At 40.6% G+C, this 288,358-nt stretch overlaps 1 protein-coding gene across 8 annotated transcripts; it reads left to right on the top strand.

Annotated features, from left to right (window-relative positions):
- The first annotated feature begins 156,785 nt into the window (after positions 1 to 156,785).
- SMARCA2 (SWI/SNF related, matrix associated, actin dependent regulator of chromatin, subfamily a, member 2) lies at positions 156,786 to 277,628 on the top strand. Of its 8 annotated transcripts, none has more exons than XM_065657597.1 (35): positions 156,786 to 156,930; positions 167,625 to 167,693; positions 168,319 to 168,579; positions 175,220 to 175,343; positions 188,097 to 188,426; positions 189,282 to 189,383; positions 191,682 to 191,931; positions 199,176 to 199,302; positions 200,555 to 200,728; positions 200,955 to 201,128; positions 205,043 to 205,213; positions 207,848 to 207,901; positions 209,362 to 209,492; positions 209,682 to 209,742; positions 211,638 to 211,738; positions 212,025 to 212,172; positions 217,960 to 218,123; positions 219,907 to 219,973; positions 220,525 to 220,635; positions 222,156 to 222,398; positions 222,689 to 222,802; positions 224,855 to 224,962; positions 227,378 to 227,464; positions 228,420 to 228,466; positions 229,873 to 230,039; positions 231,641 to 231,804; positions 234,671 to 234,898; positions 237,053 to 237,130; positions 241,871 to 242,089; positions 258,430 to 258,647; positions 270,408 to 270,513; positions 271,316 to 271,417; positions 274,728 to 274,860; positions 275,999 to 276,141; positions 276,716 to 277,628. In XM_065657597.1, exons 3-35 carry the CDS (start codon positions 168,355 to 168,357, stop codon positions 276,749 to 276,751), a joined length of 4,707 nt encoding a protein of 1,568 aa, XP_065513669.1. In that variant the 5' UTR covers positions 156,786 to 156,930; positions 167,625 to 167,693; positions 168,319 to 168,354; the 3' UTR covers positions 276,752 to 277,628. The 8 variants fall into 8 exon arrangements, with proteins under 8 accessions (XP_065513669.1, XP_065513667.1, XP_065513674.1 ...); XM_065657598.1 differs by lacking the exon at positions 156,786 to 156,930 and adding an exon at positions 158,345 to 158,568; XM_065657595.1 differs by lacking the exon at positions 167,625 to 167,693.
- The last annotated feature ends 10,730 nt before the right edge of the window (positions 277,629 to 288,358 follow it).

Raw genomic sequence — 288,358 nt, 5'->3', positions numbered from 1 at the left:
CAATTTCCAGTTAAAGAGGATGGCCTGACACCAGCGGGGATGAAGATCAGGCCTCCATCATGCAAAGAGTATGAGTTACTAGAAAACTTCCCCTTATTTTCATTTAATAATGCTGTAAGCGTGGATATTTGCTGTCATTGCTCGTCCTTGAGCTCTTTGCCCAAGGAAGACATATTTCTATTGGAATAGCTGCTGCCACAGTCAGGTGAAGAACAACTCAGGGACTCAGCTGCACCCCAGAAGTAGTTCTGCGTGGTGGCTTTTTGTTCTATTTTGTTTTGTATTTATTTTTGTTTGTTTCTTTGTTTTTCCCATTTCTAGCTTTTGCAGGAAAGTGTAGTGTGAATTATTGGATTAAGTACTTTGTTGAGGACTGGGCCATGAAAAGTGTCTAAAATGTTTTGCTGTAGAAAGACAAGTACAGAAATAGCTTGCATGGATTGAATCCCAGTCTGTTACTGGAAAGGAAGCTTAACAGTCAGCTTATACTGTCAATTTCCCTTTGGCACAGGTATTACCGATGTTATCCTGAGAGTTCCTGTGGTTCCATGCAAAACCTACTGCCCATCCATCAGCAGAATACAGGCCTTTTAATTTAGCCATGGTGATATATGTGTAACTGAGCCCAACAAAAAAACACAAGGAAAAATGCAGTTCCCCACTCCCAACCTCCTCCCCAGCCCCCCGACCTCCCTCCTTCACTCTGCAGTTGGAAAGTGAAAACAGAACTTTAGCTCTGTTTTCTCTCTCCTGGTAATCCTCTGTCAAGACGCCGTCTGTCACTCTTTCCACCTCAATGAAAACATCATCAGCTTTTTCATTCTAAGTGTTGACTTGAGAGACAAACCAGCCCTCATTTGTACCTTAATGTTCGTCTAGAAAGTGTTTTAAGATGTCAGGTTACACTCAGCAAGCCAATGCCCAGTGGGTCTAAGGGCTTAGATGGAGCTGGCCTCTCAGCTAGGAATTTATTGATTTGATACAGTTTCTTTTGTTACTTCTGAAACACAAGGCATAGGATGGGGAAGGGGGGAAGACCTCGATTAATAAAAGCATGAAATAAAACACATATGTAAAGGGAGGTAAACAACAGACAGGGAGCAGAAAACCTGTCGGAATCAAGTTTGCAAAGAAAACATAGTCTCATATTGTTGGAAAATAAAGATTAAAAAGAAAAATTAAAACATTTCATTCCATGCTTGTTATGGTCCCAAGCAGGGCTGTGTGGGCCAGTCCTTCTCAGGCGGTCTGTCCCATATTGGAACTGTGACTTGGTCAGAATGGTCTGGAGGTCTCCCTGTTTTGATTTACTACCCTGCACTGGAGTTTACTACACAAGGAGAAGTAACAGTTTACGAATTGAAGTTGAAGAGAAAATTGATGGAGCTAGTTAAATTGGTTTGCCGCAGGCTATATACAAGTCATTATTTATCAGCTGTTGTCAGTGGTGTACAACACACTTAACATAGCAGAATGGGTGGTGTTTTTGATAATACAAGGCGGGCAGCTGTTGGTTAGTGTAGACTGTTTTACACAGGCTGCGCTCATGGTAACCTTTCATTTCTGTCTCAGACATCCATGGTTTTACTCCTGAAACACAAGCAACAGGAAACATTTTCTTTCTATACTTAGGGACTTAGAGGCTAACAAACAGAGGAGCCCAGAGATGCTCTATATGCTGGCATGCCAGAAAAAGTAGCAGAGTGCACCATCATGAGCTTGTAAGACCAGGCAAGATGGCAGACAATTTGATTTAAACCACAGACTGAGCGTATTCCCATGGGGTGATTATGGTGATAATGATTATTGATAGAATATCTCACACCTCCATGAACAGAACAGCAGAAGAGGGATCTTAAATGATTATTTAAAAGAAAGTCAAGCCATATAGATATTTTCTGTGCCTTTATTGACTTATTCAGGATTTGCACCAGAGTAGACAAGGGTAGGATCACTTTCATGGTCTAACACAGTGGCTACTAAATGGCACTAAGCACCCAACAATGCTTTTGAAAAGTTCGTGTGATGAATAACTTACAAAGCTGGAGTAATCATTCTCATGGGTCTACTTAAAAGCTGTAAAAAGTTGGACATGTTTAAGTAATGATTGTTGAATTGAAGTAGCACTGCAGACAAAGACTGACATTAAACGTAATAATTGGATACAAAGGCTACTTTTCCTACCACATTATTTATTAGTTTCACTAATGTTAGACTCCTGAGGGTGTTGAATAATTTGAGGTTTAGGTTTTTGTATTTTTATACCTACTTTATTTCTGTTCCGTATCAATTTCTAAGGAGAAAGATATAACAAACTCACTTTAGTACTTATGTGGGAAAGGACTGCAAAGAGCTTAATCCACTGGCATAGGCAAGTTTAGTCTTTCTCAGAGTAAGAGAAGAGGGGTTCAAAAATGTGTGTTTTCTATTACATGATTTCTTTTGTACCAAAAAATGAAGCTTCTTAAAAGAAAGAGTAATGCTTCCCCCATCTTGTTTGTAACAGTGAAATGATAGGCTTGATTCACCATTGCTCTTTTCCCATGAATGAAACCTCATGGAAATTATATTCACTTTTTTTACTAAGGGTACATTTATAAATGAGTTTAACACATGACTGATATGTTAATCCACGGTTAATCTACTTCTCTAGATCCTTTAAGAGTCCAGCAACTCAATAGATAGTTTATAACCATCTAGAATACATTAATCTCTGTAATACGGCTATAACATCTGTTAATCATTTATTACCCACTTCTACACCATTTATAAATGCAACCTTTACATAAAGTTTGAGTGAAATATTTTGTGTTTGTACAACACGTTCCTTTCAAGGAATGCAAAGCACTTTGTAAGCATCATTTAGTTGAGGCTTATTACTCCCACATGTTACAGGTAAGCTGTATGCTCATTCTACCAATAGACAGACTAAGAAATAGGGTTACATCCATGCTAGAAGAAGAAAGTGGCGCTTGTGAGCTACATCAAATCAACAGACTCCTGTATCCCACAGACTTCCTGTATGAATTCCTGCCTGTAACTAGTACCACACAGTGTCTGTATTGTGCTTCTGAAGTCTTGTGTCTGTGCATGAGGCTTAGGCTATTGCAATCCTTTCCTAAAATGAATATGAATAGATACAAGACTTCCAAGGAGTGGTCAGCCATCCCTCAGGAAGATCTACTTGAAACCCAGGTCTTTGGGAAGAATATAAGGCTGTTGTTAAAGGATGTAGGGAGGCAACTAGGAAAGCTAAGGCCTCCTTAGAGTTAAACCTTGCAAGAGGGGTCAAGGGCAACAGAAAGAGCTTCTTCAAATACATGGCAAATAAAACTAACACTAAAGGCAATGTAGGCCCACTGACGAATGGGGTGGGTGCCCTGGTGACAGAAGATACAGAGAAGGCAGAATTACTGAATGCCTTCTTTGTCTCTGTCTACTCTGCCAGAGGCTGTCCTGAGGAGCCCCGTACCCCTGAGGCCCCAGAGGAAGGCAGGGCAATGGAGGAGTTTGCCTTGGTTGATGATGGCGGGGTTAGGGAGCAATTAAGCAATCTGGACATCCATAAATCCATGGGTCCAGATGGGATGCACCCGCGGATGCCGAGGGAGCTGGCTGAGGTCATTGCTGGACCACTCTCCATCATCTTTGCCAAGTCTTGGGAAACGGGAGAGGTGCCTGAGGACTGGAGGAAAGCAAATGTCACTCTGGTCTTCAAAAAGGGCAAGAAGGAGGACGTGGGTAAGTATAGACGGGTCAGCCTCACCTCCATCCCTGGGAAAGTGATGGAACACCTTATCCTTGGTGCCATCTTAAGACATATCAAGGATAAGAGGGTCATTAGAGGCAGTCAGCATGGCTTCACCAAGGGGAAGTCGTGTTTGACCAACCTCATAGCCTTTTATGAAGAAATAACAAGGTGGATTGATGATGGCAGAGCGGTGGATGTGGTCTACCTTGACTTCAGTAAAGCATTTGACACCATCTCCTACAGCATCCTCACAGCTAAACTGAGGAAGTGTGGACTGGACGACTGGGTAGTGAGGTGGACCACAAACTGGCCATTTGGTGAGGCTGTTCCAACCGCCACCCTTTATCTTCCCTCTCTCCTGGACACCATGCATTTGTACATTTCTTCTTGAACCTACAGTCTTTGATAACCACAAAAAAATCCACTTATAGACATTTTCTGTTTGCTCCTGAGTGAGGCTAGTCAGAAAGCCAGCAGCAGAAAATGTGTTAAAGTTAAAAACACAGCACAAGAGCTGAGCTATTCAGGAGGTAAGGAATTCAAATATGAGTGATTGTTCTGATTGCCAAGTGCTACTCAGCTCATTTCCAGTTCCTTGGATGTAATCATATATCTGCTTTCTCACTTGTGACAGGATATTTTACTGACTGTCTTACACATAAGCCTCCTATTCTTCTGAAACCAGGACATTTTTTCATACAATTTTCTGCCTAAAAAAATAATAACTGATGCTTTCTTTGGATGTCCTTTTTGTATTTAGAATGAGTCAAAAGGCTATACCAGAATAAATTTAGAAAGAGTGAAATTGATAAACACACCTGGCCCAGAAGGCTCCCTAGCAGTGGAAACAGTTGCAGCAATGTGAAGCCAGCTTCAAAGTATCACAAGTATCTTGTGGTCATTACTTTACCTCAGTGACCCCTTAATGAGGCAGGATTTGCAATTTGCGGAGTGGGGAGGAGAAGGTGTTCAGGCAGGAGATCCAGGGAGCACACAGCCTCTCTCTGTGAGATCTTCCACCACAGCCTTGGAGGAAATAGCCCTGTAGGTACCTATTAATATTAGTGCTTGGCAGCCCTGCAGCAGCCCTGCTCTTTGCTCCCACCACAAAGCTGCCTGTACTGGCTGCTGCTGGGGAAGGTTCAGCTCCAGGGAGCAAAACAAATACAGATCTCACCCATCGCAGCCCTGCGCTCTTATCCGCAGCACAGTGTCACTCCCTGACCCAAGTCCGGCGGGATTGTGTCAGGTGGCTCAAAGTTTTCTCTCTGAAATGAGCCATTGATGTATCTGCCTTGCAGACTGCTCTGTGTTATGAGCAGATCTCGATAAGCTGTAACCAAAGCGGGACCGAGTCCTGAAAACAATCTAGCCATGGTAGCACAGTACTTCACAACACTTTGAATTAAAGGGTAGCTTATGCTGGTTTTCCGCAGCTTTAAACCTTTCCCCCATGTTTTCTTATCTGTCAGGGCAAGCATTTTCTGATGGCTTCCCTCATTCACTTGTACCTGATACTCCGACTCCATCATACAGTGAAAGCCCCTAAGAATATGATGCACCTTACCCACAACCACTCTTTGTCTGACTCTGTGATGCTAAGTTTCCACCTCAGTTCAGCATCAAGATATCTTTCTGCAGAAAACAGACTCAGGCCTCCACTTGATATTATTTACCATTTATTTTCCTGTCAGACCAAAGCAACACTTCTGTAGACCTTTCATATCAAGTCGGAGACTACCCACCTTATAATCTAAACCCTTGGGATACTGAGTGCTACCCGAATGGCAGTCTGCGTAAATATTGTTTCCCAGGTAAGTGGTTGAACAAGCACTGATGGACATGTGCCTGACTGAAAAAAAAAGACAGAAAACAAAACTACCCCCCCCCCCTAAACATAGATATATATATATATATGTACACACACACACACACACATATGTGTTTTGTGCCTACCTTCTCCCCTAGCATTTCTCCCTTAATGGGAAATATAATATTTGTTCACTTGCTCTGGTTCTTCTACTGTAATTACCTGGGCTACAGCAGGATGATGCGTATCTCTCCCTTCTTGTTGTTTCACTGCTGTTTCTCCATCAGGTGTAGTCTTTTTTGTTTGTGGATACACACAGGGCAATCAGCTACATAAACCTTTTCCACTTTCCCTCCACACTTCTGTCTACACTCAGATGTAGTGAAGACATTCGTTGCTCCATGCTGCTACAGTGGATATTTTTTAGTCCCTTCAACTCTTGGTACTCCAGGTTGCCAGAGATGCCCTTCCCACAGTACTGGAGGCTCTGTTTGCTGGCAGCATGTAACACGGGTCCTGGAATACCATAAAATGTTCCAAATGAGTCTCACAAGGTACAGTTAAAAGTTACAGCTTCCAACCTATCCTCTTTGAGAGGTGAAAATCACTTGTTCCTTTGTGGGTGGCTGAGAGTCAATTAAGTCTCCACGCTTTGGGTATATGACCCTGCCTGAAATCTGGCCAGGCTGTAGAGAATACTGTGATAATAACAGGACAACCAGTCCCTCCCTTTCTTTGATACTCAGACTGTCACGGAATGGACATTCAGCTTAGCATTGCAGCTGACACAGCTGAGAGGAAAAAGGGGAAAGAAACTCCGTGCTTGCTGGTGCACAGAAAGTTCTCTGATTGTCTTGAAGAATCCAAAGAGTTGCGTGGAGGCAGTAGCCTGCTAGAGTCCTCACCTGAAATGAATGTTAATTTATTTCCCTGTTGTAACTATCCAGATGCCTTTTCATGCCTCCTGTCAGGTATGGCTCCCTCAATACAGCCCATCTGGTCAGCTTGGCAAGCCCACCTGGCAGAGCCCAGGAGCCCAAACCCACCCAGTGTGGAGCACTGCCTGGCCCACATTCCCTCGGGGGAAGTAAGGTAGCTCAGCAGTTTGAAGGGTTTTTTCCTCTAAAGGATATCTGCACAAGTGAAAAGGGGAAACTCATTCCAGGAAACAGATGAGAGCATCTTGTTCTGAAAACTCTTTCTGAACAATGTGCAAAATACTGAACAGATGCAGCATGCCTTTGGCCTTCTTGCAATGCCCATTATTGCCAATTACTGCTGAACAAAACCAGGGAAAGACCTCTGGAGTCAGGCATACATTTTCAGCTTGTTCTTGAAGGTCTTACAGTGTTTGCCTCCTCTTTGATCTTGATGAAACCTGGAAGAGCCAAATGTATAGAAGTTAACTCTTTGATTTGTGCATGTACTGTAGGCTCTATAAAGAACCTTACAAATTCTTACTTTTGGAAAGTGGTATTTGCCTTCAATCTCCTCAACTTTTTTTTTTCTAAATCACATTATTTTTGTATTTTGTTCTGTTTTGCCTTTCTTGTTGTCCGTCTCACACTGAAGTCAGTATGTAATAAATGCTGGTTAGTCCTACTGTGGACATACTGAAGACCCAGCTGCATGTACTTCCTGTAGGTTCTTAACCTCTCTTAATTTACTGTATATGGATTTGACATCTCCTTTCATTTAAAGTCACTTGGAAATTTATTTAATAAAAATATTAATAGCATAAATCCTAAGAGCTTGTGAAATTATACTGGCCACAGGGCATCTTTTTATAATGTGTTTCAGGCACATTTTTTCTTACAGTCAACTTCATGTTTCTCATACCAGTATGTACCACTGGTAGCAGAGCCCTGAGATTTTGGAGCTAGCTTGCCAGCAGAAGATAAATCACTGACACAACTGAAATAAGGGAGAGTTCAATGCTAAGAAACCATTGTGTACACCTCTGGTAGAAGAACATGGAGTAAATAGTTTTTCCACAAGACAAAATCGTCTCCAATGCTAGCACAAAGTGTCAGTCTTTATCTTAAAGACATTGTGTTAGGTACGGCATTAACATGCTTGAGGAACATACAGGATAGCAAGAAGACTTCTAGTTGCTGTTCAAGGTAGTGTTCAGCATCAAGCAATACAGGTGAGTCAGATGACTTTAAAGAGAAAAGAGGTAGCTGGAGATATGTCACAGCCAGTAAAAATATAATCAAACCCTTTCTCTAAAATGATTAGTTTTCCAGTTACTGCAGGCCACAACTTCCCACACTCGCCTCACTTCAGAGGTCAAACTGCCTCTGTTATTTGGCGCTCAAATGCACAGCAGCCTGTCCTACAGCCTTGCACAGACAGGCGACCACTAGGACTTCAGGAAAGAACTATTTGGAAAATCAAAGAGTAGCTTCAATTTAGGCAGCTGATTTTGTTAAACGCAAAAGTAAACTGAAGCCCCAAATTTGTATGTATAACGTATTTTGCAAAATAGGAACAGCAACAGCATCTGAGCACCAACTGCAAAATTAAAATATTATATAAAATATTTTTTAAAAATATAAATATTAACAACGTTATTGGCTCTTATTCATGGCACTATGAGTGTCACCTCACTAGCATCTCATGCACTATATGTCCAGCTAGAGCATATAGAAAACTGTCTGGAGTGTCATTGTTAATGTGATTTTCCCACCTTTTACTTTCCCAATAATTACACTGTGAACTCTCTTTAAAATGTACTTCATGGGACACACCAATAATGAAGTCACCTGACTGGCAACTTTCCATGGTATTTTACAACTTGAAGTAAACATTGTCTTAAGACGATGGTGAAGTTTCATGCTTGCAGTTTGATTTCCAGCAGGGCACATTCCACCTTGAGTTAGTTTTCAACCCCTTGCCAGAAAAGAAAAATAAGCTGCTGCATTTGGATATGGAGTGTGAAATCACCCGGATGGGAGTAATGTGAGTGCACATAATTGTACACCTGTTAGTTATTTCTGAGAAGCTAACCTGTTCATGCTACAATTAGGTACAGTGTAAATCACGAAGACAGAAAACACATTCAATCAGTTGGACATGGTGACTGAAAAAAAAATCGGATTTCATGGCTTGATAGAAAAATCATATTAGAGTCTAAATGAGTTATTTCTACGACTCAAATAAATTATCTTCCAGGCTTACATCGGTATTAACAAGATGAACATTTTGGGGAGAAAGACTTACATACTAGAGGGTAAGATGGGTGTGAATCACTGCAGTCAAGGATACAGGTGTTTAGCTAGGGTATGCACTGAGAGTGCGTCTAGAGACGGGGCCAGTGAGAGATTTCCTTGATGTGAATGGTACCATATCTGGTGCATTTTCCAGACATAAGCCCACAAAACTTTCATTCGCAGTGTTAAAAGATGATTTGCTGGCATCACGTCAGTAACCCTGTGCTTTGAAGATATGTTAGCCAAGCCTGTGGCAGCGGCCTTCAGCACCATGTCAGTAAGACAGAAGGAGTTTGCACTGCGGCGTTTTGGTGCAACAGAGAAATGAGTGAGCTGCAAACACTACCGTGGAGTTTAAAACTTGACCATTTGTTACTGGCAACCCCAAACATCAGCAGCATGGTGCCACTCTGATGCTGACAGCTTGACACAGTGCCATTTCCTTTGTTGGTGTCTGCTCTTTCATAGAATTCACTGGTGTGCTGTTGTGTGATGTTTTGTGTGGTGTATTATGTATCAGGGCAAGGCATCTGCATGCATCTGCTTCCAAAATACATACTACCTCTAGCAGAAATAGTCTCACTCAACAATTTTGCTCAAATAAGAATACATACAGTATGGCAAGCAACTGGTTTTGCAGGTTTCTGCAGCCTGAAAAAAATAATAGTCAAATTATTCTCACATCCTTTTACAACTCTAACAAAAAGATATCTCGTATGTAGCCTCAACATTTTTGCATGATAGTAGTAAAAAAGATTATACATGTGAATACATAAACATTATGTGAAATACTCGTTCTGTATTGCTGTGTGTCCTGAAATAATGACTGTATCAACAACTGCATCAGCATCATATTGCTGTATGTCCTGAAATAATGACCTGCATTAACAAGTGTTATGTCAAAACAAGCATTACTAAATAATATTTTTATATTCAACTTGTAGCTCAGCAAGCCCTGTGCTTTATTTTCATCACATAAGCCTTTATTCAAAGCTCTCTAAAGACAGCAGGAGTGCTGCATTGTCTGCAACAGGCCTTGGGTGGAGCATGTAGCTTTCTGAGCATGCTTACAATCTTCTTTCTGTAGTAGTCAGGTGCAAGGCCAATGAAGTCCGTGGTAGCACAGCTATGCAAAATGGGTATGAGATAAGCACAAGAGCAAGAACACATGGCAGTTCTTATGAAATCATCAATCATTAAATTTGTTCTAACTTATTTAAATTTACTTTGATTTGGAACTGTTCCAAGTCAAAAGATAATAGCACACAGCCAGCAACTTAAATATCTCTTAAGGACACAAATATAATCCTTAGTCTTTACATATACTCACTATTAGTGTCAATTTCACTTAGATATGCCTTCCAAAGAAGATAGTCTCCTTTATTACATCTGCAAACTTACAACATTTGGACTCCTGTGGAAACAGGTCTTTCTTTGGTGCAATAGATACATGTTTATGTATGAGCAAGGGCCAGCTTTAGTGCTTAGAAATCTTGCATAATCGCTTCCTGATTCAGGCAGTATTTGGCGGCATCTTTGTAATGATAAATGAGAATAAACCAGTAAATGAAAAAGAGATTATCACAGCAGAACTTGTGGCTGGGTGACTTTGAAGCTTTATTATGTCATGCTTACCAAGCAGTTCTAAATATTCAAGGTATGAAGCAAGTTAGATTTAATGATGCTTTATCAGAATATTAAAAATTAATTAACTTATTTATTAAATTAAGGCTCTTAAAATGACATCTTAATGGCTCTAAGTAAAACAGAGGATAGTCAGCATTAATTCTTCTACAACTAAGAAGGAAAGGTAAGGGAGGGTCAGATCAGACCATCTCTGAAGCATGTGTTGCTAGTCCTCTAACAAGAGGAACTGCCTCTCTTCAGAAAGAAAGAAGTGGCGTGGTGGATTAGTATGGCTGATCTAGGGTCTATAGAGTTTGTCTAGAATAAAAACTAGCAGGTCAAGTGAGTCAACTTAAAAAGAGAACGTGTACACCCTGTGTACTCTGGGGCTGGCTTTGTGATGCTGGTCTGTCTCTGTCAGTGGAATATGTCTCAGCGTTGGCCACTCTTGATCTGAGGGGCAGCAGGATGCTGGCCACCTCAGTGCGGCTGGGGCTGTGCCTTTTTCTGTGTCTCTAAAGCAACTACTGTGCTTTGAGGAGTCTGCTACAATAATAAACACTGAGGTGGATGGTGGGAGTGCTGAAGCAATCAGCTGCACTTTCTGCTAAGTTCATTTTGAGATGCACTGCAGACTGAATATTTTTTATTTCATCTTAACGCTGAAACCACAACTCCAACAAAGCTGACCTGGGAATTGTGAGCCAGATGAAACAAGTGTTAATTTGGTAAATTCTTCCACAAGATCCTCTTTCATGATTAGTAACTGAGGTGTGGACACTGGGCCTGCTTGAAAGGGTGCGTTTGTCACTGTTAACAAGATTAGAGCACAGGGGCTTTGAAACAGAGGAAAGGTGATCTCCTAGTGTAGCTTGATGCCTTCAACACAATTTCCAGGGAATCAGCACCTCTGTAAGCAAAATAGAGCAGGGACATGGCAGCCGGAACAGTGTGTGAAAGAGCAAAAGGAGAACAGATGAAGCTCAGCGTTTTTCTACCCTGCAAAATGATCCCCTGGCTGGCAGGGAGGAAGGGAGCAGAGGGAAGGATAAGCAGAGGAGACTTTCCCACAGGGAAAAAATCCTTCATGGCCTACAGGGAGATGAGCAGCACAGAGCCTGGAAAAGAAAGGAGGGATTTCATTATGATTTTTGCCTTTGGAAACCGCAATGGTCATTGCACAATAAGTTGGGAAAAACTGCACAGCCCAGGTAATTCCATAAGGTGCAGTGCTCACGCCTTCCCCTTTGTTCCCAGGAAAGAGATTGAACAGGAGTTTGCATGCTGGAAAGAAAGGCTCCTAGTAACAGAAACTAGCAAAAAAACAAGCTCCAAAATTTTAAAACGAAGTTAGTTATTCCCCAGAAAATCTGATGGAAATAAGGTTGCATTTCACCTTCTATGGGAGTGGTTGCTGTGCAGCTTGGCAAACCCAGACAGAGACATAGGTGCAGACCTTGTTGCCAGAGGCAGCTGAGACAGCGAAAGAGATGTGTTGGTACTGATAATCTGTGAAAATCCTTTTGGATATGCGTGGTTTGAATCTGGGCAGCCACTTGCATTTGAATTGGGAGTCTGTATGTTGCTCTTACACTGTCAGTGCGTATGTTAAATATGTCAAAGAAAAAAAAATGATATAATCTTTTAAAGCTGTTCATTTAAAATATATTTTAACGTGTCAAACTGTACCTGGTGGAGGTGGAAAAAACTGAATGCAGGAGGATGAAAAGTGAACACCTATGAGATGTCCTGAATGATTCAGTCCTGAAAAAGCATTGATTTATAATGCTTACTCTCTTCTTATTTTTTAATGCTTTTCTCTCTAAATCTGTTTATTGTCAAAGTCCAGCAGGTTCTCAGTGTCACACTGACATAATGATAGCTTTGCTCTGTCAAGAGAGAGAAAACAGTTTGCTACATGCTTGCCTGACACTCCTCATTATCATCTGTGCAAAACGAGCACTGAAAGAGAAGAAGAAATAAGAAAAACTAACTCCCTCTTCCTGGAGTCATTCATCAAGAGCTTTAGTAGCAAATGTTCCCAAACTTGCAACACAACCTCTTGAAACAAGAGCTGACTTCTTGCTAAATTCCAATATTAGTCACAGTTCTGTGGTCACAGCTCTTTGTTTTTAAATAGAAACCTTTCTCATGGCTGTGACAGGTTACTTTGTGGAGGTAAGAAAGGAAGGCAGGCGAGCTGAGGCTGCTGCTTGCCGTGCTCCGTCGCAGGTGACCACAGAGGGCAGGGCTGCAGGGGGAGGAACAAAACAAGCTCTCCAGAGGCTGACAGATGCAGGGCTTTGTGAAGGGTGAACAATGCAGGCAGTGTTACCCGCAAATGGGACGTTTCAACACTCTTGGAAAGGAGAAAACTTAAAAAATTAAACACTCTAAAATGAGTTCCTAGAGGCTTACACTCACCACCAGCTATAGCCAAACAAGTCTGCTTGTATAAGCTTGTTAATGGGGAGAAACACATCTGATCGGCATGGCATTCGAAGATGATTAATGACAGGACTTCTGACAGGATAAACTTACTTTCTTTTTATGTATCCTTGGCTTTATGCAGCACCTGCTTACTTGCAGTGACGCGCTATCTGGAGATCTGTCACTGGAGCTGGCTGCGTGCACCAGCGGGACTTAAAGGTTCCCACATCAGGTGATGCAGAAGGATGCTTTAGTGTCCGTAATGGTAGCAGAAAGAGTTGGGAGTGCCAGGGTTTAGGGAAAAGATCCCACCAAATATGCACCCTATCTCCTTGTGACCACGCGGAATAGTCACAGACTCACAGAATCATAGAATCACAGAATGGTTTGGGTTGTAAGGGACCTTCAAACGTCATCTGGTCCAACCCCCCTGCAATGAGCAGGGACATCTTCAACTAGTGGGACAATCAGTAGTGCTATGTATATGTAATCTCAAGGTGCTAAAACTAACTAGTCTGCAGTCAAGTCATGAAGAACAAAAAAGAGTTGTTTGTAACTAAAAAACTGGGAAAAAAAAGTAATTGAAAGAGAATATCACATCATGGCACAAAGATTTTCCAAAACAATTGCTGGCTTTGCAAAAAGAAAGCTTGCAGAAGTGTCACATATCTGTAAAATAACTGCATAGGTACAGCAGTTTGAAGACATCTTAAACTGAGAACCATCAGCTCTGAAACTATAGCACTCTATACTCCAACCACTGGTGTATCTGGCTTTGGGATACAGTTTGTGAGTTAGTTACTGTGGAAAAGCCTCTGAACATTGTGGATCATGCAGTTTCATGGTATGATGAGGTAAACTCGAGAAAATTGAGAAAGATAGATGTCTTTGTGCTCCAGACAATCTGCAAAGGGCAGCCTTTCTCTTAGAGAGACTAGGAAGACCTGGGAAAAGCCAGAGATGAGGATGGTGGGCATAATGTGGTGTGAACCAGTCTTCCAAATTCACAAGTTGGCCGAAAGATTACTGCTCTGAGACTACTTGCAAAGGAATTCCACCATAACTTGTCAAGTTGAGGAGGATTATCTTTGGAGCTCTGCTATTTGACTGCTCCTGTGACCTTTCTTGTTGTACAGAGTCTGTGATTCATGGTGTGCTTGCCTGATGCTGCTATGAGTAGCAGAAGCAGCAGTAATTTCTTACGTTTTCAAGTTTTAAGCAATAGCATATTTAGATTTGTATAAATATAATTTACACTGGCTTTTGTTTGAAGTCATGTTAAATTCTTTAAAAATATTTTAATTTTAAGAATGTGTTTGCTGTGTACATGTGACACTTGGAACATATAGTAGTACAGCTATTAAATAAGCAGCATTTGTTAACTACACTAAAGGTGAAAGCAATGTTTCAAGTGAAATAATTGGAGCATCTGCTGTACTAATTTCTGTTTTGTTTTAGACAGAAATCTACCATTCAGCAATAATGGAATTATCACTGCATTTGTCTTCAAGTTATAATTTTAGAATACAATTTGTTTTATTCTTGTTTTGTTTTATTTGTAGGAGGGGGAGAAAGAAAACCAAACAGAAAAACTGGGGAAATTGATGTCAGGAATACTTTCTCTCATGTGCTACTGCCCGCTTCCAAGGGGATGTAGAAAAAGATAGATGTTTTGGGAATTCAAATTGAGCCTTTTCACAAGATGAAAATTACTATGTTGACTGTAAATTTCACTGCAATTAGGTCTTGGAGACAAAGAAAGTTTCTGTAACATTTTCACAGGTACTTATCAGCATATTTAATTTCTAATTAGTTATTCATAATGTTCTAATAAGGATAATTAAAACCCTTATCCTTCCAGAAAGAACAGGGTAGGCTTTTCCCTACTTTGTGGGTGATTTGCTCATGATGAGATGTTATTAAAAACCACTCAACTATGCCTGCATGTAATGTAGATTTCCAGTATAAAGAAAGAAGCAACCACTAGAACCCAGAGTGTACAGTTGTTTTTTTCTATGAGACATGACAAGACACATCAAGCAGGAAGAAGACAAACACTGAAACAAGAACATATTCTAACTGCTGCTTCAAGCACACCACTTGGTGAAGCAACATCTGGAGGGCTGGTAGTGCACCTAGAGACCACTTCCAAAAGAAAGAAGCAGTGAGGCTATCACTTGCAGAAAGGCTTCTGAAGAGAGTTTCCATGGTTTGCTGAAATGGTGCAACTCCCCCAAGCTCAGTCAGACTGAACACACTCAGGACTGCTTTCGAAAGAACTGAGGACAATTGAAAAAGAACAGAGTCCAAGAGAGTGTGTATGGTGGTAACTTTTAAGCTACCGTTTTAGCTTTACGTTCTTTCTCATTTGAAGATATGAAGTCATAAGGAGCTGATTATTATCACGCAGAAGTTAATGATCACACCCCCAGGTTACAGCAGCATGAATCTTTCTTTGGAGTTTTTGGAAAGAGGCACCATAAGAGGTGCAGCACAGGTTGACTTCTCTTCAGCTGTGCCATGTTAGTGGCAGTGGCCTCTCTGGCATGCAGGCTGGGTTCATGGTCAGTCAGTGACGCACTGTCCAGCACATGCTGGATTTGCCTGGCAGTATCCGTGTTTGAGAAAGACAGCTCTTCACTCCGCTCTTCCCTGCACGACTAGATTGGTACTCCAATTTGAATGTCCTGGATTTGGATATTCAAAAATAAAACCGTAAATAGCTACACATGGAGCACAAGTGACGAGGTTTTCCCAGACCTGAGCTTGCTCTGCACATGGTCACTCTGGGCTTTTGTGTTGTGCTCCAGTGTCTGAAAAGCCAGCTGAAGTGAGGAGGCTGGGTCAAGAGACAGTGGAAGCCCTAAGACCGGGCGTAGGAAGTGAGAACTGAGATATTGAAATTCATTTTTAAAAAGCCAGCAAGTCTCTGTACTCTGTAATGCATCTTTTCTGCCTCAACGTCTCACTCAGTAGTTGCTGGAGTATTATAAAATAGGACTGTGATTGTTGAGCTCAAGCAATGGATTTTCCTTGTCCAAGAGGTGTTCCAGTAACCGTAGGTGCAAAGGATTAAGTATAACAGATCAGGCTTAACATATGGCCATGCAACAACCTGATTCAAAGAAGAAAATCTATTGCAGACAACAGAAAGTTACAATAACTTCCAGACACAGTATTTGTACAATAGTCCCAGTTCCCCAATTCGAGTTCTGTAGCTTTCACATGGCAACACAGACACACAGTTAATGCAAAGCTCTGGAAAAAAAAACCTGGCTCTCCTGAACAGTTCTTCAGAAGTTCAGTAGATATGTACATTATCCCAATTATTACTGAAAAATGGTGTAACAAAAAGATCTGTAAGTTGTCCATGTCTGATAACAGTATTTTCTTCTAAATGAGAGGGAGGGAGCACTGAAGTTTCATAGGATGTGAATGCATAACCTATGGCACTGTTAAAGTGGCAAAGTGCAAACATCAGGGAAATGCCTGTTTGAAAGAGGAACTGAGTAATTGTTGGGTGTGAAAATCTTACATTTTTTCTGGCATAAAATGAAGTAAATAACACCTTTGTAAAGCAGATCTAGGAGTTCTCTACACCTCTTCTCCATGTTAATTTCCGCCCCCTACCAAGCCAGACTGCAGAATAAAGACGTCTATAAAACTCAGTACCTTAATTCTTATCACTGTGTAACTTTCAGTCCTAGACTTTTAAAAATTTCCAATGACAACTACAAGCAAGCAAAAAGCCATTTTTTTTTCAAATAAACAATAAACCTAGGAAAAAATCCCTAAATTTGCTTTATGTACTAAGTAACATACACAAAATACTTCCACACTACCAAAAATAAAAGCTGTAGCAAGACAGAGAGGGCAAAATATTTAGGAAAAGTCTATTAGACCCATTTTTAACAAACATTAGGACCTTGACTTAGAACAAAAAGACCTGAATAAATCCTATGTACATTCAAAACTACTTGTTAATAGAGTATGCTAGCAAAAGCTGAAAAACAAGCTGCACTTTTTACCTTCATCATCCTTTTGGTTCCTAGCCCCACTCTCAACATCCGTGAAGGAGATCCAGACCAAATTTCTGTTAGCACAGAATAGTCTCTGGTCTACTGATATACGTCAAAAAATGTGAGATGATTACAAGGACATCAGGTCAGAGTGTCAAAAATCTGTTGTCCCAAGACTGCAAAGACTTTCTTTATTCTCAGGTAACAGGAAACTTTTGGGGGTTTTCTATATATTTGCTTAAAATTTAGACACCAACTGTACTTCAGTTATTCACGTAACAAGAGTAAACCCATCCTGTTAGTGAAGAGAATTATGGTCTTCCATACTCAAAGAATAAAACCAAACATACGTCTTGTCAAATCTGTTGAGAACTTTGCTGAAGTGTAATTCCTCTGCAGCAGCAATGACGTCCTGCTCTGAAAGGCTGAGATTTGTGTCAGACAGAGCCCCACTGGTCTTACAAAGAAAATGAAAGGTAGGATCTGATTTCTGTACCTAAGCCCTTTCTCCTGCAACTAGAGCTGGGACATTGCTGTGAGCTTCCTGGAAATGATTGAAAATGTGTGAAATGGAACTAGACCAGCCTAGTTTCCATGAGTGGTCAGAAATGTCCATCTGTGTCAGCTGCATGCACGCATCACGTTGCAAATGAACTAAGGAGCAATGGCTTTGTGGCAACAGCCTAATTTTAGTGTGGAAAGATCTAGTCATCCTATAGATTATCACGAGGGATTGCAGCAGTCCCTTGTGTTCCTTTTGGGGATCAAGTTTTAAATTTGGTGATTTACGGACTCATGGCATCAGTTCAATAAGAGACATTTTACAGAGGCATCTAAATCTGTGAACCTGAAGTATATTTAATTCTTACCCTAGCAACAAATTGCAGACTATCAAATTGGGACAAAAGCTCCAACCAGATGGCAGTGGCAAATGGTGTCAGTTTTCTGTTCATACTCATTGCATGAAGAATTGTAGCTGTCCTAACTCCTGTGCATTTGCAGCTGGACAGACACATGGTAGTAGCAAACTCTGATCAAATCAAAATATCCACCAATCACAGCATGTGATTGTGACCCAACACAGATTCTGGGAAAGCAAGAAGTTACAAGAACAAGCTTGTAGTGGTATTTCCCCACAATAATTATTCAGCCTCCAGGCACCTTCTGAGTCAGAGGTGATATATTTGTGATATATTTGTATTTTACATATCTTGACAGACTTCTCATCCACATGTTTGTCCAGTTGTTTTTTGAACTTCTTTACATTTTTAGCACCCGTATTTTCCCATAGAGACCTGTTTCACAGTGTTCCCAGTTTTCATGGAAACCAACTTCTCTTTTTTGTGTGGAACTTGCCATTTGTTACTTTGATTTGATACCCCTGTCTCTTGTGTATGGACAATATTATTTCATACCTGTTAGAAAGTTATGAAAGAAAGCTGTTTTCCACTTAATAACAAATACCTCTAACTATTTGAAATTGGATTTAGAATAGATTTAGATTTTTTTTTTGAGCTTTCAGTTTAATGGTTTTCTGAACTATTATCACTGAATGACAATCTCTACGTAACACCAATGTAGAAGAAAGGGTAACAAAAGGAATGAGTATCATGTTTTAAATACTGAAGCTGCAACACAGCAAGCCTTAAAAAATAATGCATTAACAGAACTCCGGTTCTGCAGAACCATAGGTATTAATTTCTTCTTGCCCTATTCCAGAAGATGGCATTCTGTGAAATTAATGAGGACGAAGATGAAGTAACACAGAAGGCTTAAACATTATTGTACATAGCAGACTGTCAGCCTGTGAAGTTCACCATTACATGAAATCGAGAAGGTATGTTATTTTTGTGGTGTGGATAACTTTATGAGGAAAATAGCACATACTGCCATAATAGCTCTGGCAGCAAAATTCTGAGAAGATTAAGACTGCTCCCAGGGACCAGAAGGGAAAACTCTCTTGCACATCACAGTTACCATTACCTTGTTCTCATTTTCCCTGTGTGTCTTTCTATAGTCATGAGAAAATGATGACTTCTGTGAAATTGTTTTTGCGATCAGCACGTCCATGCTGAAACCATAAAAACATTTGTAGTTCAGGAAAACAAGATTCCTATAGACATCACTCGAAACATGTCAGAAGGAAAAGCAGAAGATGCTAGTTAAAGTGGAGCACAAGTGATTCTTAAATGCTCAGATATTCTCCATACTTTGTAAGCATCAGTGTGGTAAAAGCACTAAAACCCACCTGGACAGGTATTCAAAGAAAACCTGGAAGATAATGCAAATTAGGGAACGCATATTTTCTATACTGGTCAGCTAGGGTAGACTGCTTTAAACATCACCATTGCTGTCACAGTCTGAATACTGAGATAATGCTTTAAAAAGTGCCAAAATTGAACACCAATCTCTTGGACCAAAAGGTTTCTTCCTTACAGGTTGCCTGTGATTTACTGGCACACATACTCCCCAGACTTCTTAAAACCAAGTTTTGCCTAAGCCCCCATGCAGCAGAAATCTCTGTTCCGTACCCTCAACATGCAGCAAAGCTGTGAAATAGTTAAAGAGGTCAAGTGACACATGGGTATTTGCCTGTGTTTTGAAGTTTAAAGGAAGGAAAAAAAACCCTCCATCACTTGCAAATCTTATGCAAGTTCCTGCAGGCATGGTATAAGGGTGAAAAAGCCCGTCCACATCTGTGTTTATTATGACAAATACCATTTAATCTCCCAGCCTGCATTGCAACTGCTGGTTATTTTTAACAATACAACAACAAAGGGGGAAAAATGGAAGGTGTGTCCCACCCTTCACCCCTATGCCATTATCTGAAGAGCTGCTTTGAGCAAATTACTGTTCTGCCTTATCTGTCAGCTTTCCAATGTCAATGTCAGACTAAAAATAAAGATGGGAGACTAGCCCTGTGTTCTTTACATCTGAATACGTAAATGCTTTCCCAGCGATGTCAGCACAGGGATGAGAGAAGCCAACTGTTAATAGACAAACCCACTCATAGAGAAAGAACGAAGTAACAAGCAGGTTAACTTAAGCCTTAATGAAGTGATTCCATCTGTTGAATTTCCTATTGTAAAATACCAGAATAACTGCTGCTTGAGTATCACTACAAGTCTGCACTCCTGCGTATTCCGTAGGTGTCTGCCCTAGTCGACCTCAAAAGGCTCACTCTAAGGCAAATATTAGTGTTGCTAAAATTTGAAGACCAGCAGGACATACCTGTACTTCCTGGTGCTTGAACTAAAGAGGCTTCAGCACAGACCTGGCATGCTAGATATTGATCACCGGCTGACAAAGAAGATTTGCAAAGCTGTATTTTTTAATATTTACAGTGTCTTTACTTAATAGTTCTATTCCAGGTGTTAACAAAATGCTGTACCAGATGCTTTGGGAATTTTAGGACTCTGTTCTTCACTGAATAAAGAACCTTCTCAGCTTCCATATAATTTGGCCTATAAAGCCTGGTATTTGCATGGCTATTCTTGGATCTAGAAGCTCTTATGTAAATGTTACTTCCCAGCACTTCAGTATTTATTCTCAATCTATTCTTGTGACAAATAATAGAAAAATAACACACAAAATTGCTCAATGAAGTTATTATCTTCCTCTTTTAAACTCTGAATTTCATATTTTGGTTCACCTGTGAAAATTAAGTAATCATCCAGGAATTTTACCTCATGATACCCTCATCACCAACACACATGATGGAGATGTTGAGCTTGAAGGCATCTCCCCTGTCTCTTCCAGTCACAACTCTGTGGGCAGTGCCAGCCACCCGTGGGTGCATCATTGCAAAATGCATGGGAATGCCTTATCCTTACCAGCCAGCACAGCCTTTCCTCTCCCCTTACACCAGCCATTAGAAATGTCACAAGGACTTCCTAATGGAAAATGAACCATGCAGAAAATGCAATGGAGCATTTTCTCATCATATGCACAGAATTATTTTCATAAACCTGAACTGTGCAACCTAGGCTCTTTGACAGAGTTGCGATGTGTAAAGGTAGTCCTGAGAGAGACCAGACCCTGTATTAGCCATGAAGCACAAACTCTCTAACATAAAACAGTTATCTCTCCATCACCCAGGGAACCTTTGAGTTACAAATAACGAGATTATGTCATGCCTCCTTTCGGAAAAGAAAGTAGTCCTATTGCTCTTGGAGGTCTATCAAAATACTCTCAAAAATATGGTACCTTGATTGGCTGATGTTTCTCTCCATACATGTAACTGTTGTTTCAATAAAGTCATTAGACAAATCAGATGATTGCTTTCTTCATTAGAGTTTGGAAAATTACTACATTTGTTGACATTTTTAGCTTCAGTGGCTATATAGACCTACTTGCTTCATTTTAGAGCTATGGTATTTACAAATTGAAGCTTCCCCTGACAGTAATGGTGTCCAGTTTGATTGGAAAAAAGAAAGTAAAAGTTTTATTTTCAAACTCCTAATTGAATTACTTTATATTTTAAAGTTTTCTGGTGGTGTAGTGGGAGCGTTTTTTTGGCATTCAAACCAGGTTGATCCATCACCAATTTTGTGGAAGAACACTGAACTGGAAATAAATTAAAACAGAATACATTTTCCACACTAAACCACTGATAACTTAAGCCTTTCAGTTATTGTTTTTCATAGGTTCTAGGTACACTGATAACTCCAGAGAGTAAACTATTTAAATTGTATGAAATAAAAGTATTTTCCTTTTTTCCTTTTTGTCCTTTTTTCCTTTTTGTCCTTTTTTCCTTTTTTCTTCTTTTCCTTTCCCTTTCCCTTTCTCTTTTTATTTTCTGTTCTTATTCCTGCCCAGCCCCCTTATGATTCAACTGTATTTGCTGCATTAAGCAAAAATCAAGGCTGTTCTAGAATCACACATATGAAATACATCATCAAAAGGGAGAGCAACACCCTTTAAACATGAAGTAAGCTGAACTTCTAAATACTCAGACTGCCACAGGTATAGAGAAAAGCAAGACCAACAAGCAAAGTCAAGAAGTACTAGGTCACAGGACAGAGTAGATGGTAGAACTGGTAAGTGTTTTGGGCTCTTAGAGGGAGCTGGGCTTTCTCCTTTTCATAACACCTTCACAGAAACCTTCTCTGAAAGTGGAGTATCTTTAGGTAGGGTGAGTTGTTGTGTTGATGTGGTTTACAAAGGTAAAACTATTTGATCCATAAAATGATTAAGATGACCAGCCTATATGAGCCTAAGCATGGCTAAAAAGTGGCTGTTTAGACCACTAAATCAGGTGCCTGACCATAATTAAATTACTAGAACAAGTCTCACTGATTTCATCAAGCTCAGGCTTTATCAACAGGTTTTTGGTTTAAAGGTTTTGCCAGATCAAAAGGAAGGAAAGAGATAATAACTTTTGGGGAATCCTGATGGACCCTATACCTTCTAGTGATGCAGAGGTGTCACTAATAAGCAAATCTTTACAAAAAATAAAATCTAAGTCATTTTTTTCCTGGACATGTTTATATGTCTCTAGCTTAGAAACTTATAAGAATAGCAATGCTTTAAAGTACCGAGATACTCTTACAGGCATGTAGGGTGTAGGGAAACACTCTGAAGGCTGCTTTCTGAATCAGCATAGTGAGAAGACACTGGGACAATTCTCTTTCTGATGGGGTTCCTGCAAAATGTATTTACATACACATAAAAGAAAACTACTGGAGAGAAGTCTTACTGAGTAGCCACTTTCACTGCTGCATTTTTCTATTGGCATGTTTCAGTGCTAAAACCAGTTAAAGGAGTGTTGCAGGCATGGTAAGCTGATGGGAATCTCCCTAAATTCACACAGACATACATGAAGGCCTGCTTAGTTAATAAATAACAAACTTCAGCCAGAGATGTGTTCGTTAGAGAAGCACTGTTTAATTAATATTAGCTGGTGGTCTGAAACTAATTAAATCTCTTGTGGTGATGTTTTCTATTGCTGTAGATGAGTAACATTCTTCAAAAACGTAGAAAGCTACTTCCATATGTAATAATACTGCAACATGGGCTCTTAGGCAAGACTGATAACAAGGTCCTTGCTCCATTTGGAAGAGTACTTCAACTCTTCTCTGCCGCTTCTCCCTGACTTTCTCATCTGCAGCACTATTAAACCCTCCAGAACAAGACAACTATGAGGTTTATTGAAAGCTATGTGGGCTCTGGGAGATAAGAATTGTGCATACCAAGTGTTTTGCTAAGCCCCTGAGAGAAGAACAATGAAACAAGGCTCTTGTAAAGGATTTATGATGCCTGGTATTAAGGAAATGTGTGAATGCTCCTGCTTAACTAGTCTGAGGTAAGAGAAACATGTGGAACACTTCAGTGCAGTGTTACTAATGTTTCAGTGCAGGTGCTAAATAAAACAAATACTTTTATCAAAGCTCTTATTCCAGACATCAAATAAACAAACAGAGTGAAACATGTAGTTAAGAAGGGAATTTAGAAAACTACTCCACTGACTATAAACCCAGCAACACTTCCTGGGCTATTACAGGGATGTAAGCTGCATTCCCGCTCACAACCATACCTGGCTTCACTTGCAGTCAGAGGAATCCCATCCCAGCAGTCTTTGGACTCCAGTTTTCATCAAAGGGTGAAGGACTGGAGCTAACTATCACTGAACAGCTAACCAGAAGGTGGATCCCATCGTTAATCTTTTAGCTCTGAACCTGTTCTTTTTAAAGTCTTGCTATATCTTAAGCTTTCTGGAAGACCTTGCAGAGGTTATTTTGCGTTTGTGCCATATCTCCCATGCTGTAAAGTAACTTTAATAAAACTCCATAGAGTAGTATTTTATTGAGTAGGAAGACACCATCAGACCATTTGGCTTGATATCAGGAATGACAAGAAACACAGAACACTTCCCTGTGCCTCTTGCACCATCTCACCATTGAAGCAATATTTTTGGACTATACATAACATTGTCCTCTTATTTGCAGAGATCTACAGATTCAGCAGTGTGACATAAACATAGAGATGTCTATGGAACCTGTAAAGCTATTTGCTCTATCAATCAGACACAAGACCAGCCGTTCCTTGCTCACCCTCGGACCTGCAGCCATCAGCCAGAATTTGCAGTTTCTGTTATCGGATTCTTATTATTTTGTCTTCTGTAAGTGCTGAACTAGCGTAACAGCTTTGCCACTACAGTGTCAGTCTCTGATCATTACTAACAATTACTTATTTCTGATGTCATTATTTTACACCCTTGATTTTGAAGCAAAAGATACAACTCTCTGCTGAAGGTATGGCAGAGCTAACTCAGTGCCTATGGTCAGGTCATGACTACTGGAAACCCCACTGTTCTCGAGTGTGCTTAAAAGACAGCTAAGGCATCTGTAACTGGAATTTATAAATGTAAAACCCACTGCCGATGAAGATGAGGGCATTTTGACAGCCTGAAGTTATGCAGCTTCCTGCACATCCACTCTTGCTCCTTCCTAGCCACTGTCTCACTCTAAGCCTTCTCCTTCCCATACAGAAAAGCTGTGCTGCACTACTCCTAAGTAATGAAGGTATGAACCTTTCTAAGCCTGAAATAAATTATGCAGCTGAGCTGGTAAAAAGCTGGCCTGATGCAGTGGTAGTTTCAGAAGTTATTGTTTCTAAACTACTAGAGAAAACTTGTTGAAGATTATAGTATCCTTGCTACTGCTAGTGTCTCAAATATACTGTGTATGATACAATACATATATATGTACATGCCTTTTCAGGATAAATCAATTTACACACTGTTAATTATGAAATTTTCCTTCTAAGTAATGTTAAAAATGTTAAAAAAGGAGGGAATGTATAGGATAATGTAAGAGGTACCATCTGCTCAAGTTCTGTCCTAAAAACCAGACATAATAGTCCTGATCAAAATGCTACTCATAAACCTTTCCACCATCTGGCTGTAGTAACTGTTGTTGAACGCAAGTGGTCTACAGAGCCATGAACATCTTGCTTGATAAAAGCAACAAGATGTCACAAAAGCAATAAAACTGACATTTCTGCAAACACAGCTGCACTGAGATGGGGCACATACCTGAGAAAGAAACAGCTAAAGTTCCTGCGCATTCCTAGTCCTTGAAGTTAGAAAATGTGTTATTATCTTGTGACAGGAAGAAGTGTTGTAGCGGACCCCTCTTTTCAGTCCTTACAGGTATTTTATGGCACTGAAGGAACTAGATAGTATTTAATTTTTTTATACTGTGGGAGCCCTTCCCTTTGTAAACTAATCACCTGGTTTGGTTTAATTTAGTGAGCACAGAACAATGGCTTTCTGGGCAAAACTGACAAGTCTTGTTTCTGGCTGTTCATTCGATACTCACCCCTTTTGAACTGGAAAGTGATACGTGATTTCAACTTGCTAACAATGGCTCCCACAATAATGATGTGATGTGTCTGACATGGTGTCTGATGCATAGTATTTTGGGGATTTGTTTTGTAAGGCAGTATCTCAAACCAAAAAAATACCTTGTAGTCTTTGGATTTTTACAAGTAATTTGTACTCAAGACACAGTATTTTTCTTGCCTTGCCCCCATCTTCCTCTCATGCGTATTACATGTTACTGTCACAAAAGAGGCATGAAAAAATCAGAAAAGCCATGTTCCAAGTGAGCTCTGAGAACTTATCAAACCAAACTATAAAATAAAGTCTCAATTTGAGATGGATACGCTGCATTGTGACTCTGGCTGGGAGGCCTGGAAAAAGAAGTATTTGCTGTGCCAGGCTCGGGGAGATTCAGAGATGTTTCTCCCAAGGAATAAAATACCTATCATCACAAAGCCTCCTGAGCTGTTATCATAAGGAGTTCCTGGCTGCACTACGGTACCACACAGAAACTCCAGACAAAGATCTGGGCTCTGGATAGACATTGTCTCTGATCTCCCTCTTGCATTGCATACAGTGTCATTTTCAGAAAGCTGCTTAACCTTTTTTTTCTTTCTTTTGTAATGACAAATGTTTAAAACATCAGCTTTTGCTGTTTTACGTCCTTTCTGGGTACTGGAGCTTCTGATGTTGCAGTTGCAAAGGGCTGGGGGAGGGGAAGCATGTCTTTCTGTTCCCCCTAAAGCAGATCCTGTTAATTAAGTGTGAAGGCTGCTTTCAGCCTAGTCTCCTCTTTCTGGTCTCCTGTTTCCTCTGCCTTATATCCCTGTGTTTTCTCCCTTGCATTCTTTTGAATCCCTGCTTCTCTCACCTGTCCTTCCTGGGCAAGTAGCCCATTTCCCAAAGCACTTTGGATCCCCAATATTAATCTACATCTCTTTTGTTCCTGCTGCTGAACTGGTGTTGCTTTTGTCTCTCTCTCTCTCTCTAGGTATAGGTATAAAATGTTTATATTTTTATATAAACATAAATATATAATAAGGCCTAGTCCCAAAGTGATGAAGAACAAAGAGACAGAGGTGGGAAGAGAAAGTTCAACATCTTCAATGTTTAGCATAATTTGCAGGCTCTCACACTGCTCATTTCCGCTCAGCTTACACTGAGTTTTTGCATAGACACTGTCTTTGAAATGAAGAATCTTCTACTGTTCCCTTACCATCAGAAGAAATGGATTAAGCTATCTTCAGTCACAAACTTCAAAGGCAAACGCAACACATTAAGTCTTGGGTAGGATATTGATGCCACTGGGTCTACTAGGTCTACTGACTGTTACTGTTTGGAGGAAAGACATGCAGACAGGAGTCTCTGAGGGACAATGAAGAAGAAAAATGCCATACAGAAATAAAGTACAGAGAGACCTCCTTGACACCATTTGGAGATATTCTTTATGTTGGGAATGAAAACTATAGGACTGGATCTAAAACAGGACATGGTACCAGTCCCACAAAACAGTAAGTTCTCTGCCACTCAGGCACTGCTAACCAACATTTCCTCGCTCCCTGAACTTGAACATGCCAAATTCCCTACATAGGTAATAGTTTGCTTCTAGCAGCACCTTCAACAGCGTCAACCAACTAAGAAGCTACCCCAAACCCTGTTCCACACCAGAATTACTGACTGACACAAACAGACACTTGAAGTCAAGCTTCCTGTAACCAGAGAGATTGCACTAGCTAGTACATAAAAACGGGTGCCATCAAGTTCTGCCATCACCTCTAGAACAAAATATGCAACTCAGGTGTCCGTGGCTTTGTCCACCAGAGCTCACACATCCTTGGCTTTGGCCTCTGGATCTGGCACCTCCTGCTTCCAGAAGGTGAACATTTATGTGGTCCTGACCTGAGTGGAAGGTTTGGCATGTTTGGACCAATAATCTTGTCTTGAATTGTTTCTCCAACACTGAAAGACTATATTCTTCCTCCAGCAAAGGGAACTTAGTGGAAAGTTCAGCTCTAGGCCACAGCAGACTAAAATGAGATAGCTTTACCTTCACTTCTCATTCTAACAGCATCTTTGGGAAACAAATTTTCCTTGTTTGACTTTCCTAGATCGCTCTTCTGACAGGCAGTACTATAATTGTACAATAACCCTCTAAATTAGAACCTGAGTGAGCTGATGAAGCAACTTTGCATTTGACAGTTTTATTTGGGCTCCTAAACAATTGTCTTTTTTTCCCATAAAACGTATATGATGATTGTACTGAAGAGCTATTATTTTTGTCTTGATCTTTTCATTAACCTGTCTAGTGTATTTCCTGAGGAAGTATTTATGTCAAAAGAGATTTGAATTGTTTCTCACCTCAAAAGCTTTAAGGAGATTTCTTTTCTTAATCTCTCTGCTTTAATGAAAGATAAATTGTAATCCAAATTAACTACAAGAGTGAAAGTGACTCTGACAAAGCATGTTTTTAAGTACTTGGCTGAATAGAGGCCAAATAATCAATAGTATCTGTCAGGAGTCTCTCAGAAATGAATCATTCTGTTCCAAGACCATTTAAGTTAATTAATTTTTATTGATAGCTTCATAGGTAATGTCTAGATTACGGCAATACAACATACCACAGAAACGGCTGTTTGTACTTCTCCATACGAATAAAAAAAAAGAAGCAAGACATACAAGCAAACTCAATGCTCAGATTTCAATAATCACTAAAAGCAGAGAAAGGGAAAAAACCCAGCACTAAAAGAAAGCAACAAAATCTACTCCCAGTAAACAAACTTTACTTTTGCCTGCAGCTGTCATATACCCAAGAATTAGGTGAAGGATACAGTACCTGCTCGTAGGAACAGGGTCAGAGTACAATACTGCTTAAAACTTTTTTAGGATAAAAATGCATTGATCAGAATTCTATGTGATGCTTCTGCTCTCTATTACCTGTGGTCAATATGCATGGGGTTTTTTTTCAAAAGTAATTATTTTTTGTGTGTGTGTGATAAAAATAAGTATTTTCTCTTGTGTAGCTTTTGTATGGTATATCAAGAGGTTGCCAAAGACCAAAAACTCTTCAGTGTGGAAGCATTGTTTAGTTTTGCTTTTTGCCAGAGGAAAGTTCTCGTCCTTTGCCTGTTATATGTAACCCTCAAAACATAAATGAATCATCTGAACACTGTCAAACAACAGAGGTGGTTTTTTTCCACCCAAAGACCAGCAAGAATGAATATGAACCTTTTGGGCCAGCTAGGAGTGTTATTTGAGTAGCTGTGGCTCAAGGAGGACTCCAAGTTCCTTTCTGAAAACAAGGACAATATCATGTTAATAATTTCTGTTTGATGTGCTCTCCAAATATCTTAATAAAGAAAATATATTACTTTTGGTGCAGACTGTATTGCCTCTAAGCGCTATTAATTTGGATTGTTCTTTAATTTCACTAGTAGTTTGTACTGAATTTATCCTTTTGCATGACCAAGTTGAAAAGGTATTAAACAAAACTAGCAACAGTAACAAATGAAATTTTATCAAGATCTATGCAGAATGTCTTTATGTTGGCTTATGAAGGTGAAGGAAGAACATCCTTTTCTATTACTAATAGCTTTACAAATTGTTGTTGCTACCAAGTGGAGAAAAATCAGAGCTCCCACACTGGACAGATAGCTCCCAGAAGTATACGGTGCCCGTGGAAAAAATGACTAGTCTTAGGAATGGTTCACCCACCACACTCGGCTTCCTTTCATTACATACTCCCAGAACACCAGTTGGTCTAAAAAGCCATTCTCTTTTTTCTCCTGCTGAGGTTGCTTTCTAATGGAATTCATTGCCATGTGTGAAATTCAGAATGTGCAAAAAAGTTACTTCCTTTTTAGTGTAAGAAAAGGAGAAAAAAATAAGCCAGTGCATCGAACCATTGATCAGATGGACAAAGCTCTTTTTCACTTCAAGAAATGAGAGGCTTGCCAGCCTGAATGGTACCTACTCACGCACAGCAGAGCAGGAATGGGAATGGTCCTCAGCAAGATCACTGGGTCAGAGTGTCTGCATGCGTTGCTCCAGGCTGGCTGGGTAGGGCTGACTGATGGACAAAGCTTCAAGACAGCTCAATGCTTCTGTGTGACTGCAATTACAGTGGTGATTTCAGTAGAGGACATAATCCAGAAACTACTGCTGCATCTAGATTCTCACGTATCAAAGTAGCAAAGTAGGTCCTTCTGTGTGGGAACAGGCGATAAGAGTGTGTCTGTGCAGGTCAAGAAATTGACACAAACTACCTTACCTCATCAGGCTGCTCTGCTCCCTTTTTTTTTATAGCTGCAGGGAAAAATAAGGGCAAAAGTGTGGGATTTAAGGCACAGATTTTACTCTGTGGCACTTTAAGTTTGAATCACATCATCTGTAAGAAAAACGGAGCAAGAATTTTCAACAACAGTGACCAAAAAAAAAATCCCAGCTCTGCCAGAGACATGGTCTGAAACTGTGCCAAAGATTTCAGGCTGGCAAATCAGCAAAGGAGCCAGATAAATCAGAATGAGTGTAACAGATCTCATCTATTTCAGCATAGCTCAGCCTCTTTACTATGTCATTGTCATCAATACCCAAAAATACTTAGTTGCAGGAATAAAAGTGTCTGTCTAATAAAGCAGAGCCATTAAGGAAAAAAAAAAAAAGTAAAAAAAATTAAGGAAAGGAAAGTAAGAAGTGTGGCCATAACTGTGTAGTAATAATACAACTGAACTATTTAGAGGGAAGGAAAAATGTTTTGTATACTGAAAGCAGAAAAATATTTGCTCCTATTGTATAAAATAATTCAGTTTCCTGGTTTTAATTTACATTTACTGGTAACAGCTGCTTACAGGTCAGGTAACATTAGCATTCAAAAAGCAGCCCTAATGAAAGCAACCGTGCAGCTAATATTGGTGTTAATTCTATTTCATGCTCTTGGTTTCGGCTGCACAGGGAATTGCTTAAAACGGAAATGCCTTGAAAACACATGCTACAAAATGCGCGAAACACTACAATCTGCCATCAAAGCAAAACCCTGAAATACATTTCTTCTCACAAGAAATGTACAGTATGTGCAGTATATAAACCTCCATCAAAGGCAAGCCTAGTCCTTACTGCTGCAGAATGTCTGGGCACAGCTGAGACTTTATATCTCAGCGTTATGGGAAATGTGCCATACAGAGCACCCTTGTGCAGGATCTGCGAACATCTGCTGATGCCTCTGTGCAGAGTGAGAGCTGTGTGACTCAGGGGAAATGATGCAGACTGAGACTGTGGTCAAGAAGTCTGAGTATCAGTTGGCCCACACACGGTGTAGAGAGGGCAACAGCCTTTTATTCCTCCTCTGTAGTCTGGTGCTCAATATGTGATTGTGCATCCTACTATGGGTCCGGCTCTTACCCTTCGCCCAAATGGGTGCATGTGTCTTCTCATCACCTGACCTGTGTACCCTTGAGCATCAAAAGAAAAAGTTTAAAACAAAACACCCTCTGGGTATAGACCTGCTTGGTGTAAGATGTGTGGAAACTAAGAGCATATGTGATTTCAGAAAGTGACTGAAGAAATTAATGGGAGACAACACTAAGGGAAGGATGGAATAAAAAGACACATCCTGGTAATAGGGTGGCACAGGGGTCTAAAGAGTAGACTGGAAAAGTTTGACCATATTTTGTTCTTGCCTTGCTCTGACACTGTTCCTTGGGCACCTGCTGTTGGACAAGGCCAGAGGAAGACTGCAGCTTCATGCTGACCTTTTGGCTGGCCCATGGCAGACAGTTTATCCCTTATGTTCATTCATTGGGCTTTAAAGACATGTATCAAGGGCAGAATCACCTTTTGCAGGATATGACACAACATTTTAAGCAGCTTTCAGATAACACCCCTGTTTTGTTAATAAAGCCCTATGATCACACAGTAAGGCCTCACCAGTCTATCCTATATAGCAATTTCTGTATCTGTTAATCCTATATGCAGGCCATGGACTGCAAATGACACTATTTGCTGGCAGGATGTTGGCTACACTTTCTGTCAGAGGAATACCAACACAATCTTCTGTGCATGTGTGGAAGGTACTGGGGCCAGGGGGAAGGCAAGACTTCTTGAGGGGTTTGTAGGACTTGTTCTGACAGGTCGAGTGCTCAAGGCTGCCCCTTAATCCCAGCGCCACACTGTCCTGCAAGGTGTAGCTTGATGCCCATGCTGCATGAGCTTCCAGTGCTCTGATTCCTCTATCACAACTGGGCAAACTGGGCAGATGATGGCAGGAGACAAAAATGGACAAGGAAAAATCAACATCAAGGGAATGAAACTCAGTTCAGTTAAGTATTGATCAGGATCATAAAATCATTTTGGTTGGAAGAGACCCTCAGGATCATCGAGTCCAAGCATAACCTAACCTAACTCTAACATTAAACCATGCTGCTCAGAACCTCGTCTAAATGCTTTTTAAGCACCTCCAGGAATGGTGACTCCACCACTTCCCTGGGCAGCTTGTTCTAATGCCTGACAACCCTTTTCATGAAGAATTTTTTCCTAATATCCAATCTAAACCTCCACTGGCACAACCTGAGGCCCTTTTCTCTCATCCTATCACTTGCTACTTGGGAGAAGAGACCAACACCCTCCATGCTCCAACCTCCTTTCAGGCAGTTGCAGACAGCGATCAGGTCTCCCCTCAGCCTCCTTTTCTCCAGGCTGAACAGCCCCAGTTCCCTCAGCTGCTCCTCATCAGACTTGTGCTCCAGACCCCTCACCAGCTTCATCACCCTCCTCTGCACTCTCTCCAGCACCTCAATGTCTTTCTTATGATGAGGGGCCCAAAACTGAACACAGGATTCAAGGTGCGGCCTCACCAGTGCTGAGTACAGGGGGATGATCACTTCTCTATTCCTGCTGGCCACACTATTTCTGATAAAAGCCAGGATGCTGTTGGCCTTTTTGGCCACCTGGGCACACTGCTGGCTCATGTTCAGCCGCTGTCAATCGACACCCCCAGGTCCTTTTCCACCAGGCACTTTCCAGCCACTGTTCCCCGAGCCTGTAGCGCTGCCTGGGGTTGTTGTGACCCAAGTGCAGGATCCGGCACTTGGCCTTATTGAACCTCGTGCAATTGGCCTCAGCCCATTGATCCAGTCAGTCCAGATCCTTCTGTATGGCCTTCCTACCCTCCAGCAGATCAACACTCACATCCAACTTGGTGTCATCTGCAAATGTACTGAGAGTGCACTCAAACTTCTTGTCTAGATCATTGATAAAGAGATTAAATAGAACTGGCCTCAATACTGAGCCCTGGGGAACACCACTCGTGACCAGCCACCAACTAGATTTGGCTCTGCTCACCACAATTCCTTGGGCACAGCCATCCAGCCAGTTCATTGCAGAGCACACCCATCCAGGCCATGAGCTGCCAGCTTCTCCAGGACAATGCTGTGGGAAATGGTGTCAAAGGCTTTCCTGAAGTCTAAGTACACAACATCCACAGACTTTCCCCCATCTGCTAGATGGGTCACCCTGTTGCAGAAGGACATCAGGTTGGTCAAACAGGACCTGCCTTTCATAAATCCATGTCGACTGGGCCTGATCACATGGTTTTCTTTTATATGCCATATGATGTCACTCAGGATGATCTGCTCCTTGACCTTCTCCAGCACCAAGGTCTGTAGTTCCCTGGATCCTCCTTCCAGTCCTTCTTGCAGATAGGCATCATGTTTGCCATCTTCCAGTCAACTGGGACCTCCCCAATCAGCCATTATTGCTGATAGATAATGGAGCGTGGCTTAGTGATCAACTCTGACAGCTCCCTCAGCAGCCTTGGGTGTATTCCATCTGGCCCCAAAGACTTGTGGGTGTCTAAGTGGATGTTCTTGTGTTCAAGGCAAGAGCATGTGCTAGTTGCCATAGTAATGTGAGTAAGCTAACAAGGGGTATGAAATCAAATTAAGATGTGGTCAACATCATCAAAAGCTGAAAACCCCATCAGTTACTGTAAATTCCTCCCAAGTAAGGATTGTTTTTCTATAGGTAAACACTGTCAATAAGCCAGTGCTGTGCTTTTTTGTTTAACAAGATACACTTCCCAAAACAACAGCTGTTTTGACAGATGACTGTACCACTGGCAGTGTTTAGAAAATAAATATTATTTCCCTTGCTTTTATCTAAGTCAGTAGTGGCCCCTTGTACACTGCAGCTACAGTGGAGCCAGCAAATATTAAAATGGCTTAAGCTGTGTTTACACAGATATTGTATACTTTAGCAGTAGTTTTCCAGTTAGTGTAGTTACATCTCCTCGCTGGACTACATGAGTTAGGCTAACAGTGTCCCCCTGCTCACACTAGCTGCGTCTGCCTGAGGCTGTGTGCCAGGCTGGGATGTGAATTTTCACATACATCTCTTCTCCTTCATCTCCACAAAAATTAGAACAAGTAACCAATATACAAGCTGAAGCAAGTTACCCTCCTAGAAACCTAGCTGAAAACTTTCAAGGCACTTGGAAAAAAAAGGTAACCAAACCCCTCAAGTAACTGAGGACATGTCTTCATTGCACATTAGAGCATGGTGCCAGCAGTAATGATGCAGTATAGATCAGATCTAGGAGCTGGAAGCCAGGAGACCTGGACTGAGAAGAAATGTAGCCACTGCAGTGCGGTGCTCCAGGCACCTCTTGAACTGGCAGATTGGGCTTTGATCTTTCTGTTAAAAATTCTCCATTAGGCTTTGAAGAAGCAAGTCTAATCCTAACAGAAATCTCTGTGGCCAGTAAAAAGCTATTTCAGTAAGAAAGGGTATTAATGGAGTTCAAGATTACTTTATTAGCAGTTTCCCAGGACAGATGGACAGGAATAATTCTAGTGCACAGTAAGATATGTGTAATGAAAAATGCTGCCTTCCAAACCCAGGACTGTTGGGCTAAGAAAACTAATGGTCGTCAGGAAGCTAAATAGGTTTGATGGGGCACTTAATGAAGAGGAAACCTGCAAATCCTGGTGGAAATTAGTGCATATATGTAGTATTTGGGAGCTTTATTTTCCTGCTGTGAAGTTAAAGTCATTTATATTGACGTTAACTGCATTGTTACAGGTGGAAGTGAGGACTGAGGCCCCATGTAGCTCTGACAGAGACGATGGCTCGAGTGGCCCACTAGGAAGTGTGGCCTTTTGAGTGTTTTTCTGTATGTGGCAGTGCTAGAATTTAGCTGATGTCTTTAGATAACAGGAAAGTCATTGCAATGCAGGAAATTCAGGCCCTTTTTTGTTGTTCTTGGCATCCAGCAGTGACTGCACTTCCAAAGTGAGGCCGCTTATTTTTTATCTGAGCTCATTAATATTTTAAAAATCCTTTCATGGCTGTCTTGCAAGACAGACTACCTGGAGTTCAGTTTTGACCTGACACCACGTTTGCATTAGCACTATCACAGCAACATTGGCAGAATTAGCCTGCTTTACATCTGTAGAGATGAAAGGTGAATTAAGGCCTCAGTCTCCTTTGCTAATGGAATGGGAAGATGACGAGATAATTTATATGTAGAAGAGTGTGTTTGTTCACATGAAGTCCCTTTGCCTTTATTTGCCTCAGTGATTTTCCGCCTATGATCTGTAACCCATGGTAGGAATCTATGCATGCCTCCTTGGAGGACTGCAGCAGTAGAAAAGGTAAGCCTATTGCCAGTGGACTTGTATATGTGACATAAGTTAATTGGAAAATGTTAAAACTGGTAACAGGAAAATGCTTTATGTGTTCTCCTTGTAGGAAAGTCCGTATCTTACTGGACGCAGGGAGAAAAAACGAACTGAATCCAAATTTCCTATCCTAGATTATAGCAGCAGATGTGGCTTTATGGACAGCACATACATATGCAATTAATCAAGTAGCAAAAGTTCGTAGCGAAAAGATGAAAGAAACTTTCCCTGGTAGCCTCAGCTGCGGCTGTCAGGAGGTACAGGAGGTAGCATAGTGTGCATTGCCATCTTGTGGCTCCGGGGGAGATCTTCCCGGGCAGCCCAGGAAAGGTCACCCGTCCCTATACCTGCCTTTGGGGAATGTCCTCTGCTACCTTTTGCTCCGTGCTCACACATTATGTCACTCTGGCTAATATAAGTGATTCTTGCTGTATGTCTCAGAAAGCACGTCGAGCACAAACAGGCAGTGAGGAGCCTTTTGGAAAAAAATGTTCAGCAAAGTCAGAATACCTGCAGGCTAAATTAAACAATGCCTTTTTCTGCAGACACTTATGAAGTATTTTCATGGTAAAACCTTCTTATTTTATTTTGTGGGTTTGTGAGTTAAACTGTTTCTGCAAAAGCTTGTCATTTTACTAGTAACTACGAAAGCAAGAAAGCTGGTTGTTTTTACTAGCAATTACAAATGAAAGGACGAGAATAGGAGGTTTTGAGCATAAAGCTTTTCAAACTGTCTTCCAGGTGAAACCAGATTTAGTATTTGAAAACGTTTGTTTCATTAAGGAAAGCTTTCACAAGAAAATACATGCTTTTACATTCACAAACACCCTGCTTTCTGAATCCTCATTTTATAGAATCACAGGATAGTTTGGGTTGGAAGGCACCATCAAAGCTCATCTAGTCCAACCCCCGACACTTTCAACTAGATCAGGTTGCTCAGAGCCCCATCCTGCCTGGCCTTGAATGTTTCCAGGGATGGGGCATCTACCAACTCTCTGGGAAACTTTTTCCACTGTTGCACTACCTTCATTGTAAAAAATTATCTCTTATATCTAGCCTGAATCTACTGTCTTTTAGTTCAAAGCTTTCTTAGCAGGGCCTGTTGCATAGAACAAGGCTAAACCTAACAGGCCCTGCTGAAAAATCTGTTGTCATCGTTCTCATAGGCTCCTTTTAAGTACTGTAAGCCTGCTATGAGGTCTCCTCGGAGCCTTCTCTTCTCCAGGCTGAACAACCCCAACTCTTTCAGCCTGTCTTCACAGCAGAGCTGTTCCATTCCTCTGATCACATTTGTGGACCCTCTCTAACACGTCCATGTCTTTCCTGTAGTGGGCACTTCTTTGATGTACCACAGGGTATAGTTAACTTACTGGGCTGTGAGCGTGCATCATCCACCAGTACCCCTGAGTCCTTCTCTGCAGGGCTGATCTCAAACCCTTCATCCACCAGCCTGTGTTGATCTTGCGGATTGCCTTGACTCAGGTGCACGACCTTGCTCTTGGCCTCGTAGAATCTCATGAGCCATGAGGTTTGCATGGACCCACTTCTTAAGCTTGTCCAGGTCCCTCTGGATGGCATCCCATCCCTCAGGTATGTCAACAGTACCACTCAGCTTGGTGTCATCTGCAAACTTGCTGAGGATGCACTTGATCCCACCATCTGTGTCACTGGTGAAGATATTAAACAAACCTGTTCGTGGCATCTCAGTCAGAAAAGAGCACACTAGTTTGAAAAGAACAATAACAGGTCCAAACCTGTACCACACATTTGAATTTGGTATTTTCTGAAGCTTCATAATGTTTGAATATTTTAGTGCTGGCATTTATATTCATTTCCCTTTTATTTAGTGTCATGCAAACTGGAAGAATTGACATGGCTAATAAAAAAAAAACCTTTGACACTTCCACATGGTCCACATGAAGTAGACTAGAATCTCACATTAAAACTCAGTGTTTTAATGTTTCTGATTTGCAGCTTCAGACAATGGCAAGCTTATTAGCTTTGCTTGGTGTACTTTGTGCTTTGTTGTACAAGTATGGACTACCATCTGCTGGAGCAGAACTCACATCAACTCTTGAATATGGGTGCAAGCCTGATTGGTACCTTCAGCATGGTTACAATGCAACTACTGAACAAGTAAACAAGGCAGTAAGTAAATTTTTAGAAAATGCTGGAAGTCAGGCTTGTGATTTTTATTCGTCTCCTCCCACACCCTCCTCTACCCGCCTCCCCCCAACTCCCAGTCCCTCAGTAGACTGGGAAAGAAACCTTCAAGACCTGTAAGTTTTTCGTCCAAGGACACAAAGTGGAATTCCCTGGTGGAGGTCAGAGGTTAACCTTATTCTCCCAAACTAAGTTGCATCAGGACAGTGTTATAGATAATTAAATGTGAATGCACAAGTTGCACATTTCGAGAACACACCTTCTTCAAATTACCAGAGAGGATAGCAAGTTTCTTTACCCTGGAGCTTATCTGAAGTCATCCTCACACTCTCTGTCTGTTTTCTGGGGACACAGAAGTAATGAAGTACTTTTGAATACATTTGGAGTAGACCTGTGGGTTTTTGTTTGTCTGTTTGTTTTAATCTTTTCAGACTGCACTCAGCTTGTTGTTTATCAGTCCAACAGCTTGTTACACATTTAAAAATAATTCAGAATGGCAAGCCTTGCATCAGGGATTCAAGCCAAGAACAGCTTAGAATGTATCCCTCCCAAGTACACTCTGCTTCTCTTGTTTCAATTATCTAGAAATCAGAGACATGCAACAAAGAACAGGAAAATAAACCTTTTATCTGTGAGAGAGACTCAGGTGACACACAACTCTAAATGAACAGAGAACACAGGTTTACAGACAATTTGCTAGAACCATGCAGTGAGCTGATTTGAAACATATTTTTGCCTTCTTTACGCTCGTAGTATTTGTTCTAGGGAACAGACATAAATATTGAGCTTGGTCTTTGCAGCAGTGACTTCATTGTGCTGGTTTAATTCTTCGAAGAGCTTAAGAGTCATTGCACTAGAAAGCCAGTGTTTAACTTAAATTGTGGGTAACTCGCCTCTCTAGTTTTTCTGTAAATGTTGATATTTGCCATAGATACCAACTGATCATGTTATTAGCTTTCTATAATTGAATTTATCTGTTTATGCTGTTACAAGGACGTAAAATGCCATATGAAGCCTGTACATTTCAAAACCAGCAGGAGATTGAGTTGACTTTCTACTGTCTCTGTATAATCTCAGTACTTAGTGTTCATTACTGTATCCAAGAGACCATTTGGTCTGGGAAATACAGTGTGTGTTGCCTGGACTGTGCTGCCTGGATGGAAACAGGCTGTGAAGTTGTTCACATAGTACCTTTCGGTGCCACGTAGGAAGTAGGTATTGAACTACAGCAGAGCATTTGGGTCTGACTCATGAAAGCTGCAGTCTCAGTCACCATTGCAGGGTTGAATAATGATACATGGATCCAGGCACAGAAGTGACTTCGTTGTATGATTTTCAGTGTATTTTGACATGACATTAAAAATTAGTTGGAAACTCACAAAACATCATTCAGAATCCTAAATTTTTCATCCATAATCTACCTATGTAGATGGAAAAGAGTTTAAAAACCCTCTTGGAGTGTTCAAAAGCTATTTTAGATCCATCAACATCAGAAATATTTTTAAAGTAGATAGACTTCTGTATAAGCACATGTTATGCTTCAGACATTTTCCTGAACATTCTGACAGCTTATCATAACCGTTTATAATACAATCACAAAACATACCTGTTTTGTGAAGTAATCAGACTCACCTCTCTCACCGTGTTACATGTGGGAGAGGTGGATCAAATTGCTTTTGCTGCTCTGTAACACACTTCTAAGCAGAACACTTTGATTTTTTTTTCCTGTAACATGTCATATAGTTGATATTATTACTACCACATGTAATATACCTATATGGGTTTTTTTATATGTGCACTTAAAATTAACATCATTAATTTATTACTACCTTAAATATTCCAAAATTTTGTGTGCTCGTATGTCTGTTTGTATACACATGACATTTTAAGGTATTTAAATGCCTTATAAACTTTGGAGATTTTATGACTTCTAGAAGGACACATAACAAATTATTTATTTAGAATTCTTTAGTTAAAACTAATTATTGCTTCAAGGTCAAAACCTCTGTGTCAGTGAATACTGGACACGAAGTTAGATTTGCTGCACAGTAAGCCTATTTCCACACCTGAAACAAAGATATTAGGAAAGATAGCCAGGGGTGGATGCTTTTCAGGGGAAAAATCAAGCCAAACCAAACCAAACCAAATCCGAACCAACCCAACCAAACCAACAATCAACCAAAACCCAAACCAAACCAAACCAAACAGATATCTGAATTCCAGTGTATCTGCTCAGTAATACAGAAACCATCATCCAACAGGAATGAAAGTTGAAAGACTCTTTGGACATTCGACCTTTTTATACCTGCTGCCAGTTGCTGACCTTGTAGGAAAGTCTCAGGAGCCTTTTATCTTCCCTGACACAAGGAGTTCATTATTCAAGAGACAGCTGGGTAACCCAAGCTCAGTAAATTCCCAGATGTTCAGAAAGGGATTCATTTCTGCACCAGTGTCAGGACCAGAACAAACACAAAATGGGGGAGGCTTGGCAGTTGCCCGTCATAGGCTGCTCAGGATTTTAGGCTCTAGGTCTCTTTGCTCAGCCTACCAAAAGAGCTGGTACAAATTCTGACACATCTACCAAATTTCCTTCCAGCTCTGATACACCTTCGACCCCTCCCCACCACTCTCAGTCTCCATCAGTAAATACTTTCATTATGAATGTGTTTCATACTCCCTCTCACTAGCAAATATCTTGTTTTAACTTGGTGACTCTCACGGGTCACACATAGGATCCCCTTTATGATGCTCAGGACAGCCCCACTGACTTCAGTATTTGAGGAAGTGATTCTGGGAGCCCTTCCATCAAAAGTCTCCGTCGACTGAGTGGTTTAGTTGAGAAGTGAAGAGGTGATGGCAGCCCTTCTGTTTCCATCACCTGCTGAGCTGAAGAGCAGGTGACCCGCTGCCTGAGACTGGTGACTGTCTGAAAAACAGTGCTGTGCAGTGCTAACTTCTAGCAGCACGTGTATGGACAGCCTGAACCATCGCTGTAGAATCAGCCCATCTCCACACCTAATTCAGCCACAGTCTTCTATTCAGGGCATATTCCTAGAAGGCAGCAGAAGAACCATCCATCATCTGCCTCATCTGTCTGGTTTGCCAGCACCAAACAACATTCCACCCAGAAATCCAAATTTGGCCCTAAACTTGGGAGGTCTGTTTTCTAGGGCAACCAATCACAGAATCACAGAATCACAGAAAGTTAGGGATTGGAAGGGACCTCAAAAGATCATCTAGTCCAATCCCCCTGCCGGAGCAGAAACACCTAGGTGAGGTTACACAAGAAGGCGTCCAGGCGGGTTTTGAATGTCTGCAGAGAAGGAGACTCCACAACCTCCCTGGGCAGCCTGTTCCAGTGTCCGTCACCCTCACTGAGAAGAAGTTTCTTCTCACATTTAAGTGGAACCTCTTGTGTTCCAGCTTGAACCCATTACCCCTTGTCTTACTGTTGGTTGTCACCGAGAAGAGCCTGGCTCCATCTTCCTGCCACTCACCCTTTATATATTTATAAACATTGATGAGGTCACCCCTCAGTCTCCTCCAAGCTCAAGAGCCCCAGCTCCCTCAGCCTTTCCTCATAAGGGAGATGCTCCACTCCCTTCATCATCTTTGTTGCCCTGCGCTGGACTCTCTCCAGCAGTTCCCTGTCCTTCTTGAACTGAGGGGCCCAGAACTGGACACAATATTCCAGATGAGGTCTCACCAGGGCAGAGTAGAGGGGAAGGAGAACCTCTCTCGACCTACTAACCACCTCCCTTCTAATACATCCCAGGATGCCATTGGCCTTCTTGGCCACAAGGACACAGTGCTGGCTCATGGTCATCCTGCTGTCCACCAGGACCCCCAGGTCCCTTTCCCCTACACTGCTCTCTAATAGGTCATTCCCCAACCTATACTGGAACCTGGGGTTGTTCCTGCCCAGATGTAAGACTCTACATTTTCCCTTATTATATTTCATTAAATTTTTCCCTGCCCAACTCTCCAGCCTGTCCAGATCTCGCTGGATGGCAGCACAGCCTTCTGGCATGTCAGCCACTCCTCCCAGCTTGGTGTCATCAGCAAACTTGCTGATAGTACACTCAATTCCCTCATCCAAGTCATTGATGAATATATTGAACAGTATTGGTCCCAGAACTAACCCTTGAGGCACTCCAATAGATACAGGCCTCCAACCAGACTCCGCCCCACTGACCATGACTCTCCGGCTTCTTTCCTTCAGCCAGTTCGCAGTCCACCTCACTACCCGATTGTCCAGTCCACACTTCCTCAGTTTTGCAGTGAGGATGCTGTGGGAGATGGTGTCAAATGCTTTACTGAAGTCAAGGTAGACCACATCCATCACTCTGCCATTGTCAGTCCACTTTATTATGTCTTCATAAAAGGCTATGAGGTTGGTGAAGCATGACTTCCCCTTGGCGAAGCCATGTTGACTGCCCCTGATGACCCTCTTATCCTTGATATGTCTTAAGATGGCACAAAGGATAAGGTGTTCCATCACCTTCCCAGGGATGGAGGTGAGGCTGACTGGTCTATAGTTACCCACGTCCTCCTTCTTGCCCTTTTTGAAGACCGGAGTGACATTTGCTTTCCTGCAGTCCTCAGGCACCTCTCCCGTTTCCCAAGACTTGGCAAAGATGATGGAGAGCGGTCCAGCAATGACTTCAGCCAGCTCCCTCAGCACCCGCGGGTGCATCCCATCTGGACCCATGGATTTATGGATGTCCAAATTGCTTAACTGGTCCCTAACCCAGTCCCCATCAACCAAGGCAAACTCCTCCATTGTCCTGCCTTCCTCTGGGGCCTCAGGGGTACGGGGCTCCTCAGAACAGCCTCCAGCAGAGTAGACAGAGACAAAGAAGGCATTCAGTAACTCTGCCTTCTCTGTATCTTCTGTCACCAATGGCCATTCTGAGTTTCTTTGTCACATTCATGCCCATGGCAGCTGCTTGAGCACCTTTGTGGCAAAATGAACCTGATAGAGCTGAATGAAGAAGTACATATTCCTTCCAGGTGTAGAAGTGAGAATGGACTGATGGACAACTTGTTAGTCTCATTTCTGCTAGACAGTGAAAGTTCATTTCAACTGATGGCAACTGTATGAAAAATTGGTAGGAATGTTAATGACATGGCAGTGAAGGAAAGGTCATAGTAGCTGGGGATAAGGAATCATAGCAGTGAAGTCATTGTCTTCTTTTTTGCAGTTGCCTAGTATCTCCTTATTTGCAAAACCCCATGGCCTTCTTCACAGGGAGCTTTATAAAGGAGTTGGAAATAAATAGTTCCTGGAAAGTATCCAGGAGGGTCTTATGGACTATGGGAAGTAGGTGGGAAAAGTTAGAATCAGAGATATGAATATCGTATAAAAAATGTTAGAGGGATCCAGGTGACTCTTCAAGTTACTATACTGTCAGGAGCATTTGGCATAGGTAGCAGTGGGTGTTTCTTGGATGCTCTTCCACTCTCTGAAATCTGTGTAAGTGCTCTGGAAATCTTGTGAGAATTAGCTAACATGAGACTCACAGTCTGTTACAGTCTGGACAGGAAAAGTTCTTGCATTGTTTTGGCTTCATTCATTGTGCCTAGATGACATGCACGAATGTGCGAAAATGAAAAATGATGGACCAGAGGTGGGGATAAACATGTTAATGAATGACAGTATTTTTTATCTTAGAAGGCTTTTGTATTTTTGCTCACGTTCAGATGGAGGAATGTGAAAAAACTTGAAGTCTTCCCACATTGTTGGCTTGTGTTCAGCTGCCCCTGCTAGGCTGGATCTGTGAGCAAAAGCCTCTGAGAAGAGACCCCTTTAAAATTGGGAAAGCCCTCTTAAAGCAGACAAATATGCCAAGAAAGGAAATATGCTGAAAAACAAGCAATGTACTCTTGTGGTCAGCCTGCACTTTCAGCTACCTTTCAACATAAATTCCTCTTTGCAAACTTCATCAGTTTCATCAAATAAGCTTTTGGAAGTGGAAAAACTTGCTATTTAATGTAGTATACTGTGCCTTTGCAGCATGGAAAAGATATGAGAAATATTGAGGGAATAAGGTTTCTCTTCCCTCTTGGACCCCTATGCAAAGATTCCAAGCTTAAGGTAATCTTCCCAGCACTAGTCACTGGGAATTAGCATGTCTTCCCCAGCTGTTGCTTCTAAATGCTGGGCCAGACTGTAAAAACTAAATAGACTTCAGTGGAATGCCTAAAATTCATTTTCTCACTCAGATGCTTTCATCTCACTCATTTCATTGTGTTTATAGGCTGGCAGGTTTCCTGAGGGCAGCCGTGATTTAGATTTACAATTCCCTGGCCAGTCCGATTCTGAAGAAAAGTTATAACACCTGTAACATAATACTGTTTCCAAAAAGAGTGAAAAATGTCATGGTTTGAAAAGGAAGCCTCTAAACTCCAATAATGACAGTGTATCACATATCTCTGCACCTCATTGTGGCAGCCGAGGCTGCTATTTCTTCAAAACCATTTCAGTTCCCTTTCCCCTGTCTCCACCCACTTGTTTGAGGAAACCGTATCTATCTCATCATGACGGAAACTTGGCTTTAAAAGTATTTTTGGTATTTCTCCTTTCTCGTATCCAGGTCAGGCTGGGGAAACTCTGGGATATTTGTGAGGGGAGGAAAATGACTGTGTGCCTCTTCCTGGCTACTTAAAACAGCTGGACATCCTTGTCATGTCCTGCCAAGCACTGGACAGCCGGGTGTCTACTCCTCAGCATTCATGGGCTCCCATGTATGTGCTGAGGGACATCAAAGTGTGGTACAAACTTCACTGAGAATGACGCAAAATTTAAAATTCAAGTTGCCAAGAACAGGTTGTCAGAAACAATACCAAAGGGTCGCTTCTACAGATAACATCAAGGGGACTGGAAAACTGTCAAAGAAGGAAAGGATGAGTCAGGAACAAGCCAAACACCCCTGCTTTCATCTAAGCCCATTGTTATTCTTATAGTACCTTCTGTTTATCATCATATTTAGGAACAGATCACTGAAATAATGACTACTGTTATCCTATTCCCCAAAGATTAGCCCACTCATGATTAGTTTTAGTAAGACCTTTTAAAGAATATGAGCTATTACATTTACTGCAGCTTTTTATAATAGCTCCCTTCTTTTCAGTTTTTCACATGCCTCTGTAATTCTTCTTACCTTATCATTTGAAAGTAGGAAGTTGTCAGTATCTGTTGAAAAATGCATTTGTTGCAAAGTTGGCCACTGTAGTGTAAGGACTGCATTGCATATCTCTCTTGGGTGAATCAGAGGTGTAAATAAACTTATACTGGTAATTAAGAAAAAAGAAACAGGCCAAATAATTCTGACTAACAACCTGGAACTTCAGATATTGATGTAAATATTTTTATTTGGGATATCCTATCTTCATCGATGGCAAAGCACTTTTCAGTGTTCTAAGAAAATGTTCAGTAATAAGAATTCAAGCCTCTGAGGATGGAAATAGAAATTAATGTATTGCAAGGATACTTTGAAACTCATACATTATGTTATTCCAGATCTGACTCTTTTCACTACTTCCTGTACCCTCACTGGGTGTTTAAGAATCACAGACAACTGTGTGAGGTTTCTTAACAAAATGGCATTTAACTTTTATTAGATAAAAGAGATGCTTCCAAAAAACCCCCCAGTTGACAGATTTCTTTGATCCTCCACTCATGCCATTTTTCTAAGTAACCCTGAAACTAGCTTTCCATATCAAGCTTGAAGCTCATTCAGATTAGCCTCAGATCTGAAACTATGCTGAGGTATCATAGCCCTTCAGACTGGGAAGAAAGGAGAGGGTCAACCAGGTCACAAGTAAATTCAACCGCTGCAATGCATGGGGACCTTGGGCCAAGCCAAGATCTGATCTACTTCTTCATGGCTGGCTCTTCTTGTCAGATGCAGCTGATGCCAAAAGGATATGTGGGCAGCTCTCACCTATAAGCTAGCAAACTCTGTTATGTTCATCTGTTTCTAACATAAGGTTAATAGGTTTAATCACTGCCTCCATCCTCTGTGGAACATGTCATTTGAACACTAGCTTTGGTGTCCTGCATGCTTGAAAGAAATGCAGTCCTGCTTTTAGCAGGAGGCTGAACCAGATGATATCTTGAGGTCCCTTCTATCCTGAATTATCCTGTCGCTTATAAGTCTTGGTCATTTTGCGATGCAAGAATCCAAGGCTAGTCAGGAAAACATCTGGATGAGTTACTTGGCTTTGTGCTGTGTGAGTGTGAATCTATGCATGAGACATTGAAAAAAATCAGATCATTTGCCCTTTACGTCTGCTGTAAAATACTGGCCAAAACTCTTGGGGAATGGGAGCCGTAATATACAAAATTCCAAGACAAAAATGGCCATGGCACTGCCTCCTCTGTCCTGTGGCACATGTAGCAGTGGTGTGACTTCTCTCCATCTGTGCCCTCAACAGCAACAGGGTGAGCATTGCGTGTAAGGTAGAGATCAGGAGCTCATGAAGGCTTAGTCCTGCCAGCATTGACCAAACAATTAACACATATATGGTTTCTAAAGTATCCCAGCCCTGTTTCAGGAGCAAAAAGCTCAGGGAGATCTGAGACAGCGTAGAAGTGACAGTGTAAATGAAGGTAGCACATAATTCACAAATTTAATCTTCAAAACAGGTCGTAAATATGCAAATCTGATTTGCTTCTGTATTTGTGGGTTTGGGGACCCACTCCAAGAGAGAATCAGCAACATGACACCCCAGTTCACAGAATTTCCTCTCTCAGATATCAGACTGGTCTGCCTTTGTCTTATTTCATTTAGAGCATGCTTGCACATGCGGAACATTTGGGCTTGAGAATATGGTACTCTTCTTCTGCCTTAGGAATCCACAAAACCTGAAATAACATTTCCTGGGTATAAAACAAGATGGAAAACGTGTTGCAGTCTTCAGTGAAATATCATCCTTATTATTCCTACAGTAAAGAGAAATCCCGTAACTCAAATACAGAGGGCTTGGAAGAGACAATAATTTTTTAGCTGACCTTTTGTTTAAATAAATTATTTTATTTTGTATATCAACAGAAGTGCAATGTTCAAAAAGTTCGTGCTATTGAAAGTGATTAACAAGCGCTTGTGACACCGACACTTAGCATTGTGTAAACATAATGGAAGTTGAAGTAAGAGCAATACCCACTTTAAACTGTGGTGTTTAACAAGTGTCTCTGAGGAGTTCATCTGAAACAGCACTCTTTTCACAACAGGGCTGTTTGAGAGTGGGCAGAGCAGAGTCTGGGAGCCTGCACTGAGATGCAGCATTCCTCCCACGTGTTACTCTGTTTTCAGGTATCTTGTGTGTATATGGTGTCAAATGCAACAGTTAGCAAAGTGCTGGTAGGCAGTCATTCTACAACTTATATGGATGTTTTCCTGCAGACAGAAGACCTATAGTAGAGTTAAAGGGGGAAAGAGATCCCTGAATAGAGGAAAAGGCAGGGCAGAATAATAACCTGCTATGGTTATTTAGTTGCCAATAAAGCCAAAGTTCAGCAAAGCTGTCCATGTGTAATTTCACTTCCCAGGTCATAGCTCCAGCTGTCATCACCCTAAGGGCACCACAGGTAGTGTGTGGAGAATGAGCAGCTATAGACATAAATGGAACATTCATAAATCCCTCTGGGCACTGGCTGCCGTTAAAGATCACAAAATCACAGAATGGCTGAAGTTGGAAGGGACCTCTGGAGGCCATCTGGTCCAAGCCCACTGCTCAGGCAGGGTCACCTAGGGTTGGTTGTGCAGGACCATGTCCAGATGGCTTTTGAATATCTCCAAGAAGGGAGACTCCACAAGCTCCCTGAGCCACCTGTGCCACAGCTTGGTCACCCTCACAGTAAAAACGGTGTTTCCTGATGTTCAGGGTGAACCTCCTCTGTTTCAGTTTGTGTCCATCTCTGTCACTGGATACCTCTGAAAAGAGTTTGCCCTCCTCTTGTTTGCTATAATTGAGTGCCAAAGGTGGACCTGTCTGGGGCGAAAGGAGTATGCCCCCATAAGCCTCCATCTGAGTGAGGGCTGTCCTTCAGGAAGTTAACTTGCTTGGACTTTATTATCCGAAAATAAAATTATTAAAAAATGGTGTATCTGTGCCATCTCAGGACATAGCTTGCAGAGAAGTTATCCAGACTCTCTCCACAGCTCTCTCCACATTTCTGGTAGAATCAGGATTAGCCACAGCTATTATTCTATTTTTCCAAGTGGGCTGTAGTTACCTACTTGATGTTAACAAGCTCTGTGTATGTTACTGGTTAAGGAGATGGATACCTTGTTCAGAGGTGGGACATGACAGGAACTCCCCAGTTCACTTGTCTGCTCCGGGGAGGAGCTGACTTGGAGCTGAAGGCCAGATTTGCGACAAGTCGCGATGATGATCTTAGCACATCCTCGTGACTTGACTCTCCTCCTTCCAGGGAGACAAACAGCCAACATACCTATGCCAAAACAGTCCCCTGCTCTCATCTGCTATCAACTCATGTAGGAGCCTGGGGTAGATGGACCTCAGCAGCCAAGGCTCATTGAGTTGCTTGCTCAGTTCCCTCCAGTGGGCAAGGGAGAGAATTAGAAGGACAAAAGCAAGAAAAACTCATGATAGCTTGAAATAAGGACAGTTTAATAAATGAAGAAAAAAACCCAAGCAATGCCAACTGATGCAAAGGCAATCACTCACCACCTCCCACCAGCACACTGATGCCCAGCCAGTTTCTGAGCAATGGCCATTTTCGAAAAACTCCCTGCCTCAGTTTCATTGCTGAGCATGATGTTATATGGCATGAAATATTTCTTTGATCAATTCAGGTCAGCTGGCCTGGCTGTGACCCCTTCCAGCCGCTTGCCCACCCCTAGCCTACTCACTGAGAGGACAGAGAAAGAAACAAAGAAAGCATTCAAGCTGTGCGAGGGCTGCTCAGCAATACCTAAACCAACACTGTGTTATCAACATCGTTTTGGTCACAAATGCAAAACCTTACCAGCTGCTGTGAAGAAAATGAACTCCATCCTGACCAGACCCAGTACAGCTACATACAAGCTGCCTAAGGCTCACAGTTTGGCTCCATGTGTCTGCAAGAGCTCAGTGTCATGGCACCAACAACACTGTAGGATAGGAATCCCATATGTGCATGTCTGCAGAGATTCAGTCTGATATTTTATTAAATTCCTAGGATGTGCAGAGATAATGCCGCTGTAGATAACTTCCTGTTTATTTGTAATGACTATGCTCAGCGCAACTGTAAATAATATTAATGAAAACTGTGTGCCCTGAAATACAATCACAAAAAGGCACCCACTCCTACTTTCAGTTCATTGCATAATGTTGCCTTCAGGCGCAAACACGCTGCATTACCCTCAGTTTGCCAGTCTTCTGACATCCTCACCAGCACTGGCTATTGCTGTCTGGAGTCATCAGACAGTGCCAAAACAGTGAAAAAAAAAAGAAAAATTAGAAGATTATTAGAGAACTTACCATTATCTTTGAAAGTAAGCTAGCAGAAATTGTAAAGTCAAATATGGCTGATTGACATTCAGTATACTGTTTGTATTATAAAGGCCCATCTGTAAGATCCCAAGTTCTGACTTTGACAAGCTTATAGCCAGTTGTTAAACCACTATGCTGCTGCAGGAATGAGCTGGGTCCCAGTGATGGAAGTAGCCAGCTTGACACTGGGGAAAATGTTACAGAAAGCAAAACAGATATAAACTATCTAACTAAATAATAATCATGCTGGCTAAGCATGATTAGCAAACAAATAAACAAACAAAACCACAAAACAAAACAAAAGAAATCACAACAAAAACCCAACCAGAAAATGTTTATTAATCCACACTTTACAGACAAAGACTTGGGGAATTAAGGCATTTCTTCATTTCTTTAACTTCCCAAAGTCTAAGAACAGAGTTTATTTCATTTGACCACCTGCATGCCATGCACTGAGGCCAGTATAAAACAGTGTCATTTAACTGCAGTGTGTCTTCTAGGAAGGCATCTTGTGGGAGGAGAAAACACCACTTGCTTTGATAGATTTCTGAGTCTTCTTTCTCCATTTAACATTTCTGGCTTTATTCTTTAACCAGCCACTGGTTCTTGCTGTGCCTTTCTCTGCTGAACTAAAGGGCTTTCGACTACCCTGCATGTTTTGTCCATGGAGGTACTGCTATGTCTCATTTTTTCTTTTTCTCTATAAGTTAAAATGATTAAAGACTTTAAGAAGGAGTCTCTAAATCCTTGCTATAAGACACTTCCTCCACCCCACCAGAGCATTTAGTAGCTCTTTTCTGTGTCCTCTCCTGTCTGATGTTTCTGTTTGTGTGTGCATGTCTGAGTGTTGAGTGTGTGAGCTTCGGAACAGTATAGATGCCTAGTATCCAGCTCATCAATGTCACACTCAGAAGGAAAGTCATACTTTTGTCTTCTACCCACTTTTCTTCTTTATTCATTCAAGGGCAGTGATAATCTAATACTTTGCCTCTGTATTGGCAGATGAACTCCTGTTGAGCAATCTCCTGCTCACACTGCCATCCACACTGCAGCCCATGCATTTGTTGCTATGACTTGCAGGCCTGGCTTTTGTGACTGAGACCATGTACTAAATGGTCACACTAAAGCATATTTTCTGTAAGTAGTTCCAATTTTCCAAGCAATTCACATTACATAAACAAACATGCACACATATTTGTGTGTATACATAAACATCATATATTATATATACATATTATGAATTTATATATTTTCTAGATACTATGTGTTATATATTTTATATATATGCTTTACTATAACCACTGAGTCCTCATGGCTATTTGCCAACATGTCAATCTGTGTCATCCACAACTGTTATGAGTTCCTGTGCTTACAGATCTCTGCCAGAGCTACAACCTGATGATCTGTCAGAGACAGCTTTCCACAGGAGTTAAAGACCTACAGCTGGGCTGTCATAACAGAGAGCAAATAGATGAAGTGGCAAGAGATAAAAGACTCCTTACTTTTAGTAAAAATGGAATCTCATTGTACTGTAACTCTCGGAATTTGTCAAACATGCAGACTTAGCTATTTTAAAGAAAAGCTTAGCAGAAGTGGCACTCACGTATTGAGGCTCTCGTACATTGTCGACGTCGTTTGTCTGGGCTGCAGTTCTAAAAGGACATAGCTGAATGTATTGTAAATGGTTAATTCCCCATGGCCTGTTCAAAGCAACACTGTGAAAGCCATCTCCTAACCACTGTGCTGCTCTGCGTGACTTATTCTGCTCGCTCACTTTCCAGTCTTCACATCCAGCATTTGTTTTTCATCTTCACTTTCTAGAGGCTGAAAAAATCCACTACAGCCTTCATTTTAACTACTCCCCCCTGCCTTTTGCCAGCTGAGACTGGAACTCACACCTGCAGCCCTGCGTGTATTTTTGCTTGAACATCTCCATTAGCTCAGATGCGTGTACACATCTCTACACATGGTCCAGACACTAGAGGAGACAGAGGCTTACAATGGTGTAAACTCACCTCAGATGAGATTTTGAAAAATGTTTGTTTCTGAAATGAGGCTTGTTCTTTGGGAGAAGAGTGGGTCAGACAGGTGACTGGAAAACAAACTCTTTTGTTTTGGGACTTTTAGGTTGATGACATAACAGCTTGTATGCAAGGGTGTTATTCCCCTTTGCTGGAGGCAAAGCATGATCTCCCTCCCAAGGTACTCTGCTAGGAAGGGAAATAATCACAGAATGGTTGGGGTTGGAAGGGACCTCTGGAGATCATCTAGACCAACCCACCTGCTAAAGCAGGTTCACCCAGAGCAGATCGCACAGGAATGTGTCCAGGCAGGTCTTGAGTGTCTCCAGAGGAGACTCCACAACCTCTCTGAGCAGCCTGTTCCAGTGCTCTGACACCCTCAAGGTAAAAAAATTTCTCCTCATAGTAAGATGGAACCTCCTGTGCTTCAGCCTGTGCCTGTTGCCCCTCATCCTATTTTTGGACACCACTGAAAAGAGTCTGGTCCCATCCTGTTGACATCTATCCTTGAGATATTTATAAAAATTGATGAGATCTCCTCTCAGCCTTCTCTTCTCCAGGCTGAACAGATCCAGGTCTCTCAATGTTTCCTCATACGAAAGATGCTCCAAACCCCTAATCACCTTTGTAGTTCGCCGCTGGTCTCCCTCCTGTAATTCCATGTACTTCTTAAACTGGGGAGCCCAGAACTGGATGCAGTGCTCCAGATGTGGCCTCACCAAGGCAGAGTAGGGGGGAGGACAACCTCCCTCAACCTGCTGGTCACACTCTTCCTAATGCACCCCAGGTATGCACCCCTTCTTGGCCACAAGGGCACATTGTTGACTCATGGTCAACCTGCTGTCAAGCAGAACTCCCAGGTCCTTCTCTGCAGTGCTGCTTTCCAGCAGGTCCACCCCTAACCTGTACTGGTGCCTGGGGTTATTCGTCCCCAGGTGCAGGACCCTACACTTGCCCTTGTTGAATTTCATCAGGTTCTTCTCTGCCCACTCCTCCAGCCTGTCCAGGTCTCGCTGGATGGCAGCACAGCCTTCTGGTGTGTCAGCCCTTTCACCCAGTTTGGTATCATCAGCAAACTTGCTGAGGGTTCACTCAGTCTCTTCATTCAGGTCATTGACGAACAGATTGAATAAGACTGGACCCAGTACTGAACCCTGGGGAACCCCACTTACTACAGGCCTCCAAACAGACTCTGCACCATCAGTTAAAACCCTCTGACCTCTGCCATCCAGCCTGTTCTCAATGCATCTCAGAGAGCACTCATTCAACTCACACTTCATGAGCTTACCTATGAGGATGTTGTGGGACACAGTGTCAAAAGCCTTGCTGAAGTCATGCTTACTTTGGTGAAGCATTTTGAGATCCTGGGAGGCAAAGGAGTGTCACACAGCAAGAGTTGGTATTAATGCTCAGTGGTCCCACACCACATTCCCTGTCTTTTGAAGGGTTGCAGTTGCTTGCCAAGCTGCAATAGCCAAATCCCTTCCTGATTCTTTAGCTCAGTTTGGTTCACATTCTCTCTCACAAAAACTCCTAAGCTTTGAACACAACAAATGTAATGTATGCAAAAAATTTTAATGAACTTAGTGAGAACTTCTCATGGGTGTAAAATTATTAATGTCTCCTGCAATGTGTCTCTTATTCTTGGTCAGTTGCTCACACTCCGCATGTTTCAGTTGTGCTTCTCTATAACCTTTCTGGCTTAATTTGACTGGAAGGAAACAAGTACATTCTGTCATTTATGAACTGGCTGCAGGGCATCTGGAAGTTTTGTGATTGAGTAAAACAAATCTTAAACTAGAAAACTCGAACAGCTTAGCCTGTCGTTTGAAGATTTTAAACAGGAACTCCAGGGGATGCACCAGCTTCTGTAATGGCTATTGAAATGCTGCTTTAGGGGAACAAGTCAGGTCATGCAGACAGCTGCACTTTAGTTGGAAATGGTGAAAACTAATAGCACAGCATTTAAATTAAGGAATATTTGGCAGTAACTATGCTCCTGTGGGGATCTGAAGCTACAGGGGAGTAAAGAAGCTTTAACCAAACAAGGTAATTGACTTTTCAGTTTTGTCATCCATTTAGATCAAGAGATCATGGTGAGACTCTATATGATGCTGAGAGATTGTGATTAGATTTTCTATGGTGCTGAGAGCAAACTGATTTCCAGGTTAGTACAACATACGATTATTATCTGGTTAATAACTTCTTGACTATATGACTCATAAAGCTGTACCACAGTGCCTTAAAGGACTTGGCAAGTTGAAAATATTGTTTAAGCTTGAAGCTAGCAATGCTCTAAATCAGGTATGCAATAGAAATATTAATTAAGAGACCTTAATGGGAAGAGGATAAAAAATGACCCAGACTCCTTTTTTTAGCACCTAACACCCCTACAGCTGGTCTTTGGAGGTTAGTTAAACAAGAAGATGGGAAGGGACAAGGAGGAGGCATTTCTGCATAGACTGGGGGGAAAAAAACCCAAAACATAGATTGCCCAAAGCAATTGTCAGAGGTGGCTCCTATAGTCATCTTTAGCCATAAAAGCAGAAAATACACAGATAAAAAACTCTCCAGGACATGTCAGCCTTAAAGAACACTACAGGGACTGATTAGTCAGAATTACAGGCAACAGGCAGCACTACAGGAGTCAAGGAAAATCTTCATCATTAAATATAATATTAACAATGTATTTTCTATTTGATCTTTTGGTAAATTTCTTCCATTATTGTGAATCTACAGCTTTTAAATGTTCTCTTATTTGCAAAACTGAAATAATGTTAGGGCTGAAAGAATTATCAGACAAAAGAAACACCATTCCCAGGGGGATGGATGTATTATAAACCCCAGCTAGAGACCAGTGTCGTATCCAAGCCATCCAAAGGCCAAAGGATGCACCTAGTTGGAGGTGGAAATGGCAGGGCTTCTACATAAAGAGCTTTTTATGCTGATCACCAGAAGATGATGTGATTCAAGATCATGGATTAAATGTCAAAGTCCAGGAACCAGACTATGATGGGTGAAACACCAAAGGTCACAACTGCATGAACCTTAATCTGCTCACATGAACAGTCACAATGCATTCAGCAGTACTATGCAGAGAATCACACAGAATCACAGAATCACAGAAAGTTAGGGATTGGAAGGGACCTCGAAAGATCATCTAGTCCAATCCCCCTGCCAGAGCAGGAACACCTAGGTGAGGTTACACAGGAAGGCGTCCAGGCGGGTTTTGAATGTCTCCAGAGAAGGAGAATCCACAACCCCCCTGGGCAGCCTGTTCCAGTGTTCCGTCACCCTCACTGAGAAGAAGTTTCTTCTCACATTTAAGTGGAACCTCTTGTGTTCCAGTTTGAACCCATTACCCGTTGTCTTACTGTTGGTTGTCACCGAGAAGAGCCTGGCTCCATCCTCGTGACACCCACCCTTTATATATTTATAAACATTGATGAGGTCACCCCTCAGTCTCCTCTCCTCCAAGCTCAAGAGCCCCAGCTCCCTCAGCCTTTCCTCATAAGGGAGATGCTCCACTCCCTTCATCATCTTTGTTGCCCTGCGCTGGACTCTCTCCAGCAGTTCCCTGTCCTTCTTGAACTGAGGGGCCCAGAACTGGACACAATATTCCAGATGAGGTCTCACCAGGGCAGAGTAGAGGGGAAGGAGAACCTCTCTCGACCTACTAACCACCTCCCTTCTAATACACCCCAGGATGCCATTGGCCTTCTTGGCCACAAGGGCACAGTGCTGGCTCATGGTCATCCTGCTGTCCACCAGGACCCCCAGGTCCCTTTCCCCTACACTGCTCTCTAATAGGTCATTCCCCAACCTGTACTGGAACCTGGGGTTGTTCCTGCCCAGATGCAAGACTCTACATTTCCCCTTGTTATATTTCATTAAATTTTTTCCCGCCCAACTCTCTAGCCTGTCCAGATCTCGCTGGATGGCAGCACAGCCTTCTGGTGTGTCAGCCACTCCTCCCAGCTTGGTGTCATCAGCAAACTTGCTGATAGTACACTCAATTCCCTCATCCAAGTCATTGATGAATATATTGAACAGTATTGGTCCCAGAACTGACCCTTGAGGCACTCCACTAGATACAGGCCTCCAACCAGACTCCGCCCCATTGATCACAACTCTCTGGCTTCTCTCCTTCAGCCAGTTTGCAGTCCACCTCACTACCCGATCATCCAGTCCACACTTCCTCAGTTTTGCCGTGAGGATGCTGTGGGAGACGGTGTCAAATGCTTTGCTGAAGTCAAGGTAGACCACATCCACTGCTCTGCCATCGTCAATCCACCTTGTTACGTCTTCATAAAAGGCTATCAGGTTGGTCAAACATGACTTCCCCTTGGTGAAGCCATGTTGACTGTCCCTGATGACCCTCTTATCCTTGATATGTCTTAAGATGGCACCAAGGATAAGGTGTTCCATCACTTTCCCAGGGATGGAGGTGAGGCTGACTGGTCTATAGTTGCCCGGGTCCTCCTTCTTGCCCTTTTTGAAGACCGGAGTGACATTTGCTTTCCTCCAGTCCTCAGGCACCTCTCCCGTTTCCCAAGACTTGGCAAAGATGATGGAGAGCGGTCCAGCAATGACTTCAGCCAGCTCCCTCAGAAGGCATTGATAAGCATGGATACGTGCACTGAAGAATTCCCTGTGTTCTTACGAGACAAATTCCCTTTTTATCTTCTCCTTCTCTTGACTTTGCAGAGGACTACAGCCTGTACAGGAATACTTTTTTCAGCTGCTGATGTTCTATAAGTTTCTATTACATTTTCTGCTCTCTACTGCACTCATAACCTCAGATTTCAGTTGGGTTGCTGGAGGGTAAATCAGTACATGGTCTAACAAAAAGCATTTAAGAGTGGCTAGTGTCTGAGGCTAAATGTTTTCAAACAAGGTATGGAGTAGATTGGTAGGTGTAATAGTGCCACAGTGGGCACTGCATCCTCCTCTGTGTTACCTTTCCACCCTCCAGGGCTTGGCTGCTCATCATCCAGGGATTCAAGGTTCAACTCTGCTCCCACCAGGCTGTATACTCTTGGCTCAGACTGCTGGTCAGGCTGCTGATCTGTGAAAAATAATTGTGCAAATGTCTGTAGAAAAGAAGAAATAAGAAAGATAAAGGTAAAATCACAGGCAGGAGATCAAGGTAGCTCAAGAATTTGAGAGGAAAGATACTGACATGAGGAGGAATAAATTTCTAACAGAAATGGTGAGCTGGTTGATGGGTTATTGGATGTTCTTGGTATTGATGGAGCTGGTGGAAGATGTTCGGTTTGTAATGGCAAGGGTTTGCTCTAGGGAGACACAGCGGTAGCTGATGTCCCCCAGATGTTGCCCACTGGGCCAATAAAGGATCCTTGGATGCTTTGCTGGAGGCAGTGAACATCGCTCTGTCTTGTAGCTCATAAAATCATAGCTATCTTTTGTGTGTGCCAGTCAGTAAATACCTGCTGTGTACCTGTAAAGTTGTGCATGTCCTGTTTGCTGAGCCTCTTTGCACCTGGTACCAACACTTGAATAAAACCAAAAGAGGGGTGACAGCAGGACCTTCTCCACAGAATGTGACCCCTGAGCCATTTCAGCACTGTCAGACTGTATGTGAAGCAACCTCTATACATGGAGGAAATTCTCACACAGGCATTGGTGTTTACTTGTCATAGAGTTTACTTAGCACAGAGTCCCTACCTAGGAGACTTAGATAAGAGCTTTAACTTTTACACCAGATATTCTGTGCCCTGCTTGCACTGATTTATTAACAATACACAAGATGATCCAATATTTGGCCACAGCCTTTAAATCATAGGATTTTCCATTCTAAATGACAACCTTTGCATTTTATTAGTGTGGCTTAGTCTTTCATAAGCCTTTACTGTGTCCATATATCTTACCAACACTCTAAGAACAAGCTTTTGTACCTATTATAAATTACCTTGGCAGTGGCATGACCACATCCACTGGCATACCTGAGAATATGACGCAGCTGCCCTGGATCTTGGCAAGCACACTCAGAGGAGAAAGCATTCATATGGCAGTCACACTGAGAGTGGAAGGTGTGGACTAGTGGCATGCATGCAGCTGGGGTGATGAAGCCTCCTGAATTCAACTGCCCCTTCTCAGACCAAAGCTCTGTAAGCCATGTGAAGGTGTTTAGCTCCTCTTTCTCAATTTCCTCATTTATGGAAGGGATGTTTTAGTTCCTCTTTCACTGGAGAAACACAAGAATTGATTGATTAATGTCTGTAAAACAACAAAGAGAGAAGCACTGTGTAAATGCCACGGTTGATTATTGCTACTCAGGCTTTCAAAGGAGCATCAAACTATGTCTAGCCTTTGAGCTCAGCTGGATCTTTGGGGTGAAACAGAGAACTGTATCTTGAGAACTCAGGAGCTACTGCTTGACAGCCTCTGTAAGCACAGCAGACCAGCATTTACTGTGTGCCCTGAGCTGCATTCGCCTTACTCCAAATTCTTTTTGCTTTAGCTGGGAACACATTATTATGTGTTAGCATTATTATAAAGAATTAAAGTGGCTGATTGGTATTACCAATTTGCTGCTAATTTCTATGGATTCTTCCTTGTTCTCCCTTAACTCAAATATCAGACGTATGCATACTGTCTTTGAAGCCACTGGGAGAAATGCATTGCAAGTGTGGACACCCAGAAGCCACAAGTTTGCAGAAGTCCCTGCTAGGACCATGACCAAACAAGACTGGCTGTTTGGCCCATCTGAGCAAGAACTGCAGAAGGACATGTTGCTATCCAAGGAAAGGACGAGAAACCATGAATGTGTACTGAGTGAATTCCAGCAGTGATGCTGTGTCATCCCCTGGCAGTGACAAAGGGCGACAGATATCTTAATCTAACCACAAGACATTAAGACCATTTCTGAGGGGATTTCTGGTAGCTTATTACAGTAATTATTTCTTCTGCCTATGTTGTACAATATTATATAATGAAGAAAATTTTGCATCTTAAGGCGCAGAGAGAGTTGTTCTGCATTTTGTTTTACTAGAGAGACTTGTTCTGCATTTTGTGGGTCTTGACTGCCTGTGATGTGGAGAATCTCATCCAAGACTTGCTCCACTGGAATCATCCCAGTGAAAGCTGTCAAGGCCCAGAACTGGGTAGCTTAAGGTGAAAACAGTGTGAGTTTTGTCCCTGCCTAATTATTGTTTTCTTTTGCAATTAAATTTGCCTAAAAAGTTACTAATGGAGAATGAATTGCTCATCCTGCTAGCTGAATGGCACCACCAGGATTCTGAAATCATGAATGTTGTGATCCAAAGGGGAAAAATTTAATTAAATATAACAAGGGCAAGTGTAGAGTCTTACATCTGGGTAGGAAAAACCCCAGGTTCCAGTACAGGTTGGGGAATGACCTATTAGAGAGCAGTGTAGGGGAAAGGGACCTGGGGGTCCTGGTGGACAGCAGGATGACCATGAGCCAGCACTGTGCCCTTGTGGCCAAGAAGGCCAATGGCATCCTGGGGTGTATTAGAAGCGGGGTGGTTAGTAGGTCGAGAGAGGTTCTCCTTCCCCTCTACTCTGCCCTGGTGAGACCTCATCTGGAATATTGTGTCCAGTTCTGGGCCCCTCAGTTCAAGAAGGACAGGGAACTGCTGGAGAGAGTCCAGCGCAGGGCAACAAAGATGATGAAGGGAGTGGAGCATCTCCCTTATGAGGAAAGGCTGAGAGAGCTGGGTCTCTTTAGCTTGGAGGAGAGGAGACTGAGGGGTGACCTCATCAATGTTTATAAATATATAAAGGGTGGGTGTCACGAGGATGGAGCCAGGCTCTTCTCAGTGACAACCAACAGTAAGACAACGGGTAATGGGTTCAAACTGGAACATAGGAGGTTCCACTTACATTTGAGAAGAAACTTCCTCTCACTGAGGGTAACAGAACACTGGAACAGGCTGCCCAGGGAGATTGTGGAGTCTCCTTCTCTGGAGACATTCAAAACCCACCTGGACGCCTTCCTGTGTAACCTCACCAAGGTGTTCCTGCTCTGGCAGGGGGATTGGACTATATGATCTTTTGAGGTCTTTCCAACCCCCGACATTCTGTGATTCTGTGAAAGCATCCTGAAGAACCTCTATGGGAAGAACAAGTCATTACTTAACTGTGGTTGATGCTGATACTACTAACGGGCTGCTTCATAGAAGACAGAGATGGAAAACTTGAATGGGACTGCATGGTCTCAAGGTCACCTCATTTCATGCAACACTCCAGTAAGTTTCCAAGTAGCAGGAGACATAGAGCACATGTCCTTGGAAACCTGCAGTGCTCCAAAGCCTCCAGGAAAACCCAGAGGATGTCCACAGACAGAAAGGCAAAGGCTGATGCCATCTGTGATTCTACAGCTTTCAATCTTGCAATAGCTGCAATACTGCCCAGAGGCCCCATTGACTCCTGAGACTGTGCTTCTGCAGGGGACAGGTTATCTGCTCCTTGCTGAAAGCTCAATCTGATGTCTCCAGTCATGGGAGGGGCACATGGCTCACTAGTACACAATGTGACAAACTTGGCTCCTTGCATCCCTACAAACGGTGCTGCCAAGGTGGAGAGATCTCTGTCAGGCACACATCATAAGAGGTTCTCAACAACTTGGAGCACACCTCTCTGCTCCAGCAGCAGGCCATAGCCTCAGGCTCCCCAGGTCCAGCCAGCTGTGCCTCTGTCTCCTGTTCTGCTCTCTTTGACCCCAAAAGTCTGCAGGGAAGGGTGCCACTCCTGCATGCCCCAGTTCAGGACTGCATTTCAGAAGTGATTACACAGAATCACAGAATCACAGAATGTTAGGGATTGGAAGGGACCTCAAAAGATCATCTAGTCCAATCCCCCTGCCGGAGCAGGAACACCCAGATGAGGTTATATAGGAAGGTGTCCAGGCGGGTTTCGAATGTCTCCAGAGAAGGAGACTCCACAACCTCCCTGGGCAGCCTGTTCAGTGTCTGTCACCCTCACTGAGAAGAAGTTTCTTCTCACATTTAAGTGGAACCTCTTGTGTTCTAGCTTGAACCCATTACCCCTTGTCTTATCATTGGTTGTCACTGAGAAGAGCCTGGCTCCATCCTTGTGACACCCACACTTTATATATTTATAAACATTGATGAGGTCACCCCTCAGTCTCCTCTTCTCCAAGCTAAAGAGACTCAGCTCCCTCAGCCTTTCCTCATAAGGGAGATGCACCTGATTACAGTGGAGATAGGTTGAGTAGCAAACACAAATAGATACCACATGCCTTGGCTGCTTTCTCTTCCTCTGCCAACCCTTACATAAATGTTAAGGTTCATTTATTTTCTTCCCCGAGCTGATAGTCTTCAGCACTCCCTGCCTCAAACCTGGCAGCACGGACAAAGTTAAACACCTCTGTGTGTTAAGTCTTTTCAGTTCTTTGAGAAAGGAAAGGATTTATGTCACTGAACAAACTGTCTCCTGGTCAGGAGCCACCCTTGTGGCACTTGACTTCATCTCAGTTGCTTTAGGTACCTGCGTTACCAAAAGCAGGGATGTAGACCCTCAGTACTCACTGTACAAAGAACAACAGCCCCCGGAAAGGATCTAGGTCTCAGCTGAGCTACTCAACTGTGGAGGTACTTGTCTTATTCTTGTTGCCAGGGGGCTCCAAAACATATGGCAGGGGCCATAGGTGCCTGGAGTTAGGTGGCAAGTCCAGGCCTTCTGCGGCACAATGCTCTGCATTGCATCAGAAGATACGGCCATAGCATACTTACGAAAGCGATTACATTCCTTGAGGCTGGTTTTAGAGAAGTGGCTTGTCTGTAAAATTAGCAAATAGACATGTTTCTTATGGAAAATCTTATTCTAGAAGCAGGTGATTTCACAGCAAATCAAGATGTGGTGTTGAAGTGCTCTCCATCTGAAACAATGTGTGGAAGAATTTTCCCAGTACTCAATGTTAAATACCAGTGGGTTCAGATAAAAACTGTAGGTAAAAACTGTGTGGTATTAACCACAGAATGACCAGTGGAGGTCTTTCTTTATGTGAGGTTCAACAAAAATATTTATGCTGGTATCTAATACCTAAAACTTTCAAATTGGCTGTAAAAATTTCATAATTCTGTGCTTATACATGTACTTGATGAAGAAGTCGGAAAGCCAGAAATGATCAGAATTACATGTCTGATGTTGTTTCATAAGATGGTATACTACACTACAGGTTCACCAACGAAGAAAAAATATTTATTTGGACTTCAATTTTTGGTCTTTTTCAGCATCAGTCTGGACACTTTGCTGTAAGAGTCAAGAACCCTCACCACTTCTTATTGTTATCGGTGTAACTAAGTAAAATGCACCATTCATGATTCATCTTTAATTTATTAGCAAATTTTGAATTTGGCTGATTTCCAAGTCAAATAGAAATGCTTCATACTCACTTCCATTCAGCTTCCACTGATTTGATACCAATCTAGTGCTACTTCAATCTATTTCTAGTTTTGTGCTGGGTTTTTTTTTTTACGTTAGACAACCTTCTACTTTTTGTCTACTTTGGAAATTTAACGGGGCTCTCCTGTTTTGATGTTAATGCATTATCTGACACTACACTGCACCATCTGGTCTCTGAGACAAAAAAAATCCTTGTTTGCTTTTCTAGAAGTGTTTTGAACTTCATCTGTGTTATCAGATGACCTCCCTGACCTTTTCTAGCACTGTAAATAATTTGTCAGTAAAAAGAAATAATACATTTTCTCTATGATTTATTACTTGTTGTACTGCCTTAACTGATGAAACAGAGTGGATCTCTGCATCTAGATTGAATTTTTGCAGCCTTCACTGATTTAAAACATAATGTGGATATTGTGGGACAATGCTGTGTTTTATGTGATTTGCCAGATGGCTACATGGACTGGGATATAATTTAGATGAGTCCTCTGCTGTAACAATTCCTCCATGTCTGTGTTCTATGAAAGATCTTTGTCAGTGGATAACAATTAGGAAACTTTCAGTCAGATCCATATTTAGTGTTGTGACAGTGATTATTTTTTTATTTTGCTCCATTAATTAATGATTTTATAATCCTGTCAGTTAAATATGAAATTACCTCTCAGTGACAGGCCAGCTTGGCTTGCTTATGCAAATGTGTTAAAACCTTCTTAGATCTGTAAACAAGCTCTGAGATCTCAGATGAGCGAGGTCTTTGGCTCATTTTTCCAGACATAATCCAGAAGATGTACAGACATGCAAGACTGGAAAAAAAGGAACATTTGAAGACCAAGACAATTTCCACTTTGGGCAAAGGCTTAGGTCAGAGCCCATATCACCTAAAGTAGTTCACCGCATCTTCAACTCTAGCCTGAAGACAAAGAGGCAGAGTTTTGCTTTGGAGAAAGATGATCGCCCTTCTCATCGAGGATGCTTGCCAGTGGGGGAAAGAAACCCAGATATGTGTGACTGATGAAACTTGTGGCTTGTTTCGAATGATATCACCTCTTGCTCTGTGTGTAACAGGGTTTTGTTATATGGTAGTATTTTCTTCTCCTGTTCTGAGAGAAACCAAACAGTCCCTTTGCCCTCTGGCTGCAGCAGGTTCAGCTGCATTCAGCTGTCTCAGCAGGCAAGATCTTGGCCAGGAGGCAGCAACCTGCCCCCTGCACTGCCCAGTCTGAACTGGGAAGGAGGTGCCGCTGCACTCGCAGCCCCCATCTCCAGAGTCCACCGCCTCGGCCCCTGACCCCAGCGCACCCCACTCCCAGGTACCACTGACCTCAGGGGCAGCGGGGGGATCCAGGCTGCCCCCTCCCCAGCCTCAGCAGGGGTGAAACACACCCCCAGCCTTTCAGTTGTGCATGGTGTTGTCCCTCTACAGTCGACGGCTAATTTTGCACCCACAATAGGGCTTAATACTGACCAAAACTTGATGCTGGTTCAACAACAAGTTTGCGTACATTTTTGCCTCTATCTACCATATTCTAGCATCTCCTTGAGCACAAAATTGGTCCTTAAAGGATCTATTTTACTACTGGTAGAACTGCATATCTTCTTCTTTTCTGTAGAACTAGGGACACATGAAAGTCCCGCTTTGTGCCTCAGTTTCCCCAAATTTATTTATCAGTTCACATCTGTCTAGAGTACAAGTTCCTCATAGTAGAGTAAGTCTCTTATAATGTTATTGAATGTAGCCATAGACAATAGTACATCAGTCTTATTTAAAGGGCTGCTATGGTAGCTCTAATACCAACAATGATACCTTCTGTCTTTGGCCATGGAAATACTAATTATGAGGTCCTTAGGACAGCCTTTCCATTATGGCCCCAAAAGCAATGGTGACAGTAATCGATGGGAAAGGTGGAGTAGCCCACACTGTGCAAAAGAAAGCAGATGAAAATCATCTGAGAGCTTCCCTACCCCCAGGAAGGATGCAACCTGAGATAGGACCATGTGTGTGCTAATTTAGAATAACATTTCCTTCCTATGTTAGTCTCTATGAAAATGCAAACAGGTGTTAGAAAGCTAGTGTTACATTCTGACAAAATCTATTTAAACAACAGGCCTAGGCTTGCCCCAGCTCAAGGATAGTGGAAGCAGCCAGGAGAGATGGAAAATAATAAGCAAGCTCCTCCTAGAGGCACCCTGTAGCTCACCCCAGTTTTAGGGATTGCTTTGTTTCTTTGATTTGCTCCTCTCCTCTCCGCATCCTGGATAATATTGCATGTCAGACAGAAAGGAATGAGACTTTGGTCTGTGTCAAGAACTGGAACCGTGCCCGCTGCCACAGCAGAGGGGCTGGCAGCCTTCCCAGGCTGCCATGAAAAGGTGCCAGGGAATAAACCCCTGGCTGAGTTTACCTGCCCCAGGGCCAAATCCTGTTGCGAGTGATACGTCTGAGCAGGAGAGCTGGGCAGTGCATTTCACAATGCTCCTGCATCAGTCATTGGGAGGAGGGAGAGGAGAGGGAGAGGGAGAGGGAAAGGAGGAGAGGCAGCTCTTTGGGCTTGCCCCTCTGTGCTTGCAGCAAGTGAGGAGCAAGCGAGGAGTGGCAGCAGCTCAGCAGATGTTTGGGTTGGCAGTCTGTGCTTGTCTTGCGTCAGGGTGGTAACTCTGTGCTTGTTGAGGAACAGACGTGTGTCGCTCCAGACATGTCAGGTGTACGTGTTTGTTAGCAGCACATATAACCCACCTATCTGCTTTCCTAAGCCTTATTTAGGTAATACAACAATATACAGCCCCACAGATAAGACAAATGCCCCAAATTTATCTTGCAATTATATTTTTGAGGTTTTTTTGTCTTCACTTGCAAGGTAGTCAGCTCTCAGAGCCACTACAAGGGGATATTAATCAGCTTGCAGACTTATGGTCTTTATCCACACAAAACCTACGTGGACACAGCACCACAAACCGTTTCACACATCACGTGAAATTATTCAACCCAATAACTACCCACTTCTATGAATTCCATTGGTGTGGATTAACTGTCGGTAAAATGTAGGGAAAATATATTGCCTTAGCAATTCTATACCTAGACAACTTGTAGCATTCGGTGTTAAAAACATCAGCTTCTGAAAAGTGTCCATTTCCCCTTCAAATTTGTATTGAGTTATTTTGCAAAAGGAAGGAATAGCATTACTTCTGCATATCTATGAGTGTAAAAGGACAAAAGAGAGGATCCCTGTGTTGCAACTGCTGAATAACAGATCTGCTAACGGACTTAGAACAGCTCTGTGTTTACATAATTTAACTGAGAACATAATTTAGCCTTGTTACTTTATAATCTAAAGGCTCACTGGAGTCCTTGGTGAAACTCTGACACTCAAGACAGTTTTCCTCTAATGATATAGGGGAAAAAAGAAGAAAAAAAAAAAGAAAAGAAAAAAAATGTAGTGCTTAAATATATTTTTTTTTGCTCTAATTGAAACTTTTTCCTCGCGAGTGGAGAGAGAACAGGTGCCTAATTAGAGTGCATGATAATTCTCACACAGATATAATTAAGCAGAAAGATCAATGAAAATGCCTCCTTTCTGGACTGCTGCCATTTGGGGATAGATGTTTAACTATATAGAAATAAATCATTTCCCCAAGGAGTACATGATGGTGCTGTTTTGGGGAAAAGATTTTACTTGATTTATCTTTGCAGTTGTCGTGTTACTCATGAAGGGTACCGGCTAATGTTTTAAAAGAAAGAGTTTTGCTGTTACAGAAAAAATGTGTAATGTGTATGGGACTTTTTATCTAAACAAAAACCCTGTAGGATTTTTTTGGCTTTTCCAGGATATTCTGTAACTTTTTTTAAAGTGGTCTACAGAAATTTTATGTATTCATGGAGCAACTAGAGATGCCTTAAATGGATCACTCTTTGGTCCTGTCCTGAGCAGATTCTGTCTGGCCAGTGAATCTGGCTGCTCTGGATGTGCACGAGTAAAGGGAAAGAGAGGTACTAAATATCACCCTTCAGCGAGAACTAAAACAAGAGAGAAGAGCCCATCGCACTGTGACTTACTGTGCTGCACACCTCACCTGGAGGGCACAGCTAACAGGAAAAGATCACACAGATAACCTCTCAAAGCAGCAAACCCATTACATGTCCTTTTTTTCAGTATACTCTGCATGGATCCTTCATTTTTGTACCCTCAGACAATGCTGTAGTGAAAAGAAAGACCAGTGAAGAAGACATAGTGAAAGCAAGTGTAATGAAAGAAAATTCTTGATCACAAGGTTAACTTTATCTTGGGTCACGTCCTCAGAGGTAAAGGTACTTGTTTTCACAGTCGAGTGAATCCCATGTGTGTCTTGGATGACATAAGTGTAAATATATATTTCACCAACTGCCACATCCCTCCAGTCCAGTCCTAATTCAACTTCGGAAACTATCTTCTTTGGAAAGTGCTATAGTACTTCCGGTAATGGCATCAGTGTCTGAAAATGCACTTTGACACAATGATCCAGGTAATGAAGGCTGAATTACAGTGAAAATTCTGGAGAAGTGCTATGACATTCTCTGCTCATGACAAATGCGTTCTTCCTGATTAATGCTCTTATAATAAAACACCATGATGATTAGGCCATTAATTTTAAAAGTCCTAAAGTAGAAACCCAGCTGACTGACTGTTGCCCTGTAGTATCATTTGTTTGAGTCTTTTCTTCACTGAAAAGGCAACGACAGAAATGGCAGCAGATCTCTTAAACTAAAAAGTTGCTATTTCATTAACTAAAGAGGACATAAGAATGCACAACAGATCCAACATTACATTATTACCGAAATGAATTTCTGCTATAGGTAAGCTTTGTGTTGAACATAGTGCTGGTATACTTAACATTCTTAAATACCTCATCAAATAATTCTTCTTAGCTGCTGTCCATATCTTTTTGCTTACTATTAATAATCTATTGGCAAAGAATGTAGGAAGAATTAATTCATAAACTCTGAGATGTATATAAAATGGATATACACAAACATTACCAATAGCATCTCCCAATTTTGTTTCAGCTTGATTCCCTCTTGCTATACACATATTCAAGGAGAGTGGTAAATAAGCAGCCTTGAAGGCCTGGCCAATTTGTTTGCTAGCATTGTGGTAGTGGGGTATCTTTAAATATAAAGACATTTTTTTATTACCCTTATAGATTGCTCCTCATTTTATGTTTCTTGTAACTTTGCCAGCCTTTGTTATGGGGTGAGATAATCAACTTGGTTATCCTTTAGAAGTTGTCTAGAAAACTCAAGGAGCTAGCAAGATCTTTAAAATGTTTCTGAGGTAGCTGAAGACCTGATAGAAGTTTTAACTGTTAATACTTTTTTTCCTGTATCTTTTCTATCCTCTCTGGGAGAAAGGCTCCTCTCTGGCTATTGTTCCCTCTGTTGTTCATGTCTCCTCCTGTTAGCACATCCACAGAGCAGAGAAGAACATATGAAAACGTGAATAAAGTTCACCTGCCTGATAGTCCAGGCTAGGCACTGAACAGTGAATAAACTCTGTAGTGTCCTAATTAAAAGGATGCAAACAACTTTTACCCATGCTTGTCCTCAGCTGCACTACTGCTCAGGTGAAAGCTGTGGAAATCTTATAGAGGAGGTAATTACCTTCTGCGTCTTTCTCAGGCCAGATAGATTAAGTTACCTCTGATACCACAAGCAATCCCATAAGGAACAGAGAAACGAAAACAAAGGCTCTGGTAGTCTGCACTTCAAGACAAATGAAAGTCATGTTCTACTGCTCTGCTTTTTAATGCCTCACCAGAATCCCTAAGGGGTGTTCTTCTGGCCCTTTTGATGTTTGCTTGCACATCACAGCAACCAAAAAATGTGTGCATAATGAGAATGATCAAGGCTTTTCTGAACATTAAGGCCATTGTTGCTGGCGAGTAACTGTGTAATACCACCTTTTGGCTATGACTTCAAGTGTCTCATGAATACTTGAAGAACTGGGTTGTATTGTCAGCATAGGAAAAAACAGTATATGGTTTGGTTTCTTTTTAATTATTATTGGTAACTATTTGACTGAGAAAAGGGGGAGCTGTGGAGAAGGAAATGTGGAGGAATTAGCATACAGGTAATGATTGCTGTGAGGCAGTCCTTAGCACTGAGGATACTGCAGTTTTCTCAGCCAGGCTGTGGAATGATTTTTTTTTTTTTTTTCCCCCAAGCTGGACCAGAAGCTATGGAAATTATTCGCTTTGACAAGAGTATGAAAACTCTTGCTTTCTGCACTGATGCCAGTTGTCTTGGACTCCTGTAGAGTGAAGTAAAGGAAATATGCTTTGTTTTTTCCTAATGAACCCTATATGATCATTCTAGTCCCTACTTAAAGTGCTCATGTGTTTTGGGAAAGAAGGTAATTTGCCTCCTCTTTTAATTTTTTTCTATTACCACTTGTTAGAACATAATGAAAATGTGCTCCCCCTGAGGGATAATCTAAAAACTGAAAACACCTTAAAGATTCAGGCAGAGCATTTCAGTTGTAGCCCTGAGAAAGCAGCATTTAGAAACTCTAAAGATGAATCCTGATCAAGAACGAGGGCTTCTGTCCATCTATTTGCAAAGTTTAAGTTCTGAGCTGTTTTGAGAATTAACATATCGAAGTTAAGGAGAATTTGGGCATTAAGGGACAGGACTAAAAAGACATTTTTTGTGCCTAGTACTGCCTATTTTTATCTTAATAAATATTTTTCAGATTCACTGGTTTTATAATCTTACATATGCATAAAAAATTTGATGTAACTTCATGAACAAGGGCCCTGAGAGGCCGGAGTCCTGCTCTGACCTGTGTCTTGCTTGCTCTAGATAATGTGACTTGAAGTTGACTGCTAGCCTAAGGATGCACTACCTGGTCACCTGAGGACAGTCAGTTTGGTCCTTGATTTCTCGCACAGTGGTGACTGGATTTCCACTTATGATTCTCACTTTTCTTGACGAAGACCCCTATAAGCTGTGGTTACCCTGATGGTGAATGTGGTCACTCCTGGGACTGTGGCAGCTGGTATGGATTGGAAAATCCATTTGAACCTTGCTGAAGGGACAGGGAACAGGCACAGAAAAACGACCTTCCACTGCTGCCTCCTTCTAAGGATGAAGGACAAAAAACAAGGACACATGGTTCAGAGCCGAGGACATGAAGCTACTGCAATCTACCTTTCTCCTCTGCTATGATTAGCGTGTCCCCTTCCATAGCCCGCAGCAACGACCTCATGTCTGCAGTCTTTCCACAGCTGACCTCCTTGACCACCATCAGCCTTCATCCCTCTTATCTGACTTGTTTTTCTTCACTTCTGGGAATGCCATCTCCAGCTTACCTGGCTGTTTCTGGAAAGAGGTACAGTGTAATGCATTTTTTAATTTGTTTCCATGAGTGCAGGAGAAACGTGTAGTTAATGAACCCTGAGTGTAGGTAAGAGCAGCTGATTTAGAGCAAAGTTGATGGTTGGTGAATTGATGAGGTTGCAGGGAGAATTGCAATCAAACTTTGTGGGAGCATTTTTACGAATTGCATGAAGGAAGATTGGAATTTGACCTTTCATTCATATTTTCTTAGACCTCTTCCTGCAGGTATATGCATGTTAGAGCACTATTTACTCTAATAACAGTTTGCTGTGTTGTCACCTGTGTCCACACAGAGCTCTGTCACAGTCCAGGCAGCTGAGAGTGGCTTCTAGAAATATTTGAAGAGTTAAGTTCGAGTGCATGCTTCTTGAGACAAAAATGAGCTAAAAGCATACTGACAACAATGGCAACAAGGCCAGTACCTCATCTGATTATCTCCTGCCCTGCCTGCATGAAATATAAATGGAAGAATCAGCAAGCAGAAGGCAAGGCCAACACTGTAAGGTATGTTCCGCATGGTAGTCATATTTCATTTGCAGAATGACTACTAAAACCATTTGGAAGCATTTCTTTTTGGAAAACAGCAGACCAGGAAGGCATGCTGTCAGCTAAAAGAAACTGTGAACTCCTGGGACAGACACCCAAATATGCAACTTGCACTCATACCCAGGCTCAACCATTTAGGTTTCCTCTCCTCTGCCAGAGAAGTTAACAAGCTTCTAGCATAATCAGCCAGCCTCAGCTGATTATCTATTTAAAAGGCTGGCAATAAATAGCATAAAAGTTAACATCATGACATGAGGGACTCCTTTGACCTGGGTACCAAAATAGCATAGATTATCAGAATCATTTCACCGCAGTTCCAGCATCACTAATGGCACACTTTGGTAGCATAATAACTGGTGTTTTATTGATTAAAAACATTATTTAAATCAATAAATGTACTTTTAGACACTGGCTAGCATGCATAGCTATTAAATACGCTGATTTTTTTCATAAAATGGTGCTTTGAAAATGACCAGTAAGCTGACTGTGCTATTTTACTCAACAAAAAGTAGATGAATGAAAATGATTAGCCCTGGCTTCTGAAGGAGTAGGGGTTTAAATAATCACTTTTTCAGTCACCTGCTCTCTGATACCTTGAGAATGGAGTCAAGAAAATTTGGTTAGGGACAGATTTCCCCAAAATAGCTGAGACTATAGATGTCTTTTTGGAATTCAAAAGTTAGTTGTCAGAGACATTTTCAACTGGGTTCTCCACTAACAGCAGAGAGATAGTGAAGTTCAACCATTACCTTTTTGGCTGGCTGGCCATCAGTTGTCATTATGTAAGCAACCTGGAACCGTGTTATCTCATTTTGATAGCATGGGGAATGAAAGAGGTGTTCCAGAAATGCAGAGGGAGTCTGAATGCAGTGCTGGGCAAAGAGTAGAGGGAAGAAAAGCTAATTATTGTGGAGACATGACTGCAGAGGTATAAGACAGAAGCCCATAAAAATCAGGTTTATTTCCTTGTCCTACGGAACTTGTTTCAAAAGCAAAATAATAGGTATCAGAAGCAAAATAACAGTTCATCAGATGGTGCCCCAGTTGTAAGGCACTATATATATATTTAACTTGGAAGATCTGTAGCTTTTAGACTTCACTAGCACACGTTTTTCTCACATTGTTATGTGTAACCGGAAGTTACATTACTATTTCATAATCTTATGCTGCCATGTCCTAACCTTTCTGAGACTAGGAAATGCAATGTCAGGGAAGACAAATGCTACTGAAAGAAGGTCATGTATCTTTAAGAAAAAAATTGTACGTATGTCATTACACTTATCCAACTGAAGGCATAGTTAACCATGAATATAGGTGATCAATGGCACGATATCTCTTGTGGCGAGAGTGTTCTGCTTTCCACAGAGAACCACCGGGAGCTGGAGATCCAGCCTCCCAGACCTTTGGAGGAAGGACCCACCTGCAGCCTGTGGTCACTACTGACTGCTCTTGCTCTCAGGGAAGACTCACAGCCTGCATAGCCTTCTGAAACAACGTGAACACCTGTTACATGAATAATTGAGGAGGGAATCTTGGAGGCTTAATCTCCTGTTTCTCCCCAAAATTTCACATGCTCTGCCTCTTTCTTGTGAAACGACTGACTCTCTTATTGCCAAGAATTCTGCGTAAGGTTTGAACGTCCTGGTATTCTTTTCAGTTAATGTTACAGGGTTTTAAAAGAGCTGGTACTAATGGCTTGACCACTTCCAACACAGAGACAAGCTTCCCTATGTGTAAGTGGGCTACTTTGCTTGGGCACCAGAGCTGTGGCTAACACTAGTACTCCTGGCTGGGGAACCTGGCAGCAAAGGGCTGCTCAGATCTAAATGTTCTTTATTTTGTCAGTTTTATGGTGCTTCTGTCAAGAAATATCCAATTGCTTTAACTCATGGTTGTAAGATTTTTTTCTTTCAGCTACTTCTTGCCTGGCTTGACCTACGTGGTCTAGCACATGGATTTGGATTTGATGGAGGCTTGGATCTGAGTTTTGAGGCTAACCCTAACCTGTGTCTTACAAGTGACTAGGAACAAGTGGGAAGTGGTTTTCAGATCCAGTGAAAATTATGGAAGCTACTCAAATACACTTCCTCCTTCATCTCAGAATTAAATACCAGTAGTTTTCATAATTTTTAAGGAGATGGCTTCCAGAATAGAAATGGTGATGTTGATGCTCAGCAGAGATGTGAGGAAACTCAGGACTAAGTCTTGTGTTCAAACCGGGCCTTTGAAAATGTTGTTGTGAGCTGTAATCTGAAAGTTTGTTCACACAGTGTATTCACCTGTCTCCAGTGATTATGACAGCATTTTATATTCACTGTCACAGTGTGATTCACAAAACTGAGCTCTCAGTCTTCAGTATTTCTACAACAGAAAACTTAGTCTGTTCTACAGATTTTAGAAAATTGTGTCCCATCCACTTCTTCAGCCAGAACACCTGAAGCACTCAAATTCCTCTAGTCTCTTTGCTGTAAATCCCACCTACTCACCAGCCCTGCCCTGTAAACCTCAGACACGTAAAACTCTTTCAAAATGAAATGTATGAAATAACCTTGCCTAACTTCACCCTTTCTTTCTAGGCAGTCAACACCTGGGACACCTGGATATTGTGTCACTAAAAAAATGTAAGAAATGTTCTGTTCCAGAAGGCCAACTCTGACTGGCAGCACTTACCAATGGACAACAGAAAATGAGTCGTGTCTCACTCTTTTACTTAACTTTGTGCCTACTTTGTATCCTTAGAAAACACAATATCTCCTGATCCTTTAAATAACAAATTACCTAATTCCTATTAATGAGGTCATGAAGAAGTTTGACATTCCAGGTATAAATTCCTGCTACTACTGTGCACCTTAATTCACTATTCATATGTGAATCCCTTTGGGTTCCCAATTACTATCCAGCAACAGCAATTGGCTCTTGAAATTATTCCCGAAGGATTGACTTTATAAAGGACACTGCAGTTTACATTTTAGTTCCCTAATTAAAGACACAATGCTCGATAAACCTTGAACAACTACTAATTGGAAGCTAACAGTTATTCTTACTGAATCCCTGTTGACATGCGTTTTGTTGCCCAATAACTGACCACAAATGGGTCATGTGAGGAGTGCAGAATGAATATTGAGGTCACGCGCTAGTGAAACTGAACTGGTGGGAATTGACTGAAAAATGTCCCTGGTGTAGATGGTGCCTTAACATACACAATTTGTCGTGACTCAGTGCACAACATCTGAAACACCACAGGTGCTGCAATTCCAGCTACCAGCTGGGGCATGAAATATCAAGTGAGATTGGCGGGGGAAGGAGACACGCGTTTCAAAGAACTTGACATTCTGCTCAGTGTGCTGTTCTTGTCTCTGCAACTGCAACTTAGCCAATAAAGCAGCTCACATCAATTTAATCCAAGTCTTGGCCTTGATGGTATTTCAAGAGCAGAAATTTCTTGTTGCCTTTTTTTCTTTTCTTCAGATTCAAGCCCTTTAAAGCAACCAGGAGCCTAACCAAGACTATAATTTATTTGACTGTAGCAACCTTCCTTTTCAACAAGTGCAAAGCAAAATATTTTTATCACAATAACCTTCACTCTGCCCTGTATTTAATATTGTTCCCTCATCAAAGTACAAGCATGGCTTTCTGAAAAAAAGACACATAACTTCACAGGTGTTCTAACTAATGGCATATATACTGTAAGATTACTAGGAAGAATGACTGCAGGTGCAAAGCAGTACTGAGCAAGGGTCTGAGTTAAGGTTATTGCACTTTCATAGAATCCTTTGATGAAACGTGCTTTTGATTATGCCAAGTAGGAAAAATATTTACGTGGAATTACATCAGAATTACTATCCTGCTTTTACTATTTTCTTTGAGCAGCAGATTTCATAAATTAACTAACACGTAAGTGTCGAGTGAAAACAATAGGAATTTTAAATAATGCATAATTTAAGTACTCCACCTATTTTGCATCAGTGCCTTTACCTCCTGCTGTTATGTTTATCGTGATGAAGGGACAACATAAGAAGGGCTACGCTGTCTCAGGATGCATCAAGCCTAGCAGCTCATCTCCAGCATTTGCTATTAGCGGATGTCCAGGAATGCATAAGAACAATATAAGCATATCCCCCTGCCATGTCCCCAGGATTCTACCATCCTCCACCTATTTTCTGCACATGTGATTTGCTGAGTAACCTACTGTCTTATAAACACGCATCTCATATTCCTCTGATGGGATAAAAATGTTTTGTATCCACAGCTTCATTTGGGAAGGAGCTTCACAGATCTACTGTCTATTGAGTGAAAAAAACAACTCCTTTCATTTGTTTTAAACTTGATTCCTTTGATAGTCTGTAGTTTCTGTAGTGAAATAATGTTGTCCTTAGTTCCAAGAGAGTGTAGTAATGTGTTTTGCAAGGGTCTGACTTGGCATTTTCTGGGTCTTCTACAAGATCATGTATAGTTTTTATGCAGACATTCACACCCATAGTGTACATTCTAGCTAGTAGCCTGTTACACATGCTTGGCAGCACTACACTTTTTACAAAAGCTAACACCAGAGTGGCAGAAAATAAGGCAAACCCAAAAACTCTATCTGTGATGCTTATGCCATCTAGCACTCCTCCAGTTCCAGACACTGATGGGTTTCAGATATAGGGCACGGCTTATCACTTCATTCCCTTGGGTCTGGAGCTGACCTTGGGTGGGACTGCAGTGCATTGGCATCATCCTCCTCTGACACCAAAAGCAGTGCACGCCCACCAGATAGGGGCCTGCCCTTGGGTGGATTAGCTTTCTTGGTTCAATCTGAAACACTCTTATGCGACGCCAGAGCCAACTTTCATGTCTGCACCTAATCGCCATGGAGAGGAGTACATTACAGTAAGTAAAAACACTAAAACGCTTTTATTGCTTAAACCCCAGAATGAGGCACTTTAATGAGATTCAAAGGTAGAGTGACAAACAGATGAAAATGCTACATCTCCAGATGGCAGTAAAGTTCATTCAATTTGAGCACCTAAGGTACAAAATGAAAAAGTAGAGATGGATATATCAAAAGGTCACTGTAAGTCTCTCTTTGCCTCAGATAGGTTGTTCATTAAAAAGTGAAACAATACATCCTTAATAGCAAAAATAAAAAAATATTTGCAAGCATGACATGAGGCAAGTGAGGAGTAAATGGAAGAGAGGTGTACTAAAAGGTCTGCCTCACTTTGTGTCTTGCAGCAGGATTAATTGAAAGAACAGTCACTAGAATGTTGCAGCAAAGACTTGGCTGTGGTGGGTGACAGTGGCCACTGATGTCAGTGCCTTTTTGCCCCTTATATTTTTCCTTATTTATGCTTGGTAGCTTGAAAGCATGTTTTATCTGTGTTGCAGGAGTGCAGAGCTGGCATCTTCCACAGTGCCAGGCGCTGTGTACACAGACACTGTAGTCCCACCTCTGTGGAACTTCAGCTACAAACACCAAAGAAGACAGTAGGAACAGGGGCAGAAAGACAAGGTCAGTAGGCAGTGTGTGAAATACGCAAGGACTTTTTCCCTGTGTTGCCCAAGCAGTGAGAGGTTTGACAGGAGCACCAAGTGTTGCTAACTATTCATACAAACGGAAGTTATTGTGTGGTACTGGAAAAACATGAGGAGAAAACTTTTTGTAGGTTGTAATCAACCTAGGCCTTTGGTCCAGAGGCCTAGGGAGATCTGAAAAGTCCTGTTTGGTGTGGTGGAGTGCCATTACTGGACAACCTCAAGCCTGCTCTGACCAGCTGAGAGAGAGAGACAGCTTCCCAGAGAGAAAACAGCAGGAGAAAACACTATTCTTCCTCTGAGCCCAGTGTGGATGCAGCTTCTCACATGTCTGCATGGTCCAGCTGCACAAGCACATCAGGATGCTGGTCGGGACTGAGGTTGTCCTGACCTCAGAGGAACTGCTGCCCTTGCAGACCCAAGTGACCTGTGCCGAGCAGGGCTCCAGGACTGCCGGAGGCAGGCAGGCAGGGCTTGTTATCTGGTGCTGTCTGTCAGTGAAACGCCGCGATCGTGCTCACAGGGTGCCAGGTGGCTGCAGCCCGTCTGCCAGCAGTGCCTCTGCCAGCTTGGAGATCCTCGCTCTCTGAGGAGCCCAGAGTCCAGGCTACGCTGTGTCTCAGTGCTGTGGGTCTTCTGCCTGACTGGTCCAGACCCTTGGCCAGGGAGGAAAGGCTACTGTGCACAGGCAGAGGTGGCCACTCATGGTGCCCCGTTATGGCATGGGGCCAGCAGCACAGAGCTACTGGTGCTGCAGAGCTCCTCTTCTTCTCCCGAGCAGGAGAAGGGGGACTCAAGTCACTGCACAAAGAAATAGGCTTATCCTTGTTAAAAAAGCCAAACAAAACCACAATGTTTTGCTCCTAGGGACTGACAAGAAGTCACTTGTTTGCTGGCCACCCAATAGAGGAAATGATGCCATTTCTTCTCTTAAAATCTGAACAAATCTATTCTCTGGGGTGTCCTGCCAAATGAGCACTTTGGAATTGAGTGACTGGCGTAAAGTTGGCTGTGCACACTACTTTGCTGAGAGGCTGTGCAGTTTGAGTAGTTTGCTGTGTTAGGCAGAGTCAAGGACATAACTGCACATGGTTTGACAATTAATCAGCAGCTCATCCTACCAGTGCTGTTCTGCAGCAGCTGAACACAGATCCCAGACCAGAGTTTGATAACTGCCCACCAGCAATTGTTGAGTGATAACACGTGCAGTTCCCCACATGCTTATGCAGATACTCAGATTTATCTGACAGTTTTATACCCAGAAGCATGATACACAGTAATTAAAATTAAAAATGTTTTGACAGCCAAAACAAATGGCTATATAAATTAGAAAGCTGTAAAAAGCAACAGTATCCAAAAATAAAGATCTATAGATAAATCAGAATGTTGCAACAGAGGACATTTTAATACAAGTGTGTTAATGTAAAGCAGCTTTTAAATATAGGCTCACGTTCTGACTGGGAGAAGACTAATTTTCAGAACTATAACCAAGGGAAGCTGTGACAGATTAAATGGGAAAAAAACACCTTCTTGCTAAACAAGGAGTCGAGGGGAAAGAAAGGACAGACACTTTCAGGTGGAGGTAAAACTCCCAGAGAGGTGATGGGGTGGGGAGATGTCCTGCTGTTCAGAGTTTTCTGCCCAGTGTCTTCTCAAAAGGGGTGGAGTGAGTATTGTAGCATCAGGAGAGGGCTGGAGGATACTTTAACCCTGCATCTTCTGTAGAGAGGAATGTGGACCATTAATGTCCTGCTCTCTCCTGTTATGCTCCTGTAGCCATGTGCTGCCCTGTTTTGTGCCCCCCAAAGCCATGAACCATCCTCACTCTGGTTCTCACTTGCATAGTTTTGCACCAGATGGCAGGTGAGGGCAGTCTGCATCTAAAAGAAAACCCTACAATGACTAAGCTGCAAATCCCTGAGATAAATCCCTTCCCCCTTACCTCCCTCAAGGGTTTGCAGCTACTCGCCCCACTGAGTGAGCAAGGGCCTGACCTTGAGCCCTTTAAGCAGATCCTGTGGCTCAGCAATAGCTCTGGAGCAGGTCTTTGCTGCTGGTTTACAGTCGACATCAGTCCTGCTGCTTGGAGTCCTCTCTGTGCAAGAACCCCTCTGCCCTCTGATGTCAGTCTAGGAGTAATGATCTCTTCAGGGCAGAAAAGAGCCTTGGTAAAGAAGTTTGCAAAGCTGAGAGTAACATTAACAGCTGTTTTTGAAAGAGTATTTTCTTCCACAGTAATAGCTGCAGCTTTTTCTGTTTCTGCCTCAACCACGGGAATCTGAGGGCTTGGGATGATGACTGGATTCAGAAATGGCAGCCTAGGAGGTGACTTAATGTCACCTCTACTTTAGTGGCATTGCACACTGGGAAAGTGACTTCCCACATAGATGCAGATTTCTTTTCCCAAGATGCTTTTTATGTTCTCAAAAATGTCGTCACTCAATGGGCTCATCTTAACTCTACAAGTCCTGTTAGAGTTATCTGGGGCTTTGGGTGCGCATTCCTGTCCAATAATGATGGTAAGGAGAAGGAAGATAGAATAAAAAACGTGAGCATACTCAAATTAAGGAAGAAAGTAACCTTTCTGTGGCAATTAAAATGTCATTACCTGAGATATACTCACTACCCTTGTACCCAGCTCTATGAAACCCATCCCCATCCCCTCCTCAAACTGGTTGAGTTTGCTAGGATAGATGTGGTCTGTCTCCTGTTTCCCCACACTGGCATAACTCCAAATAGCTTCAGCAGGAGCCCGGACTGTCAGCAATCTGATCAAGTAAACAACAGAATGGAAAGTCTGACTTTCCAGGTTTAGTGTCTCCAATCAAGCGGTTTTTGGAAAAGCACAGCTTTTGAGAAGCAAGGCAGCAGTGCTGTGTGGCTGTTACTGGAAAGGTACACTTGTGCAACACTTGTGAGGAATTCTGTTGAGGGAATAACGTGTATAATATCTGCATCGGATTTACCTGGTGGGATGGCAGGGCTTATTTGTCCCTTTTGGGAATGGCCAGCACAGAACGAACTCCTTCCTTTCTATGTAACACAAACAAAGGAGTCATGCTTTTTTAAAATATCAAAACCATGTTGTATCATGCTGTTTCTCCCTCTCTAGGAAAACGAATCTTTGACACCATAGAATTTCTTAAAACTGTACTGATAACTTTGAAATGTAAATCATGTTTGTTTCTGCACACTATTAAACACGTGGGGACAGACCGACCACTACATTAACTCTATTGGAGTTAAGCTGCAAATCCGTAGCATTGAATGGAGCTTTGTAGGTGTAACTCTACAGGACTGCAATGAGTATTTGGGTCCTCTGAGACATGTTAAGATGACTTTTTTTCTTGTGCTAGTAGAAACTGTGGTTATTTTTTGCTTCGTATCCACAAAAGCTTGAGGTTGCAAAAAAAATTTTCCTGATTGCTGAATATGCATACATCCCAGAAAGTGAGAGACTGGCATTTCAGGCTGTGTAAAGTTAATGGGCTGCTGATTAATAAATGTTTATTTATAAGCAACACAAATGACTGAAAATAAAAAAGTGTTGAGTAGTTAAGTACATGAAGTAGACATATTGGTAAATGAAATGAAATTAAACCTGCTACAGTGAAAAAATAAATCAGGGTTTTTTGTTAGTCAGTGAGTGATTTCTTCTGTGCTGCCATGGAAGATTTTCCTTTAACCTGGCAAGATAAAAGGAAAAAGAATTCCACGAATCCACCATCCGATCTTTTTTAAAGTGCCATTTTATAAAGTGTTTTAAGTATATTTAACAGTTTGACTTAAATCATGAAGAAATTTCCAGAATAGATTCTACAAAATCTTGTTAGAAGGAGTAACCATCTGTATGACAGTAACCAGCACAGAGGCTAAAATAACCATAACCTTGAAGACAGACCTCTCAACAGGTCATTTGCCAAAGAACTCACTTGCAGGTATCTGATGCCACAGATGTCTGAGTAAGAGCAATGTGATTTTCAAAATCTAGAGCATCTGCAAATCTCATGGGAGAAATTTGGGTGTTTAAAATTTCAGAAAATTAGGTCATTTCTACTTAACCATAGCCACTGTGGCAGCTTTACTCTTTAGCTCCTAAAGGCCACATTAAGCTGTGAAACTCATGCCTATTGCTGTCTGACCAGCATGTTCACAGTATGCAAATTTTATTATGTTTCTCTGAAACAGAATTGAAACCTATATTCTTATTTAAAGTACACACTCACTTCCTTTGAACCCATACAATCAGAGTAGCTGCTTGGACCAGTCTTGGCCTCCTGAGAAATGTAAGTTCTGCCTTTGACCTCAAACTATCCCAGAGACTGGAAGCGCTCACATCACAAGTGTTGAATTAGACCCAAGACTTCCTTGCGGGGAAAATTTTCCTCCTGCATGAGAAATAGAAAAGAGGTTTCTGCCATAGCTAGTAGCTTTCCCCTTCTGCCTTTCCTCCCCTACATAGGTGGGATGGCCCATTGTGACATCCCCAAGCACTGGATTGTGACGGTGCATCCCTTGCTGCTTATATCTGGATGCTGAGTCTCACCCAGCCGATTGGTGCCCTCACTCCAGCTGAGCGAGTTTGAGAGGTCTGGAGCATTGAGCGAGGCCTTTGGTGCTGGTGTCGTGCTCAGAGAGCTGTTTGTTGTACCTCTCAGTGCCAAAGCCCAGAGCCGTCAGAGGATTTTCCCCAGCCCTGCCAGGTTCAGGCAGCTGGGGCACGCAGGAGGCGCACTCGCGGCAGCAGAGATGAGCTGTGCGGGGACCCATGGCCTTGGGGAGCTGGGAGTGTTTCCTTCTTGAGGGACCTGGGCATTGTTTCCAGCCCTCCCCGGGTCAGCCAGTGACTGCGTTGTCTCTCCCTTTCCTAGCGTGACAGCTGCTCCTGCAGCGCCAGTGAGAGGGAGCAACTCGACATCCCTAGCTCCCTGCAGCCTATTGCAGCACGTGGAGAGCATGGCCATGGAGCTGGCCAACTTCGGTCCAATATGTCTGGACAGCTGGGAGTAGGCCAGCTGCGTGACACCGTGCCTCCACCGCTTCTGCTACCCCTGCATCTTGCAGTGGGCTGAAAGCGAGCCCAAGTGCCCCCTCTGCAAGAGGAGGATCCTCTCCATCACGCACTTGGTGTGGAGAGACAATGACTATGAGGAGCATGTCCTCACACCATCTGCGGCGCCGTCAGTCGTCGGCCGCCAGGCAGGTGGAGAGCTGGACCGTCCAGCTGCCCACAGCCGCCGTCGCCCTGCAGCTGCACAACCAGCACAGCCCATGGGGCTGGTGCCCAGGGCTCCTCTGGGCGGCCTCCGACCCAGCACCTGGGCATCCCTTTTCCAGGACCACCCAGCTCTCCTCCAGCCCCTGCTGACCTGGGTGCACCAGGACCTGGGGCTGATCTTTGGGAACCAGTGTTTGTGGGCAGACCTAGTGGAGAGCCTCCTCACACCCCTCCTGGTCCTTTTTGGGCTGGACAAAGATCTACCAGTCCAGCTCTTGGCGGCCACTCTCGAAAACCGTGCAGCAACGTTTGTGCACCAGCTTATTGACATCACCATGAAACGGTGCTGCAGGGAGGCCCGCCGCCTGCTGGGCCTGCAGGACAGCCATGCTGCCGGCGGGTGGGAGGGCAGCCCGTGGCTGCCCCCAGCCCCTCTGCCTCCAGAGGAGGGTGTCCTACACCTGACCTCGTCCCCTCCAGAAGCCCAGAAGGAACCAAGGGGGATGACCTCCCCAGCACCTCAACAGCTGCCCTTCATTGGGGTCTCAGCAGCCCACCCTTTGCCCCTGTTCCTGTCTCCAGGGAGCAAGAACAGTCCCGGCAGGAGTCCAAGGAGGCTGCAGCACATCCATCTGCTTTCAGATGGGGCAGAGAAGGCTCCCCTGGGCAGCCACGACAAGCCCTGAAGAGGAGGGCTGGCAGACCCAAGGCCTCTTCTCCAGCCAAGAAGAGGCCACCCCACCGGCAGCACTAGAAGAATGCCCCAGGTGCTGCCAAAACCAGGGCTGGGCCAGCAGCTGCAGCATGCGCCAGCCCTCAAGGGTTCCTGGCCCTCTAATTCTACTTCTCGGGCAGTAAAAGCAAATAAAGGCCTGAAAACTGCAGAAAATGTCTCAGTGTTATTAACACAGCATAACTGGCCAGTCAAAACAGTAGGTTATCCCACTGTGTTCAGTATTGGTGCGGCCTCATCTCGAGTGCTGTGTGCAGGTCTGGGCCCCATCAGTGAAGAAGGATGTGAAGGGCCTTGAATGTGTCCAGAGGAGGACAACAAAGCTGGTGGAATGGCTGGAAGGCAGGTCCTCTTAGGAGCACAACCAGTGTTGTGAAGGCGCCAAGGAGCTGGAGTTGTGGAAGGCTGGACAACTCTGTCATTAAGCCATCTGCATTGTTCAGGGGGAAAAGTCAGGTGGCAGAAGTCTCAGTGGCTAGTGGTTTTGCCACAGAATTGGGTGTTTTCCAGAGGAAATGCACTGTTGTTGAAACCCAAATGACTGGGGAGGTCCATGGCTTGTGTAACACAGGGAATCAGAGAGGTCTCTCCTGGCGAGAGGTGGCCTTCTCCACCTGAGCTATAAACTGGGCAACAGGGAGTGGTAAATGAAGTAGTGAAAATATCTGAAGGGAATTCCTGACTCCAGATTTGTCTCAGCTGTGTTGTAGGGCAGTTGGATGCGGAGATATCGTCCACACCGCTACGAGTTCCCCTGGCAAAGCTGCTACAAAAGTGGTTGAGGGACCTGGCGGGGTTCAGCCTGGAGAAAAGGAGGCTGAGGGGAGACCTTCTCACTCTCTGCAACTACCTGAAAGGAGGATGGAGCCAGGGGGAACCGGGCTCTGCTCCCAAATAACAAGAGACAGGATGAGAGGAAACGGTCTCAGTTTGTGCCAGGGGAGGCGGAGGTTGGATCTTGGGAACAATTTCTTCCCAGAAAGGCTTGTTGGGCATTGGAACAGGCTGCCCAGGGCAGTGGTGGAGTCGCCATCCCTGGAGGGTTTGAACGGACATGGAGATGAGGTTCTCAGGGATATGGTTTAGACTGGACATGAGGTTCTCAGGGACAGGGTGTAGACTTGACATGAGGAACCATTTCTTTACCAAAAGGGTAAAGGTCAAACACCAGAACAGGCTTCAGAGGGCAACAAAACTGGTGGAAGGGCTGGAAGGCAGATCCTCTTAGGAGCAGCTGAGGGCTTTGAGTTTGTCTAGTTTAGAGAAAAGGAGGCTGAGGGCTGATGCCATTGCTCTCTGCAGCTTCCTGAAGAGGGGAAGCTGCAGATCCCTGGGATCCAGTGACACTATGTGTGAGAATGGCTTAAAGCTGCACCAGGGAAGGTTTAGACTGCACATGAGGAACAATTTCTATGCTGAAATGGTGGTCAAACACTGGAACAGGTGTCCTAGAGATGTGGTTGATGCTTCAAGCCTTCCAGTGTTCAAGAGGCATTTGGACAATGCCCACAGCAATAGCCTTTAACTTTTAGTGAGCCCTGGAGTGGTCAGGCAGTCGAACCAGATAATCATTGTAGGTCCCCTCCAAATGGAGCTCCACGTATGCTTCCCTTCCCTTCTCTTCTCTTCCCTTCCCTTCCCTTCCCTTCCCTTCCCTTCCCTTCCCTTCCCTTCCCTTCCCTTCCCTTCCCTTTCCTTCCCTTCCCTTCCCTTTTCACCAGCCAACAGGAACCAAAGCCTCCTGGCAGAAAGGACTCTGAAGTCTTTGGAAGAGGGATACCATATAGTCCCAGGTTTGACCAAGGTTCATTTCAGTGTCGCATTGCTCAGCCTCACCTGTAGAGCCAGGTGCCTTTTCTTACCATGTGCCACAGAATTTACTCCAGCTCCTGAGCCACCTCTAGCTCTTAAGCATGCAAACATTTTAGGGGGAGAATGTTTTCAAAATGCACTCTGCAGTTGCCATATGCTATTGAAACAACTGAAATTGAGACAGCATGGGGGGGAGGGGAAGTTAATTAAATTGTTGGTAAATAGCTACTAATGTATGCATTATAGTAATTTAAACTCAGTATGTTATCTCTCTTTTGTATTTCCTGCATCTGTTCTGATTTTCTGTTTCATTGTAAATGTATACAACACTCTAAGACAAGGCAGCTTGTTCATCTTTGACTTGGAGAAATTAAAAAGAGAGTTGGTATTTTGGGGTTCACTTTGTTGCTATTAGCGTTAAATAAAAACTGGTTTGCTGTATAGAGTTTTCAGGTCTTGCAGGTGTTACAATAAGGATTCTGCATATGGGACGTTACACGTTTTCAAGTGTGGTCCATTTCACAATCAGTAGTCAGGGACCATACTTTTGTCAGATTTGGGATGGTGGGGAGGGCTGTATTTTGGCACTCAGAAGCTTCAGCTTGTAACAATGCTGTTAAGCCAGATACTACTGAAAATGAGAGAGAAAAAAAAGACAGTTTGTTGCAGAGAACTTAAAATGTACCAGACGAGGATGGCAGGAAGACAGAGAGAGAGTAGCAATAAGATACCACGAGATAGCCTGAAGCAGCAATGTCAGGGAGCCTGGCAACTCATTCCAGACTTTTAAAATGTGTTTTCTAGAACACAATTGTTCTAGTCACCAAAAAAAAAAAAAAAAAAAAAAAAAGACTCCACATGATGCTGCAAAGAACTTACTCAGAACTCTGCATGCAAATTAATCAGGAGAAATTAGCCTTCGACTTTTAATGAAGCATTAGAGAAAAGCAAGGGAGTCTGAAGGCATTTTTCAGTGCGCTGAAAAATTAAGAGAAGGAGAAAAGGAGAGTAAGATACTACTAAGGCTGAGTAGATGCCCTTCGAATTAGGAAGCCCTTGAAATAAGCTCTTCTTGCTTTCTGCTTCGGAAACTCTCAAATAGAGTTTGTCCAAAGCGAATGTGCTAGGGCTAGCAAGGAGGACTTGAGGAAGGTACTTCATGATACCTGAATCAAAGGTGTAAAAGAGTAATTAGGGACTAGCCAGCAGGGAACGAGGCCTTCACCTCTCTGCAGTGCTGACTAGAGAGAGAAAATAGTCACAGTAGTCCATTGTCCATGCTCTGGGTTATGCTGGTAGTGACCCACAGAAGGTCATGGAGGGTGGCGTGGAATCAGTCCCACACATGCATCTCCCAGGGGGCTTCCAGTGGGCTCCCTGCAACTGATACTTTGAGGTACAGTCAGACCCATTATCCTGGTCTGGGGCACATGGATTTGGACCAAATGACCAGTGATTACACTAATTTTGGGCTATTCAGCTCAAGATACTTTATAATGACCTGAGTGCTCATCTTCAGAAATCAGGTCTCTGGGGACATTTCAGACTAAGCAAGCCAGAAATACAAGCCATTTCAGAATCACTGCAGAAATCCTGGTCAGAGATTTCAAAATGATAACTGTTCCTTCTCATTTGTAAATTTTCCTTTAAATCAGACATCTTGAGGATTTTCACTTTTTGCTAGTTAAAAGCAGTGTGACAAGATTTTTTCTGATGCATGTGTAGAAGTCATATGAGCTTTTACACCTGCATGCAAAACGAAATAAATGTATTTTGTTACTACTTTGAACCATATAGCCACTTCTATTAAAAGCTGCATGCAAATAGGTATCTTTAGTGTGCCATAGATTAGTCATATTTGTTTTCCAAGGAAGATTATAAATAGTGTTTAGGGGGGAAACAGGATTTTGCAAATGAGTCCAGATGGAAAACTAACAGATGGCCTAGAACTGTATTTTGTAGGCTCAACCCTACATTTAAATTAAAAATTTTCATAATTAAGATGAAGGTCTGTAACAACACTAGCTACTTTTCCTGTGGCAGCATTGTATGTCATGTATCACAGGTATGAACTGGTGACTTTTCATAAAATAGTGGTAAAACGTATATACAAATTTTGCTACTTACTTAGCGAAAACAAAAAGAAGGACTAAAATGCAATTCTTGGAAATTAAAGGAAGGCAGAAATAAAAACCTTTTATACAAGCATACTTCAAATAATAGAGATGTCTACCACCAACTAGCCTTTTTGCCCTGCAAACCGAATAACCCACCACCTCTCTTGGAAGGAGAAGAAGGATCACATTGGTTATGTACCTTCAGCCCAGAACCAGAAGGCCAGTTGGATTTCCCTGTTGCATTACCTGAATGAAATGAGGTTTTTGAATTTTAATAATTGGAAGGTCAAAAGAAGACAGTCGATAAACTATGGCCCTTTTTACATATTGTGTGCTGACAACTGAATCAAAAGTGGTGATTTACATGTTAATATTTTCCTCCCATAAAGCAGCCTGTATATGCATGTAGGTGTTACTGCCAGACACTCAGTTGCTAAAGCAAGGGCAGGACCCTGCATGTGGCCTGACAGCTCAGGAGATACAGCAGGCAGAGCAGAGGCTCTTTTCTCAGCATGCAACCCCAACCTGTGCTCCCCACTGCCCACAGCACTGACATGGCACAGGAGAGATACAACACCTGCACTCACATCCAGCAGCCTCTCTCACCTCCAATGGACCTTTCATGCCACACGTGAAAGGAGGGAAGAGGTCCTCCTACAGCAGCCTAATAGCAGGCTGCATTGAAGTCAATTGCCAGCTACACTTGTTCTTGGGCCACCTAGGAAGAGTAGAAACAGCTTCAGAGTGTTTCTGTCTCCTGCTGTGCTCCCCAAGGTGTTTCCTCAGTTGTCCCCAGTCAGAAGCCAATTGTCCAGGCATAACCTCATGGCAAGAGGGACTGCCTCTGTGCAAAGGCACAACCACCACCCAAATCTACCTGTCAGGCATTCTTGAATATCAGCAGGGTTCAGTAAAAATTGCACTACCAGGAGACCCTAGGCTACAAGTCAGCAACTCACTGAGCTTACAAATCAGTTCACAGTGGTAGAAAATATGTGCTTTGTTACCAGATATATTCTCCTATTACTCTCACAATCATAATATTTAAGTGCCTTACCACAGCACATTAAATAGTATGACTCAAAACTCTCATCCGGCTCATTTTCCAGCACAGCCTGTCCCCATAGAGAGAATTTGATGTACAGCAGAGTATCTTGTACTAGAGTAAATACTTTTTTTTCACATGTTACTGTCTATACATTAGCAAAGAAAATTGTGAAGCTGCATGCCTTGTGTTGAAGCAGAGCAGGGGATGCTTGTTACAGTCATCCCTACCTGTGGGAGATCATTCCACAGTCATAGGTCAGCTCCTAAGATGGCAGAGGAAAACTTCCCCTTTTTGATAACAAAAATAACTTGAAAAAATACGGACAAATACACCAAGTCTATAAGCTTGCTATTAACCGATCTGACAGCAGAGAGTTCTGAGGCATTCATGTCACTATTTCTAAAGCTGTTTCCTTCTTAGGGAGTGCTGCTGAAATGCTTTCAGTTTCTGACTGCTCTTTCTGAGTTTTCTTTGTAGGTTTGACATTTCAGAAGTAAATCTTTAAGAGAAATGTTCACTCTTTAAACTCTTCCTCCCCTTTTTTCCTCATGTGTCTATCACCACTCAGGTGGCTGCAGAGACATCTGCTGGTTAATACAAATTGTGAGTATTAATTAATTATAAGAAGACAGAAAATTCCTCAAATAATGTTTAAATTCTTCCCTATCTTTTTCTGTTTCCTGAAATTTGTTCGAATCAGGTTTGGCTGATTGATGCAATGAAGGAGTGAAGAACTGAACTAGTCTGTTTCTCTGATTAGACTTCATAAGCTTTTTGAGTTGCAGGAAATCTAGTTTGACTTATACCTCTGATTTTAGTGATTGAGCTCTCAACGTTAGCAATAGCAGAGCTGGGTTCATTTAGAAGTTTATGACAGCTCCCAAATAGTCCCAAGTAGTCTTTTGTCTTTAATTCCCTGTTGCAAGTGCAAATTCCTCCAAGTAAATAATATTCTTTATCTATTTGTGCACTATTTGGAAAAGTCACACTGCCATGAAGGTGGACACTACCTTCTACCTCAATAGTTTGTATGCCTTGCAGTTCTGTATGTTTGTGTTTGGGAAGATGCGCTTCCAGTTCCTGCAATAAACCACTACTCACCCCACTCTGTCCTGCCCTGCCATTGACACTGTTAGAGTTTAAACCAATTCCACCTTAAAAGTTTGACTCCACAGTTATCAGCTAATTTACATCATTTTGCAGGCCTGGTAATCCAAAAGCACTGAAACACCAGTTCAACAATCTAGCAACACACACTCTAATCTGGGCTTTCAAGGCAAGAGATTTGACTGTAAATCAGTTCTGCACACAGGTTTGTCTCTTCTGTTCTTGATTACACCTGTGCAAATCTTCATTTGTTTATCACTGCCAAATACATTGTGTGTGCTATTTGCGTTCCCAGAAGACACATTTCCATATTGAACACTTCTCTGAGAATGAAAATGTCTCAGTCATTAATTCAAATATGACACAAAATAGTTAATATTTCTCTTACTTGGTCTTACCCAAATTTTCAGCCCATAGCTCTAAAAACCTATGTGGCTATAAAAGTAGCAGACTTAAAAATCCAACTGTTTATGAAGGATGAAGGAAAATACATTTGTTTTCCCTTGAGTTTGCTTTGTAAATTTTTACTGTGTATGTCACATTTACTGGAAAGTTTGTAAATAAAAGGCTGGAGTTCAGTGCGATAACTCTTCCACATGTGTAAGAGCTCCAGAACCAGACCCAGGACTCCACTAGTGGTGGGGCACACCCACGGATGTAGGGAGGCACAAGGGAGGCACAGTAGAGTCTGACTGCCCTGCTGTACACCTCCACAATGTGTTTCACAGTGAGGAACCTGGTCGGCATGTGGATTTGGTGCTGCCATAATATTTCACAGAGGTACAATCTTTGGGAAATATTCAAGGAACCGAGTGCGAGGGCAAATTGCTGAAGGCCACTGACATGCCACAAAAGAAGAAAGGAAATGTCAAGATTTCCTGTTAAGATACATGAAAGAATTCATGATGGGATTTTCACTTAGCTCACATTAAACCGAAGAAGACAATAAAAGCACAAGACCTCCCAACAATTTTAGAGAGTTAGTGTACCAGACCAATGTCCAGGTGACCTGCCCAGGAGACGGGCTATTTCTTTCTGGTAAAAACAACAGATTTATCTTTTTCCCTGTCCCATTTTTTGTGTAAGCGTTTTCTTCACATGGCTGCAGGAGTGTGGCTTTTCTGTGTCTGGTGTTGTGACCAAAATGACTCAGAACTTTCAATAGGGCCCCAGTTCAAAGGAGATTGGGTGGTCATCACTGCTAAGATCTGGACCTCAGGGATATCAGTCCCCTTGACTGACATTTCTGTAACTTGTACAGTGGTGGACTGGCCCTTGCAGAGGAGGATGAAGCAGACATTAATAGCCACGGTGGTATCTGTACTGCGGGTTCTCATGCACCTCAGTCTTGAGAGTAGACTCCTGTGGCAGAGCTTTTTGTCAAGGGCTGCTCAGGCTAGGAGTTTTAGACACTCACTATTTTAGATGCAAAATGGTGTGTTGGGAAATGTGCGCTGGGGAAAGCGTGTATGCGAAGTCCTCATCACTGGTTAATAGAGGGGAGGAATTACCAGATAGTGCACTTTCCCCAGCTAGATTCAAAAATGGCTATTCTTAGGGCAACTGTTCAAATATTTGCTCTCACAAAGACTCTTTCCCACTGCCAATGGACCCATTGGGTGGAAAACTGTTGGTGTGACAAATAAATAAGCAAGGGAAAGGTTGTGGGCAGCTTCAGATTTTAGAGTAGTGACCCCAACACAATTGCGCAGATGGAAGCAGTCACGGAGAGGTGGGAGACTAGCTATTGCTGTGCACAGAAGTTTAACCATGGGAAAGACGTAAGGCTCGACAGCAGGTGAAGAGACTCAGGGAAGGACCATTTCCTTTATTTTAACCTTGGAATGTTCTTTCTCGAAGTATTCTCCAGCTGTTTCAATTCACAAGTAATGAAATGGTTGTTTTCAAGCATGACCCTTTTCCTGGAATTCTTCACAAGAGAAAAATTTCAGTGGCAACTAGAACAGTAATTGTGACTTTGATCTGGGAAAAGCAGGAAAATGAGGATGAGAGGAGAGTTGTTTCATGGCTTGAAGCAAACAGCATAACTCAGAAGCACCTGCCTCACTCTTTTTCCCTTAAACTCATGTCCTAACCAAGCCTCGTTGTCCATTTAAGAATGTAAATCTGTCATGATGATCAGTGTGTTTTCCTGAGAGGAGAATTTTGTTTACACATGATGCCTGCATGTTGGTAAAACTTTCCCTTCCGTAAAGAGATTGTTGGGGTTTTTGTTTGTTTGTAGTGGTTTATGGTGGGTTTGTTCGTGTTTTTGTTTTTGTTTTTAAATCCTGAGCATGCTTGGTGGATCTTTAATCATCAAATCTTGAATGTTGTTGTTCAAGACATATTACAAGCATTTTAACTACCGACAGATGAGGAATAAAATGCATAAGTGGATTGTTTCACTGTATACATAAAACACAAATGGCTAGGGGAACCATTGGGCTACTGCTTTGTGTTCGTATATCTAAGAAAAATAGGGCTTTTTCACAACACTTGTTCTCTGCTTATTCTGATGTCCTTCAGCTACCACAGAATTTTCTGATGCTTGTGGAAAACAGAACAAGATTGAAAAAAAAAAAAAATTCCTTTCAAGTACCCCTCTGATTAATTTTGATCAAGGAACTGAAGTCAATGGCCTGTCTCCAGCAGGAATTTATATGAGAATCCATGACTGGGAAGCATTTGTCAAGCTTAGCTAAGGTGAGGTGAAGGTTTCCTATCCTGGCCTGAGGGGAGGACTGTACTTTTGCAGTGGGGAGGATTGCCCGCAATCTTGCAGCTGATCTAAAATTTACCAGTGCTCAACCCCGTTTCTGCCTGCTGCGGCCAGCTCCAGTTCAATACACTGGTAGGACTGGTGCACCAGCTGGTGTTGGAGGCACAACCCACTGTTGCAGGCAGGCAGGTCTGATAAGGATTCTCTCTCCTGATGCATCATTTTGGAAGCCTTCAAATTCCAGATGAGGTCAAGGTAGAGGGAAAGGCCTATATGGAGCCAGCATGCTGTGTGACTGATGGGTAAGTGGGTGACTGTTCTACTCCTAAGCTTGGCTTGTGGTTGCAGGACCCTGGAAAAGAAGCCTGAAGTCTGTTCACAGGGATTACGATCAGTGCAGGGATTCAGGCAGGACCTTATACATAGGTGTGTCCTCTTCTGAAAGGAGAATGTTGCTCCATGGGGAAGCTTATACCTTAAGCTGTGCTGCTCTGTTATCGCACAGACACTGTGGGTATTGCTCGCAACGAAAATCCGGTGTCATATCTTGAAAAGGCAAGTCACTGAGACTGAAACTGCCACCGCAGTGACAATAAATGCTGGCTAAGTGCAGCATTTCTAAATGGTCTAGAAATACCATGGCATACAAAATTAAGCACAAGAAGATTTATGCACCAAGCATTCCTCCCTGCTTAATAAGGATGCAGTGAAATTCCAAGACACTGCAGGTTGGATTACATGACTGGTTATGACACAAACCGAACAAACTTCAGCAGAGGGACTGAGAGCTGTTTTGTTTCCTGAAGCTGAACAACCCATCAGTGGAAATGTAACAGACCCACTATGGCCAGGAAATGAGGGTTGCAGAGGAAACTTCTTTCAAGGACACACTTTACAAATCTTTCTCAAATTCTCAGAGTGGAAAGAAACTTATTCTCTCCTGTTGTTATGGGAGAAAATAAAATCCTTGAGTTAGATCCTGAAGTTCTTTTTTTTTACTCTTTGGAAAACTGCCTGAAGAAAGGCTAAGTAAAAAAGAGGCATTAGGACCACAGGATTTTACCCTGCTTTCAATAAAGCAATGTTGAGGATCATCATAACTATTTGAAAAAATTCTTCCCTTCCTTGATCTGGGACAAGCAGCTAAACAAATGGCACTCACACTAGAACTTATGTCCTCTTTTCAAGGTCCTTGGGGAAACACTTACATACAGTCTTACATATTTCCTGAAAAAGTGCATTCCTGGGCTGCTAATGGCTCCAGAAAGAGCAGCAGGGTCTCCACAAAACTCACCTGACGTGACTTGGGCTGCCCACCTGGCTCAGGTTGCTGTTGCCTCCTCTGCTTACGGCACCGTGCTCCTGCAGCTTGCCCTGCCGGTGTAGCCACGGACACCATATCTACACTTGTTTGGTGCTGGCCCTACCCATCTTCTCCTCTTCTGTGGTGGGCTGGCTATTTGGCAAGGGCAGTTAGGCAAGGAGGTATTTCTGCAAAATGACATTGCTCTGAAGATATCATATTTTACGCTTGCTTTAAGCCACATTCGCAATATTGTCCTTGAGGCACAAAGTTCCACCACCATGCCTGAAGGAACCTTTATCCTGGCCACAAGGCTGTGGGAAATAGACACTTAACATGCCGAATACAATTCCTTCAGGCTAACACATTGGTAGGGCTACTGGACTCCGGTTTGGCTTCACTTCTGCAATAGACGTGTAATTGAATTGTATTCCTGGTGTGTTAGATAACTCCAGCTCTCTGCCATAGAGATGTCTTCAGGTTTTCTAAGTACCTGAGACAGACATCTTAGATAATCTTTCCACAGATGGCTCTTAAATCAAGCCTGCCTGCAGAAATAGTTTTTTAAGGCCTGTGTCATAGCAGGGCACTGGAGTTTATAATAGAGAGTAAAGAGACAGGAGAAAGCTGTTACCTTGTCTTTGTTAGGATATTTTCAAACAGCCGGGATGCCAGCTTTTTTAAAGATGCCAAATATTGTTCTTCTTAGAACTGACCTTTCAGCAGTCCCCCCTGGCTTCCCATTGTTCCTCAGGCCTTGTGCTTTGCCCAATGGCTTGCTTCATGATTTTCCACTGTTTCTTGACAAAATGTACTAAGGAGCAGCCAGGCCATCTCTTTTTGAAGGGCCTTTATTCCTACTGTTGTAGCGGTAGCACAGTTATCAAAGTGAAGTTCTTGCTGCTGTCTCTGACACTTGGTGCCGTGTAGCATCATTACAACATGGTCTGTATTTTAGGGTAGGAGACGTTGACAGAGCATCAACGGCAGGAGGAAGTAGTGGAAGGACAATATCCTGTTCAGAACTAGGTTTCTTTGTACAATGCAAGGAAAAACCCCATAAAAAAATAATAATAAGCACAGCTGGTGCTAAACCACTCTGGTGTGCACCTTTCTTGTGGAAACTGCTCTTTTTAGTGTGTCACAGTGAAGTCACACCCTGCACTGCTACGCCCTACTCCTTGTGCAGATGCACACTTGTGTCAGGCACTCATCGCTCCCTTGCAGAAGGACAGAGGCAGCACTGACCTCTTATCTTTCTTCTGTCTTACTGCAGGACTTTGGCTTTCCTTGTTTTTGAGACTTCTGCCCTCTTCCTTTTCCCTCTTTTCATGCTTCCAACACTGCACCCTGTTTCAGGATCTCCTGGTTTTAGCTTCCTTGGCTGAGCATTCCTTTTAATGTTATCTTCTCTGCAGAAAGTGTTGAATTCTGTTCATTTTGTTTTCAGGATTGCTGCCATTCTATCTTGTCCCAAGGATCACATCTGCTTTCTCTGTTCATCCTTCCCCCTTTATTGTATTTCAGCTTACTTCCATCAAAGAGGAGTGCCTCAGGTCTCCATTTCTCAGCCCCACCACTTTTGTTTTCTTCCTGGCATCAGGTTTAAAACATACCTACTGAAGCAAGTGCCTTTTTTATTTTTTTTTAATCTAGCCATCTATGCAGAGAAATCCACCAAATAAATACAATCATTCTGGTTGTTTCCTTCTCTTCCTCTTTTCCCTGGGGCAAGTAAAAAACTGTTTATATAACTTTGCGCTACAATGGAACTTGGCTATTTTTCTGAAGGAGGAAAATGTGTGGCTGCCTATGCCACAGGCTGAGCCCGGAGATACGGAAGACAATCAAGTCCTCAAGGACATAAACCTTTGATCCAATCTGATCATAACTTTTGATTTCTGGGCTTTTTCTTCTCCCTGCTCACCCCCTCCCTTTTTTTTTTTAAATTGTCTGCAGGTGGTTTATCCTTATTCCTAAGTGATAAAGATATATTGAAAATCTATCTATAGGGAAACAACAAAATGCTGGTAGATCACATCTACCCTAGCTCTCACATGTAAAGTAGCAACAGTGGAACAAGAGTATTTTTTAACCCCATCTTTCTGCTGCATTTATAAATCAGAGCAATATTACTTCTTCTGCAGCTAGAGAAAAGCATTACAAGGTAGTATTCCTCTCTGCTTTATGATGCACTTTGGTGCTGAACAAATTGCAATGAGCAAACTACTCAGTGAAAGCACTCTTTTCTTCAGTTTGCAAATGATATATGCACTGGGTTACATTCTGACAGGTTTTCTTTTTCACAAGAGTTTGAAATACTCTTTGTAGACATATATAAGTTCATGATTTGCCTGCAAACAGTTTGCTTCAACTACCTGTAGGTTGATCATCCCTTACTAGTGGATCAGCAGTAAAAAAAGTGCAGGCAAATAATTTGTTTTCTTACCCTGAAAGCAGGAAAAATAGCAAACCATACCCAGCACTGCTTGAATATCCAGGTATTCATGAATAAAGCTATGACAGACAACTTCCAAAAAACATAAACTGTGTAGGAAAGTGGATGTGGCAGAATCATTGGGTAACTCGAGATTTAAGAAAATGCTCATGAATAATTATGCCTTCAGTTCTTTTTCACTCTGCTTTAGTGTACATGACACTATCTTTCCTTTGATCTGCTGCCCATCTCTGCTGGACCTCCCTGGTTTATTATAAAGTACCCCCTGCAGGATGGTGTTCTTGGATGGAGCACAGAAAAAGCCTTCTTTGTATAATGAAAACAATGTGAGGGAGTAATTTATTGGATTAGCATGTTGTTGTTTTTGCTGCTTGAATGGCAGATTTATGGGCCTTCGCTGTGTAGGTATTTATTGCTGAGATGGGGGAGGAAACTGAATCATAAACATCTCGGTGACTTTGAATAAAAGCTAAAGAAGTGCTGAGGTCATTCTAGCAGCTTGTGTTTGCAGAGTGCAACAGAAGGTGTTCAGCAGAAGACAAATACTTGCCTTGGCCAGCTACACTAGAAATCTGCTCAATTCATGTTATTAACTATTACTCGTTTATATGGATGAGGTATAGAAAAACAGTGCTCTTCTCGGTAAGATACTTTGCCTGCAATTTACTCTTCCCAGAAAAATCGTTGTGATTACAATACTGAAAAAATTTTGTGGCCAAAGTGTAATTGAGACCTCATCCTGCTAACCAGCCAAAAATGTTATGTTGTATAATTAATTCTCATTTTGAGCAGCATAAAAATCCCTGCATTAAGTTGCTTACACACTCCAAATACTAATCTAGGAGGTGTGATTAGGACAGGAATGAAAGGAAGCCAATCAAAGCCAGAAACTGTTCTACACCTCAGGCTCATATGTGCCTTTTTGGGGCACTCTCCCACCAAGGCATGTCTCCTGAGAGACCCTGGGCTGCCCAAAAAGCAGAGCACAGACGAGCAGGCTGAACGAGCAGTTTAGGGAGAAGGCTAAGGATTTTGATGTGGCGTTAGCCATACATAAAATAGAAACAGTTGCTTAGAAAATATTTTAAAATCTACAAGGATAAAACGTCTCTCTGTAGGAAATGAGGTATTTTGCCAGCAAACATAAACACCTCCAAATATTCCTGTATGTTTTTACCAGGAGATGACAAAGTTCAGGGCTACACTTTATACTTGGATTCTCAAAGCCTTCATAGCAGAACTCATTGTCAGTAAATGCTGTCACCAGAGGAAAAAAAAATACAAGAATGTTCATTTTTGCTTAAATTATTTTCATTGTGTTTCTCGCAAATGCATGGATCTCAGATAGTTTTACTAAGTGCATAAGCAAAAATACACAAATACTGACGTACTGTGTCCCAGGTCCATCATCAAAATATGTTTTACACACCAGAGAGAGAACGGCCCTCTCTGCAAACACAGTTCAGAAAGATGCTTTGGGTAACTTAGGAAATTACTTGAGCTTGTATTTATTTATTCAAAAGTCAGTGTACAGTATGCTTATTTTCTGTTTACTTTCTGACCAAGGCTCACCGTTAGCCCTTATTGCTCTTGATGTCATCCTGATATAATCCTATGTAAGGATTATAATTTATGTATGCTCAGTATCTTCATCTTCCTGTAGCTCCACTATAGTAGTAATAACTGATTTAATTTCTGCAGAACACCAAATTTAGTTGTATAAGGTCAATTCCTGCAGAACTTAATCTTCCACTGTTTTTGTTTGAAGGTTCTGTACCCAGCACTTCACATGCTTGTACCAATATAGGAGACCAAATACACCTTTCAAATACAAATTTTTTTTGTGGCTATGCTTCAAGTCTATTTCTACCTTTGTCCCACTCTTCTCTAATGTTTCCATGCTGACTTCACCAGGGTATGGCAGCCATGTGTACCCATCACATCACAAGGGTCAGAGTCATGCCAGAAGCCAAGAAGATTCTGCAAAGCTGGCATCTTAGAGTTACCGCACATGATTTCAACTCACCTTACAATCCACTACCTGTGCAGCCTTGACTGCTAGTAAAGTAACTGATGAAGCCTGATTTGTGAAACTCTCATCCTCTCCTGGTGACTGAGACCTGGTGTGTATGAACTGCCACCTCAGCCAACTCGTTCTATAGTATTGGAGTATCTTTGCAATTTTTGAGCAGGGTCTTGACGAGATGACTTCCAAAGGTGCCTTCCAGTCTAGAATTCAGACAGCAGTCCAACAGAATTACCCAGGTCTTGTGATATGCAGGATTATGGTACCACATCACTCTTCCCTCACCTGCATTTCACCATAATAGCCTAAACTGACATACCTACCCTGAAACCAGCAGGAGCAGCAGGGAGTTTTAACTGTGTAACTCAAGTTCCCTCTGTTCACTCTAGGAAATAAAGAATTTATTTAATTCAGTCCTCGTTGCAAGCAGTGCTCCATGCTGTGGGGGAAAAAAAGAAAGAAAAAGCTATAGCTTTATGGCCTCTCTGAAACCAGTGTATCATTAAAGGAATGGACCTGTCAAGATTTGAAGCAACTGCCTGTTGTGTGATATGCAATCTGCATTTGCCATAATGACTTTGAGGAAGCCTGTTCAGCAGCTGTTGTGTGACAGTCATGGAAGAGAAGAGAATGAGAAAGCAAGAAGAGAATTTTCCCCATTGCTCCTGCCTCAAATCAGCCTTCTCAAATCCTCAACTGTCTAAAACAAGAAAGCATCAGTGTGAGTTGCTTTTGGAGCCCTGGGGATCTGAGTATGCCTGCTGGAGAGAGAATTTGTTTTCCTCCTGGAAGAATGTATCACTCACACTTCCCAGTACGAGTGGTTTTTTATTTATTTTTTTTTTTTAATAGGGAAAAACTTAAAAATTAGCTCAGTGTGTGGTTTGCCAGGTCTTAATCCATGAGTGGAGACAGATCAACACCTGTAAAAGTTGACTTGTTATACAAAAAGCTAGATGCAGTACTCCGAAGCACGTACCAAAGTTCTCGTGCTCTATCTGCAGGTCTGCTACCATGTCCCAGGAAACATTCCTTGTCCCTACATCAGACATAAAAATAAAACTAGTACTTACTCCTGAGGTGGGTCAAAACTTGAGGAGTGGATTTCTATAAAAGTGCCTCTCTTGGCTGTAAAGCTTGACGTGCTCAAACCTGAAAGCTGAAGGGTGGCACAACAACCACAGTGAGAAGCACAATTCACTACTACTACATCACATGTCCAGCAGGATTGACCCTAAGAGCAGGCAGGTGCTCACAGCACCACAGGTGTGTGTGCGTCCTCAGCTAAAGCCAGCCCACCACTCCCACACCACAGCAGCTGCATCCTGACATACAGTGATGAGTCCTGGTGTTGTGCTGCAGCCCCAGGCATAGGGATTGAGTCTCACTCTGGATTTATGCCCATGGAGCTCCCAATCCCCACCACAAGTGCAACTGACCCAACTTGGGGATGTCTGTAGGACAGATATGCTGTTTCCTCTTTTGCTTCTGTAGAGCCTGGCCTACCTTCCTCCATGCTGGCTTAGTGTCCTGTCTCTCCTGTCTATGGAATGCATTAGGTTTCCTGGCACCAACCCTGCAAGGCTCCTGCTCCTCTTCAGAAGGACACTCTTGAGTACCTGAAGTTTTGCCAGGCAATTTGATCTGGAGGTAACTGAGGTGATACTTGGTCATTCTCAGACTCCAAACAAGCCTGACAACAAATAAGTACCATCCCAGACATTCTCGTTCTGATATTTCTTGGCCTGCAGCATGTGGAAACTCACCCTTGTCTTGCCTTTCCCTCTTCTCCAACACATACATAGCAGCTGCAAGCTATACAAACCTGAAATTCCTTAATGCAAACTTCTCCCATGGGGACTCAAATGCACAGAAACTCACTGCACAAGTGCATATACTCCCATTGCTACTTCTATAATGTTGGTCTTTCTAAAAAAAAGAAAAAAAAAAAAAAAAGGAGGGCCACCATGGGAGCTGTTTAAGCTTGACTAAAATGGTTCATATGGTTTGTTTTGGACATTCTTTTTGGATGACAGACAGTTATATGGTGGTAAATTCCCTGAAAATATTTTGTGTTTTGAGGGCCATGGCCTTCATCTAGAATACAGAAGGCCATGTTCAATTCCTCCATCTACTGAAATGGATTTGAAAGAGGTTGGTATGGACAGCATAGGGGTATGATTTAGCTAAAGATTGCCCTTTAAGAACAGATCTCTCAATTGAGAGAGAGTAGATGGAAAAAGAGGTGAAAATCATGAACTTCTGACTTAATGTCAAGGAAAACTAAATGAGAGGGTCACTGGCAGCTGATTAAAACTGACGAACAAAGCTATGTCTGGTATTTACATCCAGAGCTATTTGAAGGGTACAATCTTGATTTCAGTAAAAGTTTATCTTGATTTCAGTAAAGCATTTGACACAGTCTCCCACAGCATCCTCGCTGCTAAACTGAGGAAGTGTGGACTGGATGATCGGGTACTGAGGTGAAGAAGCCAGAGAGTCGTGGTCAATGGGACAGAGTCCAGTTGGAGGCCTATATCTAGTGGAGTGCCTCAAGGGTCAGTTCTGGGACCAGTATTATTCAATATATTCATCAATGACTTGGATGAGGGAATTGAGTGCACTGTCAGCAAGTTTGCTGATGACACCAAGCTGGGAGGAGTGGCTGACACGCCGGAGGGCTGTGCTGCCATCCAGAGACCTGGACAGGCTGCAGAGTTGGGCAGGGAGAAATTTAATGAAATATAACAAGGGCAAGTGTAGAGTCTTGCATCTGGGCAGGAACAACCCCAGGTTCCAGTATAGGTTGGGGAACGACCTATTAGAGAGCAGTGTAGGGGAAAGGGACCTGGGGGTCCTGGTGGACAGCAGGATGACCATGAGCCAGCACTGTGCCCTTGTGGCCAAGAAGGCCAATGGCATCCTGGGGTGTATTAGAAGGGGGGTGGTTTGTAGGTCCAGAGAGGTTCTCCTTCCCCTCTACTCTGCCCTGGTGAGACGTCATCTGGAATATTGTGTCCAGTTCTGGGCCCCTCAGTTCACGAAGGACAGGGAACTGCTGGAGAGAGTCCAGCGCAGAGCCACAAAGATGATGAAGGGAGTGGAGCATCTCCCTTATGAGGAAAGGCTGGGGGAGCTGGGGCTCTTTAGCTTGGAGGAGACTGAGGGGTGACCTCATTAATGTTTATAAATATGTAAAGGGTGGGTGTCACGAGGATGGAGCCAGGCTCTTCTCGGTGACAACCAATGACAGGACAAGGGGCAATGGGTTCAAACTGGAACACAAGAGGTTCCACTTAAATTTGAGAAGAAACTTCTTCTCAGTCAGGGTGACAGACACTGAACAGGCTGCCCAGGGAGGTTGTGGAGTCTCCTTCTCTGCAGACATTCAAACCTGCCTGGACGCCTTCCTGTGTAACCTCACCTAGGTGTTCCTGATTGGACTAGATGATCTTTCGAGGTCCCTTCCAATCCCTAACATTCTATGATTCTGTGATCAAAAGAGGTGTTGCTATTTACTGCTCTGTACAGCACCATTGCTGCACCTCAGCTACTGCCCATTTGCAACCACAGATCCAGATACGCCAAGGGAGCAACCTGTGCCATCCCTGCTGCAAACCACTGACCCAGAGGACCCAAGGGCAACTGCGGAAAGACAGAATGAGGAAGGGGCACTGGGATAAAACCACTTGCCACATGCTGTAGCTTGTCATAGTGGGTCACACAGGCAGGGCTGGCTTGTCTGGTGGCCAGCCACCTGCTACACATTGATCTGGTGTCCTTCAAATGCCCTCTAGTGGCTATGGCTCTGCCTGGGGGGGTGCATCCCATGGCACAGCTAGAGCAAATGAAGCACTTTGCATGAATTTGCAAAGCATCACTTGAAAGCATATGTGTGGAAAACGCCCAGTGCTCAATGAAAGCCCCCAGCTCCCTCACTTCCCGTGGTGCTGTATACAAGGTAGTGTCCAAGAGCACAGTTTTCTGCTTTGCAGAACAGAAGAGTCAGGCTGGGAGGGAACTTGCATGCCGGTGGTGGTGGACACTCAGCAGGCCCTCCTAGTGTTTGCACAAGATGCAGTGTTGTTTTAAAGAACACTGTGTTGAGAGGAAACTTGCTTTTCTGAATCTCTGATTAAACAGAGAAGTAGCACTGCAGGCACCAGAGGAGGTGATGGGATGATGTCCTCCCCTGAGACAACATGGTCAGAAGCTGATGAGTAAAGGATCCTATCTGTGGGGTTTGTCACAGACCCAGAAGAGTCTTTGGACAGTGAAGCTGTGGTTGCCTAAGTTCCTAAAAGGTAACTGGGGGAAAATGTGCAGGAGGTGCAATCTGGTAAAGGAATTCGAGGTGCACTGGGAGCTGCAGATTTACTTAAGGGAGTAGGGATTGATGCCCCCCCTTGCCTGTCATGAGAGTGCACAGCACTGGCTTCTGAGGTCTCCAGTAATGCTGTGAACTCTCCACTTACAGGCAGGGCCTCTGTCTGACCTGCATTTGAAGGTTTTAAAGGAGAAGAGCATCTTAGCTTGGCTTCCACCACAGAAGATCATGAGAAGTCAAATTGCTGTGACAGTAAGAGTCAAAACATTTGACAGTGAAACCAATTGGAAATCCCTCTCATATTCTCTCCTGATTTTTTTTTAAGACTTTTGTCCTCTTATTATTACAGATCTGCTATTTTACCTTGCAGACTCCCTGCTCCCTGGTTGCCTCCTGCTTAGATAATGCGGGAGCAGTGCAGCTCCTGTTTCAGCGGGTCTGTGGCTGCAGAGTGGTTTTGTAACACTGGGTTTGGCATTGCTAACTTCTCACACCTGCTGCAGACCTCCATATATTATTTTAGTCCAGTCATTTCAAACAGTTACACTGCCAGTGTGTGAGGTGGTAGACTTAAGTAACTACTGTCTCCCATCCTGGTTCTGTGCAGCTTTGCTGAGATTGTAAGCTATTTGGGGCAAGAATCACCTTTTAGGGCATTTGTGCAGCACCTAGCACAATGGGATCCAGGAGGACTAATATTTTTTTGCCCAGAAATGCAGAGAAGAGGAAAATAAGGCACTATATCGTTACGTGAAGATTGCCCTGATCTATGCTGTGTGTGGATGTGTAAATTACAACAGATGATGCACTTCGCAATTATGTTCTTTGCATACATAAGCAGGAACAACAGCTCCCAAACTGCCAATATCTCTCTTGATTCTCACTGAATGACTACGTGTCACACGGTCACGCAGCAAGGGGTCTCAAGGAAATTAGAGAAAGGAATGACAGAGGAGGAAGCTGCAAATGGGGCAATACATCCCTCTCCAACAGGGAAACAAATAACAGCATCTTTTTTTAAAGAGACTGAAATTCACCTGAATTTCAAGCCCTGTGTTGTTTCAGGTAGCTTGGTTTGAGCAACAAAGGTTTTAAACTAGCTTTGAAAGCAGAAATTCTTCAGCTAACCATGCCTCAGTGTGTACAGCCTGAGGCCGTCTGTGTGGTGGGCTGCCTTTTTGATCAAGTCCATTTTCTGCCCTTCCTTGTATGTATCCTGGATCTTCACTTAAAAGAAAAATAAAGACAAAAGAAACAGAAAAAAAAAAAAAGACCCCAAACCAAACAAAACCAACCCAAACAAAAGGGAACAACTCTGCTTTTTCTTTTTTTCTAGTAGACCACTCCACTTCCTAGAATTTCTTTGCTTCATTCCCTACACTGAATTGCACCTCTCTGCTTATGCAAGAACCATGCAAGACAGCACTAGTGCAGAAGACATTGCCCTTCCCATCCATATTGGCTATCGAGCTCTTCCTACAAGCTCCCAAAAAGCTGGAGCAAGATTACAGGAGCTGTGTGTGGCTTGGGACTCCTAGGTTGGCTTCTCTTAGCAAAGGTTTACTCCAGCCCTTGAAAAGCTTCACACTGACGTGCTGATGAAGGAAGACTGCAGTTTCTATGAATGTGTTGATATCCAGACAGAGTTTTACATTGCCCGACACACAATCTTCCCTGAATCATGGCATCTGCTGTCTTTTCAGCTTTCCTGCAGGCTTCAGGAGAAAGAAACTCTTGGCTTCATCCGCATGTGAAAATAGCTTGAGACCTCCAAACTCAGACATTTGGAAGATGACATAATTTGACATGAGTTGGCATGATTGGCAGATCATAATATATTGCTGGCTCTTGCAGCTCAAAAGTGCATGGTAAATTGGCAGAGTTGTGAAGGTCACTGTGCCACAGTCTGTGTGGTGCATCTCTTGATATTCCCTCTCTACATATATCCAGAACAGTTATTTGATATTTCAGATTATCCAGACCACATCAGGGCTCAAAAAGGGAGCAAGAAGTCAGAAATAGAGGTGACCTGAGCCTCTGACAGGTAGCCAGTGAAGCAATGACCCCAGGGGTGAAGTCATTTGGAACAAGCTTTTGAAATGACACAGGCTGTTGGGTGGTGCTGAGCTCTGTTTAAAAACTGGGCCAGAATTATTGCAATGGAAACAACTGGATTCTTAGTGATTTTAAAAATCTGGCTCTTGTTTAGCTGCCTCCATGGGAACTGAATTAAATTGAAAACCTGGCCCTGACTGGGCCTGCTAAGCACTTTAAAATTGGTCCTTTAGCTCTTTGGAAAATTCAGCTAATGTTGTGTTCTGCCAGTAGTTAGGATTTCCTTGTTTTCAACGGGAAACTTTCTGAAGTATTACTGCTCTTTGTTCTATGTTTTTTGCTGCTGCTTTCTTTTTCAGCTGACATAAACATCAGCGCCTGTCAATTTCAGAGTTGGTTCCAGGCTTTTTACACCAGTGTGGTTACAGCCAGCTCATTTCTTTGCTTACATACCAAAAGGCAGAAGTAGCTATCTGTCACCTTGATATTCGTTGCCTAAGAATCCTTGCCTGAAGGACTGTTTGCATCTTTCAACCTGAGTCCAGAATAATGATAAAATTGAAGCCTTATCTGCAGGAGGAACTCTCTCCACCAAAAGCCCCAGCCTAGTTTGGGGCCCTGTTGTACTCACTGTTGTGCAAATAAAGCCTGTATGTTCTCTGCAGAGTAAACAGACCATATTGACATGGAGCAGCAGGAGAAACAGAAGGTATGAAGTGTTGAAGCAACTTAGATAAGAGTGCACAATGCATGGACAGACAAGATGAGAACAACACTTAGATCAAATTGATATCCTCGTATTTCACAAACGCAGGTAGACCAGTGTGTTTGCTGCATACCACCAGCTTTCAGCAACCCATGAAGGGCTATTAACAGATACTGATAAAAACAAGATGGGGGATTTCAAACATATGATAGATGTCTTTTATAGGGTTGCACCCAGTTATTTAGCATGGATGGCTGCCAGTTGACATGTGAACTCTTTTGACAGCATGCTGTGATGCTCTCATGGGAATGGGAGGCTGTGTCAGGACAAAATACCTCCGTCACCAGAGTCAGCTGCACACTGCTGGGAAACGGTGATTGATGCTGTGCAGTACATTAGTGCATTTGGATGCTCTTGCCTCCGGCACAGGGATATGAAGGTACCAGCAGTGCTGGCTAGATGGTTACGATGTGACTTTGGGGCATAGTATAAAATCCATGGAAACAAGCTGTTGAGTGTTTTCAGCAGTCTGAATCCAAAGGGCCAAGGTAATGCAGCAGTCAGCAGGCTAAATCTGTCTTCCCATGAATCCTTAGTCTTTGTAGGGGCAAGTAGTCATTTACTGCTTCTCTGAAGCTGAGGTGTGATGGGAAATAGAGACCTGATGCCAGCTGGAGAGTACACAGATGTTTTGGCTTTCATATAAAAAGTATGACGCTGGTCCGAACCACTTGGCTGTTTGGGTAGAGGACAAATCTCGTTGTTGCTAACTCCCTGTTGACTTCCTGAATCTGAAGATGTCTCCTGCTGGTCAGTAAAGTCAAAGCTAAAAGTATGCCAAAACCAGGAACAGTGTTCCTCCTGCTCTCCCTGAATCTATCTTGCTGGTTCATCTTGCTGTACCGCTCGGATCTGTTCAGAACAGAGCAGCCAGCTTCTCCTTCACCTCAACAGACTTCATTCCTGTGGTAACACTGTCTTCTCATTTGCATGCAAAGTATGATTTGCACTGCACTGATCACTATTTAGATTGGCTATTATGTGATAAAATCATCCCAGTGGCTGGATTGGGGGGCAGTAGGGGATATAAATCCCATCTTGTTTTGCTTCTGCTGTCTGAGTCCTGAATGGGTTCCTGAAAAAATCCTGACAAAAAGAGGAGAGGGAGGACCAGCACTGATTGTTGCTAAGGAAAAGAGCCTTTTGCTGGATTAACTTCATCTTGAGTTACATTCTCTTCTTCCCATATTAAAGCCCATACTGACTTTTGATCTCGTGCCTGTGACCACAAACTCAAGTGCAGGAGAGGATGTCTCTCTTTCCTTTGTAAGACGTACCTCTCTTGGCACAGAGTCTGTTCTTTCTTCTCTGTCTGGTGGACAGGCTGCACCCTTCACAGGGTAGGAGGTGTCTGAGTGTATTTTTGGGATCTGCACTGTGCTCACTGTGGAGAGTCAAGCCTAATACTTCAAAAATGGAGCACTTTCTGTACGAGACATTATATTCACTGTCTCCTTGGTATCACAGTATTACTACATGTCTTGGTTTTGAATGAATCCAATACTGGCCATTGCTAATAGTCCCTTTCTGATGAAAATTTTACTGTGAGTGGCTTGGTTCCATTTTTAAGGAGATTTTGTCTTCTGTTTGTTCAGTATCTCCAGGGCAAGAGGAGGAGTGTGCTCCCTGATATGCATTCTTTCCCACTGCTGTTTCTGGGTGTGCACAGTCCGCTGCATCATAGTGACTGGACCAGGGTGTTTAGTTGATGAATAGTCTGTTACAGGAGATTAAATAGATTTCCCTACAGTGAGAGAACAATAATCCTATGATCATTCAGTGTTTTGTTGTTGTCTGTTTGGGGTTTTGTTTGTTTTGTTTTGTTTAGTTTTGTTTGTGTGTGTGGTTTTGGGTTTGGTTTGGTTTTGATTTTGCCCTGAGCAGTTACATGCCACTAGAGTTACATGTGTCTTAAGCAAACAGAGATCCAGAAAGTTCAAAACATGTTTCTGGTTTTGTGCAACTTGCTGTTACAGCAAGAGGTCCAGATGTGAAGACGGGAATACAGAGATTTGCTGCATATACTGTGGAGAAACATGACATGAAGCCCAGCATCCAAGCTAGGTGAGAAAACCTTCTTTCTGGCACAGACATCAGCCTCATGCTTCATTTTCATGCCTTCCTGTGCTTAGGTGGTAGCCATTAGATGTTTACACACGGGACCTGAGAGCCCACTCTATAGATTTCATTGGGATGGATGCAAGAATGAGGCTTTGAGGGACTGAGAGTTAGCAAACCTCCTTCAGGAATCATGGGAAGCTATGAAACAAAGGATGGAAAAATGAATCCCTTCATCTTGAGAAGATTTACCACTCCCACCCTTATGGTGGCTGACAATGAAATTTTGTTTGTCCCTCTCATTTTGCTTTTCCACCTACAGTTTTGTGCATGTTAATAAAATGGCCATCTGAAAACCCGCAGAGTCACAGTTATTCCCAATCATCACATCAGCACTGCTCTTGCAGTGCACCGTCCCACCAATGCACTAAATAAGGTGCCTTCTGCTCTCAAAGGACCGCTTCTGGGACAAGAAAGGTGGCAGAGCCTGCATGCGTCTTCAGCTTGCACACTGCTGGCAGAGCATGTTGTTGAAGACCACACGAGCAGCAATCAGCATGAGGTGAAGGCCTGCCCCATAGGAGCCCCAGAGGTTCCTTTCATGCCTCCCTTCCCAAGCTGTCCTCATGCACAAACACACTGCTGCTGTTTTATCCAAATTAATCAGGCTACAGTGCTATGAAGCCGGGTTCAAAACAGACCTGGCGGAATCCAACAGTCAGTGAGGAGGATGACTCATGGATGATGGCAGGTCTGCAACTTAAAGGCTTCATTTAAAAAATAGTTGTTAAGAGGTTCTTAATCAGCTTCAAAAGCATCCTCATGAGGACTGCTGCAATTAGGAATTAATCTTTGAAACAGGAAAATATTTTTCACCAACTCATCAAAACCTGAATGAAAACTAGGCAGCAGGTGGAGAGATTTATTTTAATGACCTCTCTGTTCCTGTTTGCTCTTCTCAGGACACAGAAAACACTAAAGAAAATCATGAATCCATCAATCAGCCAAGTCACTCCTATTACAGAAATTAAAATCTCTTGTCCCTGTGGTGCAAAAAAATTAGGGACTGAAGTGCACAACCTAGGGTCTTCGCCCCCCGTTGTATGAGGGTATTAGAAATTTTATTGTCAAATCATTGAGTTCTGGAGACATATAAGAGCAGTCACCATAGTAGACCTCATAGATTAATAATCTTTCTGTACCTCATTGTCATGCAATATAACAGCAAGAACATAGCTTCATTGATAAATAAAATGATAACAAATACGTCCATGCAATGAATTAACAGGGAAAATGAGGTTTTCACAAATGCAGTAAAGTAGGCATACATTGCAAATTTATCTCTCTACACTCTCTTACTGCCCAGAGAAATGTACTTATTTAATCCACGTCTGGTGCACATGACAGGAAATCTGCAGCTGTCAGTGATGTTATGTACTGCAAACTCCACACACCCATTGTAAAACTGTGCTCATTATAAGAAGTAAAATACAGTACCTGCATCTTAACTGAAGTATTAATAATGAAAATGGATTACATGCATCCTGTTTGCTGACCAATTATTCCAGGGAAGTGACTGATTTCAGCTTTTGCCTCACTGACTGAATGGCAGAACAGGTATTTGCATGCAGTGCCTCTCACCTGGAGAAAATGTTAGAAACTTTATAAACTTTAAGGAGAAATGCAAGGTGTTTGTTTGTTTTTTCTTCAGCTGTGTGTAAGTGAAACTTTATTATCTGTGTTATTTCTTAGAAAAAAGAAACTCCGAAAAATTTAATATAATACAACTTATTTAATCAGAAGCCTGTATAGTGATAAAATTCTCTATACTAGAATGTGATCCATTTTCAAATGTGTACCATTGAAGCTTTGTTGACAAGGCTGCTAATGAGAACCATGATTCTGTGCAATGGACGCATGTTTAAGTGATGCAATAGTATTCAGTTTTACCCTGCCCCTGCAAGCTTCAGTTGTAGGCTGCTTCAACCACCTGAAAAACTTCTTCCTGCTTAGCTGTTGTACATGCAGAAAATGCATGAAACACTTCACTCATACCTGTGTATGATTCTCGGCCTCTGTGTCCCAGCCATCAGCACTGTGCACATCTCAGTGCAGGCAGCCTGATTTCTTCAGCCTCTCCTTTGAAGAGCCCTCTTACCTAGATAGGAATATTGAAATAGTGCCTTCTCTTACCTGGGAATCATGACGAATTAGGACAAAGAGCACCTTTACTATACAATTTCAAAGAGAATACCCAGAAGCCTTGGAAGTTGTCCCTCTGGAGGAAACTAGCCTGCTTTAAAGACGGGGAAATATAAAAACCAAAAACTGTCATGACAGCAGCTGACTGCAAGGATCACCTGTTACTCCCCATTGGAGCCAGAATCTACCCAAATTTGTTGCTGATGTTTCTTGTTGTGCAAGGTGGTTTGGATTTTTTCTCATCTTAACCCCAAATGTGGTTTGAATCAGAATCATTTCACCCAGGGTCAGGAAAAGTGTGAGGACTTGCCTTCTCTTTGCACTTTCACGGTCTGAAGCTGCAGCTGCAGAGCAGTGCCATGCTTCTTGAAAAGCACCATTCCCATCTGAAGGAGCAAAACCTTTGAAAGCCAGAAGGAGAAGGGCCCTTCCAGCAATTTCTGCCTCCTGAGCAAGCAGATGGGGCTGCCAGCAGAGGGTGGGACCATCCCTGCTGTGGTCGATGCTCCGGGATGTGCCCGTATCCACACCAATGGGCTGTTCAGCCTTTAACTTTTCAATGCCTAAAAAAGGGAATTACGTTATTTCATACATGATGTAATCACTGTCTGGCTGGACACTCACAACCAATAAATAATAAGCCTGGGGTCATGGATTTCTTGGCAGCTAATGGACACCTGTGCTAAAAGCTGTCAGCTTCTGCAGTTATTCATTAAGCAGTGTGAAATGGCCTTTACGTCAGTCATTATGGCATCAGCAGAAAAGTTTTGTTTCAAATGTAGTCGGCTTTATGACACTGATTCCACTTCTAAGTGAAAACAGGAGTAGCCTAATACATGGAGAAATGCAGTGGACACACAGCCAAACCTGTGTTCTCGCAGGGAGGAGTCCCAGGTTGTGTCAAGCGTGTTAATGTGTTAGTGTCAAAAGCAGAAGTTTGAAAGGGAGAACTAGTATTATCTTTCTAGACAGAAAGTGCTACATATCTTTTACAACTTATACTTTTTTTCTGAGAAGCCAGGGGAAGAAGGAAACACAGGACCCTGCTTCAACAATTAGCATGTTCGTTCCACTTTTATGAAAACTATGAATAAAGTATATTTCTTGTCAGTGTGTGTGAAACCATAAGAAAGCAAAAGCCTTTCCTGCAGCTAGCTCACAATGTTGATAAGAATACATATATCTAGTTAAAAAAAAAAAAAGTCATATAAGTTTTCACATTTACCTGAACCATATTTTTCTGTGTGCACCATTTGTAGTGATAACATCCCTTAAGAGCCTCAAACCCTGTACACATCAAAAGGAATCTATTTGCAAATTTTAGTATGTGCCTAATCTTTGCTCTCACTTGTAAGCTATAAACAGCAATTGATTTGTATAAAGATTGTAATTTGTAATGAAGAAGGGCAGGAAGACAGTTCATCTCCCCTCTTTCTTCTTCAAAATGCTTTCTTCTGCCTTGGTGAGGAAAACACTGCACTTAAAAGGAACTACAGACTAAACGTAGGCACTGTGTTGTGCAGCTCTTAGGCCCAGGTTAGCCAGAAGGTCAGACAAGAGGATCATAACAGCCTCTCCAGCAACTTTAAAACATGCGTGTTGACTGTTGGTGTTGAATTCAGAAGCTACTCATCCCTCAGAACCCGTGCAACACGGACCAGATACCAGGAGGCAGATCAATTCATGCCACCTCTACAGCTGTTTGACGAAAACCAGGCAATTGCACAGCTGCCAGAAAGGCTAATGGGAGCCATCAGGTCTGGCATGTCTGGGTGTTCCTTAAACTGGGTGCTGGAGGAGTCCCCCCTGATTAGGGCAGCCAATGTTTTCCAGCTGCAGCTTTCAAAGGAACATCACCCATCAGAAATGTCTAGGCTCCTCATGTGGACCTGCATCCCCAGAAGCAGCCAGTAGCAAAGCAGGGCACAACTGGGCAGATGTGCTGTACAAAGGAAATAGACATTCCACTCCTTTCTCATTTGTCTCTTTCTGCCTACAGAGTTACTTTCCAGCAAATAGAAATATTGCTGATTATTTATGTTAACAAGTAGCCAGTGTCCTCAGGAAATAACCAAAAAGCATAGAACTGAATGGGAATTTTATCCCTAATGCCAGCAGCCTAGGATGCTACCAGTGGGCCCCACCTGCATAGCATAATATTTATCATTGACACACACATGTAAAAGGAAGAAGGAGGTCTAACAAGGATAAGACTTATGAAGCACTGAGAAGACAATCACATCTGCACTATTACCTGACCTCAGGCTTCTTCCTCTAGTTCTGTTACCTCTTTTAACATTTGAATCAATGGAAAAAATTGTTGCCAAAGGTGAAATAGCAGGCAAAACTCTCACTCCCTGAAATTTTTGCAGCAGCAAATGAGGGATCTTTACTTTTACATACAGAACAGCAAGATGGAAAAAAGGAGGGATGATCACAGGAGAAAGAAAAGCAGCAGAATAATGAGGTAGCTACACTGGCAAATGGAAAATGAGCAGGTAGTTTCAAAAGAATTACATTACACAGGGCAAATTAAAAGATAGATCTTGCAAATGGAAGTCAATGGAATGACAGTGTAGAAAGAAATAGAGACAAATGCAAAAACGGAGGTGGAAGGTGGTAAAATACTGCTTTCATCTCTTAGTGCAAAATGTGTATTAATGTTTCAATAAAGGGACAAATGATGGAAGCATTACATCATATCATAACTTTAAATGAATCAGGGAGCTCTTGCAGCAAATGAATATATATTTTGCGTGTGTGTGTGTGTGTGTATGTAACAAACGTGTGTAAATTCACCTCCATTGCAGAAATTCCTATCAGATTTACCCGCTTCTGCAGAATTGTTTCAAGGCCTTGTCTTTACTAACAATGATGTCTCTAGTGCTTATGGATTCTAAGATGAAAATGAAAAGGTGAACAGTATGTGAATCACAATGTCTTTCAAAGTTTGCTGACAGCCTGAAGAAACACTGAAAAGGTATGAACTTCCTGAATTCTGAAAACTGAAGTTAATAGTCTGCAGCTTATTAAAAATAAGAACAACGTAAAATAAAATATAATACCCCATTACTATGAGATTTACCAAATGCATAATCACTCTACAGAAGCATTTCTGTACCTCCCACAGTGTTTTGCAAATTCCAGAAAACTCTCTATGAAGACAGAGCTGGTTGCATGTGGAGCACATTGAGATCTGGCTGTTTCGCAGACAAAGGTCAGCAATTTTTGGCACTGTGCTATGTAGTGCCTTGGTGCAGTTACACCCACTTACACATGTCCACAAACTCATGCTCCTTGTCTCTTTCAAAATGATGCACCAGATACTTTTGCAGGGAGACTTTAAAATACAGAGAAAACCTACTCAAACTTTACAGTTGCTTTTGTTTCCTTCACCAAGAAAAGGGACTTAGAAGGTCACCTAATGGAGGCACACGCCATCCCACCAACAAAGAAAATTACTGAAGCAAATTATAATAGTTATTACAAAAGTATGAGGTTAAGAAGTGCCAATGTTGTGGAAATTACTTATGTGTGAAGCATTCAAAGAGAAAATCTTGACTGAAAAATGAACTATGGAAGAAACATAAAATGTCAGGTTTTTGAAACTCTTAAGACCTATTTATTTGTAAGAACAGATTAAGATTGATGTTTTACAAGTGCAAGAAGGAATACAAAATTTTCCCCTGCAATTTTTGTTCAAGAGAAACCACTGAAAAATAAGGTAGCCACTGATTTTAAAGCAAAATGGTGCTACACACAAATTCAGCATATGGAATCATATCTAAGTGCTTAGCGGTAACTGGATTTTATTCACCTCTGAAACAGAAAAGGCTCAGCCCATGCAAAAGCCATGAACATCCTACAAATGAACATATGCAAGGAGAAGAAAATGAGTGCATCTGCAAAAAAATAATTATTGCAGATGAGGCATTTGGGTTAATTCCATATGAAGACAAGGGTGGTGGGGCCATCTGTGCCGTAAAAATAAAAATTAATCCTAAAGCAGATGAATCCTCCAGCACCTTTTAAAAGATAAGTGTTTTTCTATGTTTTGGAGACCAAAATTAGGCTCAACCTGTATTACGTAATGGGCATTATGCATTACCTATTAGGCAAAAAAGCAAATAGGTCTGAAATCCACTAAGTCACTGTTCATTGTTTTTAGTGGTAAGAACACTCTCCTTCCCTCATATCACTGACAGCACCAGCTTCACAAAGGAAAGTAAGTAACATGTAATTTTGAACTGCAGCTAATGACAGTATTGGTCTTTATTCTCGCTTGTGCCGAAACCCTTTTTACACCAACTCAGGAGACTAGAAAGTCCTAAAAGCAGCACTTTACCAGGTGTTGAGCAACGTTAATGAACATGAAAATCAAACCCATTACTTGAGAGAGGGTATGATAAAGTCCCTGGCTGCCAATAACCCCCACACAGGTGCCTCACTCACTGGGAGATAAAGAAAGAAACACATCAAAGTAACCAGGAAGAGAAATTATTCCATTAGCTGCGGAAGTCAGGGAAAAACACTTCCAAGTAAAGTGACACTGTATCCTTGGAAGGAGAGAGAGCGGCTTTCCCACTTCTCAGTTGGTTTTGCAGACAGTAAAAGGTGGTAAAAAAAAAAAAAAAAAAAAGAGTTCTGTCTGAAGCTTGAACATTGGTCATCTGAAGGATCTACTAACTCTTCAAGACAGAGCACTGAGCAGACAGAGACAGCTAAAGATGGCTGGAGAAGACAGGAGAAAAAAAGAGGAAAGAGGAAAAGAGAAGACAAAAGCTGAGAAAATATTTCTAGAGGAAACTTAGCTGTAAAAAAGAATCAAAACTAAAAGGGAGAAAAATTAAAAGAAAAAAAAAAACACCAAACAAATAACTGTCAAAACTCAAACCAGATGTCTCTAATAGGAGCCTGGGCTGCCAATACCGTACGAGTCTGAGCCTAAGAGAAAACACAAAACAAGACATAAGGAGATATTTTTTCTTCCAATTTGTCCTTGTTTGTTACATGTCCTGAATTTACTTCTAAAAAGGGAAACTCTCTGGCTGAGGAGAAGCCTCATCCTTCCTCTGCTGTTGCCACTTGCTTTTGCATCTCCCACCCCCATCATTGGAGTTTATTCACTTTGACTATTATGTTTTCACTATCAAGAAGCAGCTGCATCCAGAGTACATCACCTGGATACAGTGGGATTTGGGGGATGGCTCTGGGGAGAAAAGGGTGGCACTGACACTCAAAACCCACAGTGGTCTCAGAGGGATATTTCGCATGGGAAAGGCAGGCAGACATCATGCACCAGCATGGAGACCACCAAAGAATGGGGGTATGCGAGGTGCTGATTTCAGCTGCACTGAAACAATTCGTGGGTGTGCCTTACACCCAGGGCACAGAGGCAGTAACCTCAGGTGCCTGTAGTGATGCTTTAGTAACCTCATGCAGCATGGCACCCCAAAGCTCTACCGTTCTCTGCAGCCTCCGTGGCACCAAGCCTAGTCTCAGTGGTGTTTCAAAACCCAGCTCCACTGCTCTGTTCTGCTCTGCTCCACCTGCAGAGGGCAAGGGCTGTCTGTCTGGTCTTGCAAGGTCCTCCAGGTTGTACGTCCCCAGCCTCTGTCACTGGAAACACTCTGAGTCTGACCTTGGAAAACCTGCATCACTCTTCTCCTCTGCAGGTTTCCTAGCTGTGGGGGTGGCCTGAGGCCATGGTTTTCACTGTGTGAGTGATATCCCCCACGCCTGTAAAGGACAAGCATTTAGTGGGCCATCTGTCTGTGGACTTCTTATGGTCTACCATGCTCCTGGCAAAACCGTGGCTCCCATTACTTTTTTAGCCCCCTTTCCCTCAGATTCGTCAAAGCAGTACTTGTGTGATGTCAAAACCTTGATGCAACAGGATGGGACAAAAATGGCTGTGAACTGAAGGGGAATCGTATGTATTTCTGAAATGGTAGCAGCTATTATTTTGCATAATGCCTACCCAACCCCAAACTGATGCAGCAGATGGAGGAAGGGAAAACAGGTTACATGCCTGCAGTGTTAGTGTACTGACAGGATTTGCCCTGCCAACAGGCTCAATGACTTGCCATGCCTCTGCTATAGTGGTTTCTAAGAGGACGTGAAATTGCAGTTTAGATTGTAATTTATGAGTGCTTTTCATGTCAGAAGAATTTGAAGCACAAGTTTAGCTGCAAGTATCAGCCTTTGGGTTATAAAAGAATTATTTTGTAAAAGGCAAAATATTTATCATTTGCTTATAGAGAGCAAACAGTAAGACTTCATCTGAATCTCCTAATAAGAAGCACCTTGAAAAACCAGTTATTTGTTATAATCATGTTATTTGTCACTTTGTGACTTTAAAATAAAGGAAATTCAGATCAAAATTGTTCTCTTTTATTTGCCTCCAAATTAATATTGTTGTTTGATATTTTCTGACTTCACATGCTGTTCCCTTCTGAGCTTTCACACCAGCATACACAAGACTGGACTATCTTAATTTTGCTAACTACATACTTAAAATCAAATCTAGAAACTTAGGATGGTAGGTGTTGAGTTCCACCAAATACCTTAAGGATTGTCCTGGTAGCACTGAATCATTTACTCTGAACAGTCAATGCTGGTTTTAGTCCTTCTATGAATACTGGGCTGGAGTTGAGGAAACAGCATTTAAGAGCTGCACATTTTACTACCAAAGCCAGATTTTTGTGTACCCTATGCATGACACATGGATCTGTACTTGTGTTTCACTGTATGCTGCACATAAAACTAATTTTTACAGTATTTTAATGAGAAATTTTGTTTCCCACTATACAGTGTAGTTACTTCAGCAGACTTTTTGATTTCAAAGGTAGATATAAGATAAATGAAGGTTGAGGCTGAGGTTCAGAGTTTACAGGATACTGGCCTAAAATATGTTGGTTTATACCCGACAGAGTCTGTAGCTAAGCATGTACAACTAACAAATTTTAAAGGTGTGAAGCTTTGACTAGCCAGGAGCCAAGGTGTTTTAAAATTGTCTTGCCGAATGCATTTTCTAAAAAAAACCCACTTGTATTCAAACCTAGACAAGTCTATGTTTGGCTAATTTAGGCAAGATGAAGACAATGCTTTTGTCCCACCTTGAATCTCTGCTTCTCAAGGATCAGTTTATTTCCAGTGTCCTTGACTGTAACCATACCCACCCTCTCCACCCCAGGGCTGTGAAGCCTGTCCTCACTGACGGCTGCAAGGCAGTATCAGGCAGAGGATTCCACATTCCCATCAAAGCGGTGGGAACTCAGGTCCAGGGATGAAGCTGTAGGGCCCGGGAAAGTGTTTGACACCCTAGATACATATCTAGGGGAGCACCACCATTCCATACCACCATGGTTTTCACAGAAAACCATCTGAGACGAGAGGGCCTGAAAGGAAACAGACTGTTCATGCCTAGAACAAGGAAGGATCAGGCCTTCAAGGCTCTTTTAGGCATGTACCCAGTATCCACTATCCAAGGTAGATGTGCCCAGAGAAACCAAACACGTGCTGACTCGACACAGTGCAGAACTCAAGGACTCAGTGCCTTCCTGCTTGCTTGCCCCCATTGCAAACCCAAAATTGCCATTTCCTTCTCCTCCAGCATCTCTCGATCTCTATGTTCTCCACACAACCTGACAGTAAAGATGAAAACTGTCACTGCGGAACCGAGGTTCAGGATTTTCATCCAGGGAAGTAATATACCATGGCGTCTCCTCAAACTCTGATATTCCCGTCTCGTTACTGTTGCCTTCACCGATCATTTCCATGTCTGCTTTTTCATTGGTGTCACTGTCAGCCTTCGGTGACACAGTACCAGCCACAGTTCCTTGCAAAGCCAGTGCACCAGCTGACTTTAACCTTTCCTCTCCTGGCATACTCTTTGTCCTTGTCAGGGATTTTAAATTCAAATCAAGTATACCTTCACCAGCTTTCCCACTTTGAGCGGATACTAGCAAGTGCTGTGGCACCAGCCAGGGGGTAGGTAGACAGTTATGGGGAAGTAATTAGTCCAAAGTCCGATCCCCTGGAAACACCGCTTATCTTTGCACTGCGTGTCACATCTAGCTCCTTTGTGTGTGTTTTGAAGATCTTCCCCTAAATAAAAAAACCACCACCACCACCACCAAAAACCAAAAAACCAAACGAGCCCTCTGGGATTAAAGCATCCAGCTCTTGCAGGCCTCCAGCTGCAGCACTGCCGCTGCAAATCAGGACGTCACACTTCTTTATTCCCACACATCAACTCAGCAGCAGCAGTGAAGCCAAGCAAAGCTTTTCTGGTCATTTGAGTTCTGTGGTCTGATAACCGCCAAGCATGTGACCACAGCTCTTTGGCTTGTGTCCGCAGCCTCCAGGATCCCGAGCTGGCATGCACCCAGCACTAGCTGAGCCAGTGACAGCTTAGCTGCCATGGGCAGCACAGGCAGTGTGCATTTGGTTCGCTGAGGCCATAGGCACATTACATTCAGGCTACATCTCCAGTGCACAACCGGTCTTGGGGGAAAAGGGAATCCATTTGGGGACTGTTGTTTTCCCTTTCTTTTCTTTTCCTTTCCTTTCCTTTCCTTTCCTTTCCTTTCCTTTCCTTTCCTTTCCTTTCCTTTCCTTTCCTTTCCTTTCCTTTCCTTTCCTTTCCTTTCCTTTCCTTTCCTTCTTTTTCTTTCAGAAATATGTAACACCTCTGTTTTCATTTCTATTGTCTTTCCCACATAATGATGATTTTATTTAGGGCCATTTATAAAAACACTACAATGCTTGAAGGTGCTTTTAGAAACCAGGAGGCCCAGCAGAGACAGTTTAAAAGGCCCACCAGTGTAGCAAATGTATTGAACTGTGAAAAACTAATTTTTAAAAAACTGATTTAAAATAGTTTCCAAGTTAATGCAGCAAAGTGAAAACAGGAATATGAAAGAGCAAAAGAGCAAGAATTAATTTTTTCTGTTGCAGAGACCAGCGCTTTTTTGGCTGCACCCACATCAGCCCTTTAGTTTGGATCAGAAGTGTGCAGTTCTTCATTGCCCCCACTTCAGTTTGCATCACAGAGCATGGATCAGACTCCCCTGGGACGAAGCCAAATTGGAAGTTGCACACCAAGAGTGCACCTAATGCACTCCTGTCCCAAATTTATGTTCAGTCTGAGGGATCAGAGCAGAGCAAGTCCAAAGCAAAACAACCCTACCACCCTGAAATTTGCATATTCTGTGTGTGAGTACCTGGCACCAGCTGTTTCACATTGTAGAATCTCTCCTAGAGCAGTAGAGACAGTCCACACCACTTTATAATGCAAACATAGCCTATCACAAGCTCTTGCATTAAACTGGAAAGCTGAGAGTGTAACCTGAGTAGTGCAGGAGCCTTAGCTCCCTGCTGTCTGAGAGGAGCTAGCACACCACTGCCATTCCAGTATTACTACTACCATATATGAGACCAGCACCTAGAGGCCCCTCACAGGGATTAGGCTGCTGTTATAGGCATTGCTGGGGCTTAATAAAGTAGCTCTTATACCAAACAACGTGAACAGAAAATATATGCGGAGCTACAATCTATTTGTAAAAGGAGAAATGCAGAGAGGTTGATGCTGTAATTATACGCTGCTCCAGACTGGGCATAAATGCAGTCACAAATAAATTGATTTGGTCTCATACTCACCCAGATTCGAGCTCAATACTAAACTTCAAATAATCTGGCACAATTAGTCAGCTCCTGCCAGCTGAGGCCAGCCCAGAGAACACAGAAATGCTGGAGGTCGGGAGTAAGGTGGGACAGCCAAACTGGGCAGGGAAACCTCCTGCAGCCTCTCTCTGCCAGCTGCTGGCTCTGAAAACCTCTGCTGGGAGACCTGTGCCTTCCTGAGCACTAAATCCATCCCTGACAGCAACTGAATGTCTTTGATTTGTATGAATAATTTTCAAAATGTCCTACGATTACAGCTTTGTAATATTCTGGAAGCAGATGGCAGGCACAGCTGACAGTGACAGTAGCTGTAAGTGCAAAGAGGAGGTGGCAGAGAAGAGGGGAGAGATAGAGAGTTGGCCAAGGAAAACTGTGTAAGAAAAGGAGCTCTCATTTTGAAGACGCAACCAAATGATGAAAGCAGGTAGGGAGGATTCGGTTGGCACTGGCAGAAAAACATCCAGCTCTGCTTCTTAAGCATAGTACAGCGTGTGCTTAAATGTCTTCCTGAACAGACAAGAGAGGGACAGACGGAGAAAGACATTAATGCATTCAACTGCACTTGACCCTTAGGAGTGCCACTCTGATGTCCTAGGAAATAAACAGCTGTAGGCATTTCAGAAACTAGCACTTAGCACCTGGGTAAACACACACAATAAACCCTAGCTCCCCTGGATACCTCCTTACTTCTGGGTCAAGGTCATTAGTCTGAGATAAAGCTCTTTTCTAAATCATGTCAGGAAACAAAGCAGTTGGCATTTATTGCCTAATCCTACCAATGCTTTAAAAATTATTACATTCTCACTGCAAACCTGGAGGTGATGCTTCGTTAAGATGGAAGAGGGAACGTGAAACCATCCACAGTGCTAAATGTCTCTTCAGAAAATTTCCATTCTCACTCCAGGCAGCAAGGACAGACTACTTCCTTCCTTCTATAATCTAAAGAGTTAAGCAATAGGGAGGAAATCTCAAGGAAGACACTCAGTGCATCCTTCCCCCCCGCCCCCCTCTTTTTAAACATAGCATACATCAAAGTAAGAACTGACATGCAGTGCCCTGAAGCTCTCTGCAGCATGCTTTTAGGTTTTGGAAATTACATTTTCTACGTTATGATGATTACATGAGAGAGGATGAAATGCTTGCTTTGAGGTTCCTCTTAGACAGATATGTAATAAAAGTTGTGGTTTCCCACTGCAATGGAACAAATTCTTTCGTAGGTGGGCGGGGGGAGTATGTGGTTTAGTTTATATTTGAGCACTTGGACATGGGTGAAGATGCCATATGGGGAGTATTAGGAAGTGCAGAAAGTGGGAGAAAAAGAAAAAAAAGAGGGCTGGTGACACAGGCAGTGAAGTACTTGCTTTTGCTCTAAATGCAGTCCATCCTAGTTGAAAATTAGTTTCTCAGTCCTCACTGAACCGCAGCTGCCCATAGACACACACAAATAAAATCCCAACCCTATAATAAATAATTCATCATATTTTACAGTTTCTTCCCAGCTAAGTCCCAAGAGTGAGACAATGAATAACATCTACCTTGTAAAAAAAGTTTGTTCCTCCAGTTACAAAAGACAAGATGGAGGTCATTTTAACTATGCCATGACGTGCTGGATTACTTGCTTGCTTTTTGTCTTTGTGGGCTGCTGTTTTTCAGAAAGGATCACACTGTGGCTGATAAATTCACCTTACTTCCAGCTGCTAAGTAGGAAAAAATAGCTTCGTGTTGCCCTCATATTCCTTTCATGAAGTTTAATTCCAAAGTGCATCCATACCTAAAAAAGAAAGGCCACCTAGTCAAAACCTCAAACTTAGACATATTTTCACACTGATCTCTGAGTGGAAGATCCTGGTCAGGTTTATCTGTTGGCAACATCCAGTGCTTTGGCTCTCCTTTAAAACTGTCTTTTAAATGACTTTGATGTCTTGACACGCAGGTCCACCTTCAGTGCATGAATGGCCTTCCTCTGCTCTGTCCAAGTGGGAAGCATTAATCTCAGAGATGCTGGGACAGAGCCTTCCCAAAAGCACAGTGAGGTCTGGGATGGGACTGGGATCAGGACATTCCTCTCCTGGTCAGTACCACCCGTTACCCTCCGTCATGCTCCTTGCTTGCTCTGGTTTAACAAGTTAGCCCAGTTTGCTAACAAAAATGTCACTAGAGCACTGACAGTGCAGAAAACAGACATATGGAGTACAGTTCCTTCGTGCCTCAAATGTGCTGAAGATCAGAGCAGATCAACCACTGAAAGCAGCATGCAAGCTGAGGGACGGGGTACAGCAAGGGCAGACAGGGCAAGCCTGCCTAGGTAAGGGTGACACGGAAAAATAAACTTGTCAGGTTGTCTCTCAAAGCCATAAGCAGTAGGATTCACGATAGGCTCATTCTGAGTATCCAGAGCTGCCATTGATGCTGATCTCTGAAGTGAGCACTAGCTAGATCTACTGCACCTAGGTCTGATGGGCATCTGTCTGGGCATTAGCTACGCGTCATGGTGACAATTATGTGCTAGCTTCCCACCTTGTCCATTTCACATGACCCATGATCTTTCGGGAAATTAGTGATACTGCTTGAGAGTCTTTGTAGGAGACATGTTGCACTTGCATTGTGTAGGCTGGTTGGTCTGCAAGACTGGAGCCCCTAAATGTGCTGTTTATCTTGACTGATGGTCACTGCAACCTGTTCTCTGGTGCTGTGGGCAACATATCTTGGCATTTTGCCTGTCTCTGTCCAGGATTTAGGTTATGGCAGATTTATTTCAATTTTTGCAGTTTATACTCCAGCTTTGACCTTTGGCTGTGGGCAGACTGATCCCTTCCCAACAGCTCTGTTCATCCAGCGTTTAGACTCACATCCTGGCAGTAAATATTAGGGACCTCTTCCTTCAGCTACTCCTACAAATTAATAGCAGTATTTTAAGGAGGCAAGAGCACACTGAAAACACTTGAATCAACCTAGAATGCAGCCAAGTCTTTCACATAGCAAGGCCTACTTTCATCAGAGCTGAAGACAGCCTTACTCAGTGAAAAGCCTCTTCATTTCACCTCCACTTCTTCAGCTTCTCTAGCATACTCAGTCATACTTTGGGAGTAGGAGGAAGAAAGAGATAAAGCCCATTTCAGAATGCATGGATTTGTATAATTTTAGCAGATACAGAGATGGCAAATTCGAGGAAGATTCACACATGGCCCTGCTATAATGTTGGGAAAACATTGTCAAGAACCAGAATGTCAGAACCAAGGGTTTATTTTACTGTAAATTGTCCCCTTTATCAGTTCTCCCGAGGACCACAATATCACCTTGCAAACAACCATCAATGTCACCTACCCTGATTACACCAGGGTATTGAACAGGAGTTTCTACTTGAACATTTGCACTGAAACACAGAGAAAGGGGGATTGCTTCTGGATATCAGGGCATCACTAGGCTTTAACCTGTGACCCAAGAGATGTTTGATGCATATTAGAAAAAGTAGTGACTGTGCCCTACCTTTGCCTCACGGAGGCTTAGGCTGCTCCTGAAGCACCATGTTTCAGTTGAATTTGTCTTGGAAATAGAAAGTTGTGAAGTAGTTAGAATTCAACTTCAAAATAATTGGACTGTAACTGTTAGTGATTCAGGAGCTGTTTTACACACAGCTGAGCTGTCCATAGGGGAGAAATGGGATGGTTAGCTCAAGAAGTTTATTTTATCAGTCCTCCCGTCAATATATTCTCCTTACACAAGTCATCCTTAGCCCATACACATATTGTTTTCAATGCCCTTGTTGGCTAATGTGACGCTCACCTACCAGAAGGGTTGGAAGGAGGGTCCAGGGAACTACAGACCTGTCAGTCTGACCTTGGTGCTGGGCAAGGTCAAGGAGCAGATCATCCTGAGTGACATCACACGGCACATACAAGAAAACCATGTGATCAGGCCCAGTCAATCTGGATTTATGAAAGGCAGCTCCTGTTTGACCAACCTGATCTCCTTCTATGACAAGGTGACCCATCTAGTATATGAGGGAAAGGCTGTGGATGTTGTATACTTGGACTTCAGTAAAGCCTTTGACATGATTTCCCACAGCATTGTCCTGGAGAAACTGGCAGCTCATGGCCTGGGTGGGTGTGCTCTTCACTGGGTAAAGAACTGGCTGAAGGGCCAGACCCAGAGAGTTGTGGTGAACAGAGCCAAATCCAGTTGGCCAGTCACAAGTGGTGTTCCCCACGGCTCAGCATTGGGCCCAGTTCTGTTTAACCTCTTTATCAATGACCTGGACAAGGGGATTGAGATGACACCAAATTGGGTGGGAGTGTTGATCTGCTGGAGGGTAGAAAGGCTCTACAGAGGCGTCTGGACTGGCTGGATTGATGGGCTGAGGCCAATTGTATGAGGTTCAACAAGGCCAAGTGCCGGGTCCTGCACTTGGGTCACAACAACCCCAGGCAGCGCTACAGGCTCGGGGAAGAGTGGCTGGAAAGTGCCTGGTGGAAAGGGATCTGGGGGTGTTGGTTGACAGCCAGCTAAACATCAACCAGCAGTGTGCCCAGGTGGCCCAAAAGGCCAACAGCGTCCTGGCTTGTATCAGGAATAGTGTGGCCAGCAGGAATAGAGAAGTGATTGTGCCACTGTACTCAGTGCTGGTGAGGTCCCACCTTGAATCCTGTGTTCAGTTTTGGGTCCCTCGTCACAAGAAGGACATTGAAATACTAGAGAGTGTGTAGAAGAGGATGATGACGCTGGTGAGGGGCTTGGAGCACAAGTTTGATGAGGAGCAAGGAAATCGCCTCAAGTTGCACCAAGGGAGGTTTAGATTGGATATTAGAAAAAAATTCTTCACAGAAGGGGTTGTCACATGTTGTAACAGGCTGCCCAGGGAAGTGGTGGAGTCACCATCCCTGGAGGTGTCTAAAAGGCATTTAGATGAGGTTCTTTAGTGACATGACTTAATGCTAGAGTTAGGTTATGATTGAACTTGAGCATCCTGAGGGTCTCTTCCAAGCAAAATGGTTCTATGATTCTATGATTCTATGATTCTATGACTATGATTTTCCTACAAAGACAGTTTGGTCAGTACAACCGCTGTGTGAATGTCTTTTCCATATCAGATAGCCCGATAACTACTTGGGTTGAAGCAGCTTAGTAAACGAAGTTTTAAGTGTAAATACTCCCTTTTTGAGGTATGACAAAGCCTTATGAATGGAAAGATTCTCCAAGTGCAAGTGTGGCCATGGTCCAGGCAGTCCTGAGGACTGATGTCAGCCTAATGCTTTAGGGAATCCAGACCTCAGTCCCTTGAGTGTATCTCCATTTCCTGCTACACTGACTTCTGCATCTCTTTACAGGTGAAGAAAGGCTTTCAAGAGTTTATAATTCAGCCAACATGAATTCTATAATGTCCTCAACTGCCTATTTCTTTGCTTTCAATTACAATTTCATCTGTGAACTCTAAAGATCTGGACAGGCTAGAGAGTTGGGCAGGGAAAAATTTAATGAAATATAATAAGTGAAAATGTAGAATCTTACATCTGGGCAGGAACAACCCCAGGTTCCAGTATAGGTTGGGGAATGACCTATTAGAGAGCAGTGTAGGGGAAAGGGACCTGGGGGTCCTGGTGGGCAGCAGGATGACCATGAGCCAGCACTGTGCCCTTGTGGCCAAGAAGGCCAATGGCATCCTGGGGTGTATTAGAAGGGGGGTGGTTAGTAGGTCAGAGAGGTTCTCCTTCCCCTCTACTCTGCCCTGGTGAGACCTCATCTGGAATATTGTGTCCAGTTCTGGGCCCCTCAGTTCAAGAAGGACAGGGAACTGCTGGAGAGAGTCCAGCGCGGGGCAACAAAGATGATGAAGGGAGTGGAGCATCTCCCTTGTGAGGAAAGGCTGAGGGAGCTGGGGCTCTTTAGCTTGGAGAAGAGGAGACTGAGGGGTGACCTCATCAATGTTTATAAACATGTAAAGGGTGGGTGTCACGAAGATGGAGCCAGGCTCTTCTTGGTGACAACCAACAGTAAGACAAGGGGTAATGGGTTCAAGCTGGAACACAAGAGGTTCCACTTAAATTTGAGAAGAAACTTCTTCTCAGTCAGGGTGCCGGAACACTGGAACAGGCTGCCCAGGGAGGTTGTGGAGTCTTCTTCTCTGGAGACATTCAAACCCACCTGGACGCCTTCCTGTGTAACCTCACCTAGGTGTTCCTGCTCTGGCAGGGGGATTGGACTGGATGATCTTTCGAGGTCCCTTCCAATCCCTAACATTCTGTGATTCTGTAAAGATCACTCTTCGTTTTTCAGAATTGCATAAATGTTTTTTCCCTAGAATTTTATTTGTGCCATATTATGTGTAAATGTGGGGAGAAGATAAATTAAGCATGGAATTTAATTATCTGGGTTTTCCACCCTGCCTCAATATCTGTCTCCTCTACCTATGTGCAGCAGCCTCGATTTCTCCTGGTTTATGTCAGGTAAGTAGGCTTGCCTTCTATTTATGTGCAAATCAGCTTCATTAATGTAGCATTAGAATATGTGTGCCTGGTTAATCAGGAGAGTTTACATCTAAAAACTTAAATGTTAGAAAAAGAGTAAATCTTTGATACTAAAATCCCAAAGTATACCACCTTAGAAAGGTAGAAAGGTTAGAAAGGTAAAATCTTTGGCTGGTTAATGTGAGTGTCAAAGAATAACAGTCATATCCCCTTGGACACCTTGGACACCTTGTTAGAGTTATAATGGGAACTCACAGAATAAACAGCCTCTTCTTCTCCATTTTGTTTGCAACAGCGGAACAGCAGTATTGCTATCTTTTTTCATGCATTTCCTATGGCTTGTATAAGGCAATAGTAGACTAAGAAGAAGCAAATAATAACTAAAAATTTCATGTTTTATTAGAGAAGTATCTGCTTTGAATGTCTTGCCAAAAAAGTAGAATGGAAGCTCTTATCTGAATTTTTTTTCTCTGTCAGGAATAAATGAATAAAGAAGACAACTATTCCATGAGAAGACAGGCACCTTCAAGACCAAAATAAACGTCAGGTGGTTCATTCTATGAAAATTTTACTGTCTATCAAAAATGAATCCATAATCTTTATTCAAAGTTATAAAGTATTAGAGCTCTGTCTAAGATATCAGCTGATGCTTTTGCTTGTCAGCAAGGTGAATCCTCCAAGGTATGCTTCCTACTCTCAACCATATCGTATGGTCCCATATGCATTTACACACACACACACACGTGTGCTTTGGACTGACTGGTTCAGATTGATTTCTTAATGTTCTACTTGTTAAAAGAAAAGCCAACTTAGTCTATTTTTTCATGTTTTCTGGTGATAAAATGTGTCATATGATGTTCTTATGTTGAAAAGAGTTCTTACTCCTAATAATGGGGCTGTGAGGTTTTCTGCTGCCCTTCCTGTATGGTATTCATGTGTCTAACAGCCAGAATCTAATCATGAGGTTTTACATCAAGATAAGAAACTGACAAAGACCTGGGCTAAGCTGAGTAGAGTCAAGCTCAATCATTTTAGCTAACTCCTACTAGACATACCTGGCCTTAGCCTTGAATTAAATCACCTCAATGGCATACGTATAGTCTGAAAAAGAGATTATTATAAGGACTATACTAATGTATTCCACATGCAGATATGTAATTTTTGTGTTCTGTTATTTCAGAGTCCCACAAAGCCAAAACTACATTAAAAATATATTGGACTGAGATTATGTAAATACAAACCAATGCCAGAGCCTTAATCTGTTTAAATAGAAATTCAAGTAAATTTTAAAATAGAGTATGAACCCATCATTTAGGATATTTTGCAGTGTCACTTCCTATTTTGTCACATGGTCTTGCTGGAGTAATAGCTAACAATGATCTCTTAAAACGCACCTTCTGTACCCATGAAGCCATGCCAAGAAACCGACAGCCTTGAACACGGCCCTTTCAGGATCTGTTCGAACTGTGCAGCTGACCACAGTGAACAACATGACCTTGTGAAAAAAGGGAATGCTCTCAGCTTCCTCACTTCAAAGTGAGCTGTAGCTCTGGAGAACTGAAGGACCAGTAGTTCATCTCAGATGTCCATCTATGGAAAGCAATCTAGTGTCAAGGCTCCAAAAACATCTGACTGAAGCCATGTGTAAATTGCTCCTGAAGAAAAAGTAACAGTAATATCTAAAAATGGTCAGGAATGTCATTTTCTTGTTCCTTTCATGATAGAACTCCCACGCTTTTTTATTTCAAATTTAGAAGAAAACACATCTTGGGCTGCAGGCTATTCCCTCTGCCACATTCTTCCCGTAAAGAGGTGGACTCCCAGGGACTCCACACTCCTTTGCAAATGTTTTCAAAACATTTTCACCTTTAAGACCTACGCAAGGTGGCCTGAGTGCCTTCCTGGACCCATTGTCCCCACTATAAGCAAACAATTGCCAAAGCATTCATTGCTAAAGCACCCTTTATGAATTAAGTCCTTACCTGTCATTGTGAGTGTGCATGCTGTTTCCTGTGACGAAAGAGATACAAGCCCTTACCTGAAACATTTTTGCTGTGTGACTCTCATTTACATGCAATGTTATGAAATCTTAATATCTCGCCTGGGTAGCTGGGATAGGTGAGGGCACTCAGTGTACTCATTGCTATGCAAAGTATACTGAACAGTGATGGTCATCACCAGTTTGGTAACCGTTCCTTCATTTTGTCATCTCAATATGCCTCTGGTGTTGCATGGAAAGCTCTGCTTCTCAACTATATTTATGGGTATTCTAGCTGTTTGCAGTGACTGTGTAGCTCTAATTGATAGTTCTCCCTCTCTGACACAGAAGGAGCTGCATTCTAACACTGTCTTTATTATTTTCCATAAGATTCCGTAACTCTGCATTAAAAAAAAAAAAAAGTGTAAATCAAGGAAGTAGTGTTGGAGGTTCATAAAATGTGAGAACATGAAAATGTCATCACTGTACATTTTATTTTTCTGTCTACTCTGAATCTCCCAAATGTTGTTAGTTTATTTATGGCTGCATTGTTCATTTGGGATACCTTATTCTTAAGAGGTAGTCTGTCCCAGATGTCCAGCTCCACTTTCATAGTTTAGATTGTATTTGGAATGGTTATTTCAGCTTCCCTCTTCATGTGCAAGCTCATTGCCACCCGTCCATCCCTGTGGTAAGCTTAGAGAATTGAGTATTGTTAATTGTGCTTTTTCCCAAGTCTAGCAAATTCATTATACCTTATTCACACTATTTCCATGTATTTTAAGAGCAGGTAGTAACAGGCTTCATAGAAGACCCTGGAAATGAAACGTCACATTGTACAATTGATTTCAGTCCAGCCCTGGGTGAGTGATTTGTATGAATCAGCTTGGCTTGCAAAAAGATGGAGCAGCTATCACCTTTTCTTTTATAATAAAATTTGTATCAATTAATGGCCAGGGAATTTTAGTCTCCCCTTAATGGGAATTTACAGCTTGGTTCTACATTGGCCTTCTCTTCTTGAATCACAGAGTGCAATCGATACAAGTATAAGTCTTGGTTCAGCCTGCAAAAAATAATGGCAATTATATCTATGCATTTCAGTGATTAAATAATTGCTTTTTCTCTTATTCTACAGTATTCAGCTTAACAATTGCCCACAGGACTTACGATTTCTGGCTGTGAGTCCTTTATAGGCTGAAGGAAACAATTCAGATCAATTTCAACAGTTCTGTGATACCTCCATGACTAAAATGCTGCTTTCAATATTATATTAAGACATTGTTTTTTCAGATGAACGCTACTGTGTCCTTCAAGTTCGTAACTCGCTTTCTTTAACAGGAGATGCCACAGATATATTACAATTTATCTGAAGGGAGGAAAGCGTTCTTCGTCCAGCAGCTGAGGAGTGCTCTGTGTGTCTATGTGTGTATGTAGAATGTATCTTTTTCTATATTTCTGTAACAATTGTTGGTGGAGGGGAGACTGAAAGGAGCAATTAAATCAGACAGAAGGTAGTTCCATCAGGTTGCTCTTCAAGAGGTGGACAGAGCCATTGCGTGAGCTTCTGAGTAACTCTTCCAAAACAATTTATTGTGATAGCAATGTGCACTTGCAGGCCAGAAGGCCAACCATGTCCTGGGCTGCATCAGAAGGAGCATGGCCAGCAGGTCAAGGGAGGTGATTCTGCCTCTCTGCTCCGCTCTGGTGAGACCCCACCTGGAGTCCTGCGTCCAGCTCTGGAACCCTCAGCACAGGACAGACATGGACCTGTTGGAGAGGGGCCAGAGGAGCCACAGAAATGACCAGAGGGCTGGAACAGCTCTGCTGGGAGGACAGGCTGAGAGAGTTGGGGTTGTTCAGCCTGGAGAAGAGAAGGCTCCAGGGAGACCTTATTGCAGCCTTTCAATACATAAAGGGGGCTTATAAGAAAGATGAGGACAGACTTTTTAGCAGTGCCTGTTGCAACAGGACAAGGGGTAATAGTTTTAAACTAAAGGAGGGGAGATTCAGGCTGGACATGAGGAAGAAAGTTTTTACAATGAGGGTGCTAAAATAGTGGAGCACGTTTCCCAAAGAGGTGGTAGATGACTCAACCCTGGAAACAATCAAGGTCATATTGGATGGGGCTCTGATCAACCTGATCTAGTTGAAAATGTCCCTGCTCACTGCAGGGAGGGTGTCTTGGTTACAGCTGGGATACAGATAATCTTTCTGGTAGCTGGTATAGTGTTGTGTCTCGGATTTATTATGAGAATAATGTTGATAGTACAATGATGTTTTGGTTGTGGCTAAGCAGTCAAGGGCTTTTCAGCTGGTCACACCGGCCTGCCAGCGAGAAGATGGGCAGTGCACAAAAGGCTGGGAGGAGACACGGCCGGGACAGCTGACCCAACTGACCAAAGGGATATTCCATAGCATATGGTGTCATGCTCAGTATGTAAAGCTGGGGGAAGAAGAAGGGAGGGGGGGACATTTGGGGTGATGGGGTTTGTCTTCCCAAGTAACTGTTACATGTGATAGAGCCCTGCCGTCCTGGAGATGGCTGAACACCTGCCCGCCTGTGGGAAGCAGTGAATGAATTCCTTGTTTTGCTTTGCTTGTGTGTGAAGCTTTTGTTTTGCCTATTAAACTGTCTTTGTCTCAACCCACAAGTTTTCTCACTTTTACTCTTCCAATGCTCTCCTTCATCTCACTGCGGGGAGTGAATGAGCGGCTGTGTGGGACTTAGTTTCTGGCTGGGGTTAAACCACAACAGAGGGTTGGACGAGGTGACCTTTAAAAGTCCCTTCCAACCCAAACTATTCTATGATTCTATGATAGCCAAGACAAATGTCACAGTTTATATCTAACATCTGAAATGTCAGACCAAATAAAATGATGGATTAGTAAGGCCATGGACATAACAGTAGAGAAAAAAGTGAAATGTAATTATGCCAGAGCCAATCCAGGTTGTAGGAAATGAAGCTGGAAGGGAAGTAGCAAGAAAGCTTATAATAGGTTCACCAAACTGGGAAAAAATATTCATCCTACTGTTTAACATAAGTATTAGTATTAGTGTTCCATGAGATCTTTGTTGGTGAAGTCAGTGTTACTTGGACTATCTTCAGACAGTTTGAGCTTTCATTTGCTATCTGTACTGTGACTTGTGTTTTGGGAATAACCCATCGAACAACTGCTTAACTATTGGTAACAATATTCAGCGTACATATATTTTCCTTCCTCATTGTGGATATGATAAAGTTAATCCAGTACTTTCTGCATGAACTGCTTTAATACTCAAAGCAAAAGTACAATACATTCTCAAGCATAAGTGTGCTGACAGCATTGCAGAGTTCATTTATCAGAATATGTCACTTGGTGGGTGACTTAAATACAGAAGGAATTATGACAAAGGCACTTGTCACACTGTTAAAGTCATGTCTGATCCAAGACACTACATTTTGAAATGCAAGGAGTATACGGTGATGACAAGTCACTCTCTGTAGTGTGTAACAGAATGGATATAATTAGGAAATATTTACATTACTATAAAAATAATTATTTGTACTGTGTCTTCAAATCCTATCTTGACATTTTACAATGCATGATGCAATAACGACTAAGGAGGAAGAAGCAGTGGTTGAAACAAAAATCACAAGGCAGCCAGATAATGTTCAGATGCAGAGGATGGGAGGAGGATGCGCAGATGGAGAGAATGGGAGGGGGCATGCCCATGAGCCAGCCCACATGCTTTGCCCATCCTGGAAGGAGAAGCACAGGCTCGACAGCAGACATGAGCAGGCTGGCTCCCACCACCCGTTCGCTTTCCAGGAACAATGGTGTTGATCAGCCTGGCAAAAAGTCAAGACTCCAAGACATCCATATTGTTGTCTGAATGATTAAAGCTTTGTACAGCCTTGCATGGACTGGCCCATGGTATGTTCAGTCCTTCCAGACCATGTAAATGAAACAGATCGCCCAGGCTAATGCATGGTGCAGGCTTACACTTTTTCCTTCAGGTGTTACAGAGGACAGTCTAAATCAGTATCTTAGCACTACCTTACAAATGGAATCCACTTGAAGCAAGCCTGTATGAACAGCACAATTAAGTCTATGCTTAATTCACAGCATGGACGCACCTTAGCCAAAAGTGCATGATGCTGCACTCTTTTGAGTGACAGCTTTCAGTGCCTGAAGCCAGTTTTTCTTCATTTACACCTGAAGCAATGATGAGAACCAGTGTATTTCATCCTATTCTAACCTTGTGTGGAGGAGCAAGCACCTTCTTTGTGGTGGTGCAATGGTCATGAGTACACAACTTTGCCTGGAAGCCCTGAAGAAATGTGACAGACACAGATTCCCTTTCCTGATGATTTGAATTCCTCCACTGGTGTCTCTTACACCCTTACCAGACATGCCAACAGGCTAACCTTGTCTGTTAACATCTACTGAAATACCCCCAAAACATGGAAAACAATTCTATTGCAATTCTTCATACCTCTTTCATGCATCCTAACAATAAAAACAAACAACAAACAACTAAATACATAGCCTGGAAAGGCAAGTTCTCTTCTGTCATGGCATTTACAGCAAAGGGCAAAATACCTATTTTTTTAAGATGACATCCTTAAAGCTATTGCCATCTCAGCTTCTATTGCATAATCAGTTTAGCAGCCCTGTTCACAGTTAGAATTAGCAATAGAGGCCTTAGCTCAAGTGAGCACATGCTTTACGTCTCACTGAGTGCTGGGGAGCTTAAGCACATACTTACAGTTAAACACATGCTTATGTCTTTTCACAGTGCTAAATCCATCACTCCTGTAAGCAGGTATGTCTTCATTAGAAAAAAAAATAGATTTGCTTTCAACAGAGAGGATTTGAAGCTGCCCTTTTGAGTTTTTATACCAACATTGATTTCTAGCTCAAGCTGTTCTATCAAAAGAGACTGGTTAAAAGCATCATATGTCACAACTGAGTAGGAGGGGACAGAAAAAGTAAGCAAGTAATCAGCAAGATGTGATTTTGTAGATTTACAGGCCACTGCGACAGGGAAATGAGACCCAAGTTGAAAACTCTCTGCCAACATCTCTACTTCTTATGAACTGGAGTGGATTGAACAGAAGTTTGTCAGCTGAGCTCAGCTGACACAGGAAGGCACAGAAGTAGACGCCTCTTTCGGTTGAGAGATCATTTTTATCTTGGTAAATCAAGACAGAAACTTTACCTTCATCACATGTTCATAACCAAGTTTGACTTTGAACCTCTGATTAAACCCAGCACAGGATCTGCTGAACAACATCCAGCTTGGTCCTGACTGATTTTGCATATTCTGATCTTGAATGCAACCACAAAAGCCATGCAATATCCCTGGTTTATACAATAATTAATTTACCGGTCATTTAACTGCACTATTGTCCCAAGATCATGTCTAGTACTGTCTGATAAGTGGCAGCCATGTCCAAGTAACCCTAATTAACCATATGAAAGTAATCGCTGATACTAACAGATCTGTGTCTGCTGCTCCAGAGATATTTCCTATGCTTAGTATCTGTAGTCTTTGGTAAACTATTTGTACCCTATCTCCTCTTGATAGTATTGAAATGTTTATTTAGTGACATACACGTACCAGTGTTACCTGCATCCAAATGCCAGCTTGACAGAACATTGGCTAGAGCATGTTAATTGAAGCAGAACAAGGGTAAGGTAATAGCTCAGTTTTCCCAAGTAGGAAATATTTTAAATTTAGTGTTTTTCTGTGATAGTACACCCAAGGCAAGGTATGGGTGGCTGTGAAACACAGCGATGCAAGCAGTTATTGGGAAATGCTTCTTATACAGTGATATACTAAAGCAGTATTGCAGTGTAGATACCACTGGTTTCTCTACAAAACTGGAAAAATGAAGTCGAATTCCAGTATTTGTTCAAGTTCAGCATTTAAGTTTTCTAATAAATTATTAATAAAATCTTTTCTTTAAAGACAGGTTAGTTTTGTCCATTGTTGTAAATACACAGTTCTTCTGTCCAGGAGGAAGAAAATATGAAAAGCCTTTAACAATGTAGATGCCTTGGTGCTTTTTAAGATATCAGTCATTTAGACATACAATTGTTAAAAAATGCTGTCATTATAGAGATACTGGTCACAACTCAATAGACAAGGTTTCAAATAAGACTCTCTTCTGGGGAGAAAAGAGTGAAATCAGTACCAATGGCTACATGAAAACCAGATCAGAAAACATCTGTATAAAAGTAGTTTTATAGATAAACAAACTCAGATTTGTCGGTTGTCACAAAATTGTTTTGGCTGAATATTAAGGAACTCCTCCATGCTGTCTTCCTTCTCAGAAGGCTCAATTGTCTTTTTTCTGTTTTGGGGCTTTGTTCAACAAACACTTTTGCCATTAGTAATTTCATGTGTATGAGTGAAAATCAGTGATTATATTTATAAAATTAAGCTCATGTGTGAGCTCTGTCTGGCAGGTGCCACAGGCAGGATATGTGTTGTGGGTAAACTCTGGTCAGCAGCTCAGCCCCACACAGCCACTTGATCACTTCCCCCACCACGGTGGGTCAGGGAAGAACATAGCAAGAAAATTCAGAGGTTGAGATAAAAATAGTTTAATAAGTCAATAAAAGAGGAAGAAGAAAGAAAACAACAATGAAAGAAGAAAAACCCCAGGTGATGCAATGGCAGTCACTCATCTCCCACAAGCAGAGTGACACCCAGCTACTCTCCAAGCAACGGCTACCTTCAAAGAAAACCACCCTCCCCCTCCATTTTTATTGTTGATCATGACATTATATGGCATGGCATATCCCATCAGTCAGTTTGTGTCAGCTGTCCTGGTTACCTTCTCTCCCACCTTCTCATGCTGCCCCAAAATACTTGCTGGGCAGGCAGAGTTGGGAAAAGAGAAAGCCCTGATGCTCTGTGAGCACTGCTCAGCAACAGTCACAACACCGGTGTATCATCACCACTGCTTTAGTCACAAGTCCAAAACAGAGTACCATCTAGAAGAAAACTAACTCCATCTGAGACAGTTTACCTTAGTACCTGTGCTTCCCATATTTAACCTTTAGCAAGTATGGGACTTGACTTTGAGGCCTGTATCTAGTGGAGTGCCTCAAGGGTCAGTACTGGGGCCAGTATTATTCAATGTATTCATCAATGACTTGGATGAGGGAATTGAGTGCACTATCAGCAAGTTTGCTGATGACACCAAGCTGGGAGCAGTGGCTGACATGCCAGAAGGCTGTGCTGCCATCCAGCAAGACCTGGACAGGCTGGAGAGTTGGGCAGGGAAAAATTTAATGAAATATAACAAGGGCAAGTGTAGAGTCTTACATCTGGGCAGGAACAACCCCAGGTTCCAGTATAAGTTGGGGAATGACCTATTAGAGAGCAGTGTAGGGAAAGGGACCTGGGGGTCCTGGTGGACAGCAGGATGACCATGAGCCAGCACTGTGCCCTTGTGGCCAAGAAGGCCAATGGCATCCTGGGGTGTGTTAGAAGGGGGGTTAGTAGATCGAGAGAGGTTCTCCTTCCCCTCTACTCTGCCCTGGTGAGACCTCATCTGGAATATTGTGTCCAGTTCTGGGCCCCTCAGTTCCAGAAGGACAGGGAACTGCTGGAGAGAGTCCAGCGCAGGGCCACAAAGACGATTAAGGGAGTGGAGCATCTCCCTTGTGAGGAAAGGCTGAGGGAGCTGGGTCTCTTTAGCTTGGAGAAGAGGAGACTGAGGGGTGACCTCATCAATGTTTATAAATATATAAAGGGTGGGTGTCACGAGGATGGAGCCAGGCTCTTCTTGGTGACAACCTATGACAGGACAAGGGGTAATGGGTTCAAACTGGAACACAAGAGGTTCCACTTAAATTTGAGAAGAGACTTCTTCTCAATGAGGGTGACAGACACTGGAACAGGCTGCCCAGGGAGGTTGTGGAGTCTCCTTCTCTGGAAACATTCAAACCTTCCTGTGTAACCTCATCTGGGTGTTCCTGCTCCGGCGGGGGAATTGGACTGGATGATCTTTTGAGGTCCCTTCCAATCCCTAACACTCTGTGATTCTGTGATTCTGTGACCCTGCAAAGTGGAGTTTTACTGCTTTCAAGGAAAGCACACCAGAGCAGCTTCTTATTGCAGGATCACATCCTTGGGGTGTCAACATCAAATAAATAACGTCCTACTTCCTTAACCAGCTTTTTGTGGGCATGGCAGTTCCTTCCCTTGAAAATTATTTTTTCCCCAACTAAAGAGAGCAAATATTTTGAGCATTTGATATTCAAAGTGATGGTTTTTACAGTTTTTCTCACATTTTCAGCTTTCTCCTACAAAGAAACGCAAATCTTCCATGAATCATGAAAATTGCAAATGGGCAGTAGAATTTTTTTTTTTTTTAAGGTGGGAAAGAACACGATAGGTTTGAAACAAGCAAGCAAAGTGCTACTAGCAGCCCTTATTCCTCTTGACAGATGTCTTGTCAAGGTGTCTGCAGCCTAAAGGCTGTCTTGTCAGTCACCATAATTGACTAATGAAAGATGAGGAAGACAAGCCAAGGACTGGAGGGATTCAGCGGTGGTGCCTCACTCCACACTGTGCTCTCCAGACAACGTCGGGAACTTCTCAGCCTGTTCAACGTTCCCTGCTTCCGTAGGCTTTATAGCATAAAACCCTGATCCACAAAAAGCTTCAATTCCATTAGGTCATGGGTTTTGAACACACACCTAAAGCACTTTACTGACATTTACATGAGTTACACTAAAGCTTTGTTGTGGGTTAAACCCAGCAGGCAGCTCAGCACCACACAGCCACTTGCTCACTTTCCCACCACCAGCCCCGGTGGTACGGGGAAAGATTAAAAGAAATACTAAAACCAAAATAACTCATGGGTCAAGGTAAAAACATTTTAATAGGTGAAGGAGAAGAGGAAGAAGAAATAAAGAAAACAAAACAAAGCAAGTGATACAAGGACAATCGCCAACCATGGTAGACGGTGCCCCACCAGTTCTCAAGGGAAAGATAGATAATGTACCTAAAGCCCCCATCTCCTCTGCTTTACTGCTGAACATAACACTGTATGGCATGGAAAGTCTCTCTGGTTAGTTCAGGTCACCGCCTAATTGTGTTCCCTCTCATGCACCCCAGTCTATTCATGGGAGGCCAGAGTGCGCAGAGAAGGCTGACACTGTGCAGACACTGTTCGGCAGTACCGAAAATGTTGGTGTGTTACAAGTACTACAGGAGCTGCTATGGAGAAAATTATCTCCCTCCCAGAAAGACCCAGTACAAATGCTTTAAAGTAGTAACTGCCCAGTGGCAGATGATCCTAACTCTGGCCTACCTGGCAAATGAGCAAGTCCTTCCAGTTTGCCCTTTGGCGGTACCATGCTTTCCACTGTTATCATATGTTACATTTTCAAAACAAAGACAAGTGCCTCTCATCTCTCCATGTAGTGACTGTGAGACAAATTGCTTTTACAATGAACAGATGTAAATTGCTCGAAATGACGTTTTCTATTATGATCCGGTCCTGCTTTCCTGGACAGGATCTTCTGTTTCTGATGGAAGCTCTCTATAGGGATTTAGCTGTAGTGGAACCATTTCCAACCTCCACATCTTAATAAAACAGTAAAATTAGATTGATTTCCTATCTTTAGTTCACTTATCATAGCTATGACAAATAGGTTTAACTTGTCCAGTGAAGTTCTACCCAAAAGCTTATCTCTCAGTTATTTGCACTTGAGGGGAATTATTTCTCTGACACTGAAATAGTAACTTCTGTGAGCATGAGAGTGAGACAAACTCCTTTGAAGCCACTGGAGCTGTGGTTGCTCTCATCAGGCTTAGTGCAGCCCCTAACATTTCCTAGAAATTGCAAAGCCTCAGTAGCTCTGGGCAATAGGATGGCTCAGGGTCTTGGGTTGCTATATGTCTATTTATGAAGTGACAGTTGCCATGGTATCTGAGCACCACTGGAAAGGCAGCTTGTTGCTGCAGGCCTACAAACAACATGAGCTCTTAAAAGTACTACCGTGCCAGGGCTGTTCAGTGGCATGTGTACACTGGCCCCAAAATAAAATTAGTTAATTTGAACTTGAGCTCTCTGGAAGCTGTGACTTTGAACTTCCTAAAATTGCCGAAAACCAAGAAGCCCAGTTTCTTTTGCTGTGCAAGTCCTGTAGAAAAAAAAAAAAAAAAAGAGAGATGGAAAGAGATGGATATTACCTGTACTGACAGCCATGTTTAAGAATTAAAATGACCACAGCTGTTCTCTCTTGAGGTGATTCAGGTGATTCATTGACAGCAGCATACATTTAGGTGCATGATATAAACACAGTCACAGCACTGGATCCTTTCGGAGTTGTAGGCACAGCATCACTTACTGAAGAACCTCTGAACAGGCTCAGGCATGACCTGGAAAGCAGAGTGCTCAGACCTGCCAAGTCAGCTACAGCCTAAGCATGGACAGGTACCTAGACTACCTTATGACAAAAACTCAGGTGCCCATACGCTTGGATGAGTCTGTGTACAAACTGGACATACATGAGTCCACCACACAGAGGGGCTACACACAGGGAGCTGAACAGCTGGAGAGCAGCTTAACAGAAAAGGTGGTGGGAGTGTGGTGGACAACGAGTTGACCATAAGCCAACCATGTGTCCTTGTGGAAAAAAAAGGCCAATGATATCCTGGGTTGCATGAGGAAAAGCACTGCCAACAGATCAAGGGATGTGATCTTTCCTCTATGCTCAGCACTGGTGATGGACATGCAGATGCTGGATCCAGGTCTATGCCACCACGAACATCCTGAAGTGAGTCCAATGTCAAGCCACAAATGTGATGAAGGGACTGGAGCACCTTTCAAAGAGAGGCTGAGAAAGCTGGAACCATTCTGCCTAGAGAAGGCTTTGGGCGGTCTTACAAATGTGCATAAATACCCACTGCGAGAAAATGAAGAAGATGGATTCAGACTCTTCTCAGTAACATCCAATGAAAGGAGAAGAGACAGTGTGCACAAACCAAAAAAAAAAAAGACATTCCATTTAGCCACAAGAAAAAAAAAAATACCATGAGAGTGATCAAACACTGGAACCAGTGTGGTCCAGAGATGATGCATATTCTCCATTCTTGAAGATACTAAATACTCACCAGACACAGCCATGAGTAACCTGCTGTGCCTGACTCCACTAGAAGTGCCCGCCAGCCTCAGTGACTATGGTTCTGGTCCTCTCATGGATTCCATGCTTTCATTTAGTTTCTAGGTGCCTAAACTCTTCCACATCAAAAGACTTAGCCATTCTGCCCTGACTGCTAACCTGCACAAGGGCGACGCTTGCTTATTTTATAAGAATTAAAGGGAAAAGACAAAAACGCTAGTTAATATCATATTTATCCCAACCTGTGAGTGAAATTTTACTGTGGAACAAAATTAATATTACAGTTGGACATTTGGAAAAGCTATTGAAATGCCTGCTCAGCATACAAAGCAAGGCATAGTCCACAGAGTTATGCTATGTTACATGATCAGAGAGAGACTGTAAGTTGGATCAACTTTCTATAAGGGAAGTTCACGACAGAAAAAAGTTGAACAGTACGTGAAGCAAATTCTCACTTTTCAATGTTACAAGAAAAAGAACCACTTGTAAATCTGAGTACTGTGGAAAAAAATCATCCCAGCAGTGACGAACTTCTAAGGAAGGAGAAATGGCTGGGTTTCAACTAAATTTAGATAACACGTTTCAATTAACCCAATATAAAGAACAAAATTTCCCTATTGAAAGTGCAAGTTTACACATTTTATTTCATTTTTACTGGGTACAGGCTAATCTTTAGAGAAAGCGTAACAAGACTGGCACCTGTATCACTTCTCCTTTCAAAAAGCTTGGACATCTTGTGTAACATCTCTGAGATGAGCATCTACAAGAATTGTTTTTCTCTGTTGAGGAAGCACTTCAGCATGATGCATGCCCAATATTCAGCAGACTTGCCGACTTGCCAGTGTTTTACCTCAGAGCTTGTTTATACATGCACCTTCCTCCAAGCACCACCCAATCTGTCATAAACAATGGAAACAATATGAAAGTTTGCCTGTTTTCATCTACTCAGTTTGCCAGCTCAATTTAAACAGTCAGTGAAAATGGAAACATCTGAGTTCTGGTCAGCTTTGAATTTGCTCCCAGAGCTTCTCAAGAAACTGTGCTTCTAAGCCCAAGTATCTCCCCGGTGGATGAAGAAGGTGAAATGAACCATTTGAAAGATTTGTCAGCATCTATGAATGGATCACTTATGGAGACATTACAAATAATGTAATTGGAACTGTAAAAACTCCTTACTAGTCATGCAGCTGCAAGTCTGAGGATTATTACCACTGGTAAGTCATGGCATAGGTACCCCATTTTTTTAAAGTAGTTTTTGCCTCATTAGTTTGTTTCTCTGGAAATGATAAATTTGCCTTAAGTACGTTGTTTTGAATTGCCGGGGGAAGAATTTATCAACCACAAGGTGCCCTGTTGCTGAACTCAGACAAAAACCTCTTAATAACTTCAGCAGATGTTTCTGCTTTTTAGGCAACGGGAGTCCCTTTCTCCCACCACTCTCTTTTTCAAAAGCAGACACCATATGACTGAATTCCAGCATTCTCCACAGTTACCACTAAAACAAAATCCAGTGTTAGCCAGTCAGTGGTGATAAAACTGCTCACAAAGTCAGTGTGAGACAAAACTTTGGTCTCAGTTCATTTACTCTGGTGAGCACTGTTAATGTAGCCAAGAAAACTTTACTTGTAAGAAAGACTGTAAGATCAGGGCCTGTATTTCCATGACTAATAGTTTGCACTTTTAAAAATGTTGACCTTGATTATTGGTATTAAGAAGCTGGCTTTACTTATTTATTCAGGCATTGTCCATTGTTGAGCACATGGTCACTGATTCAACAACTTTCTCACAAAAGAGAATGGGCCCTGTCAGGTTTTCAGCACAATATTACTTCCCTTCTTTTATTCCAAATGATTTTTCAATGCCCTGGCCTTCAGGGTTATGTAGTATTGGGAAGAAATTTTATAAACAGTACTACATCTCTGTGCTGTACTAAAGCAAGCCTTGGCACTGAAGTGGTCAGACACTTATTGTCAGCATCTTCGTACTGTTGTGAACCTGATATCTTAAATGTCTGTTCTATGCTTTTTCTAATGATAAGGAAAAATTATGAAAGAAAGATCTCCCTGTTACCTTCTTCTTGGAGTACAGAACTTAACAGACTTTCTTACAGTGACATGCACTGGCCAAGGAAATACAGGTGTCAACATATTCACGGTCAAAATGTGTTGCATACTTCATGTCCATAAACAAGAAAGTAGTGTCTGGATGCTTCAAGAATGGCAAAACGAAAGACTAATTCCTGATGCAGTATGCATTCTGCTGTTATTTAATTTAAAAATAGCCATGGTCTGGGCTCACATCATCATTCACCAACCGTACTACTTGGACACAAAAGTGCTCATTTTATATCCTGTCAGAGGTAAGAATTGTTAGGTTTTTTGGGATTGTCTTTCACACTCATTTACAAACCTATGATTGCCAAACTAAGTAAGGTTCATGAATCTGTCAGAAAATATACTAGCCCACAGAGGAGTACTCCTGATGGTTGAAACTGTGGGAGTAGCAGGTAGCAGTCTCAGTCTCATAAAATGAATTTGTTGTCTTTTTTCAGAGATTTCTGCTGAGCAACTTGTATTCAGACAGTGCTCAATGTCATTAGTACTCAAAGTCTTGTGCAAATCAGTGTTCTTTGCTGTAGACACGCCAGGTTATGTTTCCAATCATAGGGCTTAAGAAGGAAAAAAATTGCACAGCTATAAAAATTTTATTTTCCTGTGCAATGGCAGATGTATCAGAAAAAGATAAATGACATAGTAGATCAAAAAATATTGTTTTAGGCATATTCACTTCTCCCTTTCATTTGCAATGCTTAGGAAAATATTATGGGAAAAATGCTAAGAAATGAGTGAGATTAGGGAAAAATAGCATAGATCACATCCTGATTATACTTGGAGGTGTGGTTATATCTGGAAGCTGAAAAACCTCCTTTTCTAAAACCACTTTCAAGCTTTGAGAAACACACAGGACAACATCTTGTAATTTCTTTTACAAGATTGCAAAGCCAACTTTTGAAGAAAATGGAGCAACAGTTTCTGGACAAAATGTGAACCTATTATGGGCAAACCACTCACACCAGTTGTAAAGCATTATAGTTATTTACATTAAAGAAATACTTCCAAGTCATTGTGGGAAAACAGCAGTAGCCTTATTTTATCAGTACACTACCTTACACAACTTCAATGATACACCGAGTATGCTGGACAACCAAAACTCTAAAGCAGTTTGAAGAAACAACTCTGCCTGCAATGAAACCTGTCATAAGGTGAAGAAATCATAAATACAAAAGGGTTCATAGCTCAACTATGAATATTTAATATCTAAATCCAGTTCCTGGAGGGTTTAAAAAGCTATATGAGCACCTGCTATATATTGGAAGCACCTTTGACTTTCAGCTTGCATTTAAAGCATGCCTTGCTGTTTTTCTTACTTCAAACAGTGGTGAAGATGAAAACAAATGGATTTCAGCACTTCTTTTAAACTCCAACTGTTTCCAGTATTTGCAGCACATAACGAAGGAACAGGAAGTTACGGGAATGGCTAAGTGACTGGATTGAAGAACTATTAGAGAATCAAACATGCCGGAAAGAATAAATGACATTTAGAATTGATTCTTTTATGCTGATATTGTTATTAACGTCATATCAAGACTGGCATCAGTTCCTATATGATGTTACATAAGTGCAGTTCCTAAGATTGTACAGCATCTGGGCGACTTCAAAGAATATTGTGCTTTGATTCAAGCTATATAGAGACTGCTTTTTACATCAACCTGATTTATAAAAGAATAAGAAACAAGCAGCTCTTCCATAACTTTACCAAGAAATCATGGGGATTTTCCCAAGCAATTTCCCATGTGTTGCCTGACAGTGGTTTGCAAGGTAACACAAAGAATGTTCTTGCTTGGCAAGAGGATCCTGTCTTTCCTGTCACATCTATGAGCTAGAAAGATGGTGCAGAAGTATCCGTTTCTTTATTCTTAGAGAAACTGTGAGAGAATACTGTACAATGAGAGGACAATACTATGAACTATGAATACTAGACTACTCTTTTGGAGAACAGCAGGCATTGCTGGCAGAAACGTACTTGGGTGGTGCTAAATTCCATTTTTTCTAACAGGTCAAATACAGCTTTCACCTCAGAGAAAACCATTTTTGATGTATTTTTGGTATATATACTTCACATTCATCAGATACCATTCTTCATTGCAGAATGCAGAGGCAGAAGTATCTTTGTCAGGGATTTCAGGGTCTCTTCTCTTTACTATGCATGATGCAATGAGCATATCTGCACATATTCTGTAACGTGCAATAAATCAGTCTGCCACAGATTACAGCAATCCCACCACTATGATGTCAGTGGTACCATGACCCTGACTTTCATTCATGTCAAAGGTGTCATTTCCTAACACCTCCTTATACATCCTTGTTATTCCTGGCTGCGATCTGCCTGTCAGGGGAATCTTCTCACACAAGCAGGATATAAAAGGGATGTTAAGAAGAGACTGAAGAGCATTTCTCAAAGCTCTTATCCAAAACCGAACCATCGAGAATTATGGCCCTACGTCATTAATATGCATCTTCTTAAGCATTCCTTTGTATTAACAAATGCTGGCAATGTATAAGTGAAACTGTAGACTCAGTTTTGAAAGATGAACATTTTTATTTGGAATTGGCTGAAGAGGAACCTGGTTTGGGCAAACTCAGTGCAGAATGGGCTTCACCTCCAAGCTAGCAGCTGTGAAGACTGCAAGATACGAGAAGAGAAACTGCTGAGAGGGAAGCAAGAAGGTGTGCTGCATATGATCATCCCATGACACATTCTCCCAGCAAAATGGAGAATGCTCTCTTGGCAACAAATGGGCTTTTTAAGACACGATAAAGAAAAGCCCATCAAGCTTGAAGGGAAGGAACCTTTATAATCACATCCTGGCTTTCACTCATATTCCCTAGTGAGAATACAACAAAGAACAGATCGCTCTTCCAAGGAGGATCACTGTGGGGAGATCCTTCATCAGTGGACCAGTAGAGAAGCTGTCATGGTGAGAAGCTGACTGGCTACATGTGTGGCACACTGGAGTTTATATCAGCAGCTTAGCGTCATCTGTCCATAATGGTTGTGCCTGTATGAGTTCTGAGACAAGTTAAACCAGGAAGACACGAAGCATAACTCAGCTCCATCTGCTGTAAAGGGAAACAAAATTTATTTGTATTGAAGAAACATAAACACGGTAGTGAAAACCAAAGCACAATTGTATGTATTTTTCCAAAACAATAGGATTAAGATATTTTGTAAACCTACTACAGCAAGACATCTCACATTCTAAAATTCCTTCGACTTTGGAACTAAGTTGTAAAACTCTACAGATATTTCCTAAAGTTATACATAAATATTTGCTGAATAACATGATTTGACTTCCATTACAAAGAATCATACACCATTGTTGACTCCTCTAATGACTTTTCTTTATAGGTATCTATCCCTGCTGAAGATTCTTCCAATTTAGAAGGAAAGAATGACCTCGTCCAGCAGCACTAAAAACTAGAGTCTGTTTGTTAAATGGACAGTTACATGCTACATATTCAAGTAAGTTTTTTAAAAAAACTGTCAGATGCATTAGTTCTCTAATCATACCCCTGCTTCATTTAGGCTCCAAGTTGGAAATCTGTAAATGTGATGAGGGTCACATACTGCAAGCAGCCCTACTGAAATCACAAGGACTGTCCTGAGTGAGCAGCAGTTCTACCTGGGCTCAAATCTGAGGCTGTTAAGTCTGCTTCCACTTGCAAATCTGGGTGGTCGGTGTAGACTACAATAAAAGAATTCAAACTGCAACAGAATTATCTAGATATGAGAATTTCAAACAGCTTTTAAATGTAAGCTTTTGACTTCAGGTGACAATTTTGTTTCTTGGGTAGGTCCATGATTTTAATATGCAGCACATTTTTTGGTTATGTCTAAGACTGTAAATTCTACTGGAAGTATAATTTATTTATTTCTTTTTGTGGGAGGTTATTTTTCAACCTTGACAAAGTTTGTCAGCTTCAAGCCAAATACAAGCTCCTTTAAATTCACACTTACTAAAAAAAAAAAAATCCAGCAAAAACTATCGCACTTTCTAATGCTACAGTCAGAAAAACAGCATAGCATATCTTGTTGCTAGATCAGACTCCTTTCCCTCAGTTCAGTGGACTCCTGGGACACAGAACTTGTGAAAGTCTGGCTGCTGGTTGTGCTTTAGTTTTATGACTACAGGTCAACCTACCCAAAAAATTTTGCTGGGGCAAATGTTTGTAAAATAAAGAATTTGAAATGAAGTAATTATGAGCAAATAATTCATTAAAAATAACTTTTTAGCTTGAAGAATATCTAGAAGCAAATGAGGTATTCTTCATGCATACATTTTGTTCTTTACTTTAGAAGACTAAAAACTACTTTCAGAACAAATAGTCTAGTGAAATAACTAAAAAATCCTTGCATCAAACATAACATTTATTTTCATGTATTTTGACTCAGAGTTCCAGCACATGAGCATTTTCAAAACAAAATATCTCAAGGTCAGTTTTTTTGTGGGTTTGTTGGATATTTTTGAGGAGAATGTGTTTTAAAGTGTAGTTGAAGCTTTGAAAGTTTTAAAAAATAAAACCTAGCTGGTATTCATCTAGTTTTAGATCAGAAACAAATTAATCAACCTTGGAAATATGTAGAAAATTAAAAGAAAGTAGATCTTAAGTAAAAGCAAGTTTGTTACTATAGGATTTCACCTGAAACATGACACAATTTAATCCCTTTCCTCTTTATTAGATCTGTGCATGTTGCTTTTCAGATGGATCTGCAGCTGAACATGCCATCAGTAAAAATCACTGCTGGAGCTGCTATGACAGACAAGCCAGTCTCTGGAAAGATTTTATTAATTTTGTGCTCTTGGCTGAGTAAGAGGAATTACAAGTGTTAAAGCAGAGCAGTCAGTAAGACTACAGTAGAGACATGATTAATTATCCTCTCTCTGTCACCTCTACTTGTCTGTCACCTTTCCCTCTGACTTGTTTCTATTCTTTTTTTCCCAGCACTCTGTGGACCAGATTCTCACTGGTGACATCAGTGATGCTGAGATCAGAAATTGGCTCCTTGCCTCTATTTTTCCCCTTGCCTTCCCTCTAATTTGCCTTTCCCTGTGCTTCTCTTCAAAGACTCTTTGCTGCAGCTCCCAGGGTGTTGCAGGTATCCTTGACTACAGCTCACATTCCCCATTCTCTGGCCAGCTGGAGCAGCTCCCTGGTATGACATAATCCAGATCAAAGGCAGGTGGCCAATCAGCAAACGGGCAACTTGTTGGCACACAACAGAAGTGACTCAGCCACTATTTGGTCCTCTCTTTTCAGTCTGAAATTTGGCCAAAAAGTAGTTGTGAGTGGTGGATCTTGAAGGCAGCGGATTGCGAGTCATGGTGAGCTGTACCAATTAAAAACAAAAAATGGCACTTCTGGAACTGGATGTAGTCACAGACTTACCCAATCAGCAATCCAGCTGCAAGGCAAAGCCAGCACAGCCCAGTACTGCAGTGATTTGTAATGTGCTTTTTGGAGATAGCACCAAAATAACTTTGTAACACAAAAATCTATGATCAGATGGTTAGCAGAATTTCTATACGATTGGAAAGAAAACTGCAAAGTATCCTAATACATTTTTAAAGATGTTAACTGCATAATACTGTAACCGTACCATGAGGTTTGTATTCCATTTATATATAACCCATCCGGAATAGGTTCTAGGCACAAACAAAGCTGCTATGTGCACAATGATTTGAACATGTTTACAAAGCCCTGCTAGCATTTGAAATCAAAGTACATCCTCCTACAAACATTTCCATCCCATGAAGTTACTCAGCAAGTTGTTAAAAGGATAAGTTGTTATTTATTTTCACTGTCTACTCTTGGAAGTCTTGCTTTTTAAATAACTTTTTACTAAATAGAAACCGAATTTAAAAATCACAACCTGTCATAATTCTTGTTGATAGTGGTTGCTTCACAGAATACCTTCAAAATATCCCATTTCTTCCCACCAAGCAATTAATGCAATTGATTGAGCTGCAAGGGGAAATTCACCATGCCAACAAAGATTCAACATTTCTACCAATTAGATTACTGGATAAAAAGTTGACCTCTGTGTGCTGTTCACATCTCTGTGACTAGATTATTCTTTCTTCTAGGGAAATTCCATGCTGTCTTTCTGGTTTCAGAATAAGGATCATTCATCTTGCAAGAACTTGGGTGCTTGGCCAAATTACATTTGCAACATAAGAATATCATTCTCCACAGTACGCTTGCAGACATGAGGAAATACTGGGGCAAAAAATTCACCACCGTGGTATGCTGAGCCAGAAATTCTACCATCATGTGTCAACATGGTTCCATATTCCAGGAGTACATAATAAGAAGGCCAATGTTAGGGGTCTGAACAGGAGCACTGGTACAGTTCACTAGCTCTGTTTTAGCATCCAAAGCAAATTAATGTTCCTTTTCTTAACCCAAAGTACAAAAGAAATGAAAGCATTATTTTTTAGGAGGAGAAAAATGACATAGCTACGTGCAGTAAGTTGCAGAAGGCAGCCATTCACTTGCTGCTATTTAAGTTAAAAATGAAAGAATTTCCAAAGATGGACAAGCTCAGATCACACGTGTGTACGTTCAGAAACAAAGTACGAAAGGTTCCACTCATGACAAGTACCATCTGCCCTAACATGTTTGCCAATTCTTGAAATCAGTGCTTTATTTTTCCAGACAGTCTCTATCAAGGCCTGGTCATTAGACACAAGACCCAGTACAGCCACAGACCTCCATTCCTGACTGTTTGATCTGAAAGTTGTACTAGTCCTTTGCAGGGCTTGTGGTAACTATCACAGTCCTTTCCACAGTACATTTTCTACTCACCAGTGTCTGCTAATAGACAGAAAGTTTCTTGAGTAAAATGACCCAACAATGTAAAAGAAACAATTCACCTACATGTTGAACAACCCTGCCTGGAAAATGGCACTTTTATAATTACTGAAATTTGAAATCTTCTCTGAAGGCTGGCTTCCTTACTCGTGAGTTCAGCAGTAACCTCTCCACAATTGCAGGAGTGTTAAGGTACTTGTTCCTTAAATTTGTTACCATTGCTTTAACTGTAATAGAAAATAATGAAATGTATGTGAGCAAAGGTAGCATGTTGAGTGTTACTTGTTTAAAATCTCTACACAGTCTACTTTATCCCTGAGATCATCATCTAACCAACTACAATCATAAGGGCTTCTGTATGAAGTCACTTACGCAGGATGTTCCAAAAACACCCATCAGATGAAACAATGCATGTAAATTAATTTTGAAGTCATACGCCAGCTACCAGCAAAAGCTGTAGCAGCCACAAGGAGAACTGGCTCAGTCAAATGGTCTTCAACTAGCTGCCAGGAGCCTCCATTTCATATTCCTTGGCTTGAATTTCCTCCCATCAATTAGTTTTAACTCTGCTTATTTCTCATCCCCATTATGGCCCCTGTCTCATTCTTACCTCCTCTTGTGCTTCCTCTGATTCTCACTGCCTTTCCTCTGTTCCTCCCTGAAAGAAACAAAAGACCTTTTTTCTTCCAAATGGACCATGTATGCTAGGAACACAGAAGTAAGCTAACAGTTTTCACATACAGCTGCATATTTGAGAGCATATTTACCAAAGGGAGGAAAAAAAAAAAAAGAGGAAAAAGGGAATTAGGTACAGGAAAGATAATGGGTATTTAGAAGGAGCAACATTTTCTATTTTCATCCTTCATTCTTCAGAATGGCCAAAACTTTGCTTCTTTGGTGGACGAGAGGACAGCGAGCAGTGAATAGATGATACTGATAATGGAGCCTCATCACTAGATCTGGCAAAGTAAAAGAGTACCACAACCTGTGAATGCTGTTCTCTGTGGGTGCTGACCAGTGTCTTTGGATTATTCCTCAACAGTCCATGAGTTTTTGATAACAACTTTACTGTCAACTTGCCCATGGGCTGAAATGAGATCTTGTTGCTATTGCCCTTCCTCATGCGTATGGTTTGATCCCTTTCTTGCATAATTCTTCATGTGGTGACAAACACAGGCCAACTTGGCAGGAAACATGAATAGCTAGAAGTCTGTCTGGCTTTTCAGATGGGTGATTTCTATTTAACTTTTGGGATGGTTTCAGAATGTAATGTGCTGCTGGTACATTCAGGGTTAACCTTCCAATTTGGATCTCAGTATAGTGGCTTCAGAAGCAGCCATGGTTGTGCATCCTCTGTTTGAATTATTCTGAATTGAGCTCTTTCCTAGGTTCTACAATGCAGCCTGTTCAGAGTCTTGCAAGTGAAAAGGACTAGCTTTTGGCCTAAGCAAAGTGGGCAGCAACTTAGAACTGCAGACTAACTGCTTTTCCTGGGCTAAAACAGCAATAATGGGCTGCTTCAGCAGCTTATACAACCTGTAGAGTCAGTTTTACTTCCTGTTTGCATAAACTTGGCTTCAGAGGAAAAGGTTGAGGAAAGCAAGGCAGCAGCAGAACAAACATGAGCAATAAAAGTAGCAAGTCCTTTTTTTCTCCTGGCTGTCCAACACAATGACAGAAGTTCCAAGCTTAGCCTGTCCTCAGCAGCCTAACAGGCTGGACAGTGGCTGGCTGCAGTGGGAGGGATGTAGGAAGAAGAGCTGAAAGGGGGAAGAGAGACATTTTCCCATTGCAAGAACCTTTACCGCTCCACCTCAAACACGAGAAAGTTAAGACCATAAATCCCAATCAATTAACAATAATGTACCACTGTTTTCTAAGTACAAAAAGGAATAGCTCTGTTAGTCTACTGTGGTGAAGCATAATGAATGTTTTGCAAGACATTTCTAGAGATTTCCATATATTTCATACCTGTTCCAGGCCTTATACAACTGCATCTCCAATTACACTGTTTCTAGTTTGCTCTACCTTGTCACAACATCCCCTACAAACAGGGATATATTAGTTTATTTTTTGTAACTGATTACATTTATTTCTTTGTTCTTGGGGCTCTCTTACACAACAATCCAGTACTGGTTTCCAGTTATTTTTTAAATGTGACCATATTTGGTTATTGTCGGGATAGTTGTCTTATTACTCTTCTATCTCAGACTGCTTGCATCTACCCACTCACAAATTTGTTTTCTTCCTTGCTGATCATTCTTAATGCATCCAGTCTTAACGGAGGTTCAGAAGTTCACCAGCAAAATGCAGGTTTCTCTTGTGGTTTTTTGAAAGGCTTCTGAGCAAGTTTAATACAATCATGCATCTCTGCTGCTTACCAGTCTGTATACCACACATACAGCATTAAATGCTGCTAACACTCATGGACTGAAACTTCAGTATGCACTTAAACCCAGGCGTAATTTTTCATAAAAATCTTAGTGGCTTCCACAAGCACCCAGACTGCAATCTTCCTCTACTTGATGATTTGTTCACAGCTCTGGGTCCAGTAAGAAGGCAGATGGCACTCAGGAGCAAAAGATGCACAGCCATAGTCCTTAATGTTACTGTAAGTACTATCAAAATGAATGTGACAGTACTGAGGCAGGGGCTTGTACCCCTGACATCTCTAGAAAAATCCATTTGTGCTTCTAAATAGGAGGTAAACATAAATGGCAAGTAAACAATACAGAAAACAATTAACAAATTTATGTGCATTAGTGACAAAATAAAAATGACATATCTACCCAATTTCATCCTCCAATATATTAATATCAGGCTCTTTGTAACTAAGAAGTGTGAGTTTACCTAGTTCATCAACTTCCCTGGAGTTGGAATCACTCTGCTTTCAAAAGCTTCAAACAAGAGATTACCCATTTAAACGCATCTCTCTGTATTTATTGACATTATCAAGTGCACTACAGTTAAATCCCTGCTAGACAAACACCTCTCCAGTACAAACCCACAGTTCCCTGATCATCTGTTTTCCTTGGCACTTTCATCTTTTATCCTGAACAAATGAATTCTGAGGTTTCAAACTTACCTTCTTTCTCCCAGATACTAGTATGTCAAGATTCCAGGGTATCTCTCTCCTCAGTATCTTACCGTAACACTTTTCAAGTACTTTCAGGTCATTTAAGACTCATGACCACAACAACTACTTCAGATAACAAATGATACTTTACTTTTTTGCATATTTCCCCACTCTGCCCTAGGGTGTGACTGGACATTTAAGGTTCTTTGCTTTCTTTTGTTGTTATTGCTCTTAGCAGGTCATTTTATAAACATTTAATGGAAGAAAAAGTCCTTATTAATGTACTTTCACAGGAAAGTCCTAGGTACTTTTAGGAAGTGGTAAATGTCAGAAATTAGGAAGCATTGATTAACTGCATATGTTTTAGACAGTTTAGAGGAAGTGAAAGAAAAAAAATAATTTACGTTTCTTGACAGTTGCTAACAGAAGTAGTTGAACACCATTGATATCAGCCTGTTACACAAAACTTAACTCCTCTGAGTATCTTTTTATAAGAAACAAGTTATTTTTATGTTGTTTAAAGCCAGTATCCAACTCTGCTCCTTTAGTCACAAGAAGCATTAAAAAAATATCAAGTTTCTAACCTTATTAGCAGGATTTTTAATTAAAATATAGTTCAGATTATTCTCTGTCTTAGAAAAACATGAGGATAGATACATCTATGTTTGAGATACAGTTAGCAGCTTTGAGACTGCTGAAAGCTTTTAAAAGTCCTAAAAATCAAACAGGTGGACCAGAATGCAAAATGTTTTGAATGTGATAATGGTCTCCCATCTATTAATTCCACCTGAGCATGAAAGAGTGCTTAGAAAGAGATATAGGGCTCTGACTCGGAAGCATCGCAGCAAACGGCTGCAGCAGTTAAAGACATTACTAACACAGCCTGTTCTGCCTTCCACCAGCCAGGACAATGGAGTGTTCCAGCCACCGTGATGTCAAGTCTCTTCAGCAGCCTTTATTGTCAGTTCAACAAAAGTGCAGAGTGGCTTTTCGAAATGGGCAGTAACAGAGTCTCTTTTCTCCTTCAGATCAGGCACCACGACCCTTTACTGTTCTCTTAGAGGAATAATTTTGACTTTGAAGCTTGCGCATTTACTAATTTTCTTTTTTAAGCCTTCAGCATATACATCCAGTTTCATCCTACACATTGGCAAGTGAAAAGCTATTTAACTCCAAGAAGTCAGAACCCCAACTGATCCTCAGAACAAGCTGCCATTCCACATCTTTGCAAGAGCACTGCATCCTGTTGCATATTCCTAGACATCCACAAAGCCCTGTGGCAAAACCCACCACTTTATGGTTTTGGCTCAGAAGCAGTGCCACATCCACACCTCACAGGAGGTCTGTACCAAAGCTGGGGAGAATAGCCTTCGTTGGGAGATCTGGCAATTTCATCTACTGTCAGTGTTTTCTGCATTTATACCTAAGTTTCTGAAATTAATAAACACTACATTTTCTGAGGTATGGAGACAGCATGTAGCTACAGCTCTTCCAAGAACTGTCTTTGCCTGAGGCTAACTGCCCTTAGCTCTATCGGCTATCTAACTTGACATCTGTTGCACAAGACAGACTGGACAGTAACTACCACTATCACTATCCCACCTTGTAACTTTGAAGCACACCATCATGCCTTACAGAACTACCTGACTCAGGTAGATTAAAACATCTTGTATTAAAACACTACTTCGTAACTGGTTTTACGTTTATCAGGTACAGGTCAGTGAACAAGATCACAAAGGGTGAACAGGCTCTCCTGCTCAGACAGACAGCAGGCACAGTCAGTGCAACAATGAGCACAAAACCCGTGCAAACTCAGGTGGTAGAATTTGTCTGATACAGTAGGAAACATGTATAAAGGCTGACCAACTCATTAAGGCTTCTGAAAGCAACAAATAGATCTTAAAGTACACAGAAATGTCCCTGACTTAAGTAAAAGATGCAAATTAAAAATTATTTAACTGAATTATTAACCACTTGCATGAATTCCTGTTCATGGGTGGATGTCCCTTTCTGGATTCAACTGGGTTCTTTTTTGATTTAGTGCTGCCTTCACCCATCACCACATTTCTTGTAAAGTTCCCTGTAATATGTTGAAAACACAACTTGTAGCAGCATTACTTTGGCAAAATATGATGGGTTGGCTCACACCATTTACCTTAACAGTAAAAAGTAACCTGATTTATGTGAATTTCTCGTATTAGACAGTGGTCATACGAATTGCTGTGTCAGCACACCACTGCAAGCAGTGACAACTGTAAACAGCAGTGGCAGGCAGCTGACATCTACTTCTTCCATTGGCACAGCTGAATCTAGGGGTGTCCTGTACTCTGTCCCATGGTGAATGATTTATTTTGGCTTCAAGATCAATTGACTAAAGCTAAACAGAAGCAAATTACTCTTATATCCTAACCAGGGTATGAACACCAAACTAGGAAAAGTGTGCATACTGATAAGGCCTAGCTGAAATCAAAACTCCACACCTTAAATCACATACCCTCCTTATAAAGCAGGCGTATTTCAAGATCATGCATTTGATTTAGTGAGGAACAAGTATAAATATAAAATAAAAATATCTTCAGAGTCCTACTTAACTGTTAAAAACAAGCTTGTAAGTGAGCATGAACAGAACAACCTTGAGGCTGTATCTTGCTACTTTTCTCCAAGTTGAAAGGCAGCAGAAATGGCCCAAATTTATCCAGGTGTTCAACAGCATCTGGAGAAACTTACACATCCCAGGTTTGCTATTGGCGTTTCTGATAAAATCGTGTAACTGAGCAGATAGCTATCACTCGCCTGGGGAAATTGCACTATAGTACACATGACAAAACTGCCTGTGCACACTGAAAATATATTTAACAAAACACTGAAACAATTCTTTCTTAGTTGACCATTCCCCTTCTGCTTTCACTGTTTTGTTTTCCCTTATCATACCTACTGGGTTGATTTTTGATAAAATCGATTTTTAAGATACAAAGGCTCATGAGAATTTCTTGGACTTGTCTCAAGAATTCCACCTTTAGGTAGGAGGGAATTTCAACATATTCTGCTACTTAATACAAAATAGGCTTTTGTTTGGTTGACTTAGAACATATTGATAAGCTTTCTAATTTTATTTGGTTGCTGCTGTTGTATTAAGTGAAAAAAAAAAGAGATGCTATGATTGAGAAATTTCAAATATATTCTACTGCTCAAGAAAAAAAAAGGAATTAGACTGATATAAGCTGTGCTTTGCTTGTGGATTCATAGCTTTGTAATCTCAAATCCAAGCACACATGAAACAGGCAATAGTATCTCAAAATAATACTGTGAAAACAGGAAAAAAAAATCTCTACTTTTCCTCTTCAGGGAATGAGAGTCATAATTATACTTTTGTCTGTGGTGGTTATTCCATCTTTCATGCTATGAAGTATGAGAGAAAAATACATATTTGGGAAGGATGTAAGTCACGTTAGTTAGAAAATTTTTACTGAATTCAGCCTTATTTTGATCTCATTGTCTTATGCTTATATCTGGGTAAAACCAATTCCATATTTCGAGAAGTGGAGACAGTACTCATAACTGCTTTTCAAATTTTACATAAATGGCAAGCAGTAGCTTATTTAAATGAGTATTACCTCAGTAGTATAATTCCACCTTGTAGTCATCACTATGCATAACACTGGCATGAACAGCATTGATGAAGGAACCAGTATACTGTAAGAAAGTGTAACACAAATGAAAAAAGTAGATAACTATAAAAAGGAAGAAGTTGCAAGGTGAAAAGTTAAATACTTGCGAGCAAAAAGAGAGGAACATAACTCTCAAAAATTGGATAAGGGGAAAGAAAAGTGCATGGAGGAGAAAAAAACAAGCTATGGTATATTCCACTAATCTGAGATGCAGGATTTTGTGCTTGTGTCTTTGTGATCACCATGCTTGATACGCAGAACAATCATAAGATTTCCCTGGTCCAAAACCGTGACTTCACCAGAACTCAAGTGCAAATCACACTTTCCACAGGCCCTAGTATTCGTTGCCTAAATAGGTGTCCTCTCTAGCCCAAATTAATACTGCAAACTAGAAATGATCCTATAATATATGCCACTCTTTGAGTAGTAGCCTGGCTTGAGTTGAATCTTGTCAGAAGAAAACAACATGGTCCTCTATATTTTTTTTCACTTTGACCAAATTGAATCACTGTAGTGTTCATAATCATACACCACAGACTTTTTTTCCCCCAATCTAGTACATTCACAACATTTACTGCTTATAGGATCAAAATTGTATGGTGGTAGTTTTCCCTATGTATTTCCTCACTGTCCTGCAATTACCACAATTCTAATAGCAGGAACACTAGAATAAACACATCACCATATACTTGACTTCTGTTTCTTGTACTTGGAGACTGTTTAAAGATGGTTACATTCATATTTGCAGCAGGATAACTATGAAGGCCAAGAACAGCAAAATGGACTCTCTAAGAACTACTGGCACTAGTTTGGAATTCTGGGTTTGCCTCACTGAGCAGAAGTTGTTTGATCACTTCTAACAGGCATTTTAACAGGCTAGGAATGGCCAAAACTAGGAAACAAATTATCTTACCAAAACCATGCAAAAAGATAGCTGGCTCCCACAACCAGAACAGGTTAGCACACAGGAACGAATGCTTAATAACTGAGGACACCTTGGAGTCCCAGAGAAATCCATTCTGGGCATGGGTCTATTTAATATTCTTCAATTGCTTCAGTGATGAGTTTGTTTATAAAATCTGCAGCTGACACAAAGCTAGTGGGATTTGGCAAACATCTTAGAAGAGAGAATTATAACTGAAAATGATGTTGAGAAATTGCAGATAAGCTCAGAAACATTAAGATGAAATTGAGTAAAATGAAGTGTGATACTTCCACAAAGAATACAAACACAAAACTGGGACCACCTGCTTAGGAAACAAAACACTGAAAAAAAAAACAAGGAGAGAAAGAGCTCGACACCACAGTGTACTTCTCCTCTCCCTTAAAATGTGACATCAAACTCTGGAATTTTGTGGACTACAAAATAAATAGGAACACTAATACATTATCACTGCAAGCCAACTCACCTATGTCACACACAGACTTCATTCTGGAATGCATTCAGAAAGCCCCTTCAGGCAAGGGAGAGAATTCTTCCCCTCTACTGAGCCTTGATAAGATCTCAGCTGAATATTATCTTTTCAACAACACACTCAAAGACATCCTGAGAGCTTCAAACAAATGCGACTACCTTGAAAGAGGTTTTATCTTTCAAACCTGTGAAGACAGCTAGATGAACATAGATGCCCCCAGAAAAAAAGGCTGAGGGGGAAAGTGCATGAGTACCAAGCACATTCACAAAACTTGTACTAGAACAGAAATTTTACTTTTCAATTAGAAAACAGTTATATCTTTTGAAAGAGAAGGAAAAACTCAAACTAGCTTTAGTAATTACGTTGTTGTCAATCACACTAGGCTGAGATGCACCACTTGAATGGAGTATGGCACACTCATTACATACTGTGGATTGATAGATGGTGGAAGAAAAACCACCCACCCTCTTAATGCACTTTCTGGGAAAGCACTGTTCCCAATATACAATGGATAGGGCATGAGAAGACCTTTGCAGGGAGTACCAACCAAACAAGACACTTTCCAAGGTTTCTTATCTTGATGACTTTATCATCAGATTTGCCTTCACTGCTTAACACACACCAAAAAAAAAGTGCCTGTTTTTTCTGTGCTAGTTATCTGACACAGATGACCTATGCTGGTGTAAAAGAGAAGACATTTCCACCTTACTGCAGCAAACTCACGGAGGTCAGTCTTATTTCCCCGTCTGATGATGATCTCAAAGAAATTAACTCACTGTAAAGCTCAAGTGTCTTGCCTTCATGCTGTTTTCACCTTTGAAGGCTTTGACTGAAGTTCAAATGATTACGCTTTTTCTCTTTGCTTTTTGAGGCAAACACCAATGGATTAGACATAATAAAAAATGTTTCACACTTCTGTAATGTAAGTCTTAAGCTTGCTTGCATATGACTTTCCTGGAGACGTAAAAAAATCAGTTTTGTTGTTTTGTTATTTATATAGAAACCTGAGCACATAGCCATCTTCAAGAAATGTTCAAGCTTAAACCCATTTTCACTGACCAGCTAGCCTAAGCACCTGGACTTTGCTAGGAGCTGGCTGAGGCATGAAAAAAACACTCTTTTCTGCCATTTCTGCTGCAGTGGCTGCAACCTCTGGCAGGAGTTGTTAGCAAACAGAGAAATACCACTACAAACTGTTATAGCAGGCATTTTGAGGTGGTAATGGTGAGTTTACTATAAACATCTGCAACTCCCTGATGGTATTGACTTATTTTGGTATGTGTCCTTACAAGGGTTCCACTGATATGAGCTTCTTAACAGTTTTAATTATATTGGTATCATTCCTCACATAAAAAAGCTTTAGTTCCACAACAAGATATCTAGCTATTCAAAATGGTACCTCTTCCCATAGTGGTACTTCATTTAGTTTGAAAATTTCATGTTATTTTACGGTTGTCAGCAGCATTCAAAGCATTAATTCGGTTAAGGTCCTTAATGTTTTTTCTTTTTGCAAAGCCACACAAATCAATCAGGTGAAAACTAATTTATATTTTAGCACGTGATTATTCACCACGTTTGCATATTCACTATGCATGAAGCTTCAGCCACCCAAGTCTCATACAGTGAACCCCTATTGATCCTACCAATTTCAGTAAAGATTTTCACATCATTTGAACATGCCTGCCTTGACAAAAAAAACATGTTTTCCAACCCCTCAATACAGGTTACAATGAGATTAAGTGAGACTCCATCAAAATACAAAAAGAAAACTGGAGCTTTTGTTGCCCTGAAATGAAATTAGCTGCTGCAGCAGTCTCAAAATAAACATAACACATTATTTATCCTAAAGTCAAGTGAACATTTTTTTTCCCTTGCCTGAAAGATTAATCGCTGTGTGCTTTCCACCAAAAAGCATGGCTTGCCCTGGTTTAGAATGGTTTGAGTGCTGCTAAGTCCAACGAGCAGTCGAGCTGCCTTGCAAGGAAGATTTCCCTCCATCATTTAAGGCTTGTTTTCTCTTCTGGAAAGCAAAAAGGCAAAGAGCTCCAAGGTTTACTCCGGGGAATGGAAAAGAAAAAAACCCAGCTGCCTGATGAGAGTTACAATAGGGTACAACAGGGGAAAAAAAAAAGCAGCATTCCTTTATCCCTTTCATTTTCATTAGCATAATTTTCCAAGAATGTTAGCTACCTTCTTTTATCTCTAAGACACCAAGTTGCAACTCATAGTTTAAGACAAAGCTAAAACCAAAATTATGAATTACTCATGGATTAAAAGATTTACGTAATGATACTGGTTATTTTGTATACAAACATTTAAATGTTTCTATTTCTTTTATTTTGTTCCCAAGCAGATACTTTTCACACAGGCAAGGGTAAACTGAAAAGATGGTCTTTTAATGGGCTTTTTAAATTTATTTTTTGAATACTTTGTACTGTCCAGATAGTACTAATTCTTACACACTTATCTCTCAGCATTTTGGTAGTCACTTTACAGAACAAATAAAATGAAGCTAACGATTAACACCTTGGAAAACTACAGAAACAGTAGCAATTAGTACTGTATAGCCAGCATTTTAACTTGGTGATTACTGCTCCTATTTATCCAATTAAAAAAAACCCCAAAGTTAAACACCACGCAAACAATAGCTGTCACTTAATGACCACGAGGTGCATGTGGTGCCCCCAGCATCACTTCAGGTCCTTAACTACTCCACCTGGCCACAGCATAGGAACCTCATGTTGAACACTGTCGTCTAAGCACCTGTAGGAGCTACTGATTTAAATACTGGAGTTCCTCTTAACATTTTTACTCCGTAGCACAGAGTGAAACGCACAGTAAAGGAGTTAACTTCAGAATGGCAAATACTTTCCACATGATAAAAAAAAGAGAATTACATGTAACAACACATATGGTAGCTCGGCTGTATTTTAAGTTGACTCTACAATTCATGTTCGAAAAAACACTTCAGCCAGGTGGGTCCATTACTTTAATGAATTACTTAGTCGTCTGTTACATAAACAGGTATAGCTTCTGCAAAAAAGCGTGAGAGCTCTGCAGTGCTTGATTGCAGTTCAGGTAAACACTCTACAGCATAAAAAACCCACCAACCAAACAAAACAAACCAGCACGTGGAGTCAGAAAGTGTACTTCCACACCGTTAAAACGCTAAAAGGACGGAAATAAGCAAGACGGAACAAACATAATTACGCTATTTACCGTTCCTATCCCTAAGAAACAAGGGATCCACCTCCGCTCTTCACGCAGCCTTATTGTATCTGGCGACTGCTTCAACAGCCGCCTCCAGACCTGCGGCAAGGGGCAGCCCGGTCCTCCGAGCGGGCCTGTGGTAATACCCGCCCTCGCCGGCGGCCGTTGGGAGCGGGAGCCCGCCTGCCTGACAGGCCGGTTCAGCTGGAATGTTCTCGGCAACCTTCTCTGGTTCACGACGGCACTCTCTGCCATCGGAGAGCGGGGACGGGACGTAAGTTTCGGGATGAATGACAACGCCCTTCCATGCCTCTCCCCTCACTCCTCCCCCCCCGCCCCCCTTTTTTTCTTTTAAAAGCAAGGAGACACAAGCAGCCCAGCCGCCAGGTGTAGGAGACCCCAACGCCCGTCAGGTTGGCTCCTCGCCGCCTCCCTCCCCAGCGGCGGGAGGCTCGCCCCGGCAGGCTGGGGCAGCAGAGCGGCGGAGTTCCAGCACCTTCTTCACCTCACCCAAACTACTCCCGCGCGCACCGCCGCCTCCTCACGGAAGGCGCTCCCGTTCCTCTCTCTCCCACCGCACAGAAGAGCTTTGCGGGGTGAAGGGGCGCGGAGGAACCTCGAGCCGCCCCGCCGTTGCACGGCCAACACGCGAGCGAGGCCCCCGGCGTGCGCGCACACGCCAGCTCGCACACTCACACAGCCCTCCCCGCCGGCCGCGCTCCTGCACACCCCCTCCCCTCCCTAACCCCTCGGCTGAGCGACAGCGACATCACTCCAATAGAGCCGCCCTTTCTGCCAAGGGGGCGGGCACTCCCTCGCCGGCAGGCCAATAAGAACGCCGCTTCCTGAGCGGTGGCGTCGGTGAGGGGAGGTGGCGGGAGGGAGGGAGCGAGCCGGGGGAGGGGCAGGAGTTTAGGAAGAGGAGGGAATGGCTGTCATCAATGAAGTCATGTTCATAATCTAGTCTCTCGCTCCGGTTCCGGACTCGGGTGACTCACCGAGGGGGAGAGGAGCGACATCCAGCACGACGCTCCTCCCGGGCGGAAGGTAAATATAACTTACAACTCGGTCCGCCCCCTGCCCCGCTCCCCATCCCTGGCACGGCGGTGCCTGCGCCGTCCTTTATTGTTAGCGATTGCGCTGGCACGCACCGTGCCCACCTTCCCTCCCTTTCCCCGAGCACGGCCCCGCTGGCCCCCGGCGCTGTCGTGTCACCTGCTTCCTCTCCCCACTGTCTCCAGCGCCCGGCCCTCCCAAATATTTATATCCCCTAGTGGGTGGAGAGAAGAAAGTTTTGATCCGGTATTTCTGGAATAATCACGATGCAAATCTCCGGGGCGGGAGGGTGTGAGGGGAAGAAGCCCCCAGGGCGTCGCTGGTGTCTGACTTGTGAGTCAGCGGCACCCGCGGGAGGGCCGGGGGAGCGGCGGGGCGGCTGGCGCTCGTCACCGGAGCGGCCGCGGTCTCGCACGGCGACAACAACCAGCTCTTGGCACCTCTTGGTCTTGCCGCCAAGCGAACGTGTCACAGGCTCCGGGCGACGCGAGCCGGTGGAGCGACAGCTCACACACAAGCCCCGGGGCAGCTCGGCGGGCCGGGGGCGGCCTCTCCTGCTGCCCCACCCAGCGTGGGCCGCCCGGTGGGCTGCGTTTCGGCGGCTGCGGGGGGCCGGGGGAGGTCTCGGGGTGAAGTTCACGGCGTCCGGCGGCGGGAGAGCGTGCGGCGGTGAGGTTGTTTCTCCGCTATGGCACACGCTCCCCTAGACCTGACCGAGGAAAGGGAAGTGAGGAGGCACAGGCAGGGAGAAAGACGGTGCGTGGGGGAGCGGTCTTGCCTGTGAGAGTAGCGGCGTTACCCGGCAGAGCCGGAGAGGCCGTGATCCGGATAATCTCCCTGCCTGTCACAAGCACTACACGCACCGGGGAGGGGGGAGGAGATGGGGGCTGGGACTTCGCCCGAGAGGCTGCGGCTCCTGTTGCGTTTCAGTCTCTTGCTTTCAACTGTGCAGTCACTCCAGCTGTAAAGGTGTCGCGATTTACTTCCCAAAATAGCATGTCTTCCCTCTCCACCTCGTTTTCCCTGCAGAAATCATGCCTGCCCCCCCTCTGCCTTGCTGCAGTCAGCGAAGCCGAGTAGCACAAAAACATGCGCTTGCAATTTTGTAATCGCCTTCCAAGCAAAAAGCATTTTATTTCCGGTGTGCGCGGATTTTTTTTTTTTTTTATGGGGTCGGGCGGGAGCCAGGATGCATACCCACGCAGATGCTCAGGTAGACGTGGCTTGTCCGCGCCGTCGGGAGAGGGGGACGGCGGTGGTCGACACCTGAAAAGTTCTCTCCCGTGCCGGAGGCGGGGGCAGGCAGCGGGCAGCTGCTGCAGCCAGCTGCCGGGCGGGGCAGGAGAGCAGCGAAGCCCGTCCCCGGGCCTTGGCGGGGGAGAGGGAGGCGGTGGTAAGCGCTGGCGGCGGCGGGGGGTGGCTTTTCCCGTCCCTCTGCCTGTGTGAGCGGCGGCGGAGGATCAGGAAGTCACCGCCGCCACACACAGGCGCACAGACATGTTTGGTCGGCGTGACATGGTGGCAGAGGGAAGGAGCGGCGGGGAGACGGGCCCAGCCCAGCCCTGAGGCATGCCCCGGCTGCTCGCCCGCCTGCCGCCGCCGAGCCGCCCACCTCCCCCCGCCGTCGAGGTACGGGGCCCTGCGCGGCCCGCCGCCGGCAGCGGCGCAGCCATTGCTTCGTGGAGGAGGGGAGGAAGGAGGCAGCGGGGCTGGATCTCCGGGCAGGGACGTTTTAGAGCCTGTCGGCCGGGGCGAAAACTTTCCCGAAGGCCGGAGGGGGTAGAATAGGGCCCCGCGGGTTGTGCGCGGCCGCCCCGCCGCCGTTGCGGGGGGAGGCGGCGGGCGGCGCGGCGCCGAGGCCTAACGCGCCGCCCGGCAGGGCCGGAAGACCCGCGCGGCGCCGCCGAGGCAGAGCGCTGCCGCGGCGGGGCGGGCGGCCCGGGGCCGACCCTTCACCGGCGGCCCTGGGCGTGCGTCCGGCTGTGTGCCCGCGCGAACGCCTGTGCCGTGCCTCCTCCCCCCGCCCCGGCCGCGACCACGTTTCATTATGTCCGTGGTACGGGAAGAAATTGAGTTTATTTTGTCTCCTCCCCCCCACCCCCAAATGTATGATGGTGGAACAACAAACTGCTGCACACGGCTGGAAAAGTTATAGCTCTTCTAAACTCGAACTGAAGTTACACTTAACTGTGGTGTGGTGGGTTTTCTGTTTTTGTTTCGTTGTGTTTTTTTTTCTTCCCGAAGTGTGCGTTATTGTCAGATGAAGAGAGTGGTTTAGTGGCAGCACGACCACATAGATCGCGTCGAAGTTGGTTTTCGTTGTTATCTGCTGCTTGTGTTTGATATTCAGACTTTCCAAACTTTAGTCTAACACTGTTCTTTCGAAGGTTTCTGATGAATATTTTAGATATGCGAGTAAATAATCAACTGAAGAACTGAAGCTATAAGATTTTTTTTTACCATTTTGAGTATTCTGCACACTTTCATAAAAAAGGTATATGAGATCTATGACACGCCATTGTTCTGCTTGCATTCTTTTCTGTTTTGCTTTTAATTTCTTCAGTGTTACTGGGTTTTAACTACAGCCCCTAAGAACTAGGCAATAAACATTGTACCGGAATTTAATTCCTTTGATAGTATACCAGTTACATGTTCGGGGTGGAGCAGTGTCTTCTGTGTCAGTTAGTATTGTTGTGCAAATAAAGGCACACTTTCTCTTTGGGAACCTAATTGCCCTATTACTGTCTTTGACTTTGTTTCTTTTGTCCTTTTGTTATTCTAAGGAAAAAGGTGTTGTATCAGAACGGTAGGATTAGAAGCAGATTTTTATGCCCATATACATCAGTAATAGAAAGCAAAAAGATTGTATGGATAATGAGCATTTAAAAATAAATCTAAAGTTATGTGTATCATACAGCATATGTGGACTCGACAGAGGTGAGGGGAAAGCTTCGTTAAATACAATATTTCTCTCATGAGTTATGTCTCAGCTTTAGGACTGGGATTTCTGTTGTGGAACATGTGCCAGAAGAGTGTGTTCAGAGCAGCCTTAGATCTTATGTTCATTTCAAGTGGTCTGTGAACATTTCTTGTCAAATTTGAAAAATGCTTTCACCCACACCTGAAGCTTGAAAATTGTCAGAAGAAAAAGTGCTCCAGTTAGCATTCTTATATTAAATATATTCTTGACAAAGGTCCATATGAAATTAATATCTGCAGATATATTTTCTCAAATTTTGTTCAACTTTTGAACTTAAGGTCAGAATGTGCACAGCAGCAACTTTAAAAAATGTCTGCACTTTTACCTCCAATTTTCATGGTCCAGATTTTCAGAAGGAGACTTTTCATTCTTTGTATGGCTGAAAACATTTTTGCAAATTACTCATTAAAATGCCTATTTTCTAATGTTTTGTGCTGCAATTAAAGTTCTCTATGCATAAAGAGTGTTTCCTGGACCTCCACCACTTTTTAACTTGATCTGTTTAGTTTTTTATTTGATCCTCTAGTGAAGTACTAAACACAATGTTATGACACAAAGATCACTTGTCATGAGAATGGCAGCAGAGAAAAGCTCGTGCCTTATTTGCAAGGTAAAATAAGGAAGGATGAATAAGGGAAAGAAGTAAGGCTTACTTAAACACAGCTTTGGTAGTTTGCAAGTGTAGCAGAATAAGAAGACTCATGCTGAAAATGGGTTTATTTGTTCTTGACACATGTAGAGTCATCACTTCTTAGGCATAAACATATTCCTGCATGTCTCCACTTGGTAGAGAATATTTTCTGTGTTTCACTGCAGGGTTTGAGCACCCAGATAGACCATTTAGAGGGACCTTTGGGAAAAATGTAAAAAATAAGTTTCTTGTTACAGAAACAATACCTTGTTCGTGACTTCACTGATGTTTTACTATAACTAACTTGTATTTAAAACAATCTCCCTTCTTCCTCTTTTTCTTCCCTGTTTAAGTAAATACAAAGCCTGTCAGTAATATGGCAAATTCATTTCCTTCTGCCTACCTCTCATTATGGTTTTTGTTTTTCAGAAACCGATGTGATGTTCAATAACTGTGGTTAATACATGTAGTAAAGGTCATGGCACAGAAACTTAATCCATAGCCAGTCAGTTTTCTGTCATGAGTCAGTTTTCTGTGCCCAAAACATACAGTAGAATCTATGTATGTTACAAACATGGACTTCATCTTGGGCATTGTCTGCCATGACTGTGGCTATGAGGTTAAAAGGCAATTAAAGGCATCTGTCTGCCTTCCTCTTTTCCTGAAGTCTGTGGCCTTCTGCAGCAAAGCCATCAGAGGGGATCATATGTATATGCTATAGCCTCTTGATTGAAGAGTCTGGTGGAATAGCTTAACCTAACTTGTGGGAACTCTGACTTGTGATTACGCCTTTTGACTGTAATACATTCAGCCCCCAGCTGTTAGCCAGTCGTTTGTTGGTGCTGATTGTAGTTTTTCGTAAGAGGGTAGGCCGTAAGTTAAAGTAGTCGAGAAGTCAGTTCATGAAAAACTGAAACAGCTACACAGTAAGAATAAGAATTATTACAAAAACATTTGTAAGGGGATGAAGGTGGGGATTATTAGGACTAAAATCCTAAAGTAAACTGTCTCTGCATCTCAAAAGGAGCCTTATGCTACTTGACTGCAAAATGAAGTTTCTGGTGTAAGCCCACCACCCATTCTCCTAACTCTTCTGAGGTGCATGCAAACAGTCTTTGGTAGACAGCTAAACAAGTGGCTGATGCAGTGTCCAGAAGTTTTTGTCTGTGGCTTAAGTGTCTGGATAAGCAGTTAAGCTTCAGCATTTCTGATTCTGTGGTTTGTAGTTTAAACTGCGAATTCCCTTCCAGAAGGTTTTGAAGAAAAGTTCCATACATGAGTATGTAAAGGCAGAATCTCTCAGCTGTTAATGTGTTTGGCTTCTCTGTGTGAACTGAGTAACTCTTGTTTATGTTATGTGAAGATTTGACCCTTCTCCTTACTGATTTTTTTTTTGTGTGTGTTCTTGTTTCATGTAAACCTGTTTATTGACTGACTCATTGTTAGATGAAATGATGATAGTTAAATCCTGATACAAGGTAATGCAGAGTGTCCTGTGGGGTTGTACAATACAAAACACTGATTTGCTTCCAAGTGTTTTAAGTTACTTGTTTTAATTATGATGAGCTGCTGTCATTATTAATCAGTTCTTAAACTTCGAACATCTTCATTTTGTTATGGTTAGGAGATGAAGCAAATACTACAAATCACTGACAATATCATTTCATGTTTTCTGTGGTTATGTAGTAAAAATAACTCCTTTAGCCCATAGTTTCTCACAGTTTCACAGTATATCTTTTTGAAGTCACTTGTGAATTGTGACTTTGGTTGAAGATGTGTGGGGAAAAATAGACTGTAATTATTTTTCTGTGAAGGCAAAGTTGCAGTCTGCTTTGCAGTGTGTATGTGGCTGTTGTGTGGGTCCACATTTCCTTTTCATCAGATGTAAATGGTTCAGTTTCCTTACTTTCCACGACATATCCAGGGCAGCAGGTCTGGCCAAAACATCCTGGCTGAAGTTCAGTTTAGGTTGACTTGGTCGTGGAAAGGCAGCAGTTATATTGAATGGCGAAGGGAAACAGGTAGAAGAATTATAAATACTTACTGCTTAATCTGTTTTTAGACTTGATGTGTGCCCTATGTTAAAGCAGCCTGTGATCTCTGGATCTTTTTGGGTGTCTAGCTGGTCTTGAATTCCAAAGTAATGTAGGTGGTTTTGGATCCACTAATGTTGCATACTTTCTTCATGTGAAGGAAATCCTTGCCTTGGTTACCTTTAGGTTTCTAGCGGGTTTATACTAAAATATGTGTAGTGTTCTTGGATGCTGTTGGTCCTGAAAAATTGAGCTGATGGAGACACTCTTGTACAATGAATGAGCTACATGTACAAAGCCTTTTAGGTGCATATGAAGTGATAGTGCAGAAACATTTATGCTTGGGGAATGTTCCCTCAAATTCTTTGTATTGTAGATAATCACTGTCCTAAACCATTTGATCTAGAAGTAGTTGAGCAAGGATCCTAAGTCTCTCTCTTCAGCTTCAGCTCTTGATTTTGTGGCTCTTCTTGTATTTGCATCTGGTTAAAGCTTTTTTTTCTTTTTTTTTTCTTTTTTTTTCTTTTTTTTTCTTTTTTTTTCTTTTTTTTTTTCTTTTTTTTCTTTTTTTTCTTTTTTTTCTTTTTTTTCTTTTTTTTCTTTTTTTTCTTTTTTTCTTTTTTTCTTTTTTTCTTTTTTCTTTTTTTTTCTTTTTTTTTCTTTTTTTTTCTTTTTTTTCCTTTTTTTTTCTTTTTTTTCTTTTTTTTTCTTTTTTTTTCTTTTTTTTTCTTTTTTTTTCTTTTTTTTTCTTTTTTTTTCTTTTTTTTTCTTTTTTTTTCTTTTTTTTTCTTTTTTTTTCTTTTTTTTTTCTTTTTTTTTTTTTTTTTCTTTTTTTTTTCTTTTTTTTTTTTCTGTCTCAGCTCTGTGTCCAGCAGAGATGGAAAAATTCTCTGAGACCACAGGAAGAACTGCATGATTTACCACAACTAATTCAATCCCCACTAGTTCCATTTGGGGCAATTCTCAAAAGACATTTGGTGATGTTGATGTAAATAAACCTAAGAAGTAATAAGGGATTACAGTCAAGAAGATGTGTCTTATTTGAAGTCTATGAATAACACTACTCTCATGAGGGTTTAGAGAAAATTTTAAGTTTGGATACTTGAGAAACAATTAGACATTATGTAATGCATTTGAGAGTCAGGGCCAGAAGCCTTATCATCATGAGATAATTTTATTTTTCATTTTAATAAAGTCCTTACAATCTATTAGAAGCATTTATTTTATTTATTTTTTTTTTTAATTCCCTTCCTTCGCCTTCACTTTGTAATTCAAACAGGCATCACTCGTTAAAAAGCAGTCTGTACAAATGGGTCAACACTGACTGTTGCAGGGAGTTGGCTTCATTTTGCTTTTTTCATTATAGGCACCAAGTTTTACCCAAACTAATATCAGTGTTTTCAGGATGGAGCCTGGCCACTGTTGCATCTGTAGTATTTTTGTAGATTATTGCTTTGGCTTTAATGAGTCTTTTAGCAGGGCCTAGAGGAATTGGGTATCTAGCTCTTACTGACTTTTAATGAGAGCAGGGTGCCTGATTTATATGGGTTTTTTTTAATACAATCTCAGTTGTAGTAAACATAAACTAAGCTACTTTTGAAACATGTTAATTCATAAGATTTTTAGCTGTTCTGTGAACAGAGCCTTGGTTTAGAGGGCCATGTATAATGTATTCTGGTTTATGGCAGTAGCTGTTTTTTTAGTTTTGTAGACTACTGTTGCCAGAGAAAATTGCTTTGTCTCTTTATGTCCATGGGTGTCTTTGCATGGGATTTATTCCTTGCATTCAGCTAGTATTTTCCAATATTTTATGTTCTCCTGATATAGATCTAATAGATGACCTTTTTTTTGTTGTTGTTAAATAGAAGTATGTTCTTTGACATATAAAAATCCCTAAATACAAATCTAAGACAATTCACAATTATGTACAGTTCGGTGAGTTTATCTGCTCTTGAAGATATTGAAGGGACTTAGCTGGTGTAAGAGGGTGCAATATCATCCACTGGTAGGTTGTTTGTTTGGGGGTTTTTTTTGGCAGAGATTAGGCACTTTGTAGCCCATTAAAAAGAATTTAAAATTTCCAAATTTGTGTACAGGATATGTTTAATGTATATGTAAATGGCAGTGTGACTAGTGGAGCTGAGACTAGAGCCAGTTAGTTTTTGAGATCTGCAAGTTGAATTTGAAATAGACGTGAATAGAGAGGGAGATTTTGATACCCATTTTAATGCATGGGTGTAGGTAGAAGTCTTTTGTGAAATAGGATATTTTGGGATACTGCATGCTGATAGTAGTTTTGTAACTGGTTGTGTTGTAGTTCTGTATAAATTTTTCTAGATAGTGGTGATAGTGGTGGTGATAGGTTCTGCCTTGTTAAATGGACTGAATCTGGCTTATAATGTGCAGAGAGATACAGCTGTGACAGTGTCAGTCTTATATTCTGCAATGTAATGACTGACTTGTATAAAAACTGTTTGCTGTGTGGAAGTGTCTCTTGTCCTTCATACAGCCAAACTGTAGGCCTCTTATAGGATGCCATGGTGTATGCAGTTGTGAACATTTGATAGCTTGATTCCTTTTGTGCTAATGTCGTGGGGTTGCAGGGGACTAATTAGTGACCATAGTGTTTTGCTTTGAACAGAGAAGCTTCATAGACATCTCCGTGTTTTATCTTGCAGGGAAATAGGATCCCAAGGTAGCTTATTTCAGGTGAGGATACTTTATTTTAAATGAGTTAAGCATTGTTCTAATCTGTTGCCTCGAATCAGAAGTAAGGGAATTTATAAGCAAAAGCTGTTAAGCTGGTTTTGATCCTGACAGAATGATTAGGTAATTGGTAGTAAGTAAGTTAAAATGATATTGATGTAGTAGCATTTTATCTTCGGTGTTGGTTCTGATAAGAAAAGACTCTTGCTTATAAAAAGAGAAAGATTATCATTTCTGTAAGCTTTGAATTCCCTGATTGCTAGCAGTAAGTACCAATCCACTTATTTTTTCCTGACATGTCTTGCAGATGGGCATCCTTTCTGCTTTATTGGAACCTTGGGAGGGTACTTTGTTTTTCTTGAGTGTCTGTTTCTTAACTTGACTACAAGCCAGGGTGTTCGCATTGTTACAGTATGGCTTTATATAAACAGTGTCATAACAGGGTTACACTACTTACTCAATTTAGAAAGTAATTTCTGCTAGCTATGGATAGCGGTAAACCCAGATGTGGAAGGTGGAACAACACTCTTCTGCGATAAATTCTGTAAGGAAAGAGGCTAGGACAGGGAATTGTCTTAGGCCTTGTAATGTACTATTACACTCTGATTACCTTGTGATGTACCAAATTAGAATGCTTTTCTATAAGACTAAGTTTTCATTGGATTGGATTTATTATTATGGGACAAGTAGTCATAGACAGATAATCTGACTATAAGACTACACCCAAAATAAATAAAGGGAACAGGCTAAGCCCATCTAACAATCAGCTACTGCTAGAAGTGGTGATCCTACTTGCTTCCTTGTGCTAGCACTGGGACTCATCTGTCTTTTCAGAAAGCCAGTATAGTAACCTGAATACCTAGAATGTTTGGTGTGTGGTGGGTTTTTGGTTTCACAGAATCACAGAATAGTTGGGGTTGGAAGGGACCTCTGGAGATCATCTAGTCCAACCCACCTGCTAAAGCAGGTTCACCAAAGCAGATCACACAGGATTGTGTCCCGGGGGGTTTTGAATGTCTCCAGAGAAGGAGACTCCACAACCTCTCTGGGCAGCCTGTTCCAGGGCTCTGGCACCCTCAGAGTAAAGAAGTTTCTCCTCATACTCAGATGTAACCTCCTGTGCTTTAGCCTGTGCCTGTTGCCCCTCATCTTGTCATTGGGCACCACTGAAAGGAGTCTGGTCCCATTCTCTTGACACCCACCCTTGAGATATTTATAAGCATTGATAAGATCCCCTCTCAGCCTTGTGTTCTCCAGGCTGAACAGACCCAGCTCTCTCTCCTCATAAGAAAGACGCTCTAGGCCCCTCATCTTCGTAGTCTGCTGCTGAACTCCCTCACGTAATTCCATGTACTTCTTAAACTGGGGAGCCCAGAACTGGATGCAGTGCTCCAGATGTGGCCTCAGCAGGGCAGAGCAGAGAGGGAGGACAACCTCCCTCGACCTGCTGGTCACACTCTTCCTAATGCACCCCAGGTACCATTGGCCTTCTTGGCCACAAGGGCACATTGTTGACTCATGGTCAACCTGCCGTCGAGCAGAACTCCCAGGTCCTCTGCAGTGCTGCTTTCCAGCAGGTCCACCCCTAACCTGTACTGGTGCCTGGGGTTATTCGTCCCCAGGTGCAGGACCCAATACTTGCCCTTGTTGAATTTCGTCAGGTTCTTTTCTGCCCACTCCTTCAGCTTGACCAGGTCTCGCTGAATGGCAGCACAGCCTCTGGTGTGTCAACCCTTTCACCCAGTTTGGTATCATCAGCAAATTTGCTGAGGGTGCGCTCAATCTCTTCATCCAGGTCATTGACGAACAGATTGAATAAGACTGGACCCAGTACTGACCCCTGGGAAACCCTACTAACTACAGGCCTCCGACCAGACTCTGCACCATTGATCACAACCCCCTGAGCTCCGCCATCCAGCCTGTTCACATTGTTTGTTTTGGTTTTGTTTTATATAGGGTTACTTTTTTGCTGACTTAACTACTTGAATAATGTGACCATTGTATGATCAACCACGTGAAAATAGTGCTGTTTGGAGGGGGGAATGCCAAGAAACATGGCAGATCTCGATGGCAGCAACTGACCATCAGTTTTGTAAAAATGTGGCAGCTGCATCACAGTGTTACAGTACTGTGACATTAGTAAACAAAAAGTTCCCAATATTAGACATCAATAAAAGTTCTTGGAGAACTGAAGGAGAATGATGAAAGTTCTCAGAAAATGGAAGAATGTTTCAAGCCTATAGCCTACACCAGTTTTTTCTGTTAAAAACACAGAAATAAAGACATAGTAATAGTTGGTTTTCCAGCCTGTAAAAGCCTGTCATTTTTTTCTCAGGTTGCTTACTGTTTTATAAGCTACTTGAGCTGCACTTTCCTAGTTTGTGACATTGGCAGAACCCCTCAAGTGAGTTATAACTCTTCAGTCCAAAGTAATTGTCTTTTCTGTTGCTTGTTTTGTTTGATATGATTGCATACAGAGATAACCAGAGAGGTCCTACATTAATATCTAACTTTAAAAAAATGGGTCAGAAAGTAGTCTTAATAATCCTTTTAATACTTGTTTTGCTGCATTACCATGAATTTTATAAGTATGTATTTCATTGCAGTCTCATCTGTTTAGGGAGAGATTTTTGAAAACACATGTTGCAGCGGTGCCCAGCTATCTTCCCTGCCTTTAGTAGCCCTGTGCTTTACCCCATATGTTATATCTGATGACACCAAGTCAGTTGAATTACTGTTGTCCCTGGTAGATGTTTCTCATCCCTTACCAGTTGCTTTGTTCTATAAGTAACACATAAACATCCAGAAATTGACTGAACTATCAGGATCCTATCCTTTTAGTGGGCTTATAGAAAGATGGTCAAACTAATGTGCAATGTTAAGGATCATTGAGGCATTTTCTGCTGATGACAACTTGCATGTGTATATGCATATGTGTGTGTAATGATTGCCAGTAGATTTGATTTTGGTTTTTTTAGTGCCCCTCATGTCACATAGAAATCCTGTTTTTGTTTTGTTTTTGTTATTAGAGCTATTCGGCTAATTGAAAAGGAGACAGAAAATAGATGTCCACGCCTACAGACCCTGGCGCCATGCCTCATCCTGGTCCTTCCCCTGGACCAGGACCTTCACCTGGACCAATCCTAGGACCTAGCCCAGGACCGGGGCCATCTCCTGGCTCAGTTCACAGCATGATGGGGCCAAGTCCTGGTCCGCCCAGTGTCCCGCATCCAATGCCAACAATGGGGCCTACTGATTATCCACAGGAAGGCATGCACCAAATGCATAAGGTAATAGTTTATTACAAGTGAACCTTTTTTTCTTAGGGTTGTCTCCACTGATTAAAAAAACCTACTTACACTACACTTAGACCTGCGTAACTGCTATTAAACATCGTATGTCACCTGCAAAACTGCAGCTACGCTCCTGTTTCTGTCTTTATCAGTAAAGATGATGCATATACCAGATTGAACAGTTTCCTTGTTCTTAGTAGACTCCTTTGAGCTATAGAGTTAGTAGTTTGCAAATCTCCATTAGTAAACTGAACTTTTCAGTAACATAGACATTACGAGGGAAGAAAATGAATTCTAGCGTTAAAACCTTATTCTAACCACCTTTTCCTTTTTTTTTTTTCTTTTTTTCTTTTTCTCTGGACATATCTCTCATTTTTCTGGGGTGGTTTTTAGTTTTGCCTTTTAAAAATATTTTTAACGGTCTTTTGCTTACAAATTTGCTTACTCTTCTATGTCGATGAAAAACCTGGTTTCCAAATTATTTTATAAAGGCTCCATCTTACTAAGGAATTTAAAACTATGTAGTGTAGAATGTGAATAATTGGATAATTCAGGATAATTTGGGATTATTAAATTAGGTTAGTTTCAATTTCACTGTTGTTCTGCTCTCAGAAATATGTAGTGACATCTTAGAGAGCCAAGATACTGAAAATGTTTTGGTAACTGTCATTGATTCCACTTGAAATTGTTAGATGCCCATAGAAAAAAAAATAGTTTTAAAGTAATATAAATGTGTTTACTTTTCAACTTCTTCATGTTGCCATTTTCACATATGGATCAGTTTCATTTGTTGAAGCAGCTAAAACAGTGTCCAGTCTGTAGCAGCATGGCACTACTGTCTTTTGTGTGAAGAACTGTGATGTTAAAATGGCTAATAGCACAAAGACAAATGAAGTGAAGGAGGCTATGATCCAGCTGCCAGTTTGTACTGAACTGTTGTAATTTCTGAGAGGTCAGTACATTCAGTTACTAGAAGTTTTTTCATTCTAATCTTGAAGCATGTAATTTAGCTATTAGCCAGATTACACATTTGCAATTGCCATTTCCTTGTTTGTGGGGTCAGTTACAGCAAAAGCTTCCAGTACTTTGCTGAATGCCCCAAACTTTGTAGACAGCTGGGGTTTTTACATCCTTAAGCGTCTTTGTTTCTTTCTAAGAGATTCTGTCCCTGCAGAAGAAGAGGTTGACACCAGAAATTTTCTGTTAGAATGGCTGAATGCTCCATACATTGTGTTTTTAACTGTTGTATCCCATTTTACGATGTGCATTCCCTAGACATTTAATGCTATGTTAGCATTAGAAACAAACCATCAAATGTCATCCCACAAAGTTGTCTCAGAGACTTTAGAAGCATCTCGGAAGTTCTGTGAGTGAAAGTAGAAATTCTTCCATTGAGGTGGCATTGAAATATTTTGAGAAATGCACCATGAATGTGAAGAGTCTGGATAGCTAATTCTAAGATGACCAGTCAGTATAGCTATAGTAAAATTACTTTCTTTTTTCTGTACCTCGATTCTGATACTGGAATAAAGGCTGTGATTTCACAAGTCTTTATTTTAGTAGCAACAGCCTTGCTGTCCTGTAGTTTGCCACTTCACAAGCTCCAGCATGTCTTTGTGTGTGTGACTAAGCTAGAAAATGGGTCTGTTGAACCAATGCAGGTGAAAAAAAAAATCTTGGTTAATTTTTCAGTCTAGATGAATTTCTTGGTCTGTTTTCCTGTGTAACCCCAGAAACAGTGTATTGTGACAGGTGAGGGAAGGGTCTGTTTAAGAAGTGCTGTGAAAGGGTGCTTCTAGACTGTTTTGCGGATTTTACTTGAGTGTTATTCCATCTAATTAAAAAACTGATCAGCCACCTGCAGTTTGACCAAGTACATATTTTGTTATGTAAAGCAGCTTGACTTCCAAGTCATGACATAACATAATGCATATTTTTTTCCGAATGAAATGCAGTAAAAGTGACAGATTGCACAAAAAGCATCCCAGCTACACAATTGCTTGTGGGCTGCACACCCCATGTATGCAAGGGGATGTGGTTCTTACTTTTAAAATTCACAAACTAGGTAGTTAAATGCCTTCATTCTGTGTTAGATGTTTGACTAGCTTACAAAGAATGATATAATGCATAAAAGTAAAATCCAAAGTAGACAACAATAGAGAAAACACTGATACAAATTGATTAATAAATAATAATTCCTGGAGTATGTTTCCTTAAAAGCAGTTAATATGAAAATTAAAGGCTGTATATTCACTTAGTAACCAGAAAACCCTTCCACAGGAAAAATTGCTATTGATTTACATAACGCAGTTTTGACAGAAACAATAAATTAGCTATCTTTCATGCTACTTTCTTAAGTAATATTTAGACTGGTGATCAGATTGCCAGGGAAGTACTTAAAATTCCAAATTTTACTGAAATATATCTTGGATGCAAGATAGCTACATTTGAGTGGAAATACTTAGAAGTCTGTCTAGTTGGGGGACTGCTAAATGCACAAACTCAACAGCTTCGGAGAGCCTCATGAGGTGAAAGTACTTGGAAGGTGGAAGATGCTAAAGTAAAGCATTGTTACATAGTTGCCCTAATCATACTTTTTCTCTCCATCCACAAAGGAGGTCCTCTGCAGGCAGAACATAGGGCTGGGTTAGATGGTTTTAGTCTTAACTGATGCAGCCTTCTGTATGCTCTTGTGCACCAGCCAGGCCACATGATTTTAACTGCTTGACTCTTGGTTATGACAACAGTATATCTGTTTAATTTGCATCATTCTCACTTGAGGGATGGGAAGAGTACTGCAAGTTCTTGGTTTGTGTTCTCTTCCATTTAATCATAACCTGTTGCATAATCACTTGTGAATTTGTGTACTGTAAATTATTACTGGCAGTGGAAAAATTATTATGATGTCATGGGCAGTATTACTGTTTTGGGTGAGTGAGAAAAAAGTGAGTGACAGAAAAGTCTTCCTACAGAAATGGTATTTTTTACTAAATATATTATTGTTGACTCAGATGTTCCATTAAAACAGAAGGCAAATGGTTTCCCATTTCCGATATTGTTGGCTAACAGATCTATGCACATTAGACATTCTGAGAATCTTAAAATTCTGTTGAAGTCCTGGAAGTAATGCTTTTTTATTCCACAGGCATGTTCCCTGCAATATTTTTGTTGTATGTGTTTACATTAGTGAAAAAAGAAAGAAAGTATTATTGCCAACTTTGAAAAATCAGTAGAGAACTTGTGTAAAATGGTGTTTCAGTGATTTATATGACATTAGCAGAATTGTTGGCCAAGTCCTTACTGCAGGGACAAACACAGTCAGTCTGGTTGTCCCATCAGTGATGCATTCAGTTATGCTGTGTGGTTATGTGACAACACATTGCTGTTTGGTCTACATAATTTTTGTTAGTATAGAGGCTCCACAGTCTAGAAGAAATATAGTTTAATAATTGATCTTTGTGTGTTTCTTTGCTTGTTTTTAAGAAGGGGGAAGGAAACAAAAAACTCCTGATAATCTGACAGTTTACCTGGAAATAAGTCAAACAATGCTGCCTGAGAGAAGAGAACTTAGTCACTAAATGCAGAGTAAAAGCAGTGTAGGCAAAATGTTCCTTATGCTTGAGGCATTATGTCAAGTCTGTAAGTCTGCCAAGTCTGTAGGTGTGGGCTTGCATACAGCTGAAGCTCATCCCTCATGGTGTTTTCTGGAAGCACTGTTTATGTATCTGGCCTGTTCTGTGCTTGTTCTTGTTTATGGGAACCAATGAAAATAGTAATGTGTACTCAAAGTTGAATGTGTCACAACTTGCAGTTTCCCTTGTGTAAGTACCTCAATGTGGTAGTAGTGCTCTATTGGTTGTATAGGTTACATTTCTCCTGATATTGTGGAAGATATCTTTAATAATTTATACAGGACTGAAGAACTTACAGAAATTGCGTTGTGCTTAAGATCCTTTCTGTAACTTTTAACCTGTTACATAGGTTTACAGATATCAACTCACTCTGTAGCTACATAGTAATTCAAAGAAGTTATGAAAAAGAACTATTTTTCAGTTCTTGTATTCCTCTGCTGAATCATCTCCCCCATTTTATAGAGTTTTCCTGTCATCAGTAGAGGTGCTTTTAGATATAAAACATTATTGGAAGTACAAGCCTCTTTGCATAAATTAGCAGTACTGTGAGCATTAAAACTAATTTTATCTTCAAAGAAGTTTGTCATCTTCATCTTGTGTAGCCCTGCTAGTAAAAAGCTGATTAATCAGTTCTACCTTTCTTAATCTGTTCTAATGATTTTCACTTTCAGTTTTTTTCACAGAAGCAAACCCCCTTCTTGCTGTATTTAAGCTTCCTTCCATTAGACTGCAAGCATTTCAATTTGCTACAGGTGGTTGGTATGTGGGGTTTTTTTCTTTTTTTCTTTTTTTTTTTTTAAGTACTTATCTTACAAACCCCTGTTCTTATGCTATTTTTTTGCCATAGAAGCATTCCTACGATTGATGTTTTCTTGTATGGTCACATCTTTACCTTTCTGTTCCTGTTTGATTTTTTTTTTTTAAATTTGCTTTTTTAAAAGCCACATAATTGTTCCCCTCTCCCCTTTGTTAATGCCAGTTCTTCTCCCCAGCTTCGGTATGCTGGTACTTCTGATGCCCTGGGTGTGCGTGCTGTGTCCCATATTAGTCCCATCAGAGCTGCGTGCATCCACAGCAGTTTCATGGTTGCCACTCATAAGTGCAGTGTTGCCCATCCCTGCAGTCACACCGCAGATGTGTATCCATCCTCTCTTCTGGAAATAAATTTCCTGCACAGTCTCCTCCTCCTCTTGGTGGCCCTAAAGATTTAGTCCTGAACACATGCTGTGATAAAACAGGAATGGATCCAGCTTTACAGGTGTTTCAGTTTCTGTAGTATTAAGCTCCTGCAGGTGGAATGTGAACTGAGTATTCCCTTCCACGCTGGTTATCTTTGTAAGTAGGGGCAAAGGGAAGGAGAGGGATCTTCATGCCTCAGAAAAGGGCATTGGGATTTACTTGGTCAGCGCAGTGAAACTATTTTTAATGTGTCAGTCATCTCTCTCTACATTTCTGCTCCATATCCCAAGTTCTTGTGATCAAAAATAGCTTCTCAAGTAACAGGTATTTTTCTGATAGAAGTTCTCTTCACAAATGTTTTTATACGGTCATGACAACTAAAGGATTTGATGAAACATAAAAAATGCATTTTACTTTTCCTTTCTTTCCTTTTAACCTGTAGTTTCTGATAAGGTAAAATGATAGTGAAGTCCTTCAAAAATGCTGATAAACAAAAAAACCCCACCGTGTGTTTAAAGATACTTCCAGTCAAATCCGATTATTGCAATGAAAAGCGGAAAATTTAAATGAAGGGTTTACAAATTAAAATTTGCGATAATTTTTTCCTTTGTGGAAAGAATGACCTATGTCTAGGTCTGCTTTAAATTGATTCATGTGTAACAAATAGCTCAAAAAGAAGAAATGTGACAGTGTATTTTTTTTCTGTGACTTGATGCAGCTTCCAGCATGCTCTTTTTGTTAAGTGCTCGTATTTTCCACTTGAATAAGTTTTCTTAACTCTCTTTTTAAAAAGAATTCTCAATCAATAGGTGTGTGTTTAGATAAAGCAGACCGGAAGGTCTCCGTTCGCAGGAGGGTTTGCAAGAACATTTAGTATGTGTGCAAGCGAGGGTTACAGAAAGGGGGAGAGCTGCATATCTCTGTAGAGAGAAGATGCCAGCCTGTGCCTTCCTAATATAAAGCCTGCAGAGTTTTAAGTTAGAAGTTCATGAGCATAGTCCCTTCCCTATTTAGGGACCTGATGTAATTTTTGCTTTCAGGTAGAACTTCTTAGTTTTCTTAAGACATCTTCATTCTGATGTCACTTTTCCACTCTTTTCACATTCGGAGTGCTCAGTTTCTATTATGGAGCCTTTTCCAGTGCCCTGCGTGCCTTCAGCTTGTTTTTCTGATCCCAAGCTGTCTTCTCTTGGTGATCTGAGAAAGGCATTTAGCCCTGTTTTGCATTTCAAGTACCATGGGGACTGTAGATTTTGAGAAGTGAATGAGGTGACAGGAACTGTAGGGAGCACAAGTATTTGAGTAGAACTGTTTTCCCTTCCTTGACTGCATATCCTTGTTTTTGTCTGCAAAGAAGAGGTTACCTCCTGCAGTGTTGTCTTTGTTTTTGAAGAGAAACAGTGTTGGGGTCATTCCAGTAGAGCAGTGACTGAAAGGGCAAAGTTTGGGCTAAAAATAACTCCAGGAAAGCCACAGGCTGTACTTTATGCGTTGGTGTGTGTTACACTGCTTTGTAATATGAGGCCAATACAGTTTGTGTGTTTGTATTTGGGTGTTTGCCTCCCTGGCATTGCCAAACAGTTCATTAGGAGGAAAAAAAAAAAAGTAAAAAGGAAACAGAGGGTACAAACAGTTTTAATGGTGCTCTGTGCTTCCCCAAATGTTTGATGCCAGGGGTAAAGATTCCTATTGTATTTATTTTGAATGACTGCTAAGAGAAGTTTGTACTCCTTATGTAGTTGTTTAGGTTTTTAGTTAAAGTCTCTTGGATTTTTATAGTGGACTTATATACTATGTCTATGTAAATACTTATTTTGTTTTCACAGTCTATTGATGGCTTGCACGAAAAAGGAATGGTTGAAGATGTTCATTGTGGCTCCATGAAGAGTATGCGACCTCCTCACCCGGGAATGGGCCCACCTCAGAGTCCAATGGACCAGCATAGCCAAGGTTTATACATACTGTGCATGCTCTATGATTTTGGGGCCACTTTTTTTCACAAAGAATCAGTAGTTCTGTGTAACAGTTTTCCGATTATTTCCTTTCAGCTTTGTTTGGAAAGGCTGAACTGATATCACAGGGCAAGGTGAATAACTGAATCTCCTTGCTTGCTGGAGTGTCTATCAGTCATGTATTGGAAAAAAAGCTCAGCTTCAAGTCTGTGGCTGGGGCAAGTAATTGAACTAAGTCTATTACAAATTTCAGTTCACATCTCTGAAAAAAGCCCACCTATTGCTTGCCTGTTGTATGTGGCTATTGTAAATGTAAATGGATTTTAAAATGTTTTATTTTAATCCTGTGGTGAAGGAATGATAAGAGAGAAGAACTCAAACATACCTGGAGAAACCCTCTTTAATATCTGTAATGTTTGGTCGAGGGCTGATGAAAGTTTTTTCCAAATTTTTTTTTTAATGCCAGAAAATAGTAAATTTTTACCACATTGCTATATGCCCTCTTTGTGTCCTTCAGTTTGCAACATAAGAGGACATGTATTCTATAAGCAGCTCAGTACGTTGAAGATTTAACTGGTGACACCTGCTAGTATTAATTAGTTCAGCAGATAAGGCTTTGTGTATTGCATAATTAATTATATTACAGCAAAACTTGAAGAATCCCAACTTCAGAACTAGAGTCCTGGTTTGGCACACTCTGTACGAATCTATCAAGAGATGGTCCCTGTTTGATGTATTTACATGTTTATTACACAGGATAAGAGAAATACTGGAAGGAGAAAACGGGTACAGATCAGCAAAATGACTCAGCCTGAACTGCTTTGACTTTTCAGTGGGCTGTGGCTGAAACCCTAGTCTGTGGTTTGTTAGCTGAATCCCTGTCTGGGACCTTGAACATTATAAAGTACTGTTTTTTCCATTACATCTTTCAATATCAGGTAGAATAGAACTGACTTTGCAGGGACAATTCTCCATCCGTTAAAACTTTTCCACTGATCTCAATAAGATGGAAGCATGATCACCCAAGAGCAAGGTTTTGCCTTTATATTCCGAGACACTCTTTTACCTGTAATGAACTTGTTCCTTAAAATGAACAGAGTGTTTAGTCTGAAGATGAAGATGGGTCCAGTTCAAACATATTGTGCTCAAAATACAAGAGTGTAAGTTGCAAATGCTTCAAATGCAAGTAGCTCTGTTCTGTGCTGGCCAAGATCAGACTTCAAAGTTGTGTTGCTCTGCAAAAAGGGGATTGTATTAATAGCAGCTGTGGCAGGCTAAAGGCTACAGATCCCTGCTTTCTCCTTTGGTGTATGTCAGCAGCTGTTGCAAGGTAAACAGAGTTCTAATGCAAGCAAGCTTTTTAAAGACATGGTTAAAAAAACCCTCCATATGTTCTAATATTTTAATACTCTACTTGACATTGTCAAGGAGTGTTTTAGTTTTCTTTGCCTCTACGTCCACTTTTTTCCTTCTTACACAATTGTCTTTCCACAAAAAAATGGTCATGACACTTGACACTATTCTGATATGTGTTGGGAAAAGTCCCATGTGCTAATCTTATACTTGCTCCCCGTTAGTGTACACATCCAAGATGGAAAACCAGATTTCTTAATAGCCTTTCAACCCGTTGGATACTGTCAGTCTAATTTACCGTGGGCTTGGAGTCCTATAAAACAGTTGTGCTTCTACAGCTTTTGTGGAAATAGGCAGTGTGGTAAAAGAGACTGAGCTTATCCATGCCTATACTCATGGGGAGAGAACAGTATCAACTCTGAGAATCCATGGAAAGATGCATAGTAAATCTTCTAATCTTGACAAAAATCTTCAGTTGCATTTGGTACACTGTTAGAAACCAAGACTTACTGTAAGTTTCACATCCTTGTAGACTCTTGCATGTCTGACAGCTGAGCAGTTTTGTACAATTTTTAACAATATGCATGTCAAACAGAAACTGCATCTTATCCTAGATCTGTTTTTTTAATGGGTTGTTGTTTGTAGGCCTCAATTTGAAGCAAAATATGCACGATTAATATCTATTATCTACGTATATATCTATGTTACTATTTTCAGACTTGTGGTGGAAGGTAGATGAAGAAATTCAAAACCTCAGAAAATGGTTGACCCTAAATTTCTGCTGTACACTTGAAAACATAAGCAGAATGGCCCTGTATCAGTTAAGTGTCATTTAGTCTAGCACTGGTTCTCTCTTTTAATTCCACATTACCTTGTATGTAATTCAGGCCATTGAGAATAGTTTTATGGAAGAATCATAGTCATCATGTTGTTTGGGTTGGAAGGGACCTTTAAAGGTCATCTAGTCCAACTCCCCTGCAATGAGCAGGGACATCTTCACCTAGATTAGGTTGCTCAGAACCCCGTCCAGCCTGGCCTGGGATGTCTCCAGGGATGGGGCATCCACCACCTCTCTGGGCAACCTGGGCCAGTGTTTCACCACCCTCACTGTAAAAAAATTTCTTCCTTATATCTAGCCTGAATCTGCCATCTTTTAGTTTAAAACCATTACCCCTTGTCCTGTCGCAACAGGGTCTATTAACAAGTCTGTCCACATCTTTCTTATAAGCCCCCTGTAAGTACTGAAAAGCCACAATAAGATCTCCCTGGAGCCTTCTTCAGGCTGAACGACACCAACTCTCTCAGCTTTTCCTCACAGGAGAGGTGTTCCAGCCCTCTGATCATTTTTGTGGCCTCATCTGGACCCTCTCCAGTAGGTCTGTGTCCTCCTTATGTTGGGGTTCCCAGGGCTGAACGCAGTACTCCAGGTGGGTTCTCATGAGAATGGAGTAGAGAGGTAGAATCACCTCCCTTGACCTGCTGACCATGCTTCTTTTGATGCAGCCTAGGATATGGTTGGATGCCCGCTCATATCCGATCTTTCATCCACCAGTACTCCCAAATCTTTCTCAGCAGGGCTGCTCTCAATCCCTTCATCCCCCAGCCTGTATTGATACTGGGGGTTGCCCTGACCCTCTGCAGGACCTCGCACTTAGCCTTGTTGAACCTTACAAAGTTTGCAAGGGCCCACTTCTTGAGCTTGTCCAGGTCTCTCTGAATGGCATAAAGTCAGCCTTGTCAAACAAATTTCCCATCCTTTTTGTGGAGGTCATAAGCTGAATTGATTTATCCAACTGTAGACAGGTGTGGTATAGTAGTTAGTGTTTGTACAGTTGTCAGGAAAATGGATCCTGGCTCATGGATGAGGTTTCTCTATGCATCACTAAAGCCAATAGTGGTAATGATAGACAGAACTTCGTCTGCCTGGTAGTTATAAAGGTTCTTGGCTTGTTACTATATGACATTCTGATTTAGGAAAAGATAGCACTGAGTAACATCAATATAACTGATGTTAAATATATTAAGCTAGTTAAATGACCGATCATAAAATTAACTGTGAATAGAAGATGATCATCCAATTGTGGCTTTTCTAGTTAGTCTCATAGGGCCCTGTTTTGGTTCAGTACTGTTCAATGTATTTGTCAGTGATCTGGAAAAATGTGTAAAGTCAGCACTGATAGAATTTGGAGATAGCACAGAGGTTTATCAGTAAATAACAAACAAATTGGTTACAAAGGCTGATCAGGATGCTCAGTAGAATGTGCTTATTTCTCTAGCATGGATTTTAGCACAGCCAACAGCATTAGATGTCTAGGAGCAAAGCAGTTTGTTATGTAGCTGGTATGAGACTGCAGCATGCAAAGCAGAAAGGCTGAAAAGAGTTTTGCTTATTCTGGCAGACATAAATGTGAATTGCCATATACAGTGTTTGCAGCTGTGAGATGGAATGTACCACCTGCATACAGGAGAGACATAATAACTGTGGAGTTGTATCACCTTTTCTAATTAATTAGCTGAAGGCTGTATTGCAATATTGTATTTCATTCTAGTATCTGCAGTTCAGAAGGATGTTGAGAAATTTTTAAGGTAGCATTAAATATATGAAACATCTTTTGTACGAGGAGAGGCTGAGGGAGCTGAAACTGTGTAGCCTGCGAAAGAGCAAAGCTCGGCCATATCTGATGGGACAGAGTGACCAAGAGGGAGCCAGACTCTTTGCAGTGGTTGTCAGTAGGGGAGACAGTTGACACATGCTGAAACACATGAAATTCCATCGGAACATAGGAAAACATGCTTTTACTGTAGATGTGACTGAACAATACAGTAGCTTGCTCAGAGAGGTTTCCTACTTGCCATCCATGGAGTCAGTCAATACCCAACTTGACATGTTGCTGCGCAGCCTGACATAGCTGACCCTGTTTGGGCAAGGATTCAGGCTAGGTGATTTTGAGAAGTCCCTTCGAAACTTAACAATAATGTGATCTGTGAAATTGTGCCTTATTTAGAAGACAAATAAAGGGATGACTTGGAACTTGGAAGACTACTTTTTTTTTTTTCTTTTCCCCTGGAGAATGTTAAACTCCATTTTTGTATTCTCTCTGAGACAAAATATAACTTGATCAGTCTACAGATTCCCAGGTTGTAGAAAGGCTTGTAATAGATGTATCCTTTATCTTAAAAAAAAAAAAAAGTTAATTTTGGTACAAATTTAAATTAGGTGAATTCAGACTGTACTAAAAATCTGCATCTCACTTAGAGAAGATAATTAACCTTTGGGACAAGGATTACCCAGGTATTTGTGGTAGGTTTTGGTCACATGAAATTTAAGTCAACATGGGATGTCTTTCTCATCTGTTTCATAGACCAAAGGGAGGAGATCATTTAGAGGGCAAGAGTCTTTGGTCTGTTTTATACAAGTTAGGCAGACTGTTGTAGCTGTAATGGTTCCTTATTGGCAGAAATCTGTGAACTCGTAAACAGGTTCCAAGTTTCTGAGAAGAGCTGGTAAGTTGGAGGGCAAAACAGTGTTTTTAATTCTTTGGGAATGAGAAGATGGATAGTCTTCATAAAATAATGCTGAGTACAACAGTTGTGATAAATATATAGGCAGAACCCTTCTATATGCAGTTTACAGTTGGAACCAATCGCAAAATGACATTTCATTTAAATGTTAAATGTAGCAGTCTTTTTAGTATTTTTTTTTAAAGAAGGTCTTGCAAAAGAGTGTCTCTAAGTACAAAATCAGGAATTTTTGTAAAATATGTGCTTACAAATGTGGGTGATAAGTTAGAAATGAATTGGCCAGCTGCACATGCAGTTGTTGATATAATTTATGTAGATGAAACATGCAGTTGTGAATGAACAATCTTGAAGTAAAGACCACTGAACTTACTAAGAGCAAGCTGATACAGAATTTTGGAAGTAATGGTTCTTACAGTCTGTTTTAAGAAATAATTAACTGACCCTTTTTAAGATGAGATGACTGACTTTGAGCAAATCAGAAACATTTGTAAGCTAAATCTGCAAGAACTTTGTCATTCTGCTCATAAATGCCTATTCTGGCATGTTACTCTTCTAAGAATTTTGAATTCTTTTAACTAACAATAATTACTAAAATAAGGTATAAAACTTTACATTCTGGATTTTTTTTTTCTTGGTGCTCAGTGGGTTGCTAGTCATGCAGAAAGAATCTATTACTAGCTCAGACATTGTCACATTTTTATTGCAGTCATACTGCAGTAGGATGGTTTTCAGAAGTCTGACATTAATTTATAGGGAAAATATTCTGATTTGGTATCTTTCTCCTCAACAGTTACTCTTTTCCACTCTTGCTGCCAAATTAGAGAAAGGGTAACATTCCTGACTATTTCTGGTGACCCATTTTGTTTTCTTGAACTTATGCACAATTATGTCCCTGTTTAGTCTTAATACCTTTTAATGCTAATAGCTTAAAAGAAAGGAGGATCCATTGCTCCAGCTTCATATTTAGCTTACACTTAACTGAATTTGGATTGCATTAGAAACTGCCTTCAGCCTGTGTGAATGTTGTCCCAATCTACAAGAAGGGCAACAGGGACGATCCCAGCAGCTACAGGCCTGTAAGTCTCACTTCTGTGCCTGGCAAAATTACAGAGAAGATTATTCTGGGAGTTATTGAAAAACACCTCAAAGACACTGCAGAGATTGGCCCCAGCCAGCATGGGTTCATGAGGGGAAAGTCCTGCTTAACCAGCTTACTATATTTCTACGACAAGGTTACCCACCTAATTGACCAAGGGAAACCTGGCAATGTGATCCTTCTGGATTTCAGTAAAGCCTTTGATACTGTCTCTCACAGTATCCTCCTGCACAATGTGTGCATCACACAGCTGGATAAACACAGTACAGTGGGTGAGCAATTGTCTGACAGGCTGGGCTCAAAGGGTTCTAGTAAATGGGGTTATGTCGGGCTGGCCACCGGTCACTAGCGGGGTTCCACAGGGATCCGGCTTAGGGCCAACGCTCTTCAGCATCTTTATAAATGACTCAGACTCAGAACTTGAGGGAATACTAGTAAGTTCACTGATGACATGAAACGGGGAAAAGCTGTTGACACTCTCGCGGGCAGAGAGGCCCTGCAGAGGGATCTGGACATATTGGAGAACTGGGCAATCACCAACCGCATGAAGTTCAACAAGGGCAAGTGCCGGATTTGGCACCTGGCACATGGCAACCCTGGCTGTACATACAGACTGGGAACAAGATGCTCAAAAGCATCTCTGCAGAGAGGGATCTGGGGGTTCTGGTTGATGGCAAGTTGAACATGAGCCAACAGTGTCCCTGGCAGCCAAGAGGGCAACCGTGTCCTGGGTGCATCACGCACACATTGCCAGCCGGGCAGGGAGGGGATTGTCCCGCTCTGCTCAGCACTGGTGCGGCCTCACCTGGAGCACTGTGTGTAGTTCTGGGTAACACAGGGTAAAAAAGATATAAAGCTACTGGAGGGTGTCCAGAGAAGGACCATGAAGTTGGTGAAGGGTTTGAAGGGGAAGGTGTATGAGGAGCGGCTGAAGTCACTTGGTTTGTTCAGCCTGGAGGAGACTGAGGGGAGAGCTCATCGTGACTACAGCTTCCTCACAAGGGGAGGAGGAGAGGCAGGTGCCAATCTCTTCTATCTGGTAACCAGTGACAGAACCCGAGGGAATGGCAGAAAGATGTGCCAGGGGAGGTTCAGGTTGGGCATTAGGAAAAGGTTTTTCACCCAGAGGGTGGTGGACACTGGAGCAGGCTCCCCAGGGAGGTGTCACGGCCCCAAGCCTGACAGTGTTCAAGAAGAGACTGGACAACGCCCCCAGACACATGGTGTGAACTGGGGGGCTGTCCTGTGCAGGAACAGGAGCTGGACTCAATGATCCTTGTGGATTCCTTCCAACTCAGGACATTCTATGACACTATAATTCTATGAGTCAACTGTGCTGAAAACCCCAGTATTGATACTAGAATTATGAAATTTACTGTAAATTGCTAAACAGAGTTATCCAGAAGACGAAAAATATGTCTAGATTTCAGTTTGTAAGAGGAATGGGGAGGAATTGCAAAGACAAGCCAAATATCTGTATAAAATAAAATAATTTTTGTTAGAAGGAGTTCATAAAGCAATATAAATTTAGTGAAACAAACAATTTGTGTGTTTTTCTGGAATTTTGAACAAATTAAATGCAGTTGTTGTGCTACAGCAGTGAAACAGACCAATTTGAAAGGTTCTTTGTCTTTGCTTGCTACTTGTGAGTGGAAACCTAAGTGCTGCAGGGGTTGAACGTTTTGGGACTTGATCTGTATATATGTTTAGTTATCACACAGTATTTGTTGAACTTCTTATAGAGATACTCCAATTAAATTTAACTTACAGAATTCACAAGATTACCGCTACTTCACAAACAATGTTTGTTGTCCCTACTGTTCCCAAGTTAGCTGCACTTTCTTTTTTTTTTTTTTTTTTAGCCTTTTAAAGATGATAAAAGATCTGTCATGTTATCTGTCTACCTGCCAGCATAAGTACTCTCAACAGTTTATTTCTAAGTCCTAATTTTAAATGGCTTGCACACATATGACTTCTTTCTCTTTTTTTGAGAGTTTCACAAGAGCTGGTGTTAACCCTGGCCATACTACCAACAGAGAAATGTTATGTTTGGCTTACCTTAAGAAAGTTTGTAGCCTTGGTCCATCATGAACATATTTTCCATTGTATTCTGAGATGTTATGCTTTCCTACTGTGTATCATGGGCATGTACTTGATTCCTTATTTTTTTTTTAACTAACTTTAAGTGATGGTTGAAGTAATAGTTAACATAAATTAGTTACATAACTGAATTTCATCAATCCAATCTATTTCTTCCTAATCCAAAAATTCTCATACAGTCACATTTTGAGTAAAAGTATACCCTTGCTATCAGTTTTAGCAGAAAGATTTGACATTTATTCTCCTCAGACACTTTCATCATTTAAGTTGTCTTAACTTTCAGTGAGAGTCAAGAGTTCTGTTGAATATTCCAGTCTTTGGACTGGTAAAACCATGACGCTTTCTATTTAATACTTGTTACCATGGTTTAGAATTCATATGTGTTTTCCTCTGTTTAATTATAGCATTAAAAGTTGAGAAAAAAGATCTCTCAATTTTTAGCTCTTTAGTTCTTCAGCTTTAAAACAGATGAGGAAGATGTTTTTTGCTTCTGTTAACTAAAGTGGAATTAAAAGCAATTAGAGCAGAAACTTTTTGTACAGTCTGCCCTCCAAAAATATTTGTGTTTGGTAAAGTGTTAGAACTAGGATTTCTTCAAGTGTCAATGCTGTAAAGAATACACATTGTTTATGACATGTGCTATATTTCTCTCAACAAGTTGATACCGAAGTGGGACGAAAAGATTGTTGGTAATTATGGATACAATTAAGAAAGCAGTGGTTTTTAACTGCTGAAAATTTGAGAAAAACTTCTGATGTAGCCTCTTTTACAACCCACTGGAGGATTATGGACAAGACAGAACCAGACTCTCCTCAGGGGTGCATAGCAAAAGCACAAAAAGTAATGGTCACGATTTACGCACATGAAATTCTGATAGGGCTTAAGGGAAAGAAAATTCACTGTGAGAGTGATAAACAATCACCATCATTGGAGACTTTCAGAACTCACCTAGATAAGACCTGGAGAAACCTGATGAAAGTTTGGAATTTCCACAGCTTTAAATGATGGGTTGGGCTGTTTGGCCTCCCTTTCCTGGTGTTGGATGCCTACTACTCTGTATACTGTTAAGAAGTAAAGGTTGTCTCTTCCCCTTCACCAGCACACAGAACTCTTCTGTTGCAAGTGTTCTGCAACCTTATCACTCAGTGCTTTTGCCACCTTCCGTTCTGAAAGTTAAATTAAACAGAATAGTTTATGCAGAACATAAACCAAAGTTTTCTGTGGAAAATGTAGAGGAAAGGGTACTTAACAGTTCAGCAAGTAACAATCAATGAGCTAGGCATTTAAAAATGTGTTGAATACTTATTGTGGAAATTTGTGTGTGCTGCAGCGAAGTATATTTGAAGTGCTTCATAGCAGATGAAAGCATGTTTGCAAAGTTCAAAAAGGTGTCTGTCTTGGCCTGTATATTAAATATTCCTATGGACCGTGTCTTTAATTTTTTTTCCTTTTATGACACAGACTGGTTAAACTCAATCTTTGTGACTCTTCATGTGTCCTCGTTCTGAGCCCATGTGTGCATGCTCACCTTTATTAGAGTGTGTGTAATAAGATAGGAAAAAAGCAATTGGTACAGAGACTTTATTAGGACAGGCTTGTGACTGCGTGCATTGTCACACTGCTAAATCTTCTGAAAGTGTTCAAACTTGAAAAGGAAAATTCCCGTATAATATCACAACATTTAGGTTCTGTAAATGCCACATATTAGAGCCTTTACAAGAAGTTTGGAAGGCTTTTGTTCTTTCCTGAGATATTTTATTGGAATTTTGTTTTCATTCTTACTCTCCTCAAGCCTAGATTCCTGTTGCCAAGAATCCTAATGCATAGGACATTGAGGGAGAAAGTGTAAGTAATATGCGTCTAGAAAGCTCAAAAAAATCACAGAATCATAGAATGTTAGGGATTGGAAGGGACCTCGAAAGATCATCTAGTCCAATCCCCCTGCCAGAGCAGGAACACCTAGGTGAGGTTACACAGGAAGGCGTCCAGGCGGGTTTTGAATGTCTCCAGAGAAGGAGACGCCACAACCTCCCTGGGCAGCCTGTTCCAGTGTCCGTCACCCTGACTGAGAAGAAGTTTCTTCTCAAATTTAAGTGGAACCTCTTGTGTTCCAGCTTGAACCCATTACCCCTTGTCTTACTGTTGGTTGTCACCGAGAAGAGCCTGGCTCCATCCTCGTGACACCCACCCTTTACATATTTGTAAACATTAATGAGGTCACCCCTCAGTCTCCTCTTCTCCAGGCTAAAGAGCCCCAGCTCCCTCAGCCTTTCCTCATAAGGCAGATGCTCCACTCCCTTCATCATCTTCGTTGTCCTGCGCTGGACTCTCTCCAGCAGTTCCCTGTCCTTCTGGAACTGAGAGGCCCAGAAGTGGACACAATATTCCAGATGAGGTCTCACCAGGGCAGAGTAGAGGGGGAAGAGAACCTCTCTTGACCTGCATTTCTAAAACCTTGTCTATACAAAACAGAGTCACAGACTTGCAGCTGGAACTGTCAGGAATGAACACAAGTGCTTAAGATCTTACACCACAGTTTTAGACTTTTGTAGTCCAGATGGGTTTCAAGATCCCAGGTTTGAAATCTATCAATACATCAGGAATATGTAACTTGGACAATATAACTCGATGGGGAGAAAGAAACCTTTATTTGAAAGACACTTTTGAAAACAATGTAATTTGGAGTAGGCGCTATTAAAGGTAAATTCTTAGATTTGGAATTGTAATAGTAATGGATAATCATTGCAATAAACCCCATTTTATGGTATAAAACAATAACGCAGTTCTGTATTTTGGTTTTCGTTGTGGTTTAGTTGTTCTTTTAAAGGAGTATGCTCAGGATGAGGCATTTGTAGCTTCCTCTCTTGAAAAAAAGAAAGAGGCAAAAGTAAGTTAGTGGAAGGAGATGAATAAGTCAATTAAACTTTATGGTTGTTTATCATAGCTTTTGTCACCACCAATGGATTTATAAACATTTTTATATTGACTTAGTAAATAACTTCAGTAATTTTAACTCTTTAAGGTCTCCTTCTCCCTTTTCCTGGAACTCCCAGCATCACTGCCCTATTTTTTCTCTTGAACTGCTTAATTTTTCTTATTGTCACTGCAGTCGTCTTCCTTTCCTGTCATCCTTTTCAGTTACAAGATTGAACTCAGTGTGTTTCTGTCTTGTCTTCTCTGGTCTTTTCACATCACAAAGCCATTTTTTCCCTGGTGTAATTCTACCTAATTTTCCCTTTTTATGAGAGCTGATATCCTCTCTTCTTTGTCCTGTATCTCAGTCCTTTACAACCTTTAATTTATTGTGGAATATTTTCATCCCCAGATCTCAGCATTGATGGACTTTCAATTCTTTAGCACTCTCATCTATCCATTTGTGTAAGTTCTAGTGATTACAGCTGCTGTTAAGCTCACATTGAGACTACTTTGAGATTGTGCTTATATTTACCTTACTGAAGGGCCAATAAGAACAGTGAAACTAAAGAGAGGGCAAAATTACTTGATCTGCACTAGGTATAGATGAAATTGATGAAGTTTCACTTTAAAGTGTTAGTAACGGTGGAGAAGGAGTAGATTTGGTGTCACAGAGCCATGAACTGTAGCAGGAACTTTGGAGTTCAGTGATCTGTGACTTGATAAAGAACATGGAAGTGAGCCAGAAGATTTCTTGTGTGTGTGTGTTTTTTGTTTTGTTTGTTTGTTTTGGTTTTTTGGTTGTTGCTGTTGTTTTTTTTGTTTGGTTTGTTTTGTTTTTCAAGCTTTCTTTAGGCTTTCCAAATTGATAAGAACATTATTTGTGCTCCACAATACCAGAGTGAAGTGGGTAAATATAGTTACATCTTTTTCACTCTCGGTGGACATCTTTAAAATCTAGCTGTCTGTTGTGCATTACCTGAAGGATTGCTCTTTGTATTTTTTCTCTGACATGCTCCATATTTTTGGAAATATCACCAAAAATCTATGCCACCTCTTTTCATGGCTGTATTGTGAAGCTCAAGGAAATATGTATTAAGTGTAATAAAAATTTAAACTTAAAACCACTGCGTTAGCAAGTCCTGGAATAAGATACAAGCATGGTTCACTTCAGGACTTTGGAGAATAACGGAGTCTTCAGCAGCTTCTTCAGAATGTGATTTTTTGTGCTTGCAGTTGATGTTGCAAGTTCTTGAGCACCCAGATAGTAAAAGGCATTGAATGTTCTCTGGCTCAAACCTTTAATTTGTATAAATGGAAGAGCGGTTGTATAGAAATTCAATACTATCTGTTTCTATTTCTGTATGTTGGTGAGTTTTGGAAAAGAAGGCCCGTGTCGATGAATGGGTATTCCTTGATGTGTATGCATCAAAATAGACTTAAAATATTAAGCTGTAAAATAGGCAGACATCACCACATGTGTTCCACAATGAAATATTTGTCCAACATTCCAGTGAAACAATACCACATCCTGATGCGTCTGTATCGTATTTTGTATTTTAGTTTGTCTTAGTTGAAAGAATAGCTCATGAGGCTATCTTGATATCCCAGGGAACTTCAGGTTTCATTTTTATACATGCAGAAAATATTACAGCTATCTTGACTTGAGGGAGACATTTTATATTCTATGTACTGTTAAAGAAATTTGTCAGAATTTAGATTTGACTAACCAGAGAGGTAAATTTGTGATCCTCTTACCTGTTCTAGGTTATATGTCTCCACACCCATCTCCACTAGGAGCACCAGAACATGTGTCCAGTCCAATGTCTGGAGGAGGTCCAACTCCACCGCAGATGACTCCCAGCCAGCCAGGACCTGTTATACCAGGAGACCCACAAGTTATGAATCAGCCTAACAGAGGTCCTTCCCCTTTCAGTCCTGTACAGCTGCATCAGCTGCGAGCTCAGATTCTCGCATACAAAATGTTAGCTAGAGGTCAGCCTTTACCAGAAAACCTCCAGCTTGCTGTTCAGGGCAAGAGGACCCTGCCTGGCATTCAACAGCAGCAGCCTCCCAGTGCCTTCAACAGACAGTCTGGTAAGTGAATCTAGGCCTTATGTCATTGCACGAGTAATTCTTGAAGTTCTACCTGTGGAAAAATAGGAAATGAGTACCATGCAGGGCTATAATTTGAGACTGCATTTTGGCATCTGATGAACAGCAGCCTTTAGTTTTAAACTTGAGAAAATGCATTAAACATATCTGTTATTAATAGGATATTGTCAAAATAAAAGTGATTTCACTGTGCAGTACTGTGTCCGTCCTGATTATGCTTGACAGTTTTTGAATGTTAATCATACTTTACTGATTGCAATTTTACTGTTGTTCAATCTCCTGTCTGTCACTATGCAGAAAAGTAGATAAAAAATCTGGAGCAAGTTGACTGATTATTAATGTCGTTGAAAGTAAAACAAAGGACGTATAGTGTGCTGTCATGTGAAAAATATAAGGAAAATAAAAGGTTCTTATTTTTTTCTTGTAATGATAAAAGATGTTACACTGCAGTAAGCAAGCACATTTTGGTCCTAAGAAAACTGTTACATGAAGCGTCCTTGCACCTGCTAGTTTCTGAAAACTTCTGTTGATTTTGCATTAGAAATCAAGAGTTAAGATGATACTGTTCTCTTCTTTTAATTATTTTAATAATTTCCCTGGTCACTTCATTTCTGTGGATATGACTTTGCTACAGAGTAAGGGTTTTTTTGTAGGAGGGATGATTTTAATATGTTGCATTGCATGTATTTTTTCACAATAAGATCTACTTAAATCCATATTTAATAAATAAAAATACTACTTGCCTGAATAGAGTAACATGCTAGAAAGCAGAATGATTTTTGAATACTTGGAAATACTTTGCATCTTAAACAGTTTCTTTCCTCTGTCAAATTGCAGGTATTGGGTTACATACAATGAGTAGTGCTGCAACTGGGCCAGGGCCTGCTCCAGGGATGCCTGGGCATACAACTGCCATTACCCCTAAAACCTGGACTGAAGGTATAGCAGAGTATAATGCTAACTTTGTTTCATGTACCGAGTTGTGGATAAACAGTGTGGGTAGAGTTTGAGGAAATGATGCAGAGGAAAAAAAAAAAAGGAAGGGAAAAAGGAAAAATAGTGTAACCTTTACTGTGCCTAAGACTTGAATTGAGGAGAGTCAAACCATATGCAATCAGAATTAAATATGTAAGTGACCTGAGGGACACCCATAAAAATCTTCTTAGTAAGTTAGGTTCTGAACATGCTTAATTGCAGCAAGCTTGTCTTTCAACTATAGTCTGAGCTACTGTAAACTAAAAGTTTTCAAACCATGGTAGAGTTAGGCTGGGTTGCGAGGTTTTGTTGTTGTTGTTGTTTTGGGGGTTTTTTATTTGTTTGGTTTTTGTTGGTTTTGTTTTTTTTTTTTAATTGGATTGCTTTGAAAGTTCAGTGTAGTTTTTGAGATCTGATGAACAGTGTAACATTTTTCCCCTGTGTGATTATCAGGGTTACAGGCTGATTTTATTGTTAGAAAGTAGAATGGAAGTAGTATTATTTTCAAAGAATTAGAAATCCTTAATATTTTTTGAAGTTGGTTGTTTGGTTTTGCCTTTTTCCTTGTGTGTTTTTTTGGTTTGGTTTGGTGTTGGTTTTTTTTGGTGCGGGTTTTTTTTTTTTAGATTTAAAAAGTAAATATAATATTGCAGGCTTGAGGATAGCAGAGAGTTCTCACACAGTAGAAATGTTATGCTGTGTTGTTGCTTGTGGGTAGATCTGTGGACAGTGATGACTCTATAACAGTTGATGTCATTAAAAATTCTTTGTCATTAGTGAGCTACTTAGGGCAACATGAAAAGAAAATGAAATAGTGGTATGTAATCAGATGTAGAATCGCTTTTCTTGGAATACTCCAAAGGAATAGTTACAATTTGAGCAGAATAATAAAGAGGGGGGAAAAGTGTTTCTTGAGAGGCTGTATGTATGAGTTTACCACGCACAGTGCCTTCTAGCTCAAATGCTGCTACTAAAAAACGCTGGTAGGTATACAGAATTGTTAGATGGATAGTTTAAATAATCTGGTATGTCATAATAATGTGCCTGTCCTGTTTAACTGAAAGCTGCTTACTGTTTGTCATTTTTCATTCCTGTTTTTATTTTCTATAAGAAAAAAACCTGTCTATCCTTGCTCTATTTGGAGGTTTTATGTATTTTTTAAAGATTCTTCTTATTTCTTTAAATTCATTTTTCATTCATTACACAGTTGTTCACGGTAGTGTTTGTTTTACAGTTCAATTTGCATGATTCCCTGAAAACTGGGACTACACAGAGGCTTTTGATAGTCCTGCTTTCTTTCCTTATTTTTTATAAGCTGAAATGCAGTGTTGCTAAATAAAGTGTACAGCTTGTGCTCAAATTCCTTTTCTGGGATTCAATGCAGGTGTGTGAGTGACACATGGTGATCTCTGAAGGAATCTTTTAGCCTGGATTTCAGGATGCTGAGTTTGAATTAAGGTTAATTACAAGATTGCAGGTGTACTTTGTAGTTGCTTTTCTTAGCATTAGATTACTATGACTCCTCAGACAATTGACATCTTTGCTGTTGCACTGTCTGTTGTCAGTGATGATTTTTGAACATCTGAATGCATGGGTGGCTTGTTGTCATAATGACATACTGAAATCTATGACCCATAGGGTCTGTAAGTGGTAGGTACTATTCTCATGTTAACTGCGGTGAGACGATTAGAATGCTGTAAGATAAAACAGTAATAAAATTACTGGTATTTTAAATACTTCGATAAAATTAATAGGAGTAACAAAAGAAAGGCTATTTATATATGACAGGTACTTCTTAGTACAGTTGTAGAAATTTTAATGTGGCTGGCTAGTTGTGATAGATCTCTAAAAGCAGACCTACTTGTGCTTGTTGTCAAATTGTGATTTAGATGCCTTCTTCTAAGTGGTGCAAGGGTAGTGATCAAGAAGCAGAATTAGGTCCTACTCTTGCACAAAATCAGTTCTACAACCGTTTTCTTCTTTTAACACTAGAATTAAAAGTCAGCAGTAATGGGGAAAGAAATGGCATTCATCATAAAGTTTCAGGTGTTTCGTTTTCCTTTGGACCACATCTTGCAATGTACGGTATACTTGCATTTTAGTACGTCTTTATAAAATACTGAGTGCTGCCTTCCATCAGTGCTCTTTTTCTGGTAATACTGAATGTTTACCTTACTTTCACGTTCTGTCTTCAGAAACCATCTTGATTTACTTCCTGCGTTCCATATTCCGTGTAACAAACACGTACGTTCTCTGATGCAGGCACAGCCCCAGACATGAGTGTTTCTAACGCGCCACAGAAGCTTCCTGCCCCACCGCCCAGCGGGAGGCCCTCTCCTGCCCCCGCTGCTGCGCAGCCGGCCACTGCCATGCCGGGACCTTCGGTGCCACAGCCGCCACCTGGACAGCCGTCACCCATCGTTCAGCTGCAGCAAAAGCAGAATCGCATCAGCCCTATCCAGAAGCCACAAGGACTGGATCCAGTTGAAATACTCCAAGAACGTGAATATAGGTAAAAGCAAATAGCAAGATTCAAATGCATATGCAGATTTTTGGTTTTCACTTTCTCAACTGAAACTCCTTGCAATCAACTGCTGTAGTGACAACAGTATAAACTGAGTTTCCAGAGAGAGACCATGTCAAAGAGAGGTACGGAAACATCGAATCAAACAACTTAATTCTGCCCCAGGCTATGAACTAGTAAAACACACTGGCAGTATCATTGCAAACTAGATAAGTTTAAGACAGGCTCAAGGACTTTGCTGGTTTAGTGTATTACTTGGATGCTGCAAACACTGAAAATTAAGAAATCAAAATCCTTGTATTCTGGAGGTAGCCCAATTCAGTGTAGAAAGTTTTCAGAATTATAAAGAAAAGGGAAGGTAGAAGAGAACAGTGGAGGTCAAAAGACTGATTAGTTAGACGCCACAGCAAAACCAAATTTTAGTAGTGATGATGTTGTTGGCAAGACTACCAAAGAGTAGAGAGAATATTAAGAAGGTTAGAGGGAAGATTAAAAAAAATGGTTATCAGGAAGCATGATATTTAAAAGTTGTCTCCTGAGTGCCCTAATTAGATGGTGAATTATATTCATTATGAAGTATAGAGGATGACATTTCTTGTGGAGTTAGAAGAGGCTTCTTCCCTCTTCCCATCAGCAAGGCTATTAAACAATTGACCTTGAGAAATCTGCAGGGCAGAAGGATCTTGAACTGCACCTAAAATATGTTCCTGATCATTATTAGTCAGGGGAAAGAAACTGCACTTAATGTATTTGCTTGTTCTGGATTGATGATGCATCTTGCAGTTAAGGTACCAATGAGTTTGTAGGGGAAGGCAAACAAAAGGGATGGTGATCTCACTGAAGCCTGGTTCAATGACTTCACTTTATAATGGTAAAACACCATGAAGTGTTTTAGGATGTGGTGCCACATCCAGAATCCAGGCCTTGATCCTAGAAAAACTCTTGCTTTTTGCACGAGATAATGCTTAAGTAATGCATTGGCATGTTGTTGTGGGCATTCTGTCAGTCTTAGCGTTTTTTGCCTCAGGGCTGAATGGCCATAGCTGTTTCAGCGTGAGTGATCGCTTTTTCTAACATCTTTTTCGGAAAGCCTGTAGAACACACCATTACGCGGTTTTACAGTTGCTCAGAGCAAAGAATTGTAGCACTAACCTGAGCAAAGAATCATGGGGCCAGTATAATGTAAACCTTTCTCCATCAGTTAACCTGAAATTACTACTCCTGTCTTTACAGCCCTGCTCCGTTGCACTATTTGTGCCTGTTATGTCTTGTTATGCATAAATGGAGGAAGGTGAGGAGTGACCAAAAATAGCGGTGCTGCTTTTACTGATGTGGAGAACTGGTTGCAGATACAGCATATCCATTAGGTTCTAAATACGCATATCTTCTTGGCAGAAAAAGTGAGGTGGAAGTTTTACAGGGATTCTGCAGCAGAAGAGTTTCATTTTTTTATGGACATAGATGATAATCCAGGCTTTTTAAATGTTGAACATGGCTGAAATTTACTGCTTTGTGTACCAGAATGCTTAGAACTTCTGGAAGTCTTTTCATTATTTAAAACTTTAGAAGTAACATCAGAGAAAAGCTTTGAAAAAAAAATAAGTTTGTCAGCTTTTGTGCTTTGGATGGTGCTAGACTTAGCAAACATGTATTCACACTTCCTTCATTAAAAAAAGGAGTAGAAAAAAGTCAATATAAACATTTGTATCCTGAAACCAGTGAAATTAGCGAAAGCTTTATGAAATTGGTTGTCTCTTGAGATCTCTCAGTAGTTAACTTTTTTAATAATGGGGTATTATACTTCAAAATACTGTTTGAATTACTCATTTTCAAGAAAGGACAGGATTATCACACAGGTATTTTAGGGATTCATATTTCAAACAATACAGATAGACCCAAAAGGTAAAATTTTGGTATACTGCCTTATTATGGGAAAGCATGAGATTTGAATCTGATTAAATTATGAATTCTTCCAAATTAGAGATTAGGTTTACTCAGTGACTGTAATGGTTTTGACCGGGATAGAGTTAAATTTCTTCATAATAGCCCATATGTGGCTGTGTTTTGGATTTGTGCTGAAAATAGTGTTGATAAGACACTGGTGTTTTGTTTACTGCTGAGTAGTGCTTGCACAGAGCCAAGGCCCTTTCTGTTTGTCACACCACCTCACCAGCAAATGGCTGGGGGTGCACAAGAAGTTGGGAGGATACATGGCTGGGACAGCTGACCTCAACTGACCAAAGGGGTATTCCATAGCATATGATGTCATTATACTCAGTAATAAAACTGAGGGGTAGGTTGCTGGGGCCTCACTACTTGGAGACTTGCTGGGCAACGGCTGGTTAGTTGTAAGCAATTGTTTTCATTTGCATAGCTTGTCTTTCGTGGTGTGGTTTTGTGGGGGTTTTTTTGTTTGCTTTTTTGGTTTTTTTTCCTTCTCTCTTTGTTACATTTTTTCTCTCCTTCCCTTACAATTTTTAATTATTGAACTTTTATCTCAGCCCATGAGTTTCACAGAATCACAGGATGTTTCTTTCCCTCTTTTGCTTTTCTGATTCTCCCCCCATCCCACTGGGGGTGAGGGTGCAAAGGGCAAACATCTGTGTGATGCTTAGTTGCTGGCTGGGGTCAAACCACGGCAGTGACCTTAGAACATAGTGTTTCTGGACTAAACATGCGAAGTATGCTGCGAAGACTAATTTAATGCTAATTCATGAGCTACATGATAAAAAGTTAATTGCTGAGGTGTTAGGCCATTTCTGTTGTTGCATACACACCTCTCAAGTGTGTTGCGGCAGACTTTTGGTGGAGAATACAAGCTACTGCATACACATTTCTGTTTCTTAATGGATCATGTACCTGATTTATGTATTAGATCATGTCTTACACACAGAATATTGTAAACATGAAATAGTTTAGTTTTTGCTGTTACAAAATTACATCTAATTTTTTTTTCAGTGATAAAAATTCTTTCTTACTTTTCTTGTTACTAGAAGTTATGTAGTTGGTTTCATCAACAATTAATCCAATAAGCACTTAAAAGTACAATGGAGTGTTCCTGTTTATTGACTACGTGTTAAACAGACCAGTACAGATGAAGAAGCAGTAATGCACCTATTAACATATTGCAGTATCTGAAAAAGATTTTAATCTAATGAGAAACATCAGCAGACTGCTTTTTGTTGCTGAAAAGCCTGGATCTGATTATAAAAAAAGGCTTCAGTGTGTATTAACAAAGGGAAGAAAATGGAGAGTTAATGTTGCTGTCAAATTAACGTGATTGTGCCAAGAAGCTATTTGCAGCATATGTTGGTCTGAGATGAGATTATATGATAATTGTTGTTAATCTCTGTGTGACTAAACATGGATAAAAAGAAACTTAGATATTTAAAATTTTTATCAGTGTAAGAAGTTTAAATTATTCATGTGTGGAGAGCTGTTAAGCTTGTGTTCCTTGAAATCTGTCCAGGGTGAAAAATTCATACCATGCTTTTCTAAAACTCTCCTTAATACATTTTCTTCAAAATAAGGTGCTGTTTTTTAATCTCACTAAATAGATCTCTTAAAACAAATGAATGTGATTTAAAGTTGTTCTATTATGTGGAAGGGCTTTTTTCTCCCTTCTCATTGCTAATTAAAAAATACACTTGCTAGTGTCCTGGAGATTGTTCGTGGGTTCTCTTTTTCATCTGCAAGGTCTCTTCTGATGTATCTTCATGGCTTACTGCATGGCATCCATACCAGACAGGTTTGAATGTGCAAATGTAACCTCTGCCGTTTACCCCTGTTAATGAGGAAGAGGTGTGCATCATTCATTTTGCAAAGATATCTCTGTGTAGATGCACTGGCCACTTTCTGCGTGAATGAAGATAAATTGCTGAACTGCAAAGATTAAATAAATATATCCTTTAAATAGTGAGATTATATCCTTCAAGTGCTTTTAAAAAGCATCTAGGAAACCTTTTTATTTGGATTTGTTTACCTAATGGCTATTAGTGTTTTTCCATGAAGATAGCGTTAGTCCAATGAACTGCAGTCATTCACTTTAGAGACAAGAAGGTGACTGTGGTGAGAAACACCTCACGTAGTTGTTGAATTCACTTGAATTGGGAATGTCTGTTGTGAAATTCTTTTAAAAATCCTACTCACTACTCAAGAAAATACTGGTACTATTATTACTACTGTTAGTACCCTAGACAATATAATTAGTACTTCTAGCAAAGTCTGAAATAGAACTTTACGTTTCTTTTTTGTTTGTTTGTTTTAGATGTAACCTATTGGGTTGCTGCTTTGCATTATTCTTCCATATATGTACAGTAGATTTTCATTAGTATTTAAACTTTTTTTTGGCCAGGACTTTGTTTTAATAGAGAATGAACTTGAGTTTCAATGAGAGTTTTTTGACTTAGTACCTGTTCTGACTTAGAAGTATGGATTTTTTTTTCCTATTCCTTCCCTCTGCCTGGATCATAATAGGAGGGTAATCACCCACAAAAGTGTAGACATGTCCTTGTTTGCAGCTCAGTGCAGACCTATGTTTTTTCAGTCATTTCAACATATGGAGGGAAAAAAAAAGGGAGGAAATACTTATCTGCTTTATAATTTAATGATAAAATTTCATGTGCATTTATTTCTGATCAGCCTTTTTATAAACTGGAGTTGAGAAAAACAAAGAAAATAGTTAGCACTGTGAAGCATCTTTTATATGGGGATGCACTGCATAGTGTGATGACGGGACATAGTAAGCACACTCTGTAATCTTGCATTATGTTTAGTCATATCTCAAGAAAGTTGTATACTTGGATTTTTTTTTTAATAATGTAGATGACAGAAATATAAACCCCAGCCCAACTTTGGCTATGGCTTGAACTTCTACTATGTAAACTTCTATGTCAGCAGGCACTTTCACCTGTTTTATACCTGAAGTTAAAGTAACAAGCTAATTCTGGCAGAACTAATAAGTGAACATTTTACTTCATCTTCGTTTGCGAAGTGACTCATCCATTTAGTTATCTAAAACTATAAACTCTGCTAGGAAGAACCTAGATTAATTTTTTGTGCTTGTCCTCTTCTACAGTACAAGAAGAAACACTCACTACTAACAAAAAAAGAAGATAAAAATTGAAGATGTGTTCAGTATTCAGCTACCTTACTAAGTTCGTAACTCAAAACAAGTTTGGAAAGGTTGTGACTGCTCCCCTAAAGTTTCTTTAAAGACAGTGAAACTGGGATTTGGCTATAACTTTTCTAAGTGAGGGTTTCGGGACAAGCATTGCAGCTATTTGGGGAGAGAAATAGAGTAATAATTCATAGTTGTGATGCATGATTACATCCATGTGTGAATAAGCAACAGGTGGAGCACCCATCAGTGATTTAGAACAGTATTCTCTTTGCACATCTGGGCTACTTTTTTGTATGGATGTAAATAGTTGATCTAGAAAAGCATTTAATTCTCAAGATTTTGCATTCTTAGATGCACTAAAATTCTTAATGACTAGAATGCCAAATGACTGGTCTAGCTGTACAAAATGTGGACTTTCATTAGAGTAGTACATACACTTGAAAGAAGAAAATATGCCAATGTCATTTTCTGAATAAATAATTTTCCTGCAGGAATCATGAACTTCTCTGGGCCTAGAGAAATATCTAGCTACTAATGAAACCTCTTATTAGGAAGTAACTCTTCTTGATTTAGTTTTTCCGTCTGTGTGAAAAACTTGACTAACCTAATTCCGCTTCAGTTTTTTGCTCCGTTGAGGACACTAAGTTAATCTTCTGCAGTAGTGTGGCTTTATCTCCTTTTTGTTATTCCAGGAACTTCAGAAGTCTTTAGGTAATATAAAAAGTGCATAGTTTTAGGAAGTTTAGGAGTTTTAGGAAGTGCTATTACAGAAGAAGTGGTGTCTGAAACTGTACAGGTGATTTCAGCTGCCTTTCAGATTATACATAAGTCTTCACACATGCAGTTACTGGGAGATATATGGAATCAGAACGAATCAAAATACTAGTATCAGGTGCAGCCATTTTGGCTGATGTGTGATCTGCTTTCCAGCTGTGAGTCTGTCATGTCCAGTGTATGAGAGCTTGTGTCTCTCTGCTGTCACTATGGAGTGATGAGGGGGTGAAAGGGCAGGGAAGAATCATCACTGTTTGCAAAGAAGCCCTACAGAAAATGTTTTATTTCTCCCTTCACAGCAGTTCCAAAGTCCTTGTTGCAGGAAAACAGCAGCAGACACCTTTACCTAATGTGATCTGATGTTTTGTGCTTTGTGAAAGTAAAGGGAAATTTTCTGAGCCCTGTGCAGTACAGGGAGATGAGATGCCTTCCTGTTCCTGGGCCTTTAGTTTTTTGATTCTGGGAGAGAACGCTTGGAGTTTGGGCTGTGTGTAGATGTGCTTGGTTTTGGTTTAATGTTGTTTGTTGTTTTGTTTGTTTGTGTGTACGTGTGGGGTTTTTGTTTGTTTTTTGTTTGTTTTGTTTTCCTAGAGCATGTGGGAAGTGGTGGCTGGCACAGATTCGGTTGAACTTAGGTGCAGCTTTTGGTTAACTTAAAATTCTGGGGTCTGTTGTTCTAGTGCCTTGACAAAATTTGCAGTTCACAGAAGTACTTACTTGTAAATAAAACCACAAAACTATGTTAGCTCTGTGATCTTAGCTTTCGATGTAAAAAATAGAAAAAAATGAGTTCTGTCTGGCTTGTCCGTTATTCTCTCTTTCTTTCTCTTTCTTGAATTTGCAAATGAATGCAAAAGGAGCTTGTAAAGGAAGAGTGAAATAGAATCTGATTTACAGTGTAACAGCTATGTAAGTGTGAATACTTTACTCGTGAACTTTTTGTTTGTCAATAAAATAAGAAAGTAAAATTCCAGATATTAAGAAAAGTTCTGTCAGTGTCATCACTGACTACACTGTGCATAAAACAATACCCATCAAAGAAGCTTGAAAACAGAATCCTGTATAGAATGAGTAAAATATAATTCCCAAGTTTCCTCTCACACATACACTTTTACTCCAAATCAAAACAATGGCCAAGTGGTATTTTCATTATTGACAATTTATTTTCAAAGTGGAAAAGGATACCTAATGTCGTCTCTGCAAAAGCCTGTTAGTTCAGAAACAATTAGTAAAAGCCAAATAAATACCTGAGATAAACTGCTTATTTTTATTGTGTAATTTTGATAACCACTTACAGATTTCTCCTGATGTCTTATCCAATTCTCTGTTTTCTTAGGCTTCAGGCTCGAATCGCTCACAGAATCCAGGAACTGGAGAACTTGCCTGGTTCTCTGCCCCCTGATCTGCGAACCAAAGCTACAGTGGAGTTGAAGGCACTTAGGTTACTGAATTTCCAGCGCCAGGTAATGCCTTTTGCTTCAGGAAAATTTTCATAGAGGTCACCGCCAAACATATTCATGTAGCAAAGAGTAAGCTGGCAAGAGATTTTGCAGCAGCACTGAGCATAGGCAGGAGATTTTTCATGACAGCAAGCTTGACTGATAAGCAAGTCACAGAAATGTTTAGCTTAGATTGTCTTTTGTTTCATTAACAAAAACGTGCAAGTGTTTTCGCTTCCTGCTCTATTTTGTAGTGTAAAGTATAACCATAGCACTGTGTCTTTCATAATGCAGATGGCATTGGCACAAAGACAAAACAAGAGCTGGACAGGCTGCAAGCTGATTTTTTCAACACAAATCCTAATAGACACCTCTTTCTGGACATACATCACGTTTATCATGGGTCCTCTTGTATTAGGAAGAGTTATATGTTGCTATTGTGTGTAGTATTTCTCTGTGATCTGTTTTCAGGATTTCCACAGTGGCTCACAGGGTTTGAAAATTAAGTGTGACGAGATCATGCCTAAGATACAAGTTGAATGTTGAGTGCAGGTATCAGCAAATGAATTTCAGAAAAGGAATCACCCAGGCAGACTCTTATGTGCCTCTTGCCACTGGCTTTTCCAGCTAGTTTGGAAGAACAAAGATATGATTTAGCAGGTCAAGCAGAAACACTTCCTGACAGAAGCCTTGGCAGTAGTTTTACCATAATGTCCAAGTCTTTCTTCCCTCTGCCCTCGGCACTCCTTTGTAATGAAGTTTTGTCAGAGGTCAGATGAAAAGCAGCATGCTCTCTCTGCCGTACTGCTGTGACTGTGGCAATACTGTTCCAGGCCCTTAACATTTACCTCTCCCTGCTGTCTCCTGTGCAGCTGGCAATGAAACACGTCATCAGCTGTGTTCAGATCCAGCTGTATAAAGTATGTTATGTATGTTGTTCATTCATGTTTTACTTTGATAGTGTAATATCTTAGCTACCCCCTTTCATTGCAGCAAGACATTCATTTGCAGCATCTTGTAAAGAAGGAAGAAATTATGATTAAGGGCGATGAACACTTTGGCCATCCTGTGGAGAGTTAAGATTTGTTTAGGGAGACAGACATAGCTGCTGCAACTGTATAGGTGCTGGATCTTTTCAGAACTGTACTGGAAAGGGAAAAGGAGGCTGGGACATCTTCTGGACTGTTACTGTTTTACTCTGCCATACTAGTGTTTAAAGTTGTTCCTCCCTGTTTTAAAAATGATTTTTTTAAGTGTTTCTTTTTTCCTCTGGTAGCTAAGACAAGAGGTAGTAGCTTGCATGCGTCGTGACACAACACTGGAGACAGCACTGAACTCCAAAGCGTACAAAAGAAGCAAGCGCCAGACTTTGAGGGAGGCCCGGATGACAGAAAAGCTTGAAAAACAGCAGAAGATAGAACAGGAGAGGAAACGTAGGCAGAAGCATCAGGTACTTTAACTTATGAGTTGTTTGCCTTGTGGCAGAAATGCATCTTACTTTGCTGTGTGCGTCTTCTCTATTAAATATTTTGTTTACTGTTGGAGTTTCTAAGATTAAAAAAACTCAGAATCATGTGATAAGCAATTGGAAAATGCTCATAGTAGATCTTCTGTATTCCTGATTTCACATCCTGTGCTTTGTCCAAGTGTCTGCACTAACTTCTTTCTCTTTCTAGGAATACCTGAATAGCATATTGCAGCATGCTAAAGATTTTAAAGAGTACCACCGGTCAGTCGCTGGGAAAATTCAGAAACTTTCTAAAGCCGTAGCAACTTGGCATGCCAACACTGAGCGTGAGCAGAAGAAAGAAACTGAAAGAATTGAGAAAGAAAGAATGAGAAGATTAATGGTAAGGAATAGAGGAAGGAATATGGTTGTTTTAGCTAAAATGACGTACTGTATCCCTTTAATATTTCATATACAGGTTCAGCCACAGCCATGTATTTCCTTTTTAGAATAAAGCCTCTGTAATGCAAAAAGTATAAATCTAAAACTGCTGCAGTTTGATTATGTGTATTTCTGATGACGGTAGTGAATGTGACATGGTTCATTTTAACCTATAGGTACTTCTTTCTTGAAGAGTTTTTTCCACCAGCATGAAAACTTAGCACAGCCACTTCTGAATAACATCACTTAATCTCATTAACTTAATATACTAACACTGTTAATTGCGGGAGTATTGGTCCATTATATAAATACTGGACTGTGTTATATTACTAGGCTTGTAATTTTGAATACTCCGTATGATTAACTTTTTCATGGCATTGCTCTGCAACTTTTACATAAAACGGATGGCACATGTGAAAATACATAACCGATAGTGGTAATGCATATATCTTGAGAGTTAATAGTGGTCAGTTCTACTCCTTAAAGCTCCAAGACCATACTTCTTCATGTATTTTATAGTTTTCCCTTACTTGCACCTGCACAATATCAGTTGTATGATTCTTAGAACAGAGTAGAATGGGTTTGTGTATAACCATGTATTTTCAGAACACTGTGGAACCAATCAGTGGGTTGCTTTCATTTCAGGAGTTAAAATATTGCTGGAATTTAAAGTGTAGACATTCATTCCACAGGTTGTCCTTCATTGAGTACAATTAGAAATGGTGATTGTGTCACAGCTCATTAACACTGCCCTGTTTCCCCAAAAATAAGACCTACCCTGAAAATATGTGCTAGCATGATTTTTCAGGATTTTTGAGGGTGCTTGAAATATAATATACCCTCCTCAAAAAATAAGCCCTAGTTACAGTTCATAAAAAAGTCAATTTAAATAGTCTCCAGGCAGCTATACGTGTAAAAAAAGTGATAAGTTTTGGAGTAAAAATTAATATAAGACCCTGTCTTATTTTTGGGGAAACAGCATAGTATATATCACATGCAGGAATGGGCATTGGTATGATTTTAAAAGATACTGTCAAAACTAGCTTGAATATATAAAGGAAGTAGCTTGGCTAGATTACAATGACTGTGTATTCAGTAGTAATAGTAATGATGATCATCATAATAATAATAAATTCGAAAAACTTAGAGTTTGAGTGTTATAGTTCTGATGGCTTGAACATTACAACTGAATTTTGTAAGCAGTTTTTCAATTTTTGTAAGCAGTTTGAACATTGCAGTTGTTCTTGCCAACTTTCTGCAGTTCTGGTGTCTCTACAGAAAGGCAGGAGATTTTTTTGTATGTCCTAAATAAAGTAATCATCTTTAAATTACTTCTTTTAAAGTAATCATCTTGAAAATATTTCTTTCTTCTGTTTGGTTTTTATATGGTATTGTATACTTCCTTTATTATTTATTTTAGCCAAAATTGACAAAGATGTCTCAGCTGCTTACCTTTTAATTTTCTGACATGATCAAATGCTGCATTATAGCTTCGCAGTACATGAAAAAATATTTCTTGGTATGTCTTTCCCCTAACAACGCACTTAAGCAGAGCCATAAGGATGCAGAAGTTCCCAGAACAACTCAGATATTGCTTATCTGGTGAATCCAGTCTCTGATAGTGACCTATAATAAAGGTGAAATAGCACCAGAGTAGAAAGATGATAGATAATCTGCCCAAAAGGAAATTTTCTGCTAACACCTAAAAGAAAAAGATTTTTTTCATACTGAAAAAGTACCAAATGGAAGTTTGCATCCAGCTCCCATGCTCTTTCTCTGGGTATGGGCTGCCTGCACTTCATGGCTTTGAAAAATCATCTCTGTAGGAGACTTACCAAGCATCTGTTTGATGTGATCTTTTTTTTTTTCCTCCTTATCTGTCATAACCGCTGTATATCTTTCAGTCGTTAGTCCATTACAGTAGGAGATATTTACAATCATAGATAGATCAGTGATAAAAGGAAGATGGGAAAATGTGGACCCTCTCTAGAAGGAAACAGGAAACCTGGTTATCTGGGATATGGAGAAGGCTGAGGTACTCAATGACTTTTTTGCCTCAGTCTTCACTGGCGGTGCTCTAGACACACTGCCCAAGTCTCAGAAGGCAAAGGTGGGGACTAGGAGAATGAAGGACCACCTACTGTAGAAGATCAGGTTCAAGACCATGTAAGAAACCTCAAACAAGTTCATGGCACCTGATGAGGTGCGTCCGTGGGTCGTGAGGGAACTGGTGAATGAAGTTGCTAAGCCACTATCCGTCGCATTTGAGAAGTTGTGGCAGTCTGGTGAAGTTCCCGCTGACTGAAAAAGGGAAAGCATAAGCCCATTTTTAAAAAGGAAAAAAAAGGAAAACCTGGGGAGCTAGAGGCCAGTCAGTCTCACCTCTGTGCCTGGCAAGATCATGGATCCTGAAAACTATGCTAAGGCACATGGAAAATAAGGAGATGATTGGTGACAGCCAACATGGCTTCACTAAGGGCAAGTTGTGCTTGACAATTTGGTGACCTTCTACGACAGGGTTACAATGTTGGTGGATAAGAGAAGAGCAAGTGAAGTAATCTACCTGGACTCATGCAAAGCATTTGACACTGTCTCACACAACATCCTCGTCTCTAGATTGGACAGATACGGATTTGATGGATGGATCACTCAGTGCATAAAGAATTGGCTGGATGGTCACACTTAAAGAGTTGCGGTCACCAGCTCAGTGTCCAAATGGAGACCAGTGATGAGTGGCATTCTGCAGGGCTTGGTATTGGCGCCAGTATTTAACATTCTTCTTGCTGACATGGACAGTGGGATTGAGTGCACCCTCAGCAAGTTTGCTGTCAACACCAAGCTGTGTGGTGAGGTTGACATGCTAGAGGGATGACATCCAGAGAGACCTTGACGGGCTAGAGAGGTAGGCCTGTGTGAAACTCATGAAGTTCAACAAGGCCAGGTGCAAGGTCCTCCACATAGATTGGGGCAATCACAAACACAGTTACAGTCTGAGAGAAGAGTGGATTGAGAGCAGCCCTGGGGAGAAGGACTTGGGGTGTTGGTTGATGAGACGCTCAATGTGACCTGGCAGTATGTGCTCACAGCCCAGAAAGCCAGCCATATCCTGGTCTGCAGCAAAAGAGGCATGACCAGCAGGTCAAGAGAGGTGATTCTCTCTCTTGCCTGCTCTCATGAGGCCCCACCTGGAGTATTGCATCCAGCTCCACGTTCCCCAACATAATAAGGGCGTGGACCTGTTCAAGTGAGTCTAGAAGATGGCTATGCAGATGATTGGGGGCTGGAGCACCTCTTCTTTGAAGAGTGAGTTGGTGTTGTTCAGCCTGGAGAAGAGAAGGCTCTGGGGACACCTCACAGTAGCCTTCCAGTACATAAAAGGGGCCTACGAGAAAGCTGGAGAGGGACTTTTTACCAGGGCATGTAGTGATAGGACAAGGGATAATGGCTTTAAACTGAGACTAGATTTAGGTTAGATATAAGGAAGAAATGCTTCACCTTGAGGGTAGTGAGGTACTGGAATAGGTTGCGCAGAGAAGTTGTAGTTGCTTCATCCCTGGAAATGTTCAAGGCCAGGTTGAATGGGGCTTTGACCAGCCTGGTCTAACGGAAGTTGTCCCTGCCTGTGGCAAGGGGTTTGGAACTAGATGATGTTTAAGATCCCTTCCAGACCAAACCATTCTATGATTCTGTGACCTGTTAACACAAATTATGACCCTCTGGGCCTGATCATCAACGAACTTTTTTACCCATCTAGTAGTCTCACTGTACAGATCATAATGATCTAACTAAGATAGCAGATGATCATTGACATAGAAATTGGTAGATGTTTCTTTGAAAGCATTTTTGTCTTGGCTGATGTCTGTTTTGTATTTCTAGGCTGAAGATGAAGAAGGCTACCGTAAGCTGATTGACCAAAAGAAAGATAGACGCCTGGCCTACCTATTGCAGCAGACAGATGAGTATGTGGCTAACTTGACTAACCTAGTGTGGGAGCATAAACAGGCACAAGCAGCCAAAGAGAAGAAGAAGAGAAGGAGAAGAAAGAAGGCAAGTAATCACAGCTGGTATTTTTAGGTCATCTCTTCTTCAAATAGAATTTTAATGTTGATAAATGTAGTGATACCCAATTGTCATACACATACCAGAGTATCTAAAATTATCTACACTGCCAAATTCTTAACACTGAGGGAACTTATCTCTCTCCCCTGAAATATATAAGAAATTTGCTATCATTAATTCCAACGAATGTAAGACAGAGGCTGGATTAGAAAATTGTGGGCTGTTAATATTGATTTGCTGATAAAACTTTCTCCAGGCAATATTGGGCTGGACATGAAAGTAGGATTAAAGTAACCAAAAAGTATTTATTTGATCCAAAATACATTGTATGAAGAAGATGAGAAAAGTCTGGTTTGTGTAGTTGTTTCATACAAGGTAACTTTTTAGACTTCCACCTTCTACACTTGGCTCAGTTCATTTTGTAGGACTATTGGAAACAACTAGGGAGAAAGAACTTGAGTATGTTTATTATAAATGAGTATGCTGCCAGTAGTATTGTCCATTTTGCATTCTTAGCATTTAATTGAAGTTTTTCAAAATTAACTTTCTTGTATGAAATATTTTACCCTGTTAGAGAGACTTGTGGAAACTGAACAGTGCTGTTTCCAAAATAATAATTCCATGCGTGAAATAATCATTATGTAATGATTTATCATATATATGACCTCTGAGCACCATACATCTTTTTCAGGATAGGTAAGAGGATTTTTATAATCCACTTCCATACTTGCTTTGCTGCTGATTACTGATACAAATACTATAAACATTGTATTTACATGGTTTACAAGCAGCACTTTAAATATGCTAATGACTACCAGCAAATAAATATTCTAATTTTGGAGATTAATGGCCTAAAAAATGCTCCATGTTTTCTCCTGTCCTTCTCCAAAACCTCTGTTCTTTTTGTTGAAAGTATGTTCTTAACATATGAATGGGCAGTTTGTGGTTACAGAGATATGCTGCTTTTAAATTGCGTCCATCCTTCTTGAAACACCCTCCATTACAGAGCAGTGTTGAGTGCAGAAGAATGGAACCCTCCCTTTGTTGTTCACTCAAGGGAAAAATATCCTTGATCAATGCAGCTTTTTCAGCTGAGGCCAGATACATGCTATCCTAACTTCTCCTGCCCCTCTATTTGTTTAAACTCTTCAATTCTGGTACAGTTCCTTTCTTTGTCAGCAGATATTACCTGCTGCCCAGAAATGCTGAAGCAGACAGCCTTCAAGCTTGTATTGATGTTGTTCATACTGAACATCAGCTATTGTTGCAATAAGCAGGACCAATTGTGTTTGTGTAGCCCAGTGAAGTATTTATAAAGCTTCTCCTTCTGGTTATTTTGTATATTGAAGAGTTTTATTTCATAAATATTTTAAAGGTTTTAGACTAGAATTAAGCTTAGCCAGATTTCCATTTTTGATTATACTGTTGAAAGGGTAGTTAACAAAGATAATTAGGCGTACATGCTGAAGTACAAAGGCTACATGAGAGAAATAAGAATAAACTTTTTTTTTAAATGTGGAATTTATCCGTGTCTGCTGCTACATGTTCATGTGAAGTTTGTATCTTGGAAAATGGGCTTTAATTGCAAAGACAAAGACTCAAGGCTTGATCTGAACCAGATATTGAGGATCATCTCAATATTTGGTAGTGCAGCTATTCCTTAACTGTACTTTTTTTTAAAAAAGAAAAAGAATAAACAACTGGTTTATCTAAATTTATCACACATATTAAAGATACTTGGAAGTTGTTTATCTAAAAGACACAATTTAAGAGGTCTGTTCTTGCTCTTAGTCTGATCTGTTTACATGGTAAACAAAGTAAAGCTGTACTGCAGTTCTACAAACACAGCACTCTGACAGGAGCAGAACCTGTATCCTTTCTTACTCATTGTCAAAATTGTTTAGGAAAGTTCCAATTCAGAAGCAAACTATGTCTTCCATTTTCTCATACTATCCTTAAATTTTTAAGTAGGGTAAATGAGGACAGGCTTTGGCGAAGATACTGCTTGTTTCTTGGAGTGGTGCCTTGGGAGAAGAGAAATCTGGCTTACTCCAGCTAAGAACTCCAGGATTCTTTTTGTGGTCTTTGTAATTGTGGTCTAGACTTAATTGAGATACAGTGCAAAGAACTCCCAAAATACCCCTTCTATTTAGTTGTCAGACCAAAAAAAATTGTACACATGTCCAAAATTAAAGTGCCTGCACAAATATACAATCTGTGATGCATGGTGACACCTCTGAAATTGAGATTAAAGTACTTTAGAGGAAATTAATAGAAATTCCTGGAAAAATGAATTACTTTTTAATATGTATTAGCACAGTCTGTAAGCAACTGAGCTCTAGGTCTGGACCAGAAATCCAGTAGGTTGGCCACTTCTTAGATGCAGATATATTACAGTGACTAGAGGTATTGTAGGTATCCTATTCATACTAGTAAATGGTTTGTGTGTGTGGTAGTAATTCTGTGCCTGTATCTACCCACACCTTCAATTACATGCTTCCCAGGCTATTCAGAAATAGAGGGAAACATATATTCCTGGTCCAAAATGCTCACATCATATGCAGTATTCTCTCTATACTTGCAATCTGACCGTGATATTTTTCACTTCTTCATTTGTTGTAGAAAGCTGAAGAAAATGCAGAAGGAATGGCATCTGGTCTTGGTCCTGATGGAGAGGTATGAATTTTACAAGGTGTTTTTTTTGTGTCATGGTGGTGATTTTTTGTTTGTTTGGTGGTTTTTTTCATTTGTTTGTTTTTTTTAACTTCCCAGTAGTTGTTCTCTGTGCCATTGCTATAGCTTAAGAATATCATGACCACAAATGTTCTAAGAAGAGCTGTTGTTTATAATCAGGAATAAAAATTATCTAGATTAACATTTATGCTAGCCTGTTTATCTTCAGAAATTTTCAGACTAAAAGAAAAATATCTTGAATCTATCACTAAGTATACTGAAGAATCCCTCTCAACTTTGTTACGTGCTTAAAAGTAAATGGTTTTCTTGCAGTTCATGTGTAGACATAATTTACTTCCTAAAATGAGGTTGTGAACTTCTTTTTATAAAATACATTGACATTGCATCTAATTACTTTTTGGATGTGGCACAGACTATAGTATTATGATGGCGTAAGACATCTGAAAACTTTTTCTTCATCAAGAAGCAAAGAGAAATGAGTAATTTTTCTGCGTCATTCTTTACATAACATTTTTCATTCAGTAGCAAAGTGTATGCTTCCTCATTAAGAGCTTCTGTTCCGTTTTATTTTTATGTAAAGACTTTAGAATTGTATTTATTGTTTTATTTTTGGCCTTTTTTATACTTGCAAGTGATATTTTTGCTGATAAGGAGTTATAGCAAATTCCATTAACATCGTTATGGATGCACAAGCAAAATGCACCTAACATTCCTATAACTTCAGTATTTGTGGAGATGAGCTAAGTTTTATACTCTGTCAGTCACAATATTTGTGGCTGTTCAGAAATACTTTTTCTTGTTCATATATATATATATATTAGGAAAAGATTCTTCAGGAGAAGCAGTAGTAGAAGGCAAAAAGTTTTGAAGTAGAAAACCTGTGATTGAACAGCAAAAAAACAGAAAAAGTAATTATGCTATTCTGGTTTTGTTAGAACACCAGACTAAATAAAAGGTTTTGTTATTGCAAGTGCTTTATCAGTTTAATTGAAGAAGTTAGGAAAGTAAATCTTTAAAATAAGCCTTCTTTACTTAAAAAGTTAACTAAATCATTATATCCTTGTTTCTCCATGTAAGCGAAAATGTCACAAGGTCAATGTATGTGTTTTGTTACACATGTAACAGGATTAAATGTCTGTGAGTGTACTTACCTTCTGTCTGTTTGACAGAAGCAAATATCGTGTTCTTTCTCATGCTGCTCTTGTTAATTTGTTTGGAATACTGTTATATATTTTTGGATGCCACAGGGAGTATGTTACACACAAAAATACTGTGACTTGGTGTCTCCTTGATAGCCGTGTGGAAAGGTGTGGCTTATAGTAACAAAACTTCAGCGCTTGTTCAGATCTGGAATTCTCAAGGTGCTATTAGTTCTTTTTATTATGTACAGGAAGCATGAAATTCAGTTACTTTATGGTATAAAATTTCATTTGAATTTTTAGCCCATAGATGAGAGCAGTCAGATGAGTGACCTTCCAGTCAAAGTGACTCACACTGAAACAGGCAAAGTTCTTCTTGGACCAGAGGCACCAAAAGCAAGTCAGCTGGATGCTTGGCTGGAAATGAATCCTGGGTAAGTACTTAGCATACAAGTAGGCTGCTTTTTCTCTTTGTTTTGGTGTTTTTCGTGGGCTCCCCTTAGATATTATTTTGCTTTTTGCTTTTTTGCTTTCCATATTATGTGTAAGCTGAGTAGATGTATTCAACCCAATCCCTCCTCTTGTTATCTGCAATTCATAATCTTTCTGTTGTCTTTGTACAGCTATGAAGTTGCTCCCAGGTCAGACAGTGAAGATGAAAGTGGCTCTGAGTATGAGGAGGAGGTATGTGTCTTTTAAAAAAATGCTGTGACAAGAAATACAGTAAAAACAAGTACTTATTCTATGTAATATTTTCCTCTTTTTCATAAGAAAGGTAGGGGTAGCAATAGCAGGTGTGTGAGTGTTTTAAGAATAATACAAACAGGAAAAGTAACTGGTTTTGTAGTTCTTTTCAGTTCATAGCACGTGCCCTTTATGTATGCTGTAGATGCCTAACTGGTAATCTGGGTTAGGAAAAGTAAATATTTTACTCTGACTATAAATAATCATGAACCAGACAATATAAGCAGGTTCCTATTTTAAAAGTTAGAGATTATGTCAGGGATTTAGGTTCAGACTGTTTAGGCTAGGCTTATTTGATTCAGTACTTTAATGGTGATTTAATACTGTACAGAAGTCTGCTTCGCTGGAGGTCCATGTTCGCAAAGGAGGCAGAGGAATAAAACAGGTTACTTTATTCAAATAAAGGGAGAGTCCACTTGGGGACATCAATGAGTCCACAAGACAGGTCCCCATGGGATCTCGACACAGGAGGCTACAATCCCCTTTTAAACGAGTTTCCCGGCCATAGATCCTTCATTCTTTCCCCATTGGCTGAGGTACTCAGAGGTTACGACATTCTGGCACACCTACCACACAGAACATGCAACACGGGTTTACATAAATTTTTGTGTTCATTGTATCTTACTCCAGGCATCTCGGGGCGGAGAAGTTAATACGTATAAGGCAATTAAGCATGCACATTAGGACCAAAGGTCACTAAAGTTCAGATTGTGGTATATGCAAAACAGGTATCTCCCTCCTGATACTTATGCGTAGCTGATTAGTCAAACTTAATTTTCTCCTCTCCTTATCATGTGCCTGCACATTTTTGCAAGGATAAGCTTGTTGCACCACACTTTTGTAAAGACAGGTGATAGTCATTCATATCAATACTATTATTAGAAAAATTCTAAAAATAGTCTTAAAATTAACACATATGAAGATCCCAACCCTACAGTGTCATAATATCAGATATTATGAATTATCGGTGTTCCTACTTGCATAGCATTTTTCAGGCAAGTACTTTCCAAAGGAGGGGAGAACTGAGGAGCAGAGGACGATCATGTTCAATCAACAGGCTAGTACCAGAACTAGGTATAGAATTCAGATCTCCTAAGTCTAGCAGTCTTTACAATACTAGACCAAATGAGCATTGAAACTGATTGGACTATATGATGTTAAGGTACATGGCCTTTGTAGGACTTATTATTGCTAATGTAGTTCTTAAAGTCTCTCAGTATTAAGATAGGAGGGCAGAGTCTGATACCTGTCAGATTCTAGGAGGAATGTTTAAAGAGTTATGCTTGAAATTTTTGCACAGACTTTTGAGCAGCAGTGTTGTTTAGAGCTGGAGAAATCATAGTTAGCAGAATACACTTGTAGAAATTAGAACAGTGTTTTGTTCAACTTCATTAGTGAGATTTTAAGTTGTTGGTTATCTGTTGCAGCTGTAGCCAGAAGACAAAGTTATTTTTAAAAATAACTGTTGTTAGTTTTTTAAGCTTTATTAAATTATCACACATCTGGAATATTATGTAAATATATGCATGGATTGGAATCCTCTCCATGCACATGGTAGACAGAGTAAGGCTTTTGAAAGTAAGATCATTAAAGGGGGAAATTATTTTTATTTCAAAGTATCATGACTCTTGGTTAATGTATGTCAAAAATTATCTTCTTGTTATGCTGCAGTACAGTTCTGTTGCAGAATAGTTGTAAGCTGAACTTTGTGATTCAGGTTTGTGTCGTAAACCATTGACTGATTCAAGCTAGCAATAGGTGAATGCCAGCTGAAAGTATGAATTAGGAATATGTCGCACTTCCCAGCACCCCTGTTCTTTTTCTGTGTACTGTAGGATGATGAAGAAGAGTCAAGCAGGTTAGAAGCAGATGAGAAGATACTCCTGGATCCTAACAGTGAGGAAGTTTCTGAGAAAGATGCAAAGCAAATCATTGAGTGAGTGCTGTTTTTTCTTAGGAATTGTGATTTCTTACAGTGACATTTCCCGACAGTAGCTTACTCTAGATTACAGTTAGTTACAGTAGCTTCTCTGACATGAACATCTGCAGGAGAAGGAACACAATCATTTGGTATTAATTGTATACTGTTTATAAAATAGCTTGCACACTTTGATGTGCTCACCACAGTGGGGGATTTGCGCTTTCTTTAGATGTACATATATGAGCTGTGGTCAAAAAACCTTTGTTTTTGGGAATTGACTTGTTCTTTTTCTGTTTTCCAGGACAGCCAAACAAGATGTCGATGATGAATACAGCATGCAATACAGTGCTAGAGGGTCTCAGTCCTACTACACTGTCGCTCATGCAATCACAGAAAGGGTAGAAAAGCAGTCTTCTCTTCTTATCAATGGCACACTAAAACATTATCAGGTGAGAAATCATTGAAACATTAAAATATTTAAAACTTTGAATTATGTTCTATATTTCAATGTGGTATTTCAAGTGGCAAACTGAAGATTTATTAAGAAATTCAAGATCTCTGATAGGTTAGAATTTGGGAATTTTATGGACAAAGCAATGACAGTTACCGATCATAGATAACGTTTTATACATACTGCTTGAATAATAATGCCAACTTTCTGCATATACCTGTAACTTTTTTTTTGTTGCACACCAATAATATTTTGGTTTTGCTCTCCTGCTCATGGACCTGGAATTTCAATTTTGCTTATTGTTTTCATGTCTGCCATAAAAGGCAATTAAAAATGTTTCTATAAATACATAAGCTACAAAAGGAGGGCTCAGGAGAATCTCCATCCTTTATTGGATGCAGGGGGAAACACAGTGACAAAGGAGGAGGATGTGGCTGAGGTACTTAATGCCTTATTTGCCTCAGTCTTTAATACTGAGACCAGTTGTTCTCTGGGTACCCAGCCCCATGAGCTGGAAGACAGGGATGGGGAGCAGAGTGAAGCCCCAATAATCATGGGGAAATGGTTAGTGACCTGCTACACCACTTGGACACACACAAGTCTATGGGGCCAGATGGGATCCACCCAAGGGTGCTGAGGGAGCTGGCAGAGGTGCTCACTGAGCCACTTTCCATCATTTCTCAGCAGCCCTGGCTAACTGAAAAGGTCCCCAGTTGACTGGAAGTTGGCAAATGTGATGCTCATCTACAAGAAGGGCTGGAAGGAGGATCTGGGAAATTACAAGCCAGTAAGGCTGATCTTGGTGCTAGGAAACATTATGGAGCAGATCATGCTGGGTGCCATCACATGGCACATACAAGACAAACAAGCGATCAGGCCCAGTCACCATGGGTTTATGAAAGGCAGGTCCTGCTTGACCAACCCGATCTCTTTCTACGTCAAGGTCACCCACTTAGTGGATGAGGGAAAGCCTGCGAGTGTTGTCTACTGTACTTAAGTAAAGTTTTTGACACTGTTTCCCACAGCATTCTGTTGGAGAAACTGGCAGCTCACAACTTCAACGGGTGTACTCTTTGCTAGATAAAATACTAGCTGGATGGTTGAGCCCAAAGAATTGTGGTGAACAGAGCCAAATCCAGCTGGCAGCCGGTCATGAGTGGTGTTCCCCAGGGCTCAGTATTTGGGCCAGTTTTGTTTAATCTCTTTATCAGTGATCTGGATGAGGGGATTGAGTGCACCCTTAGTAAGTTTGCAGATGACACCAAATTAGGTGGGAGTGTTGATCTGTTTGAGGGTAGGAAGGCCACACAGAGGGATCTGGACTGGCTGGATCAATGGGCTGAGACCAATTGTATGAGGTTCAACAAGGCCAAGTGCCAGGTCCTGCACTTGGGTCACAACAACCCCAGGCAGCGCTACAGGCTTAGGGAACAGTGGCTGGAAAGTGCCTGGTAGAAAAGGACCTGGGGGTGTTGGTGACAGCGGCTGAACATGAGCCAGCAGTGTGCCCAAGTGGCCAAAAAGGCCAACAGCATCCTGTCTTGTGTCAGGAATAGTGTGTGTGGCCAGCAGGACTAGAGAAGTGATCAGGCTGCCCAGGGAGTTGTTTGAGTCACCGTCCTGGAGGTGTTTAAAAGACGTGTAGATGTGGTGCTTAGGGACATGCTTCAGAAGTGGAGTTGGCAGTGTTAGGTTCACACACAGTTGGACTTTTTCAACCTAAGTTATTCTATGATTTGTGGTGAGTTAACTGGTTTTTGTCTTCCAGTATTTAAAAAGTTAGGATTTTACTTTTTTAGTTAAGTTCCTAGTATTTCAGTGCAGTGATAGATAAAATTTGGAAACAAGAAAAATATTTTACTGTGAAGGTTCACATTTTATGTTCTTTACAGACATTCAGTGGATTTACTGTCTAGGAACTTCTGACATAAACTAGATTAATGTATGATTGAAAATGTGCTTGGTTCATGTTTTCAACACTTCTGCTATTGTACAGCTTTCTAGGAAACTCCAAGAACCTCCATCTTTTCTATGTACAGTCAGAACATTGTTTCTATATCCACATAAAATAAAGAGTCATACTTACCAACATGCCACAAAGATCTCTATTTCTTTTTGGAGAGAACTAGGAGGAAGGCTGTTTCCCAAGTATGTAGGGCATTATGATTACAGCCCCTGCTTCCTATGGTCCTCAGCACTGCCATCTATTGCAGTAGCTTGTTTAAGTAGTTTAAAACTCAAGAGTTAAGCCGATTTCAATTTTCAAAGCATTTTCGTTTTTTTTTTATATTTGACTCCTCACTGTGAGGCATGGTGGGAAAACAGGAGACAGTGAACAAAAGCTGGAACCGAAGGGTTGAGACTGGGTGTACAGAAGAGGACAGCACCACTGTGGAGCAGGGAGTCAGAGAGGTTTTATGTAGGAGTTTTTCAACTGCTGACCATGTAAAGCCTTGAGTGACCTGGCCCCAAGGCTGGATGTGCTTTAGGCAGGGGATTGGCCTGAAAACTGCCTGAAGTCGGTACCAGACCGAATAATCCCATGATCCTACTCATTCATAGCAAAACTCCATCTGAGTTTGAATTCTGTTGTGAATCCTCAGCACTTCTATGTGTCTTACTGTGAGTCCTGTTGCTTTAAGAGGGTTAATTTAGCAGAAGTTAAGCTCCCTTGTGTTCTACCTTGTCCTCAGTATTTAACTGGGGGCAGCTGAGCTGAACTCCTGAGTGATGCCCAATTACATCAAGTGACCTCAAGTCAGCGCTATAAGTCTAGTCATTCTCAACAGCCAGTCTGGTGTTATGTTGAATTCACTTGATTACAGATTCGCTAATAGTGCAGAGCTGGGTCGTGGCCATCGAATTTACGTGCCTTCACAGATTCACAAATAGTATAATGTATACTACAAGTCCGAGTGCATTCAATGAGAGATTCTCATGACTACATCCACAAATAATGAGGTTTATTAAAGCAACAGGTACAAGTTCTTTTAGATTGCCATTGATAAAATATACTGTCTGCAAAAATTCACTTTAGTTGCAAAAATACACATTAGTTGCAAGAAACAGGTATTGGTACCAGATATATATATATATATATATAAAAATTCTGAGATGGCTATATAGCGCTACTAATGTGATTACAAATACAAGCTTGAAGTCTAAGTGTCCTGGGGAAACACTTGATGTAACCAAGTGTGCACATCTTACCCAAAAGCGTCCTTTTGGGTGGCTCAGTCTGTGAACTGATTCCACAAAGTCTGTTATGCTGTTACCTTAACTTTTCAGTGATGGTGTCTTCCCTGACTTTCCCCTGTTGTTAAGGTATTTTATACTATTTTCTACATTTAGGTGTAGCTTGAGTGACTCTAGTCATACAAGCCTTTGTTATTGATGGGTGTAAAAACTCTTGCTTCGATTTTTAAGGTAAAAGCTTCACAGTGCTTGCTTAAGGGAGCATAGCGGCATGTTGGAGGCATGTATCTTTTGAGATGGAGGTGTGTTTTGGTATTATAATGAGATTATAATGAACAAAGTTCATCACAGGATGAATTTCGACACATCTGCTGGCTCAGTAACTAGCGTTTTGAATGGAATAGAACATTTATCTTTTCTAGTTGACAGCAGCTATACCATCTGGTTCCTGTACCTGCCTTGTACACAGGGCCTGGCTGCAGTATCTCCACATTGCTCCACTCCCCCATACTCAGTGCCAGCACTCTGGGCTCCCCCAGTGCACTGCCATCCAAGAATCCACGCCACGTTGCAGGGGGGAGCCATACAGAGCAGATTCCTTACCCACCATACAGCGGTCTAATATGCTGAAGATGTGGATATAACTTTATTCTCAATAAGTGTATCTTCAATAATTAGTTTCAGTAATTTGCTCCCTAAGTAATTATTCCAGAAACCCTCAACAAAAAGAAGAACATGTCATTCAGGGACTGATTTTGAACATGGTAGGTTAAATAACATTTCTGGCGTAATTGTGGAATGCTGTGACTAAGACGATATAATCCAGCCATATAGAGAAATATGCCACTCTCTCAGCTATGCCACCTTCTGTATTTCTGTTGCCTCATTGTCACTATGTTGCACAGCTTGTGCACCCGATGAAGCAGGGAGCCATCAGATGCAGTCAGCAGCCTTCTTTACTGCATAAGCCTCATTTGTTGTCTGGGAAGGTTTACCTGATGTACTAAATGAATAGTGTATAACAATACTCATTTGATGGCCATATTGTCTTAAAGTGCTCATGGATAGGAAATTAAGATTACATCCTGAATTGTAGTTACTTATGGGTCAGAAATATTCTTAAATTATGCAGGTCTGTGTTTTGCAATGCGATTCTCCTGTGTACCACAAAGCAAAATAATTCAGTCTGTGGAGTAGCACAGACAGAAGGATTACCAATTAGTGCACATTCTTTAGCTGCTCAGGGCGATATCTAGCAATAGAATCAGTAGATTTGTTCTTTTTGATGTCCATTCTAATACTAACTGCATCAGAGGTGGAGGCACACTTGTCTAAGGAGGTTAATGTCAGGACCATTGAGGTTTGGCTTTGATTCTAGCAAGAATCTTCTGAAAGAGGCTGTTCTGTGACTCTCCCCTTCAGTCCTGTATTTCCTTGTCCTCTAGCATTTATATGCTTTTTCCTTGTCAACTTTATTCTGATTTTCCATGTTTATTATTGTCAAGTTTGGTCAGATTGTCTCCTCCTTCATATCAGTGTATGCCAGCGGAAAAAGTTCAATGACGTAGAAGAGAGTTTTCCTGTTCTCAATGATGAAGCTACTTTGTAAGTGGGATTTACAGTTGCAGAACCTATTCTGATCAACTGCAGGTGGCCTGAGTATTTCATACCTAAATATATGTACAAATCAGTCACCATGCACATAAAGCCAGTAAATTGATAACATTATTTTGGATACTCTCACACATAGACAACAGAAGGTTATTTCAAGCATGTAGTGTTTTCTCTCTGAACCTTGTAAGGTCTCTCACCATGCATGAGACACACCAAAAGTCTGGATCTTAGAAGCAAAAACTTACTTTGCACTTGTGTGAGTAATGTGATACACACGTGTGGAAGTCTCTGTGACAAATGAGTAATCTGAGTCAGTGCTTTCTAGCAGCATTCAGACTGTGAAATTCTGTTATGGAGATGTTTCTTAGCTACAGTACTCTGTCTTCCTTTCGTCTCTGGGATTTTATACACATGGCTTAATTGGACAAGGGGGACCTACACTGACATGTGTTGGCATGGACAGCAGACTCTAAATGGACATGTGCTGTAAGAGCTCTAGCATACGAGTGATGCAGTTGACAAGTGTGAGACATGTTTCGCACAGCTTGCTGAATTTGGTTTTGAAAGATTTTAATCGAGACATGAAATTTAACATTTAACAGTTGACAGTTGGAGAACAAACTCTCATAATGTCAAATATTTATCAACCTTAAATGTGAGAGTCTGTGGTGCTTTATGTGCAGTACAAAAACACCTCCGTGTATGAAATCTGACTTCATATTATGGGCTCTGCTAAACAGGAGTGATGATTTCTATATAGCTGTTACCAGAAAGTCTGGTTGTGGTGGTGGTGGTGTTTTTTCTTTTGTTTGTGGAGGGGAGGTGTTAAGATAAGTAGGGATCCCTGTGCATGTAGTATTATTAAAGGAAATCCAATGTATAAGTAGGCAGGGGCATCAGTACTTTGGTTCGGCAGTACTGAAGTTAATTATTTGTTTTGGTTTTAAATAACTGAAGCTATTATTCTTCATTTCAGCTCCAGGGACTGGAATGGATGGTTTCACTCTATAATAACAATCTGAATGGAATTCTAGCTGACGAAATGGGACTAGGAAAGACAATACAGACTATTGCACTCATCACTTACCTGATGGAGCACAAAAGACTCAACGGCCCCTATCTCATCATTGTTCCCCTTTCGTAAGTAAAGGATCTCTTTCTGCTGTGATCATTCTAAGCATTGCAGAGTGGTTTATTTGGAAAACACATTTGTTTTTCATGCAATGGCAAGATGAGGTACACAGTGGAATTACACTGAGCATGTATGCAGTGTTTTCTTTGATCACTTCTCCCCAAGTAATTGCCTAGCATTGGAAGGGTGACCAGAAGTCTGATAAAGCACTTAATTGCATTTGTTTCACTGTCTACTCTACTGGCAAAACAAGTAGTGAATTTACTGTAATTCACTCTTAAGCCACAAGAGGAAGATGCTATTTCTTTCTTATTACATGGCTGCAGTTCCCCATTCAACTTCAAACTGTGATATTAAAAATCTGTTGCTTAATTCTTTAAACACCTGTCACCTCATCTAATATGAAGTAATCATGCTTTAATGAGGTCGGATGATCTTTTAAGTACTTTATAACAAGCCCTGGATGTAGCCTTGATGAGTGATATTCACACTTGGGCCAGGTGTCCAGATTATGATTGTTTATTGTGCTGCCCCATTTTGCTTTCCCTTAACTTTCCAAGATGTTGTTTGTTTTATAAATTTCTTTAATGCATCTTCCTTTCTCCAAAGGTGAGGTGTGGGTTTTAGTGACTGGAAGTGCTGTGTTTTAAATAAAAACTGTCAGGCATTGTAAAACCGATATAGGATACTGCGGCATTTTTTGCTTACTTTTGTGTGTAAGTGACTTCATTGATGTGCAGAAGATTCCTGGCCTTTTTATTAGACAATTTGTCTACCAGTTGTGCTGAGTGTGCAAATGTGTTGTAGAATTGGGATAAATTTTATTCATGGCCATCTGTTTCAATTTCTTTTTGAGATATCCTGTCTTCTGGCTATTCTGCAGTAGTAACCGATTGAGTAACATAAATACCACAGCTGTGCCTAATTGTTTGAATAAAAATGATGAGCTCTAGTGTGAAAAGAAATGGCTGGGAGAAGATCCATATAAAGTAAAGCAAAGTTAAAAATAAAGGGAGAGTGTTATTAATGTCATATTTCACACAGACACAGTAAAAAAAAAAAAAAAGGTTTCTTTTAAGTACTCTTTAATGATTTTTCTTATGTTTCTGAGAGGACCTGAAATTTCTTTCTCGTATACGTTTTAAAAGCTGTCTTTCCCTGCCTTTTCTTAATAGCTAGTACTGCTGCCATTACAGGTCCTGTAAGAAAAAGAAAATATAGGCAAACAAAAAACCTCAAGGTTGTTTTTTGCCAATGTGTCATGATAGCAACTAGCTTAGCCATAAAAACCTATTTGCTGTGACAAAACAGCAGAAGCACAGCATAAAAATGAACCTGCATAGTGGCACTGGGTGGCAGTATGAGTAGTTCTACTCAAAGAGAACACAGCTTAATTGTATTATCAACTTCATGGTGCTGTGTTTGAAAACACCAGTATTTGGACGAGAAGTAGTATAAAAGCTCTTACAAATCTATTTTTTGTTCAGGGTTATCTTTTCTTATCCTTAATATGCTTCATGATACTAAGGTGCTTGTAAAATACTGCTGTGTGTTGGTTTCAGGGATCCCTGAATATGTACTGAAAGAGGGTTTTAAACTTTTTTCTGTTCCCTCTCAGGGATGTTTGTATTTTATTACAGTATATAAAGTGTATTTTTAAAAATATGCTGTTAATTATGGGGGTGATTACATTAAATGTGCTGAAAAGTTGGCAGCCACTTGGAAACATTTGTGAAGTTTGACCTGCAAATGATGAAATACATTACTTTTTCTTTATAATTTCTGTGATAGGACTTTATCCAATTGGACATATGAATTTGACAAATGGGCTCCTTCTGTGGTGAAGATATCTTACAAGGTTTGATTTGCTTTTTATATGGTTATAGAGTTCAAGGAAAGAGAATAGAGCCAGTTTTTCCGCTGCCTCTGCATGCCTTTCTAAACTGTTCACTCATGAAGTTTTGTTATGTGTATCAGGTACTAGGCAGTGAGAGTTAATCGTACGAAGAAGATGACTGTAATTACTTTCTCATAGTGAAGTGCAGAATAAAATTGTTAATTATTGTGTTGTAAGGCTTCTGATTAGAGTAATAGAAATGATAACTACTTCTCATTTTATACATACCTGAATACTTTGCTGTTTGGCTATTGTAGTAGTGGTACAGCCAAGCAGTTTTTTTAGGAGGCTGGACCACTAGCTACATGTTTGCAGTGCCCCATAAGCAGAGCTTTACAGTCAATCTAAACTGTTTAGGGGAAGCACTCTGAAGAAGCCTGGAATGTATCAACATATTGTTTGCAGTACTGTAGGATTACAAGTTCATGTGAATGCTTCGTGTCTCCTAATTTATAAAAAAAAATATATTCATCAGAAGAAGGAGTAACTACTCACTTCTCTCTCTCTTTTAGGGTACACCTGCAATGCGCCGCTCTCTTGTTCCTCAGCTTCGAAGTGGAAAATTTAATGTTCTTTTAACTACTTATGAGTACATAATAAAGGACAAACATATCCTTGCTAAGGTAATGATGACTGTCATCTCTTAATAACAAGGCCTTCGAGACACCTCAAATGGTGCATAGCACAAAACAGCTTTTTGTTATTTTTAGAGAAGTCCTGAGTTGTTCTGTCCTTCAATAAAAGCTAAAACTTCCATTTACTTTTCTATTCCTCTGTTTATGATTGGACTTCTTAGCCACAGCTCTTGTAAACACCAGGATTTTCCTGAATGTGGCCAAGAGACTAATTCATTTTGCAATTCTGTCAGTACTCTATACCTGCCTGTCCTTGGAAAAACATGATTTTTCTCCCTTCTGCTTGATGGCATTTAACCTAATCTGCAGTCCTGACTTTAATTTTTTTTCCATTGTGTCCGACCTGAAGCTTATTCTTATTAGAGCCTTTCCAGCTATGTGGTTACTTTTCATCAAATGAGTATAAATAGTTACCTGTATAATGAATTTGATATTCAGGCACTTTACTACACGTGGCCCAGTTCTTAAAGGCTCACTAACTGTCAACAGGTGTGCTTAAAATGTAGTGAATTTGAAAGCTATTGTACTGTAAGACTATTCCATGTGCACAGAAAATAGAGTAGGAAGGTATTTTGCCATACGGGGAAACTACATGGTCCCTACTGTCCCTTTGTTGTTTATTTTCACCTTATTTCATTCTGTTAAATACTGTATATTCAGAGTATTCCTTTTTCCTCTCTGATACAAAGGAGTGCATTTTCTTAGCATAATTCTGAACACATGAGAACAGTTTGAGACTGCAGAGTTTTGCTTCCCTTCTAGTTTTTGCCAGGCCTTGCTAGAAGATAGGAAAGACAGCACTATGGTATTCATCTTGTCCTGGGAAACTGAATTAGTTTAGCACCTTTGAAAGTACAAACTGAGGCCTTCTTACTCATATGGTCAGTGTTGCACATGTGCTGACTGCCCATGTTGTAGTATGGGTGGTAACGAGCAACTTGCATTCAATGCCTTCTCTGACTGCATTTAAGCTTTCAAATTTAGAAATAGAAGTTTTATTTGAAGATGCGGAAACTGAGATGAGATGATCATAATTATGCTGCTTCATTCTTGAGTAAAAACATAGGATTAGCTGAAACAAAACAAAGTTCAGGGTTGCTGTTGTTTGAGAGCATAGTTATTTTGTCTGAAAATGCTTCTGTCTCCTGTCAAGGTTCTTGCTGCAGATAGGTTTATTTGGAGTTTATCTGGTCTCTTTCTTCCCTTGTGAACCACACACTAGTCCTTGAAGAGCTGGTCACCCTAATCTCTTTCCCAGAAGTGGGAGAAGTCCTCTGTTTGCTGTTGCAATTCAAGTCAGAATTCAGCATCAGATTCAGCATACTTAGTGTTTGTTTCTGTTTTTGCTGCTTGCAAAGGTACTGGGATTATGCTTGATTTGGCTTTTTTTATAAATGAGAATGACTGGTGTCACAGCCTTAAAGTATTTTTTTTCTACACCTATTTAGAGGAGTTTGACTAAGTCTGACCTGCTCTAACTTTGCCAACTTTTCTTCTTTTTCTTGCAGATTCGATGGAAATACATGATAGTAGATGAAGGCCATCGAATGAAGAACCATCACTGCAAGCTGACTCAGGTCTTGAATACTCACTATGTGGCCCCTAGACGAATATTGCTGACTGGGACTCCATTGCAGAACAAGTTGCCTGAACTTTGGGCTCTTCTCAATTTCCTCCTCCCAACCATTTTCAAGAGCTGTAGCACCTTTGAACAGTGGTTCAACGCTCCGTTTGCCATGACTGGAGAACGGGTACTGTGGCAGTTATTTTTAAAACATCAGAAACAAAACAGTGAAAACAGAAAGGAGCTTATGCAGATGGATTAGTGTTTGAATCCTCCCTGATACTTAGGGAATTAATGTTACTAAAAGCCACCCTTTTTATAATGCCAGAAAATTTTATTATCAGTGTCTCTTTTGATATAGAGTCAATTTGGTTGTAACATGCACGTAATTATTGCACGCATTTCACCTTTCATGTGAGAGAAGACATTACCTAATATGTTGAGTTGCTTTATAGTGACTTTTATAAACTTCTGTAGGTGGACTTGAATGAGGAAGAAACTATTCTGATCATCCGTCGTCTCCATAAAGTGCTCCGACCCTTCTTGCTGAGAAGATTGAAGAAAGAGGTTGAGTCCCAACTGCCAGAAAAGGTTTGCAATAAAAGGAGTTGTGGAAGGGGTTCAATACGTTTTTTAAGCGTTATGTAATGTTCGTTTTGCAGATTTATTTTACAGAAGACGACTTCTTTAGCATCTGTTGTTCCTGTGGTTTGTTTGTTTATAACTGCAAAGAAAATTGGCCTCTGAGGAAGCCTGGATACCTCAAGTTTCTGCACTCTCAGGGTTCCTAACCAGTCTTAACAACTTTAATTCTGTTTGTAGTCATCCACATAAAACATGCAGCTTATTTCCATAATATCTGGTTTCAAGTTGTGAGTCTGCCATACATACATTGTGGATTAGATTCTGTCCTGTCCCATCCTCCATGCACCAGGTAGAATCTTTGGTCCCTTAACTAGTCCTAAAGGACTACTGCATTTTATACAGCAGGCAGAATTTGGTCCTTTGTTAATATTACAGGAGTTGTGTAATTGCACAGGTTTTTTTTAACTAGCAGCTTTTTAAATTCAGAACATAAAATTCTCTTCAGATTTGAAAGATCATTGTTTTTATCTCTGAGCAATTCATCTTGCCTCACACTGACTTAGCCTGCAAATCCCTTCCCACAATAACAAAAGCAACTAAATAAAAAAGTAAATTTGAAGGGGTGCTAGGGAGAATTTGATACTAATGTCAACTGGGTTAAAACCATACCTAAATGAAATGTTTGTTGATTGTGTTATGAGCTAACTAACACTGGTCGAATGAGCAAATAGCTCTGTACGGATGCTTAGTACTCGAAAGAAAGGCTTTTAAAAATTTCTTTCTTATCTTTGTAATGTTGTGAATGCTGTTACTGTTGAGACTTTCTGTTCCTTCAAATGTCAGATTCTCAGTATCCTCAGAAGCATTTATTTGAGAATGAGACATTCTTACATTGGAAATATTACTGAAATCTTTATTTCTATTCAAATCTCTGCCAGTTAGAGCCTCTATATTTGATAAATCCATTAATAGGCATTGGAGGAGAAGGATTTAGAAGTTGCATACACACTGATGCTCAGGACTATGTTTCTTTTTGTTTCCATTATCTTGTTTACAAAAAAAGCAATTAGTCCAACCATGAGGACTGAACTTGTTGACGGAAGCCTGTTCATCAGTTCATTTGGTGTTACAAACCTTGGTAAATAAGCCATCGAATAAATAGTTGCTTCTCTTTAATGAGTTCATCTTCCTGTCTTTCTGAGAAGAAAATAACCTGATAATTTTTATTCCCTTTATTCATTGAACATTAGGAAGCTTACACGTTTTCTTTTAGGCACCACTTGAAAGATTTCTAGCCACTAGTTTAGCTTTATTATGTGACTTTTTATTTTACATAATTTATTAAAACCATAGTGACTGTAATCTGGAAATTGTGTAATAGAAAAAATGGCCTAAATTGGGGTATGAAGTGTTTGTATTACTGGATTTAAAGATAGTGTGCAGTCAAAAACTGCTTTAATAAAGATAGTTTTTCAAAGCTGACCAAGAAGTCAAACTGAATGAGAGGCTCACGCAGTACTTGATTAATTCCCTGTGATTTGAATTGATGTTGAGAAAACAGCGTATTTGTATGCCAACCTCGGTAAGCATAATGCTAGTTAGACACTGTGAGGGATGCTTATTTCCTAGGTATACAATGATGATCTTTTTTATAATGCTTGGCTTGATACTTTTAGAATGCTTTACAGAAAGAATGAAGTCCACAAGTTATGAAACATATTTTTAAAAATAACACGTTAGAAATTTTAAATAAAGAATTTTAAATTAATTTTTAAATTGTTAAAATTATAGAATTAGAAAATACGTCTGGCAATTCTGCAGTTACATTCTTAGGATCCAACTGTCTCATAGTAGTTGTGACTCCTATAGATAATCTTTGGAGATACTCATTGCTTTGCTTGTAGTTGGATTGCTGCGCACTGAAATCATATGTGTTGTTAGGGTATGGATAAAAGATTAATAGTTTTTTGACTTGAGTTTTAGGATTACAAGAATCTGCAGTTAGATCCTAACATTATTATGTCAGTGTGTTTATGGTTGGTATTTTTTTTACACTAGGTGGAATATGTGATCAAATGTGATATGTCAGCTCTTCAGAAGATCCTGTACCGTCATATGCAAGCCAAGGGAATCCTGCTCACGGATGGTTCTGAAAAAGACAAGAAGGTACAAAAGAAAGACACGTAGGAAACAATGCATTATGATTGAACATGTTAACAGTATGATTTTTTTTAATAAAATCAGTATGTAGGCTCTTACTGCAGGTATTAATATCTGTCATGGGAAAAAAAATGTCTATCAGACGTGCTTTTGTGTTACAGGGCTGCAGCTTGTGTTCTTTATTCACAAGGAAAAGATACTACTTGTATTCACTGTTGTTACAGTGCATTTCTGCAAACAGGCAATGTTTGAAAAAAACCCAGCATTTCACTTGGCTGAGTTTAATCCAATAATGTACCTGAATAATAGTGATTGTGGCAGCACTGGCTACAGAGGGTTATTTGTCTTGTCTTTCAGAGCTATGAGTTAAGTATAAGCTGCTTTTTTTTTTTTTTTTTTTTTTGCCAGCTAGGGCTGTATGCTTGCATTCGTGCTTACAAGATGTGTTAATGACGAAGTTCTTTAGGAGAACAGTAGGATTCGAGGTCATATATTCAGATTTAGGCTACATATTAGTATATGTTGATTATGCCATCATGGGACTTGATCCAGTTAATATAAACAAGTTGCCATTCATCAGTTAATTTGTGTATGAACTTTTCACATTTATAATACATGTGAAACACCTTGAACAGGCACCACAGAACAGCAGGTGTTAACAGTTTGTGTTTGCACCATTATGTGCATGTTACTCTGCAGTGCAGTCACATACTGTCTGCCCACCATCCTTTTGCAGGTTGCATTGGTACAATGGATGGCTTTTTAATTCAGTATCTTATTTTACTCTCCTTGTTTTGTGAAGTCAAATGGTTTTCTTTGCTGGTTCTTATTCAAACTCCAGACAAAGCTGGTTCTTATAGTTGGATATTGAGACTCATCTTCATAGTTTGAGCACTTTGTAAGCATTACTTTATGTTCCTCTGTTCTATTTTTAATGTAATTTTATAGCTTGTTCTCTTTACTTTTGTCTTTAAAGTTTCATTTTGTATCATAGTCTTCTACTTCCCTGCCTTTCTGGTCTCTTTCTTTCACCGGCTGAGAATCTTTGGTTGATTGTCCTCCACTTGCTTCTCCACCCCGCTTTCAACTTAACCAGTTCAAATTGCCTTTTATGTCTTCTGAACACCTCCCTCTCCTTCCCGTCTCCCCAGGGGTCTTAATTTTTTCCTTTCTTGCCACCTTCTCTTAATCCATTTTTTTTTAACGGAACTACTTCATCAGGCTCTCTTATCCATGCTTTCTGTTGCCAGCAGAGGGAGGTGGTTGTTGAGAATGCTTGGCTTCAGTGATCAAACAATTGCTGTGTTAGGAAAAAATCTCGTCTTTCTGCAGCTGTGGCCTGAATCAGCTCAGACTACAGAGAATTCATAGAGCTGGAAAGCTCTAGGAAATGACTCTTAGAACAAATATGAACTGCATTTTGGAGCAAATTTGAGCAGGTTTTGAAAAGAATAAAAAAGGTGTTTAGATGGGTGGAATACACCCTTCAAATGTAAAATCTCTGCTCTAGGTGGGAGTTATGATTTCACTGTACTTTCCAGGAAAGGGAATATTACTTCTATATGATATGATCAAGTAATGTATTTTTTCCCTAGTTTTACTCTTGGAAATTGCTGAATTGTTTTGGCTGAGATTTTTTAAATAAATCTGAATTAGTCACACAGTAAGCTAGGAATATTGCAGCCACTCTGCTTACATTTTCATAAAATTACAACAAAACAAAGTGGCATGTGAAAGTGACAAGTGTTTGGGAGGTTAACACAATATGATGTTCTCGAACTTGTGCCTACCAATTGCAACTATTTTTTAACCTTACAGTTTAGTCTAGCACAACTGACTATTATTTGAAGTCTGTCCTAGTTCTAAAAGAGATTAACTGTATAGTGGGTTTTGAGAGTATACTTTGTTAAATATTAAGATGACTTACAAGATTTGGTTATCTCTAGCTTTTTAGCTGCCTGTGGCCCTGTGTTTTACTTGACCTGGAAAGAGAAGCCCATATATCCAGTTAACAGACAGGAAGAGACACTGTAGAATTGAAAAGAATCAAGGTAGAGGGTTCAGACCCGATGGAATTTGTATAGTTTCATAATAAACAGTATAAATAAGCAGTATGAAGGACAGGACTGCTTCCCACTGTGAACACTACAGATAGATACATAATGCACTTCATGGATTACTTCCAGGTCTTCCTTTTTCTTTATGGAGCATCCTTATGGTAGATGAATTTATATACAGCAAGACAACTGCACAGTTACAGTAGGTTTTTTGGGGGTTGGTTTGTTTGTTTGTTTTTAATTAGTGATGTGGTGTTTGAGGTAGAAGTATTTTATGCCTGCATTTGAAAATATCTTTCAAAAGCTTTATTAATAAGCTAAGAAATTAGATTAATCATTTGATTTGCATTGCTTGTACCCACAGGGAAAAGGTGGGGCAAAAACTCTTATGAACACTATCATGCAATTGAGAAAGATATGCAATCACCCGTACATGTTTCAACACATTGAGGTAAGACTTACTGTTTTGATTTTTGGGCTTGTTTTTATTCAGGTGGCTAACATAATAGAAAACTGCTGTTGAAGCTTATGTGTCTGGGAGAGGACATATCTGTCCACATCATTTGTGCTGAAAAGGACACTTTTGAAAAAACACGATCATTGCGGTCCCTTATTTTTAGAAACAAATGGACAGCCAGCTTTTTATTGGTAATCTGAAGTCTAGTTTTAAAGCATTTAATCCTGTGGAGACACCGTCTTTAAAAAAAATAAAGGTTTTTGAATTGAAATGTTCCAGAGCAACTTAATCTCTACTTAGACATAATTTGTGATGTAGAGACACTAGTTCAAAATGCTGTGTATAGGATCTTTATAGCTAGCAAGCTGCTAATCTTACACAATATAAACCAAAGTTGTGCTTTTCTGTCTACCTTGCTTTTTCAGTAAAAATGTACTATCCAGATAGCATCTCTCATAAGGACCCAAACTATATAAATACAGCAGTATATCTGCAAAGATAGAAAGTGTCATAACTATCTGGAATGTAGCTACATTTATGGATGAATAATTAAGTACCTTCTGTGATGTATTATTATTGTTGTTTTCACTCTTTGTTCTTTTGTATGCTAATTATTAAATTCACTAATTTACAAATGGATCTTCCAGTAATTAGTATGAATTAATTAGGTTCTACTGTATTTGTAATCTGGTAAAATGTATGCTGACGAAAGTTACTTCTACAAACCATGAATCTCAAATAATAGTAGAACAGGAAACAATTAAGCAAAGCACTGTTGCTACAATGTGGATTCCAAGAGTATGAACATAATGCAACTCAAACCCAAACACTCATGTATTTAATTTGTTTGATATAAGAATGCATAATTTTGGGTTGCTGTGTAGTTTGTAATAATTTTTGGGTTGCTGTGTAGTTTGTAATAATCTGTTTATTGATTATAACTCTGCAGGAGTCCTTCGCTGAACATTTAGGCTACTCAAATGGTGTCATCAATGGGTAACTCAGTTTTTCTTCCTCTTCATAATGTTGTAGTGGAGCTACTGCATCATATTCTTTTTCTGGAAGAAATATGCTAACAAACTCCAGCAGTTTATAGAAAAGCAGAGGAGGCACAAGGCACATATCTAAAGCAAAAGATAACAGGACGAGAACTGTTACATGAGCTTTTTATGAGCCTTCATCTCTTTCAGGGTGACAGGCAGAAAAGATTGCAAACTGATACCTTCCTTTCCCATTATTTTGAAATAGCTTAGATACTATCTGAAATTAATTGGAATGACTCTTCAGAGTTATTAATTGGGATTGTCTTGCCTTTCTTGTTCCTTTTGCCTTCTGCTTTTTCCTCTTTACCATCTCTGTTGTAAATGAAAGTAGCATTTCTTCCATTATTTGAGAGAAAAAAAGTTTAAGTTTTTTTCTTGGCACTTCTTTGTGCAACTGTCTAGAAATAAATGCTTTCTATAGGGACGGTGTGTGTCTTCCACTTGACCCCCTTCCTGTTCAGTTCTTAATGATTTTTTTTTTTTCCTTAACCAGTATGCCAGACTATTTGTCTCATTAGCTGGTATACCAGTCTACTTGTATGCTGAACAGTTTAGTCTTTTGCTGGTGACGTATGCGTGCATGTCAGAAGGCCATGTTTTGTGGACTTAAGTATACTGTTTCTAATGATAAATCGTATTTTGAGAGTACAAGCTCAAGGTTAGAAAAAACTTTTGTAAGGCATATCACTGTGATGCTGATTTAGACATCCTGTGTACTTCTAGCAGTTTTCTCAGTTACGATTTGAATTTCAGTGCTAAGGGCCTGTTTTGCAATTCATAGCGTAGAAGACAGAGGAGCACTTGTGAAAGTAACTAAACATTGTTCAGGACTACTGAGGTTATATGGTTAAAGAATATATCCTGTCAAATTCCTTCCAATCTCTGTATTTTAGTTCAGTTTGGAATATTTCACTTTCGTGTGCATTGTAATTGAGTAGAAAGCAAATTGCTTCTAGTGCGTGCCTGGTGAATACAAGTTACAGCTGCAGTAAATGCCAGTTGAAAGCAAAACTAGCAGGTGAATGTCTCCACTGATAAAATGCTGATCTAGCTGGGAAGTAATGTGTGTTTTGATAAGTAATGAAACAGAATTGACTTTCATAAAAGAAGGTATTCTCTGTGGTTAAAAGTCCACACAGTTTTTGTAAGTGAAGAAAAATCCTTTCGAAATAGGAATTCACATGGGTATTTATTTTTTATTTTAATCAACATAAACAATTTTAAAGAAAGAGAAGTGCATTTAGTCTTGTTTATTGTAAGTAGAATAATCTCTCTGTTATACTCTGACCTGATAATGACTGAAAACTTTCCTAAATGCGTGCTTATTCTGGCATTTACTGTGCTTTTTCTCTTCCACAGAGCCGAACTTTATCGGGCCTCAGGGAAGTTTGAGCTACTCGATCGTATTCTACCAAAGTTACGAGCTACTAATCATCGTGTGCTTCTTTTCTGCCAAATGACATCACTTATGACCATTATGGAAGACTACTTTGCCTTCCGAAATTTCCTTTACCTGCGTCTTGATGGTAAGCTAAATGAAAAAAAAGAAAAAAAGGATAAGGTAGCACACTGAGGATTATTTTCCTCCTTTACAAATATTAATGAACACAAACTTGAAACGCTATTACCCTCAAATGTAAAGTGGGGTAATGAAACTGAGACACAAATGAGCTGTGTCACTGCCACAGGATGTCTTTGTCAAAACTGGCTGAAGAACATAGTGCTGTGCTGACAAAACCGTCCTTGCACCTGTGACCTGCAGGTGTTTTAATGCTTCTCTTCAAGAAAGATGAATTATATGACATTTAAAATGGCTGGGATGTAGGTAAACTTTCCTCCTAGCAGCCCCTATAGTGCTGTGCTTTGTGTTTGTGGCTGGGCAGGGTTGGTAACACACCAGTGGTGACGCTCCAGTGTGTGGCTATTGCTGAGCAGGGCTGGCACAGTGTAAAGACTTTCTCTCCAAACCACCTCTGCACCCCAAGGCCAGTAGGTTGGGAGTGGGCAAGAGTTTGGGAGGGGACCAGCTGGGACAGCTGACCCAAACTCACCAAAGGGACATGCTCTGCAATAAAAGCTGAGGGAAGGGAAGATGATACAGGGAAATTCCTTGTTACAGCATTTGTCTTCCCAAGCAGTCATTATGGGTGCTGAGGCCCTGCTTTCCAAGAAGTGGCTGGACATCTGCATGCTGATGAGAAGTAGCAAATAAATTCCTCTTTTTGCTTTGCTTGCATGCACAGCTTTTGCTTTCGTTATTATCTCAACTTAGGAGCTTTTCCATATTATTTTCTCTCCCTGTCTCAACAGTACAGGGTACAGTACAGAGAGAGGTGTGTGGGGGGTGGTGTCTGGCAGCCAGCTGCGGTCAACCCACCACAGTAGCAGAAAAACTTCATCTTCTGTATATAGACACATACTTGAATAAAAATAGCAGACTTTCTTTGGCTTTCGGTTACAGACAGAAGTGTAAAAAGGCAAACAATGGACTGTGTTAGGTGATCAAATAGACGTTTGTCAAAGTACATGAAATTTATCCAGTTGCCAGAGTGCACAGGGCTTATTTTTTTATCTTGGAACTTTGTGTATGTTTTCACTATGATTGATTGCTCTCCCCCAGCCATTGTACACCATCACTTTCAAGATATTTTAGGATATTTTAAGAATTTTAAATCCTTTCATATTAATTATGACTCCGAAAGCCAACTCTGACATTTTGATAAATCTCTAGATAAGCAACTTAATATTTAGATGCTGTTGTGACCAAAAGGCATTAATCAAAACTGGAGCACTCTTCTGTTTCTTTATAGTAAATTCGATTGAAATTTATGTGAGCCATAAAAAGGTATAACAATGTTAGCCAGCATTTTACAGTCCACTTTCAAAATGCCATAAGAAATACTTAAAAGAGGTATTTAGAAGTCTGTCTTTTACATGTGATAAGCAGTTGACCAAAACATTCGTGGCCAGTGTTTATTCTGTATTTTGAAAAATGTGGCAGAGATGACAAAGAGCAAGTGAGCTAAAAGTTCCCTTCCACATGTACCTTTAGCAACTGACATTGTATTTATATTATTTCAGTTCACATCTTTGTTATAGGGTATTTTTTTTTTTAATTTCTTTTCAGGCACAACAAAATCAGAGGATCGAGCTGCCCTGTTGAAGAAGTTCAATGAACCTGGGTCACAATACTTTATCTTCTTGCTGAGTACAAGGGCTGGAGGGCTAGGCTTAAATCTCCAGGCTGCTGACACTGTTATAATCTTTGATAGTGACTGGAATCCTCACCAGGTTATTTTTATTTACTTATCTTCATGAAATATGCAAAGAATTTGTGATGGTTTTTTCACAGAATCACAGGATGTTAGGGACTGGAAGGGACCTCAAAAGATCATCCAGTCCAATCCCCCGCTGGAGCAGGAACACCCAGATGAGGCTACACAGAAAGGTGTCCAGGCGGGTTTTGAATGTCTCCAGAGAAGGAGACTCCACAATCTCCCTGGGCAGCCTGTTCCAGTGTTCTGTCACCCTCACTGTGAAGAAGTTTCTTCTCCCTTGTCTTACTGTTGGTTGTCACCGAGAAGAGCCTGGCTCCATCCTCGTGACACTCACCCTTTACATATTTTATAAACATTAATGAGGTCACCTCTCAGTCTCCTCCAAGCTCAGGAGCCCCAGCTCCCTCAGCCTTTCCTCATAAGGGAGATGCTCCACTCCCTTCATCATCTTCGTTGCCCTGCGCTGGACCCTCTCCAGCAGTTCCCTGTCCTTCTTGAACTGAGGGGCATTTTTGGTTTGCTTCTTTAAATTGGGGATATAGCTTTGGATGAAAGGAGTAGGTCCAGGTAAGTCATAAAATGCCTCTTAGAGAGGAATTAGTGAGGCAAATTGCTACAATCAGGAAATGTTTTGGCTTGAATCTGTGAAGTAATTCCGTGTCTGTGTATGTTTTATCTGAGTCACAGGGAATCCTCAGAGCTAGAGTCCTTATAGACCCTCTTCGTTTGTATAACTGTACTCATTGTTTAACTTTAGGACATTAATAAGTAAGTCCCATTTTGAGTTTTGGTACGTAGTTTGCAATATTTTAGTAAAAGCTGTGCAGAGCACTGCCTGTCTTGGGAAGTGAGGGGCCATATGAGTGCAGCAGTCTTGGCCTGGGACATTGAACTTACACTTGGTGTAGGTGGGTAGTAGTGGTCACCAGGAAAAGAGGGTATCAAACCACTTCAGCTTATTTCTAAAAAGCCGGAAGTAACTGAAGTCTTTGTCACTTAGTTTTGTTTTGGTTTTTTTTTTTAAGAATATAATTTAGATATCTCTGGAAGTACGTAGCTATATTAAAAAGAGTCTTATGTAGAACTTTCAAGACTGTACTCCCACAGATGCCATGATGACCAATTTAAAGCAGGGCTTAAGAAATTTGGAGCAATTATATTTAGGGGTTTTAAAAGCAGCTGAGAAAGCACTTCATTTTTTGTATTTTTGTTTGTCTTTAGGTCACTTTCACAGGCAAGTTTAATGCAGAGTACAGAATGTTTCAACAGTTGGATAGCAATAAATCTTTGCAGTATAGTAAAAATTACAGAATATTTTCTGGAGTATTCGATGAGCAGGTTGCTAAGTTATAAATCATAGAATTGTTTAGGTTGAAAAAGACCCTGAAGATCATCAATTCCAACTGAACCTAACACTGCTAAGTCCACCACAAAACCATGTCCCTAAGTGCCATGTCTACATGTCTTTTTAACACCTTTAGGGATGGTGACTCAACTGCTTCCCTGGGCAGCCTGTTCCAATGCTTGATTACCCTTTCAGTGAAGAAGTTGTTCCTAATATCCATTATAAACCTCCCCTGATGTAACTTGAGGCCATTTCCTCTTCTCCTATCACTTGTTAGTTGAGAGAAGAAATCAACATCCCACTCGCTACAACCTCCTCTCAGGTAGTTGTAGACAGCGATAAGGTCTCCCCTCATCTGCCTTTTCAATACATGCAGTTTTCTCTTCTCTTGCAGATGAGAGTAATTTTTTCATTTTAACTAGCAGTGTGCTAAAAAGGGGATAGCTGGGGAGGAGGGGAAAGAGGAGTGAAGCACTCAAACGGTGTAGTTCCAGAAATGAAAACTTGTGTTTCTTCAGTCTACCATTTTCCTCTGCTTCTGAGAATTACTACATAAACAAATTCATATTGTAGCTTCACTGTTAATGCAAACTTCAAATACACATTTAGCTTGTAGCACATGCATCGTATGTGCTTGGGAGGTAAGAGCTAAGAATGGTACTAAAAGCAAGGTGCTGGACTGAAATAGGCAAACTCATTGCCCGTTTTCTTTTTTCCTCTATGTTAAGAAATCTGTGTGGTGTGAGGTGGCACAAAACTGTGATAGCATTTGGGGGTTAGATACCCTTCGCTATCTGACCATGCTGAAGTAGAAACACATCACTGATAGGATTTAATGGATTTCTCTTTTCCCCAAAGAAAACAGAGAAGGTTTTGAATTAATGAAATAAATTCTGTACCTATGACCTGCAGTGCAATTTTTACTTCTACCATTTCTAAGTGCCATCACCTGGCCAAAAAATAGTTACATTGATTCACAGTCTTGTATCTAGGATCTTTCAATGAGGAAAGTCGTATTTAAGCTGTTTTAACACAAGTATTCCACGTTAAAAGCCAAATCAACAGATCAACTAAGTTTTAGTTAAAATATTTAAGAATTAGCAGTGGCCTTTAGTAGATAAGTTAATGTATGGGTTTCTTCATAGTAATTTTGTTGCTTTCTTTTCCTGCAGTCAAGGCATATTTTACTTCAGGGCTCATAGTGGCGTGGAAGGTGCTTCTTGAACAGAAGAAAATAATAAATACATCAGGCCTTCTCAGTCACTGCACATGCTTTCAAGAAGTTTTTGGCTTACTGCATTTACACTGTACAGAGCATGTCTGTGTTTTTTCCTTTCACTTTTCCCCCTACCTGGGTCTGATGAAGTTTTGGGAAAGAAAACAGTGAGGAATCACCCATGTGAACTAAGTTGAACTGTTGTTTGAGTACTTCCTTTTTATACCAAAAAGAATTCAGCGTTATAATGTCCTTTAAGCAGAGAACAATTTCTGTAGCACACTTGCAATATAAATCACTCTGTCCTTTGCCTAATAGGACTTGCAGGCCCAAGACAGAGCTCACAGAATTGGTCAGCAGAATGAAGTTAGAGTCCTGCGACTGTGCACTGTGAACAGTGTGGAAGAGAAGATACTTGCAGCGGCAAAGTATAAGCTGAATGTAGATCAAAAAGTTATTCAGGCTGGAATGTTTGATCAGAAATCTTCAAGCCACGAAAGAAGAGCCTTCCTACAGGCTATATTGGAGCATGAAGAAGAAAATGAGGTAAGGTAGTCAGAAATAATCAGCAAGAGGATGTTTCAGGAAGTACTGAGTCACTTTTTCATCAGTTACAGAGACTGTCATCTCCTTTGAAATTAGAAATGTCTTCATATTCTTAGCATACATTCAAAGAAAGAACTCCATTTTTCTCTCTGTTGTTGGTCACAGTAATAGGTTATGATGTAATGGTTATGGTTAAACCTTAGGGTATAATTAGGCATTGTGACTTAAACCCATTCTGCCCCTTCATATTTTTGCCAAAAAATTGTTTTCAAACAAAGATTTTTTTCCAAAACAGATTATAAAACAGTTCGTAAATACAGCTTATATGTTAAATGAGGTAGTCTGGTTTTCAGATACAGTGAGTAAATAGGATTGAATTTGCACCATTGTGCACTGGTCGGCCATTGCTTCTTCATTGTAATAGAGCTGGAAACAAAATTTGAATATTAAATGAGAGATTGACAAGAAAAAGTAAATCTCTTGGTTAAGTTATTAATATCAAAACAACTTTTACTTGCAAATACGGACTAGCATATCTAATAATGAGATTGTTTAGTCACCACCACGTTAAACATTCCCATGCTAAGCATACTTTAAACTTGCATATCAAAGCTTTTCACACTTTTATGTAAAGCACCATATTCTATTTGTACTTTCTTAGTAGTTATTGTGAATTCAGCATCAAAACTCCCCTTGTTTCTCTTTCTTCTTTCCTCTCTTTTTTTCTTTTAGCAGTACTAGATAAAGCAAAGAGGTAATTTCTCTGCATTTAGAAAGATATATTTGAATAATATGGATGTGTGACATGATTAGAAATAACTTGCTCATGAAGGCATTTTTTTGTTGGGATTAGTGTTTGTAATTTTTTTCTTCTGCCAAGGATACCTTGTTGGCAATACGATTATTCAGAGTAACCACAGATGATGTGGACACTGTTGCAGCTTCTGCTCTGGGATCCCTTATTTTTTGCAGATCACAAGTTGCTCTCCTTGAGATGACAGGAAGCATGCAAAACTTTCATGAGGGTCAGGTTCTTCAATGATCATAAATGAAGGGATCCGTACTCTTTTTTTCTCCGTGTATGTAACTATGTAACTTTGTTTTCTTGAACGCTGAAGGAGCACTGACTAGAAGTGAGAAGAACTACCTCTCTATCATTTTCCCAGTTGCTTTTTTCATATTAAAATTGAAATTATATGTACATTAAGGTATTTGTTCGGAATTGTATTAAAAAGAACATTTTTTTTTTCTAAGGTGTAAAAATCTTGCCAGTGGAGAGAAAATAAGATGTGTGGATATAGTTAAAGACCTTTTCTGTTTATTTCTGGAAAAAAAAAAGCTACAGAATGCTAGCTGTATACAGCATTCTATACTTGCATTTCACTGAGTACAAACCTTGAGTTTTCATGAAAAATTCTAGGTCTGCAGCATACTGTAACATAGGTTCAGTAAGCAGTCTGTACTTCTATTATTTCTATTGAGCTGTTGTCAGATTTCAAATGCCATGTGCTTTCAAAATAATTTAGGGAGGGAAACATTGTGGACTCTGTTAAAGTGGGTATCATAGCTGTTCAGCTTTAACAGTTTAGTTGAATTATAGAGTTCCAAGTTTTTCTGAGGACTGTTTCTGCTTTTATGAAATAATTCATTTTGTCTGAAGTCAGAAGTTCACATTTCCATTCGTAAGCAGGCAATGATCAAGAGTTATTCAGCAGAGTTTTTTCCAGTATAATGACACGTTTCATTTTTTTTTAACCTGGACTTTTAATTCTCCTTGCTTTTGACAGCAAAGGCTTCATAATGCAAAATAGTATTTATCTGGGAGTACTGTAGAACAGCAAAACAGAAACGCATATATTTTAACTGAAGCTTCTGACCCAGGAAAACCACAACCCAGAATTTCCTGGTTGCATATTTGCTCATTTCCTCATTCTCAATTTATGAAGGTGGTGATAAGTCCCACTTGTCTCTCTAATTATGTCTATTTTGCATTACTTCTGAATTGCCGAACACTTCAAAAGTTTTAGTTTCATTTTGAGTGTTTGACACACGTTGTGACAGAAGGAGGTTCAGTGCAACACTGACCTGATGGAGGCTGTTACTGTAAGTTGTGTGTAGCTTCTTTCTAATACCTTTATCCATCTACATAACCAGGAGGAAGATGAAGTTCCTGATGATGAGACTCTGAATCAGATGATTGCTCGACGTGAGGAGGAATTTGATCTCTTTATGGTAAGGATGATATGATCATATGTAGAATATTTTCTATAGTGTTTTTAACAAAGGCTTTAACCTGTTGTTCCAATTTTAGAAAGCCTTGTTGGAGGAATAGGCTCTATTTATATGCATTGTTTATCTGAGGAAAGAAGGGTAGTCTACTTAAATATAGGTTCCTCACATGACAGAAAGACTTGAGGGATCCTTGCAGACAGTATAGTGGAACAGTGCCAATCTGGAGGAAGGATCTGGCACGACCTGACAATTTTACAGTGCAAAACTGATAGTCAGAGTTTGGCTTGCTAATTCTACAACACACTTTTATTTTTCAACATTTCTTCTGACTTTTGGGCCATGATATTGGCAAGGACAACTACAGGAACTTAGAAGATAGTAAATGAGTATACTGACAGCGCTGTTTTCTTGGTGAGTTAACTGGGGTTTGCTGATGGTTTTGTCAAGGACCCAGTTAGCTGCATCTCTGCTGCCACAACTGTTGAACAGTTACTGAAGTAGAACTGGTCACAGTGGTTCAAATGCGAGCAACTCTTTAACACTTCCCCTTTTTATTTAGTGCTGCTATGACCTTGATGGAATAATTACTAAAATGTCAATGTAGGCATGGCTCTTAACCTTTTGGTGTGTGTACCACATAGGGATTGCTGAAGGACCTTTGAGAGTCACTGGCACAGCAACAGGGAATACTTAAGGACTGAAAGTAAAGCGGCATCCCTTCTAATTCTACAGAGGCTGCTTTGTTCCGCAAGGTGCAACAGGACAGACACTTGTATGTCCATGAATGAAAGTGCATCGGGTGGTGCCCACAGAAGCAACCATTGATAGGAGCACAGGTTTTCACTCCCTCACCAACTTCTGCTCAAGGATTCATCTGTAAAACTTCACTGTTACACAGATGTGTAGGGAACCTTTTTACATAAGGGACAGTTGTTGAGGTGCACAGTTGGCAAAGGCCTTATTCCCCTACATGGCCGTGCCTTTTATCATTGCTGACTTGCTAGCTTCAGTTACATTTAATGTTATCTCAGAACCAAAATCCCAACACAGTAAATTAGAGCTTACAGACACCTGTCTTTTTGAACTTCCCTTCTGTGATTCGAGTGCAAGGAGATTTACATGACAGAAACAAAGAGATGGTCATTTGATCCAAAACTCAAAAGGAATCATTTCAGCCAAATTATTGGCTGAAAGTACCCTGAGTTCTGTGAAAGCTGATGTGCTGCTGGAGTAAGCTTCTCACTACTTCTCCTTGAGACTGAAAAGGAAAGAACTGATCCATAGGTTGAAAGTAGCTGATGGATTTATATCTGCAGGAAATTTCTCTAAGTTCATCTTTTTGGATTAAGTTTGAAGGCTATTAGCAACCATTCAGTAAAACAGTTGAGGGTCCTAGAGTGAAGACAGTTTTAGCACTGTGTGGGCTGAATTTATGTTTTTCATATTAATTTACCTGAAAGTTTTTAAGAGAGAGTAAACCATTTGTAGTTAGTAATAAAAAATTGAAGATTCAAAACTAACGTGCTTTGAATGCCGAGGATTTGAAAATCCTTACGATAGAAACAGCAAAGTTAAATATTAATGGCTAAGAAATAATTTTAATTGTTAAAAAAGATTTGGTTTTTCATTTTAGTAAACTGTTTAGTTATAAAAGTCTGAAAAACAGGTTTGGCAGTCAGGATTGCTTGTCACCTTTATTATCAGTATTTTAGGTCTTGTATAGTCAGGTAAGAAGCACAGATAGGTTTGTATTCCGCTTACCTCAGTGATGCCTATGCTGCCTCATTTCCTTTGCTAAGGTTATGGAGACATATGGAGACCAAGAAAAATGTGGTTTGGTTTATTCATTTAACTAGGCTTAGATGTGTAAAAACATGTATTTTGCTTATTTGAAGTGAGAAGTTCCGAAACAATATGCAAGAGAGCAGATAGGTTCCTCAAGAAGCTGTTCTGTGGTCACTTCTCAGGTTAAAGTATTCTTTGACATATATCCTGGGATGTAGCTGTAGAGCTAAATACACTGTTCAGAAACAGAATATGTATAAGTGGACTTTGTTCCCCTTTTCAGAGACTCCACATACACAACAATAGGTAAAAACTCTAGATAGTCTCAAACATCACACTGTCCAACTTTCAAATTCATTGCAAACGATGACACTTAATCACGTAGTAAGAAAGTTTAGAATATATTCAGGGAAAGTCAGTGTTTCAGCGTGATGTGTACAACTCCTGTCTTTTCATAATAGTCTGCTTCAACAAATGTTACTCTTCCTGGAATATTTTAAAGTTATTTTTAATGTTATATTTACTGAAATTAAAATTCTTGATGTAAAACCTGCCTTTCAAGTGGAAGAGTGGCCTTTCAAGGCCTTTTCTCACCAAAATCGGTGCCAAACCTCCAATTGTTTATCTCCTTGAATCCACAATGGCAATATAGCAGCAACTGAGTGTATAAATTACTGGTTTTACACTGAGTGGCTTGGGTTTTTTTAAGAACTAATTTAGTAATGATTTAAAAGTTTAGGATAACCATTCACAGTTCACAAGACAGCAGTGCTCTGTGTTTCTTCTAAATTGGAAGTTTTAGGCCTTTACTGTGCCAACACTGTTGTTCTTCACTTACGTGTAAGCATCAGTGGTGTAGGACTTTCTTTTATTTCCAGGATTTAGACCTCATGAAGGACACTGTAAATACAATTATGGAACTAGTTAGAGTAAAATAAGGTAAATCTGGCTTGGAAATATATGTTTTGGTAAGATATGGGAAGACAAGACTAAATATTTTCCAGAGATAAAAGTGGTTTGAGTAGTACCCTAAGAAAAAAACAAATGGCTGTTTGTATCTCTTATATCTCTGATTAACTGAGAATGTCTTTTAAGTTTCCTTCCTAAGTGCTTTTATTCTAGAAGACAGCTATTTAAGTATACTATTGTAGTGTTCAGTCTTTGCCTTAGAAAAAGAAACATGGTTATCAGGGAAAAAAGTGAAGTTTCAGCATTCACTTGTTATACTTAATGTCATTATAATATGATGTTCCTGACTTCTCCGAAGTTCTCTGCTAAATAATAGAGGAACCTATCCCACCTGTCCCGTCTGGGCCTTCTCTCAGTACAGCTTGCTGGTTGCCAGGTTGACACGAAACCAAACCACATGTGTGGCTTGAATGAGACATTTTTTGAAATTCACTCAGATTGAATGGTATGTTCTTTAAAAGGTGAAGTGTGGAAGTCTGCTCTAAAAAATTAAAGGCTATACAGCCCATTCATCGTTGTCTGAGGTAATGAAGGATGGGGAGAACCTGCAGGTATTTATAGTTGCTTCTGGAATGTAGCCGGACCTGCACACATCCTGCATTCTGCTTTTCACTGAGTTTAGAAATCAGATAGGGCACCGGACAAGATGATGAAGACCATTTGCAGGATGCTGTGCCCGAAGCAGTATTTTGGGAATGCTTCTATTTCAGCAGTGCCAAGACGAGAGAAAACTGACCATATTCAACAGTGCCTTTATTAAGTCTCAGTTAGTAAATTTGGCTGGATTTGAGCTGTCCCTATAGGTAGATAATACCTCTGAATTTATGCATGTCTGTGTCTTGGCTAGGAGTATAAAAGGGTGTCTGGTTGGCATCCAGTATAAGTGCAGCATCCTTCAAGCAAGAGGGGGATTTGCACATAATTGAAAATGCTTTTTACAAATGTTTACTGGCCAAAGCAGTAGCCTGTTCTGATTCTATGGCCAATTCTGGTGCCAGTCTAATTATGTTAGTTTTTCAAATGTAAAAATTAAATGCTTAGTGGCCACCTGTTCGCTTTCTCTGCTTAGCAACTGATTAGTGAGTGTCTAAGTATTAAATGACTCTTCAAAAGGCCTGTTTGAAAAGGCTATTTGTATTAACTGATTTGGGCTACTTTAAAAATGCAAATCAGATTCACAGAATGCTTCCCTAACAGGATTATGAGACTACAGTACATCATGGGAATGTATCCTGAGTAGCCATATGTGTTTTCTGAGGTAGTTGCTCACCACACTTGAAATTGATTTATTTGATTATTTCGATTTCAGCTTAAAGTCTTCAGATTATCTTCTGATACTCTTAACACTTTACCTCCTCTGATATTTTTGTACGTGTTCTGATTTTTGACTTGTACAGCAGTCAGATCAGGAAAAATTCAGTGATTTAAGCATGTTGGCTTTCTGGGACTGTGTAGCTTTTCTCTGAATTTCTTAATTCTTCTTCCTGATTCCTTTTTTCCAATACCAGCTTTTAAATTTTCTTCTTCTGATATTCAGGGTCACAAAACTGGGATGTTTTCAGTTATTCTTTTTAGTTACATAATAACACCTTCTGGGGATGTTGTCAAGGAGTGATTAGCATTTGTAGGTCACATTTATGAATACAAAGAAACCATAAAACCTGTGCAAAAAAGGGAGTTGTTTAATTAACAAGACACAACAGCATTCTTGTGATCTGCTTTGTATCACTTAGCTGCTGTGTTGTCTCAGTTACTTCAGTAAAAGCTAGTTATTGGAGTAGTGAACTTCACTGAAAATCAACCATCAAGTGTAGCTGCGTCTTTTTATATTTGTATTTTAGAAGTATTTAGAAGTATTGTGGAAGGGAAATACCTGTGAAGGACTTGGTTGAAAGTTTCAAGTATCATTAGATAGCCGGGAATTTCCATGGTTCACTTAATATTTGCCCTTAAAACTCTTTTATCCTTTCCAAACTGCTCTTGCAGCGCATGGACATGGACCGTCGCAGGGAGGATGCCAGAAACCCCAAGCGTAAACCTCGCTTGATGGAGGAGGATGAATTACCATCCTGGATTATTAAGGATGATGCTGAAGTTGAAAGGCTTACATGTGAAGAAGAAGAAGAGAAAATATTTGGAAGAGGGTCCCGTCAACGCAGGGATGTGGATTACAGTGATGCTCTCACAGAGAAACAGTGGCTGCGGGTAGGTTGTCCCTTTTTTTGTTTCTTTTACAGTTAAGTTTATTCATCTGTGGTGTTGTTTTGTTTTGTTTTCTTTTTGAAGACTGCACAGTTGCACTGGAGAGAGCACAATGTAGTCGTTAATGCCTAAATATCCAGCTTTTGCTGCTGTGTTGAAGGCATAAATAAGGATTAAGACTATGTAGCTTTCTGTTGCAACCATTCTATTGCCATGGATCTTGACATACTTCTTATGTCTTTAGACACTTCTGTAAGTGTCTTCTTTAAGATATGTGATGGATTCTTTTACAGCGGAGAAGAATAGTGATCAGTGTATCGTACAGCTTTCTGTGCTGCAGAAGCTTGATCTTATTATTTTTTTAAATACCTGAATTTAACCCTTTTAAGAATTTGGAAACTTTCATGTGAGTCTTCTTGATCTCATACAGTTTCATTTCCAAGTCCCGAGCATTTCTTCACTCCACTGAGATCAAAACCCTTGATAAATGATATGAGAATTTAAGACCTGAAAGTAAAGATTCTAAACTTTACTCACACCAATTCTGCAATTTTCTTTTACTTGAGGGATCTTGCTATACTTCTGCAAAATACACACCTAATGAATTCTAATACATACGCCTTTTCAGAATGGTAACAACAGGGGTGGGAAGGAGGTGAGGACTGATGGAAGGTCTTTTCAAAACCTGGAAATCTGATAATGTTAAGATTTCCAAAACATATAGATAAAGTGTTGTATGTGCAAAACTAGTCAACGTGGTTTGACAGAGTAAGTTTCGTCATAAAATAATTACAGACTTAATGCCAACATGAACATACAGTGCAGTTTTTGTGTATAATTTGCTGAAGTTAGGTAGAAATCTTACCTACTTCAGTTACAAATGTGGTGTTTGTGAGAGTGGATTGTGTAATATTTTGCTAAGAGCTAATCCAGATTCTGCTGCTGGGCGTAAAGCTTAGGGGAACAAAGGCTTGAATTATATATCAGCTGTAAATCTAATCAAGTTTATGAAACTACAGGAGTTTGATACTTGACATTTTCAAGTAGTCAGTGGAGAAGGAAGACCTGGAAATGTAAGCTCTTGTCTGGGTTCTTGAACACTTTCCTGCAGTGGAAGTGCTTACAGTATAGTGTACATCCACTAAAGGTCATTTTAAGCCAATTATTTTTAATGATGGAAAACTCTGCATATAGCAACATAGAAGTTAGATTTGGCTTGCATGTTATGTGTCTTGAGTTGGTTCTGATGTTTGTGTTAAGTGCTTTACTGTCAAAAATGACAGCCCTAAAAAAATTATCTACTCCTCCTACTCAGGGCGGAATCATCCAGTCCTGTATCATTTATAATAGATGTTCATCTGATCTGTTCTTAAAGGCCTTCCCTAGCAGTGAATTTAGAAGGCCACAGCGGAATGTGTTTTACTGTTTGACTTTCCCTTTTATTTTGTCTGAATTTTCTTGTTGGATTTTAGGCCAATTACTTCTTGTAATCACTCTGGTCATGCAGAACAGGCTGCCACCTTTCTTTTATTAACATTCTTTGTCATAGAAGAGTTTTTTCCTTGTTTGGTCTATTCTTAAGGTTAACAACCACTGGTCATTGTCTTTTCCCATAGTTCCTGTTTTCTAGATCTTTTGATTATTTTGACTAATTTCCCCTAGCTGTGACTGATCTTTGTGCAAGCTTGGTCAGAAGCTAGACTTGAAAATTCCAGGTGCAGCCTCATTTGAATAAGGAGGAAGAATTCATTTGCATAACTTATAGGGTGCTTACATCTCACAATCCAGTATTTTGTTTTCTTAACAGTAAAGATATTCACTTGTGTTAAATTTTTGATCCAGCATAAGCCTTTAATCCTTTTCTGTGGATCTACTTCCTGGCCATTTTTTCAGTATCATTTTTTGTAGAGTTGATCTATCCTTACTAGTAAGAGGATTTAACATATGCCATTGTTGAATGATATCCAGGTGTTCTTCACCATAATTATTCTGAATTTTAAGCCTGTCCTCAGGTGAACTTCAGTCAGCTCGGTGTTATTTGGAGATTTAGTAGGCATACTTTCTATTCTGTTTTCCTAAAGACACCAAAACTGCTGAAAAGCACTGGACCATTTGATAAAGAGCCATTAAGGACTATTTTGAAAACAATTTCTTACCAGTTCCCCATTTACCTGCTAGTAATTGTTTTCATTGTTTGCTTCTGAGACTGCTGTGTCAGGCCAGGACAGAAACTTTGCTGGTCAAGATGGTAAATATACTACCCCTTTTTCAACATGGCTTGTTATTCTGTGAGAAAAACTAGTCGTCTTCCTCCTTATCGAGTTATTAAGCATGTTCTCAAATTAGCTAAGTTAAAGCTAAGTCAGATTGCTTCACAGTACATTGCAGTCGCTACTGTGATTGTGTTGTATACTTATTTTACCTTGTGCTTTCAAGTGGGCTTGAGAGTGTTTTGAAATAAATGCAAGTGTAGGAGCAGCTATCATGCAATTGCATGAAAACATTAAATTAATAATTTCATGTTAACTGGGATGCAGTGAACTACTTATATCAGTACAACTGGGAAAAAAATAAAAGAACTACTAAGTTTTGAATTAAGAATCGTACTTTAATTCATGATACCCTTTTACCCATGTTCTGTATCATGCCACTGCCCAAAGGTAACTATAGATACTTCTGTTTTTATTGCAGTGTTACAGAGCAATGAGATTTATTTACCAGCACCAAGGGATGTCCCTCATATTTTCCCTTGTTGTGGCTGCTTTTACAGTTTTATAGATGTCTTCTCATGGGGTTTTCTGGAGTAAAACTTTGCATTTCTGACTAATAAGTTGCTTTCATAATGTCCGATCCTCAGCTGTCTCTTTATGTGGCTTGGGGAAGTTGACTAGATCTCTTCTGAGTTTTGCTTCAGTCAGCAGCCACAACGCAGACTGTGGAGATCATCTACCTGCTCCTTTCCAGTTAGACCCTGACCCCTCTGCCGATACACCCAATACTGAAGAATGTAGTTAAGGTCATGGGAGATCTCCACAGGATCTGCCGCACACCTGAGGGTCTGCACTGCACGCATGCATAAATACTGACAAAGTGTGTCAGCTCCCTCCTTGCTAGGAGGTCAAGTACCTGAGCTTGGAAGCAGGAGACAAAATGATCACGGAAGCCAAACCTATGGACATATGCAGTTTTTAGCGAGATTGCGCTGCTACCCTGAATAACCTATAATTCAATAACAGCCCCCTAGGGAAGCTGTGAGACACAAATAGGCTTTATCACTAGCTGTCGCTGCAGCCTGCTGTTCTGCAACTGTTGGCATGACAACCCTATTTCCTAAAAAAACCAACAACAAAAAGAACAACCCAAAAAAAAAAGCCAGGAAGGAGGAGTTTGCTTCCTGATCCTATGAAGCATTTATATTCTTGGAAGTATTTCATGCTCTAGCAGATTCTATCCCTGTACCACTCCTAACAAGACTGCAGAATACTTTGCTGGATCCCATCGCAGATTATTTTCTAGAAGGGTCATCTACTAAGGATGCCATTGCTTAGAGCAGGCTTCAAGAATCAAAAGATTTGTTTGAGTATTTACAAGAGTCTTAAGACAGTTGCACAGGCATTCAGCTTTTCATTCAATTTAATTGCCGGCTAGGTGATATTAATAAAGTTTTATTCCCTAGTTGTGCAGTTCATTGGAAATAGATTTGCACGTTGGCCAGGGAACCTTACTTAAGACCAAAATGTGCAGTCTCTCATTTACCTCGTACAGACATCCAAAAGTCAACTATGGTGGACTACTTGTTTGGCTGATCTAAAAATTGTAAGTGAAATTCAAGCATTTGGTCTGTAATTAGTCAATCTTATTTAAATTTAAAGAAAACTGGTGCTGGCTTTTATACACACAGAATATCTGGTGAATACTGTAATAATTGTGATGTAGGTTTTATTTCCTTTTTTTGTTTATGTTTACTAACTAAGGTAAATATGTTGTATAATAAATCAAACTACCTAGCAGGACATTGGGCATGTTTTTATTTGTTTTCTCATCGGCTGGAACTTCACATAACTTTTTGATTTTACATACTCTCTAACAGTCTGTTAAAAGTTAGGTCTGGCATCAGAGGTAGTAAAGTTGGGCCAGCTTGTTACTAGAAGTTTTTCAGTTAGGTTTGTGTTTTCTGAGAGAGCTTTACTTTCATGTATACAACTTCAGAATCCATACTAAGAAGTTATTTTATGATGTGGTTTTGTAAACTGTGATGGTAGAATTTGATCTCACGTAGTCTTTGTGAGATACTGAAATAGCTGTGTGGAAAATCAGCTTTACATTCAATAATGGTTTTAGCTTCACTTTGCATCTATTAGTTGTTATTGTCAGTTGCAATGGAGAGTTTTTTATAAAGTTTATTTTGGAGGCTGAGATTCTGTGAAGGAGGAGAAAAGAAATAAGCTTTTACCGAGTGCATATTTTATCTGCCTACTTCATGTATATGATACCCCTCCACTCCTGGTTTTCTCTCTTCCTTACTCCTCTATACCATTTCTGGTTACAATTGCAAAGTTTCCTGACTTGCTGCTAAACCTTTTTAACAGTCAAGTAGGTATTTGCCTTGGGCATTTGCAGAAAATTGCATTCTGATTTAAACTTTGATCTGTAGTATTGAATTGCAGATGCAGTTGAATTTTTTATGCTGTAGGGCAAAACAAGCCACATTTAAACGACTTTGTCACTGGAGGCTTAAAAAGTCCACTGTCCTACGATGTTTTCTATTTTGTGACCAGCAATCAGGATGCCCCAGGTACTATTTTATTAACGTGCAAGGTGAGGCTGGTAAGTTTTATGTACATGGAAGCTGCTTTCTTGAAGGGTTAGGAAGTTGGACGTGACTTTAAGGCCTCATGAAGCCAAGACTTTTTTATGTTCTGAATATTACTATCTTTCATGTCCTTTTCAGTAAATTCAGTTCAGATTCTATTTAAGGAAAAAAGGGGCTACTTTTAAGTGGCAGTGAAATTAAAACCAATGAAGCAGTTTAGATGAAAGGGGCTTTTCTTGACTTTTGATGAGAGGGAATTTAAATGCATCTACCTGATAGCTTTGATTCTCTATTTTGGCAAGATGGGTTTGTTAGTTTATTAAAGAAAAGAACCAGATTTACACTATGTGTATTTTTCTCAGAATCTGGAGACAGATTGACTATTAATTTTGGAAACTAAGTACTTTGAAATACCTCTTCAATATTTGAGAGGTACTCTCAGTAAGGCAATTTCTGGTGTTCCAGAAATAGTTTTTGTGTGAGAAAGACCTTAAGTTAGCTGTTTCAGAGGAATACCTATCAGTAAAATATCTTGCCATATTTTTGTAGGATTCTTTTTGTTCAGTCTGTGATTTTGTCCATATGATGTTACATGCAAAGTACCATAACTAATATTAACAGTTCTTATTGGAATTGTACATATATTCTCCCCTAGAAAACATTAGAATAATAGCGTCATATGAACACTTTGTGTATTTCTAAAGAATGTGAGTAGTATTGTTAAGATTAGACTAAAAGAAACTGTATTTTCTGTGAAATAGCTATACTTTTCTGACATACCGAGCATATATAGCCTGGCAACCATGAGTTAAAACTCTGGGTTTCAGGCTTTGTTATATTATTATTGTTTCAAGCGCAAAATTTTGCATGAAAAAAATTAGACTCTGTGGTTAAGATGCCTGAAATATTCTTCATGTGGAAAGTCAAAATTCAAATCAACATTCAAAGCTGAAACACGAAGTAAGTCTTAAATACTTCACAAAATCCACCAAAAAAAAAAGTCTGCAATAAAGGTTTAAAACGTTACTGTTGCTAAGGTAAACATTTTAATACTTAGGTCCACTGCATTGTTATGTTCTCTAACGTGCCTTGACAGTAATGATGATAGGTCATATGCAGTAGGTGACCTTTTGTCACCTATCAAACTTTTGAACAGAGGCAATAGATTTTTCTATGTTGATTTTCTTTTACAGCATGGGCAAGGAGTTACCCATACCTTTCCAAGTATATATTGTGGCCAAAGTACTTATTCACTTTGCAAAAAGGGAAGCATTTATAATTTGCCTTGTCATCAAGAGTAAATTCAGAGACCATTATTGTGAAGTGCAATCTTTTGAAGGCAGACCTGAGAATGTGATGGGAAGCTTCACACTGGTGTTTACCATGCAGCATGCATGACAGGCAAAAGTAATGCTTTTGATGGATCAGTATACACATGCAGAGCTCTGCAGCTTCCATAGAAACCTACAACTTAAGTGAAAGCAATTTGGAAGTACTAGCTTAGCAACTATAGGAGAACAGAAAGTTGCCGACTGAACTTTTCAAAAATTACTCAGCCTATCCTTAGGCATGTCGTGGGTGGAAGGCCTGAGGCAGTTAGGTTCCTGAGACATCTTGAAGTACTCAATGAGTAGAATGGTGTATTTCCTGACTTTGGCAGTGGAATTTTAACTTTAAGAAAGAAAAATCCTACAAAAGTTTTGCAATAATCATAACCCTGTAATTTCATCCTGTACTCTAAACTGTCAAATTCTGATCCACTGGATATTCTTTTCACTTGCATCTGACAATGTAATAAAATATTTTTACCTAGATTTCAAACTCAGAGAACTGTAGAACTTTGTTATTCCTTGTAGCCTTGCTTTAGTTTTTCATATATGCACGTATGCTATGCTATGCTCTACGATACGTTATTCTGTTGAGAAACTTCGCTTCCTCTTAGGCCTCATTGCCTTTCTAGGCTGCTTCTTTATATTCTTCAGTTAGCCTTTGTTTCGGTAATAGTTTTTGCTTGTCAGACCGTGATTTGCATTGCAGTTTATCCCAGAAGACCAAAAAGGCCTTCTAGACAGATACTGTGCATGTCAGATTTTTACTTTTAGGTTGTCATATGCATATTAAAGGGTCAAGCTCTACTGTAAGTCCTGCCACAGTCTGACAACTGCAGTTTTAGAAGTATCCTGAAAACATGCTAGAAGTTAGCCTCACAAAATATTGTTGTAGTATAAAATACATAAAAGATACATACTACTCAGCAAGTTGTCCAAAATTCTCAGCATTATGAGCTGCAAAACATGAGCCATACTGGCAGTCCAACAGGACAAGTAACATGACAAAGTGGAGATTTCCGGCCTTTTTCCACAACATAAGAATATGATGTCTGTAGAAGAGGTAAATGTCCATAAAACCAGCTCTATTATTCAAGGTAAAAAAGTGAAATTAATATTGTCTGGTACTGAGAAACCAAAGGCTTTTGGCAACTGCAACAGTATTTTGTGAAAGAGAAGGTAAACACTAACTTGCCTGAAGACGAGAAGCCATCCTACATAACTGTTTATTAGTGGTCAGATATAAATATGTTTCTGATGGGTTTTTGTGTTCATGATCTCCCTTTTAAAATAAACAATGTCTTATCTGACTGGGAGATGGTGAATCCTTAAAATGTTGTAGAATTCCTGTTTTTCCTTGATTTGGAATCTGGTCTTTATTGTTGATTATCTTCATGACTTAATTGCATTTTGTTTCCTCCTGCTCTGTGACATTATGAGCCTGAATGGAATGTAGTTATAACCAGAAATACTAATAAAAATGGGAGAAAAAACCTCAGACGGACAATAGAATGATATATCACCCCAGTAAAAGATTTATTTTAAACCAAAGAAGTAAGATCTAGAAGCAAAACCCACAGTACAAACTAAGCCGTAACAACCTTGATTTTATTTTCCTCCTAAACTGTATGATACAAAGGAAGAGGGAACATCTCCTGTTGTAGAGCACAAAAGTGTTATGCTGTGGACTGAATTGAGTGTTTGTTATTTTAAAAGAATGTAGGAAAAGTGAGAAAAGTAATCTCCCACACATCCCACTGGCACCCCTCAGAAAAGATAATTTTCTCATGCAATTTTGCTCGCCCCCTTTCCTAGGGAAGATAATGTACGTGGCCAAGAAAAGGAGAATAACTGGGATACTCATTATCTCACAATACCTTTTTCAGTGTACTGTCCTCTACACTGCTGAAATAGGTTTTCTTGAGTCAGAACTTTGGGTAAGTCTGGGAGAAAATGCTGACAAAAATAAAAAAAGAAAACCTTTCCCTTTCACTCTGTCCCTGAAAAAAACTCTCACTAAATGCTCCAGGATCCTGTCTATGCAACAAACATATATATCTCCATCATACAGAATACTGATAAAGGGGAAAAAATGAAGTATCCCTGTAATGTTGTATTTTACTTCAGGGTGGATTGTTTGTGAATCTAGAGACAGGAAACATGTATCTTCCATCAGCTGTTTTTCTCTGCTGGCAAAAATTGCATGTAACAGATCAGTGACAAATGGGAAGACTGCATCAGGTACCAAAAAAGACTTGTTGGCAGTTAGAGCCCTCTTTCCTAAACTGGACCTTTCTGTGATTAGTGTGAAATAAAATGCTTCCTACTTGAGTTCCTGTCCAAGGTTTTATTGGATTTCCTGCTTATCCATTTTACTCCAGCAAGCCTTTGGCACCTGCAGTCATTGAAAAACCCTAGAACTCTGTTGTCCTTATCAAGCTTGTTCAGAGGTTCTTAAAATTCTTCATCTTTTTTTTTTGATCTGATTCACTTTTGGCAAGTCTGTTATATATTGTCCTCCAGACTTGAATGACTTTTTTCACTGTCACAGAATCATAGAACGTCCTGAGTTGGAAGGGACCCACAAGGATCATCGAGTCCAGCTCCTGTCCCTGCATATGACAGCCCCACAGTTCACACCATGTGTCTGAGGGTGTTGTCCAGTCTCTTCTTGAACACTGTCAGGCTTGGGGCTGTGACACCTCCCTGGGGAGCCTGTTCCAGTGCTCCACCACCCTCTGGGTGAAGAACCTTTTCCAAATGTCCAACCTGAACCTCCCCTGGCACATCTTCCTGCCATTCCCTGGGGTTCTGTTGTTGGTTGCTCCATTTACTAGAACCCTTTGAGCCCGGCCTGTCAGCCAGTTGCTCACCCACTGTACTGTGTTTATCCAGCTGTGTGATGGACACATTGTCCAGGAGGATACTGTGAGAGGCAGTATCAAAGGCTTTACTGAAATCCAAAAAGATCATGTCGACAGGCTTTCCTTGGTCAATTAGGTGGGTAACCTTGTTGTGGAAAGAAATTAAGTTGGTCAGGCAAGACTTTCCCCTCATGAACCCATGCTGGCTGGGACCAATCTCTGCAGTGTCTTTCAAGTGTTTTTCAATAACTTCCAGAATAATCTTCTCTGTAATTTTGCCAGGCACAGAAGTGAGACTTACAGGCCTGTAGCTGCTGAGATTGTCCCTGTTGCCCTTCTTGTAGATTGGGACAACATTTGCCAGCTTCCACTCAACTGAGACCTTTTCAGATTCCCAAAAGCATTGAGAAATCATGGAAAGAGATCTTGCTTTGTTTACGAACAGGCTATTGCTCCAAGTGACAAGAGTTGTTCAGCAGGTGATCTATCTTTCTAAAAAGAAGGGGAGATGATTTGGGGAAAAATAAAGCAAAAAAAATCACCACCACAAGAAAGCAGTTCAGTGATGAAGAGTAAGGGGTTGATATCTACAGTTTCTGGTAAAGAACTTGTTTGCATTTTTTTCCCCCTCTTTCTGTTGCTCCTATGTTAGATTGGCTCGGTCAAGAGGCTGTTCAAATTAAATCTGCTTAACAAGACATAAAGCATAACTGTATGTCAAATGGGAGGGGTAAATCACACTTATTTTTGAAAATTGCAGAGGAAAATTAGAGATTGTTCCATAGGTCTTTTAGAAGTGTTGCTGAGTAGCTGTAAACCACAGTATAGTGATGATTTTTGGTAGTTCACATTCAGTGTGTTAATACAGTGAGTATGTATTTTCTCAATGCTCTGATTGGTTAAGCAAAGCGTCATTATACTCAGTGTGATACAGTTGTTCCTTTTTATCACCCAGTTCCTTCCCCCTAACGGAACACTCTCCTTGTGCTCCCTGACCAGGCTGTGGGTCCTGGTGTTGGTGATGATTATTGTGCTCTTCAGTCTCTCTGTCCCTGAAGTTTATGAAAAGCTCATAGGTGCAAAATCAGCTTGAGTGGTTTCATTTAAAATTATTGTTTGCCTTTTAGGGGAGGGATGAATGAGACTAATTATTGGTTTATATTATTTTTTTACCAGATTTCACTTTTGAAGAGAATAAAATTTACACCCTTGCCAATGTAGTCTGCCATAACTTGGAGCAAGCTTTGATCCTATGGATATATTAAATAGTTGCTCTCTCTTTTTTTTTTTTTAATGTTATGCTCTATTGGTTTGGTTGAGAGTGTTTCTCTTTTAATGTTTAGTATGTTCTTGCATGGTTCATTCAGGTCTTTTTTGCGTTGTTCTTTAAATCCAAATGCAAGAAAAAACTACTTATAACTTCCATTACTGTTTTCCGTAATGTCTAATTAAAAACAGGCATCTGGAGTTCCTGTGCAAATAATTAATCAACTTTTAATAGTTTTCAAATTCAAAGCAGAAAACTGTCTTTTCCTACTTTTCAAAAAGAAGTAAGTTTCAATGATGTGAAGATGCAGACCTTGACAGATGAACATATGGCTGAAGGACTCAGTTTCCTTATTTTGTGGAAGTTAAGCATATCTGAGAAGACCCTTTATTACAAGTTTTTGTGGTTTTGCAGTAATTGCATTTCGTTTCCATTTTTTTAAAAAAAGTATACTTGTGTTTCTACTTAAGTGCTGGATGGAGACTTTTTGGAATATTTCTGATGTGGAGGAGAGCAAGTCAGCAGTCAAAGCAAAGAAAAACTGGATGCATTCCCTAGTTCTTTGCTTTTGGCAGATTTTAATTTGTACTCTGTTTTAGTTTAGTCCCAGCAAAACTGGTCTGGTAAATCTGTTGTGCAATACTATCCAGCAAGGATACGAAATTCAGTTAAAATAACTCTTCATCAATCCTTATAATTATCTTCAGCTATTTAGTTGTTGCACTGTTGATAGAGTATCTAATGCCCTTTCATCTAATTGTCAAGTATTATGACATTTTTCTCCTTCACAGTCTTTATTTGTAGCATACTGACCTCTATGCTGTAGCACAACAAGAGATAATTAGTTACAGTTTAAGGGAACTTTCTTTAGAAAGCCAAGAAGTAATTCCAATATGTGGAAATTAGAAACAGTCCCAGACATCAGGAATGTCACTGTTGAGAAACTAAGCAGAACTGAATCTTTAAGAGATCTTTTGGAGAAGCTGAACTTCATGTTGGAAAATTGAAGTCCTCATGAGTTGTTAGATATAATCTGAGAAGAAGAATGTAGAATAAAGAGGTAGAGGATTTCAAACAGAGCAAGATGGGAAAACACAACAGTGGAATTTGTCTTGGAATATAGGTATAGAATGTGAAGGATTATGCTGAAGAGAGAAATTGGTAGGGGCACATAGATGACATGTTGGTGCTTTTAATGTTTGTTATTGGCCTTCTGTAGGGTTCTTTTACTTCTTTTTTTTTCCTCTTCCAAATTTGTCAATGGGAACTTCATTTTGCAAAGCAGTCATCTGTTGTTCATTACTGCATTACTGACATGTTTTTTGGCTTTAAGTGCTTAACAACCCTTAATCTTAGTGTCTCTTGTCCAGGGGTCAGTACAATGTCCAAGTAATTTATTTGTTCCCAGAAAAGCTAATTCTTTTGGAAACTTTGCCTGATTGGGTTAGTATTTATGTTCGAGGAGTTGGGAAGCTGACTTCTCTTTTTTTTTCACCTATGTTTTATACGCTTTCTGTGGAAACATGGACTTTAATTAGCATGCTAGCAAATCCGTTCACATGGTTATGGTAGTCACAAGAACTCTATTCTAACTTTGCAGGTTGGAGAGACACAGGGCATTGATGTTTGAAGGGAAAGAAAGGGGCAAACTATCTTAATGTTCATTTTGTTAAGATAAAATCAGAGAGGGACGCAGGAAGAGATCTTGTGTTCTGTATCCATTTCTTTTTTAATCTGAACATATTTTCAGTGTTATCAAGTAGACTTTGTACCACTTTTGTGTGCACAGTTTCCTTCACTATAAGTAGTAGCAATAGCTTTCACAATGTCTCAACTTCAGCATAACAATACTACGATTATCTCCAGTCAGAGGAAAAATAAGAATATCTTAAAATTTTGTGCCAGCTAAATATTAAAGACAGGCCATAGACACCAAAACTGATTTTATGCTGAGCACCTGTATTGATTCACTGTGTGCCAACAACTGAGTTACCCGATTCCTGTAAAACAAATCTAAAACTAATACAAGACTAGCAGGATTGTTGACCTGCAAGAGACAGTTGTGAAACAAAACTCGGAGCTGTAGCTTAGTGCTTACTTGGGTCCATAATTCTCAACTGAGGAAGTATTCAGTCACAGTGCTGTGTCATGCTCTCAAGAAGAAGTTAAGAATACATCCATGATGTTCTGCCCTCCAAATGGAGGAAAAAAAGTTTTTCATTTGATCTTTGCTTTGTTTCTGTGGTGCCTGTGCAGCTGTATCCATGTTCACTAAGAATACTTCCACCTCAAAACAGCTATTTTCCTTTATGAAGAGAAAAATGTAATTGCAAGCAGTGATAGCCCAGCCGTCTCAGAAGTAACTTCTACTTACTTTTTGAAAATTCACTTTTGCATTTTTGGGAGGGCAGGGGAGAGCCCCTTCTTTTGGGAGGAAGTGAGTTTGTTTTCTTTAATCTGTGGTCCATCTGCCTGCTCTTAGCTCTTTAGCAAGGAAATTGTTTTGTGTACATGGACCAAGATGCAGCAGTAAGATTCAGAAAAATCAGGAAGATTTTGTCAGTACTGGGCTTAACATTGAGCGTTCATATTTCACTGGTGTCTCTGCCTTTCATGAGGTGCCCAACCCTTTGCTAAATTTGACATTGAATTTTGACAGCTTTCTTTCAAAAAATGAAGTGTCCAAACTCTGTTGTACTCTTCTGTCCTGTTTCCTTAAGGGAAGGAAAGCGTTAAATTTTTATTTGTGTACTGTTTTCTTTGAGTCTCTTGCTATTCACCTCACTAATCCAGAGGCATTTGAGCATGGGAGATGTCTGTGCTATCCTGCACTCTTGCACAGCCCGTCATCTGTCAGAAACTGGAGATTTGTGTCTGGGATTTGTATCATTATCATACTGGTAAAGGTTTGGAAGGGCATTCTCTTCGGTGTGGCATTTCAGCCCCAGAATAGTAAGCTTTTCTAACAAAGAGTTCAGTCAGATGAATTATTTTAATAAATATTTTGTTGCTCATATGCACATGCATGGATCATATGTGTGGGCATATGCACAGAGCATTAATATCTCTGCTGGTAACTGGTTTATGTGATGTAGTTTGAAGCCATCTTTTGAGGCAGCATAAATCATAGGTTTAGTTTTAAATATTACTGTTTGTATACAGTATAAATTTGCTGCTTGAGAACTAATGTTAGGAGTCACAATAACAATATTTTTGAACTGCTGGTATTATCACGCTGATTTTCAAGTGGTGTCACTGAAATCTTAAATTAAGGAAAATTGTCCAAGTTTACACTCATGCATATATGTTCTGAAAGCTGAGTATAGTAATTGATTGATACATTACTAGCTAAGTGGACAGTTTAATATTTGTAGATCCGTAGTATGCTAACAATTAATTTGCTATCTGCTAGTCACTAATTTTAAGAGTGCAAGAGCATATGTTAGTTTACTTGGGTTTTTTGTGTTTCCTATGTTGCTATATGTAATATTAAAGAAATCTTTTTACTTTTATCTTTTCTATTTGTCCTGATATTTTTTTCAAAATATTACCTGCTCCAAGCAAGAATTTTACACAGAATTCTAAAATGACATGTTAGTAAAGTCCGTGATGACAGCACCAGTGTTATATTTTGGTGGTAGAAAATTTGTCAAGCAAACAAAAATATAAATATGTTTTAGTTAAGTGAATACCAGTTTTCTGAAGGACAATGAAATGTTACCAAAGTTAACAAAATGATAACTTAGTTTGGCTTGGGTTTTTTTCTTCAATTTCTTGTTAAATCAGAGTAGATTTTTTTTTTATCAGTTTCAATAACCAAAAACTGATCTGTTCACTGCAGAACAACAGGAATACATTTTCTGTAATAAAGACATCTTTAAGATATGTGCAACCTATTTCATTTTTAAGATCATACATGAAATTGTCTGTGCTATTATAATAAAACTGCTAACACGAATCAGTAACTTCCCAGCTAAAAATCTAATTTGGATGCCTAGAATAATAAGAAGAGAAATATGATAAGTAGTTGTCAATATTAAAGCAGGCTGAAGGAGGAAGGCTTCAGGCCTTGTAGTAGGTAGAATGAAACAGCAGATTTGAGTATCCACAATCCTTTCAGTATTAAATTTTCAGTAAAATAAAATTACTTGTATATGAAAACATAGCCTTTCCCCAGCTCTCTTTTTTTTCCTGATCAGCTGATGAAGAGACTAGCAGCTCGCTGCTTTGCTGGCTTGTTAATTTTATCCCCACTAACTGTGATTTCCGATAGCCGGCCTGCTGATAGTGGTAAGGTAAATATCCTTTTTCATTGCCGTCTTGAAGATTCAGTAGAACTACATCACAGGCATGTGTAGGTGTGTAACACATCAAAAGTCGGTGTTCTCCGTATTTCAATGTACAACTGAGTGCTTAAGGAGAGCAATGACATTAACTGTTGACAGCCTTGCATGCTGCATTTATTATTAGCTTTTCTAGCTTCCAAGATATGCAGAGAAATTTCCTTTTCTTAATCTTTGTTAGCTGCAGTGGTTTGTAGTGGGTGTCCTGCTTTAGCCGAATGAATATTAATGAATTTGTGTGCAGATTATTATTTTTTTTTCCTTCTTTTTCTTCCTAACTCATCAGATCTCAACCCTCCTTCATAGTGGTTATCTGATCGCTGTGGAAGCATGATGTAAATTGTCTTTTGATTATTAAGGCCTAGTTTCAGGCTGTCCCTCAGGATTCTGTGTTCGTGTTTTTTCTGTGGATTTGCACATCGGAGGATGCATAGGAAACAGATTCTGAAATCCCACTGGTGCTTTTTTAACATGCTAGGTTGTTTTGTGTTGTGCATCAGGTTTTGTTCACAAAACGTTTTTCAAGAGACATTGTACACAATTGAGAAAAATTATGTCTGGGCTGTAATCACTCTTTTTATATTGATTGTTATGCTCACATGATCATAAATATTAGCCATGTTTGGTGCTGTGGAGAAATGAAGGTAATTGCCTTATGATTAGAGCTCTTTCAGCTACGAGAAAGGATTGATTAGCATTTGCATGTACTCAAGGCAATATTGAGAGGCAAAAGGGACAAATACCAACATCAGTTATGTTCTGAGAAAGCATGAATCAGAAAGCCTAGTTTTAAGATTTTTTTTCATCTTTTGTTTTTTATTTTGAATTTCAGTTCTGTTATGACCCAGTGTTTTTGTTTTCTTTTGTTGGCTTTCCCAAATCAGGAAAAGTTCAGCTTCTTGCTTTATCACATAGGTCTGGTAGTCAGTATGCAAACAGATTCCCTTTATTCCTAGTTTGTTTTTTGTAGCAGTTTTTTCGTCCCTCTGCATAGTGCTGCTGGGTCTGGTTAAAAGCATACATCCAGGTAATTGAAACGAGTGTTCATTCTTTGTGACTGTGTATGGGGTTTGGGGTTTTTTTTGCATCCCATGTTATGAATGCTTTTTATAGTAAAATACTGTACTGTCAGTGTTTCTGCATATCTGCTGGTTGCTAGTCTAGAAGAAACTGATAAATTTTGGAGATGATTTTACCGCTTAGGTGATTAGAAAGTTGCTTGAAATATTTGGAAGAGAAGTTGAATCATTACTGCATGAAGTATCTGTGTTGTTTGTGTGCACAGAGAACTGTGTGTAAGCTGGATTTGGGATCTGAGGGCAGTTCAGACTGTCCTGTTTGAAAACATGGGATGTTGAAGTCTGTTTTGCAACTGCGTAAGTCAGAACTGCCACTGACATGAACACATGAATGTTTACTTACTGACAGTGACAGTACCACATGCTGTTACTGTGTGTGAAACTGAGTTGGTGTGGAATTCAAGGGTCAGATAAACACGCATCTATTTAGATGGTAGTGGGATTCTTAGAACAAATTAATGTTTAGTGTTTCATTGATTGCCAGTAACTCAATTTCTTGTTGTACTCTTGTTTATGAATAAGCTGAACATTTTGAGTTGAATTATCTACATCCTGTGGGGTTGCATTTTTTAAAAAATACAGTTTGTTATTTCTGTTTGCAATTTCTCTTTTGTTTAAAAAGCTTACTTTTTGAATCCGTGGTTGTCAGGCGATTGAAGACGGCAATTTAGAAGAAATGGAAGAGGAAGTCCGACTTAAAAAACGGAAGAGACGAAGAAATGTGGATAAAGATTCTGGGAAAGAGGATGGAGAGAAAGCGAAGAAAAGAAGAGGCAGACCTCCTGCAGAGAAGTTGTCACCCAACCCACCCAAACTGACTAAACAAATGAATGCTATCATTGATACTGTGATAAACTACAAGGATAGGTGAGCTTGGAGACTCTCCTCTCTGTTGCATGTGCTTTTTCCCTTTCTGTTGATCTCTGTCTTTCTGTGCTTTTTAATGGCTTCATTTTTGTTTTCAGTCTTTAGAAGCATTTGCTGACACAGCATTTCTGAAAAGAAATTCCACCTAGGCCCTGATCCTCTAAGTCTCACCCTTTGTAGGGGTTTTTTTAGAGACACATCTGACAGGAAGTTGTCGAAACACAAATACAAAAAATAAGCATAAAGCTGATGCTTTGAAATGAAGTAATTCTGCTCAGGGAGTGTACTTAAGAACATTTAGCTTGAGCAGGATTTTCCTTCTGTTTAGTGGTGCAGTATGTGTTAAGATTTAATTTTTCAAATATGTGGCTACAGATTTATTAATGCAAGTTTACAAGGGTCTCACCGTGACCTGAAAGACTGCACAAAAAATATAGTACTCATATCATGAGCCTCTGAGCTGCTAAAGAAAAGCTATAGAAATACTGAGCATAGTATGTTGTCTGCAGCTGAGCTGGAAGCCTGTTTGACAAGAAATCCCTATAGTCAGTGTCATAAATGCTTAGTAGCTGGACCTTAGGAAAAAATATCGCTTCTAGTCTGAAATGTCGTTTGAAGACTTCTGTTTTGCAGCTTCTCAAACTGAATATCATATATGCTTCATGAGGAAGAAATTGAGAGTTAGTTAATAGCATCTTTGAATCAGACTTGTTTGAGAAAGTTGTATTTTTTAACTCAACTTCTGTTTGCCAAAAATGGGTAATACCTTCTTGTGTACTTATTCCTTCTTTGCTATACATTGAAATACTTAAATCATATAAGGATCAGTTATAAGCTAAGTGAATATTAAATGCACTCAGAGAAAATCAAGAATTATTCGCATTAGATGACCCGCACAAGTGTAACCATATAATTTTTGCATGTAAACAAATTTCAGTCTGTGACTTCAAATGGGAACTTGCACTTCTTTTTTTGCAGTTACTCTTCTGGGTCTGCCTGTACAAGGTTTACTTGGGCAGTATCTGATAAAGAACACAGAGCTGTGATGCCTGACTTTTTTGGCACATAAGTGTTGAAATGAAGCATTCTGTGACCTGTGGGCTCTGTCTAGAGTACATTGAAAAGTTTATTGCATCGAAACAGGATTCACAGCAATAAACATGATGAGCAGGAAGCTGACTACAAACTCAGTGTATTCAGCTTGCTGTGGCTCTCAGCTAACTGAATAGCGGAGAAGGGAGAAGTGTTTAAAGTTCAGGTATTCCAGACAGGACTGCAAGGCAGCATCTCTTCATTTTGGATCCCTGGTCTTGAGCCTGGTCCTGAAGGCAAGCACTTCTGATCAGGGCACCTACTTCTCATTTTCAAAATAGGAAGCAAAGGTCCTTGCCCTGGCATCCAGTATGGCATAGATGCTGATAGTAACTCAGAGTTACTGGGGAAGGTAAAGATTTTTGCCTGTCACTTGTGCCCCAGGAAATTCATATCTGATCTCTGTCAAACAAGTTAACCACTGTGCTGTTATGTAGTGACACAACATACTATTCCTCCTTCCCAGGAGCCCACATTTATGCAAAACAGAATTGGTTCCTGCTTTGAAAAGAGTATGGAGCCCTAGCTTGTTAGGAATTAAAAATGCCTGTTAGACGCAGGTCTTCAGTGTGATTAGCTATGCAGAAGAGTTCCAGGTTGTTGTATTCTGATTTTTTTTGTAAGCCAGCATCAAACCACCCAATCCTATGAAAGCTGGGACAGAACAGAACTGCAAATTTAGGCATCGGGAAACTTTGATATCTTAAAATCTTTGGGGTTAAGGTTGTTCTAGAGTTCAAGGAACATTTTCAAGATTCGCAACTTCAGAATTAAAGAGGGTTTTAGGCATTGGAACCCTTCAGCTTTGTTTGGGGTTCATGTTTGTTCTGCTCTGGGCTTTTGTATGTGTGAAGGCAATTGGGACGAGAATAGAGGGACGGGTTAATTGGAAGAAAAGCAGGCCATGAGTTTCATCTGGGGGTGAGGGGGGAAAAAGTAGGGGTTTTAAGTGTATTTAGTATTTGAATGCTTGAAATCGTCTTTAGCTTAAAATTTAAGTGCTAATAGATGTTTTGTTTCTACTTTTTGAAAGTCCAGAGAGCTGATCTGAACCACAGAGAGCTGATTGTGTCCCAAAAAGTGATCAGGTGATACCCATCTGAAATCTTACTGACTTAGGCCCATGTTACTTTGTCAAAACCAAATCTGTGATTTTTAGTAATTTTTTTTGCAATTAATAAACCAGCAAGCTAAACAATCAAGAGAATGCATTGCTAAACTAAAACTTCTGTGTGCTTTATCTCATGTTTCTCCTTACTTTTGAGACGAGCTCCTTGTAAATACAGAACTACTTCTCTGTTCTTGTTAAAATATTTGTTTTAAAAAAAACCAAAATGAAACAAAAATATTTTTTCCATGGTACCCACAAAAATCTGGAGTACCAGTTGGCTGCTTTTGTGTGGCGATTCTGTATTATGTTGACGCAAGGAAGGAGTCTCCAAATACTTTCCTAAGTGTCTTGCATTTAACTTCTGTTGTGGGCATTTGGGGACAAGTACAATCCTTTCCTTCCTTATTTAAAAAGCGTCCGACAAGGCCGGGTTGCCTATGTCTAGGAAAGCTACAATAATACAAGCAGTAAGTTCTAGTAAACTGAAGTTTGAACTACACGATTATTATATAAAGGGAAAAATAAGATTAAACAGACAAATTAGCCATATTTGAGGTAAGTGTTCAGTGTAGAAAAATGCAGCATATGTTTATTTGAAAATAAAATTCAGAGGTAGATCTCCAGCTACTTAGAAACCCCAGTTAAAGACAGTGGAAGTTAGCATAGTGGTCAAATTACTGTTTATCTTTGTCATGTCCTCAATGCAAAGTAAAGATTTTCTTTAGAGTTTCTTTTTTTATGCAGTACTGTATAGCAACTCTCATATTTCCTTTTACTCTTATCCCATACGCCAACATGATACTGATTTTAATTAACTATTCCATTAACATGCTTAATAATTCTTACAAAGCAATTTATAGCTACCAGCTGAGTTTCTTTGGATCTTTATAGAGAGCTAGGAATACACTGAAGGGGAGAAAACTTCAGTAATTCTGCTGAGATTTGATACGACCAGCAGCCTAACTGCATTAGTTTTCTGGAATTCCGATACTTGGATTGTCTCCCATGGAAGGAAATAGTAAAAAAGGAGAAAAAGGGCAAAGATGTGAGGCATTGTGAGAACGTTCGGAGTCATTTGGTGTGAGAGCTGTTGAAGTCCTTGTCAAGTTGAGAATACTTGCCTCTTGCAGGTTGTTGTGCTTTGAATTCTAGTATTGGGTGATGTGCTGCAGGCTTTTTTTAATGTTGATAGGCATTTCTTTGTCATATCTTTGTATTTATCTTTGTTAATCTTGAAACAAATAGTCGTATCACAATTTGAAGGATGGTGGGCTAAGTGCTGCAAATTGTTAAAAATTCTTGATGAATTTGCTACTACCTTTTTAGACTGCACCTGTGTTCTTATTAGCCAGCTTTAACTATCAAACCATGGAACACATTGACAACTGTAGATACAGAGCAATACTGTAGATGTGGAGCAGTACCACAGATGCAGAGCCTTTTTTCTCTTCTACACTGTTTTACTATTGTAGGTGAAGCTGAGTTCATCCAGGTTTCATCTATAACGGCTTACAATAGAGAATAAATCTGTAATGAAGCAAAAGTAAGGTAGAAGAGATGGTCAGAATCCTCTGACTTCTCGTCCTCCTGATCTAGTGAAAGTTGTCTCTGCCCACCCATGGTGGGGAAATTAAGCTAGATTATCTTCAAAGGTCCCTTCTGATCCAAACCGTTCTGTGATTTTGGTAAAGCATTTGTTAGGGTAGCACAGGAAAATCATAAGCTAATATGAAAGAAAATCCAATGAGTAAACTCTAATTTGAGTCAAAACAAGGAAAAAGCTGTAACTGAAGGCACTATTACAAAAGGAACTATTAATCTGGAAAGAAGTTACCATGAAAGTTCTTGAAGAATTGGTGGTGGCCATGGATCATAATATATTAATTATATATATTAAAAAATGAGGATTGTCCTAGCCAAAATATAGTTTAAAATTATCAATATTGGGATGGTATTCATGGAGAACTGAACACACTTAAGTCTGGAGGAAACGAACTGGCATGAAATACAGGACCTCAGAGTGCAGTATAAGGTATGTACAGACTGAAAATAGGGAACTTTTTGTTGAGTTGAAAGCTCATCATGTGGAACTGACAGAAAAAGAATGATCTGGGGAAAGAAATTGTTGATCAAAGCTAACTATGAGCCATCAGTATTGTCCAGCCATAGGAAAATAGGAGCCTGGCCATGACACTATTGCCTGTGTGGATGAGGAAGTACTCATTGTATGTATGCGCCATTATATGTGACACCATTAATGCTTCTGGATTGCTGCATATAGTAAGTGAATACTTTCCCATTCAAGAAAGGTTAGTTTTTACACCGAGACAAGTGTAAGTAATTAGATCAATGGTAAGTAGCATGGGAGAGTCTTGCAAGAGGAAATAGGTTGATTTGTTTATCCAAACACAGCATGATTGGAGAGAGGAACATGATTGCCGACAGTAAATTCACCTAGGAAAGAAGGGAAGCATAAACACAGGGAGAGTGTAGAAATACGTAAAATATAGGATGGTGATCACAAGGTTATATATGTGTAAACACTCATGAAAACATTCAAGTTGTTAACTAAGAGTTCTGGAACCTTTCCATGTGGAATAGTGAGGAAGAAATACCTAGATAGATTTAGGTTTTGTTCCTTGATTAAAATACTTTTATATGATTATTTACAATAATAAGGCCCCATATGCAAGGAACTGGTAACACCTTTTCAGTTATACGGTTCATCCTGATTCTCCAGTCTAATGTATATGCATCTTAGCAGACTGCATTTGCAATAATACATTTTAATGTGGGATATTGTTGCAATTATTTCTTAAACTAAGATTTAGGTGCCTTTGCAGCCAAGTACCTTGTTATAATCTTGCAGTGTAAAACACCTGTTTAGAAGAAAGCATTTTGAAATACATCAGTCCAGCATTATTGTCACACTTTTTTTCCAGTTCTAATGCTTTTAACCTGTTTTTCCTTCCTTCTAAAATTGGAAATGCCTATATAAATGGATAATCGTATGTATAATAAATAAGTTATGTTTCCAGAAAGCAAAATTATTTCGTGTGTCCAGTTTAAATGCTTTAGCCTTTTGAAAGCAGGGCCAGTTTTACTAAAGATAGATGTTCTTTTCAGAATAAGGAATTTGTATGCCAAATTTAATCCCCAGCAACAGATTTTGCATCGTGCACATGCAGGCTTAGTCCCCCAAACTATCTTCTTCGTTTTCTGGAGGCTTTCCTTTGGTTTTTATTTCAGAGGAAGACATGCTGTAAGTGTCTGCTTCCCTTTCCTGATGTTTAAAATTAAATGGAGAAAAAGAATGATATTTCATACCTTGTAACCCTTCGGTTTCCCTACAAATCCACTGTCCTCTTCTGCCTTGCATTAGAATTTGATATTTCCTGTCTAGGTGCCAGTTTGGTGCTACTACTAGTTTGCGTTGTCTTTGTTTAGTTAGCAACAGCTGACTTTGAGTCCCAGGACACTGATAGCTCTATTACATACAGTGATTTTCATTTTTGATCTGACTCCTCCCCGTAGCAGGTGGCTGTTGACCACATTTTAACAAAGCTGATAAGAAAATCGGAGGGTGGGCTTGTAGTGCCCTGTCCACATTTCCTGCTTGGCAAGAGACTTCCCCTGTCTGTGGTGCTTAGCATTTTGATCACGGTGTCATTAAAGACAAAATGCTTAAATTTGTGCCTCTAGCATTCTGATGTTGACAGGGAATAGCTCAGGGATAGAGTATTTTTCTCTGTATGTGAAATTGATTTTATTCTGACTATTTCCAGCTGTTTTCTCAAGTTGCCAGTTTTTAACTGTTGAAAATGGTGAGTAATGTAATTAGCCATTACTAACCTAAGTACTAATTAATTAATCCAACTGGTACTCTTGAGTTTTCAAACATGCAAAGTAAATAATTATTATTTATAGCCCAACCAAAGTTATGGAATACATAGTCACATGTCAAAACCAGGAATTATATTTTTAAGTTTTTTTACCCACTTCCATTTCAGTGTTGGGGACAGGTCCACTATGTAGTACTGCATTCAGTTCCAAAAAGGAAGAATCAGTAAATACATGTAATGAAAATGAATCATTTCCCTACATAGCTGGGTTACTGTTAGAAGTTGTTAAATGCAGAGGAACCACCTCGCTATGTAAGTTCTTTAATTCTCCTCCCCACACACACTTTGTTTTAAAGAGCATCCTTGTGAGTTGCACTTGATTAGGACTCGTAATTTGCATACCATGGTTCTGGTTGTGAGCGCTCCAATTAGGGCAAACATGCAGGGACTCTTCCTTCTAACCACTCTAAATGAATTTCAGTATTTGTTAAAAGTGTGAAATTTGCCACAAATTTGAGAATGTCTTGCAGTTTCACCTTCATAGTTGTCTCTCCTTTTGATTCCAAAGGAGAAGGGGTGTTGATAATTGTAATGCTTTTTGACAGGTCAGTGGTGGCTTGCTTCTGGCCACATGCTGCCAGGGAAGACAAATGCAAAAGAAGCCTTGTACAAATGAAGCCTCATTGTTCCTGCATTTGATTCCACTGGAGATAATATTGACTGGATGGGTGGAAATATATGCTTTTATACACCTTGTAAACAGTTTCACGAAAAAGAGAGAATATCAGAAACATTGAGCACAAATTTTTCTAACCAAAAATATTTTTTAAATGAACAGCATTTCTTAATGATTTTTAACTCACTCAGCATGCAACTATTTTTTATGTGAGCATGCATAGGAATAGCATGTTGATGCAGTAGCGGTGAACTGTCACTCAGTTCTTTTGCAGTCAGGTCTTTTAATTTATTCTGGTCCTTCTTCCCTTCAGCACGTATCCTGCTAGTTGCTAGGCAACTGTAAGTGATTTTTACTGCGCATGATTTTTATGTGGTAGTTGTTGTGGTTATTATTTTCTAATTACAAGATTGGGGACAGGGATTAAAATCAGAGTTGCATTTAATAATTACTAATTTTCTCATGTTATATCCACAACACAGCCATTTGAGATTATGTAAGAAAAGATCACATTAATTTGCTAGTATAGATGCACATATACAAAGGGAACAGAAGATAATATTTCTTTGTGAGAGGAGGTTCTCTAAAAATGATAGAACAGAATAAGCTGTTATTGATCTGGGTAGACAAAATCGCGCACTAGTCTTCTCTCTGTTGCATATTTCATGCTCTTAATGCTTTTTCTTTCACAGCCTTAAATTATTCTCAGCAATTAATTATATCGAGCAGAAGCTTGAAAGTTTTCTATGGCATTCTTAGTTTAATAGAATGTGTGAACAAATCACAATTGGCTAAATTTATGTTTGGAAAATAGGATATTGCTGTTTAATAATTTACTACTGTTATTTTTTAATATAAAATGCAATATAAAGGTGGGTGTGTCTATGTTAAAAAAGAGAAAAAATATATAGCTAGGAAATAAAAAGCTCTATATTCATCAGAAGGTTTTTTGAGAGGACGAATATGCTAAACATGTTTTAAATTTTGATTGACACTAGATTATTAGTAGCTGTTTCCTTTATACTTAAATAATTATATTTGTTATTAGAATCTGAAGTGTAGTTGAAGCAACACCAGCATCAGTGGTTTAGTAGTTTTTCTCAACTAGATACTTCTGTTAGAAGAAAGCTGCCGAAGTTTAAAACACAGCAATGATAACTCAGTCCTTCTGCATAGCGATTCCAGATTCATACTGCACAAAGTTTTGAAAGCAACTTTTCACACTTTTTAAAGGATTAGCTTACATCTATATCGTACGTCAGTATGTTGCACAGATGTATTAAAATAACTTTATTTGGTTTGTGAAGTCAAGCACACAGAAAAATAGGATATAACAGAAAAAAGGTGGAAACCTAATGTGATTCCCTCAGGAAGGTAGGTTACAGTATGCTGTGTAATGGCATGACAGTGTATTGCTTTGCTCTGCTTTTCCACAGGACTGGTGCCCTGCACACACAAGGTGGACACTGATCACTCAATGAATGGCTGAATTCCCCCTGGTCTTAATACTCATAAGGAGCCTGAATGTTTTGCAGATAGAGAACTTTTTTCACAACTTTTTATTCTCATTTTACAAATGGGGTGTAGAAACATAAATTTTAAGATACCAGTTGGGCACCAGAGATCTGGTTTCTTAGCGTACTTAGTGTTCTATAGGTTCAGAACAAATGTCATTGATCTCAGTTGCAGCTGTGAGTGCTCAGCACTTCTGTTTATTAACAAAAAAACTAATACAGTCCTCGATTTGCAAAGAATAGAAACATGTTAATTTAGTCGGCTGTGTAGTGTGTACTTAATGCATTGCTTTTCCTTGTATTGCTTCCAGTTTCTCTTTGAAAGGGCAGTCTGAGATGAAGACAGGTTCTGTCGTGTGACATGACACAGCCACTCGCGTAGCTCATTAACAAGATTGGTGCCTTTAAATCCATAGTATAAACACCTCCCACTTTGACAGAAGTATGAAAATGATGAATTTGTATGTTTTGGTCTGCATCAGTACCAAAGCAGATAGTGGTGCAGTGGCCTGAGTTTCACAATTCTTTGCTGGCAGGAAAGAAACAGCAAGACTTGGGATGACAATTATCTGGTCATTTTATGATTTCTTCTATTTCGGTAACAGGGTACTTCCCGAATAAATTAGATCTGTTGGGTGAAATTGCTCACAGCTGCCTGGAGTATGTGGTGCAGGTGGTCTGTCAGGGTATCTGCCACAAAGCTGTGTGGTTTAGATAGAGCAGGAGTGTCCCAGGACTAAACGGAGAACAATAAGTCTTGCATTAGGTGAGCAACAGCAACTTAGGAAGTTAGGAAATTCTGTTTATTTCTACTTGTTCATTGGTCTATCAGGCCCATAAGAAAAAGTATTATCTCAAATTCTGATGCTCTTTCAGGCATTAAGAAATGCCTAAGATATAGTAGGCGTTCATGACTTTCGTAAAGGGCAGAAGTGTTCTGGGCTTTTTATCATCCATGGCAGAATTGCCTCAGTCAGCCTTCGATTCAGGATTAGTTTAATGTGTCTGATAAGATCCCACACCACTGTGGAGGTTGACCACAAGAGAGAAGCTCAGGTGGAGACCAGGACTTGACTTCTTGCCTAGCTCCTGTGAAGGTTTGGCATCCTTGAGTTACCGTCCAAAAATGAAGATGAGAGAAAACAGGACATTTTTTGGAGTAGCCAGGAGAGAAGGAAACATGGGAACGTGGGCTGGGAAATGCTTGTGAGTGCTATGTGCACTGAATTACAGTTCCTCTCAGCAGAGTATTTTTTCTGCTACTTGGTCTGTGAGAAAAATGACATACACAGAGGGAAAAAAAGTCTAAGCCTACAAGTACCATCAATATGTTTCCTCTCCAGGTGACTTATAGCCGTGTATTATTTGGGAAGCCAAAAATAAGATTTTAAAAAACCTTCAATTTGGAATTGTTAAAATAGCTATTAATGAAGAATGAACAATGGGAAATCTTAGAAATTTTAAACAGCCGTAAATGTTAGGCAATGTTCCTAGAGTATGGCAGATTTTTAGATAACCTATCACTTTATTTCAGGTGACTGAAGAAGTACAAATGGTAGTAGTGATTTTCAGTACAGTTACAACGATCTTCCCAGAATCTAACAGTCATTAATGGAAGTTAATATTTGTTTTTCATTATAACATCTAGTTAGTCTGTTAGCAATCATCATCTGGTATAATGGAAATCAGTATGAACGAATGGTTTCCTATGATGAGGCAGTACAAAACAGCTATAAACTGACCAAGAAGATAAACTTGTAGTGGCAGGAAGGACACTTGCTAAAAATCATAAAACAAAACTGAGAAAAGGTTAAGACTGTACTCAGGAAATCCCTACAGAGTTGAGATTCAAATCCTGATCCTGCTTCCATAAAGACTTCTACACATATGATCCTATGATCACATATGATCTCGACCCGGGCAACTATAGACCGGTCAGCCTCACCTCCATCCCTGGGAAAGTGATGGAACACCTTATCCTTGGTGCCATCTTAAGACATATCAAGGATAAGAGGGTCATCAGGGACAGTCAACATGGCTTCACCAAGGGGAAGTCGTGTTTGACCAACCTCATAGCCTTTTATGAAGACGTAACAAGGTGGATTGACGATGGCAGAGCAGTGGATGTGGTCTACCTTGACTTCAGCAAAGCATTTGACACCGTCTCCCACAGCATCCTCACGGCAAAACTGAGGAAGAGTGGACTGGATGATCGGGTAGTGAGGTGGACTGCAAACTGGCTGAAGGAGAGAAGCCAGAGAGTTGTGATCAATGGGGCGGAGTCTGGTTGGAGGCCTGTATCTAGTGGAGTGCCTCAAGGGTCCGTTCTGGGACCAATACTGTTCAATATATTCATCAATGACTTGGATGAGGGAATTGAGTGTACTATCAGCAAGTTTGCTGATGACACCAAGCTGGGAGGAGTGGCTGACACGCCAGAGGGCTGTGCTGCCATCCAGCGAGACCTGGACAGGCTAGAGAGTTGGGCGGGGAAAAATTTAATGAAATATAACAAGGGGAAATGTAGAGTCTTGCATCTGGGCAGGAACAACCCCAGGTTCCAGTACAGGTTGGGGAATGACCTATTAGAGAGCAGTGTAGGGGAAAGAGACCTGGGGGTCCTGGTGGACAGCAGGATGACCATGAGCCAGCACTGTGCCCTTGTGGCCAAGAAGGCCAATGGCATCCTGGGGTGTATTAGAAGGGGGGTGGTTAGTAGGTCCAGAGAGGTTCTCCTTCCCCTCTACTCTGCCCTGGTGAGACCTCATCTGGAATATTGTGTCCAGTTCTGGGCCCCTCAGTTCAAGAAGGACAGAGAACTGCTGGAGAGAGTCCAGCGCAGGGCCACAAAGATGATTAAGGGAGTGGAGCATCTCCCTTATGAGGAAAGGCTGAGGGAGCTGGGTCTCTTTAGCTTGGAGAAGAGGAGACTGAGGGGTGACCTCATTAATGTTTATAAATATATAAAGGGTGGGTGTCACGAGGATGGAGCTAGGCTCTTCTCGGTGACAACCAACAGTAAGACAAGGGGTAATGGGTCCAAGCTGGAACACAAGAGGTTCCACTTAAATGTGAGAAGAAACTTCTTCTCAGTGAGGGTGACAGAACACTGGAACAGGCTGCCCAGGGGGGTTGTGGATTCTCCTTCTCTGGAGACATTCAAAACCCGCCTGGACGCCTTCCTGTGTAACCTCACCTAAGTTTTCCTGCTCTGGCAGGGGGATTGGACTAGATGATCTTTTGAGGTCCCTTCCAATCCCTAACATTCTGTGATTCTGTGATTCTGTGATAATGATGGTGATGTGTTAGGACAACAGCACAAAGGATATGTATTAAGTTGTAAACTAATTCTCCGTACCAAATTAAAAAATCAGAGCAGGGCTCAATTTCTAAGTATTTGAAATAAAAATTTGTGATTTAAAAAAAATTTATTTTTTTTATTTTATTATGCTTAGATTGTATGTGTGGGTTTCGGGGGGAAGGTCATAGTAATTCTTTGCATTATGAGTTTGTTTCTCTCAACAGCTCTGGACGACAGCTGAGTGAAGTCTTCATTCAGCTCCCATCTAGGAAAGAATTACCAGAGTATTACGAATTGATTAGGAAGCCTGTGGACTTCAAAAAGATAAAGGTGAGAAACATTCCTGGAAGTGGAGATACCTCCATTTCTTTTTGTTATACAGAAGGGTGAGCATGAAGTCATCAGTAAAGTTACATCATGGATATTGCATGTACCTGTGTTTGTGGCTTATATTTTAAACTTTGTTACACACCTTGTTAGGAATTTTAGTGTACATTGCAGTGTATCACTGTAATTTCAAAGTCAAATCAAAATGTAGTAGTGTGACGGGAATGGCACTTTCGAGATTACATCTTTGTGTCTTTTTTGCAAAGACCTAATTGTGAATCTGTAAGCACATCTTTGGTAAAAACACAGTGTTTGCCAAGTTTTAACAGTTCTAGGGGAATGTAGGTATCCCTAAACTAGCATGACATCTTGGAATAGCCAGGTCAGATCCAAACACAGGTTAGCAGATGGGGTTTAGGCAGCTCGTTGTACATTAGGTGATGTAACAATTCTATGACTTCTATTCATGTCATGGCTTATTTTGTTTCTGTGCTAGAAAGAGAAATTGGAACTCTTTTTACCAAAACAGCTTAGTTTGGTTTGCTTTTGTCCCTTCCAATTAACACAGAAATTGCTTAATTTTTTGCTCTATTAATCTGGTGTATCTTCTTGAGTAATATGTTAACAATATGTTTTCAGACTTTGTTTTAAACAGATACTTGGTCTTGATGCTTTGGAAAAATTTTTAAAGAGAAAGCTTTTAATGTGTTGAAATCAAATATTAATTCAGTGCCCTGTCTGCTGTTTTTCTTTCTACACCATTGCCCATCCATACTTCTCTTCATTTCATCAACAAATGCAACAGGAAAGAATTCGCAACCATAAGTATCGGAGTCTTGGAGACTTGGAGAAAGACGTCATGTTGCTGTGCCACAATGCGCAGACTTTCAATTTGGAGGGATCACAGGTCTGAATGAACCACGTTGTGTTAAACCTGCAGATTTCCCCTATCTAATGTTTTCAGTGCTTGTGGATTATTATATATATGTAAACCCTCTGTTTTAATTATTATTTTCAATAGAGAAAAACGCCCAGCTTCTTAGAATCATCTAGAATTCACTGGACACAGCTGCAGCGCATGCATGTAGAGAAATTAGTTTTGACTCTGAGATCAGTTTTTTCTGATCTCTGTGTAATTTAGAGCTGCTATAAGACTGTTTGAATCTATAGTAAAAGGCAGCAGACGTAGAGTGACACATCAGCTCAGGTTTACCACAGTGGATGGAAGAGCAGGTTTAACAGTACAATTTAGGATGGGATATTGAGGGAAGATTTCGTAGTGAACTTTTCAGTTCTGCTAATGGAACATAAGAATGCAAGGCTTGTCCAGCAGTAGAGCTTTTTGTGTGAAGCTTTATAGTTTCTAAACCCTCTGGTAATTTTTTAATACTGAAAAATCAGTGGCCATTTGAAGAAACAGTAGTAATAAATCCCAGATGAGTCTCAGAGGTTTGGAAGGCAAAATCTCTCATCTCAAACAGATATTTCACACATATGAATGCACTCAGTGCTGCGAATTCATAACAGGACACTGACACAAAATGAGAGACTACAAAATCTGGATGACAGATAAGGAGGTCTCTCAATATAGTGAAACATGGTCTTGAATGATTATTTTTATAGATGAGGTCCAAATAGTGTGATGCAAACACAACATTAAGTTGAAACAGAGGACATGAAGACCACTCTCATAATGTGCAGGAGGAAAAAAATGATGTTAAAAGAAACCTAAGTAAAAGTAAGCCAAAGACTCAGTGGGTAGAAGTGTTCCATAGATACTGCTACTCAGTTTGGAAATAACCTGTATCAGTGTATTGTAGTATTCTTCTCCATTCCAATGTACCAACATCAATTACCAGAGCTGCTATTACTTTTTATAACGTGAAGCCCAAATAACTCATAGCTAAGATTTTTTTACATTTCTTTCTGCTAAGTTCTTACACAGCTCATTTTGATTTCCAGTGAATTGTGGAACGCTTCTGCAGCAGTCCTCCGGTTTTTAAGGTTACCTCGTGTTTTTTGTAATAGTTCAGGTCCAGCTTTGCTCCAACATACCAATTCACTTCACTAAACTAGATTATTTGTGTGTGCACCCAAAATGCATTTGTTTAAGTACACAGTGACTTCAAGTGAAATTCTACATGTTAATTCTGTTAGTATGATGCATGCCGCTTCTCCTTGGAGCAAAGCAGCTCTATACAAGCTGGAGCCTTATCCAGGGTTTTCAGGGAGAGACAGACTTTGTTTTTTGAGGCTTTTGTCTTCAATGCAACCTCAGCAATTTTGAAAGTTTTTCATGTTGGAATGGTGAAATGAAATACGGGCATGTAAGGGGTTAAAAATAGTTTGTGTCTATTGAAACTGAAGATGTTGTTGTTTGTCATGAGGCTCTGTTGTCATTGCTTCTGCCTTTTTGAAGGAAGTTCCACTCTTATTGCTGCTTGGTTTTTGAAACCTGTTGGAATTGGATTTGGTCAAAATAAGAAAACTTTTATTTGCACAGCTTTTCCCAAACCAGCCCGGTTTTTTTCTGGATCAAAATAGGTACTGAATATTACAAATAATTCCACAGTAAGATGATTTTAAGACCTCTTCATTTCTCTAGGAAATTCTGTTTAATATTCTAAGTCACAGTGATACTTGAAATATGTAGTGACTGGCATTAAAACAATATAATGTTGTATGCTTCCCTAATTCTTTTTGTCTTAGAAAGGTGTTTGGTGTGAGAAAGGACAGTAAGGTTAGTTGAAGGAGGCATTCCTAAGAACAACGGAATATAGTTGGCCTATGCGTAAGAAAAAGAAATGGTCCTCAGGAGGAACTCAAGAGCTTCTATCAATAGCTGACTTGAAAAAAGTGGGTTTAAGAGAAAGTCAGTAATCGTTTGACTTCAAGGAAGGAAGCTGTGGGGTCTCACAACCCACTAATGTTGTAAGACAATAGGAGAAAAGCCTTTTCAAAACATTCATGATCATTATCTATGTGTCAAGAATTTTTACCGTGGTCGAGAGCAGTCACACATCTCATAACAAAAAGTGCATTGGTAGTTGCAGAATGGGGAACTATCTGCAGTGATAGGCAGTTTTTCTAAAAAGGACTTGGCGGTCAAGTGAAGAAAGAGAATTGCATATTTCATGGAAAGTATCCTGAACAAATTTTTTTTTTTCTGGTTCATTTTTTTGAATCTGCGAAATATTAGAGCAGTTTTATTGGTTTTAACTTACAGGTTGTGTAATGGCAGCCAAAAATCCTTCCATTATCTTTCTCACAAATACCCAGTGTCCCTTTAATACAAGAAAATCTGTAATTTAGCCAGAGGAGTAGTATGACAGCCAAGGTAGTTCAAGCAATTATGATGATAAAACCCAACAGTCTATGACTCTACCCTTCTATTAACTATTCTTAATTTTCTAGTGCTGAATTGTGTAGTACTTGGCTGCTGATGTTTTACGAAACAAAATGTACAAGCTCATTTGTTAAAGTGATTATGAAGTCCCAGATTTGCAGCAAGACAACAGATTTTTATTGTGTTAATTTGAGAAATGTGATACAAGTCAAATGTAGTCCTCTCACTCTTGAGAGTCCCCTCATGCTTGTGGTTAAAGAGAATATATGAGGTACTCAAGATACTTAGCAAGCTACAGGAAGTTTGAGAACATGTGCTAAGTTTATAACAAGAACCAGTTGTAATTTTTTTCAGTGTTTTTAGATCTAAGAGGAAGGAAGGAATGAACTGCTTTGTAAAAAATATTTTCCTTGTAGCCACTTTGGGTTTCAGAAAAAACTAAGGATAATTAACATGAGCATTAGCTATTTGTCATTATAAACATTGCTAAACTATAAGCTATTTTTTAATTAAGGTCTTTACTGCTGAAGTCTGTTGCTTTGACAGATGTTCAAGGCTGTTACGATCTAATGAAAATACACAGTAGTTCTTGTGGTAATAAAAATAATAAGAAAAACACTCCAGCTGGATATTTTAGATGTTATACATTTTAAGAATTGTATTTTTATGGCTCACTATTGCCAAACTTCTTCATTTAGAGCATTAAAATAATGCTTACCTGTCTTGTAAAATTCATGCAGGAAGCATTGTTACTCAGTATTTGAAAAGGCCGTATACCTGTGGGTTTGTGCCAGAAATTAAGGTCCATGCTGTGAATTTTTTATGTTGCTTGACTTTACAGTTCTGACATAAGTTTGTGTTCCTGCTGCAGATCTATGAGGATTCCATTGTTCTTCAGTCTGTGTTCAAGAGTGCTCGACAGAAGATTGCCAAAGAAGAAGAAAGTGAGGAGGAAAGCAATGATGACGAAGATGAAGAAGAAGAAGAAGAATCAGAATCAGAATGTGAGTCTTCTGCTAAATACTGAAAAGAAAGTACATCTGGGGATGGAAGAAGAGATTTTCCAGTTTATGTGTTGAGACTGATTATAAGGTTCTATTTTCCATTTGTAAAAGTAACTTCTTATTAAGTTTGTTGCTTTGGATGTTAACAGTAATCTTAAGTCTTCTGGCTATGCCACTTACAGTGCAGTAAACTATTTTTAAGCTGGAAACAAATTACAGAAGTGCTTTTTGGAAGCAAATGTGACTGGCTGTGAGTATTTATAAACCCTTCTAGTCCTGTTTGTGTTATTTGTGAATAGACAGGCCTAGGACTAGAGACAGTCTTTATCCATGTGTGATCAGCCTTCAGGTGTGATGTGACAAATAAAACTCATCACCTGGTTAAGGACCAGGTGACGTTGCAAATATTCTTCAATGTGACAAGGATTAAGTGAAACTCTGTTTCAGAAGCAGGAGGTGACACTTATTCCCTGCAGACTTAAAAATATGATAGAGTGGAAAAAGAAGGGATCCTTTCACTCTACCTTCTGCCACCCAATACATCTACCCATACCCTCCAGCCACCCCATCTGTCTGGTTACAGGAACTATAGTATTTGGCTCCATGCTACTCTTCCATGTCCATCAAGCAGGTGTGCAAAGCATGCAACTTTAACAGTTTGTTTGGAAATGAATGGATATTCTGGAATCAAGAATTTAATGTGTTCTTCAAACAGGTGTCAACACAAAATTTTTCGGTCATCTCCAAAAAGCATTTCTGTAGTTTAAAATTTAAAAATTGTCTGTTTGTACAAAGGATAGATATTTCTGTGAGCAAGGGAGAAAATATTTTTAGATTTGTATCTCCCCACAGGACGGTATGCTACCTGTAGACACCATGTATTCAGAGAATGAACAGAAGATGCATGTGGTCAACTTAAAGTTATTCTTTATGGTTTAATACAAATTACTGTTAAAACTACCAAGAAACAGAGAAATAAAAGCAAATACTTCTGCTTCATTGTACGTAGTCCAGATAAAGAACACAGGCAAATATCTTTTCAGGCTGCTACCAGGGGCGAATTTCTGTGAACAGAGACAACATTTAAAAGTCGATATGTGAAATTCACATTCATTTATACTGTTAACCTTTTTTGCAGCAAAATCAGTGAAAGTCAAAATCAAGCTGAACAAGAAGGATGAAAAAAGTCGGGAGAAAGGAAAAGGCAAGAAGAGGCCAAGTCGAGCAAAAGCCAAGCCTGTTGTGAGTGATGATGATAGTGATGAGGATCAAGATGAAAATGTAAGTTTTGTTGACTGAGACTGTGGAAGTGGTTGCAGTAATTGCGTCTCTACCCTGTCCTGCTTGCTGTCAGAATTCTCAAATAGTCATTCTTAAGCGCATTTTTAAACTGTATTGATCACTGTGAGAGTTGAATGGGGATATTAACTGTATCTGTGTGTACTTATGATATCTGGTCCCAATGTCAAAGGACAAGATGTCTAAGAAGTTATTTCTTGGAGCTGTTCTTACTTTCATTGAACCTTGAAACCTCATGGTCTGTTTGCTTTTGTCCACAGATGAAAAACTATTAACTTGTGTTTTTTGTTGGGTTGGTTGGTTTTTTTTTTGGTGGTTGCTTCAGCTATTGCAACATTGCAACTCTGCATCTTTCCTTCTCTAAAGAAGTCTACAGCAATTAAATGGAATGTCGTGAAAGAGGAATATTAGATAACATAGTAGCTTTCTTGAGGCTATCTTGATGAGTCAGTTTGCCATTTTTCTTCCTTTTTCTTTCTTTTTTTTCCTTCTTTAACAAATTCCACAGGATAGCTGGCAAAGAGTTTCTGACTTGTCTTGTGTCTCTTACCTCTAGGACCAGTCGGAAGCAAGCGGAAGTGATGATGAGTGATCCATAGGGTTTATTTTCTTGCCAGAACTGACCCCTAACCCTTCTCTTCTCCCTTCTCCTATTTTACACCCAGTGAATTCATTTTGTCAAATAGACATTGGGTTGTTTCTGTATTCTCATTCTCTATAAATTAGCTTTAGGATAGTGCCAGACAAACATATGATATCATGGTGTAAAAAAGGAAAAAAATGTAACATATTGTGACCAAATGGGCCTCAAAAGATTTAAAAACAAAACAACAACAAAAAAGCTTTTGATGGAAAATGTGGGTTGATAGTATATTTCTATGGGCTGGTTTAACTCAGTAATGGTTTGATCGTGCCTGGTTTTATCATTTGATAAGATGTTTTTTCAATGGCATCAGAAAGGAAAAAAAAAAAAGTCTTTTGTAGCATTGATAACCAGGAGAAGCCATTAAAAGCCACTGGTTATTTGATTTTTCATCAGGCAGTTTAAAAAAAATTTTTTTGGTCTGTATTGTTTTTTACACTGTGGTACATATATGCAACTTTGTTTAATAGCTTATAAATGTACAGTAGTTAGGATTCATTCACCTTGTCCCACATATGTTTTTCCACTTTATGCTTGGCGATCTTCAGAAAAATGCTTTTTGAATTGTATCAAATTTATGTCTACTGTAAACTTTGCTTAACTTTTTTTTCTCCTCAATTAAAAAAGTTGGCTTAAAAATGCTATTGAATATTGCAATCTATATAGTGTAATGGATGGCTTCTTTCATCAGACTGATCTTCTATGTTACCAATGTGGATTATCACCTTTTCCCTAAAGTGTACTTAATCTTTGCTTTCTTTGCACAATGTCTTTGGTTGCAAGTCATAAGCCTGAGGCAAATAAAAATTTCAGCAATTTTAAAGAATGTGGTGTTGGTGCTTTCCTAATAAAGAGATAATTTAGCTCAATAGATGCAGCCTTGTGTTATGAGTGCCACAAATACCTTTTTATAGTAGGGACAAGAGGGCAAGAATGTGTCCTGTAGAGAGGTCCACTGTAGTCTGTCCTGAATGTAAAATAAGAACTTATTCAAGTACCATAGAAGTATCCTCAGAGACAGAAGATACGCAATACGTGTTAAAATAAGAATGATAAAATTGAAGTAGTAAAATAATACCTTGAAGTAAAAGTGTGGTTCATTACCTAATTACAATTGAAGTGATTAAGTAATGAAATAAACATTCCTTTTTCTTTCGGGAAATATATGTCCATAGGTCTCAGTGAGCATGACTACAATTAGCTATACAGGCAGTCAGCGTACCTACAAGTCGGTTTATTTTAAGTATAATCTTGATGTATCAGGGCTGTGATGCACTAAGATATGGTAGTGTAAACCTTTGAACTACATATCTACAATTAATGTTGCTACTCTGGAAAATAAAAACTCTTTATATTTGAACATATATTGAGTAGAAAATGTGCATCCTAGGATCTGATTTGTAAACAGAACATTTATTTGTTATCTGAACCATGTGTTTCTCAGTATGTGTCTACATCACTTTATACTGCCTTGCAGTGTGTTAACTGCTTCAGGTTTTTGCAGCACAGTTGAAAAGTAATTTATATTTGTCTGGTGCCAGTTTGTGTGTATTAGGCCTGCACTGCGGTACTGCACAGCTTTGCTTAATTTTAGCAAATTCAAACATTTCATTCCTAGTGTGCACCCCATCTAAAAGGAAGACCCTGTATTTCACAGAGAGATACCATTGATCCCAGAGGGACATGTTGATGAGACCAGTGTCTGAAGCAGCTTTGCAGAAAACAACTTGGAGGTCCTGGTGGACACCAAGTTGAACATGAGCCAGCAATGCAGCCTTGTGACAACGGAAGGTAGCGGTTATCTGGGCTGCAGTAGGACGAGTGTTGTCAGCAGGCCAAGGGAGGCAATCCTTCCCTTCTGCTCAGCGCTGGCGAGGTGTTATGTGGGGTGTTCTGTCCAGCGAGGGGCTCACCAGTGGAAGAGAGACATGGACATACTGGAGCAAGTCCAGCAAAAGGCCAGTAAGGTGGGTAAAGGACTGGCACATATGCACTACAAAGGGAGGCTGGGAGAGCTGGGACTGTTCAGCCTGGAGAAGAAGAGGCTCAAAGGCACCTTATCAATGTGAACTAAGTGTCTGAAGGGAAGACTCAACGAAAACAGAGCCAGACTCTTCTCAGTGGTGCCCAGTGACAGGACCAGAGGCAATGGGCACAGACTGAAACACAGGAGTTGCCCTCTAAACATCAGGAAACACTATGTTATTCTGAGAGTGACGAAGCACTGGCACAGGTTACCTGGAGAGGTTGTAGAGTCTTCCTCCTCAGCGATACTCAAAGGCTGGATGTGGTTCTGACCCACTGGCGTGGCCCTGCTTGAGCCAGAAGAAAAATCTGGCAGTAGGCTTCAGTCACTGCTGGTCCAGACTGGATTTAAATTGGCAAGTTAGATGTAAAAGGCACAGTATCACATTACCCATCCCCAGAGTGCTTGATAACTTTGCAGTGACCCAGGTTGATTTATATTTCAAGAACTCATTATTTACAGATGACTGTTCAGCTGGAGAATAAAAGTGAAGACCCAACATATCTATTTAAAATGAAAGTAACTTTTTTTCTAGTCAATAACTATAAACCGTGTGAGCATATTGATCTGCATGAAGAAATACATTTGAATTATTAGCTGCAGTTTTTTGCTTTAGTAGGCTTAAGTAATTTCAAAATATTTTCAATTTCCCTTCTGAGTTTCAAGAAAACATGCAATTATTTTTATCATTAGATTAAAATTGATTTATGACTATGAAGTCATGCCTATGCCCCTGCTGCAGCTGGTCCTGTTATTTTGCATAGGATTTGAATTCATTTCTACCCAGAGTATTTTTTAATTGTTATCTTGCCCTTTCTCTGTATGGATTTACTGCATTTTTCAAGATGACCTTTTTTGCTGGTAATCTCTACGCATTGGTATATGAAGAAAGAGTTTCTGGGTAAATTGTTGTCATATGTAGCCTTCCAAATTCCTTACAAAAAAAACCAAAACAAAACAAAAAAAAGAGGAAATGGGTTTTTTTGAGGTATGTAAAAATCCGTGTTAAAGATGGAAGCACACTTTTACAGGATTCTCTTTCTAGTACAAATTCACTTGCAAAGCACTTGGAATACTTTTTGGACAATACACAAACAAAAGCACAGTGCTACAATCCCTATGGAGGGAAATTAACTAATTTCTTTCTTCAATTTCAGAAAATTGCCCAGTAAAATTTGGAATGGTGTAGCTTGGGCACTGAGGAAGATAAGCAAAGTGAAGTAAATAGCAGAAGGTTTTCTTGTAGCATCTGCTTCTCCTGGGAAGTAGGCATCAGTGTAAGTGGGCCAGATGAATGACATTTAACAGCTTTTATACATTTCAGATGCTATTAATATTCTTTCTTTTCCCCCCACACACCGCATGAAAGGAAGAAAATGCAAAACCTTTTACTCATTAATATACATGGCTTCTTGCTTAAATGTGTCTGGTACTCAATGCAACATGTTGCACTGACTATGTTTTCAGACCATATATTTTTTATTTTGTCAGGGTGTTCCCCAGCTGCTACCTCCCTGGCCCTGGAAGTGTACTCTTCACTGGCTGACTAAAGCTGGCGATGCCGTGATTGATGGGGCAGAGACATGGCGGGTTGTGTGGTGGCAAATACTGTCACAGCTTCTGTGCACTGTGAGACACAAGGTACAGCTGGTGCGATAATGAGCCTCAGAAGTAGTGTGCAATTATTAATCTGTTGGTACATGCTCAGTCCTGTCAGCCGCCCAAGGAAAGCGTTACTGGCTCTATTAATAATGCACAGTCTACTGTTACTTTTTCATTAAAAACACTTGGACAATAGGGTTTACTGATCATGAGTTCTAATCTGGAAAACAGCTCACAACGTGTTACAAACAAAATAAGAAGTTTTTATTAAGGGGTTTTTAGACTGGTCTTTTAATTTCCCCTCTGAAAAAACTCTGAAGTGTTTTAAAATTCCTGCAAAAAAAATCTGTTTTCAATTTTTAATAGACTTGAACTGTAAGCTGAAGCATGGCTGTAAATCAAGTTCTATGGGTTCACAAAAGGCACTAGCAAAAGTAGTTTATATTTGTGTATTGACCATAGGGAAGAACGGGAAGTTAATTCAGGGCAGGCAAAGAGGTGAATAACACACAATTTTGACTCCTTTGCAGTAGAATTGTACATCCTTTTAGGAGTCACCTCTAATCATGCTGTACTGAACAAGGAATAGAAGGTAGATGAGACAGAGAATGTGAAATACATTACCAGTCAGCATTTACTTAGTTCTGTTTAGTTGAAACTGGACATTCAGTGAGGACAGAACTTTTTATTTTGGGACTGTCCAGTCACACATTTTAAGTGTTTGAACATCAATGGCCATGTTTATGCTTAGGGTAACTTTGTTAATTAAAAGGAAAACCAAAAATGCCATAAAGGATTATCCAGGTGCAGCCTGCTTGTTCTCTGTGAGGAAAGTCAGAAAGTCGGATTTTATCCAACAATCATTTAAATGTGACATAAACCAAAAGTTAACTGGAGGCTGCAGCATCACTTTCTTAGCTCCCCTTAACAACCAAGAGCTCACTCTCTCAAGTGAGAGAAGGTTGGTGCAGGCATTTCTCTGCATCTTTCTCATATGGAGTCACACCTGCTTTCCAGACACTAGTGCTTGTGTCTCCCTTTGCTTTACTTGTGAGGGTTGTGAATGTTGCAGTATTAATATTTACCATACTTTGGACTCTACATTCGCACAGAGAGGTGGGTGTGCTGAAGAACGTGTTGAGTACCCTGCCTTGATCTGAGACTGTTACAAGGTAAAATATTTTTATTCTCCTGCCTCTATTATAAGGAGCTTGTATTTCAATCGATTTGGTATTTTACTTCTCCCTTATTTTCATCATCACAGCAGACATAGTATGAAAAAATTCTCCAACGAGATGATGACAGCTTGTGTTTTCCTCCCATGTGTGCCAAGTTGATGTCAAAAGCTGAATCACAACAAATAACTGCAACATGAAATTCTTGCATTTTCAAAGTGACCAGAAGACTTGCATCGGAAATTATACCTGAGACAGGGACCATTTCCATTACAATTTTCAGGTCGTGCAACTGCCTCCTGAGCAGTGTCGTATTTTCATGCACAATCCATTGCCATGGTGGCATATACTGATGCTTCATTACATTTACTGCTTTTGACGGGATCGATGGTTTTAAGCTATGTATTTCATCATCTGCCACCTATGAATATAACAGATACACAGGCTATTCTCACACCAGGAGATGGAGATAAAATTAAAGACACCAATACAAAGACATGAATTCACAGCAAATGACAGAGAACCATGTAGAGACCACACATAATTTTCTTTCTCTGAAACAGACATAGTTTCTGGTGGAGGTGAATTGTGTTATTTGTATTAAGGTTTATATCCCATTTTGTTGTTGTAGTATCTTTTATGTACATCACTCTCCCTTTGGGCTGCCAGCATAGTTGCTCTTCTGTCCATTGCTTTCCATTGAAATCAATTTTATATGCACTTGGATGCCTTACAGACTTAAAGCAGTTACTGCTTCAATTGTGCAGCATTGCTTCCCATCTCCTTTGTCCTTCCGACATGAAATGGGAGAGAAGGACGAGGAAGGCATTGTCTGACGGTTCGCTTAGGGCTTCTCATTTTCTGAGACCAGGACACCTTGTTGCTATTAGTGCTGTTGCCTGCCAGCGCACCCCTCGGGACACCTCAGTGCTCCTGCAGTTCTTGAAGTTTCTTTAAGCAGTTTTCAAGGTCAAGGAACAAAGCAGTGAAGCTGAGCATGTCTGACATTCTGCAGATGCACGAAGGATGGTAAGTATTCAATGTTAGTGCACTTAAGTGCTTAGAAGCAGTAATTAAAATGGGTATTTAAAACTTCACAGTTAATTTAAACTACATAGGAGCAATCTTATCAAAATAAGAGCATTTTACTTCTGCTTTGGAAACTCTTATTAGACCAACTTCCACTGCTGCACCACTGGATGTAACTTTGTGCCATTTCTTCATGCCATCCTTATATACTGTTTGTGTGACAGTCAAGATTTAAATCATGGTCATCTTGAGTGCTTATAGGAAAATAATTTACCCTACATCATTAATCAAATTTTTCACTGCTTCTTGGGAATCTGGAAGATACAGACACACTGTGTAGCAGGACCCTCACCAGAATCTAGGTACATTACAGTGATATTTTCATGAGACTGACAGCTTGTCCTATAGCTGACAAGTTTATTATTTCTGCTTAGGGGTAAACAAATTGAAAATTATATTACTTTCTCTTTCTCCTATGACAGTCAGACTCACTTCAAAGCCTCTTGTTCCCAGAACGTTAACGTCAGGTTCAGCCTACGCAAGACCCAGCCACCAAGCTGTATGTTGAAAAGAGAAGCTTGAGTTTATTTACAGGCACTCAGGTGACATATTTTCTTAGGAGGTGCTGCGCAGTTATTCCATCATTCTGACCACATCTGGGCTGACGGTCTCTTGCCTTTCCAACTGTGCCAGATCCTATTGCAAGTGAGCACTTGAGGAGCATTGCTGCTGCAGTCTCTGGAGCAGAAAATTATTCAAAGCAGCTCTTCTAGGTGAACATGTTTCCCTGGATGGTGCACAGGGATTAATAAAGGAGTCAAACTTCTCGTAGACCCAACTGTGTGAGTCTGTCACAGCTCAGGTGAGCACAACCATCTCAGCCCCACCTGTGAATTCAGCAGGTGGCCTTGCTGCCTGCTCTGCCTGCGTCACACTGTTCCTCTGGTCACAGAGTGCTGCCTGCTTCCTTGAGACTGTTTTAATGGCTTAACATCTGTCTGATAAGAGATTTCTGGCCTCGGGGAACAATCTTGTCACCTCTCTGGTGACAGGCAGTCATGGCTGGCGTTCTCACTGCTTTCCGAGAGTCATGGTGGTGTCCTTGGAGACATCTCTGTCACTGCGTTGCTTTCTACTCGCTTGCTGCTGTAGCCTCCTTTGATGTAACTCTATGGGTTCAGACAGAATAACATGAGGTAGGTAAAGAAAATCTCAGACACTGATGCTGCAAAATAACAGAGGCATCATCTACACTGCATAATGCTGTGTCTTTCACCTCCACCCACCTCCCCTGCCTAAGGCCCGTCAAGTGGTCTCCCTGGGGCCATTAAACCTTCAGAGTCACTGAGCAAAAAGTGATCTCTAGTTATTTTTAAACTAAAAGAGCTTGCACAGCAAAATATTTTTAACTTATGTCAGAATTGTTTCTGTCCAGAAACAAGATAAACAAAGACAGTGCCAGGCAGCGACAGCTTCATTAAAAGATCATTTTAAACCCCAAAATATACCTACCATGCAGAATTTACGCTATTTTCAAAAAAAGAAATTCTTCATATGAGACAACTTCACACTTCGCTGCTCAGAGAGCAAAAGGTCCCTTGAAGGACTCTCCAGAAGACAGTCATGCCTCCTAACCTCCTGGCATCCTTTTCAGCCATCAGCCCCCACCTCAGTTCTACCGCATACTTGTATAATAACCACTGGGACCCATCAGTGAGTGACGCCAGCCTGTATTCATTTGTCCGGGTCAACCTGTAGCGCAGGGTGCTCCTCCGCAAGCACAAGGTCTGAGCGTACGCCGTGTGATGTCACTGTTTGACTTGACTACAGCATTCAGTCCTGAACAATGTCGGAAAGATAAACATGAAATTCTAGTACATGTTTTTTTAACCTTAATACTAGAGAGAGCTATAGAAAATATTCTTCTGTGAAGGCTGTACTCTCTGGAGGTGTAAACATTTTCAAGAAGGTCACACATGTATTCTCTTTTTGTATGTTCACTAATGGGGCCTATTTTCCTCCCTAGTTTTGCCAGAAAATAGTCTCTTTCTCACATAAATGCATCACCTGTCTTCTGAGAGCCTTTACACCTGGTAGTCAGTGTCAAGGTTTACATTGGACTCAACCATGTCAAAGGCTGTAACCCATCGACTGTATGTTAAATGATTCCTCTTTGCAGAAGATTGCATTTTGCATTTAAGATTTTAGATAGAAAGGACAATTTTACTTTTCTAAGTGCAAATCATGGTGGACTTTTAAATGAAAATGAACCTGAGTAAGTGAGGAACAAATGGGAAGTTTAAAAATTACCTACTTTCATGACCAAGGAAGTAATTTTTGAGATCTCTGCTGAAGCTTCTCTTGCTCTGTAGCAGAAATGAATTTCAGCCTGATGACGGGTCCTGCAGACATGCCTTCAGAGCGCTGTGAGGAGCCGTGTCAGTCTGTGGAATCTCTGAAGGCCATCTCTGGGTATGGTCTCCCCATGCCACCAAGGACCTTCTTCATCACTGGAGGGGAGGGAGGGAAGGAGAGTCAGGGAAATCTGCTTTCTCGAGCAGCAGACTTCAAACAGGCAGGTCAGGCAGCCTGTGCCTGCAGGGTTCCGTACAGGGAGATGGGCAGGTAGAATGAATACTAAATCAAATCGCTGGTCCTATTTATGTAAGTGTTAATACATCCATAGATTATTACAAATTGGCAACAAAATGTTTGTTGTAGGAGATACACAGCTGATTTTTCATCTTTTGCTTGTAAATGGTTAGGTATCCATGAAAATATTTCCAAGTTTGAATGGGGGAAACCACTGTTACAGGCTAAAGGAACATCTTGCTCTTCATGCCCTTCAGTCACGGTTCTTTTTAGATGTCCAGTCACTGCCAGGTTTACACTAAGGATACCTGTCTGACAGGAATTTGAGTTATGCTGTCTGTATTTCATGTAAACCAGTAAGCAAATGACAAATAGGAGTTCTTGTCTGAATAAATTCAAGCTCACCTTTTATTTCCTCCAACCTGAACTGAAACTAAGCTGTCAGGTTTCAAATCTTACTATTGATCCTTTGAGCCTGTTTTTATTTTCAATGAGCAATGCTGTCTTCTAGTTCACATCTACATGACTGCTCCTACCTTCATGTGAATTGCGATGTAGCAGAAGCAGAGTCTAGATTTCAGTAGCACAACAGGATGTATTTTGAGAGTACCAGCAGTGACAGGACCTACCTGCAAGTGTACAGTGAGTGGAGAACAGAATGCTCCAGAAGAAAGGAAGGAAGGAAGGAAGAAAGAAAGAGAAGGAAAGAGAAGCATAGATCAAGGTCACTGAGATTTTGTCTGAAATTCATGTTTTTGTCCTGTAAAGCCTACTGTGATAGGCTTCCATTATAAAGAATAAATAGTGTAATGTATGAAAGGAATAGAAATATTCCTGTACCCTTCTGCATTTGTATCTCTATATCTCTGAACTGCAATTTTTAAACCTCTGAACCTGCAGATCAGGATTCACAGTGGTTGTGGATAAACACCTCAGCAAAGCTGTCCCTCAACCTGGGACTCACTGAAATCCTCATGTAGGAGTGAATTACAGCTAACTTGAAGAGAAGTTTGTATTACATATAGAATCATAAAATGCCCTGAGTTGGGAGGGACCCACAAGGATCATCGAGTACCATTCTGCACTTCTGTCTTTCCTCTGTGTTTTTTGTGGACTCATACAATAGCTGTGGAAGGCAACTGTCCATAGTTAGGGTTTAAGTTTGGTTTGGCCTTGGGACATAAGCTCTCGTAAGGCAGATAAGTGCTGTGCTCTTCCTAGCGGCCATTCTTCAGCAGAGTTCCACTGGATACCAAAAGCCTTTTCTGAAGCATCCCATGGTTTGGAAATGAGTATGTCAAAGATGTAGGAGAAATGGGGAAAAAATAGTCCATTTGAAAAATACTAGAAGAAGCAATCTCTTAGAATCTTTACTGAAAGACATGAAAAATATATGTTGCTACAATTGGAAATGGCAATATTTACATGCATGTATAAACCCCATTACAAAATCGGCCTGCCAGATTTACATCCTTTCCTTCCCTCTGGTTATGTTTTTGTTAAATGCCATGTGATTTAATTTCCCTTCTCAGGCTCCTATGAACTTTTAAAGACCTCAAAATCTTGACTGGTCCTGTTCGTTGACCTCCTTTCCTCCCAAGGCATCAGAAGGCAGTTGTGCATGGCGCTTGTTCAATGTGTCAGGCTTTCCTAAGTGGCCAGAAATCCTTTGCTGCTCCAACTCCAGACTCCAGATATATCCTGACACAACACAAACTGTTGTATTTTCAACTGAAAAGAAATAAAGCAGTGGAGTTGACATTCTGTGATACACATGGTGGGAAAAACAAACAAACAAACAAAAAACCCCAACAACAACAACAACAACAAAACACCCTGAAACAAAACATGCAAACTAAACCACATGTGGCATCACCAGAAGCTAGAAAAGATACTTACCTTTTGCTTTAGAAGCACTTAGTTGCATGTTTTAAAAAGTAGTTTAAAAGCATGTTTGCTCAGTTGTTAGCTTCAGTGTTTTGCTTATGTTTCATTGCTTTCCACCATCAGTAGAATAGAACAGAATAGAATAAAATAGAATACAGTAATTTCAGTTGGAAGGGACCTACAATGATCATCTAGTCCAACTCCCTGACCACTCCAGGGCTGACCAAAAGTTAAAGCATGTTGTTAAGGGTGTTGTTCAAAGGCCTTTTAAACACTGACAGGCTTGGGGCACCGTCCACCTCTCTAGGAAGCCCGTTCCAGTGTTTGACCACCCTCTCGGTAAAGAAACGCATGTATTTCTTCTCTAGGCTTTAACAGACCAAGGAAGAGGAAAGGTTTCTCCGAGAATTTCTGTATAGCACTGGTGTATCTCAAGCCTGATGGGAATCCTTGAATTATATCAAAATGTAATTACCAAAGAAAACGGCTTCAAGCACAAAACCAAACCAAAACCCAAAAAACAGCACCACCAAGCTTCCTTGAGTTTCGGTGGGAGAAATATTATTTGCAGCAATATTGTCTTAAGCAATCCATCAGCTTCTTCATTTTATGACAGAGGTGATCCTGAGTTTAAACACACAGGTGTGAATGGAGTATTTTCATGCCGTCATAGCACGTTGGAAACACAACCCAGGCTTTGGTATGTTGCAACAACGGAAAACATTAGCAAACTTATAAAAAGGTTATATAAAACAATGACTACTGCTCGAGAAAGGCATTTGATTAATGACTATGTACTTCAGGCTCTTTAGTAATTATTTTTTTCTCCTTGAAAATGTAACATACTACAGGTAGAAAGTAAGACATAATTTGAAGTCTCCAGGATGGACGATGTTCCTGGAGCACAGGAAGAGGCTTGTCAGGAAGGGAAAAGGAAGAGCAGGGCAAGGGCAGGGTAACCGGGAGCTGCAGGTGGCGGCACAGCCTAGTGCAGCTGGGGATTTGGCCAAGTAGCCGAAGTAATTGTTCGTGTTCTTTCGCCTTGTCCAGAGGACCAGTGAAGATGCCAGCAGGGCTTTGCTGTGTGAAGAGCAGACCATGAGAGAGCTCCAACCCGTCCCCTCTGTCCCCAAAGTGCTGCCTCGCCACTGTCCTGGCACAGGGATGAGTGGTCCGAGGGTGCCTGTGATGCTCCAGCTCCTGGCAAGGAGGGTGACACTGGTTTCCTAGGGCTCTGAGAGAGCC

The sequence above is a fragment of the Caloenas nicobarica genome, chromosome Z (assembly GCF_036013445.1).
Source record: "Caloenas nicobarica isolate bCalNic1 chromosome Z, bCalNic1.hap1, whole genome shotgun sequence".
Classification (NCBI taxonomy): domain Eukaryota; kingdom Metazoa; phylum Chordata; class Aves; order Columbiformes; family Columbidae; genus Caloenas; species Caloenas nicobarica.
Note: the sequence above shows the minus strand (reverse complement) of the source record. Positions and strands in the feature narration are given on the sequence as shown.

Bases quoted from the DNA above. Each gene is read 5' to 3' on its own strand.
- SMARCA2 (XM_065657595.1), top strand. From the start codon at position 168,355: ATGTCCACGCCTACAGACCCTGGCGCCATGCCTCATCCTGGTCCTTCC. The intron at 188,427-189,281 runs GTAAGTGAATCT...GTCAAATTGCAG, and splicing joins TGCCTTCAACAGACAGTCTG to GTATTGGGTTACATACAATG. The intron at 199,303-200,554 runs GTAATGCCTTTT...TTCCTCTGGTAG, and splicing joins TACTGAATTTCCAGCGCCAG to CTAAGACAAGAGGTAGTAGC.